The sequence below is a fragment of the Channa argus genome, chromosome 10, assembly GCF_033026475.1.
Source record: "Channa argus isolate prfri chromosome 10, Channa argus male v1.0, whole genome shotgun sequence".
NCBI classification, from domain to species: Eukaryota; Metazoa; Chordata; class Actinopteri; order Anabantiformes; family Channidae; genus Channa; species Channa argus.
The window spans coordinates 5,048,948-5,337,305 of record NC_090206.1 but is presented as its reverse complement, the minus strand read 5'-3'; positions in this window follow the sequence as shown (position 1 = coordinate 5,337,305).

Genomic DNA, 288,358 nt, shown 5'->3' with positions numbered 1-288,358 from the left:
GTTTATTGGGGGAAAATTAATTAAAAAAAAAACTAAAATACATCTAAATTAGGGATGTGGCTGACTACACAATTAACCAATCACATTCAAACAGATATAAAATAGCAGTAGTATAGTAATGCAAAATTGTTATTATTTTACCCTTAAAGATTTTTTGCACAAATTATAGGCGACAAATTCTGAAGTGATTTATCTACTTTTTGTTTTGTTATGTTTTGTTTTCTCCATATCAAAACTCTAGCAGGGGTGTGTAGAATTTTTATTTCCACTATATGAGGGTCATACTGGAAAGTAAAAAAAAAAGCTTCCATGGAAACCGTTTTTGTTTTTCTTTTTGTTTTTTAGTATTGAATTTTTCTATAAATAAACATTCAAAAATTGGGATTATCAAAGTGCTCAAACCCCATATTAAAATCCCTTTGCTGTTATACAATGTTTTTTTTTCCAACATCAAAAGAAAAAAAGAAAGAAAACAACTGCCATAGACCACGAGCCAATATTTTTTTGTCAAACTAAACCATTTTCTTGCTCAAGAATGTCCTTTCATGCTCAAATTGTCTATTTGACTATTGTTTTTGTGTGACACCAACATGTTTGAAAAAGCTGAAGCCAAATATATTTATTATACTGTACGGATGTAAAGTGTTTCATAATATAGAAATTGTAAAAATAAAAGCCAGAAAATGCTTCATTCTGTCATTCCAGTTTTGTCATAAGCACTTTTATAGTTAGATACAGTTGTAGTAGTTACAGGTTTTTCCCCCCTTGATTATAGATATTTATGCATGGTACCACAAAAAGATGCGTATTGTTGTTCTGGAGGTGATGCATGAGTGGTTCTAATGAATTTCCAGTGCCGTGGGAGATTGTTAAAATGTGAAACAAGTTGAAAAAGGTCAAGTGTTGAACAATAATCAATGAAAAGTTGCTATTACGAAGTGACAAAACATACAGTATGTCATGTTTTTCCTCAGCCGTCCATGTTAGAATAAAGAATTATGTAACCCAGGGCTTCTGGACAACAGGTCTACAGCACAGATGAATAATCTAACCCAGATGTCAGACCGAGTTACCAATTGCATGAATAATTGAAATTATTATTATTTACAAGCACATTCTTTGGAAAATGGTTCAGGAATCCAGATTATGATTATTGATTTGCAGAAATACATCATTAGCTCAAATAGTTAAGACAAATAAAATTATGTAAATATATTACAGTCGTATAGTTAGAATCAACCTCATGGAAATGATGATAAACAATTTAAATAGTTTAATGCTGAAAACAGTCAGACTCTACGTATCTCAATGATGTTATTTAAAGTATGGAATAACAGCTTGAAGGGGGGGAGCGGCAGCTTTGGCTCAGTTGGTAAGGCACGGACCACAGGGTCAGTGGTTCGATCCCCGGTCCCGGCTATATGTCGAAGAGTCTCTGAGCAGGACACTGAACATCTTGAAGGGAAATGCATTTCTTGTATATAAATATAGTTGTTCAAGGCTCTTTGTCAATGAGATCTACAATTAACTCTGGTCAATACATTTAACCAGATGGTGCATCTGACGACATACTGGTGTGTTTTGGTGCAAAAGTGTGCAGGTCCTGTGCTGCCATGTAATATTGGTCATCTGCAGCATCTAATCATCAACAGGATTCTAAAAAAAGTGGTGTGTCTCGGAAAAGACGTCGGTGAAGGATGCTCTTTTGGAACCTATTATTATCTCTCTCCAAACATCAATCCTCCATCCTCAGAGTGAAATTAGAGGCTCTGGGAAGTCCTTCAATATGGACGACCCAAACAACTTTCGGGGTAAGGATCGAGGAACAATACGTTCGATAAGGGAATTGGGATCCACTGTTAGATGAGACAGAAGACACACTGCACTGTGTTTTGCCAAAAACTGGTTCAGGTCCAAGTTCTTTTGCAATGTCATCCTGCACATCTTGACAAAGTCAATGCAGCTGTTGTGATTCAAGGCCCTGCAAATCCAATTCAAGACCTACATCTGTAACTTGTTACTCAGATGCCATTGTAGAGTTCTACTCAAATGAATATTTTCCTTATAAATAAACGTCATCCCTCCAACAATTTTAACACACATAGTGCTTTATTTTAACGTCATACAGACAATTCTGATTCGTTACTTTATGACACACACAGTGCAGTAACCTCAGTTAATGGCAATCCAGTTCCAAATTACACCTTTTACATGTGTGATACCCAGCAAGTTCACATGTAGCAGTAAGAAAGATGCTATGCCTACTTGTGCAGAATCCAGGTAACAACATAAAAGGGCAAAGAGTAGGTGTTGATTTCCTGTCATTCCTAATAACGTGCTTTTTCATTCCATAGTGACCACATACATCACTGTGGTGAGATGGCGAGAAAGGACCATGAACACATGAAAATGAACAGGTTTAATTTTCTCGAACAACACGAGAAAGACCGATTTACAAGATGGGATCCTGGATGAAACACAGAAAGTTACAGATTTAAGAGATCACACAAAAGCAAACAAAAAGTCTGGCAGCAGAAGGAAAGACAGCTGGAAAGTTCTCTGACGGCCTTTTGCTTAAAGAGCTGGTGGACAAGTTGAGATATATCAGGAGTTAATGGGCATGTGAGTCAAGTTGTCATAACATCAATGCTACACATCACACATAGCTACCATGAAAAAGTGCATTAATACTTGGTAAAATGTGAATGTTGGGGGCACGAGAAACCTTCAGTTTTGACTTTAAAAGCTGAAGTCATTTGATTTCCCTAATATTATTAGATCTTACTTCACCCACAACACAGTATCTTAGACATAAACAGTTTTGGCTGAAAAGGCCAAGGGTGCACATTCGTCAGAGAAAAATGCCTTTATTATATTCAGACAACAGACACGCTGACACACACACACACACACCTCTAACGATTCAAGCCAGTTCAGTTCAGTACACTTTGAAAAGACACACATACATTGGACGACTTAAACAAATTTGAAGAAACTCTTTCACAGCTTAACACTTACACATTTTACCATCTTAGCAACCGAAACAGAGCTGTGTTTGTTGCTATGGAAACATTACCAAAAGCTGCAGAAAGTAGAAACTAAGCAATGTGATGAGAGACTTGTATAACCTGTCTGATTGTTCTGCTTCTGCTTTGAAAGTGTACGTACATCTCTACCACTGTCTTTTTCACTGCACGACGTTTGAACATGTTGCCGTTAGGAAAACAGTAGTGTCAGGGACCTGTATTGTTCGTGCTGCCTCACTGTCACACAATCAAAGCACAATGATCAGGTGATTTGACAGACATTGCAATTTTATGTTCAGTCGTTAATTAAAGCCAACTTTAGGTTCTATTTGGTAGATTTTTTTAAGATTGCCCAGTTCTAACATAAATACTGTCTCTACCATTGTCCCAGATTTCTAGTCTGACAGTCTCGAAGCAGCTCTGAAATAGTTTTTGTTGCCCTGAGTAAACTGTGGGCAACACCTATAATGACTGGTTGGAAACGATTGTAGGCTCTGGAGTTGGACAAAGCCACAAGAACGGAAATTCTGGTGTGTTCTCACAAACAATGTGGCAACTTTCACTTTTTATAAATAACAATTTGAACTTAGAAATTCAAAAGATAAAAAAGTGGCAAGATCCTGAATTAAGAGGCGAGGACGACCCTTCCTTTAATTCATTTATTGGATTACATGTGTGCATTAGTATGAAATCAAAAATGCTGCTCCAATCTGACCGCACTGAGTATTTGGTGTCTGCATACAAGCAGCGTTTCCAGATCCTACCCCTCACTCTGACCCTGTCCGCCGGGCTGGTTGGACAACAAGTGTCCATACTAATTTCTGATGGCAAGGCCAATTGTTAGGTTGAAATGCTGCCTTCAAGCACTTACATTGCCACTGGTCACCCAGGAGGCAGACAAGTTTTTCTGACACCTGTCTGATGGTGTTATGGAACACTTGCTTCTCGTTTAGCCATCACACCTACCGTAAGCACATGGGCCACAACCTGAAGTGTCTCCTGACTTCGAGTCCATTTTCATTTAATTTGACAAACCTACTAGTAATTGTGTACTCAGCATCTGGATGCATTCCTTGTAGATATTTAGAAGGGACTGACGCTGCTCTGCTGCTGACACACTGCTTTCACTACACAGTCTGTGGAGATGAAATGAGTAGGGTAATAGCCGTGTGTCAGACTACAACTGGTAAACAATGGATGAAACAGTTATTAAAAAAGTAATTTTTATTCATCCACTGTTTGAGCACCTGCTGCCTCACAGCTTACTTCAATATTAGTAATCCCCACCCCGACACTAAACATCTTGGATCGTTTCGTTAAAAAAATGCCGCTTCGTCAAGACCTTCTGTGTTACATGCCGACACTGAAGGTGCGGCTTTCGGGTCGGTGATCGACTCTCGTAGCTTCTGTGTAGTTAATTAGAAACCCCGGCTATTTGACCTAAAGTAAGTAGAGAATAAGTGTCATAGGGAGGAGGACAGGGATGCTGGATGGTACAGGACTTTTCCACGGGAGCCTGGGGTGTGCGAGATGTTTGCTTTAATGAAGATTGTTTTACAACTTGGCACATGTAGTTACACTCCACATTTTTGCCATAGCAGACAAAGCAACATACACACACACAAGAAAAAGCCGCACCCCAAACTGTCAGGCTGAATCATATGGGTATAAATGAATAGTTTGTTTTTGGCTGCAATATTTTAAATGTGATTGGTGTATGATTTTATCAAAAGCGCTTTTTCGCCATTATTTAATACATCAAAGCTTTAAAAGAAATAAAAATAGAGTAGCACAGAAAGCTATCATATAAACCATCTTTAACTTTTAGCTCACACACGAACACAGTAGGACACATTACCTAGACAGCTGAATTATTCGGTTACTTTGACCTTAAGTATGGTGGCGCTTTGCATTCACCCAAAAAAAAAAAAAAAAAAAAAAAAAAAAAAACCTTATATCGCAAATACGATTTACACAGAAACGTAGCTCGTAACTGTGAGGTCTCAAATTTTTTGCACCACCGTACTTAATTTTTCTCCATTTCCATCTTTCCTTTCCCCTCTGTACCCCCCCCCCCCAACTCCCTCTCTGCCCTGCACACAAAGTTATTGGATGTTTACAAGTCTGCATCTTGTCACACTTTCAGTAGTGTGTTACTTTGATTTTTGTAGGACCTGAAAAGGAGGAGACGGCAAGGGAAGGGGTTATAGTAACTTAAAGTTTATTTAAAGAAAAGCAAACAACAGAAAATCACTTCGTGAGAAGGACGAAAAAACACTTGCAGCAATAACTAAAGTAAAGTAAAACAGATCATCAACTTACATTCACTCTGGACAACACTCTGGAGGGGGTATGATAAGCTTAATAAAAGGTGCAGGGAATAATTTCAGTCGCTAAGGGAAGGCAAACAGAGAAGAACTAAACATAAGGAACTGCCAGACTAAAGGGACAGACAAACACAAACATTTAACAAGGGTCAAACACGTGGGGAGAACTAGGAACAACACTAAACACTGAAATAAACAGAATACTAAACCTCAGACCAAAACTCAAGGAACAGGTGGGCACCAGAGGGAAAAGTCCAAAGGGGCGATCCACAGGTGTACAGGGGAAGCAGGAGAGGGCAAAGTCCAAGAGGTAATCAAAAGGTATGTTCTCTAGAGAAGCAGGGGGGACAATCTGGGAGTGAGAAAAGCTGGGTATAAATAAACTGGGGAACAGGTGAAACTAATGAGAACAAAACGAGGAAGGTAAAGACACTAAACAGACTCACAGGAAGGGACACAGGACGAGCAACAAAATAAAAGCCAAAAACAGGAAATCAATTTAAACAAAACTAGTCCAAAACCAGGGACTGTGACACATCTTGCTTTTAGGTTAAATTTTCAAACAGTCATCAGGATTCCAGCTCTTTTTTTTCTCTCTCTCTCTCTAAAAAAGTTCAGACTCCAAGGACTGGCAAATTTCTTTATTTGTTGCCTTTATCTTCGCATCTCAAGGATCTCTGGGATGGTCATTGTAGATTTAGAAGGTACTTCACTTAGTTTTGGCAATTGACCACATAGGTTCTAGGTGTCTGTCTTGATGAATTATCTCTTGCCTGTTTTTTGTACTAAGGCTATTCAAAAACAGCATCACCAGACGTGAGCCATGTCTTACAAAAGAGATCCCAGAAAACTTATTATTAAGAGTTGTTGATTTGCATGTAGCAGAAAAGGGTTACAGATTAATCCCAAATATTACAACCTACAATTTCAAAGAAGTTAGGACAATGTGGGAAATCTAAATAAAAACAGAATGCAATGATTTGCAAATTTAATCAACCCATATTTTATTCACAATAGAACAAAAACAACATGTTGGATGTGGAAACTGAGACACTTTTAAAATATTAGCTCATTTTGTAAAGAGGAATGTTGTCCCATTCTTGGCTGATGCAAGATTGTAGCTGCTCAACAGTCCTGCACCTTGTGTGATTTGTCATGTTATGATGATGCATCAGGCCAGTTCAGCACCTTGACTCCTTATGTACCTTTCAGCATTGATGGTACCTTTCCAGGTGTGTAAGCTGTCCATGCCATAGGCACTAATGTAGCTCTATACCATCAGAGATGCAGGCTTTTGAACTGTTCGCTGATAAGCTGGATGGTCCCACGCTTCTTTAATCCGCAGGAAAAAGGCATCCGCGGCTTCCAAAAAGAATTTTAAACTTTGATTCCTTTCCAGCGTTTTGTTGCCCCTGTTCCAACTTATTTGAAATGTGTTGCTGCCATCAAATTCAAAATGAGCTAATATTTTCCATGCAATGGTAAAATGTCTCATTTTCAACAACTGATATGTTGTTTTTGTTCTATTGTGAATAAAATAATGATTGACATTTTGGTTCTAGGGCTGCTCTTTCTAGAAGTGGGACCCCAGTCAAGATCACTTAAAACACATCACATAATGCTCTATGAGGTAAAAAAGAACCTTTCAGTAACAGCTGAAGACTTAACGAATTTATCTATATTTGTTCTTTAACATATCTGTTCATAAGTTACCATATGCAAAACATTGAACAGACATAGTATCCATGGCAGCACACTATGCAACACTACTTGGAAAATGTCTTGTGGACAGATGAAACAAAGGCAGAAACTGTTTGGGAAGAATGCACAGCACTTACTACATGAAAAAAATAAACAGAAATAGAAAACACTGCAAAAGCGATGTACAGTGGAGGGAGCATACTGATTTGCGGCAGCTTTTTTCATCTGGACCTGTACAACTTGCCAATGCGAATGGAAAAATTAGTTTACAAGTTTATCAATTTATCGTGCCTGATGATGTCAGCGTGGCTGTCTACAAGCTGAAGCTCAGAAGATCCTGGGGGATGCAGCAGGACAATAACCCCAGTACTACAAGGTGAGTTCAGAGACATAAAATTCACCTTTTTGAGTTGCCCAGTAAGAGCCCAGACTTCAACCCAATAGAGATGATGTGGAATGACCTCAAGCAAACTGTTCACACCAGACGTCTTAAGAATACGGCCGAGCTGAAGCAGTTCTGTAAAAAAAAATGATTCAAAATTCTTCCTTTTAGACGGATGATGTATGACCAATGCCCTGAAGTATCTTCCTTAAAAAATTAAGTAGGCTATAGCTTCATTTAAACTTTCTCAGTAGTTAGACTGAACATAGATTGGCATTAGTGGAGTCTCTGTCACACACATTATTCTTCCACATATGATGGAAGTGGAATAATAAGCTTTTACACTTCTAAAACTTAGCTTGCATTGCTCTGCTAAACCCTATACTGTACAGAATAGGCTGTGAGAAGCTGCGAAGGGCATTCCAAGGGGAAGATTAGTCACTGTCACAGATCTTTGATTTAAAATGCTGAAATGGAATGTTTCCTTGAATATAAAGCAGTGGCCATCTTGCTCAAAACAGTATCATAAATACTGGTTCCAAAGGTGAGTGGTCCTAATGCACTTTCAAAGACTTTTCTATCGCAAAACACCGAGGGTTTTGCTCATTTCAGAAGTGCTGCCTGAAAAGTTGTTAATGCAGAAACAATGGAAAGAGATATGAACCTTACTGATTAAATATGAATTCTTCTCTTGTCTGACTTTGTCTGACTTGTCATAATTCAAACCTTTTCAAACAGTGAGAGTAATTGTTACAATGTTCACTGACATTGGCTGTAGCTTTTACTGCAATGTTGGGTCTTTGAAACACTTCGAAGAACATTTATATTTAGATTTACATTTAGTCATTTAGCAGAGCTTTTTATCCAAAGCGACTTACAAGTGAGGTACAAGGGACCAGAAATCTAAGTCAAGGAGTAAACATCAAACAAAGTCCTATCAGAAAAGGGTTAACATTTCATGACATGCAAGTGCAAGAAAAAGCAGAAAGAAGGTTGTTGTTTTTTTTAGAAGAATAGTAAATATAAATTATATAGCGCTTTTCTACCTATTGGAACTCACAATCACACTACAGCTATGCAGCTGGCCAATACTCAGCGGAAGCGACTAAGTTTGGGCTCAGTGTCTTGCTCAAGGAGACTTTGACATATGACTGGAGGAGCCAGGGATCGAACCACAACTGTGACATTGGTGGACAAAAACTCTACCCTCATAAACCACAGTCACTCCAACTACATCCTGACAGTATAGAATTGTTTCAGTCATAACCGTCATAAGAAACAGGTGAGATATATCTGAGTGGTCAAAGAGTGTACATGAGCCAAGAGGGAAGCCTACAGGAAATATGGGTGTGAGATGGTGATAGTCCATGGGAGAGTCATCTAATGTCATCTGTCTGTGACACCTGTAGAAGGTGGCGAGGTGAGGAATGGGAAGACCTGACTTTCATGAGTTTTCGAAGGAGCTTCTTAAAGACTGCTATAATGCTGATAGAAAGAGGCTGATCTTCAGCTAAGTGGACTCTTAAGAACTTAACGTTTACTTAAAGTTTCTCCGCAGCACCATCGATGGAGCTTTTAACCACACATCACTTTCCTCTACACTTCCAGCTTTTTACCTGCGTGTCACCTGCCCCACCAGACATAGAATGTTGGATTGACTGTATGCAACCGTGAAGGTAGCAAACACCTCTACTGCTCTCCGCCACCCTCGGCAGATCAGATCACAGCCTGGTGCTTCTCACCCCAACCTACGCTCCTATTGTTCAGCAGCAGACTGCGACCATGAGGAGGTGGTGTCCGGAGGCTACTGAGACTCAGTGGGACTGGTGCTGTCACAATTTAGGCCTCAGGTGAGAAACTCTTTCGACCGACTTCGGCTTGCTTATCAACCCCAGGTTGGAGTAGATGACGCGATCGTCTACCTGCTCCAGTGGGTTCTCTCTTATCTGGACAAAGTAGGCAGCACTGTGAGGATCATGTTCTTTGATTTCCCCAGTGCCCTTAATACATTCCAGCCTGTCCCGCTGGAAGAGAAGCTGCTGAAGCTTCAGGTTGACTGCTCCATCACCTCATGGATTGCTGACTACTTGATCAACAAAACCCCAATTTGTGGGGCTGCAGGGATGTGAGTCAAAGCCGGTGATCAGCAACCTACGAGCACCTCAGGGGACAGTCCTCTCACTCAGGCTCTTCACCCTGTACACCTCTGATTTCCAGTGGTTGGACTCGTGTTATTTGCACAAGTTCTCTGAGGTCTATCAGTAGTGGAGTTGATAGAGGCTTAGTTTACAGCTTTGTGGACTGTTACTTTTCTCATTTGTGAAAGTCCATATTATTGCCTGGGGTTTAGACATGCAAAGAATAAAACTTACCCACTGTCTATGACTATACAGATGTAGGGATTGAAAGTGTCATGGTTTTTGTGTTTCCACGGTACCCTACTCATATGCATTAACAACTTCCTGCTGAAAACTATTTTGAAATCTGATCTATCACACAGCTGCTGTCATAACCCTGCGTTTATGTTGACGTTGTCAGATGATGTGATGGACATAAGATTTCCTATAGATTGTGTCTCTGTCTCTTTAACGTGGATCGGGAGGAGGTTACATTACTGTTTCATCATCCAAATAATGTTTAATCGCCCTGTCACTTAAAGGGTTCGTAAGCAACTCAACTGCAAAATCATTTTGAAGGGAACATTTTTGGATTCTAACCCACTGTAACACGTCTTTAAGGAATGAATTGACACATTTACCTAGAGACATGTGAACACTTGTCACTTGGTGAAGTGCGGTGCTTTAATGCCAGATTTGTGAGTTTGATTCCAAAGTTTTAGCATGAAAGAATCATAATCAGCTCACAATCGGCTTTAAAGTATTTTCATTATTTATTATTATTAAAATAAGTTCTCCTCTCTTCCTCTAGTTGTAAGCACAGGCCCGATCACCAATGTTGGACGAACTACGCAGATGCTTGTGGTGGAAACTGTAACAGATTGTGTGTAAATAGTGTTAAATGTTACAAGAATCACTTGGATTAGTTTTTTATTCATCACTCCATTTTATTACTGTGTGTAGTTTTGGTAGATGTCTGCCAGAAAACAAGCGAAGTTAGTGGTTAGTGGTGTCAGCTAAACTACAACAACCACCTCCCACCGCTGTCAATAAACTCATCATTTTTTGACTATTTAGATTTGACGGTCACTGGACGGTGAATATGCTGAATGATTGTATCACGGTGTGTGGATTGTGGGATCACTTGATAAAGTCCGATTAACTGTTATATATTTAGGGCAGCATGGCGTCGGAGTGGTTAGTGCGGGTTGTGGGTTCACGCCCCGGCCGGCCGATGACAGTTGGGATAGGCTCCAGCCCTCCTGCAACCCACATAGGATAAGCGGGGTCAGGTAATGGATGGATGGACATTTTCGCTCCTTGAAACTTTATGTTTGGGAAAAGTCGGCTGTTCTCATGACTCTTGAATAATACTGGAGACGTCATCTACTCCAGTACATTGTTACAGTACTACTGGTAACATACATTGTGGTAGGGACTAGGATTTGCGCATACACTGGGGAGCTGTTACAGTGCTGAGCACGACCTACAGAACACATAATGTCATCACACGCCATCTTGCGGGACAAGAGACGAACTTATGCGGCAGAGACTGAAACTTTCAATGGCTACATCTGTAAGTTTGACACCTGATCTGTCCACACTATTTTGGAGCCTTCTTTAAAGTAATGCAATAATTCGTTGTTTTACAAAATTATTCACGGCTCACTGTGAAATAAAAAAAAAAAAGATTCTCCTCATTATTATAAGTTATGTATTGGAGAACAATAAAGAAAAACCCTTTAAACAAAAACTATAATTCATCTACCTCATCTGTTGTGTCATTGATTTGGCTGCATTCTTGTATTTGACTTTGCGACATTTGTTCTCACAGCACTTTTAAAGTGGCAAATCTCTGATCCTAAAGATCAGCTTACAATCACAAAAACACATTCATTTGTATCTGTAGCTGCTGGAGCAAACATTGATTGAGTTTATCTATAATCTACCAGCAGCCCAATCATCAGCAGCACCACATCATGGTTTTGTTGAATTCCAACCTTTTATGGAAAGAGTGTTAAAACTTAGCAAAATGCGAAGCAAAGACAGTGTCATTAACGTGGATGGCAGAGAAAACTGGAATGATCTAAATCAATAATGATTCCTCTGTGTGACAGTTGGGAGATACTGTGGCTTCCTTTTCTCTCTCCCTCCTTTGCTCTGAAAATAAAGTGTAGCTAGCTTTTTACTGTATTATTAACCTTAAATAAGTATCAATATTTTATAATTATAGAAACATGTCAAAGCTAAAATTGAACATTGGAAACTTGAGTATTTTGTTCTCTGATGTATCAGTAACAATTAAAGCCAAAGGAGTATTTCTGTTTCTAATGTATTTATGGTAATGAATACCACAAACAATCTGCTGTTACATCTCAGCTTTATCATTAGAAAGACTGTACCCGAGTTTAGCAAAACTGAATTATGTCAGATTTTTTGTGTCCCTCAATTTCTTTTTGTCTTCCCTAATGTGCATTATAGGACTTATTGCTGTAATTGGTGTTCCCCCTTTTTCTAGCAGCCAGAAGAGATCCCTTTATAGCATTTATTAGAGATGGATGGTGGCATCTGTCCACATTCAGTCCAAGTTAGACGTTTAAAGAGACCATAACTTTGGAACATTCCCAGCTGACATGGCCAACTGATCCTGAAGCTCCATATTAGCCTTGGTTAAGCTTTAATGAACATTAAGGCTGGGTCTGTTACATGACACACATTTTAATTAGTCTAACATCCTCCTTCCACCCACCTCCCCCACAGAGTCTTTATACATTGTTAGATTTATTGATAATTTTCAATGCAAATATGTTGACGTATGGTGGTGGTGAACATATCAATTAAATGTTCCCAAACCACATATTTCTGTCCAGCTTTATATCTGGTCTTGCAGTTCAGGGCAGTCCAATCCTTGCATCTGAACATAATCTATCAATTTCTCGGCAAAAATGCAATTATGTGTGCAGTTCAGCTGCATTTTTAGGAGACTGTGTAACACACTGACAGCATATTTAAAGAGGGCAGGGAGGTACACGGAGTATTTTAAAAAGGACTAAACTTTGTTTTATCATATAGAAATATAGCTGGGTGGTGAAAAATCATCTGCGGCTGGATACGGCTGTGATGGTCAATCTGTGGAGACAAATCAGGATGCAAGTTAAACATCTGGCCAACTCTTATTTTCAAAGTTTAAAAAGTCACAGTGTATAAAAATACAGCTCCACTCAAAACACACACACACACACTTCTTAAATAACTCTCTTCTATTATCGCCTGCTCTGTCTCTTCTCTTAACTTTTAAAACCCCTCATTAACTTGAGATGGTGTCCTAAATCCTCCCTGATAGAACGGAATATATTCTCTGCTTTCAACTTATCCTCAAGGATGAGGACACTTGGCCAGTTGGATGGAGGAATAGGTTGAATTAGTAAAGGCCACAAAGTTTTATTTCCCTTATGTGGACGCACAAAATGAATGAGTGGGATGACAGAGGGAGTGGGAAGGTACGGAGTAAAAAGGATGACAATCCCCTGAATGAGTTATTGACTAAGAGAAGGAAGATTGAGGAAGAAGAAAGACAATTGTTTAAGATTTTCCCTTTAATTCTTTATTAGGCTTTAGAATTTCCTTCGGCTTACAAATATGAGATCCACTTACACGTGTTTGGTGATTGTAGATAATGGCCACAAAAATTATAGAAGCAATGCAACTCTGCCTTTCAAGGAAGAAACAGTTGGACATGGGGGTTTGTGTGCTCAGTGTGGGAGTCACTCTGAGCAGTACTGCATTGTAACATGGTGAGAAATTGTATGCCTTTATGGTAACTGAGTAGCTCCACTGAGCTACTGTAGTTATCTGAGGCCTGATTCCTGTTTCCTGCCTGATAAGAAGTTACATCAACAGTACAAGTACTGACATTGTTAATACCATGGTCTCTTCTTGTGCACTGGTTTGCTAAAGCAAAGAACCAATACAAAATGTCTCTTTCACTAATGGGCTGACGTCAAGTCAACTAGTCATATTAGCTGCCGCCAGGGGTCTGACTAGGCCGACCGACTGTTTTTATGACGATCAAAAGCCACTTTCTTCTTCTGCACCAGTCTATAATAGCCTGCTACTGGGGGAATATCAACATAGACTGGAGCACATGCAGAAGCTCCTTTACAAGAAGTGTGTTCCAGCTTTGTACCTTTTCTACAGGGAAAGTATGTCAGACCTACGTGTTAAAAAAACCTCCAGAGATGACCACCAAACAAAAAAAAAACAGTAAACAGCTGGAAAAAAAAATCTAGTTTCTCTCTTGCCGTATTTCGGTGTTACTACCAAACACTATTGTGTGGTCTTTTCAGTTATTTTTTTAACCATGTATTCATGATCAGGCAAACACACATCTGGTACAGACACAGACGTGACCATCAAGCATCTTGTTCAGGTAATATAAAATGTAAGTTGAATATCAGACAGCATGAAGCGCCGCTGTGGCTGCCGTTCTAACACTCCAGACGAGCTGTGAACTAATTTCAAAAACTTAAGTAATGTAATAATCCCACAAGTGATCAACTGTGAATAGTTTTTCCTTCTCTGTGAAAATGTTACAATATTTTGCCACATTTAATTAGAATTTCCAGTGTCCTGTAATCACTACCAGCTGCAGCAGAGGCTGCTGTCCAGGAAGTTCCTGAATCTCGCTGTAAATTACAATCACCTGCTTCATCCTCTTAAACTCACGCAAAGACAAACGAATGAATAGCTGACACAGCAGTAAAATTCAGTTAGTTTCACCTACTCACAGTAAAACCACTTTATCATAATTCAGACAGCATCTAAAGTGTACACACCACACACATCTGAGTTATTTATGCCTCAGACAGTGTAGGAGAGACACACAGTCAATATCATAGACTTTTGGATAAGCCGGCGTCATATTATGAAGATCCACGAATCAACATCCAACCTTTGCAAACATTTCAGCCCTGCGTTTTGCTCTGGGCACTTGACCGCTCTGCATGGAAGATGCAATAAGAGAAAAGGGCAAGAGAAACAAGAACATCAATGACGATAGCTACCGCTGAAATTATTCCATGTCTTAAGGATTGGGACTAATTCTTAAAAAGTGGTCTGATAGTCCACCTCGATAGAGAAGCCAAGATACCAATCACTTGACCAGTGATTTGTTTGAAAAAAAAAAAAAACTGAACTATAATTAAAGCAAGTTTAACACTTTTCACCACTTTGTTTTAAATGTATGAGATCAACAAACTGTATCTTACCATGGATAGTCTGATATATCAAATTCAAACTTAAACCATTGATTTTGGCTTCTGTGTGGACTTGGTTTAACAGCTAAAAAATCATATTGTCAGACCTAATGTCACTGCTCTGAATTGTAAACATCACATGCATCCAGTTTCAGGTCACGTGCGCTTTAGTCTCGCTCTCACTGAGCTGGGGAGGAGTGGACAATTAAATGTTGCGTTTAAGGACAGCAACGGACAAATTCAATGGCCTTTAGAAAGTCAACATCGTTTCTCTCTTTTCGCAATGGCTTGTTCTCAGTCTTCAAGTAAAAAAGGGAGTGGAGTTAATGTAGGACAGGTGCACGACATTAACGAGAACGGCTTTCAGATCACTCCTTACTTACCCACGAGACGTAAAAAAGAAGAGGATCGGTCGTAAACGTAACATCACTAGATATAAAAATGTTGTTTTGCCTGTCGGGTAAGCATGGCGGGGGGTCTCGTCTGCATGGTCAGCCTCCATGCTTGTACCAATGTAGGGCAAACACTATAATTGATTCTACTTATATACTTTTTCTTGCCACTGTACATATTTGCATTTGTTTATATTTTATAAGTTCTGTTTGTCAACAGCTTCCATAAAAAGGTCAAAACATTCATATGTTGTTACTGAAGATACAGTACATGCAAAACTGGGCCTTGTACCATTTACCTAATAATAATCGCAGTAAAGCATTATTTGTTAGGCCCCATTTTCAGCTGCAAAATTCTATGAATGTATTTGCTGCTCTAGTGTTTTTCAGCACCAGGAGAGTCAATGAGGAACTGGGCCAAAATACTGCAGTGTGTGTTCATTTTGCATGTGCTGATAGTCAGAAAACTCACTGGGCTTAAGTGTTCTTTTTCAAAATATGGAGTTTATAGTTAGAGTGTTTCTTTTTACTGCATTAAAATTGATACAGCATTACAGGGTAAAAGTTTATAGCAGCATCAGTGTTTTAAGTTAGCTTTCACCTTCAGGTAATAACCTTCACAATTATGAAATAGTATGTGCATGTAATTATGGTATCACAGTAAAATGTTAAGTGATAATGTGTTCTTACTTTTGTGGTGCTGTGGTGATGTTTTTTGTGTGTGTGTGTGTTTTGCCTGCTTTTAGTTCAAAATTCTGGATGAACACATAATAGACCTTTCACTGTGCAAGTTCCTTTATGGTGGAGATGATTGGATTTACACTATTGGGCATCATCCTGCAGACATGTACATACTGTATTAATAAAGATTAATAGGTTTTAGCAAAAGGGCTACAACTTGTGAGCAATTTCATATATGAAGCTTATATTGATACATTGCATTTCTTTTGTGATATACAATATTTGTTGATTAATACGTCAATTGGTTTAATTAATGCCCTAATTATAACCGCAGTCTAATATAGCGGCTCATTACGCAGCCTAAGCATCTGTTTTTGGCAAACAGATTAGCTGATAACTTGTTGGCCATAGATGTTACAGATAAGAAGCACTACTTCTGCAACATAATGCTCTGGAATTATTTTTACATAAATGGGAATAAACACTGTTTAAAGTCAGGTCAGCCCCTGGAAAGAAATGAGTTTCAATTTGTATGTCAGACATTGTTATGGTTTGTGCTTGTGTAACCTGTTGTAGGATAAATTTGAATGTATGCACCTGCCCATCACAAAAAAAAAAGCAAAGTAAGCAATGACCTGGTGATAGATAACATTTACATGTTATCTTTAGTGCTGAACAATTAGAAGCAGAAATTATGCATGTATCTCAGACATTAAGGAAAACATCTGAGAGGCGAATTAATTTGTGCTTGAGCTTCTTTCTCCTAAAAACTAGCCTTCACTCCTGTTGAGTATTGGCCTGGCTGCATAGCATTACAGCTGCAAAGCACAAAATGGCGCTCATTTAGCTGTGTCCCTGCAGATGACTCAAGCAGACACCTGTTCAACATAATTAAACCAGCTCCCTGTGAAAACCCTGCTGCTGATGTCTTATGTCTTAGTCACCATCAGTTTGTCACAATTTTTTACTTTGTATCTGCGTTTTTATAACACTACATTTACACATTTGTTGTGTACTAAACAAATACAGACTTAATGGCTAATGAACCTCTTCTCTCCCTCATCCCACGTGCTTACTCTCATGATACGTCAGTGAGCCGTGGATGTCACTGACGTATTATAAGATCAGCATGTATTTCTGTGTGTCTGAGTGGTTCATAACAAGGCTTGTGATTACTGGTTTCAATACAGAGGATACATTACAGTGGTTTATGCTTCAAGGCGAAGAGACCAGTGTACTAGGCCTCTCTTGTCACTGTGCTCAGGAGCTTCTCATAGACAGAGAATAGTTGCCAAGAACACAAACAACACAGCCAAATATAGCAGGAACAGCATTAATACAGCAGAAAAACATAAAGCTTAAAATTGCTTAAGTTGGCCCAAAGTGGCAGATTGTTAAATTTGCCCTGCGAAACACTATACTATATATTAATAGGGTTAAAATAATAGTAATTTGGCTTCAATTGAAATCTGCTGCTGGTACTTAGGAGAGTTGATATAGTACGAAGAACTTTGCAAATACTTTTATTTTATATTCACTTTAGGATTCGTCAATGCTAACAACGACAATCCAAATTTAAAAATATCATTTGCCATTAAACCATAATCTTAATATATTATATATTATATTATATTATATTATTTATAAGTTTTGGGACAGGAGTAAAGTGGTGCAGTATTTATACAAGGCTCTTTAACACAGCTCCTCAAACATTTATATGTTATCTTTAGTGGAAGGAGTTACATTTGCGACTTTTCAGATCAAATAAGTTACATATTCATACATATGTGCAACTAATGTTTCAACAGTTTTCACAGACCCTTGAGTCAACTATAAATATCCTCATCCAAAGATCATATAATTATGAATACAATTTGTACCAAAGTTGAACTAGTTTATTTGATTTTCAGGTACATTAGCTTGGAAAGAAAGGAATTCAGTTGATTTCGAACTGATATAAACGCAAGCTTTGCTATCGATCTACAGTTTATATGAAAATCATCAACCTGCATGTTAAGGCACAAAATGGACGTGAACTTTACAGGGAGAGCAACTTTTGGAACTGAAAGCAGGCAAAGAGTAAGGGAACATTTCCACTTCTCTCCTGCTGTGTACCAATTTCAGACCCTGCAGAGACTGTCTCCATCAGACGGCATTTTCACAGATAAAAACAAAGAAAAGGCCTGATTTACTGTATTTGAAGCTGTAGCCAGTTTTTATGATGTTCCTTGTCATTTTTCTTGGTTATGCTAAACACTTCCATGACATTGCATTTTATAAATTGTGATAACAGACAAAATAAGGCTGTCACCATTCAAAACTTGGTTGCTTTCAACAAATCCCATAAAATACTTTTTTAAGGGGAATAAACAAAGATTTTAGCTTTGGAGATTTTATCGACCTTCATCTAATTGTTTATATAAAAGTTTTAATATTTTTATTTATTTATTCTAAAACTCAGATTTTAAATTGTGTCCCCATTTTTGTGATTGTATTTTGTTTTTCTTCTGGACAAACACTTGCAATTTGGAATTTCTGCTGTGTTAGGAATCATTGACAAGTTGGAAGGTTACTCTCTTTCCAAGCTTACTGTGATGGCTGGTCCGACCAGTAAGGTTAAGTTAGGGGAGAAATACACAAAATCTAAATGTAAAATACCTACAGTTTATACACACATACTTCCTTACTATAGTAAGCATGTATGTAACATAGTGCACTGACAATCATTAAAGCAAATAATGTCTCGCAATGCAGCCAAACATCCTGTGGAGTCTCCTGTCCCACAGCCACCTCCTAATGAGGAATTTTTGCCTCATATTCCACGTTTTAGGCAACAGATCAAAGAGTGGAAGAAAGAACCCCAAAAAATCCCAGAGTTCTCATTTGATTGTATTTTTTTTGCCATGTATGTTTATATTATGTATGTAGAAAGTAAAGAGCATCCCCCACCCACCACTTCTGAAACCAAGCCTGCAGACTTGATTAAAGCCGTATACTGTGACTGTCACACCAAACCCAATGATATTACATGACATACCGCATGCAGAAAAGAAATGCACACCAGTAAGACCTTAAAGAAAACTACCTAAAAGTCCTAAATGATGTTGTGCCTCACTGTTTTCACTAAAAGTCTGTTTAATTTCTCACTTTCACATAGGGCTCACGCAGGTTTCAGGCCATCTCCAATCCAGACTGTGTATTAAAAGGGAAAATGCCAACGGAAGGAAAACACTGAGTGGACCTCACAGACCAGACCATTCTGGGTTCCATTTGCTTTCCGAAAGCAAACACATTTTGGATCTGCCTAGAAGAGCCGGACTCCCCGTGTCTTTCCTCACTCCCTATGGTAACTTTTGGCCCAAAGCATCCAAATCGTACTGACATCGCCTCTCAAGATTTCTGGGACTTGCAGTTCAAACAAGTTTCAATTACCAGTGGCTGCCATGTGGAGCCACTAATGTGCTTGGTTTCCAAGAAGAGTTTAATAAAAAAAAAATCACTGTACAATTTCTCATCTTGTCTTCTGAAAATTTCTGTATATCATCAGCGTGAATGTGGACTCTACATGATCTGTTGTTTTTTCTGTGAAGGTCATTTGAGTAGGCATTTGCGAGTGTGTGTGTGGTGTGTGTGTGTGCCCAAAGCATCTTCAATTGGCATTCCAGCCCACATGTAGCCATTCTGTTCTGCTGATTGAGCCTGTTGTCTAAATGAGGACCGGTTAATTACCTCCTCACAGCAGCTCTGTTCGCAATACAGCCTACCCACCAAGACCACAAAACAGAACACAACACCTCTGGTTAACAAATTAGACGGAGAGGCAGAGAGGGAGACAGTGGAGAAACTGAATAGTGTTATGGAACAGATGAATGGAAGAAATCAAGTGAAAAATGAGAGATGGGATTAAAGAACTGAATGCTGCTAGCTGGCAAATAAAAGCTGGAAAAAGGAGGAGAGTGATAGGGTAAACACAGACATGATGCACAGGAAGCATGTGAATAAATGATCGGCCAAAACAAGGAGACGGATGACAGAGAGAGGTTAAATTCAAATGATAGGGAGATGCTCAAACAAATGGGAGAAATGGAAAAAAAAGCAGAGAGGTGGAGACAAAACTAAACTGACAACAAAACCACAGGAAGCTGCTTTAACAAATGGGACTGTGCCACAGCTCACCAGCACTGTGCTGTGATACGGCCCCATTTTTCATTAGCGCTGTGATTTATCAACACAGTGCTGAGAGGATCATAGTGGGGGCTTTTGATTAAGGCCATTAGATATTAGACATTAGCCGTGAGATTACTCACGCTGCCGGGGTGCATTTGATTTTTTATGCCAGGGCTTGCCCAGGGGCATCCTCTATGGCCCGCTGACTGCTGTGGTTGAAACAGCCCTTGACGATGATGGGGCCTCCCCCGTGGCTCAGCAGGGACAGGGATGTACTAGAAGGTTAAAGATACAGTGTGTAACTTTTATTAAATAAAAAAGATGTATTTTGTACTACAAATATGTTTCAAAATGGATCTCAGTGGTGAGGTGCTGTCAAGGCCTTCCAAGAAGTCAGACTCATGGGAGGCCTGAGTGAAGCCAAGTGCATAGACTTCAAGTCTAATGTGAGCGCTAGTTTAAGTTGCTCTTTGGACTTTTCAGGCCCTTTGGGAATTTCTGATATAAATTTGCAACAAGTCATGCAAGTTTAACCAATCCTTATGAATTCGACTGACCTTGCAATTTTGTTCCTATTTGACCTGCACTCTGAACTGTCCCTGAACATCTCTCACACATACACTCTGTGGCGTTGCTTTCTTAAGGTTAAGCCCACACATAAAGGCAAATGACAAGAAGAGAATAAGTATCAGATTTTTGCGATATTGCTGCTACTAATATGCAGGAACACTGTAACTTATAGGACAAATTGGATCTCTGTAAAGTTACTGCTAAGACCATATAAGGCAATCAGCTGCTATCAAATATTAACTACTCATGCAATAATGTTTGTTCTTTAACTCTGATTACTGCACAGTTCCCATAAATATTGAAAGATATTTTCTCAAAACTCAAAGAATCTGAATGGGATGATTGGGGGGTGTTAGCAAAACAGAGCTCAAAGCATAAAAAAGCATATCTGGGAAAGCTAAGCAGTATGACCACTGTTATAAAGGATCCAATTAATCAGTTCCTAAATATTTCTAGGTTTCAGCTGGTGCTGCTGTGACAGCTACGGATCCACGACCAGGTCAGAAAATGATGGGATGATAATGAAGAGAGATAAGGAGGAAGACTGCAGGCAACGTGCCTGTGGGAGAGCAAAGGGTCAGAGAAACAGCAAATTACATCAACGAATGCAAAACAGATTTAGCGTTTGGTCAGAAAAGCCGATTCGTCTGGAAAACAGGCCTTTCGATTCTTACCTGCCTTGCAATATTTACATAAAGCCATTTGCTGTGTAATTCTAGTGTGCACATATTTCCTATTTTTACATGTTGTATTTAAATGAACAGAGCATAAAATAAATACACACGGTCATAATAGAATGGAAATATTTGTTCCAGTATACTTAACCATTTTGGTTTTTTTATACCGTTTTGTTTTTTGACAGATACAGTTGTTGCTGAACTTGTTCTGCTATGCAGACATGTAAACTGCTTTTTTAAATATTAAACTATGTTCCTTGAGAAAATTAAAGACTCAAAAGAGGAAAGGCTTTAAATATAATTCATATTAATACACACAAAGTTTAACATGAACAACTAAACAAATATCTGTATGCACTGCATTGCTCTAATTCTGTAAAATGTATTCTTGCAGTTTATAGTAATTTAAAATAAATAACTAAAATAATAAGTGTACCTGTTCTTTTTTGAATTAATACTTTTTAGAAAAAGGTGTGGAGGTGTACCAGCAGTTTCTGGAAGGTTTTGGTGCTGCCTGAAAACTCCTGTGAACAGCTGTTAACCTGAACACACATCCCACTTTTCATGCAATGTGGGGATTTTGAGTTAACCTGACAACATATCTGTGGACTCTGGAAGTACCAAGGAGTATGAGGGGGAAGCTGCAAACTCTGATTAAAATGGTTGAACCATCAAGGAGAGCATCAGAGGAGGTATGTGAGGCAAAAGGTAAAATACTTGGGATTAAGTCAGTTGCCATTTACCATTGTAAAGTTTGCTTTTTGTGAAGACACAAGGTGATTATCAGATACATTTGTAGAATGAGAAGTGTTACGTTATTGCTAACAACATACAAGGCTGACTGGTTCAAAGGCAGATGATCTAAATCATGTGTAAGATTATGGGAATTGAAGGTCGTGTTAAAACCTGCGGTGCTTTTTACAGTACAGGTTGAAACCCTGTATGTTACAAGTGTGTTCAGATGTGCCCACACGTGCACTACACGTGCACTGTTTCATGTGAAAACGTGGGCCACAAGCCAGTTTTTAATTTGACTCCAATTCCAATTCCAACAGAGTAGCACTTATTTTTTTAAGACTGGTCAGTCCACAACAAATATCTCTATTTATCTCCATAATGAGTGGGTTTGATAACCACTGTCTTCCCAAGAGGCTGATAGTGCTGTTGCCATGATGATAACTCTGTAATAAACTGAATAATGATGCCCAAACACATGAACATGGCATGACTATGAGTTGGCCAGTGCACCGTGGTTATCAGAGGGGGGACTATTAATGAACATCTCTCACCCACTTGACTTTTTCCCCCCCTCTGAATCCCCAAAGTGCTTGATTTCTTGCTCACAAGTCAGTGTAATATTGTTCCTTTCTCTCACAAACAGCCTCCACTGTTCATTCTCTCCCTCCCCTCTCGCTTTTGCTTTGCATCTAATTCAATTACTCCTTTGTCTTATCTGCCTCTTCACTGCTTTCTGCGGCTAATCTGATTATAAAGGAGAGCTGGCAATTAAAACACAGATATGACTGAGCTCTATCCTTCATGCTCGCTGCCTTAATGAGATCCAGCCTTGTGCCTCTCACGCAGCTAAAGTTCAATTAGGTGACACGCACTCAAGTGAGGAGAATGGCCCTCCTCAAGGAGGGTGCAGCATGTCAGCGTCTCCACATTTCAACTGTGCGCGAATGCAAAATCACTTTTTTGAAAAACAAGCGTGACAAGATATTTGTATATATCAATATCAAGATGCTGAAAATCTATTCAAAGTAAGGTGTTATTAGAAGCCGTTTGGCATTGATGTTACTGAGCAGTGCTGCTTTGGTTTATACTGCAATATGAGCATATTTTTAGACCTAAACACGATTCAAACACAAGTAACACATGCCTGCCCTTGTCTTTCTCCGTTTCTCTCTGACTCACTGTCTGATTACAGCTCTCTGACACGGCAAACCAACTGAATTGTGATTTAATAAATAATTGCAGTCATTTAAAAAACAGATGACTTGGTCTAATGGGGTTTATTCTGTACCCCGTCATCCTGCTTATTAATTTAGAGCAATAAAACTGCTGCTTTGATAAATTAGCCGGTGGGCTAACAGTGGATTGAAGGACTGTCCTGAGCCTGATGATGTGCGTCTGTTACTATTTGTATCTACAATATTTAGAGGTTTGTAGTTTTCTTTAGGGTCTGGGCAGGGACTCTATTCCATCTTAAACCCTCTTAGTTGCTGTGGCCGGTTTACAGCTTTTATATTTATATAAATTATATTTTATATACAGATTTATATTTAAGTAGCAGGACTCTGCCTCTGTGTGTGAATGCAGAGGTGTGTAGCCTACATCTGTTTACAGGTTTGTGATATTTACTCATTTGGCTTGCTGTGCCCTTCAAATATATGCATGAGTGCAACTGCATGAATTCAGATGAAGTCTTTACTCTACTGATCATGCAAGTCAGTGTGTGTGTGTGTGTGTGTGTGGGGATGATGCTTGTTTCCCATGTTTCCATTCCTTCTTCTTGGAGCAAACAGTATTTGTGGGCTCTAAACACATAAACCTTTTTCAAATCATTCTTTCCATTACTGTATGTTTATTCTAACACACAAACATCTATACAACACTTTAACAAGCCACCAGCCGCTAAGCAGAGTGCAATACGTATCACATAATGCACTACAACCTCCTCCTTCTCCACCTGCATGAACCCGGTGCCAGTTTGGAGTTAGTTCAAACTGCAAATATTCGAACGTGCCATGTCTACACCCAAGTGTTTGCATCACGTAGGGTGTCATGTGAACCTAGGGTGAGACGGACATTTGTGTCCATACCTGGTGTATGTTCACTCATGCGCTGGAAACAGAGGGAAGCACGAAGGAGTCTACAGGAACACACTACGTAAAAGAAAGCCACTGTTCAAAACAACAATAGTGTTACCAACGGGTAACTCTTTTGTTTTTTAGGCCTAAATGAAAAGAGGTAGTTTCCTCTCTCTTTAATGCTGTAATATCCTTAACCCTAAACAACTGCAATGGCTGTTTAGGATGCGACTCGGAAGAGAGCATCCTGAATTACATATGTCCACTATAAACTGCAAAACATATGGGAGTCTCCTGTATTCATACTAGTGAAATCTATTAGGCTTAAGGAAGAAATTTGTTACACATACTGATTGTAAAGACTTAGATTTTTTACTCACTTCCTTCCCTTCGTGTTCTTTTGGTTTGGCTGGAACACCTTCAATGTGCTGTAAACAAGACAGGCCATTTCCCACAGCATACTTTTTCTATCATGCTGTGCCTCCTGCTCTGAATAGGCTTCACTCATCACTGAAATCAAGAGGCGTTTGTCCATGTGAGTGTGTGTTATATGAATACGATGATATTGTCTTTCATTTCTCCAGTTCATAGGTGAACATGGGTGAAGCCGCATTCACACCTATGGAGTCACCAGTTAACCTAACATATGCATTTTAGATATGCACCTTTGGGCTTTGAGGGGAAACCAGTCTAAACCCATACAAGATATGAAAACTCCACTCTGAAAGACCCCAGCCAGCAGGTGGATATAAACCAGGGACTCTATAGGTGAGGTGGCAGCAATAACCATTTTAACACCAATTTGCCAATTTATCCCAAATAAAAACAAATAAAAAATAAAATGACTGCAAATAAAATGAAAATAAACTGCAGGCACAACACAGAGCGTGTTAAGATGGTACATGTCACAAATATTGCTGTGCATTGACTAAAGGGACAATGACAAACATGACCACACTAAAAAAACAAGTGATTTATGGTTTCACAATATATGGCAAGATGCAGACATCGAAGATGGATGGATGTGAAGAAAGAATCAATCTAGATCAAAAAGGTACAGTAACTCGTTGGCTGCTTTGAGATGGGCGGTCAGGAGAGAACAGACTAGGCTTCGTGGATATTTTTCTGTGTTAACTGCTTCAATAGTGAGAGAGAGATTCAGGTCCAAAAAAATTGGAGGTAAACTTCTTTCACACTTGAGCACAATTCCATTGTATTTTTTTTTTTTTTAATTTCTCTGGAAAATCTAGGTAAACTAACACATTTTCAAGTTGAATTATGTGCTAGAGAAGAACAATAAATGACATCAGACAAAAGCTTCCATCACAATGGACCTGTAACTAATACAGTAACAAAATCCTCTAACTGAGCATCAAATCTGTATTTGCTGCTTGCGATTATTGATACCAGCCCTGTTTCACCTGTCCTTACTGTAACCAGGTTTATGTTATTAGCATCTGAAAAAGACAATACTGGTCGCTCTGAAAGATGCTTTGTTGTACCAAGAATAAACATCTCATTAGAGCAAGTTTCGCCTCTTGTTGGCATTCATATGTTTTTTATTCTTTCTTGATCACATTTGGCCAATGACCACTCAACCTTATTGTCTGACCCTGATCTGCTTTACTAATCAACGGCAATTAGTTTCCCCTGCTCTCACCCCTCTGTTTATATACCCCTCAGTTCCATCACCAATCTGCCATATCATCTGCTTTCTCACTGCAGATCATCTTTGCTATCTATGTTTCAGACCACGCTACGTTTTTTGACCTGACTCTGCCTGCAACTTGGGTTATCTGAGTAACCCTCCCTACTGACTCCCTGTTGCCAACCTAATGAATGACCAGGATTATGAGAACTGTTATCAGCCCATGAGGGATCTAGTTCTTCACAAGTCCTTGTAACCATGAGATTATAAGGAGAAGATTTACCAACACGCAATGATACGTTTTTACCAAGCTATGTGATTATCTACTACTCTAATGCGGAACTCGAGTATCCATCATGTGTTCAAGTTACCTGTATCAAGAACTTCACCAAATTAATATCCACTGAAGGTTTTTCATGTTAACCACGACATTATCAAGTATCAAGGACATCAAGTAAATATCCACTGTAAGAATCATACCAATGTTAAGAACCATGTTTGTGTCACGTAAGACTGTTGCACTAGGGCACTGAATCACTATAGGGATTTTGGAGTTTGCGTATTATATCACTAATGGGAATTTGGAGTTCTCTTCACTATCAGGGATTGGAGATTCACCAAGGCTACGTTCCACACGCTCACTACCAGGCCTGCCTCTGTGTTACGGATCCAAACCACTACATCTTCCCGAGTGGTCCCTCCTCCCTCCGTTTCCCTACCCTATCTTCAAGTTACTCAACCCCACCTCATCTTAAGATTCATTTACTCTACCAGAACCATACTCCACTCTTCCCCGTAAGAACCGTTCTTCTCCTCTAGACTCAGCTCATCTTCCCACGGACTCTAGTAAGTTTTGTTTTCATGTTCAGTCACTGTCAAGATTCTCATCTTCGTGTCCTCTCTCATAGTCTGGAGTGCAGCACCATCTACCACATCCCCATCCTATTTTGCCAACTATTATATTTTATAATAAGGGGGCTTGGTGGCTCAGTGGTAGAGTATTGGGATGCAGAAGGCAGCAGGCTTGAATCCCACCTCAACCGGTGCGGCCCCACCCAGCCACCAAGAGCAACCTTGCTCCCAAGCTCAGACAAAAAATAGGAGGGTTGGCCCTAAATGTAATAAGTTTTGGGCTCTGTGGTAATTATCAATTATCATTCTTCCCCTTCTGACACAGCCCACCCCATTTTTGAGAGATACAAAAATTTATCAAATTTAAATTTTACTTGATGCTCTCATGCAATTCACGTTGAACTGCTGAAAATTATTGATATATAAAATATATCTACTTGGTAAAATGTGGAAAAACACCTGGAATCAGTAACGACTTTGCAAGGTTCCCTCGACTACAAGACAAATGAGACGAGATGTTTACTTTTTAGTTTTAAAAGACAAAACCAGTACAAGCAAAGTTACATCAGGGTTTAAAAATTAACAGCATCCCAGCATCCCAGAACTGATGAAAAATTGATTTGGAACACACTGAGTAACATTTGGGACCCGTTCTGGTTGATTAGACTCAGTGATATACAAATGAGTGATACATCCAAACCATCAGGGGTAGACATTTGGTGGAATTAAATTAATGACACCTTTTTTTTCCTTTTTTTTTCTGCCAATCAAACACAGACAGAAACTTCCTAAATCTCTATCTTGATCAGCAATTTGATCGAGCTTCACTAAAGTCCATTGTGTTGCAGGATATAGAAAAGAATTTGTTAAAAACTGGGAACAGTTTTAATGTGAAGGATAGACACAAAAAGAAAAGAGCAACATTGCAGTAAGACAGAAATGGGGAACTTGAGAGCATTATTCCTTAAGTGTATTCCCACCCTACTGTATGTAAGTATCAAACCATCTGCTATGCTAATACAACCTTCTCATTTACAAGAATAAGTGGTTGACACCCACAGATGTTTAATTCCTTCTAAACTAATGACTACAAATGAGGGTAAACTCTAAAAGAAAACATTAACCTGTTTAGAAAATCCAGATAATGATTAAACAGATGTACAGTGTGTAAGTTCAGGTCCCACATACATTAGCAGGAGTCAGTTATGCACTTAACATTTCCCTTATAGTTTTTCTGCAAAAGGAATTAAACAATAGGAATGTGTAATGTTAGAGAGTTGATTGACAAGTCAAGCCTTATGTGACACAGTATTCATCGGAAGTGGTTCTAGGGGCCATGATCTATTTTAAGAATTCAGGGACTTGAGTTTTTTATGTCACAAATCATAAACAGTTCAGTACTGTAAATAAATATTCAATCCCCCTTCTCTTTCTGTCTTTGTCTCATGTTGGACATAATGTAAAAGCTGAAAATAAAAGTTTGAAATGATAATTAAAGCTACAGTTATGCAATACCTAAATCACCAGTGTGAATGGGTAATTGACCCGGAACTTAAAAATGACAGTGTGGAACTTAAGATCAGTCCTGTCTGCTCTGGTGCCCTTTAGCTTTTAATTTTTTACACTCCACCACACTCTTAGAAGCTAACAAACTTAATACTTTGGATAAAAGAATCAAGCCGAAATCGCTGCTTTTCTCGGAATGGCTGGTAGGATGAGCCTCGCTCGAACCCAATTCTGGCAACATCCACTATTGATCCAAGTCTGATGCATTTGTAGATAGTCTCTCCCACTGTGGATTCTCAAAAATGGCTTGATTGATGAATTTAAGTTTGGTAGATTTTTAGAGACAGTAACTAAGGGACTGTATTATTTTTTCCCTTAGGCCTAGTTAGCCTTACAGTACATCAAATGTATCTTTTAGTAAATATGATTATTGTTTAAAACTTTAGATTTTTTTTTTTTGCTGACGTTGCCATTGTTTTAGGATTTTGTTTGAAAGTTTGAAACAATTCAGTATGGTATTTACAGTACATGTACTGTATGAGCTAACTTTCTGCCACAGGAATACACTTGAACTAATCATCCAGTCTCCTAAAAATTAAGGCTTTATATTATTCAACTGCAATCAGATTATGTTTTCAATTAGCATAATCAGGATATGTTGTTCATTTACATGAACTATGATGATACTGAACATGTCAATAAAAATGTTCACTCACAAATGTGTTTTTTTTTCCCGAAATTATCTGGTCCAGACAGCAGACGTTTGATCCTTCACTACCCAGCAGTTCCCTCACTGATGGAGGAAAAACAGGCAACCACACAGTATAAAGAGACACGGTGAACTGGAGCCAGCTGACCAGAAGAAGCAGATGAAAAAGAGGGACTACAAGCTTCAGTGCAAACCTGAGCCACGCACCAGCAGAGAAAACCATTCAAAGTGCTGCAGCACCTTCTTATTTTCCCTTGCATCCATTAATTAGCTATGATTGAGGCTCAGGCTCAGTTAACTGTACACTATACTACAAAATCAGAGACCTGCAAACGACGAAGGGGAACAGATAGCAAATGACATACTACCTCACTGATAACAGTGCTGTACCTTCTCTTTAACTTACTGGCTGTAGCTCAGTTGGTCCATAATCAGCCGTCCAAAAGCACAGGGTTAGAGTTCCGACTCCTGGTTCCTCCTGGGTACCTATCAAAGTTTCCCTGGGCGAGACCCTGAACAACAGTTGTCGCTAGTGTCAACTACTTATTTGTAAATCACCTCTGCTGGAGGACTGATTGTAATGAAGGTGCTTTGTGCTTCAAACACCTACCCCGAAATACTAAGGATGAGAACACACAAGTAAAATGGAGAGAAAGTCAAACTGAATTTCTTACACAGTGTTAATTATCAGCTTGCAGAAACTAGGCCCATTTGATTCAGAACCATTATGTAGGTTTGATTTGATTGGCTCATGATCAGAAATGCACTGCTGCTGCCGCGGCTCCTCAGACTCTCAGCCAGCAGCTGTGTGTGGCCCCTGTTAAAAGACAGGCCTGCTGCAGGGAATCATCGAGCCTTGGCCCCACAATACAACAGACAATAGCGCCGTCTGATGTTATGGACTGAGCTCCAGCCAAAATCCTCCCCAGTATTTCTGATGATCCCTAGACTCTCATGACATGTTCAGGCAACAGGCTTGACCATAACTAACATAACACAACATGGCAATAACTTATGACACTGTATTTACCACCTGAGTGACAGTCTTTTTTTAATTGCTTTTGTCAGTGCACTCAATACATACACATCTGTGAAAACAGCTGTATCCCTTAAGCCAAAACTCCAAAAGCTAAAAGGGTATAGTGCTAAGTATCCAGACAGTTACACACTGTAATCACAGTGTGTAATGAATTTGCAGAATTTTGCTGCTTTTAAACACATGGAAATAACTCAGGATACTCAGGATTATTAAAGATTAGCCTTGTCTCTACTCTCTCTACCTTAAAAGCTACACTTAGTATTTCTGCGGAATAAAACTAGCTGCAGCATGAGACTCGAAACAAACCAATCCACCCAGAGCATCAAATGTCAAAACCTTCTTATTGAGACTGATAGACACCTGGAAGGTATCCTTTAGTGCCAGAATGTGATGCACAGGGTTTGGCCTTCTTTAAATGGTTATGAAGCCAAGCCTCACTGAAAAACCTTCAGAAAGAAACTGGGACCAGTGCTGTTCTATCTGTGTATGTCACCAACACGTTCTCACCCCACAGCATCAGATAATGGTGCTTCCAAAGGAGTCAAGGGAAAACAACTGCAGGGTAAGGTTACATTATTGCACAGGATTGGTTAGAGTTAGGCACAAAAACTTCAGGGCAAAGTTAAGTTACAAGATAAATTGCAAAACAAAATGCTACAATAAGTGACAACATCACACATGTACTTCATTACAATAGTTACCACGTTTGCCATGTTGTGTTTAGGCAAGCCTTGAAGTTTCCTACACTAAAAGCTTAGAGCATTGATCACCAGTGCAAACAAGTTCCCTAAGCATCAGCATGTAACGCGAAGGGACTGGACAAAGCGACACTTTTTGATGCCTTGGGAATAAGAACCGGCTGGTGTCACATGAGGCTTTGATAGCAGCTTTTCACAATAAGACAAACTGAAGAGAATAACTCTACAAAGAGAAGAAAGTCGCATACTGTAGATTAATTAAAATAGTCAGTTCTATTAGAATTTAGCTCAGCATTATTAGACTTCTCTCGTTCTTGTCTTTTTCCATTATTGCCTACAGGCACAGATGCCGTCCATATCCACGTATGCTGTAAGGACCATATTTGACACATTGTAGCTATGAGAATAGTGTATTTTTTGAAGAATGTGAAAAGGGCAACTTGCACCTGTCAGGTTCTTTCTGAGAACACAGCACCATTTCACCTCCTGTAGCGCTCCCCCACGGGCATGATAGCATCTCTGGGTCAAAACTTTACGGCACTCACACCTGACTGTGGTCTATCTTTACTCGAGCAGATTGGATCTGCCATCCACCTCAGCAAAATCAAAACAGCTTTCGTCTCTTTGCAAGACCTTTCCAGCTGTGCACAAACAGTCCTTTGTAGGTCCTCTGCTGGACACCAGCAGCTTCTATCTGCCTCCGTCTGGACAGATTTGTTCAGAATGCAGATGGCACCTCGGCATTTCTAGCTGCTGCATGAAACAAAAATTTATGAGACTCTGGAAAATCATGGTTATATCTGCCTCAGAAACTGAGTTTGCTTGTATCTTTCACAAAATCTTCTATCTCGTTTTGAAAATCACAGTTGACTGACAGTTGAATATATTATTAACCTTAGTTGTAGATACACTTCAATTGTCTAGAACAGTACAACATATAGAATCTGATAATAAATATTCAAAGTCTTTTCTCGATAATGGAATTCATACTTCACAGTGTGGTAATTGCTTGTGTGGCTTTGAGTAGGTTCAGTAATATGCTGTGCTTTATTTGAAACCACTTACTAATGGTGTTTGAAATACATATTTATGTCTGTGTAATTGCCTTCTTATTGGCAGAGAGCTGGAACAAAAATGGAAAAAGATAACGACCAATAAGGATGATCGAAGAGACTCTATAGGAACATATCAGCAGTAAATTCAATTAATTCCTTCCCATTCTTCCTATCACCCCCCCGTGTCTTTGTCAAAGTCTTTCTTTCAACTTCACCTTTTGGTGGAACTAGAGAGGCAATGAGACCTTAGTGGTGCTGCAATGGAGAATATTGTCTATAGGTTTTTACACTACATAGTATTATGTTGAGATAAGAGATCTGATTCACTTTTCAGTTTAAAGTTGTGAGTCCTGTTCATACCTGTTCAACCATTTTTTAGATGTAGAGCTTTCTTTACCCGTTAAAGAGAGGACAGTGCCCCAAGTTTCTAAACTTATTCCCCTAGGTTGATTTAATAAATTCCCCTCATTTAAATGTAGCTGAAGCCCTTTCACTTAAACAAGCAGAAAAAGTTTTAATAAAAGTACTTACATGTAAAGCACAGTCAATGCCAATGCTCCCTCTTTCCTTCACCTCACTCTCTCACTCTTTTCTTTCACTCCCGCCCCACAGCCAATAATATACCTCGAAAACTGACATGACATATTGATTCCGAATTACCTACAACAAAGAAAACAACATTTTTCTTATTCACAACAAGCAGATGGGACACAGTCCCTTTCAACCAAACTATTTAAAGCTAGGAATGGAATTTTACAAATGATCCCTAACAGCTAAAACATACAATAAATAAACATAATAGACCTGCATACATTTAATTGAACACAAAGGGCTACTCATATATTTTCAATGAACTACTAAACTATATTTAGTAACATGCCATGTCTAGGGGCTAAATGGACATTTCAGGCTGGTGATGAACATGGAGGCCACACCTCCAGCCTAATAGAGTAGGCGCTCATAAGAAAATAGCCTCTGGAACAGCTGCTGAAGGAAGGAGTGGAATCTTAGGTATCTGGAAAGACGTTTGGGTGAATAAAATGCCATAGATACTGCATGTTCAAAATCATTTCAAATTCATTGAAATATAAAAATGTCATTCTGGATTACAATGGTGGACCAAAGGAACTAGATATTTTCATCCCTAAAGTGCATAGTTGTGAGGCTACAGTGCTTGTGCAGGAGTTATGCTGAGCAGCACAACAATAACACAGTCACCTCATGTTACTTCATTAATTTGACCTTCTTCATCACTTTATCACAGCTTAAACAATCCAAACAACTACTTTCCTTTCTGTAACGAAGCCTTGCTTTGAGTATCTATGAAAGGTGAGACACTAAAACAGCTCCTTACAGGCTGACAGAATCCTATGTGAAAACACATTTATGTAACAAGGCCAATAACTATGAATACGGTTGGTAAGGATGCATATGTGTGTTATTATCATTTCTAAGAGAGGAACCTACTTCTCGTGGCTAACGCCATGCAATAAAACACATGTTCAAGTTGTTATTTATTAGTAACAGTCATAAAACACAGACTGAAGTGACATGTTGAAGACACTGAACCCCTAACAGCCCATTACCATCCCCAGCTGTGCAGTATCGGTATCAAAAAAAAAAAAGCGATAAAACATAAAACTCAGACAACAACACCAAAAGAGTTCCAACTTTGGCAGAATGTAGTTTATGTAAAAGGATAGTGGACACATATTATGTTGCTTCTACTGTCCACTGTCACGTTGCTACATTAAAAAGTAACACTCAAAGTAACGAACAAAACTGCAGTGAGCCTGTTCAATGAGTCACGTAAGCCTTTAACCGCTCCTCTCTACATAAAGATATGTTTGGGAACATATCTGTTATACTAAAAATGATTTTCTCTACGGATTTTCTGTTTTTCTGACAGTTCTATTTTTTCTTTCATTAGATTTACCTGCAGAGACAAGGTGAAGGTCACAAGTCGTGGAATCTTTGGAGAACCTGCACACACTCATCTCTCTTAATCTGAAGATGTCAGATTTCATTGTTGGAATCTGCATTATAAAGAGGAAAGTGATCTGGCTTTTTAAATGTCAGCTGTATTTGTATGGAGTGAAGTAGATGTTGGTCTGCTTCCAATGTATAATATTCATTGTAAGACTTCATCAGAGCGAAGGCATTGCCTTAGGTTGTAGCTTCTGACTTTAAAGCTGTAACGTCGATATGTTTATATTGATGTATCTGTGGCATGATGGGATCGTGTTTGGGTAACATTATTATTTCCTCACTGAGCTATTTTGGGGTCAGCCTAGCTGCTATTATTGGGATCAATATGTTTTTTTGTTGTTTTCTTTCCCCCTTTTTGTTGGTGAAAGAATTTGTCATGACTGAAAAGAGTTCAATCAACACGCAGTGCTCCCTCAATGTAAAGCTTTCTCATGTTTCTTTGATTCAGGGGAATCTTTACAAGAAACATAGATTTTTTTTTTTTTCCAGCTTGAGAAGTGTATTGTAGAGGTGATTTCAGGGAGAAAAGTCTTGAGGCTTGTTTTATTTTCTGGCTCTGTAATCGTTAGATTCTCACAGTGTCCTGAGCATAAAATCCTCAGACCTGCAGAAAAGATTGGTCCCTTCCTCCCTTTCAGCCCCTGACCCCCTTCTCTCTTACACATATTGTAATGGGTGTTTTATTCGATACTAAAATGATCTTTAATAGAGTTGCACTGTGACAATAGAGAGGTTGTTAGGTAACAAATGAGAATAAATTCTTATGTTAATAGATGTTCTACACAGAGTGTTGCTATTTAAGGAGTGAAGAAAAAGATGTAGAACCTCGTAAAGTAAAAACGATGCATAATGTAACAAACATGGTTTAGCTATTTCCACATAATGTTATGAGTTTTCAGTACATTTAAAAAAAGTCATTGTAACTTGATGTTTCATGTATTATCTCCTCATTGCTGCACACAGCTTTTTTTTTCTGTCTGCATCATTTTTCCGTCTCTTCAGTGCAGTAGAAGCTTCCGCATGTAAGTCACGATTTCAAATTGGTCTCGCAAGTTTGTTTCCATTGCAATATGTCACACTTTGTTTTTTGCCAACCCCGTCTCCTAAAAATTACATTCCTATACAAGCATATGAGTTATTATTTATGTTGCAATACAGCATATTTAGGAATAAATAAAACACTACTTAAGGGAAAGTGCGTTGCAAGGAGGTGGTTGGGTCAGGTGTCGGGTGTCAGATGTACAAAGAGCAGGACTGTCAAACCACAGACTTGAGATCGATTCCAGAGTCCCGTGTCTTGGCAAGAAAACCATCACTGTTATGGTTGAAGTAACATCATAGATTAGTTTAAACCAATTAAGCACATTGTGTAGGAATTGAATGTTATTTTTCTTTCTATAAAACCGGCCCTTGATCTCCCTCTTACCCTTAACCATCTGCTTTAACTGACCAAACATAACTGTAAAATGGTTGAATATAGTCAGACAAACTGCATGCTGTACTGCAAGATCGCATGTCTCAGCAAAATGCCCTTCCTGCTGCAATTCGGGCAATGGCACCAGAGTGGCCTTCGGTGGCTGGGTGGGGCCACACCCGGTGAGGTGTGATTCATGCCCACAGCCTTCTGCATCCCAACTCAGTGCTCCACCACTGAGCCACCAGGCCCCATAACCAGTAATCCATATTTATTGGTATAAATAAAACATACCCTATAATATTAATATTAGGTCTAGGTGTACCCAAAAATAATAACTGAGATTCCAAAACAAACTCATAGTTTCCTTATATAAATCATACAAATTTAAACTACTAATATAACTTATACAACATCAACTACAATAACATAAGTAAATTTATGCAACTGATTCCATTCCACTCCCACATTTCCTCCAGCATACGTTTCTCTCATATGAACCTCGTCTTTCATCTTTGCACCTTCACGTTTCATATAATGAGCTTTTGTGTTCATCTATGATCAGATTATTATGTTTTGCTCGCTGCCATTACTGCATGTGCAACTGTGTATGTAGCATTCGTAGGAGTGAGATTTCCAATAAATCCGTTGCCGACTTTTTTCTTGGTGCATGAAATGCATCATTGCCTATGCAATGTGCATTTTTAAGAGGAAAGAATGTACATGCTTTCACATAAAATGTACAGTAGTTTCTCACTTTGAAACTAATAAAGGTGACATTCAAGTTGCTCAGGGAAGGCAGAATAAATAAGCAGTTACATTTTTTTAAATAGGGATAAAACACATGCAAAACGCACACTGTATTCAAAAATGATTCAATATGATCTTCAATAAGCAATGGAAACACACACATCCTGAATCAATTCAATTCAATTCAACTTTATTTATATAGCGCCAGTTCACAACAAAGTCATCTCAAGCCACTTCACAGAATAAAACCAAGACTATAAAGATGTATACAGAGAACCCAACAATTCCCCCTGGAGCAAGCCATAGGCAACAGTGGAGACGAAAAACCTCCAGCAGAACCATGCTCAGGGTGGGCGGCCATCTGGCTTGACTCTTTAGGGAGTTACTGGGGCATCCTGAAAGTAGGGAATTACAGTAGTCGAACCTAGAAGTGACAAATGCATGAACTAGTTTTTCGGCATCACTTTGAGCCTGGATCCTCCTAATTTTGCTCCTCCAGTGTTCCGTAGGTGGAAGAAGGCTGTTCTAGAGATTTCTTTTATATCTGAGGTAAAGGACAAATCGTGGTCAAAAATAACTCCAAGGTTCCTTGCAGTAGTACTGGAGGCCAGACTTATGCCATCTAGAGTAACAATATGGTTGGACATCATATCTCTGAGATGTTTGGGTGCAAATACTATGAATTACGTTTTGTCTGAGTTTAGAAGTAAAAAAATTGTGGGACATCCACACCTTTATGTCTTGTAGGGATGCTAATTTTTTTCATCTGGTTCCATAGATAGATATAGCTGGGTATCATCAGCATAGCAATGGAAATTCATGGGGTGTTTTCTAATAATGTTGCCTAAAGGAGACATATATAAAGTAAAAAGTATTGGTCCAAACACAGAGCCTTGTGGAACTCCACAGCTAACCTTTGTGTGCATGGAGGATTCATCATTAACATGAACAAATTGAAATCTATCAGATAGATAAGATTTAAACCAACCTAGTGCAGTTCCTTTAATCCCAATTTCATGTTCCAGTCTCTGTAATAAAATGTTATGATCATTGGTATCAAATTTAGCACTAAGATCTAACAGAACAAGTATAGAGATGAGTCCATTATCTGAGGCCATTATCTGAGTTATTTTAGAAATAAAGGGGAGATTAGATATTTGTAATTGTATTGTAATTGGCTAAAACATCTGGGTCAAGACAGGGTTATTTAAGTAGTGGTTTAATTACAGCTACCTTATAGGCCTGTGGTACATAGCCTGTTTCTAAAGATAGATTGATGATATCTAATATGAAAGTATCTATTAAGGGTAAAGCTTCCTTGAGCAGCTTAGTTGGAACAGGGTCTAGCAGACAGGTTGTTGGTTTAGATGAGGTAATAATTGAAGATAGCTCAGAGAGATCTATGGGTAAAAGCAGTCTAACAGGGATTGGGGCCTTATTGATGACTCTAGCACTGCTGTACATGAAGATCTATCTGTAATTTTGGGGGGAGGATCTGGTGAATTCTTTCTCTAATAGCAACAATTTTATTCATAAAGAAAGTCATGAAGTCATTGCATTGCAGAAAACTAGGGGGAAAACTATGCTCAACAGAACTATGGCTCTTAGTCAGCCTGGCTACAGTGCTGAACAGAAACCGGGGGTTGTTCTTATTTTCTTCTATTAATGATGATTTGTTAAATTATCCGCTTCAATTCCATACGTAAGGACAAGGTCTAACGTGTGACTAAAACAGTGAGTGGGTTTATTTACATTTTGGGAAAAACCAATTGAATCTAATAATGAATTAAACGCAGTGCTCAGGCAGTTACTGTCAGGATCTACATGAATATTAAAGTCTCCCACTATAATGACTTTATCTGTACTAAGCACTAAATCAGATAGAAAATCAGAAAATTCAATCAAAAACTCTGAATAAGGGACTGGAGGACGGTACACGATAACAAATAATAGTGGTTTTTGAGTTTTCCAGTTTGGGTGTGAAAGGCTAAGAGTAAGGCTCTCAAATGAGTTATAACTATGTTTAGGTCTAGGGTTTATTGATAAGCTACAATGGAAGATTGCTGCAACTCCTCCACCTCGGCCTGTGCTTCTAGGAACATGATAATTAATATGACTTGGGGGGGTTGACTCATTTAAACTGACATATTCTTCCTGCTGCAACCAAGTTTCAGTGAGACAAAATAAATCGAATTGATAATGGCTTATTAAATAATTTTCTAACAGAGTTTTAAAAGAGAGAGATCTAATATTTAATAATCCACTTGTAATAGTTTTGGGGATCTGTTCTGTAAGAGGAGTAGTATTAACTTTTATTAGGTTTTCGTGATTAACTCCTCTTATGGTCGTTTTTGGTTTATGTAATTTAGTTGGTCGGGGAACAGACACAGTCTCTATAGGTATTTGGGAGTTGTGTGTGGGGGGGTGACGGTTGTAAGGACACTGCAGAGAGGATTGGGTCTCTGCATCCCTGGATTGTCATATGTCTACATCACACACACGAGGTGAACAGCTACTGGCTTGAAAATAAGCCTTCAGATGAAAGTCTCTCGGGAGATGATCTGGAGGGACATTTTGCTCCCAAACTTTTCCTGAAACTTAATAAGAAATCTGCATATCATACCACCCACCTACACACACCAAACTAACTTCCAGACTAGCTCTCATCACCTGGTGTTTAACAATTTACAAGCCAATTCGCATTTTCATATTCAGGTCTCTTGGACTAGCAGTTTATCTCCTGCATCTTTTTCTGACTCCGTCTTTCATTCTCTACTGATGAATCCTTGTAAGTCGGAAACATGGCATTTTACTTCCTCCGGTCTCTGACTGGCTGATTTTGCGACACACTGTGTCGCTGTGGCAGGTTGAGCAAGCACACAGGCAAAGGTGGGCATGCATGGATCTTAGATTTCTGGAGAGTGAGACACTGTGAGTGAGTGTGCGATGCTCGGGACTTTGAGAGATCAAATGAGAACAGCTGAGGCTCAATGATTTTTAATGTGTATTTACATTGATAACAGTGTACATGCAAATACATATTCTGAGCAAGGAACAGATTTACATATAGTGAATCATTTGTGAGATGTTTCATTTACATGCAAAAAAACAATAATTCATGTGCTCAGCATGTCTAGTTGGGCACTCAGAAATGAGACACAGATACAAACAACATACTGAAATGCAAAAATAATTTCCAGTGTGTTGACCATATTGACCCTTTACTCTGTCGACTATTTTATTCACCTTATGTGACGTGACCAGTGGGCAAAAGGGGAGAGAATCCAGAGAATCCTAACAAATCCTAAGAAAAAAAATCCAAGGATAAAAAAATTCTGATTATTTTCTATTTGTCTTGGGAATTTCATTGGCCATAATGTATTGTCTAGCATCTAATCTAAACCCTATCCTAACCCTTAAAGCCTGGTCTTCTCAGGACTGGCAAAATGTCCTCACTTTACTAAAAGGCCCTTACAAGGTTAGGAAAAACCTTTTTTTGGCCCCAACTAGGTAACAAATACGAGAACACACACACACGAGGCTATTAGGGGTCCCTACCTGCTCTCGACTTCAGGAATGATTGATAGAACTTTCACTGCAACACACAGGCTGTTTAGTCATACTGATTGCCCTGCCCTGTGTGTGTCTGTGTGTGTGTGTGTGTGGTGGGCGGGGTTGAGTGTGCATATACATACATGTGTGTTCTTTTTTTTCTAATGGCGACTGCAGGAAAGAGGCTGTGCACTTTATTATTGTCTATTTCAGGACATGAATGTGTGAGTTTCAAGGACATTTTAGAGCCTGTGCAGATGGTTTGAAAGTCTCAAAAGTGCATGTGCATACATTGTGTGTGTGTGTGCACGCAAGGTATTACTCACATTATTAGAACTTAAATCGGACTACACAGAGCAGGGAACACATTTGTGGTTCTTTGGGTTTCTAAGAATACAGTTAATGTCACATTTGAATGATGACTTGTGCCACTCTGTGAGTTCAAGGTGTACACAAAGTCACAGAGAAGACACACAATACACACACACACACACTTAAAGATAGTGTCACATCTCCCACCCAGTCCTTACCACTTTCTTCACACATGGCTGCATACTAAGAAAGAACTGAAGGGAAGGCAGAGAGCCAGAGGATAGAAGAAGAGAAATGAGACAGAGGGGAGACAGGGATCTAAAGGAGCTGAAAGAAATGATGGTAATTTGTAGTTCCAGCTGTATTTTCAACTACATAGATAAAATAGTTACGTGAGGATAAAAGCTTTGCATTATACATTATGTCAAAGTAGATGAAAAGACTCCACATTTTTCCAGTGTCTGTTAATGTTGACCATTTTTTATAGTTTCATTCTCAAGTAACAGCAGTGAAACAATAATCCTGCATGTTTTTTTTTTGTTTTTTTTAACAGACAGTACAGTTTGGTTTTTACGGCAACATCGAGTTTTCAGTAAAACAGGTAAATTAAGTCATTTTAAACTTGGTGCAGTTGAAGAAGCTGCATGTATGAACAGGATGATTATTCATGATGTCAGTGCTTATTCAGAGTTACACATTCAATTTGTACAGGCTACTGCACTGACAGTAAAAGCCATCCTTTCCAAATCCGTTCTGGTGTGAGGTCCCTGAAGCATCAGCTAAGCTCTGAGGCAAGTACAAAGGGAGAGTTCCAGTGAAGCAAAGAGGAGATGTAGAGTGTTAAGTCTCACATTTCGATGACATCTGCTGCATCCATGCTACATACAGATACTGTCTATAGGCTACTTTAAATTACAAGACTCAAGCAGACTTTCAAAGTGAAAGAAGACAATTGTGACAGTTCCTATCCACCCGAACTACCTCAGGTAACTCACTTTGTCTTTAGAAATGTGGCAAATCATTCAGCAGAACATTAATAATAATGTCTGCTGTTATGTGATTGCAATAATATGTAAAAGGGATGTTCCTCTTAAGTTTTTTTGTCCCCAGTTAGAGGCCTTAAATATTGCACTTAAGTAAAAGTAAAGTTAGATGTGCAGTTGCAGGTGGCTTTGTTTTAGCTGATAGCAATCAGGCCATGTCTGACTGAAGTAGAATAACTAGAATAACCACCTTTGCCTTTGCCTACCAGTCTAGTTACAGTTTACATGCATGTCTGTTCAGATTCATATTGTAATCGGCTCATTCATGAGACACTTTTTCTCTTCCTACCATCTGTGTGTGTTATGAATGACACTAAAAAGTCAAGCTAAAAAATAAAGCCAGGAGCTTTAATAGTGTATCTGTTTACTTTTCTTTCTGGCTACTTGTTCTCTTGGTTTTGGTGAAATCATTCCTTCAGCTTCTCCTTTGTGTCTTTATCTACCTTCTTTCTGTCCTCTTTTCGTGTCTTTTGCTTTCTCTTCCTGAATGGTGTCTGCAGGGGTCTTGTCTGATTCATGGGCTGAATTATTCACTCAGTCCAAATGAGATCTCTCTGGCCTTAATGAAGCCATTAATGAGTCTCCATGGATTCAGACTGCTGCCTCAAACCTATGCTGACACACTCCCTGGTGCCATAATTCTAAAAGTGTGATTGGACTTGTTTTTCTCTCAGTTTGGCTCATATTAGTGAGCCACGACCCGTCTTTGCTTGCAAAGACTGAGCCTTTGGTGGATGCTCCTTTCATACTCAGTCATGATCCCCTTACCTGCTACCAATTAACCTGCTAATTCTGTAATCACCCAGAATGGTGTTACATGAATGTTTTATAAAGTTTTGAGTCCTTCTTTCTCTTTGTCACAACTTTTATTAAGTGTGTTGCAGGCGTCAAACCCAAAATGTGCTTATATTACGGTGGAATACAATTAAGTTTGTCAGTTAAAATACTAAAAATGTTTTTTTAGTAGTTTTGTCAGATACAGTTGGCTGCAAAAGTTGGCATATATTTGCATATACAGAACAAATATTATCTATTTATAAATGAAAGTTATTTTATATTAATTTATCAAGGGACATGTAAACTTTGCAGCTATATAATTTAGATTATTTAACTTTTTGACTTTTTCCATTCTTTGACCACTTTTGTTCCTTCTGATGGTGAAAGAACATTAGCACCGGCTAAGTCGGGTTAGGTTTAAGTTTCCACACATTCCATTTAAAAACAAGGGGAAGGAAACTTTTACACCCAACTGTAAATAAAAGTTTGACACATGACAGATGAGTTTTTATGCCATATTAGAAAAGGTCTGAAGTTTTCTGGAAAGAGTTTTTGTTTATGGTGCTGTTTCTGCTCCGTTCCCCCTGAGCCGTTGTCTAATTTATGGGTGTTTATTTGCAGTTGACTTTGGTGATAATGATATCCTCCGAAAGTGTCACACTGAATCCATTTTAAAAAGTGTATCTCATCTGTGGACATGACGCGGAGAAGAAGGAGCGAGCTTGTTAATGCAAGCTGCAGAAACTGAACGCTTCGGGTTTGAAAGCGTTTTAATAGCCTCTGTGAACCCTCTCTCCCTAATTCACACTTGCCCTTTCACCCTCCCTTGATGCCCATCTGTGCAAATTCAAGATGAAAAAAACAACATTCTCAGGTCGAGCACTGATTCTTTATTTTCCAGCTGTCTTTCCATCTAAATTTTAAAAAAAGACTCTCTCCCTTTCCCCCACACACCCTGCCTCTAAATTCCAACTATTACACTAATGAATGAATCAAAACTTTCTTAGTGGGGTCTATAAATGTATCCACAATAGAAAAAATACAGGACCCACATCTTCCCTCCGTCCCTTACTCCTAAATATATAAGTAAGTAAATAAATAAGAACTGCCTCCCAGAGTCTTGTTTAGGGGAATGAATCAATTTTCTGATTACATGGTTCAAGGTACGAGATGGAGCCACTAAGCTTATTAGCCTGGCTGGCTGGGGTTTGGCTAGCTCTCTAAGAGTTTCTGTGTGTGTGTGTTGGTTGGTTTATACACCTGGATGACTGCCAAGGAGCAAGAGCATGGGGAGTAAATACAGAAACTAGCTGCTGGAGGGATATGGGGAATGGAGATTGAGGGAAATCTGCTGGAGAGATTACAGAAGAGGAGGTGGCAGACATGGAGACAGTGGTGTTCTTCACCAAACATTAGTTGCCCCGTTAGAATTCCGCCTATTTCCATTGTGTAATAATGACTGTAAGCAGTCAGTGGCCCCCTTTCCCCTTTTTGTGTTTTGTTTTTGTCTACGCGAAACTACATCAGTCAAGTTTCAGAAGTGAAACAGTCTGAGATTCAAAGCTCACTCTGCAGACTCTTGAAACCACAGAAACAATCTCCACACAAGGTTTGTTTGGAAGCTTTAACAGCGTGTTGACTTTTCATTCATGTTGGCTTATAGGGTTAGAGGAAAAATGAAATTCCATGACAACTGGGCATCAACTCCATCTGGCTCTTCTGTTCAGAATGTAAAGCTCAAAAAAGCTGCATCGAACATGTGTTAAGTGAAATTATGCAACAGTGTACTTACACTTCATATAACAAGACCTTCAATAAACGTTTGAACATTTTCATGAACTGCTGTTTTCTATCCAGCCTCTAGGTGTCTCTGGACTTCACTCTCTGTTTGCCAAGGTTGTGTTATGAGAACTGGATACCAGAACAGAACATGGAACCCATTCATTTTTAAAGAAGTCGCTCAGTGATGCAAATTCCAAAAAATGTCTTCTTTCTGCTTGATTCCAGTTTAAATCACCCAGAAGACCCTCGCATCTCCATGTTTCTGGGCCCATAGAGCATGGCCACTGATCTCACCTCCTGACTCCCCCGCACACATGATTAGGAATCGATTTAAATAATCCTTCTCCATAAATCATGAGATTTATGACCTAATCTGAAATACTTGCGTCACTTCTGCCACTATTTTTACGGTGAAGTTCTCCAAATGAGACCCCTTTGTAAAACAACAAGTTACATGTCATGTGGTTTATCCTGATAAAAAATGTAATACATTTCCTTTAAAATGTATATTCAGCATGTGCACTTACTACCTTTAAAACTTACTTTTTTAATGTTTTCAATTTGCCAGTTTCAAATCTACAAATTAAAATCATGCATTGCATATTTTGACCATGCTCAGATTAAACCACTGATCAGACACTGGAGAGAAATGAGCCCATAATAAAATATTTTATGGGCTTTTATAGTTTTTCTTTCTTTTTGCATCTGCATTTATTGGTAAGTTACATATCCAATAGCCTAATAATTATTGTGAATATGTTTTATAAGCCAAAGTTTTATAGATAAATGATGTATTAAATTGTTGTAGTTAAATGTAAATTATATTACATCGAAGTTTATATCTACCCAGTGCACAGGGATTTTCAACTTGTTATGGGACTAACTGATTGACTGGACAATTAAAATGTGGTCATTGCTGAACAATTACTTTCCTCGTGTCCACAAAATAGTATTAATATTAAAATAATAATTTATCGTGATGAGAAAACAAATGTTGTTCATGGGCGCTTGTCATGAGGTAACATAGATCGACAACTTTTAACTAGAAAACAAAGAAAAGCCTGGGAGTGTCGAACAGGATCTGTAATTACAGTATATATATATATATATATATATATATATATATATATATATATGTCATGACTGTGACTCCGCTCCCTGTTGTCCTGGTGAGCATCACCAGCTCTCTCCTCCAATCTGCTCTCCCTGTCTCTCCCTCCTTGCTGTGCTGCCTAATCAGCCTCTATCCTCTACACCTGTTACCTCCCCTTTATACGCCCTGGTTACCTGTCTCTCCCTGCTTCCATGTGAAAGAGCTGGTTTTTACCTGTTACTCGTGATTCCAGAGAATCTTTTACTCAGCTTATGCCTGGGTGGTTTTTTTTTTTTTTTGCTGGCTTCTACATCTCCCTGAGGATTCTCTGTTCCGCCCTGCCTCACCTGCCTGTAAACCTTTGTGAGTGACTATTGTGATTCAGCGTTTCCGTGCACTAAGTAAATTTAGAACTTCCTAGAAGATCAGCGACAAGACAGAGGAAACAAACCAGAAGAGCGCTGTAATCCTCACACACCTTCGGTTGGTACATTGTTTGTTTGCTACTTTGTATCTTAGTTGTACTTTGTTTTTTGCTTTGTTGTTGTTCCCTTTTTTCCATGATCTCCTCAGGGACATTACTCGCCACCTACCCACTGTAAGACTCCTATTCTCCTAGTAGTTAATACTGAGTTTTTGCCATTGCTCGCTCTCTTTCTCCCCCTCAGATACTCCTCGCCATCACCTGGCCCACCGGTCGCCGCAGTCGTACACCTCCCCACGGCCATGTCTGTCCACCTGTTCCTCCCCTACTGGTTAGGCACAAGAAACGTATTGCTTTCTTAGCCCCTTTGCTTGTTCTGCGCTTATTTGGGTCCTACAAATAATTTGTAAAAGATCCTGCCAACATACAGAATAACATCAAAGTATTTTAGTGATAAAACTGTGGTGGTGTGAGCTCTGAGCTTTGGCAGTAACTGATCACCAACAGGTTTCTTATAAAGGGGTGTGTCAGTGTGTGGTCACAGCGACTTAAAAGGCTTTCAACATGGAGGATCAGAATGTCTTCTGCGGTGGGCGAGGAGCGACCCCATAAGAGAAATGAGACATGCCCCCTGGTCAGTGACCATCATTATTGAGGCAAAGATGTGAAATGGAATAACTTATATTATTCATTAGGTCAGGTCCCCATTAGCTGTTTTCAAATAGTGTGAACACAATGAGAACAGGTGCTCCTGAACTATACATTTTATGGCTACAGATTCTCAAACAACTGCTGAAGGAATCTGGGCTGATGCAACAAGGATTTTGAAAAATCCAAACTTTAAAAAAAAATAAAAAAAAAAAATAAAAAATTGCTACAGATGTTTAATGAGTCTGAATGGGTCAGTTCACTAAGGTCGGCTCTAATACAGTATTTCTTACATTTCAATGTAATAATTCTGCTACTGGCAAAACTGCTGTTAAGGTTGTTTCCTCTTCGGTGTAAATAGTTCCGTTTCTTTTGTTCCCGGTCATGTGACCCCTTTGATACAGTTCTTCCACGGGGGTAAATCCTGAATTTAGAAAATACTTGATTACACTCAAACAAAAAGTGATTAGAATTTTTCATTTTTTTTTAAATCAACCACACTATGGGCAGATTTTAGTCAGATTATTGATAGGTTTCACTATTAAAGGGGGATTAAATGTCGAAAAGGAGAGAGTCATTCTTAATTAACTTTTTTTTTTAAGTTATTAGTTGAGAATGCTTCTATAAACTTTATTTGCTTTGCTCCTATTTCTATTCTATTCACTGACTTATCTAGTGTAAGAGTTGCTGCAGCAGAGACCCATTTTCCGCAGAGGCATCTATTTATTTATCTAATGTAATCTAGCACTATGTGCTTTTACTTTGAATTGTGTCCTTGACTCTTTGTTGTGAATTACCACCTCCTCCTCACAAACTCACGCATGCATTGCAAAAGCAAACCATCACAACTAATGTGAACTTGTCCTCAGCTTTTAGCTCCACCTTCTCATTCACCTCCATTTTCATGCAAGAAAAACTCTTGAAATCATTCATTATATTGAGAATACAGTTCCATTTTAAAAAGCATAAGAAACCAATAAATAACCCAAGGACCATCTGGTGCAGTGACATTCTACGCTAATTTATGTGGCAAGAACATTCAATTTGTGTATTTTGGTCATGATAAAGTGTCATTTTAAGATTTTTGTTTTTTTATGAAGACGTGCATTTTTGCAGCTCACTCTAACAAAATTAGATGTAATTTAAAAGATAAATGTCTCTTCTTCTATTGTTTCTCCTTCAGTTTCACACTAAGATAACACCAGAATTAATGCACACTGATGTATTTGGAAGCTTGTTTCATGATATGACATCTTGCTTAAATAAACATAAATAAAAATATATTTACAAAAAAATTATTTTTTTTTTTAAATGTTTTTCATGAATAGTGTTTTGATATTTGGGAAATTACAAAGAGCTCAGTTGCAATCATTTAATTTCACCCCGCTGTTCACCTTGTTTTAATGTGCATCTTGTGATCTCAAACCGAATCCTTTCAGTTGGATTTACATTTGGCTTGATCCCCCGACTGTGTCATCTTAAGCTTTGTAGCTGAGCCAAAACAATGAGCTTATTCCTCAATTAGAACTGCTCCAGTGCTTCACTAGCTGGGTGTTGATTTCAATTCTCAATATGAATTTTAATGCAGGACATTAAACTCACTCAAAATTTTAAAGGAGCTGTGAAACTGGAGCTAAACGCCAATGTCAGCGGGCAAAGATGCTCGCAATCACTATTGTGCACCATGTCACGCTAACATGGGAAGGTTGGTCACGAAGTACTAAAAAACATTTCAAATTAAACTTGTGATAAATGAAAACTCAAAATACATCCAAATAAACACGTTTCATTTGACACGTAATGGGAGCCAATGAAGCAAAGTAAAATTTTGTGGATGGTGGTCCTATGTTTGGCATTTAGTTCAAGTTGTATCTGCAGCTTTCTGAACCTTTTGCTCTATTCTAAATGGCCTAACGCGAAACCAAATCATTACCAAGCACTGATATTACACAGACAAACCTGCATTATTTGAAGTCAATGACACCTGCTAGCCAATCAGAAATTACATCTTGTAGCCAACAACCAGCTACCTGCTGTACATCCAGTTTGGATTTCTTAATTTAAAGACTTGGGTAAAAACTGATAAACAACTTCATTTAATGTTCAGCGTAATTAAGACTTTCTGTGGAACTGTTGGAGTCACTTTGAAAGGCATAATGTTCCCATTGGCTGGGGTTGGCATAATGTATAAACTGTATGTCATCCACGGACCACAGGGTCAGTGGTTTGATCCCTGGCCCCGGCTATATGTCAAAGTGTCTCTGGGCAATACACTGAACCCCTAACAGCCCATTCCCCTCTCGAGCTGTGCAGTGCCGGTCCAAGCTCGGTAGAAATTGAGGAGGGTTGCGTCAGGAAGGGCATCCGGCGTAAAAACTGTGCCAAATCAACATGTGGACAATGATCCGCTGGATAAGCCAGGATAAGCCAAAAGGACAAAAAGTAGCAGCTCCCAGAGAATTATAGCACATTAGTGAAAATTATTGTGGGTTTTGCATGAAGTTGTGACAGGATTAGTTAGTATAAGTAAATGGTCTCCACGTATTTTTCTACCTATTGGTACTCAAAGCATTTTATACTGCTTCTCATTCACCCATCTGGACTCACAATCACACACACACACCAATGGGGGAGCTGCTATGCGGCTGACCAACACTCACCGGGAGCAGCTAAGTCTTGCTCAAGGACACTTTGACATGTCACCGGAGGAGCCAGGGATCAAACCAATACCTGTGGGATTGATGGACGACCGCTCTACCTCCTGTGCCACAGTCACCCGCGCACACAGTGATTCTGAAACTTTTTCTGGCATCAAATGTACAAAACACAATTTGTAAGGTACAGAATTATAATATTCTTGATGTGTATAATTTTTATGATCAGCATTTCATAGTTAATTTGATTATACCAACATGATTGATTTGGCTTTAATATCTTAAGCTGCTCTTTCACTCCCCTCGCTGTGGTAATCGAGGGTATTCTGGTACAGTGTGTCTTAAGCAGATTTTTTATTTTTTCGCCTTTTGGGTGCCAACCGCCTTATTGCTGTACAGAGCCTCTAGAACTAAAGAAGCCCAGTCGGGGGGATAAACCTCTCTCCTTTCTGACACGTTCGCTGCAGAAAACAGCTGAAATCACGGTCAGCACAAACGTGTCTAAGCACACAGCTCTGTGTTCATCTGTCTTCCTTTATACGTGTGCAAACACATATACAAAGGGAATATGCTCAGGATTAAAGTGTGTGTCAGTGTGATCTTGTCTATGAGGCTTATGCATAAATATGTGTTTAATTGTGCTGGATCAGACACCGGAGACTACAGTCAGCTGCTGCCTTCTGCTCTCTGCGATTAAAAACGCACACGCCTCAAAGTGTTAACGGCACAGCCAAGCTAACCAGTAAGACGACATTAATCTAACACTGCTTCTTCAACTAATCACTCCTTGTGGAACACGGGCTTCACTGATGCCAGATTATAAACTCGCATGTCCACTATTTCAGATTTTAATTATCTTACTACTTACTGCCTACTTTTAATAGTTTATAGTACACATTGCGTAAAACACTGTTATTATCTTTATGTCATTATCAGTCCGAAAAACTACAACATTTTATTCATTACTTAGTTTCAGGTAGTGGTTAGTTAAAATTATTTGGCACTTATTTAAGGCCTATTTTGGCCTAACTTAACTACAGTAAATAGTGTGAACTTTTTCTCCCAGGAATGTTGGCTTCCTCCCATAATCCCCCAGAGTCCCACAATTAGTGACTCTAAAATTACCCAGTGTGAATGTTAGTGTGAATTGTGACTGGCGATCCATCCATGGTGTAGCCCGCCACTTAGCAAATGACACCGGCGATCAATTCCAGCATCCATGTAAACTATAACAGGATAAGTGGTTAAGATAATGGATGGTTGGATATTAAAATGTGTGGAAATAAACTCAATTAACAGTTTTTTGTAAACATGTCCCTCGGATATGATGTTTAATGTACAAAGAAAAATACAAGTCATCACAACAATGGGTGCAAGGGCATTTGAAGTATAAATGAAAAATCAATCCTTTAATAACCAAGTTTGTTTATTGAAAAGACTAGATTTGATGAATCCGTCTGCTTTTGGTCACCTTGGGAATAGTAAGATCCATTCAAATGACTGTATTGCCCTGATGTGCTGGTGTTTTGGTTACTACAGCGCAAAGGGACAATCAAACTGTAAAAGTGAGGGGGCGTTCACAGTGCAAAGTACAAACTTTTTAAAATTCTAGCAAAAGTATTGTTCTTTGTTTTTGTTTTTACATTAATTCTTCCTCTGGTCACCAAACACATACAGTATGAATGAAGTGTAAATAAAGTTTTCATGTGTGGAGAGACATCAGTTCTCTGAACTTCTTATACCCCCCTCGTCATCCTGATGAAATACAGCTGTGGAGGCTGAGAGGCTATAGAAACAATCTGTGATCAGAAAGACAGGATTCATCAGTTCTGCATTCAAACCAGCCTGGGATTTAAATATCCCAGAAGGATGGGACATCCCAGATGGATTAATAAAAGTTTCCTTGTAGAGAACATTCTCTTATGTACAATTTTTATTGGTCTAAAGTTTGGTAGAAACAAGTGTTTGGAAATGTAGAAAACTCTGTGTAACCACAAGTCTACATAAGCTCTACTTGAGCATGTGTTGAAAGAAGGAGAAGGAGGACAATACGATGTTTTGCATAAAAGTGACAATAACAAGGATGGATGGGATGGGAAATTCAAGGCTCAGAGAACTTTGCAGCTCTGGAGCCAATTACAATAGCTGTGTATAAATAAGTTGATGTGTGAGCCCCCTTTAGGTTCTCAGTCCAAACTGCAATTAAACAACAGTACATTTGAGCTAAAATGTAACAAATGGATCATGAACGCACCGTCCAATCGATACAAATCAATAATGTAAAGAGGCTTTACTGTTGCAACACAACCAATAAAATTAATACAGGACTGTGGTCCTAAAACCAGACATTTTCACCTGCTCCCGTCTTCTTAAAGTGCTCCGTTTATGTTACCCACCTTTTGCCCAGTTGGTTTGTGGTGCCAGCTCAAAGTTAGTTTTTTCTTGTTCGGAAAATGATGTAGTAGCTTAAAGAGAGTGCTCCAACCATTCTCACAAATTCCTTAATCTCAACCAGGAGTGGCAAAAAAATATTCTTCATTTAAGAGGAGAAATAGATGGAAAACTTTTCCTTTTTACATCAGGCTGAAGTGAGTTGGGATCTTCCAGCTTCTGATTGATTGAACACACCTGACTCAGGTAATCAGTTGCCGGAAAACACGCAGTGGCTCTTTCTCGAAACAGGTTGCATTGCCAGCAAATTTGCATTTAGTTACGCAAAAGTTACTCCTGACAGTGGGAATAGTAACGTCGAATTTCTATGCAATTAGCTGCATAAATATCCACTTAGTAAATACAGTACATTATATTTGAATTTCATGGAGTTATTCTCCTTTTTGTTGTTAGGCTTTAATGTTTTGAGGTTTCTATTTCAAGAAACTGGGTTAATGATACTGTTGGTACCAGTACTGTTCCAATTAGAGCAAAAACGATTGAAGATAAAATCAAACACCATCGAATGTACTGAAATCTCTAATGGCTAAAATTAAAAATACCATCACTGTCATACAGTTTTTAAATCATTTCTCATCGTCATGTTCACATTATTTTGTCCATTTCTACATCCCAGTGTCCTGGCTAGCTTACATCTTCTTTTATCGTGCGCTGGCAGGCCCTTTAACTCACATTGCAAATGAGTAGATTGGCTTAGTGGCAATCTTATTAAAACCTCTTCATCCTAATTCAGTAATGGGCTTAAGGCCTGTGAGCCGTCTATTGAGTTACACTGTACTGTCAATCATCATGTGAAAGTATGACTGACATCAACACACACACACACACACTGTCATCTGTCTATTCATCAGAAAGCATGACACACGCAAACACATACACACATACACAGGACTAGACTAATTGTATTAATGCAGGATTAAGAATGAACTAGAGAGAATATAATACTACAACATCATAGAAAATACCTACATTAACCCTTATCATTAAAGGTCTCCTCCTCTTTAGGTGACTCTGACCTTTGACCTGACTGGACGTGGAACATGAAAACAGAATTTGCAAACAGGAAACTGTATTTTTATGAGACAAACAATATTTTGAGAAAAGTCAAGATGCTGTGTAAAATTAAATAAAATTATGGCATAATTTGCTAATAATTCCAAGGCTATTTTTGGGAAATACAACATATCACATCTTAAAACAGAAATCAGATATAAAATTTTGAATCATTTTTATTAAAACGCTGTATGATGGCATCCTCATTTTACCAAACATCCCAACTCTCTGAAAATAGGGTTTGTTGTACAGTGTATATATTTTACCGTGTGTTTATTATTACTGAGTGAATAGGTTTTGTGTGTGTTTGTATATCTGTCACCCTCATCCCAATCTTTAGTTCTGCCTCAGTAACCAACCAATTTGTCTTGGGTGTCGAGATTCCCACTGACTGAGTCTCTCCCTCTCCTTCACTCACACACACACACACACGTACACACACACACACAATATATGTAAGGGAAAATAGTTATCCATCTCTCCAGGCTTCCTTCCATTTATCCATGGATAAGGTGCAGGGAGTTTGTTCACCAGCATATAGAGTAATCAATCAACTACTGAATCACAAGGTGGGTTTCCATCCACCGTTTTCAATTTGCATATTAAAAATAAATAAATAAATTGTGAAAATGACAGGAGGAAAAAAGAAAAACTTTCTAAGTTGCAACAAAATGTTTTTTGCTTGGTTGCTTGCCCCGAATGAATACATAAATTAAAACTTACTTGTAATATTGTAGAAATGTTTTTCACTGTTTTAAGTTAAACTAATGCTGTTTTAATTATTTCATTTTATTGCCTCCATTCAGTAGCACCTGACTGGAAAATTAGTTCCACCAGCTGTTAGGTAGTGAATGAGAGCAGAGATACTTAAAATTTGGTTACGTTGGTTTTACATTCACAGCGACACAATGATCTGAAATCAGTGAACTAGTACTGAAGATTAAGAAGACTACTATTCATGCCAAAGGGTTCACAGCAGTACCATATATTCTCTGTACTGTGTACCAATGAAGCCATTGTACAGGTTCCTACACATTTGAATAAGGATCAAAAGCTGTTTCTTTAGAGTAAAAGAGTGGGTGCACCAGAGAAAAAGAGGGTATGAAAGGAGAGAATTAATTAGCTCCAGGTTTAGCTTGTGTCAAATAAGCATAATTTGACTTTATTAAATTATCTTGCGGTGAAATGAAATACAGATTTCCCCGTTCGACCCTTATTGAGTAATAACACCAAAGAACTACTGATTTCTATAGGACTGTTGCTAATCCTCATTTTCCTTCTTGTTGGTGGTATTTTCAGATTTTTTTTTTCTCCAATGTGCATTTCATTTGTAAAGAAAAACTTTTTGTAACACTTGTAAGTTTTGTAAGTGTTTGAGGTTCTGGGGCCTTCATTACTGCTAGTACTAACCCATAGCCCTAGACTCAGTACAGCGTCACGCCGAGCTCAGATAATTCCCTCTTTCTTCAAATATGACCCAGATTTCAAATCAGTGCAATCTAAATACTTCAACCGCACTAGCGAGGACTTACAGAATGAAATAAATTCACTGTGTGTTGAGCCACTGCCAGTGAAACTGGGTTCCTGTCTGTAATTGCAGATGAAGCGGCGTCGTCAAAAATACATTGTGTTTGCATTAGATACGCAGCAAATAAAAATGGTGAATTGTTATGCATGTTGGCAGCGTGCGCTGGAGTGGCACATCTCAAAACTGAAGCTGTAGATTAATCCAGCTAACTGCGTTTATAGAACAGTTCTTTTCAAATAAAAAAACCATCATCAGGAAAACAGACAGCATAGGAATCACTCCTTCATGACTTCTCTTGTTTAAATCTGCTTTTGATAATAGTTCATTTTTCACAACGTCGTTTTCTATTGTTGCTTTAGCTTCATCTTGTTGATAAAAATCACCAAATTGCCGGTGAAATGATGTTCACGCTCAGCACGACACAACCCACTTTGGACTGCTTAATTCAAATGAATCATCCAGCTATTTGTTCATAATTGTGAGGAAATGCAGGTGGGTAGTGCTTTCTCTAGCTCGCTCACTCTAGCTCACTTAATAGCTATCAGGAAATCCAAATAACTAATTTCAATGGCTATTTAGACACTTAATAATGCCGGTATGCAAGCATGAATAAAATGAAGTGTCACAGAAACACAAGCGTTAACATATAACACGGAAGCTTTTAAATGCATGAACTTTTTCTTTCTTGCATTGTTTCTAACTGTTTAGCCAACTGTGTTCTTCAGTTGTCCTTACAGAGAAGTCATAATTGAGTCTCAGAGACACAAAACCTAAATGTGTTACTGGGAGCAGCGTGGTGCATCAGGAGTGTGTGAGCGTCCCCATAACCCAGCTGTCGATGGACCGAAACCATCCTGTGCTAATTGGAAATGTTTTCAAATAAGGCTCCATACTGTTAATGTCCCTATTCATAAGCCATATCCCTCCGTTGCTTTCATAACTTTGTACTGTTTCCATCAGTATAATTTGATAGATGCGCCCAAAACTGTGATGAGGCACTGGAAACAGAGAGTAATTGAAAAAGTACTCACGGTGTGGTTGATGACTCAAAGGTGATAGACGATGGCTCCGTGACAATAAAGGCAAACCGCTTCCTCTTCCATTTCATCTTACGGAGAAGATTTCAGAAGGAAAATGTCTCCCGCAGTCATCGTGTGACTGTACACTCACTATCGCAGCTCTGCGGTAAAACTAAAGGTCCTGATGAAGGACTTTAGGCAGAGTAGCCGGGGACAGCTTGTCCAAAAATATCTTCAGATGGGAAAAATAAATATGAGGGTGATGTTTAACAGGTTTCTCTTTGATCACATAACATTAAGTCCACTGAATTTATGTTTCTTCCCATTAGTCTGCGTCATCTTAAACTTTAAGACCGCTCACAATTTAAAATAATAGTTTTTAAGACTGTATGTGAGTATTTCACCATTACAGTACAAGGGAGGGACAGAGATACAGTTTCTACCAGTAATAACAGTAATTCATCCTCCTGTGTGAATTACTGTAACTACATCTTTGCATTGCAGACGTCTACATACCATGTAACTTCATTCAATGAAATTAGTTATGAATTGCCTTCGTACATGAATCCTACATCAATAACAGCCTCATTCTATGCATTATCTGTGGTGATAAAGACGGAAAACTGTCTGAAAACAGACAACTTGATTGGGCACTAATGCCGTAGAAATGTGTATCTGTACATTGAAGTGTAGAGATACACATTGTACTCTTTTAAATGTGATTTTTTGAAATCACATTTAATACTTTTTATTACCGTTTTTTAGATCTCAGTTAAAGATAATTTAATGCCATTTTCACATGGTCACAAATGTATCGTAAAGCTAAACAAAGATCGTCTTTTTATCTAATTTGATAAACCACAGTGAAAAATACCAAAATTAATATTCACATTTTGAATGTTTTTTTGTTTTTTTTATCTGTATTTCTTCAGTGTAGTTTCACTGAGACCCCACCTCTCTTTTACAGGAACTAATCACATTCACAAAATCTTTACACCTGGAATCCATTATGTTTTAACACAAAAATAAACTTTTGGCAGCTTTGAAATACAATTAGCTTGAAACCATTCAGTTGGACAATGGAAGCATATAAAACAATAAACACCATTACTGTCCATCTCTAATGTATATACAACTAAAGCTTTAAAAGCACATCAGTCTAAGACTAAAGATGGCACAGGCCAAAAAACTACTATTAGTCTAAGTCATGACCAGGACCATCTGAACAGGCCTGCTCCAAAACTAAACCTGAACCAACACCAGCACTTTTTGATGCTGTTGTTGTAATAAACGTGGTAATAGCCTAATAAAACAACACTGTTTACAGCATAGGGCTCCACAAAGTCTGTTCATCCTATTTTAAATGCAGGTTTAATGTGACACATGGTCTAATCAACCGACCACAGCTCTGTGAAACATGCTTATGCTTATGTGACTGTATGTCACCTATATACTTCAAACTCCTTTAGCATTGCCTATAACGATATCCTGCCCAATCATATATCATTTCCACTACCTTAAGGCAAAGACTTTAAAGAGACAAAGAGTCCAGCTTCTGGTTGCACAGATCACCAGACCACATCTCACAGACCAGTTACTGTGGGCCAACATGTTGTTCCCCACACTACAATGTCAGAAAATGAGGCTGCTCCCTTAGAGAACAGTGTCTGCAACAAACTCCGAACTACACACAAACTCCCTCATTGTCTCATTGTCTTAAATACGAGGACTCCCCATAATGTTTGTCAATTCTGTGAAACGTACTTGGTTGTTAACATCAGCCTCCAAAGATTTAAACTCACCTTTCTTCGTAAAACTCGTAAACACCTGCTGCAGAGGTCGCTGGTAGACAAAGCCCACTTCTCCTCCTCCTCACTAAGCATGTGTCACACATTAATTAAATATGTTGGCTCTGTGCTAAGACTGAGACAGCACCGGCCACATTTCAACATTTTCACAAGTCTAACAGCGTTGTAGCTAAATGATTTATTTACTTCCTGAATACTGTCACCTACATAACGAGAGTAAATCGCAGCCTGTGCAGAACTGAACAATATGAAAAAAAGGAGGTTGCGGCCAATTTGTGACATTAATATTTGTGTCACGTCCCATTAAATTCACTCGGGTTTACTTGCTTTTAATTAGTCTGCATCAGTTTAAACTTTTTAAGACTTTTTAGGAATTTTTATGGCCTTAAATTCTGAAAATCAAACGTAATAGTAGCAGATACCCTGATATGTGTCTTGTCTGAGCAGTAATGTTATAAGCTATGGTTTAGTGAATCTGACAATATAAAACAACATACAGGTTTCAAACTATCCAGAATAATAATGTGGAGATGATTGTGTTTAAGATTAAGATTTTAGAAAAATATGCAGATATTTCAAAACACTGCATTGGCTGTGGTAGAAAACTGTGCATCTATTTAATTTGCATAGAACCTGTCATTATCTGTCCTATTACAGAGTCTGACAAAGCTCTAACAGCTGGTCCAGCAGGATTAACAAGTAAACTGAGGATGCAGTCATAAGCTTCTTCTGGTAAACTGATTATAATAAATGTTACCTTTTACCGAAATTCATTTTCAGAGTGTAACTTCTGCATTTAGACTAATCAACCACAACATTACTACCGGCTGTCTTAACACTGTCATAGAGCTACATGGCGCCATATCTGGTAAAATGTGATACACTGTGTACAGAGGTGGTAGAAGTACACAAACTCAATATTCAAGTAAAAGTTCAAATCTTGACCTAAAGAAACTCTACACCACTACCACATATCTTGGTTAAACCAAAATAACATCAGCATTTTCATCCATCCACCCATTATCATTATTTTTAAGCCTATTATATTTTTAGACTAAAATGGTGCAGTTAATGTTGTAGCTTATCTGTGTACACACTCCACGTTAAATGACTTATAAATTAATTGAAAACAAAAAGAGAAAATAACTAATAATTGGGACTAAGCTTTTTACAGGTAATTTTCTCTCTACCTGTACCTCTGCAACACTATCGTTGAAAAGCTGACATCAGTCATCGGGTCTGTCAGAGTTCAGGGCAGAGTTAGATCTGATAATGGTTCACTGGCCACCTTGGCTGTGTGAGTCTGACAAATATAAAGGGCTTCAGATTAGATGCGAGGGCAATGACGGCCAAGGCCTAATGGACAATGTATAATTTATACCCAGGTAGTCATGTTACTTTAGTCAGTGATGAAATGGGTGTATAAGCTGAGCTTGCACTATAGTAGTTGTTGAAAGGGGAAGGGCTTGGAATGAGAGTTAATAAATTGAACTTAGACCAAGAAGGGGAGAAGAGAGATGTGTTGTCTCTGCCACCTAGACATAGGTATGTGGTGTTTTTAAATTACATTTCCATTACTTACATTGGGACCAACATATGCTATATATTAATGCTTTTTTCAATGTAATGTACAATCAGACATCTGACATCCGCATATCACTGGACAGGAATTATTCTTTCATAACGAAATTTTGTAATGATTTGACTGCGATTGGGAGTTTGATCATCACATTGATTATCACAAGATGAGATTCCTTTGACTTTAAAGAAATCTACCTAGTTTTCCATTTTGCCCAGAACAATCACATACCAATGTTTTGCCTTGTACAGCTCCACAACCAACGTGCTTTTCCAAGTGTCGGTCCAGATAAATAATTGATTTGTGAGCTATGAATCTTAGACGCAAAATAAACCCTTTGGCACAGCAGGAGAATCGTGGGCCTCAAACACACTGATCAGTGGATAGATGGATCATCCTGTGCTGCCAACTATTACATTCAAATCTCCGTGGTCTCCATTTTTTTATCTGTCCAAGAGTTTAATTAGCAGGCCTTGTGACTATTTTGGTGCCATAAGTTCAAGCATACTTTGAACCTGCAATAACCTTTTTTTTTGGCCCAGTTAGGGCAGCAGCAGACACTAAAGTACGAACTAAAGTATACCAACAGACAATGAAGCCCTTTTACTTAGCAGAGCATCTTTCACATTTGCATCTTCACTTGTGAACTCAAATGCACAAGCAAGAGACAACAATAGCAGCTTGGGTAACAGTTGGTTTAATTACACTCTTGATACTATAAGAGAGAAGATGTGTGGCAAACAAAGAGCCATGGATTCTTCCAGATAAGTACCAGAATGGAAGAGTCTCTCGGGTAGGTGTGATAGGTTACTACTGTAGCCGACAAAATCACCTGCAATCTCTCATGTATGGAAGTAACAAACACAAGTGCCAGGTAAAATAAACTTGGTGAACATCCAGACCATGGCTCATTAATGGAGTAAGGTGGAGTGATCAGGTGAGGCAGGCAAACAAGCAGATCCAGGAAATAAAGCTGATTGGAAACAAGGTAATGACACAAGAGAAATAATGGAAAGTTACTTCAGGAGTATCTGGTGACCAATCTGCTGAAGATAAAATGCTGGCTAAGAAGTGTGGGAAAAGGAGATGAGCCTGGCGACACAGACGAGGAGAAACCACAACAAATGAATGACCCAATGCATGAACAAGATGACAGACAATATTAAACAAATATGCCATAAGAGAAACTAATTTATACTTTGTTATTGTAAAATATAAGATCTGAGTTCACTGCGTGGCTTGTTTGTGCTTATGGAACTAGTGTGAAGCAGTTTCCCTCAGCTCTAAAGGGCTTTATAGATAAATAGATAATTTTATTACCCGAATGAGGGAAACTTGTTTGGTCATCGCTGCACAGCAGGATGCAAAGCACAGAAAATAACACAAGCTAATTGGTAGCTTTTTGTTGTTTTCTGTATTTGCATCACTTTTATATATTATTCTTTCTATATTATTATTTTTTTTTCCTTAATGATGTGTCTGTGTTGCCCAATTGATGGAGTGGATTTTCTGTTTTGCTTGTGTTTTCCTAAACTATAACCTTTAGGGACATTTCTGTTCTTGCTGGATATTAGCCTCAAAGACACAGATCTAATATTACACTTACATTCATCAGGAGGTGAAAATGACTGCAAATACTTTACTAAAATGAAGGTAGCAATACTTAGAAATTGAAGCAAAGCTGCCTATTGTTTTTCTACTAGTTTAGTTTGTTGCTTTCATTTAAAGTAACTCACAAGATAGACGATACCTTCATCTCACTCTGTCTTTGGCCCCCTCTCTCAACCCCATTCACTGCCATATTGTCATTAGAGCTTTCATGAAGTGACCAGAGGGTAATGATGTTTATATCAGGGCTGATTCATTGTGCGATAGAGCTCTCGTGTTAGGCATCAATATAAACAGATTCAGAATTGAGTTCATAGCGAGGGACATCAGGAGGCCAGAGGTGCTGCACACAACATGGAGGGAAGAGGAAATACATTTCTCCGAGTTGATGGGATAAATGATCGGTTCAGTGGAGTGAGCCTCTGAAGGAAAAAGATAAGGTCTCTCTGAGTCAATTGAGTTCGACAGAAAGACAATCAGGAGTAAGAAGAAAACATTTAGAGTTGAAAGAAACTCATGACTTGGATTTCATGTCAAAGTGTTTTATGTTAACATAAATATTACCTAATTTAACCTGATTTAAAAGTCACATCTGTCTCTAAATCCTAGTTTTTTTTTTTTAATAATACATGGCAAGACGTGTAAAAGCACATTACCGAGAGGAAACGTGTTCAAGGTGATTTTCACAGGCTGCTTCCTCGGGTATTATCCCGATTTCACAAGATCAGATTTTAATCAACGTTGGCTTCTTAAGAAGGTTGTTACATTGAGAATCTCTGCTGGTGGCACCGAAAGATCTCAGGGGCGCTCCAGTCTGCAAGTACAAAGACAGAACAGGTTTAGTTTTATTAAATAATTAAACAATATCTGGAATTTTTGGAAATAACATAAAGAGTTCCACTTCAAAACGGAGATCATTTGTGAAAGCTTGGTACAGAAAGGTCGAGGGATAATGGATTGACAACAAGAATAATGGAAGAGAAACACTTGTTACTTATAGTCTTACTGAACCAGGCAAACATAATGCATTTGATCTACCCATCATGGGTTCTGACATGTTGACTGAGAAATGGAAATAAAAACCAAAAAAAGAATGGAAAGAAGAAACAGGAAGGATTCAGCTATTGCAGAAACAATCCAATTGATGCCTATAAAAAAAGACAATGTCTTCAGTTTAGCAGCAAATGTGCTTTTCATTCAGTGAACAAAGGCTGATTTAATGACTCAACAAGGATTATAGGGAACTGCTGTGATAAACTTGTTGACTAGTGTTGGCCTTTGAACAAGCTATCAGATATCTGAAAATGCAAAACTACATGATGTCATTGTGTCTTTCTTTGCAAGACAGCTGCTAACAGAGAGTCCAGTAAAAACAGAGCAGCACTTCTTCTTGTCTTCTTCCACCCTCTCTGCATTATACCCTGTATGTCACAAGCTGCAAGGCTTAGAAATGCAAGCCTATGCCATCTTCAGGTAGTGACACAAACTCACTTTGCACAAAGCTCCTGCTTGTTCTGATCAATAATGTCCTCTGACAATTTCAGTAATTACTCAATGGTTGTGTTGGCAACCATTCTGTGAAGCCACAGCGATGTCCTGGGTTCAGGTATTGTAATAGTGAGCTTCTTATTAAGCGCTTGAATGGGCACAGGCTGTTGTGATCCTGGTTATCCTGTAGAGGGGAGGTTAATGGAAAAAGGTCCTTGACAATTCAGTTGGTGAGCTGGACACTTGACTGAGAATTAGCCACCAGATGATTAATGTTGGATTTGTGGATGTTACAGCATATTGTAACACTGTATGTGTTCTAAGTGTTGTTAAAAAGTTAAAGAGGCTGTATTATGCGTAAATTTGGCTTGATATTTTTTAGTGTGCGAATCCACTGAAATTGTTTGGCATCATTGACATTTCCAAAATCGACAAAATTTCTTATAATGGGCCTTTATGCAGTATATTTGTTTTCAGCGCTGGACAAAATAACTGGTTTTTGCTCCTGTCTTTTTACAGACCCCTTGAACTCAAGCCCACTCTGTTCTGATTGCCCACTGTGGGGAAGCCAGCGGGGCCAAGCAGAGCAGTGAGACATGGGTGTAATATGAGAATGGGCAGGTGTGACTGCAGAGTCAAAACAGACGTTGGACTGAAGACATTTTGTATGTCATACTGTTGGCAACGCTTTGGCAGGGTTCCGAAAAAGTATCTGGGAGCTGCTAGGAAGCCTTGGGAAACCTTTCACATACATTTTTTGGATCTTTGGCATTTTTCAATATAGCAACAACAAATCAGAAAACAGCATTATATGGCCTCTAAACACCATTTCAGACATTGGAGTTCTTTGCATTTCTGGTCCACTCACTGCAGACTGCTTTAGTATACTGGTCCAGATGTCCCTGAAAAGTGTGTTTTCAGTGAAAGGTGTATCAAAACACCCGAGGAGTGAGACCTACCTCCTGTTACTTGAGCCAAGTGAATTGGACTCATCAACCCAGTAAAGAAGCGTGTGTTACACTGTGTGCATTCACTTCAGAGAGGGAAATAATGGTCTGAATTTAGTGACATCAGACACACAATGTTAAGAGACTGGCTAGTTAAAGCAAACATTTAAGTCAACAGATATGTACCATAGCTAACCAGCTCCCTTAGAAATTGGTAAAAATCAAAACAGAACTAAAACGAGGGTGAATGTTGGACTTACTATAAGAAACATTATGTCTGTTGGATGTACCTATGACCTATGACTTTAGAAGGTGGTTAATTGTTTAAATGCAGTATTTATTTACAGCCAACAGTGTGTGCGCTTGTGAGTGTGCGTGCATGTGTGTGTGTAATTGTACTTCAGTACAATCTGGAACAACTTTGAAGTATTATATATACGTAGTATACGAACAATAGCATAAGATCACCCCGACACCAATGTAAAGGTGGGCTGCTCATTTAACCAAATTGATGACCAAATTAAAGACAACAAGAGAGAAACACATATCCACTGGGTTAATATCATCTACGTGTAGGTAATGTACGTCTCATTTACGTGTTTACATTTTGGCACCATTATAATTTCGCCATAGCTCTGTATACAGTCATTCGTGGATTATGTCAAAAAAATGTAGGCAAATTGTGGCAGTTTGATTTCAGATTTTACAATAGTTCCAACTCAGAAGGAGTAAAATACTCAAATGAATCCCACCATCTCACTTTTCTTGGCCTTTTAACATTGAAATGTGTCTTACATGTCCTGTAACATCCTGTAAACCACTGGCGGTTAATAATGTTTGCTGTGATATGAATATTTTGTTACAATAGAACAATGTCCTAAATAACCAATTATTTGTTGAAGAAGTTAAAAGGGAAAAACTATTTTAAACATATGACATTGTCGAAATACCCCCCTCCACAAAACTGAAAAGGTGCAGTGTACAAGCCATGCAAGTCTGTCCATCCGTCTAAGTGAACGATTGTGCCTGGTGTAACGAAGATGATACAAAGGGTACAGGTGTGAGACAGTCGCATTGAATTTAACCTTTCAGCACCAAAAACTTATCAGTTCATTCTGGAGCCCAAAAAAATACAAAATAAAAAAAATCCCTAGAGTTAATAGATAAATTAAGCTTTCAAAAGAATAATATACTGCCTCTGGACATGACTTTTGCCAGAGCAGCATTAAAATGCAGCTTTCAGTTTCAAGTCAATCAGGATTTTACAAAAAGCAGTATTAAGCACTTCATGCATGCCAGCCGTGTTTGTGGGAAATTGGGGACATTAATTTGAAAATGAACGACACAGGCTTAATTAACTTCTGACAAAACTATGAGTAATGTTTCAGAGAACAAAAACAAAAAAAAGAAAAAAAACATCCAGTGAGGACTTTTTCAGCACTCACAGTTAGTACTTAGTTACTACTTAGTTTTTCAGCATGTAAGGGTTTTAAACCGGAGTCTGAAAAACTTCAGATCTGATAAATCTTGCCTGCCACAGAAATGGAAATCATCACGTTGTCGTTTATTTCACCATCAGACATCTTGCAATGTTTGCTAAAGTACAGCGAAGCCAAGTGAGGCCATAAAACGGTGCTTGTACCGAAGATTTTTGTGCACAGCAGGTGAATTTATAATAACTCATTCTTTGTGGTCCAGTTCGTTGGGCGTTGATTCGAAGACAAGTACAAAAAACTGCAGTGTCGATGGGACCAGATCACAGTGAAGTGAAAAGATTGTTTCAAAAAAGAAAAGCAGAGCAATAATTCACCACCCACACAAACACACAAATACTCAAAGATAGATCTGTTAAAGATAGTGTTCCCCTGTGTGCTTTACCGACAACAGAGCAGAGTGAGCATCCACGGGGCCAGATGGCAAAAAAAAAAAAGCAACATTATTATTCAGACCATTACCTCAGCTAACCGAGACACTCCACACACCCCTATGCATTCATACATGCACATAACTTTATCACTTTTTATATCTATCACACACCTGCACACATATACATTATATATTATCGGCATCTGCAGCCCCAGCTGTGCTGCCTTTGCACTTGTAGTATACTGTACATAAACATGCATATTCATGTGCGGATGCTCAGTGTGCAACTTTTTTGTATCACACAGTGTGTAAATATGCTGTAATGTACACTAGTGCATCAGTACCTTTGAAAAGAACATTATTTAAAATTGAATCCCACCCCACTAGGTGCTGTCCCACCCCACACCTAGACCCGCTATCAAGGGCCACCTTGGTGCCAGTCCCGAGCCCAGATAAAATGGGAGTTTTGCAAAAGGGAAAAAATAAAATAAAAACGGAAGCAAAATGTGAAATCTACACGTTCTGCTGTGGCGACAAGCCCAAAGCTCTTGGATCTAGCATTGTATAACTAAACAGCTTACTCTGTTCAGGACACATTTCAGAAACATTATACAGATTTGGTCTGTATTTGGTCACTGAAACAGAAATGGCTGGATTATTTCTTTTTCCTTGAATAAGGAAAGAATAAGGCTTATTTATTGTATCCAAAATATCTAAATTTAGGATTTTCTGATTTAATGTCATCATCAACCCATCAAAATAGACCAGCCGTCCCCATCAAGAAAAGGGACAAACATGATTTATTTCCTGAAATTGGTTGTAATTATTTGAAGAAATTCACTGTGGTTGTTGTTAGAGTGTCTGTCTGATCTCAGCAGGCCCCTCATATGTTTTACATATGAAAACTATATGCTAGATAAAATAAAATAAATTAAACAGAATTAGTATAAATATGCAAGACATAATATCAACATCAGAATAATTTCAATTTCCTTATATTTTAACATCCCCAAGCCAAAAAAAAAACAAAACTCTAAGGCTCCAAATATGTATTTTCCACTTTCATTGGAAAGTGGCATCATTTTGGGCCCTTTCATGCTATAGAAAGCTATATAGCCACACATGCTTCCAGCTGGAAGTCAGTTGAACAATTTGACTGCTGCACAAATTGTTTTGTTGAGTGTATTTTTGTATTAATGCACAGATTTTAGGTAAATCTGCAGATGTGAGGCACCTTAGGAATCCAGCCGTGTTCACTCTGACGCTGGATACATATCACCTTTAAATGTGGATGTAAAACATAAATAAAAGATTTGATCTGACTAAAAAAAATCCAATAAATGAAGCCGTGCAGCTTGTATTTTTTCATGGCCTGCAATAGCATGTACTGATACTATTGGGTTTGTCACATATATAAAGCTCTAAACTGTTCTAGTTTGTTTACCTATGGCAAAATCCTTCATTTATTAATGTTCTTTACAGGATACATTTCCTGTTTTCCTGTTTTACATTATGGCCTATAGGTAGTTTTGTTTCACAGTAGGATAATAAACACCATTGTGATATTGTGATATATGAGCAATTCTGCAGCTATGACAAGCAGGATTTCTTATGGGATGTTCATTCCTTATTTATGGGACTTTTATTCTTGTCTACATTATTTAGCAAGTACTGCCAACCATGGTCTGCACAGCAGGTAACTGCTGTTTCCCACATGAAAATGTTTCCCACACATGTCACTACCTTACAAATAGTGAAGAAATTAAACTACAAAATATCATCTCATGTCCTCTGGCACTGGTTGCAGAAGACTCAGTACTATTTGCCACAGTTGGGAAAATGAAGGGAAAAAAAAAAAAATAAATCAATGTGTGCCTGTACAGCCCTGACAAATTTCCCACCAATGCAGGTTGTAGCAAATGTATCTCATTTAAACCTACATCCTGTCCCCACTGTGTGCTTCTGCTTCTTTTAAGGGCAGAACAAACGAATCTTAACACTTTAACCAATTACGACAGAGTAAGCGAAGCACTTACAAGCTGCGGGGATTCGACATGAAAATATAATGATTGTACTCTGGTAAACACAACTCCTGGGAAACATTAAGGACATTGCATTGAACCCAGTGAACACCTGAATGCAAAGCTCGTATGTACCAATACGTGTGTGACTGGGACTTTCAATTTTATTTTGGCCACAGCCAATCCCTATTCAACTATTTGTCACTGTCAAACAAAGGTTTATTCTTGCTATCCTGGGAAATCTGGAGGCTGGTTTACCATAGCTGCTTTCCTTAAGGTCTAATCCTGTGCCATTATTAAGGTTGTAGGTTTTCACTGTAACACAACTCCACAGTGGATGGTTACAGATATGCTGGTGGACACATTGTAAAACCTGCATTATTTCATCTAATAGCTCACTATGGCTGTTTTATTTTCCCTTTGTACCAGGCTTCCCTTGCTGTTATTTCATCTGAACTTCTAAGATATATTGTATATTGTATGTTCATGCATCTAACCTGTAAAAAATTGTAGTAAGGTTTTTATAAATAGGGAAAAATAAAAGGAAAGAAGCCAATCGATGCCGAAGCTGCTTTAGTATAAAAAAGGAAACAGCATGTGGGACCAGGAGGTGGCAGGACTACACTAACTCAGTACTCAAGGAAAGGTGTGAGTACTTTCCTAAAAATGTACTTCACTTTAAATAGGGGTAATAGGTAAGTTGCAAAGAAAGCATCGTCTTACACTTTTAAATGTTGTGCTGCTAATTTAAATGTCTAGTCTAGATTCATGTGCTTCATAATTTAAGTTTTAGCAATTTGATCAAAATATAAATAAAAATTAAAAAATAAATATAATACAATAAATGCGTAAAGCTAAAGGAGTGAGTATAGAACAACAACAGGAACTGGTAACAGTAAAGCATTAAATACTATCAGAAAGTCCATAATAATACAGCAAAATATACATATGTTGGGACACTGTTTAAAATGTAAATAAACCGAAAATGCAATGATTTGTAGATAATTTGAAACCAATTTTTGATTTTACTATTTTCAAAATAGCACAAAATCAGTATATCAGACGTTGAAACTAAGAGATTCAATTGTATTTAGCTTATTTTGAATTTGAATTCCAGAAACATGTTTCGAAATAGTTGGGACAGGGGCATTTTTACCACTGTGTTGGATCACATCCAGTGAAACTGTAGGTATTTGGGAACTGAGGACACCAGTTGTTTGAATTTTAAAAGCATTTCATTTCCCTTCTTCCTTCCTGAGGTATCATTTCAGCTGCTACAACATTTTCTGGCCTCCTTGATCTAGTTTTTGCTTCATAAGGCTCTAAATGATTTTGATCTTGATGGCAAGCAGGCAAATTTAGCACCTATACTCTTACTGCTAAAATAGACAAAGTCCTCTCTAAGAAGGACATCTTGATGGCAGCATATGCTGTATATACCTTTCAGCATTAACAGTGTCTTCACAGATGTGTACGTTACCCATGTTGTGTGCAGTAATGCATCCCCACACCCTGACAGATGCTTGGTTTTAAACTGTGACAAAAAAAAAAATCAGATGGTCCCTCTCGTCTTTAGTACTGAGGACACAGCTTCCATGATTTCCAATAAGAACAGGACAGATTTTCTTGATCTTGTTTATATATGGTTGTTTCTTTGTTGGTAGAGTTTTAAGTTACATTTGTAGAGGTAGTGACACATTGTTCACCGATAATGGATTTCAGAAGTGTTCTTGAACCCATGCAGTCATTTTCACTACTGAATCATATATGTTTTTAATGCAGTGCTGCCTGAGGGCATGAAGATCGCTGCCATTCAGTATTAGTTTGGGCATTGTCCTATCAGCACAGATAAGCTCTGGATTCTGAATATTGGATTATATGTAAATCCTCAGATCATCAATTTCTTTGCAGTTCTAAAAAAAACAATATACTGTACTAAATAATACTTTTTTCACAGAGTGATGAACCTTCCACCAACCTGAGATACTGACCTGTTGGTAAGAGGTGATTTTTCCAGACTTTTTTGAGTTGTTGCTAGCATTAAATTCAAAATGAGGAAATATTGAAAACATATCTTACACAATGTATATTTCTTACATCTACTGTAGATACAAAAACGTGTTACTCAGTTGCTCTACACATCATATTATGTTTATGTGTGTATGGGACATACAGGAAACTTGTCTAAGTTAGGGATTTTATAAATAAAATTTGCTTGAGGCATCCTTCAGGTTCATAAGTGGTAGCCAGTGAATTATTTGGAGTAAATATATAAGATATTTTTGTTTTTGTCACTGTGGTGGTGGCATAGGTTAGGCTTTAACTTAAGGTGTGAGTCTCAAACTATTTCTTTCGAAATAACTGACAGCGCTGAATGAAAGTTTTTCCACAAAATTGCTTCCACTTAAAAGCAAATGCTGACCTTGTGACAAAACAAACCTTTAATACAAATCAAGTTTTCACCTTGTTCTACCACCTGAAATCGCATTTGTTGTGTCATTTTAGAATTGTAACAGTTCAGAATATTTTATACAAGTTGAAGCTACTCTCAAAAGACAATAAACAAGGTAAGGATAAGAATTCTGGATGCTGGGATGCTCCCCAGTGACGCGTGCAGCTCGAGGTACTTTCAGACTTCCATGTTTTATGCATGAGAGTCGGGATAACAAACAACTGCTGGAGTGGGGGAAAAAAAAAAACACAGAAAAAGAAAGAATAAGAGAATGAGAAGAGATGGAAGAATCTTACAAGTTGGCAGAAATCAACACAGCAAGCTTTCCAGACAGACAGTGAGAGAACTTCTTTTAACATGTTCCCAGTAGACCCATGTTCAGAAAGGATCCCTGGAAAGACAGCACACCACTTTCACTCACTCTTTCTCCTCCCACCTTTCTCCCTCTCCTCCCCTCTTTGTCGCACTCCCTCCTACCATCACGTCTCCCATACTGCCTCCCTTACTGCTACCAGTAAATGTGTTAATCTGCCAATGATACTTGATTGTAATTTGTTAACAATGCTAAGTATTCCTGTTGGACGAGGAAATCTACCTCAACAACATGATGTGCCAAATAAAAGCTGAAGAAGAAAGCTTTCACAGCATCAGTTAAAAACACCGGTGTCAAAGTCATACACTGAACAACCACAACATTAAAACCGCACCTCTAATCTGAAGTTGGCAGTGATGGCAGCTGGGCGACTTTGGCGCAGGAAGGTAGAGCGGTCGTCTACCAATCTCGCGGTAGAACATGTCAAGGTATCCATGTGATATTTTCCCCAATTAGTGTGTCAGTGTGAGTGTGAATGGGTGAATAAGAAGCAGTGTGAAGCGGTTTGAGTGCCAATAGGTAGAAAAGTGCCACATAAGTGCAAACTGTCTTTCTTGGTAGTTCTAAATGTTTCACTACTCATTCAGACAATGTCTTCAGCCTGACTGAGGACTAAAAGATAACCTTATCTGAATGACTAAGAATCCTTACTCTAACCCATAAGAATAACAACAAATAAAGCATTATTGCTGAAATGAATTTGAATCTATTGAGGTTTGGGCTTGATGGGAGAAGCTGAGTCTGCCTTCTGGGGTAGACCATGGAGGGAGCTGCTGCTGCTGCTTTCAGGAATGGCAGATACCAAAAGATGCGATTGGGAGGAGATTGGATTGGAGCAGACATAAAGCTGGTAGGTTTAGGAAGACCAGCGGCTCAAACTGTAGTTTTGATTAAATGCCCTGGCCAGTGTGGAAACAGTGGCAGGAGAAAGCGATAGGGGAGAATCCAGAGAGGTTTAGGACTCGTTTGAAGTGGGACAGAAACCGGGATCTGTGATGAACAGTTGTGGGGAGAAGCGTTCTGGCTCATCCTGTTATGCAGACGGGGCATAAGGCCGAAGTTGTGCGGTCAGTTCAAAATAAAGGCTAAGGAGAGGATTTCCAGCTTAGTCGATTCTGCTTCTTTGGAGAATGAATGCAAGACATTCATCCGAGATAATGGGGAGGTAAGGGTGGCATCAAAATTGCTAATACCAGCAGTGAATTTGGAGCATTGAAGAAAGCCAAAGAAGGCTGGTAGAAACATGCACACTAGCATGAGGGGAAGGTGGACTGGAAGAAATGCAGAGAGTCTGCGCTGGTGTTTGGCATCGAAGACCTTTAGGGAGGAAGGACAAGTGGGTACTTTTTAAGAAAGTGCAAGAGGAGCCTTTAAGTAGTTTGGCAAAGCAGCTATTCAGGTAACTTTTGGTGGTGGGAATTTGAAGGCTAATTACAATACATCAACTGGAGAACATGACTCATTTGCATCTCCTCAAACTACTTTATCAACAACCGAATGTACATACTTATTATACAACACCAAAGCACACACACTTAATCACATAATCTAATTAAGACTGTAGTCAGCTGGACCAATTACTTCAGAGTTTCCTTAACTTAATTCACTTTAACATCAGGTCAAGCTTATGTTACAAAACCCTCATAATTGTCTCTTGAACCCCCCGTAATACACAGTTATTCCGATAAAACGGATTCAAGTTTTACTGACAAAGAATTCACCCTCCTTAATATTTTTGGGCAATTTGCCAACTTTAACATAGTTACCTTGGAATCAGTGGTTCATGTTTGTGTCACAATCTAATACCTTCTACAGTGCCTCTATAATTAGTGCTCAGTGCACAGGTTGCAAAATTCATAGCCATTTCATGCTTCAAGTGTAACAAATTGTGAAAATTTACCCATTTGCCTACATACACACAACACACCAATCTATTTGGTTTAATTCTAAAAAGGTACAAGGCAGGATGAAAGTATGTTTATGAATAATTTAGGGATTTTACACAGGAGCCTTAGTCTGTAAGTCTGGACTGGTGTGTGTGTGTGTGTGTGTGTTGGGTGGTCCATGGTTGGAATACATCTCTATCAGTGTTTAGGCCCATAACAAATGGGATTTGGCAAATCTGAAGGTCAAATCGAATAACAAGCAGTGCCTCTCAGCCTTAGTCCCTACTCCTATGAATCCTTAACAAGCCACTCAGGGTACAACTATCAGGCTCAGTTTTTGGAAGGCAGCCTGTTTCTCAGCTTGTGGCATCTCTCTAATAATGCAATCTATTCACCATCATAAATAATGTAGGAAGACTTATGATTCCATTGTAGTTTTGCAGCGTCGACTGGCTTTCAAGGCCATTTCCTCGCTTAGAAAAGAGGAGATTATATTGAATATTTTCAGAGGGATAACATTTAATATTTCTGTCACTGTCCTGAAAGAGGGGTCTTTGTCTGAAAACCACCTTTGCAGATTTGTATTTTTGAAAGATTACAATGTTTTATGAAAGCACCGGGCTCATTCCAGGTTAATGAAGGTATTTCTGTATGTGGGCAACAATGCTTACATTCAGTGGGCAGATGGTAGAATATAAAATGTTAATGGGACCAGAAACACAGCCAAAGTTTTCTATCAAATCTTTGTTTGCAAGGTGGTGTATAACGAGTAACAAGTTTAATTGGCATAGTGGACACATTTCAAAAAAGATGTCCGCCGCGAGCTCAAAGATTGTTTAGTAATTGGGTGGATAGTGCATCGGACAGTTGTGAAGAGTTGTGAGAGAGTAACTGAGAGAACTACGATAACTCAGCAGAGGAGTCTTTTTTCAAAAACAAGCTTTGGTTATGTACAGAGCAGCTCAAAATAAGAGTGTTTTGTATAAAAATGTACAAAAAAATGACAGGTTTAGCTCATTTTGCCGACCTCAGTGTTGGAACTCAGAGCCCTCTCACTGGTGTGCACAAAATATTTTGCACATTTGTTTGATTTTGATTTTGCAGCTGAGACAGGTCCAGACAAAGGGCTCTAAAGTCCAGCTGTGAAAGAGAAAAGAGCAGCAAAACCAGTAGATTTAGACAAAGGAGGCTGGAGCTTAGTAAAGAGGGGCCAATATACAGTATCTGGATAGGTGGCAATACTTATGGATGTCTGTTCCTCTGGATCAGCTTGGGTCACCCCTAGTTATAATTATAAACTTTGAACACTGCACATCGGATATTAAAAAAGTTTAACTTGTTTAAAATATGAGATTTTTACTTCCCCACCAATATAACAAAAATGACAAAGTCCAGTTAGTGAATGACATCTATAATGTAAGCTTTTGGATACAGACATTTAGTGATGTGCTTCACTATATTTGAATAAGCAGAACACAGGAATGTGATACAGTGGCTCTAATACTGACATAAAAATTGAAAACCAGGATGCTCTTAATGTGGAAAAAGTCAATTTGAGGAAAGATGTAAAATCAATCAAAGGCTTGCACAAACATTGTGTCAAACCATTGCAGCCATTTTGAATGTCCTAAAAAAAAGAATGGTCAGTTGCAAAGAAACACCAAAAAACACAACATCTTCCTCACCAATAACCCTTTCAGTGCAAGGTACCTCCACCATTCAAAGACCTAATGGGCAGAAATGCAGAGGTCATAGCACAAGATGCAAATACCACCATCAGCAGCAATAATCAGAAATAAATTAGACAATAGAACGTGTGTGGCTCATCTCTGTAATGTTTGCAAAAAACTCTATGAATTTTATGGACTAGTTAGACAAACAATAACCTCTACCAACGTGATGGGAAAGAAAGGATCTGCTCACAATTTGAACCTTACATGCTCCTTTGTGAAGAACGGTGGGGGTAGTGTCATGGCTTGGGCTGCACTCTGGTACAGAAACATTTTTGTCTGTACATTCACAGAGAAATGCATCAAAACTAACTGGGAGGAGCTTCATCACGCAGCAAGACAATGATCTAATCACACTGTCAACTTAACAAAGGACTTTATGAGAGGGGGAAAATGGAAGGTTTCAGGCTGACTGAGTCAATCATCACGTAACCCAACTGAAGAAAAGACTGAAGGGAGAAGCCACCAAACAAACAATTAAAGGAAGCTGCAGGAAAAGCCTAGAAAAGCCTTTTAATCATTTTGGTGATGTCTGTAAGTCACAATCTTGATGCAGTTATTGCAAACAATTTGGATGAGCTGATTTAAAATGTGCTGTGTTGTCTTGTTTATACCAGTGAAAAAAAAAAAAAAAGAAATTCTGAACTTTTCTTTTCACATCCATCCCTTGATGTTAAACTCAGATGTTTTCAGTGTACGGCAAAAAAAAAAATGCATTGGCCTTGCTTCAATACATTTGGAGTGGACTGTATACATCTCTGTCTGATACTAATTCTCAACAAGACTTGTCCCAAGTCATATCTTACTTTAATCAGATCGTTGCCTTGTTGGGGTTTTAGTTGTGTTTTGCCAGTAGCCGCATTTTCTTTTGTATAAAATGCTTGCTGGAAAATGACTCATATTTCTTCAGCAGCAGTCACAGAGAACATAAGTATTTTCTATCATGAAAAATACAGATAACAGTCTGCATGGCGCCTAACGAGAATAGCTAGAGAATAAGCATGTGCAGAAAGTAGATGAAGTAATTATGTCACAGGGTACCGGACACTGATTACACTAAGTACTGTCCATGTGGCAAATTACCACACCGGCCCTGACCTTGTGTTACTGCTATGAGCCCTGAAGGACAAATGCAGGGAAGAGAAACTCAGTTCTGATAAAAAAAAAAAAAAAAAAAAGGAAAAATCTGCAAGTTTAAGGCTTAGAGAAGTGTGTACTGTGTATATCCTGAAATAGCTAAATAAGAGCCTACAGAGGTAAAACATCTGACAGTAAAAATACCACAAATGATTCGTAGATTCGAAGTCTAATTACATGTTCTTTTATTTTCGGTGTCACTTTCGGTGTAATTAGATGTAAAATTGCTTTGACAAACACTTTACTTATGCCTATTTATAATCTCTGCTGCTGCAGGAGTCGGTTTCCCCACGGGGACCATCAGTTTCATCTAGAGTCTTCATCTTCCATTCTTCACTCTTAACAAGACTAGATCCCTATTTTTGTTTTCTTCACCTCCCAGCAAAGACTGAAGAATGAAAGAAAATATTTCAAGTTAAAGTTTATGCTTCTGAGAAGGAGAGGTTTAGAGAAAAAGGGTGAGGACGACAAAGATGATGGGACGAAGGAGAGATTTGGGGGGAAATGGGAGAAAGTTTTCGATTTAGTTTGTAGCCAGTGGCTCTACGGTTGAAAATGTGTCTGTTGGTCGACCACACTGGTCCTGACGACTGCTGGATGAATACATTCATCATGTCTACACCTTTAAAGCTCCTTAAATTTTACCTCCTGCATGTCACTTCACACAGAGGGTTGAGTTTTGATTTAAGACATTTGACATTTTTTCTATTGCCACTGTAAGACAAACATATTTCGATTTTTAGTTATAACCGTAGGATGAAAGTATGTTTAAAGGATGCCCTCAATGATACTCTACTTATTTTGGTTCTAGTATGAGTAGTACATGTGACTGAATGCAATTAAATTTCCCTCTGAGATTAAAATATGCGTCTACGTCTCCAGATGACATCACTTGGAGGAACCTTCAGTTCAGATTACGTCATCTTGTCCCTTACACTAGCGAGTTTTTAATCATCCTGCTGTTCCAGAGCTCCCACAGATGACATTATCTGAACTCCTAATGATGAAAAACTCCTCTGGGTCATGTGATCTCGGGGTTTAAAGCATTAATGTACTCACAGCCTAAACTAAAGCCATAGAAAGCAAGTTGAAAAATGGTGAAGGATCCAGGCAGGAAAACAAGGCATGAGAGATAAAAGAAGCAGCAGATCGGTGACTTTTATCAAAATAAATCCATAGCAGCAAACGTTTTCCCTTAATTTTTAGCCACAGTAAGTGTGTGTGTGTGTGCGTGCGTGTGTGCGTGCGTGTGTGTGTGTGTGTCCTTGAAAGAGCAGGTGTTTGTAACCTGTAACACTGTCACATTAATGTATGTTTGCTTATAATGCATATCCTTCCACAAGTGTGTGTGTGTGTGTGTGTGTGTGTGTGTGTGTGTGTGTGTGTGTGTGTGTGTGTGTGTGTGTGTGTGTGTGATCACACATCTGTCCATGGGCTGGACCTCAGCAATCCTTCAGTGTTTCTCTGTAAGAGGACCGAGCTGTCCCACCTGTCATTCCTGGCACCACGTTTTATGTGTCTGTGTGAGAGTGTGTAAGGAAAAGTCTTTACCTGTGAGTGATGACATGTCTGTTACACTGGAAGCTGTAGTTTAATTTATCTGTGTGCTCATATCATGAGGCGGTGAGGTGCCAAGTGTTTGTCTGCTCTGTCTGAGAGTGAAATATGTCTTTCAGATAGTGTTAAATAAGAACGTAATATTTAATATTTCTTCAATGTGCTTTAGACTTTACAACTTGTCAGATTTTTAACATCACGGCATAAATATAAATGAGTATTTATGAACAGATAATATGTGGATTTTGGACTGTGAAGAATGCAGCGCAGTTTGACTCATAGTACGTCACCTTCTCGAGACACACAGTGCTGACAGCTTTGCTTATAACATAGTATGAATGCACATCTTTACACCCAGCTGGATTGAAAACCAACACACACGCACACATGTGAATGATGAATGTTTAAACACCTACAGCAGCCTCCAAAAGTATTGGAACAGCAAGACCAATGCATTTGTTTTTTGCTGTACACTGAAGCCATTTGTGGACACACAGGTGTTTCCTGTTACCCTGGTGTGTCCTGTGGGATTGACTTTCAAACACAAGCTCTTGGTAAAGCCAAGTTTAGTTTTACCTGTTGTTATAAAGGATAAAGCAACATGAAAACCAGAGCTGTCTATGAGAGAAAAACAAGTCATTCTGAACCAGAGAGCAAAACAAATTTTGAGTATAACCAGTACAATAATTTAAAATGTCCTGTAAACGGGCTGCTGGCTGGCGAATAGGGAGACTAGCCAGACCGTTCTCATACCAATTTTAATAGCATTTGTTTCAATAGATTCTTTGATTGGGTGGCTATAGCTCAGTTGGTATAGGCAGTTGGCCACAGGGTGAGGCCCCGGCCCTGAGTATATGTCGAAGTGTCCCTGGGCAAGACACTGAACCCCAGCCCATTCCCCTCCCCAGCTGTGCAGTGCCGGTCCAAGCCCGGTAGAAATTGGGGAGGGTTGCGTCAGGAAGGACATCCGGCGTAAAAACTGTGCCAAATCAACATGTGGACAATGATCCGCTGTGGCGACCCTGAACTCACGGGATAAGCCGAAAGGACAAAAAAAAAAAGTTTCAATAGATTCTTTGAGATGAAGAAATAACCATTGCATGCTAAAATGCCACACTTCACTGTGGCATGAGCTTTTAACATTTTCTATAAATTTCACCCAGAAGTTGAATATCCCTAACTAAAAGGATATTCGGACATATGTGCCTACCTGTTGTTGTCCCTAAGCCCAGCACAGTTTTTTTGTGTATAAATAAATCTTTCCCGTAGCATCAAAAGGTCCTGAATACTGATGCCAAAGTGTACCTGTGGCATCAATACGATACGCCAAAGGACGCACAAAGTGCCACAATTTGATGCCATAGGTGAGATGAGAATGAGTTGGACTGGCGGGTGTGCAACTGGTGAGTATTGAGGAGGACAATCAGGGAAGTGAGCAGAAACAGGAACCGGGGTAAGCCAGGTCTCAACGAGCCGACAGGATCCGCTATTTTAGCGTAGCGGCCTGTGCTGGCATTGCAACTTCCACGCGGATCATTTAACACACATTCACCCAAAAAGTGTTTATCGCTTATATCTCTAGTAATCAGCATAACTGCTTTAATCTGAAACAGCTTGGAGATCCTCTATTCTTCAGAGAAACATCCTAGGAGGTGGTGAGGTCCTGGCAAAGAGAGAGCAAAAACATCACCAGCTGTAACTACTCAGCTCAAGTGACGGTGAGAAAAGGAAATTCAAAACAAGGATTCGTTTTTCCTTTACACCTTTAATTTTGGCATTTTGTAGAGAAGCTTTCAGCTGTTTGGTGAGCATTATGCAACATTACCACAGGAATTATATGTACCTGTGAAAACACTTTTAGTGGAAAGGAGGAATTATTCATCGCAGTAGTATGGTAGCAGTAAGAAGGGAGTTAAGTGGGAGTTACAGTGTTGGCAGCAGACATTACCAGGCTTTAGTCAAACTCACTTTAGTCAAACTGCATATGCCTGGAGAAAACTGTAATAAATAAATTGCCACTATCTTTAAATGCATCCATGGGTGGTGTACTGTACATTTACTTGCTGAAAGCTGAGAAATCAACCAGTATTTCTACATATATCATAAACCTTAATGCATTCTGCTCACACATTAAAACTTACACACCATTAGATCGCAGTACCCTGTACATCTGTAGTATTCTCCCCAAATTCAGGCCATTATAAACGTTAACACTCAAATGCCCACCTGATCCATTCACGTTACTCTGTGCATATTCTTCAGTGCTGTGTGCATCATCAAGCCATGAATAGATGTACCTCTACTTATCATCACCCATAAACACACACACACACATTTGCCTGGGTGGCTTCAACATGTTTAATGTTTAGCACTTAAAGCTCCTTCTATTACAGAGGGGTGCAGTGAAATATGAATGATTTTGTCTTCACTTCTGTAGCATGTTGAGTCGCTGTACACTGCTGAGTGTGACAGGCTGTGTGTGTGTGTGTGTGTGTCTCTGTGTGTGTGTTAGCGTAGAGACTACATGGATTTAAAGACTGATTTACTTGTGTTTAAAGAATTCACACACACATACAGGAATATGATTAGGCTCATATGAGCTGCACACATCCTGCTGCAGTCATACAGAGTTAAATAGTATTGAATAGGACATAAAATGCAACTTTTTTTGCAGGGGTATCGGAATTTATGCCATAGTTACACATACCATAGTTTGAATTTGCCATTAACCCTCCTCGTAGTAAATCAATTGCAGATCTGTTATTTACATTCAAATGTGTGTGTATCCAAAGCAACTGGAATGAATTATGAAACAATATCTTACCTTGTTCTTTTTTCTTCTATTGCTCCTGCATATCAAACTTTTATAATTATCTTTCTCACTTTAGTGGTGTAAAAAACAATGAATCCTGCTATGTTAAATAACAATACAGAACTGTGACAACAATGGTTTAGATCTCTTAGGTCTCTGCAGAGTTTTATACACGCAAAGTTAGAAATTGCCAGCAGGAAAAAAGTTAATTAATATCCCAAAACTTAATCAAATATCAGTGATTATTTTGTCATAAGGTCTGGTTATATTAGATGGTTAGTGAATAGTAATCAACCCACTGGAGAAACAGTGAGGTCTTTGGGTCTCTCAACAACTCTTGTTTTATCACTCCCATCAAGTGTAGATTTAAATTGCCCAGAATTTTTAATTCTGTTGTTTTACAGTGTAAACTCTCCTTTTACAGTATGTTTCCCCCCGGGTCTTAATGCACCACAGATGGCGGTATAGATTTAGGATACGTTGTCTTCACAGTGCAACTCACTTTTTCAAGTACAATACAAACCCCTCAGCAGCGAGACCTGTGAGGCAAATCAAATACCCATCTGAAAGCTACAATATGCATCATTTCTCAAATACAGAGATATGCTCACAATTACAGTCAGTTAATCATTTAGTAGATGGCTTTATTCAAAGTGTCTTACAACTAAGCGCCAGACACTAGTGAAAACTTGGGGGCTCAGTGTCTTACCCAGGGACACTTTGACTTGTAGTCAGGAGAATGAAACCACTGACCCTATAGTTTGTGGACAACAGGTCAACCAACTGAGCAACAGCCTGCTCCATAACATACAGACAGACAGGACAGCTACTCAAACAAACGAGGTGCACACATACAAGTTAGACAAAGTAGGGTACAACCAGGGACCAGACAAGATCATAACCAATTCTAACACACAGGTAAGAGGATAAATTATCAGGGACTAAAGAACTAAACAGGAATAAACAGACAGGAATAAAACAAACTAAACTAGAGGCAAAGGGAAATTAACAGGGGGAACTAATACATGGAGCAGGGTAAAACAACCAGGCAGAGGTTAAACTAATGCAAACCTAACAAGGAATAACCAAACCACAGCAGGGACCAAAGAACAGAGCTAAACAGGAGAAACTAACATGAGGAGCAGGATGAAACAAACGGGGGGAGGATAAACTAATGCAAAACGTAACAAAGGAGAGACCAAACCACAGACCAAAACCATGACGGAGTGCAGACGGGGGGCAGGATGCAGGATGCAGGATGCAGGATGCAGGATGCAGGATGCAGGATGCAGGATGCAGGATGCAGGATGCAGGATGCAGGATGCAGGATGCAGGATGCAGGATGCAGGATGCAGGCAAACAGAGTACCTACCCACAGATACATACAACGAACTGACAGACTAACAGTGGGGAGAGCAGGGTATAAAAGGACATGGGAACAGGTGAAACAAATCAGGACAAAACGACGAAGGTAAAGACACCAAACAGACTCACAGGAAGAGACACAGGAGGATCAACAAAATAAAAGCCGAAAACAGGAAATAAAGCAGGACAACTAAACACGAGGACAGGACTGCAACACAGAGAAGTGAAGAGTTGGGCAGAGCAGAGATAACCGAGTTGGAGTCTTTAGCTAGTAGGCCTTCACTGATACTAGACTTTCCTCTGAAATATCTCTCTTCTTTTAGCTGCTTCTTTTAGCTAGCTAAATGCCTCCAGATGACATCACTTGGAGGAACCTTCAGTTCAGATTTAGTCATCTGGAGTTTTTCTGCCAGAAGAAGAGAAACATTTTAATACAGTAAAGCCAGAGAGATGTTTGAAAGCATTAAAGTACATTTCCAACTAAAGCCAAAATAAGCAAGTGGAAAATCTGTGAAGTTGCCCTTTAAGTTACACACTACTTTACTTTATGACAAAATAACAACACGTTACAAAAATAATAATACCCACAACTGGGATCCCAAAAACCAACACAGTTGTGCTCTCCCCCCAGAGCATCAGTCGATTGTTTCATGACAAGCTGTGAAGTTATGCTGTAAATACACATGCTGGGAAACCCTCATACACACAGTGGCTCACTTTTGTGTGTATGTGTGTGTGTGTGTGTGTGTGTGCACTATGGCTTCACCTCATTAGAAATTATCAGTCTGTGTTAAGACATCTGTATGTGTCTGTTACAAGAAGTCAGTCTGACTGTGGCCTAAAGGCCTATTGAATCGACGCAAAGCCTTGTTGGGTTACTGAATTATTGGATCAAACTGCTGTTGTTCTTCCAAATTACCAACCCAGTGTGTGTGTGTGTTTGCATGGCATATTGAGCACACACACAAAATAAAAGCAGTTGGTGCTAATGAATGTCACAAAGCTACACAACAGTCCACATTCACATCCTCTGAATACAAAGGTTTCCACACACTGTTTATTATTAAACCTGTAATAAAACCACGAGGCTCTGGGTTGATGCAACCAGGTCACAAATTCAAACTGACTTTGTGTTAACGAGGACACACACTCACACCCTTATACAACGTTTCACAAAAATTCACACTATTGGTTGGCAAGAGAAACTTACAGGAAACCACTGGAACAAATCTCACACAGCGACTAAATGAGCCATGAACCATGTCTCATTAGTAGAATAATAATAAATGTTTTTGGGTGATTTGAGTGCCTTGTTCGGTTATATGAATAATAATTAAATGAATGAATGGACAAAGTGATTGATCCGATTTTAGAACACTTCCACACAACCCTGCAGAGGGAGAAAGAAAGAGGGAAACAACACGAAAACACTGGGGCAAATGGGGAAGCTGGGAGAAACAAAAGGAGAAATGGAAGGAAAGGTGGAGCAAAGACAGTTGGGGAGAAGGAAAAGGAGGGTAGGAAGGAAAGACAGCAACAGATGACTTGGGAATGAAAGGGGGCCAATTAAGTGTTGTTTCCTGCTGGCTACAATGCTACTATTAAGTGTGGAAACAGTGACACGCATGCTCACACTGTCTTTCCACGTGTCCGACTTGAGCAACCTGCTGGGACAAAGCTGCTATTAAATGGTGGAGCTGTGTCTCTCTGCCAGCTCCTCTCCGTCACGTTCTATGCTTCTCACTTCATTTCTGTCTCTCCCTCAGCTCTTCAGTCATTCTGATTCTTGTAGAGTTGCTCCGTTATTGTCCCTCTTATAACAACCTTTTATTCTTTTGTTTCTCTTTCCTGTCTTTTTTGTCCTCTTCTTTAAAGTTGTGCGTCACATTGATTCTTTTTCTGTCACATTTCCTTTTTCCCTTCACAAGTCAACTCCTCTATGCCCTAAAAAATAACATCCTGCTATATGACCATGAGTCTTCAGATGAGGCAAGATTATAGAATACATGTCGCCTCCCCAAGAAGATCTGAGAGACTCCCTGATACCAGCTGCATCTATGATCCAAGCTGAGTTTAATGAATAGTTTTTATATTAAAATGTTGATGATCTGTATCTGAAGTGTATTACAAAACAATGTTTTCTAAGTTATTGAGGATCCTCATCCATTATTTTGTTCAGGGTCACCGGGGCTGGAGCTTATCCCAGCTATTCCCGGGGCGAGAAGCTAACATCCATGTCTTTGGTCTGTGGGAGGAACCTATGTGATCTGTTGTAGATATAACAATATCAAAAGAATAATAATATTAATAAAATGTACTTATTTGGAGGCCTGGTGGCTCAGTGGTAGCGCATAGGGCTAGGATGCAGAAGGCAGCAAGTTCAAATCCCACCCAACCAGGTGCTGCCCCCCAATGTGGATGATTTCAACTGACTGAACTGAGTGCGGCCAGAGGGATAAGATACACACACCTCCCTAATGTGGAGCAGCCTGCAGTAAATATGGAGAATCCAATTGCAAATGCAATGTTATAATTGTTGTTTTCAGAACACCAGTTGCAGTATATCGTGTTAAACAACCAAGATACACTGTGCAAATATGGACAGACGTTGGCTTCCTGTTCTCCAGTAATTTAGGCCACAATAGTCAAAGCTAATCACGAAAAACTCTTTTTCTATTAACAAGTGATGAACAGACATAAAAGTGCTTTTGATCTTATCTTACACTTTGGTGGAAATAAAGCGTAATTCCTAAAATGTTTAAAGTACGTCTTTTGGGTCCTGGCAAAAAGAGCAGGACATGATGGCCTGTCCCTTTTTCTGCCTGTCTCTCTCACTCCTCCCATTATCTTGCTGATTCGTTAAAGTCACACTGTCTGCTACTGTCTACTCTTGTCCTTGTCTTCTCCGCCAGCTCCCACTCTCTCTTCCTTTCTCCGTTCTCCACATTCAGGCTGCAAAATGACCCCTTTCCTGTCTCTTTGACTACCGTCTACATAAAAGGGCACAGTGGCTACTTTGGCTGGAACACCCTGTCAAACAAACTGTGCATCAAACCCTTTGCTGTCACTTTCTACAGTGGAGCTTTTGTTTCGAGTTTTTTTTTTTTTTTGCAGAAGTTGTACATTTAACGTTGTCTTGATTCTAAAACATTTGCTCTACTCCTTCTTTTCTCCACGTCTCTCTTATCAAGCACAAACAGTGGACAGCGGTGCTGATCAGGGACAGTTTGTATGTGTTGCATTAACAGAGAAGCAGTAAGAGTGCCATGTTTAGGAAAAGCAACCCTATTAACACTGGCTTAGTGGGGGAAAGAAGATGTATATAAAAGAATCATTCTATAAACTGCAATGCTTCCTAATACCCACTAGGTGGTAAACTGCTGTGCAAATGTTGGAATATTTGTTGGAAGAGTTTAATAATCAAGTAGAAATAGTTCCTTTTCTGTTATTGGTTAAAAGCTTTTAGAAGCAAATATCTCTACACTGCTTCCAGAGCTTTTCAATGTCTACGTAACAGGAAATGTCAACAGCACTGCTGCATTCAATATTAAAACATATATTTGAAAAATGTTGGATAATGCTGCTTTAAGTTTATTGAAATAACGATAGTTTACTATTCTATTTGCTTCTATTTATCCTGGAATATGAAAAGAGTCTCAAGGTTCACTTTCTGTTTTTTTAACAAAGAACAATCGAATACGTGCTAATGGAGATTGCATTGACATTAATTGTGAAGGAATAGAGGCCTTGAGGCGATAAAAGGGTTACTCATGGCACCATCACAGGAAAGGTGTTTGCCAATCTCAAGTTTCAAATTGTTAAGTTTAGTATAAGGATGGACCCAAGTGAAGAGACGGTGAGAGGGACTTAACTGATAAACAGGTTTATTTAGTGCAAAAACTAATCATCTAATCAACTAAAGATCGCTCCTAGGAGGAGGACACGGCGGGTAGAAAAACATTAAACACGAAGATATATGGCTGAGATAACAAAAACAGAAGAAACCAAACCTTGGATAGGGAATATTTTATGTGATTAATCTAAATCTCTAAAGTCAATGTCAAAGTAACTTCTAAACATATAGTTAATATGAAGCAAAAAAAACGGAAATATTTAGTAAAGTAGAAATACCTCAAAATTGTACTTAAATATAGTACATGTAAGTGTCATCCACTGGACATGGCAACATGTAATCCTTTCTTCAGTCATTAGATTCTATTCAATATTTAGCCGCAATAGATGAATCTCGTATAATGCATGTTTGGAGGCATCAGTGAACCATCTACTGTAAAGATACAGGCAGTGTGAAGGATTCTAAATGTTAAACACTTCAGTGTAATGCACGATGCTCCTAACGGGGTTTGTGCTGCTTTGGCTTGTAATTCAAAAATTCAGCAATGTAAACTTATGATAAGGGATTAATATCCAAAGTACAGACTGTTACATCTTCCGCTGGTCTTAGCAGCAGAAAGAATGACAAACAGCAGACAGGTGGACAACGTGTGACAGAAAGCATCAGGGGACATTTATGGACATTTAGAAAAAAGTAACAATAAATAGCAAAATACAGTCTGTGAAAAACTAGAAACCAATATTTATTATTTTATTTATATTCCTTACGTGGTTTGATTTATGAACCATAATGTAAACATCTGCATTAGGAAAACTGTCCACCTCTGATTTTGTGCACCAAAGATAAAATATTGCTTTGCTGGTCAAACATTTTTATATATAAAATAAATTAAATACTGCTTTTTTAAATTTATAATTGTTTAAAAGCAATTTAAATGCAATAGTTCCGCTTCAATTTGCTTTTGCTTGTTCACTAGCTCCAAATGAGACATGTTTGGCCTGGTGGAAGGTCACCAGCAGTCTGAAGGAGACAAAGTACATTTTAGCATTTTTAATTTTAAACAGCCTGCTCAATGAACAAATGCAAATGCAAAAAAGTATGACAGGGTTTCATAAACCCAGCAATAGTTTGCGTGTTAGTTTTATATAGGTCATTGGCATTTCAGAGGCAGTAAGATCTGAACGGTGTATATCAATTACAGAAGGCTCTAACCCCTCCAATGAAACACCGGTCTCACAGAAATTAGGTTTTCTACGGTGTGATGCTAAGAAAAGTGATCAAACATTCAATTTAAGTTCTGCCAGAAATTTGATGATTGCTACCAGAAGCATCTGCTAAAGAGAAAACTTGGGTGTTGAAAATGAATGTTGTAAAATGAAACTAATAAACTATGATTTTTTTAAATTTAGTTGCAAAGTTGTGAACTGTATCAATGGAATCTTGGGCGAACTCCTATACAACATACAGTATGTTAGCAGTTGTCCATTTAAACATCCATTTTAAGTCATCTGCTTGATGAATATTTTGTTCTCCACTAACTCCTGATTGTACTATCTGGTTGGTAATATGCCGCTGGTCCCAGGTTTTGTCTGACAAATGTTCTGTGCAAGGTTGGTAGCGAGTTGTTGGTGTTTAGTGCTTTTTTTACAAAAAAAAAAACAAAAACAAAAATGCTGCCTGCTGCACTGGAATCCGTTGATAGTGGATTTTACACCCTGTAAACCCAAACAACCAGCTAAATCACTCTGCAGCACTGCAGAGTAGGGCCATTAATCAATAATACATGAGACCTTTTTCATATTACACATAATATTTTGAACTATTGGTAATGTGATGATATTGATTAATGCAGCTATATTGTGGTATTTTCTTTTTTTATATAGATTTGACCACACTGAAAAAAGAGACTATGAACATTCAAGCCAAATAAAGGATAAATAACACTAAAATATATGGTGGCCACTTTCATTCTTCTTCTTCTTTTCCTTTCGGCTGCTCCCTTTCAGGAGTCACCACAGCGAATCATCTACCTCCATCTAACTCTGTCCTCTGCATCCTCTTCTCTCACACCAACTAACTTCATGTCCTCTCTCACTACATCCATAAATCTCTTTGCTCTTCCTCTAGACCTCCTGCCTGGCAGCTCCAACCTCAGCATCTTCTACAGATATATTCACAGTTTCTCCTCTGAACATGTCCAAACCACTCGATTGAACTAAGCTTAAGTATGTCTCCACTTAAAACATCCCATGTGCAAATTGAGTTGCCGACCATGTAAAACTGGCTGAATAGTTACAAGTCATTGTGATGTATTAAAGCCATCAGAACAGGCTTATGTCCACAGAAGTGAACCCTTACCATCTGTATGGTCATCCCCAGACAATACAACAAGCGCTGATGAGTTTCAGTGTGGGTGTATTTTGATGCAGTGTTTTTCAAGTATCTCAAGCCTTATCCCTCCCTGAGGTTTTCCAGTGTTGTTCCTGTGTGCTAATTGGCTTAATTACAGGCAGTATAGTGTAGAGTGATGGGACGCGTCAAGTCCCCTAGCTGCTAGTTCGGTCTGGTCTGCTTTGTTTTTTCGCGTTATTAGGAGCTATACATTAAAGTAGAACACACACCAATACATGTTTTCTCCTTCTTTCAAACACATAATTTTGCACTCAGAGGCGCATACTCAAGGGAAGTTACACTTTGGACTGCAAGTTTGATGCTGCTATAAATATGTTTTAAGCAAGTTAGCGGTATGTAATTGTGCTGTTGATAATGATTTGCAGGTCCATGCTGGGCCTTCATGTTGTCAGCCATTACACAAAGAAGTATTAAACATATTTAAGTGAGCTGATTAGTTCGAAATTGAGCTTTCCTGGATACAGCTACAGTTGGATAAACAGTGCATCGCGTACACTCATCATGGACTTAAATGTCATTGAAAAACTGGGTTTCAGTTATTTCTTAGAACTATTCTATTTCTTCTGCAGAGATGTGTTTAATAAAGAAAAAAAAAATACTTTAATTTAGTGTAAAAGTTGACATTTATTTGGGGTTTTATGACATCAGCACAGGGTCAAAGATACACATAAAGCATCCATGATATTTAGAAAAACTTCCTCTTAGCAAGTTTCCTCTTTAGCAGATGCTTCTGGTAGCAATCATCACATTTCTGGCACAACTTTGATTGAATGTTTGACCACTCTTCTTAGCACAATTCCTGCAGCTCAAAGAAATGTGTTGTTTCTTCAGCTTTTTCAGGTTGATGAAAAGCATTAGGGATGGACATTATTTTTTGAGGTTGAATAATCAGGCTAAATAAAGATAAGGCACTTAAATTGTTACTTAGTTTTTTCATGAGTGAACGTTTTCATGTTATTAACTAAACAAAAGAAATGCAACTTGTAACACAACTGAATTATCTCAGTGGTTTTGTGGTGATGCTGTAAACGACTCGTCACTGTGCTTCACAGAATGATATAGTAGCTTCACTCCACATAATGAATCCTCAATTTATCCAGTCCAACAAGTGATAACACACCTCACTTTGTCTTGCCTGCAAAGACAAAGTGACAATAGTGTGTGAGTAACAATAGTCCTAAAGTGAATCAAACTTAACACCTATGGAAGACCTAAGACCTATGGAAAACACACACAGATACAGGCTTCATGGAGTTTCCTGTAACAGTAACAGCATCAGACAACAGAGCACACGATACAGCAGAGACAAGAACCTAACACTAAAACACAGTTGCTTTATATAACGTTCAGGTGTTTCCATTTTCAGCCTCTGATTAGGAGTTCGGGTACCACCCTGGTACAATCAGGGGAAGGGAAGGGAAGGGGAGGTGACGTGGCTCTGAAAGCCAGACCAACCTATAATAAGGATGATAGGACCAATCTAGAGAGGGGCAGCAAAACTAGGCATTTGATTGTTTCATATTTTCAACAGTGTAAACCATTCTTGCATTATTGTTTATTCTTGCGCATCTTTAGTTTACATCCATGTGTGTGTACGTTACATGCAAATAAAAGAGAGAGAAACAGCAGGAAACTATTCACAGGGGGGAAAGTGTTAGTGAACAGACAAAGGATTGTGAGCCCGAGCCATGAAACTTGAGTTACCAACCTGGCCTTTAAACGAATCAGTCGGTATTAACTCGCTTTCAACAATGAAAATTTTAATATTGAAATATAGATGTATGTTGCACATTAGTGTAAAGAGAGCAAGATGTACTGGTGAAAGGCCAAAATAAAACAGAAGTGAATCACTCCAGAAACCTGTGGGATACTGTAAACGCTAATCCACCGGTGGAGTTCAGAGAAGTTGGTAAATGTGGGAAATAGGAGTCAGTGTGAAGGCTTGTGAAAGCTCATACAGTATCTATGGAAATGTGTTGTAATTGTATCTAAAAGCTTTCCGATAAGTGTCAACATGAGCCAAGTCGTCTTAAAAACACTCACATACAATCCCCACCAACTCATTACAAGTGAAACTGCTTCCTTATTAACTACTTCCTGGTATTTTCCTGCCCGTTCACAGTTCCCACTGCAGTTTTTTTTTCTTTTCTTCTGTATTGTGCTCTTGTCTCAGTTCAGTGCAGATGGTACTGTGTAATTAAGGACTAATGGAGAAGAACTAATTGGATATAATTTGTGCCCTGACAAAGTTCAGAATCTTTACTGCCACATTAATAGTTTTTATGTGAAGACCTGATAGCGCTTGTTGGGATTGGTCAAAGGAATCCCATTTTTTTTCAGTGTAGCATCCCACATGATGGATGGAACACTGTCTAATTAAAAAAAAAAATCCATTTTACTAGCGACATATAATTTTTTTTACTTTGATATCTACAACCAGGCTGCAAAATATAAACTTTTTGGGGGGATCCTGTCCTGAATATACCGACTTTATTGACCCATTAGTGCCTCTGACATTACATTAAAACGCTAAAAAGCTTGCTACTTCATGAGAACTCAGTTTTTAGTCCCAACTAATTGGTCGAATAATTTACCATTAGCAGGTGGTGATCTCCAGCTGATCTGTGGAGATCACTAATCTGACTCATCTCACTTAATCACCTATCACACATTACTGACACCTACTGACAGTGAATAACATCGGTCAGATTGCTGCAAGTCAAGTCAAGTCAAGTGGCTTTTATTGTCATTTCTACTATACACAGTGGTAGAAACGAGATAATGTTCCTCCAAGAACCAAGGTGCTACAAAACAACACAAGCTTTGTAAACTGCATCGAGCAACCTAGTGCAAACAGTGTAGACGAAAAACAGTACAGACAGACAGTGTAGACAGACAACACAAAATAACACAGGACAGGACACAAAGTGTGTGTAAGTTCCATTTCAGTTCTGTGTGTTGAGGAGCCTGATGGCTTGCAGGAAAAAAACTGTTGCACAGTCTGGATGTAGCGGCCCGAATGCTTCAGAACCTCTTTCCTGATGGCAGGATTGTGAAGAGTGTGTGTGAGGGGTGTGTGGGCTCGTCCACAATGCTGTTGGCTTTGCTGATGCAGCGTGTGGTGTAAATGTGCATAATAGAGGGGAGAGAGACTCCGATGATCTTCTCAGCTGTCCTCACTATCCTCTGTAGGGTCTTGCAATCCACGACGATGCAGTTGCTGGGCCTTCTTGGTGATGGAGCTGGTGTTGACTGACAAGGTGGGGTTGTCCACCAGATGAACACCAAGGAATTTGGTGCTCTTGACGGTCTCCACTGAGGATCTATCGATAATCAGTGGAGAATGGTCGCTCTGTGCTGTCCTGAAGTCCACAACCATCTCTTTGGTTTTGTCAACGTTCAGAGACAGGTTGTTTGCTCCACACCAGGCTGTTAACCGTTGCACCTCCAATCTGGAAGCTGACTCGTCGTTCTTGCTGATTAGACCCACCACGGTCGTGTCATTGGCAAAACATCACCACTCTCCTTCCATACAAGTTGTGTGCAGGAGGTAGAAACAGTTTGATTCCAAACTACACATATAGGTGGATATGTGATGTTAGACATTTAATAAACTTTATTGATCCCCATAGAGAAATTGTTGCCAGACTACATTCAAGGCACTGCTAGCTAGGAGATAAGTGTCCTTATCAAGAGGAACCAGAAGTTGAACCACCAACTAAATGGCACTGCGACGTAGGGAGGCAGCCGTCTGTTGAAATTGTAGCCCTTTTGGCACCAGGCAACAAAATCGCCAATATCGTTGCTTACAATTGCTAAAATTGCAGCCAGCTTCACACTTCTTTTGCATTAACTACTGGAAAAATGCAGCATTTAAACTTTCCCAAAACAGTGGTTTGGTTAGGTTTAGAAACAGTTTTTATGGGTGAACTGTCCAGTCTTTGACACTCTTTACTAGTCTAGTCACGTGTGCCCCCAGCTCGATCGCTGAGTCTGGTTGTAAATATTAAAAGTGTTTAAACAAAATGTTTGTAAGAATGACTGGCAGCAACTGGGACCTTATGACTTGTTTGTCTTAACGATTGTCTCTGGGTACTGCATAGGCCAGACTGGCATAGACCCGGCCCAACTAGGTCTGCCCAGTCATCACGGCCAAATCGCATATAAGGTTTAAAGTCATTATTCAGTTTTTCATTAGATTTTTTGGCATTTGGAATTGATGGCCTTTATATTCCCCACTAAATAAAGGATTTAGTGCCATTACTGTATCTTGGCTTCTATAAATAATCAGCTTGTTTTCTGATTTATTCAAGCTTCCTTTAACAGCAATGAAAAAAGACACACATACTTTACAAGTAGTGAATGCCGTTGCTTGATTATAGTTTATTAGTGTAATATCATCAGAGTAGTAAATGCTGAATTTAAAAGCTGTGTGTACATTTGTTTATGCACAAAGTAAATGATCTCGTTTTATAAGTTAGTTGCGCTTCCCAGTAAGTGTATGTGTCTGTGCTTGTAGGCTTGTGCACACACTTGAGCATGTGTTTGCGAGTGCATACTTGTGCACGCATGTGTGTGTGTGTGTGTGTGCGTCACAGCTAAGGATATGTATATATGTATGAATAAACAGGTACGTTTACAGTGATGAGGCTTCATGCTCCACTGCACCACGGTGATGGGGTCATTAACTCCCCCTCCCAACACGCAAACAAGCACCTGTTACCCTCACTCACATTCACAAACAAACACACACCTCCCGCTCAAACACGTCTGTCGCTTCAGTTCTCTACGATCCCGTGAGGACTCCAAGTGTCAAGTAGCACATCACACCACTTTAAATTATTTTTTAAAACTGTTGTTTTCATCTCTAAAATATTGTAGATGTTAATGAGAATCACCTTATAGGTCAAGAAACACCCTGCAGTACTTAGCAGTTAACTAAGCATGTAATTGCTTCCTCTGACACGGATATAATAGATATTTTAATATGGATCATGTGCCCCTTGCAAGCATTTGCAAACATATTCTTAACAAATTACCAGGAAATGACTAGTAGGACGTGTGAACGGATCTATTTTTTTTGCAAATGTAAACCACAGTGTGCACAGAAGTAAGGTAAATGTGCTTGCTGAGTCATTCTAACAAAAAATGATTTAATATTCTTATTGCTCAGTTAGTAAAAATGACCCTTTTCACTGAAAGCGAATGCTGCGCCACTGTCTGTTGGGAAGTAATTCATAAAGAATTAAATGTGCTCACATCTGGGCGTAGTGATGCATTCACATTTAAAATTGATTATAACACATTTTTGGAATCTTACCCAAATGTTCTTATCTCTAGGTATTGTCATAACAGATGTATTAATGATTCCTTGCTCCAATGTTAACAGAAGTTCTGACACATTTGGCATCATTTCATTTAGCATTTGTGGAGCTTTATATACACTCAGGACAAAGACAAAATGAATTTGTAGGTCACATTATACTGTCCCTTTGTTCTGGTGGTTGGTGTTTCTCCTGTTACTACTATTATTAACTTTATCTATGGTACTACAGGAGGAGAGACGTACAACTCTATGTTGTTTAGACATTTCCCCTTTGTTGTAAATCTTGTTATTTCTTCTATTACTTCTTTCCTGGCTGGACCGCAGCCTTTCAGTCGATGGCAAAACCTGTCCCGTGATGATTCCTGGATAATTCCTGACAAACCCAAGCAAGTTTTCTTTCAGTTTAATGAGTAAAATTTGGATCTTTTTCCAGACAGTGGAATGTGGTGACAAGTACAATTACGTACATTTGGTTAAACTCATAATCTTGACTCTGACTTGTGTAAATCCTCTTTCTCAGCACGTCTTTCTTTCCTTGGACACTTCATTGCACTGTGTGTTTGTAGGTACAGTAATAGCTGCCAAGCAAACCCTTTTCTTGTTGGCAAGAAAAGAGACGTCACCACTTGTAGACAGTCATGATCACTAACAGGAAGTGTAAAGACCTTGGGCTTGGCAATGTTAAGGACATTTTAGAACATTGAGCACCACCAATTTATATAATAATCTTAATGTGTATGTGTATTTTGACCCATTGATTAAAAATGAATTAAACTCTATTTACAAAAACAATAATTTAACTTTGGTTTGCAACTGTTATAAAGATCTTTAATCGATTTCATACGTACATACATGTTAAAATACAGCACATTAGTTGAGCCCACTGAAGAATTCCCCCAAATATATCATGGAATTCCTGCAATAAAAGTGGCCTTGAGGCATCTACCCATCCACTAAAAATCTTTTTCAAAGTGTTTCGAGCCTACCAACCACTGCCCTTCACATCTCCAGTGGATTTAACAGGTCAATGAAAAAAACAATAAATGGCTCTCCAAGATATAGCAGGTCGTTTCACACTTTGTGGAATGAACTAGAGTTTGCAAAATCTTGCAATCTTCATGGCAAAACTCCATCTCCCTCCTCAGTTGTTTCCCTGCACTTTGCCCCAAACCAGGTGAGCTATACTGAGCTAAGTGTGGCAGACATTAAATCAATAGAGGGCTGGATAAGGTTTTAGTGGTTCACATTTAGCAAAAAGGTAACTTGAGATAACTCAGAGACACACATACACATATACACAAAATGGATTGGATAGAGATGGAAGTCGACACATCACATTAATTAAAAAAAGATAAGAGCGCAGGCACACACACACACACACACACAATGCGCACACATGAATCAGAGGAAATACAGCTACAAGACACTAAAAACAAGTAGAGGGCAAGAGGGGACACAGTGAAATGATTGCTTCAGACATTTGGAAATTACCTTTGTATCTTTTATAGCTTCCACAGCATCCTATGAAAAGTAAAACATTTATAGAACATAGGTACAGTGTTTTGGGAGCCACATAAGAAATGGATTGGAGTCAGTGGGAGCTGTGAGGTCAGGTCAATCTAATTGGCTTTCTAAAAACAAAGTGCTCAATGTATTGCAAGAGCAAACACTGTTGTTGTGTCCCAGGTCTCCACAGTCTATATTTCTTACACCGCAACAGCACAATGCGCTGTCTGGTCAAATACAGCCAAGAATTCAGTATTACACAGAGGTTAGTGCAAATCAGACTGGATTGGTGTAAATGTTGACCAAGAAATAACAAGTAGGAGACTACAATTTATTTGAAATCATTTAGAAACAATGACTGTGTTTACATCCACTCACGTAACCAGGGTGCTCAGAGAAATCAGCTTTCTCAGGTAATGGGGGAACAGTGTTCGCATGCACTTAAGAGACCTGGTCACTGGGAATCTTCATAGACATGCAGCAGCAGCAGAGAACCCTGATGTCTCCTCCGCTTTGGATTAGTTTGGATGCCTGGCTCACAGATTTTAACTGTATGGTGACAGAAAACACTCCTTTCTGACTAGAAACCTGGTTTTGTGTATACATGGCAAAGAACTTGGTGTTCTCTCTGTCAGTGTGTATCTTGGTCATCATTTTTTGATTACAAAACCAAATCTCAATAACATGTGTAAAAACATTATTTTTTAATGAAATAATAGATTGATTGGTATCATGAGCTATACAATATTATTGTGGACAGAGAAGAAACTGTAAATACTGTAAACATGTTGTCAGATGGCAAAACCGTCCCAACTCTAACTTTTCTGCAGTCAAGTACATAAAACCAACAGAAATGTTAGACAGTATTTCCAGCTCATTCTCATTCCCAAAGCGCTAAAACGTGCTGCTTTGTTCAGTCCTCTTTCATTGCATCCTGGTGCTTAGGGCACCTATTTGTGTCGGTAATCGACGCTCTAAGCTTTCAGCGTAGCACAATCAACGCTCAATATTTGATGCCTAAAGCATCAGGACACAGAAGTTTTTCCACAGGAATCCACCACTACACTACTGTGGTTACAACTGTTACGTTTATAATGTCAAAGACTATCACGCAGTGTCCGCAGTGATCCAGCTCCATCATGGAATCAGTCTGTACCACATTCCCTCACGGAATGAAAGCAAACCCTCTTTCTCAAGCTCCTCTGCTTTTCTTATTGCTCAGCAGAAGCCTTGGAAAGTTTTGCAAGAGACAGGGGCGCCCAGATTGATTTGTCTATTTTTGTTTTATATCACTCACGATGTTTCTTGGGCTCATGGCCTTGTGATCAGTTGATGAAAGCTTAATTTTCTCTCTAGTTTTCTGTTCGGCTCTGAAGCTTTTATGTAGCAGAAGGATGTTTCTCTCAACTGCTCCCACTGTTTGACAGTGCAGGTACGCAGGTATTTTAAGAGTTCATCTCAATTTCTTTTTCATTTCATTCCCCTTTCATTTCCATCTGCTGCTCAAACTCTTTCATTTAAACTTAAAACCTTCATTTGTCCAGGTGTTTTCTATCACTCATTTACTTCAAATTCGTACATTTACACATGTGAGAGTTGCTCAGTGTAACCACAGCCCTCTGTAGTTGACCTCGGTAGAGCTTTATTTGAGTTTGAAGATGGAAGGTCAGGTTACTTGCTCAAGGGAATGTCGATAGTTTTGTACTGAAGTAGTGTTATTCATTCACTTTAAAACACCCACATTTTCCCTGTCCCGAGAAGCACAGGGGTTTGAACACACCGGTGAGAATATGACTGACTCACTCCCTGACTAAAATGCTGGTTTGAATGGGCCCTTTTTTTTCAATGGGAACACAGTGAACAACAGATGGAATGAAATGTGAGTAACACCGCTGAGATAGAGCTGGTAAATGAGAGCAAAGAGGCCAGAGAAAGTGTAGATAGTGCAGAAGACAAGGACCCTGAAGCAGATGCTATATAGCAGTTTTAATAAATGAAAGGCATAAAATTGAGCTCAAGGCGTAAAAGGAACTATGGTGAATCTTCAGTTGGATAGTAGTTTATATAAGAGACATTTTCTTTATATTTACAGAAAGTATGTATTTCTCAATGTGGAACACGCAGATCATTTAATCTGGGCAAATAATATTCAGGTTCATCCTTTTGTATTATCTCCATGTCAGCAAAAGTCTTTCTAGTTTTGTAAACCTGAGAGCTCTGCACTCTCAGGTTTATCTTCACACTTATTAAATATAATAAAGTGTTACAGCAGTGTGCAAAGAATAGGGTGCCATCTTACGTCCTGCTATCAAATTCTCCATTTTATAAATATTTTTATAGTTGCATGCAGTTATTTAGCTTTGTATAGTTTGCTTACATGGTCAGGCAGCTGCCTGAATGCTGTTAGATTTTACCTGTGGTTCACAGTAAACAATACACAGTAAATATTGGATTCAGCTCAAGGGTTGTGTTTTTTTACATGGTCAATGTTATACTGTTACTGGGTTTGTTTGTCTTTTCTTGTGTTTTTTTTTTTTAATATCAAAATGCTTTGGCTGTGTTGATCAAAATTACATACCAGGTAAGATAGCTAGCTCAGTTAGCACCTACTTAATTGCTTAACTACATATCTACTATTATGGCTAATATGTAACTTAGGTAACAGCATATAAAAAATTGCTTACTTATTTACTGAACACACATAACAACGATTCTGAGAACAAAGGCCAAACTTTGAAAATTATTGGGACAATATTTTCTTGTGCTTAACCATGAGATACAAACTGGTTATTTACACTGACATTAAGTAGCCTTATGAATCAACAACAGTAGGCTCCATGGGTTTAGGGCTTATCAGTTAAGGTTTGTGACCCTCCATGATGGTTCAGTAACCTCTAAACATAATAATGTAATGTAATAAATCCTGGTCCTCAATTTAATGTTTAGAGATAAAAGCAACCAAATTCCAACCATTCCTTTACAACTCTATGAATCAACATACGGTCCTTTTAAGTATCCAGAATTAGTCTTATATCAGAGAGATTTGGGCAGGGCACCATATAGAGCTATCGTTTCTAACATCAGATATGGTTCTGGTACAAGATTAAAAATGTCAGACTCTTAGAAACTGCAAATAAGTGAAAAGAATAGAGGGTCATAACAGGTATGAAGGAGTTGAGCTGAGAAATTGTACAGTGCAGAGAACACACCATAGGTAAAGAGAGAGACGAAGGAAAATGCAATGAAAGTAAAGCAAGAATTTAGATGATGCAAGAAAAGTGAGACGGCCTTTGTTTATTCTTTCATTTTCAATACCTTCTAAAGGATTGTAGGGATGCTGGAGCCAGTTGGGTTAAAGGTGGGGCTACACCCTGGACAACATTACCAGAAGGGTCACACATAGCGATATGATGCCTTTTATTTGAACTCAGAAGTTTGATCCTTGACTTGAGAAATTTGGATGAACCAACCACAAAATCCAAATCCAATATGGCTGCTCAATTTGTCAGCATTTCTGTTTCTTAGTTAAACGCATACACATGGACACGTTTCTAAAGTGTTTGGGCGCACACATTACTGCAGAGTGCATTGTTATTAACTAGAGGTGGTGTTGTTATGGTAACCCTCTCTGGTCTGTAGGAACATGGTGCAGCACAATTTCCAGCTCCAACTTCCAAATTTCAGTGCTATCAGGCACTAGCATACTTGTATACTCATATGTTTGCCTCTGCAACAGTGTCCATGGAAACACAAAGAAAATCCAACATGGTAAATTTGGCAGATACTGCCAAAGCATCAAGTTTTGTTCTGAATATACATGTACTTATCCTAGTCCAACAAAACTGACTAAAATAAATAAATAAATAAAGGACAAAGGTGTCATTAGTAAAAACCAACATCTTGCAGCTTTGTTCTCCATTCTGCCAGTGCTAGTTCTACTACTTACACAGAGAAGAGAGAGTAAGAAGAGAAAAAAGAAGAGGGGTAACATAAAAGGCAGAGAGAGGAGTTCATCGCCCAACACCTGATGTTCAGATGCTGTACATCTTATACAGCAGAAGAACTCTGACTGCTGAATTGAAGACACAGCTCAAGTCACCAGGATTTGACTCAAAGAGTGTAGGAGAGAAACAAAGTACAGAGTTGAGGGTTAAGGTGAAATTTAAGGGCAGAACATCCTCAGATACGCAACCTTTCTTTCATTTTATCAAACACTCACTATTTTACTGTTTGCTATCTGTTTACTGCTTCGCGAGTGACAGCACAGAACACATGTGGACCCTCTAAATGTAAATGAAGTTGACCTTTAGAGTGACACAGTCCTGCAGTGGTTTGCATGCTCCACTTACAGAAAGAAAGTTGTGGGTTTGAACCCATTGGCTGGCTGTGGCCTTTCTATGCGGAGCCTTGCCTGTGTGGATTTTCCGTTTTCCTCTCCAATTCAAAGACGAACATGTTAGGTGTGACTGTGAGTCTGTCAGACTGAGACAGGCAATCTGTCTGGAAATAGCCCCAGAACCCGTGCGACCCTTAATATGATAAACAGTAAAGACAATTGAAGGTAATTTCAATTTGTGTGACAAGTCAAACTTATTTACAGGGCACATTTAAAAACAACCAGCGCTGACCAAAGTGCCGTACAGACGCAAATTAAATTGCAGGTCACAAGTTAAAACCAGACAGAAAAAAAAAAAAGTCAGCTTAATGACATTTAAATAAAGGGGTTCAAGCTGTGACAAGCAAAATAGAGCAATTATGAGAACCCACAAGAATAGAGGGCAAGAGATGGAGGGGGAACTGTTTCTGCCTACAATCGTGTGTGTGCGTGTTTATGACTTTCAGAGAATCTGATATATGAGCAACTTATTTACAGTTTCTGAACATTTTGTATCAAATGTGACCTTAGTTCTCAGATTCTCAGCCCCTAAACCAAGTTAACCTAGCTTGCTGATATTTGCAATTGGTTCTCACTAGTCATTAAAGACTAATTTAAACTGAGTCTACTTTTCGAATCAGGAAATTACTCATTCTGGTCCCATTTCATTTTATGTGTTTCAAAAATAACAAACGTTTTCTGTATTGTCAGTCTGTAATGAGTCCAAACTCATTTGTTCCAGTTGCATATAAAAACTGGAAGATAAAGTGTGTGTCAGTAAGCGATGCACTGACTGAGTGAGTGTATGTCTGTGTGTGTCTACACACTGACAGCTGAACAAAAGGTCTACAGGTCCATGACAAGTTGTTGACAGTTTCATAATCACTCTGGGGCCACAGTCAAACTCTAATGGAAACAACAAGAAAAGATGAATCGTTGAGCAAAAGGTGAATGGAAAGAGACACTGTGGCATCTCCCAAAAGATTCAAACACTACTGGCTTGTTTGCATCTCTCTATGTGTGTGTGTGCTTTTATCTTTTACCTTTCAGTTCATCATTCTCTCACCTCCTCTCATTCAACTAGATGCTCATTCTTATTGTATCGGTGTCACAACGACTTCCTTCACAGGTTCTTGCACGTGCACGTTTCAAACGCCCCACCTAGTGTGTATATATTTGAGCATCTGTATCTTGGAGTGTATGTTTGTGCGTATGTATTTATTCCCTGGTGACCCCCCACCCCTCCCCCCCCCTTCCCTCCCTTTCTGTATTTCTACAAGGCTGTGCTTCCTCTGCTTCTAAGTTGGGCTTCAATACATTTCCCTGGTGTCTCTTTTCTTCTTTGTGAGGTGGATTTTTCCCTTATTCCTTTGGCAAATAAAAAGGATATAGGGAGCAAGACAAAGACAGTGACTGAAAGATGGCTGCAGGATGGAGAGAAGACGGTTGAAATATTGTAAAAGAAGGTTAAGACGTAACTCTGAAGGACAGAAAAAAGAAGGAAACTACAAAGTATATTACTGGTAGCTGCAAACAAACAAACAAAAAAAACTGTCTTTGAAAAAATAAGTTGTTTTGTCTTATTTAAAAACAAAATTGAAAGCAAAGTAAATATAAAAAAAATATTCAATTACTATATTAATTGTATACACTTTTTACTTAGGTAAAATGAGTGTGTTCTAAATTACAAAAGTACTCTACTAAGAAACAATATCACATTTTGGGCTGTTGATAACATTCAATGTCCAAGTGCATCGTGGATGTGTTCAATAAGTAATTATAGAAAAAACACCTTTGTATTTAAGAAAATAATAATACACATTTGCCCATAATTGTGTTTTTAGACACATTCATTTTTTTTTTTTTGCAAATGTTAATTGTGGTTAAATTATTACCGTGGTATGTTTGGAGGAGATTGATCAATAAAGTTTTGATGAGATCAGCACTTTATTTATCAAAAATAAATCACATTGTCAATGATTTTAAGAGAAGAGGTAAAAAATATTTTATTCCAACTCTATGGGCAACAGTGTGCAGTAGTAGTTGCTTATTGACATCTACTTCATCCATAAAAATACAACTGCATTTATTAGTAAATGGTTTTTTGAATCAGAATCTGCTACAAGTAACTAGAAACTAAAATAGTAAAAACATGAATTGAAATTTAAGTGTTACATAAAATGCAATTACTCCAGTAAAGTACAAATCTGTACTTAAGTGCTGTACTTGAGTAAATACTTAGCAATCACCTCTGACAGTAACTTTTCTTTTTACTTTTTCTCGCGTGATATAAAGAAATGTAAAGCTGCAGTGGGGGTCAGAAAAAAGTAAGATTAGCCTTCCCCCCTTTTCCCTAATTGTCTGGTCTGTGTTCACCTCACAATCTTCATCCTCAGGCTGTAATATTGTCATATCAAGTATATGAAAGACATGGCTGCCTGTCTAAATACTTTATACCAGCTAAACTGTAATCATATTTGTACCTATACAATTTCAGGGTACAAATGTGTTTTATTGCTGTGGCCTTAGGATGCACCGTGATGTTGGAGCTTTGTAGCTGCTACCACTTGCTTTAGGCTTTACAAGCTTCCTAAACTGTGACCTGAGGTGATGCTGCTTGTGTTTTCACCGTCACAACTCAATTTCGAAAAGGGAATAAAGTCTCTCTCTCTGCTATAGCACACAACCATTTCCATTTATGACATCTTTACCATTAATCAGTAGCCCCCCCATTCCCCCACCCAAGCATGAGCTGTGGCTATGCCTCAATCAATGTTATATGGAAGGTGTAGTTTTTCAAACAATAATAACTTAATTGTTAACTTTATATTCGTTTCCTAAAATCCCAAAGGTTGCAGCCTGTAATAGGTTTTCTTCTGGAACACTGACGGACAGTGACAATCACAAAGGGGAGGTGAGCAGGTCCACACAGTCCAAACAGATGAGAAGGGGTTTGTTTGTATTTGCCCTCTTGTGCCCCTGTGGTGCTTTACATTGGTATTGTTGAGTGTCCTTGCACTGTCTTTTCCCTCTGTCCTTGTCTCTCCTGCATCCTCATAAAGAATAGTGAGAATGTATCTTTATTTTTGTCAATTTATTTTTTGGTGGATGACTCCCTTGGGCTCTTTCTTTATGTATTGTGTCGTAGTAGAGAGTGTTGGCATGAAAAGACCCCAGTGAGCGTTTGATAGATGGAAATCGGTGGCTGTTTGCACCCTCATCTGCTTTTCTTCTCACTCTCGATCCATCTGTTGTTCTGTCTCCTTATTTGCATCTCATTTCATTCTCACTTTTACTTCGGTGTTCTGAATCTGCGATGACTTTGTGTCTATATCTCAGTGTCTGACTTTATCGCTCCACTTGACTATCAGCCCTTTTTGTCTCCGTACTTTATGCATAGCAATTTTTACCAATATTTCGAGAAGTGCTATCACTCCAGCTGCTCTCACCTGATAGCTCATCTTTTCAAGACACACCTCTCATCCCCGTTAAATCATACAATCTCCTTTACTATGTGAAATCGCTTTGTGAAAAAAAATACTCTTTATTTTAACTTTTACTTTTAGTTTTTAGCTTTTTCATTTCACTTCACAGCAACTCTGTCTGACTGGTTCATTTGACCACTATTCTGTGTATGTGTGCATGCTGTGTGTATCCCTGTGTGTCTCATTAGATCATTATATCAAATACTCTCACTGATCTGAGCCATTTCTGTTTTCCCTATCCAGCTTACTGGCATGGCCATCCCACACAATCCAGCCAAGATGCTCAATATTGGACAGACATTTACACACAGGCTTTCACGTCCATATTGTGTTGGTCCCACACGGACAAGATGGCTGCCTCTTGTTTCTTGATTGGATGAACAAACAGAGATTGAGTTCACATTGCAGCCCATTATCTCGCTGTCTCTTCCAGCTCAGCTCAACTGTTGGATGCCTCCGTCATTTTCAAGTGACCGTATTCACCAACAGTCAGCCAGCCCGACTGCAAATTGCTGTCATTCAGCACAACTGCGGCTCAGAAAGGACGAACATTAAAGTCTCATGGATGTGAAGAAACTCCTTTATAACACGGGTACAGCTGCCAATGGAGCACTGATCTTGCTGTGAAATAGAAAAAATATATATAATTTATATACTGTATATTCTGAATAGAGGATTTTAAATAAATTAAGGCTTTTCTTATCTAATGTGGTATCTGTCCAGATAGATGGATTTTCTGGTTTTGAGATGTCAGCAATGCTCTTGCAATGAAATGGACTTTGGTTTGTGAAAGCACAAAGCAAAAACCACACTGACAACAGGAATCAGCAAAACATTTTACCAGAGTTACTCATTGGGGCTCATTGATAGACTTTCTGATAAACTGTGTTAGATATTTCTAGTGGTAACTATGGAAATATAATGCATGAAACTGGGTATTTTGGATAAACCTAATCATTAACAGTGGCTTGCAAACCTAATGCTTTGCTACGTGGGGGGAATCAGGTTGCTCTTAAACCTACTCTAAAGAATCGCAGCTACTTTATGTAAGATCAGACGTTCAGCATTTCCCATTTAGCTGGATGGAAGCATTCTCGTTACTAACCACAATATGCGACAATCCAACTGTGAGATTGGCAGCGGAATCAAGCTCCTTAGATCAAATCGTCGAATATTTGGGGTGATCCCTAGTTGTCAGTCAGCCTGTCTGAGGAGTTCTACACTCAAATACACCCTCAACAAATATTTACCATCCATCCTTCCACTCACCCCAAGACCTAATGAACTGACAGTCAGCACAGTGACTCGAGGGCTGCAGATTAGCAAGAACTCACACAATCTCTGATCCCATTGTGTGTGTGTGTGTATGTGTGTGTTTGTGTGATCCAGAGGTTTGGTATCATTTGACAGACAGCCAATGATCCTAAAGAGAGCAAGAGAGAGAACATGTGGATACTGAGATAACAGCAGCTGAGATACTGCAAAGAGGCAAAAACTCCTGTTAGAATTACAACGACACACATGTGTGTTTGTGGATCCAAGCCTCTTTGTGTGTGTGTGTGTGTGTGTGTGCGCACAATGTGTTGTGGGGACTACAATTACAGGGCGAAGCTAACAGTAAACAGATTTTGAGTTTTATAAAGTAAAACACTTCTGCCACTCGATAGAGGCAACTGTCATACTAGTTTATATCTCATTTGTAAAATCTCATAAAATGTATGATTTGGTAACTAGATATGTATTAAGCACTTTCATTTTGTCACCAGCCTCAGTACTGAGCTGTGGTCCTTGGTGTAGTTTGATCGCCTGTCCACATCTGCCAGTACAGACCAAGTCGATGCTTGGCATCGGATTCTCTTAGAACAAAGAAGAATCTGCATTTGTTCAACTCACTTGGAAAAAACACCAACAGGGAGATAATTGGATGTGTTTTCAAACATTGCGGTCTTCTTCTACAAGACAGAAATGTTTAACGGTGAAGTGGTCGGCTTTGCAAATTCTTGCTGCCTCCAAACACAAACATTATCACTGTTATATAACTGACAGCAGAATGCGGATTTTTAAACTTTCCTTACAGTATATCTGAACCCTTGTTGAGTGTGTTGCTGTGCTATCTGTGAATTTGCAATTATTGTGAATGCAGTGGAGCAAGAGCTGGACTGGATCAGTCTGCATATACTGTAACTAGCACGTTCTTTATCTACATTAGGCTCAAACAGCTGGAATTCTTCTGTAACTTCAACTCTGGATGGATATTTCCTCTTTTCTTGTGTGGACGTACCATTTGTTACTAGTATCTGTAGGTTTGACATTTAGGGGTACACACCTGCAGACCCCCCACATCTCAACAACACATTGTGAGGGGATGTGTCCACCAAGCCAAATAGAGGATGTCAGGAGTAGGGATCGAAACGGGATTTAGAACTAGGAAAAAACAAGAACAGAAAAGTCGCTCATACTCGTCTAGATATTCACGCTGATTTCATGTAATAATTACATATGTTTTTTAATATATTATTTTGTTTTACTGCTGCTTTATTCAGTCTTTAGTGTATTCAATTTGTTTGCATCTTGTTCTGAGAAGTGCATTTTTAATTTAGAAAAAAAAGGGGGAAATAAGAACAAGTCGGTTTTTATAACATACTGTACTTCACATGGGACACAAACTATTTGGTCTTTGAAACGACTACTCCTGTTATCTCTCAAAATATTCACAAGTTTCTTTCAATATCAGTAAAAGGACAGGACATTGTAGTTCATCACATCCTCGTCTAAGCAATGAAGAACCATTCCTACAGGGGTCTGAGTGCTGTGAATTGTAGAACATGTGCATTTAATTTCTGTTTCCAGATTGTTCTCTCTCTCTGTTTTCAGCACATTTGTTAACATGGACTGTCAGAAGCAGAAGCAAATCTGGAGAATGTCTGGACCTGATTCTTCAGATACTCAATGAAGTATATATGTGAAAAAGGCTAACGTAAGCCCTTCAACGACCTACACCGACCCTGACCCGACCCGACCCCACTACCATGCTCAGGGCCTCTTTGGTACGTGTGCAGTTTGGTATATTGTGGGCTTGGTGTGTTCTAACACTTCCATGCATATGCAGGATGAACACAGGATGGGGCACTGCTACAATTGTTAGAACCTCTGCACAAAAACAGATTAAGAGTGTCTTATCTTCTGGCTGTAGAGGAGCCAAGGAATCAGGGAGTGGAGTTAAGTATAAATGAGCCTCAAACTCATCGTCTTGCTTCCAGTGAAAATAAAGGAAATAAAGGGCTTTAGACTGAGTGCACCATGTTCAGTCAATACTTTGATTGACACTAGCAGCTGAATTTCAATTGTGCCAAATTTCCAGTCTCTCCCTGCATTTCTTTCTCTCTCTTTCTGTCTCTTAAATTATTTCCAGTGTTTTCTGTCTCTTCCCCCCCTTTTTTTTAAATGTTTTTTTTTTTCCTGCAGCGCTGTGTGTAAACGTCTGAATATTCCAGAGAGCAGGACTCAGCTAGCATGAAATAGGATTAACACAAGAGACAATTTCTACTACAGCGTCTTTCTTAGCTTTTTGCTGCTTAGTTCTCTCAAAGGCAACATTCCCACTTGAAAACACTTAATCACGTTCTGTTCTACAATTATTTGTTTTATTTCGTTGTTTGTTTGTTTTTGCTTCCCACTCTTTTCATTCCTCACAAAACCATTCTATATCTTTCGTTCATGGTGTGTTGCCTACATGTTCCCTTTGGATTTTAACATGAGAAACACAAGCTTGACCACTAGAATTACATCCATTATTGTAGCTGAGTCCCTGGTGAGACTTTGCTGCTGTTATTGAAATGTCTTTTCTCTCTCCTTCCTCCAACTTTTTCTCCTTTACTGTACTTTAATCCAACAGGTCTTTCACTCATCTCAGCTCGATAACAAACGAATCAATTGGCAGGTATCAACCCATAATTGTTGAGTGAAACCTGGTTGTGGAGTCTTGATAGACATGAATGGAGTAGGGACATGAACAACAAAAAATGATGGCACAGGACTATAAAGTTGAAATTAACTTGTCCTGTGTGTGTGGTTTCTTTTTTGTTTTTCTTTAGTTTTCCACATAAAATGCTACATTTGCAGCAGAGGTGTTGGATTTAATGATCCAAATACATACAGTGTATTGTGTTTAAAGAGCTTTAAAAAACTAGTTTGTTGTGTTTGTCCTTGGCTGTGATTATTAACTGGGAACAGTATTTAGCCTTCAGTTATATTTCTTCGCTTTTTGTTTCTTTCTCTTATGTAGTGTTGAATGAACTCCAGCCCCAGAGCAGCTAAAGAAAATGAATAGATTAAACTCCAATAAAGATCCACCAATTACATTAACTAGACATCTAGAAAGTTGTCATATTGCACCTTAATGTGTAGAGACTTTACAGAAATAGATGAAGTCCTACAGGGGACTATAGTGTATAAAGTCATCATTGGAAAATGTGTTTGAGAAAAGCACCAAATAAGACATTGCTGCAGGCAAAGTGCACCTTCTCATACAACTTTTATTCTTTAGATATGTGACAGTAACAGTAAGCGGCCTAAATAGGTTCAGAAATGTTCACCACAGTCAGCATGAAGTCGTGGAAATGTAACTTTTTTTTTTTAGTATTTCCAGAACGATTCTGACCCTGTGCAACACTTGGAATAACTTTAACAGAGAGGAAGGTGTGTGTGTCAGTGTGTCAGTGGTTGAGTGGAGGTAAATTAGTTTTTCCCAAACCACTAACAAGTGACCTATCCACCTCATCATTTCCTGAGTTAAAACCAAGTAGGTTTAGTTAACCTAAACCACAGAAATCCCAAAGCAAAGGAGGCAACCAACAAGAGGTTACTGCACTGATGGTCAAGTACTTTAGATTATACTATAGAAAACTGCTGATGCAGAAAAACAGTATACTCGGTAGTCTAGTAGTCGCTCCCTTCCCAGCAGCTGGAGCCCTGTAAAGGAATGCTAGATGATTATTTAATCTGATGGTAAGCTGCAGACACACGTCCTGCTGATGCGGATCCAGAGTGTAAAACGTACTGTGAAACACACCATGTAAAGATGTTGTCACCACATTATTTGCCTTTTATGACAGCACTTAAAATTAACCAAAAAACAACCCCTTTACCAACATACACTGATTATACAGCACCACTTTGTCTTCGAGAGTTGAAATGTTGTTCAGTGTGCTGATGTATGAGACTGCTGGGAGTTCTGCTGGAGTTCATTACTATGACTTATACTGTGAAAAGATCTGTTCTCTGCTCTAATGGACACTTGAATTACACTGGCAGCCTGCTCTAAAGTAAATACTGCCCAGTACCTGAGCCATAGTGATTGTATATTGATATGTGTGTTTGAGTGATTATGATGTGACAGTACTAAATTCTGACTTAATGAAATATGAGCTGCCATAATGACAGATTGCCTTTTGCGTGACTATTTGTGCAGTGATGCGGCTGTCTTAATATTTGCATATGTTTTTGTTGGCATGAATACAAATTATGCTCCCTATATAATCAGGACTTGTTCATACGGTGTGTGTGGGTGTTGATGTGTTTTACAATTTGTATTCGTCACTCTGGTTGCACATGAGGTATGAAGGTTTCCTGCATGTACAAGAGAAACAGAAGATAAGGAAGGATATTTAATGCTCTTGGGAAAGCTAAGAGGAATATAATCAAATGGACTGTGTCATAAAAAAAAGTCCAACTCTTCTATCCAGTCCAGTCTTTTTTGGATATTTTTTATTAATATTTTTATCATTTACCAACATGCCGCTGATGTATTAGATTTTGTTGACTAATTAGCATCTTGTCAACCAGGCTTAATATATGAATGTGAATATTAATGTCAGTGTGCTCTGATTATTATAATTAGCTATCAAGGTGGGTAAAACAGCAATTTATCAGTTGGCCAGGAAAAGGTTCTCGACGCATACAACAGATTTAAAACATACAACCAACTGACAGCATCCTATAGTGGCTACAATATTAGCATTAGCATATTAACATCAATCTATTAAGGAACCTCAGGCAACATCACAAATAAGTTAGCAATGGTAATTTATAGCAGTGTGACATTATTGCTGTTAATGGGGTTTTACCTATATGAAATAAATGAATGAATGAAATAATGATTACCGTGATTCAGATTCATAGTTTTTTATTGAGGAAAGCAGAATTTATTATCAAACTTTGTTGAGATGAGTTGAACTGAGTGGATTTGGTTCTTTACTTTTCACTTTGACATGACAGAGTCTACTTCAGGGGTCTCCAACCTTTTTTTCCCCTGAGAGTTACTTTTACAAAATGAAATGGGCCATTGCACATTTATTCTCATAGCTTTTTTGATCAGCTGTTTTCCTGAACCTTTACAAAATAGTAGTGTCTACAACTCACATTGTACATTAACTGTATGTATTTTTGTATTTAGTGTATTTAGATTTCCTCCTATTGTATTCACTTACTTGTACGGGTTCCACCTGAAGCTTTTGTGCTTGAGCCTGGCTACAATTTGCATTCGCATTAAATAATGCACACTACATCCCACAGAGGATCACTGAACCCGGTGTGAAAATAAATTCAGACTTCTTTAAAACATGAGCCATCAAATCCTAGACATCCTTCCCAACTACCGGTGTGGCTTCCACCAACCTGCCACAGAGTGTAGAGGAGGAGGTGACAAGAGGAAAGAGAACGTTCTGATAGTTTAAACATATATATCTATGTATGTTATGTGTATATGCACGGATAAATATACATATATGTGAGTAAGTACTGAATGCTGTATGCACTCTGAGTAGGCCAACAGAAGCTTTGGAAAAGTAACTGAATTAAGGCATTGCACAAAATAATTCCCTAAAAAACAATCTACTAACCGTCTAACTAAATATTCTTTGCAGCTTAACAGCTGGCAGCTGGTGTCAGTACACTGGCAGCAAAAGAATAGGCAGTGAGAGCTGCTGAGCAGATGGAAGACTACACCATCATCAGTTCACCAGAGTAAAAACATAAGGGCATGGTATCTGTGAATTGTGCCTATTTATTGCATTTTGTAGCGTTCCCTGGGAGTGGAGATGGAAAGTAGCTCGTAACTCCATCTGTTACAAAGCAACTCTTCTCTTTTATATGTGATTGTTTTTTTTTTTTGTGCATCAGAACTACAGGCAGGCTTTGGAGTGTGTCTCATCAGCTAGTGGGGGGGAAAAAAAATATTGTCCAATACTTTTCCTGATGGTAAAAAATGTCGCCATCATTTGGTGAAAACAGCATCAGATCAAATTGCTGTCTGGACCTCAACAGATAAACTGTGACGTCACGATTTTGCTTCTCTGTTGATGCTGCAAACTTCCTTGTAGACTTAATTAGTTATAACTCAATTAATTTTAATGTGCTTAAATAATTAAACATGGTTTGCCACACACACACACTAAATGTGCCCTCTGAACACCAGCAGTCATTTAAAGCTGTTAAGATACGGATCTCTCCCTGGTAGGCAGGAGGGCAAGGTAGCAGCGTGCAGTCCTCCACAGTCTGACCCTGATATCACTGTGTGCGTTCTGTGTTTGTGTGTATGCAACAGAAAGACGTAATATTTTGTGTATGTGTGTGCGCAGTGGAGGGTTCGGCTATTAGCATGGCAGCAAATGTGCGACAGAGATGGATGTGCTGAGCTTTCTGCGTTCAAATCCCAGCACCAGAGGAAGAGAGAGTCAGAGAGGTATATATTATTGCAGAGTTAGTGGGAGTGTAGAATAAATGCATTAGCTTGTGTGTCCTTGGTAGCTCTATTGATTATTCCTTTTTCACAAGGGCATTTTCTGCTGCTTGTTAAGACATTGAGGGGTACTGCAGTAATCCATAGGATACATAATTCAACATCCCAGGCTACATTTTCCAGTAAATCCAATTACTGATCTGTGCAAGAACAGTTCACTCATCAGCCGGTTGGTTCTAATGTTGTGGTGAACAAGGGTCAGTCCCACTTGCAGCAAGCTGTGATGTACTGTGTCTGACACTGTTCGATCATGCTGACCCCTACCCACCACAACATTAACACCACCAGGTGGTGCACAATGGCAACTATAGCTTCACAGAGCTGCCAGTGGCCTCACCAACAGTCTTATCAACAGATGTTTTTAATGTTAGCATTATATGTTAACAGTCCAAAGGCTGAATTCAGGTGTGTCTTCTGTTTGTGTGCAGCTTCATGAAAGCAATGAAAATTGCTCCAACATTTGGGTAATTCAGGGGACTATGGTAAGCAGATGACCTGGACGCCTACAGCAATGTAGATGATCAGCAATCTGTGTTTTAGGATGCAATTTTTAATGAGGAACAGGTGTAGACAGGCGACAAGGGGTCAAGCAGGGATCTGGAGGGTAGGTAAGAATCAACAGCAGTGGTCAACATACTGTAAATATTATTCAGATGACATAAAGGCAGTGAAAGTGGAAATGTTACAAGTTTATCTCTACCGGAAGCTTTTTTTTAAAGAAAGAACTTCCCAGAGGATAAAGTAAATTAATAGAAGAGAAAATTCTCGGATCCAGCTCATTTTTTTCCAAGCATTTTTACTTTTTGAACAGGAAACTTCATGAAAAAAAGCATGACCTTTAAGATTATTTTGTTCTTTCAGTGTGAGTGTTGCTAAATGCTAACATCAGTTCACTAACATGGCAAAAATGTCAATGCCATGGTGTTAAACATATAAAAAAATAAAGCATAAAGCATAAAATAAGCATGGCGTTCACACAGAAAGAATATCTAGGACTTTCAAAGAAAGGATAGTTCATTCTTTTGTCTGTTTCCACCAACTGTCACGGTCTGGAAGGAGCACACACCCAGGACTGTCTTAGATGCATGTGCTGATCACCAGCAGGGGGCGTCTAAGAGCAATGAATGATGATGAGCCACAATAATTTGGTTTTTTAGTTTAGAAAATGTTATGTTTTTTTTTTTTTTTTTAATTTCCCGTTCCTTTATTTTGTAATCAATGTTGGAATAAAAAGTAAAGATTTCAATAGTTTTCTAAAATTTTCCATTTTGTGTTTCAGCCTTTTCTTTATATGACTGTTACAGTATGTGGGAAACGAATTCCTTCATTGGTTCTTGTAACAGTGAAACAGTTCCATTGTCCCTGTATGTAAACCGTTTGCTAGTTTGATTGCTGAGCAAGGCAATTTCCCCAACACATCGCTGCGTTATATGAATTAATAATTTCTTGGATAAGAGTGTTATCCTACTTTTCAGTATTGATCTTTGAGATTTCAGGAGCCAACTTTACAGGCCCCAAAGAAACAGAAGGGCATCATGTTACAACAGTGATAAAGGCAAAAGTCTCCGATCTAGTTTATCTTTAAACAGCGGCATGGTCTGATGGACTTATATTTATATTTACCTCTAGAATCTAGAGGCAAAACCAGGATGGACAGCAACCAGCAGCTTGGTCTGTTAATACATAGTACATTTCCGCAAGTCAAATATTATTAGAATTAAACATGAATTGAAAAAATGTGCCAAATTCAATGCTAATCCATTTGAACAGCAGTTGAAGACGACCAGTGGTTTGAAAAGGAAAACTAAGACAGAAAAGACACTAAATAGGTGGACTGCCCCTTTAATCACTAAACCTTTCTATGGATGGAGAAATCATGTAGTGCTTTCTGCAGATATAATCTAATTTAAAAGGGCAACACTATGCTTTCTTTCATCACAACTGAAGACATATTAGTTTTGGTTCCTGTTATTTTGAATACTTGAACACACACCTTTTCTGAGCTGTAATTGAATAGAACCACTTCCATTTTGGTAACTCTAAACACATTAGAGGCCACTGAACTTTAGGATTAGAATTGGTTGTTTTACTTTTCTGAATGAACTAATAAATACAGAGTGACATGCAGTTTACACGTGGTAACGAAACCATGTTATTCATTTATTTTATTTTATTTGCACTTGGAACATTTTCCTTTTCTTTATACAATTAAAACAAGCTGCAACCTTTGCTCAAATGAAGCCTGGTATTTTTAAGCAATAGTTCAAATGGTCCAAAGTGCAGGAAACAAACCAGCCTGGAGTCCTTCTATGACTTTATCAACAGAAAAATAACCTTTGGAGGAAACACAAATATGGAAAACTGTTACCCAGTAAATGTTCAGATACAAATAGCCACTGTTCAAAATACTGTGCATTGAGTCGGAATAGCAGAAATCTACAGTATATGATCTTAAACTGGTGAACAATGTGTAATAATATTTACCATCACGAAACAGGATGGCTCTTTTATGGGATATTGTTAATAGGCCATGGTCTAATGAGAATTTGATATATCAAATGTGAATGTGATGGGATTGTAAAAAGAAAGTGGACATCAAGTCTTTGTGTTATAAGTTCGTAAAATTCTCTTACCAACACTAACATGATGGGCGAGTTTAACAAGGCAACATTTATGGGCTTTATTATAGTCTTGTGTGTGTGAATCTGTTGGGGCCCTTTGTTTATTGGTATTCACACTTAATCTAAGAAGGAGTGGGGATTGTGATGCAAAGAGAAAAAGATTTAAAGAGAAATCGAGAGATGACAAGAGAGAGACAGAGAGAGAGAGAAGCCAATATGAGAAATGCTCGGTGCTCTGTGAAAATAAAGTGTTTCTATTGATCCATTACTCCAAACTGTCACTAATCGCTTTACCCGATAGTCAGAGCAAAATAAGGGGAAAAGTTGAAAATAAGCTCTGCATATGTGTAAAACAGTACAATTCAATTCTCAAGTGTTATTTAGTTGGTTGCTCAGGAGAAAAACTGAATTTCCAACTGTACATTTTTCACTTTTTAGTACTTTGTATAACACAAGACTTAAAATGTGCCTCATCTGTTACAAAGGGTGCTTTTACATTGTTCACTATACAGTATCCAGGTGTAAACACCATTAAAACTGATTTCTAAACCTTAATCTTATTCATGACAGAGCAATTTACAAAGTCAGCAGGACTGAAACTAACAACACAAGATACGAAAAACCTAATGTGACTCCCATTTACAACTAGCAGCCTCTTCCATGAAACCTCACATTGCAGTGCTAAAGCCCAACTTATGAGGGATTTCGTATTTACAATACATAACATGTCTATAGCTAACATAGAGGGGTTTTCCATGCTATTTTGCTCATCATCTTCCACCCACCCTGATTTCCAGATGCCACAGCCACCTGTTTAAAAGCAGAGAAGGCAAAAGTTCCCATATTCTTTACTCAAATATAAATACTGATGATTGTGTGACAAGTGACTCTGGTAAAACTTATATCCAAGTTAGAATTTACAGAAATGTAACTAAAATATAAAAGTATTAATTTCTAGTAGCTGCTTTGTGCAAAGGTAACTGCAACTCATGCCTATTAATATAACTGGAAAATTATTAAACCATCTCACCTCAAATAATAGAGGAAAAAAAAACAATACACTAAATAACCTATGTAATAACTATTGACTACATTGTGCAGCTCACATTTCAGTGTCTGCATCTCGATCACCCAACCTGGAAAGGCTCTAATTTATCCTTTTTTACCGTGAATTTTTAGGAGCTTTCAATATTCATTTAAAGGTTATCGCATTTCTGCCAATTTGTCATACAGAGTATAGGCAGGACTTGACCTGATTTGCCCAATAGCCAAACTTACTTGTCCAAAATAGAAAATGTAGGTCTACTAAAAGATAAATACAATACATTAGGACCTGGACAATAATTATAAATCATTAACAGAAAAACATAAAATTATGAGAAAGTTATTTTGTTGGTGAGAAGCTGGTGACCATAGTGTAGCATTTCACAGATAAAGAGCCGAACTTTAAGAGTCTGTAAAGAACAAAGTCAGTGAATATTGTGTCTGCTAAATGTGTAAAAAAAAGTTTGCAAACATGATTGCCATGGCAACATTAAGGTGATAATATTTCACTGTTGAGCTCGCAAATCATTTTTGCTGCACCAAAAATCTGTCAGATCTGTTTATGCAGCTTCAACTCCAGCATATAAAACAATCATCAACTACTTTACACTGACACAGAGGTTACAAAATACTGCATGTTCTCATTGGTCCTTTCAGTGCAGCATCAAGTCACAGGATTAATACATCTATTGCCACTGCGCTTAACCGTTTTTATTACAGGGCAGATAAATAATGTTGCTTTTTTTTCTTTTAATATTTACTGTATGGTACTAAAATCAGCCATAAGTGTAAAATAAAAGCCAAATGGAAACTGCTGAATCCAAACCTTTTCACAAAGGACACTAGGCCTTGCTGGTGAATCATGATGCTCACACGATACAAATCATGTGCTTATGCAGAGTTACATACAAAGCTTACATGAGAATTATAAGTGGCGGTTATCTCGTTTGAACAACGAGACATGACATCATAAAATGGATCCATATGGCTTTTTGTATGAAGGTGTCAAGAGTGGCTGGGTGTCGTGGGGATTTCCCGCTGATTGCTTCACGCTATGAGATTCTGAAACACGTCCTCCTTTTTAAATTATCGTGTGTGTTTGGCATAAGAGCGTGTTCTTTGCCTTTTTATGTATATGTGTATGTGTGTGTGTGTGTGTGTGTGTGTAGCATCCACCATCAGGTCTAGCAGATGTTTAGCTGCTGGTGAAGATGACTGTCACCCAGCATGATAATAAGGTCACATCAAGGAGCATTTGGATGCAGATGTCTACAAGCTGTGCGTGTGTGCTGGTGTAAAACCAGGACATTCATGCAGTCCACCCTGGTAATAAATGCATATGGAAAAACAATGCCAACAAACAAACACCCTTGACACACAAATTCACACAGGAATGGATTTATGGATGAACTGATTAGGTTTTGGTGGCCCAAAGTTCACGGTGACCTCCTATCCGTCCTATTGTTACCCATTCAGTATCTAAGGAATGACTGGAGGGAATTTCATTCGTCTGATACATTGTCTGCTCTTAACTGATCAATTAGCACACACTAACTTGCACTAAGAGGATTCCATTTTATCACTTGGTAAATGGCCTAAAGTGTTTAGTTTATTTAGTCCTTTTGTTTCGCACAAATTTTTGATTTGTAATGTTTGTTGTGTTGGCTGTTCAAAAGTATATACAGTTCCACTTATGGTTATGCTTATGGATATAAACAATATAATACTTTATGAACTGGCCCCAGCATGCTGTATAATTCTTAGTTTTGGAAACCATATAATAAAATAACAGTTTCATTCCTTTAAGATGACTCTCAGCATATTTTTTTTCCTCTCAAGCCCATGGGGTGTCCAAGCTTTGTGTCCCCGCTTCTCCTCCCTGTCCTTTCTTTTTATTTAGATATTCTGGTTTTCAGCCATCCTGGATTCCCCTTCCCTAGTCTGCCTACCTATTACAGCCTCATTTCGGAGGGTTTGAATCTGGATTTTCAACCTTTAGAAGTTGAGCCAATGTAAATCTACTATGTAGACTACTATAATTGTCTGTACCGGGGGGATTCCTCCTTCCCCTTCCAGTTTTACCAATCTTAAAGCCCCTTGAGGCAAACGTGTCACTTTTGATATCTGGCTGTGTAAATAATATTAGATTTAATCAGTAATTTGCTGTGAGGTTCTGTCTCGTCTCCCATCAAACCAAGCTTAACCTCAGTGCTCGGAGATAACAACTCTGGCAATCTAAAACTCTTAAGGTTTGTGGAGGATGACACTAGCAAAGCTGTGATTTCATCTCAAGCATTTTGAAATGCTCATTTTTGAATAAACAATGAATTAACTGTTGACAATTAATGATATGAAAATATCCAAATGGTGTAAATTAAGGGTTGGATCTCGAAAGTTGTTTTTTTTTTATTTGGTATTGCTGGAGGCTTGATGTTACAAGCTGGAAAATCCTTATTTACTAACAAAATGCAAAATATTATAATCAGATTGAACATTAAACTCAGAAACAATTCAATTACTACTTATTCTATGGCAAATGATACCTGTGATTGGCAGATGATGCAAAACTATACCTACACCTAATCTACATCTTCCACCCGACCCGATGATGTCAGACGCATAACTGGATCCCCTGGAGTTTGTGTGAGCTAAACTGTAGAGCTACTTTTACAATTAACAGTAGGAAGTTAAAAGATTAAAAAGAAACTCTAAACTCCATAAACATATAAGAGAAATTGGTGCCATTAAACAGACGCCATACTGATTTCTAATCAGCATTTAAATTATGAATAAAATAAAAACACTGACTCATCATTAAACTCACTGGGAGCCTAAGGCACATGCAGAAATGAGTTTGGATGCACATATCCTCTTTACTGTGTGCTTTAAAACTGATAAATAGCATAACATTAACATACTATTAACAACTACAATTAATGACAAAAGAACACACAGTAACTAAAGTAAATCTAATGTCAGACTTTTTCTAAATGTATCCATGAACTGCTTTCAAGTTATAACTTTTTGCACCATTTGTAATCATTTTGCCTGGTCTTGGCATTGTTTCCATAGTTTACCACAGCTAATGTTGGCTGCAGGGTCGGCATCAATCAGGTCAGTAATTATGTGACACATTTTTGTTTGAGATCAAGTCCCTAATGGTGAACAGCTTCACCACCAGTGCAAGAGACATATGTTAACCAGAAGCGGCACAATGGACATTATAGAGTCTTCCTGTCTCTAACTTAAGGTAAAGACACATTTGACTTTTTTCTTTAATGCTACTCCCCAAACTCATTTTCGTTTTTTTCTGCTAGCAACTTCTGTAGCCATAAAAATTTAAGAATGACCTTAAATTTGGCATGAACATTAACCAGGACTCACTCATGAACAGATTAGATTTTGGTGGTCAAAAGGTTAAAGGTCAAAGTCAGTGTGATCTCATATATCTCTGAATTGCCTGCAGAGTGTTTCATTACATCTGGCACAAACATCCAATTGGACTCGTGGATCATCTCATCAGAACAAACCACAAATGGTTTGCTGAGGTGAACAACTGCATCGTGGCTGCTTGCAATAAAAAAAAAAAGCAATTCTTTGGGACCAAAAAAGAGTTTCGAGGTCAAATATCACATTTTTAGTTGCAAGTGAAAAACCTTTGCAAATACAAATCTTTCCCTTGTGATTCAAAAAGATTTGCAAGTTAAATGTTTGTAGTTTGTAGTTCACAGTGCTCGGTCGTGAAGCTAATTTGGTGTAGTGGCCAAGCTGCTGTAGCGCAACTTCTGTATTCATCATTTGAGCCCTGGCCCTAAAATTATTTTTGCCATATTAGTTCTCAGCTGTATAAACTGTCACAATCAAATCCATATTGTCCAATATCATTTGGATAGTGAAGAAAGAGTGAACCACCACCTCTTTAAAATTGAATTTAAGAACATACATTTTTCTCTGAGCTCTTGTGCAATAACTCTGTACTTTTAATGAAAGTTTTATGCATTTCTCTCTCGGCTGGTTTCAACATTTCTTCTGTATCATTTGCAACAAAAAACGAGTTTATAATACTGAATATACAAGAAGTGTAGCAAGAGGAGCAACATGCTGTTCTTTGCCATAATCTAACCCACTGTGTAAATGATTCCTCTACACGTAGGATTTCCATTAATGTATCTGTCTAATGACTATACTTAGAAGTCTGTGTGCACTTCCTATAGTCAGTATGATCTGCTCTCCATTTGCATTTTCCATCATTTCCCCTGTCTGACAGTTTTAAAGTGTTACTTACTAGTCCACCATATAAATTGCTTAAGCGCCCCAGATGAAAGCCTGGAGCACATCCACGCTTGTGTTGCTTCATTGATAGTCATGTTTTTTCCCTACATTAAAATGTAGCCAGACATTACTGCAGATTGGAAAATGAAAAGCATGACAGGGCATTTCAGTAGATTTAAAGGTAACTCCAACACTGCGCCTCTGTGGATGTCTGTGGACTTCATCTCTTAATATTACAGAAGCAAAGCCAGGAGATGAATTGAAACATCTCAGCTTCTGAAATAATCCTCCAAGACTTTTTATATCCCTGATAAATTTAGCTTCTCAGGTGGTAGCATTTCTATGTCGCATCTAATACAAGTAAAAAAAAAAAAAAAAAGAGTTCATTCATCCTCATGTGTGGAAAGCAAGACCCTTTTTTTTTAGCTTGACTTTTGTGTGGTTCATTTGGGGAATGAAGTCAAAACCGATCATTCAAATGCTTGTGATCATTGTTTTCTCATCATTAACAATGTTGCAACTCATTTTGTCTGGATCAGGGTTTAGTGTATGGGTCCACATTTTGTACACATTTCATGCATGCAGCAAAGCATTTACACCTGCCGTTGCTCAAACACAGAGCAACCTTTCTTATGGCAGTTAGCTGGCAGTTCGAACATCCTTATGAATTACAAAAACTGTTTATTAAGCAATGTCTAATGTGATTATTCATGAATATACATTGAGTCTGGGTTGGGTTTCTGTTCCATATATTATAGTTGACCACTTTCTTGTGAAAACAAATGAAAAGTGGGTGCATATTTACCATCTTCCCATGACATCAACAAAACTACAGGTGTGAAAGTAACCCGAGACAGTGCCATGCCGTTTAAAGGTTTACCAGACATGTTAGAGTTATGCTGCTGTATGCAGGCACGTATTGTCCTTGGTTTCTACACAAACAAGCGATTTGTTGTTTTAATATTAAGAAAGTAATTTGTCTTTCTGTTTGTGCAATACTATGAGATAAAATCCGCGTTTTGTCACGTGGGTTTTGACAATTGCAAAGCAGCTTATTTAGCATTTTCTGAGACCAGTGCAGATATATAGTGTACTTACATGATTTTACTGCCAAATAAATTTTGGAACAGCAGGATAACATCCAACAGAGTCAGTGATTCAGCTCAGTGAGAGCATTGCTTTGAGCTCCTTTACAGCCATATTGACTTGGTCATAAACTGACCGTAAATCCATAGGCATTTAATAATGAGCCAATGTCATCAGCTGACAGAAGCATATGTCTTCTTCTATGGCTCAGGGAAACTGGCTTGGTGATGGTAAATACAATCATAAGTATTAGGATACTAAGCTTAAGTCTGCCTCCTTTGTTGCTGACAGTAAATTTAACTTTAAACCGTAAATATGAAACGTTGACCTAACATTAGGGTTAGGATTGTAAGTCACCCACTGAGGCCTGGGAGCTTCCTGTCCCTCAACCAAACTTTACTGTGCATAGATCTGACTTATTCTCATGTGCTGCGACTACAAAACAACCTTTCCATTTTTAGGTCTGTGTTTCATTCCATTTCCTGTGTTTCGTTCCATTTTTTAAATAAATGTATAAAAGTTCACAGAGCTAATGCATGTGCTTAGAGGACAAGCATTTTAATAAAAGCACTAAATTGTAAAAGGAAATTTAAACCCATAACCACTGAGAGGCAATTTCATAATACTGAGTCTTGGCATAGGGCATCAGCCGGCAACAGCAGAGTGTTGATTGAAAAGTCCTCATCAGCAGTATGGGAAGAGTCATTGCATTTGCAGAGGAGCCAAAAAAAGAAAAATAGTCTCCTTGGTACCTTATTATACTTTACAACTTTTTCAACTTGGTCACAGCTTTGCCCATCGCATATTTAATTTTTTTAATATTATTTAACCTGTGTGTCACTGGGAGATTACAAACACCTTGAGATTACAAATGTCTTTCGTGAGTATCCTGAATGGACATCAAATATGATATAAACACAAACTAAAAAGTTATTCAATTAATGCAACAAGGTGAAATCATTCAAATATAAATATATATAAATATATATAAATAGTTTAACAAACCAATAAAAATACCTAAATTGAAAGTAAAACTAACTAAGCTTGGATTTACAAGATGATACAGTTAAAATGCACTAAATATTTTACTGTAAACTAGTTTTTTGACAATGCTACAATTTATTTTTATTTGATTTTTGAAATATTTTATTTAGTTTGTTTTAATTTATATTAAAAACAAAAGTGTAAAAACCATATTTTACCATGTAAGTATCATTTAATGACTGGGAACAATCAGGGATAGTGACGAATGGTAACGTACAGGTCAGAGAAGTGAGAGGAGCTGGTTCAACCCCTGCATTAGCAGGATTCAGTCTGCATTGGAGTAGTGAGGGGTTGTTCACGATTAACCCACTTGTCCCACTTTAGCCATTCTTTTTGTTGTTGTGACCAAGTTTTTTCTGCCTGTCTCACATTCACACCTCTTCCCCATGAACATTGAAAACCAGACCTCAAAGGCACTGTTGACTTAGTTCCTCTAAATGCACCATTCAGTTGCTCTGCTTGTCTTAGTAAGTCAGAATGAGATTAGCGGTGGTTGATTGAAATCGTAAATAAATGATGAGAGAGCAGCGTTATGTGTGTGTGCGTGTGTGTGTGTGTTTGTGTGTATGTGTGTGTGTCTTAATCTGGTGATCAGGAGGTCAGACTGTTGTTGTACTGGGCAAGTGAATGTGATCAGTTTTTTCTTTAAAAGGTAAAAACCATGTAAGCTACTCCCCCCATACCAACCTAAGTTCTCCCTCATGCATCCCATATCCAATTAACATTTAAAATAAATGTTGGCCAAGTCCAACCATTTCTCTCTAAGGCTGATACAAGAGGATGATATTATCTTGACGAGTGCTGATCACTGCAACACATTTTACTGTCTGGTTTGTCTCGGGAAGCTATAGGTTAGTAATACCTCTCCTAATTCCTCTTATTCATTTAATTGTTCCAAAAGTTAGCACTAAAATGCATGATGAGCTTAATTATACTTTCAATGACACAAATTGTGCTATAGAAGTTACGTTTATTATCGAGTCTTTGTCACTGTGCTTTGATTTTACCAGTCAGAGTCTTCCACTTGATTCGAAACTGGCAACCTTGAGGCAGAATTAATTCCAAGTTCATGTGTAAATTTCTGGTTTTATAGAAAATAAAATGCAAAGCCCTTGCCACATGATGGGATGTTCTTATCTTATAGTGGAATGTCCTTGTCCATGAATGTCTTTACCCAGGAGGAGGGGGAGGGCAAAATTACTATTAGAGACAAAAATCATGAAAGGCTCTGGAAATGACATTATGTGTTTGAGGATGTATGTTGTTTGTGTCAAAAGGGCAACTCGCACGCAGTTTTCCAAAGTTTTAGTTAAAGTGAAGGGTCATGGCAACTTTAAATGCACTAAAATGGCCAAAACAATCCTGAGTTTCCTGGCAGGTTCACAGATAAAATAAAATGTATACACTTCTCTGCCACTACACCTCCACCCGCTTATTCTCTGCTGCCTCGCTGTCAGACTGCTGGTGATCTCAGTCATCCATCATGTGTACGAACTGCTTCAAACAGAAGGCTGAGTGTACGTGTAAGCGGGCCTCCAGTGAATGCTCCGGCGTGTCAGTTTCCCTGTAGGATTTGTGAGAAAGCAAATTAGGTATCTGACAGCTGATGTGATTTTAAATGCTTTGAAAAAAATGGAAATCCTTCAAGGAATCAGCTTAAATAATGAACAGAGTGTAGCGGTATGACAACACAGAGAATGTGAAATTAAGCTTCAAGTGTTCATGATGGCCATTTTCTATCTGATTTATGCCAAGATGCAAAAGAGGTGTGTCGCTATTACAGTCCATATAACCCACCACATAACTTCAAATTAATCGTCCCGTCTTTTACTTCTTTTGAAATGAAGCTTAACAAAATTGAGTGTTTAGTTCACGAAACAGCTGCCTGGTGTATGTATGACAGGCAGATAAAGATAAATTTGACTTGGTATTTGCTGAAGCGCAATTGCTTGAGATGCCCAAACATAACATTTTTCTTTTGATTTAAGACTCTGAATTTAATGGAAGTTTAATGTTACAGCATTTCTTACCCATATCGTATTGAAACACGTAAAAAACTGGCACTGAAAGCCCGATTGTCAAAATATACCGGTAAACTGCTAGTTAAAGTTAAGATGAACTTACAGGGAGAGTAATAGTGAAGTAGTGTTGCAGAGGCCAGTTTGAAGTTCAGTATAAGAAAAGTCAAACCTGCATTAAATTACTTCCAATTTGCTTCATCCTCATGAACAGTTTACTTGTCAGAAAAACAAACCATTTCCAGAAATGCTGGGACCTGTTTGAGGTGCAAAAAGTACAAAAATTGTGTTTACACGAACCATCATCATTGTTAATAAATGCAAAATTTAAGTTTGCACAGAATTTCTGCACAGAATTGATGTATGGCTTCCAAACTTTAGAAAACTTTTATCACTGCACACGGTTTATTGTGTCCAGAAATGCAAACTCAACCTTTATTAAAGTACTTAGAAGCTCATGAGTCCTTGTACTCGGTTTCTACAATGCAATGTACTGTAAATAATAAAGGTCATGATGAGGAATATTTGGTTTTAACTGATTTACGATCCGTTCTCAAAGTCTGGCTCAGCGTGGTGAGTGATGATGTATATTTGCCTTCAAACACTAAGCCTTTGGTGAATGCTGCTTTTATATCCAGTCCGTATCCTATCACCTGTTACCAGTTAATTTTGGAATATTTTGCCTATGTCCCAACTGTAAGCATCACAAAATACAATGAAGTTGGTCAGTGAAAACAGTGACACTTTCAGAAAGATTTGAAATTTCATCACATGTGGTGTTTACAGGCTTGATTCCAGAACAAATTTCAAATGGTCTAAGTCAACATTCATAGTTGAACTTGTTGTCCAAAGTCTTGTTGAAAGAAGCAACTGATCCTCTTTTCTTTTTCAACCGCTCCCAGTTTGGTGCTTTTGAGCAAAGCACCCAACTACCACTTTCTCAATCGTGTCCATAACGTTTTGTGAAGTCAACTTGTTTGCTGTCAAAAGTTTGTGTATTCCTTGAAAAGACACTGATGGGAGACACGAGGCCACTTTAAGTTGAGTGGATTCACACTTCCATCAACAAATTGCTGGGCCCTGCTGATGCTCTAAATGCTATTCTATTATTGCACGGTTGTTTTCTGGTGTACAATTTCCACCAAAATTCTTGGCAGTTTGTTTTACAAGCAATTCTTTTCTCAGTCTCAATAACTTGCTTTGAGTAATGTAGTGAAGAAAATGTACAACCCCAATTCCAAAAAAGGACCCTGACACACTGACATACAATTTTGCCGCTTTTCTTTCACTTGTCTTCTCACTTCTCAATTCATATTTGTCTCTCTCAGCCAATGTCACCACTGTTTTCACTGGGAATGCAGGTTTTTACACGCCTCTGTTCAGTGAAAGCCGCCCCGACTCTGCCAGTGATTGGCTGCCATTCTCACCTTGACCAATCTCAATCCTTATGCCTAAGAGACAAGTAAGATGTCCCTGTTGCTGAGTTGCGGTGTATCAACAATGTCAGAAAAGCGTCACAGGTCGAAATGTAATCTCTCTCCCTGAATAAAAACTGTATGATACGTCAACTCTGGCTCTGGGTCCGGGCAGGATACAGTCTGAATCCAAACCCAGGCCATGGTCCTCCTATTAGTGACCACTCATGAGCTTTTTCTTTGTTTGCTTTAAAATACATGCATGTTGGGTTGCAAACTGAATCTGCTTTGGTTTCACCTGGAATCAAGACACTTCAGCCTGGATTTAGGTTTGTATAATGTTCAGCTTTCTGCATTTTCTCGCGACTCTGGGTACTTTGGTCTGTCTCTCACACAGCAGGGTAAACTTAGTGACTACGTCATGACTACGTAGGGAATCATCCTTCCCAATATCCAGGAAAAAAAAAGTTGCAGATTATCTGTAAATACAACTTCAAAATCTCATTAACTTACAATTGTTTCCATAAATATTCACATTGAACAAAAACATAGTCCCAGAATATGTGAGAGTGTCCTTGGAGCACAATTTGGGGCTGGTGGCCAATTGCCTCAGGCCAGACAGTCAGGAGATTAACCTAATTATCTCTAACAACAAGAACAAGGAAGCGAGACATGAAAGATGGATGTCTGGAAAGATCAGAAGGATGGACGTCTCGAGGGGAAAGAGTTTGCTATTCCTTGCTTCATTTACCAAATTTTCATTGTCAATGAACAAAATGTTGGCTAACATTGATATTTAGTAACCTCAAAGTGCTCTGTGTATTAGTTTTGTGGATCTGTGGATCAGTTTTTCTATGGAGGACAACAAGATGGAGAAAAGAGGACAGCAAGAAACAAAATGTATTTATGAGATTAGCTACTTTTTTAAATCCTTAGATTACAGTGGCAAAGACAGAAAACACCCGAATTGTCCTCAAGTGTAGATTAACACGAGTCCTGTTTTACTTTCAACAACTCATTTAAATAAGCAATATTGGGGGGGGGGGGGGGGGGGGGGGGGGGGGGGGGCATTGTTGGTCGCAATGTTGTCGCCTGTGACTTGTACTTGCACTCTGTTCTGCCTCTGAATGCACCACCTGGCTAAGGCTACACTTTGTACATTCTGCTGTGTTAATTTAAACATAATACAAAAAGGCTGAACATCAAATTACAGAACTTCACAGGTTTTATACAATTCATGTGCTGCGTACCAGTACCGGTTGATGCTAGTGATGCTAGAAGAGCTGAAGGTGTTTTGTTTTTTGTTCTTCTTCAGAAATAAAAAAAAGAATAAAACCTAAAATATGACAAGGCAAACATTGAAATAAGTTGAAAGAGAACATAAGAAGCTGGTGAATGCAGTTGAAATGTCAGATAACGTGTTACGACTGGAAGCAGTGAGGGTGATTAACGTGCTGAGAGGAAGCGTGGCGGAGGTGACTTTCACGCTGAAACAGTTGTACAGGTTTGAACTTGTACTGAACTCTGCAGTTTAAAACTATTAATATGCAAACGTGAATGTGACTGATATCATAGTTCTGCCTAAAGCTCAAACTTGGCGCACAAAAAGCTTGTTTGTGTGCGTTTCCCCTTCCCTTCCCTATTTTGAGATTTAATTTCTCACAAATCTACAAAAAAAAAGAATTGGATAGGGAATCATTATTTTCATATAAGAAAATAAAAAACCCATCCAAATAAACTGCACCAACCTCACACTCGCTGGCTGTAACTTTATCATCATTAATATCATCAACTAAAAAATACATTTAATACATCTGGTAATTCTATAAACTATCTGCATATATTACAATGGTAAATTGCTGGAGCCACCTGAAGTTTAGTATTTATTGTATACTGTAGGAGGGGACAGCAGTGAGAAAAAGAGGGACACATATGGAGCTAGAGGACGCGTGGCAGCCCTTGTCACTTCCTTATTAAGTTCATGCGGTTTTAGATAATTGCTTTTTACGTCGAGAGGTTGGTGTTCTAATTTACCTGAGTCGAAGAGCTCGGAGAGGTTTTTTATATTTAAACTGCTGAAAAGGAGCAAAGTAAAAAAGAAATAATTCAAATAAACACACTTTTGCTGTACTGCACCTGCCTCCTTGTACTCTATGCAGTACTGGCGCATTAAGACTATTATTAACAGTTGTATTCTGCCATGTGAATTTTTAACCAGTTTTCGCCTTGTGAATGAAGAAAATGATTTTCTTCTCTGCCACTGACCTTGGCTGTCCTACAAGGTGCCTGCATCAGATCCACTTTGTTATTTTAATCATTATAAATATAAATCCATTTTCAGGGCTGTGGTACAATAAGCTAAGCTGACAGTTTATACACACTGTCCGTGATGGCTCTGCTTTCATGTACTGTATTATCAGCTTTCTCTAATTTCTCTAATTTTCTCGAATATTTTATGGAAGAGGCAGAGGTGGTAGAAGTACCCAAAGTCAAGTACTCACAAATTTACTTAAAGTAAAAAACATACACGTATTCCCCTGAGAAAACAATGTGTTATAAACAGTATTGAACGTTATGCTGTTGAGAATCAATAAACTCAAAGGTGAAAATTATGTCAAAGAAAAGTAATTAATGAAAAATTGAGGCAAATAAAGTTACCAAGCAAATTAGTCTGGTACCAAAAGGGCAGGGATGGTAATGTCTGAGCGGGTTTATGTCTTCGTGAGTGCTGAGTCCATAATAATACATCATTAGATTTTGTCCTAAAGGACAACTTCACCAATTTTTGACTTGCTCCCCAAGTAAAAAATACTTACTTGGTGTAAATATACATTGACACTTTTAATCTTTTCTCTGACTTCCCTATTTTAAAAATATTTCTCTTATTCTGGCTGAAAAAAAAAACATGCTTTTACATCATTAGGAGTCATGGAAAAGCAGGTTGTTCATGATCACAATCTCCTTAGTGTGAGCAACTAGATAACATGATCGAAGCTGAACTCCAAGTGATGTCATCTGGAGGCATTTCTCAGCCAGAAGAAGAGAGATATTTTAATATAGGGAAGTCAGAGAGAAGTTTAAAAGCATTATTGTATGTTTATATCCTCAATTAAAGCCATGAGGAGCAAGTTGAAAAATTATGAAGTTGCCCTTTAAGTCTTTAACTGACAAAATGATTAGCAGTTAAAGCTGTAAAATAAATGTAGTGGAGCAAAAGTACAATATTGAAATGCAGTGAAGTAAACAACTAAATTGTTCTTACAAACCCGATACTCAAGTAAAAGTGCCAGGACCTACCTAAAAGCACCCTGTACTGGGTGTAAACGTATCATATCAACATATCTTTGCGCTATTTGAAGTATGAAGCACATGCTCTGAAATTCACTATATATTACAAAAGTACAACTACTTGTAAAAGCAAATACAATTTTAACATTGTTGATGCTCTTGCTAACAAACTACAAATGAGACACATGTGGAACACATCTGGGCTTAGACACCTCTGGGCTTAGACTACATAAGTTCCCTGCAAAAATCTAAGATTTTGTTAAGTTTAGTTCAGGCACAGATTCACAGAGACAGTTTCATTTAATCACAAATTGACGCTTCAGTTAGAAATAAAAAGGCAGATGCTTGGAGTTACACAATTTGATACACTACAATACAATGTGATATGATGTGATATAATTTTGTAAGTTTGTCTCTGTGCAACTTTCACAGGAATGAATTGGGCACCATATTATAATCTGGTATCCAGCTGTTCTTATAACACCTGGATGGGCCACAACATTTCGTCAGCATTTTGTTCCTGTATATACAACCTGGAGTGCTGGTTGCTTTGCAGCTGCTTTATTCTATTTGTTTTTTGATATGAAAAAAGATATATGTTAATGAATTAGTATCCTATTAAGGTGTTTACTCCATGGATACACCAACATAATCACATGGTAATTATTGACTAATGAATCACAAAATGTACGATACCAGCAGGGGAGGATCTAGAAATGTTTTATTGGAGTGACCAGACTAGAATACATGCTCAAAATAGATATTAATAGACTAACAGTGTGTTTACATTGTCAGAAATGTCAAATACATGACCTACTTACCATTTTAAACTATAGTCATAAACAAATGATAATATACAGAGAAGAGGTAAGAAAAACATGTTATGCAGAGAAAATCTGTTGGTTGCTACAGCTACAAAATGATCTTGTGCCCAGGTAATGAATTTCAGGTGGTTTCTTATTTTTTTTTGTCACAATCATTGTTGGATGAAACACAATTTTAATCCATGCTATTGCAAAATTTATTTGGACCAACGTGGTGGGCTGATTGATGGACCAACAAGTGCTTGGAAAACTGCTGTGCGGTGTTTTAGTCACACAGCTGCAAAAAGAACAGTATTTAATTCAAAGCACTTGATGCTATTAGTCTATAAAATAATGTTGCATGAGGAGAATTTCATTTGCCCCGTAGTTTGCTGCTGCATTTTGTAGCATTCAACCGTGGTGAGATACAGCCACTTCATGCAGCTCATTGCGTTTGTCTTAGTCACTTTACAAGTGCATTCGTTAGAGGGGTAAATTGATTTTTGCAGGGAATGTTTTTTCTGTAGGTAATTATGAAAATGGTGTTGTTTTTCGCACATCTGCTCAACCAGTCTGTTCTTTTTGGCTCCTGATAAATTGCGTTACAGGAAATGCTGAAATAACTGCGGGGAAGTGTGCATGGATACGGAAATGTGAACGCATGAACGCTGGTTAGTACACACACACACACACACACACATCCTCATGTTCAAACACACACTTAAACCATTCAAATGCCACTTCTTTCTGTGCGTACTTATTATATGCTGTTATAAATGACGGCATAAATCCAACACGACCCACACAGTCATAAATGCATAGTACGCACTCATACATATATAGTATAATATCCTCTTCAAGTCAAGGACTTTTATGTTTGTAGACACAGATGAAAACATAATGATGAGAACACTCATGCTCGCAGAGTTTATCACTAGTAAAGTCCACAGAGATCTGTCGCTCCCGCTTCTCTTTTACACACATACACACCTGCACAAACACTCATGGAGACATGTGGAAAATACTGAGGAAGACAAAATCCCCACTAATCTAAAAACCAGTGGCTCCAATTCTTGAACATATGAGTTTTACTCTGAAGAGCTCTTCTAATCACAAACACACAAATGAGGATATCTCCCTCGCAGCAGAAATCCCAATAATATTGACTTTGCAGCACATTTCTATAACTGATGTCTTCATTACCTTACTGTGCATGAAGCCATTATATTCTGTAACTGGCTTAGTCATTATTGACTATTTTTAATTATTGATTTATTTATTTGGGTGTGGAGCCAACTGTTAGAAGCATGGGTGCATGATACGTTGCATCCCTGCTGAATTAGCTGACCAAACTTTAATACAGGCTGACACACTCAGAAGCTTAGACTTTGATCATACTCCAGGACTGAAGTGGACGCAGACATGCATTTCTACCAATATGTACATGCAGACATTCTACACAAGCACTCTGCAGTTCCAGACTTCTTATATTTCACCATGACTGAGGCCATTGTGCTTCTATCTACACTCAAACCTTAGAAATGTGTTGCAGTATACAACTCAACTCATTGTGCAGGTGCTGGTCATATCTTTTCTCAATTACTGCAATCAGGGCACCAGCAGGATTATACACTATATTGCCAAAAGTATTCGCTCACCCATCCAAATAAATGAATTCAGGTGCACAAAGCAAGGTCCATAAAGACATGGATGAGTGAGTTTGGTCTGGAAGAACTTGACTGGCCTGCACAGAGTCCTGACCTCAACCCGATAGAAAACCTTTGGGATGAATTAGAGCGAAGACTGCGAGCACTGTGTATGATGTATTTCATAAACACACTCTTAAACCTCATGGAAAGCCTTCACAGAAGAGTTGAAGCTGTTATAGCTGCAAAGGGTCGACGTCATATTAAACTCTATGGATTAAGAATGGGATGTCACTAAAGTTTTTAGCAATATATTGTATTTGATAGTATGCACATATAACTACTTAAAAAGAGAGAATGATTTGGTGCTTTTAGCACATTAGCGTTCCAACACCACTATAAAGCTCTGAATATTCTACTGCATGCATTTCAGAAACCAACCAAGCCTAAAAAAACAACCACAGCCACCTGCATAATAGGCTACAAAATTATATAATTTTTTAATAATACAGCGCATAGAAGTCTGCAAAGCAAACAGACTCCCAGAGAAGAGTTAAGTGTGAGGCCTGTTACAACAATGTGCAAACCAAGATGCTTCAACAATACACTTGGTGCAGACGCAGCACCAACGTTGATAGTGGGCTAAGCGTCGTTAGGAGAATCCTCATGACAGGGTTTATGTTTGGGTAGAAGTCGGCAGACATTCTAGAAACGTGGCAGATGTCAGGAACGGAAGGTCTATGCATACTATGGTGCGTCCATAGTTCAAGCTCCACATCTGCAGTGTCAACAATCGGGATCAATGTACCGTACTCCTCCTTTATCTCCTGTCAGATACTGTTGGGGATTTGGGTTGAAGGCACAGTTTGTTTCCAAAAGCCCAAAAATGTTTAGTTGTTGTTGTTGTTTTTTTCCTCAATTCTACTTATTTGCCTGCTAACACAAAGATAACACAAAGATAAGCAACATTATCAAGTGCCAGAAATGTTGACTGACTGCCAGATGTAAGTAATGTGCAAATGGAGCAAGATCGTAAAAAAAAAAATGTACACACAGTGCATATTGGATTACATCTCCTGGCGCCACTGACTGCAATCCCCTATTGACGGGGTTACCAGCATGCACAACCAACCCCTCCCCCAACAATATTATGCCACATACAGCAGCACACCTCATTTTTAATCAGCCAAAAAAGGACTCATGTCACTCTGCACTGGCTTCCTGTAGCTGCTCGCATCAGGTTCAAAGCTCTGTCTCTCGCCTACAGGGTGATCACCTCAACATCTCCCGCTTACCTCAACTCCCTCATTCAGGTCTACAGTCCTTCCCGTCCGCTGCGGTCTGCCAATGAAGGACTTCTGGTGGTCCCAGCACCACACAGACGGCATCAAGCAAAACTCTTCAGCTCAGTGATCCCGCGATGGTGGAACAAGCTACCAAACTCTGCACACTCAGCAAACTCACTCCCAATTTTAAAACGTCCTGTCTGCTCTTTGTTTCACTTACACGTCATTAAACTGAAACGCTTCTTCTGATGACACTTTGTTTTGATGTTTTCTTCCGGACTTTTGATTTTCGCCTACCTTGTACCTCACTTATTTTTCATTTTGGATAAAAGCATCTGCCAATTGACTAAATAAAAATGTAATCTTGCTGTAGGGGTCTACAGAAAGGTCCTTCGACTTTATGGCCTGGTGTGTCTCCTGACGCGCAGTGATTGTGTGAACCTTTCCGGTCAGTTCCGGTGAACTCTAATCAAGTTTTAGTCACGTCACGGGAAAAATTAAAGCAAACCAGATGCACCTGATTGTTTGTTTTAAGCTTCTTATAGTATGATTTCTATTTGTCTTAAGTTGCTCCCCAGAGACACTGTGGTGTAATTTGTAAAGCAGTGCATCGCTGCACCTCTATTGGAATCTGGTAAATTTGTGTTTTGTCTATTTTGCAGTCTTTTCTTAAAGTGCAATACTTGAGCTCTCAGGGTCACTAAAAAAATCCCAGTTGTATTAATTTAAAATCAAATCTTCAGCACTTTAGATATGTACTACATATGTACTATTATTTAGCTTTTATTTGTCATTGCAAGTACACTACACACAGCTCCATACTACAGGAAACAGCAGCACGGAGAAATAGCTCCCTCAGAATATCATCGGTAATCTGGCTACCTGACTTAAGTGGTGGTGATGATGATGATGTTTTCAGACAAACTGTCACGTAGGGCATTTGCTCACGGAAAGCACAGCAATAATGTGTTGATAAGACCTGAAATAGACCTAATCAGTCGTTAAGTGCCAGACAATCAGGTCAATCTTTGAGGATGACAGCAGAGGTATTATGCAGATCCAGACTGATGGGAGTCAAAAGCTGTAAAATCACAACATAAATACTCACTAAGAGATCTCAAGGACTCATTAACTCACTCATTCACACTAAGTGAATCACTTCCACTCAGGCGTTCAGTGACTCAGCTAGAAGCCCTCCTTCCAATATATTCTCCAAACCTGCAAAGTTTGATGATTAAAATCATTTTATGCATAATCATAACTCATAGCTTAACTCTGAATTAATAATATGACATTTCATTTAAATAAATATCAGCTCTGTCACTCACACACTGATATGGGCTACTGTGATTCAACCTATGACCACATCACAACAGCTAGGAATGATTTAATTACAATGTATGATAAAGTATGTGTTTTTTAGAGTCAGAAAAGCTGGAGAGTACGGCTTTACAGCAACTACTGTTTCTAAACAATCAAATATTCCATGTGCAACATTCATAAAGGAATCTCATTAGGAATCCTCCCATCCATCGTGTAGAGTGTTCAGCAGTGACAGGAAGTCACTATGCTTGGCAATAATTCCCTGAAGAAACATGCGTGAGAGGATGTCACAGTGCTGTTTGGTATTGACCAGGCTTTTAGAAGGATTACTTCAGTCATTTTTTAAATTAATCATATCCCCCCCCCCCCCAGTCCAAGGGGAACCTGAGAAAAGCTGGACATGACCCAAACAGACCTGAGGACAATTAGACCTGACCCAAATGTGTTCATCCAAACACAAAGAGAACACAACCGCTGCCAGCTGCTTAATGCACTTTGTTTAAAATTTGTCTTTGAAACATATCAAAGACAAATTTCTTCTTCTTAGAATTATTTCAGCTGTTTCCTTTGGGGGTCGCCACAACATCCCACTCTGTCCTCTGCATTATCCTCTGCCACACCAACTTCTTGCATGTTCTCTTCCGGGTGAAACTTCTTCACAACTCACCAGTGATTTGTTCAGATGAGGAAACAAAGTTCTTTCAATCTTTGAATATCAAATCTTAATTGTTCTTTTCTTTACATCACAGATGAGTAAGGTTGCAGACTGATGTGCGAATTATACATGAGTATAATTATAACATTGTTTTTTTTTAACTTCCCTCTGACTTGCCTATATTAAAATATTTTGAGCTGAAAAACTCCTCCATTAGGAGTTCAGATGATGTCATCCGCAGAAACTCTGGAAAAGCAGGTTGACCATGATTTCAAACTACATATTGTGGAGTGAACAAGACGACATAATCTGAACTGAAGGTTCCTCAAAGCTTAGAGACCATAATTACACACACACACAAACACACATAAACACACACTCTCTCTCCATCTCTGGGCAATAAGTTGTTAACTTTCCAATAATAACTACCTGTTTATTTTACGCTCTGCTGTGTATGCGTGGCCACATCATTTCTCAGTGCTCTTGACAGCTGTGCCATATTCATGTTGTTCTTTCATTACAGTGGGCTTATGCAGATTTACATAGATATTGAGGCTGGGTGGGGCTTTAAACCATAGGGACTTAGGTAGTGAGAAATTGGAGTGTGTACACATGTGTAGGGCAATTGCACCATTCTCTGTTGGGATTTAGACACAGAACTGGGACGGTGATTGTGGCTGTGATCAGAGAGAACCAGCAAAGACTGGATATCCTCAGAAGTCAGGTAAAACATTATCTTTTTTAATTCAGTTTTTTAGTTTTCTAATGTTTTCTAAGATATTTACTGAAGATATACTTTACAGTTGGAAATAGTGAGTTATATATATTTTTTTATTGTGGGTTAAGATTAGACTTTAATGCATTAATAAAGCAAGTAATTCCAAGGTTGCTTCTCATTCACACACAATCACAAACCGGTGGCGGCTGCCATGCAAGGTGCTCGCCTGACCCACCAGCAGCAATTCCGGGTTCATTGTCTTTGCCAAGGACATTTCATCACGTAGCCAGGAGGGACCGGGAGTTGAACCGCTGACCCCGTGGTTCCCCTGTGTTCTGACTTTCTGTAGTGACTGTGAGCAGCTTCACCACAGCAGGTCAGTAGCAGAAGTGTCGCCTTAGTTACCGCTAGCACCTGGAAAGCCATTCAACAGCTTTAGCCGTGTTGCTAGTTATGTTAATAAAAAGCTGTGCTGCATCTGCACCATATGGAAGCTGCCAAAAAGAGTTTGATGTGCCACACACACACACACAAAAAAAAAAAGATGGAGCATAATAAGTAAGACTAGATGGTTGTCTTTGGTGACACAGTATCCATCTTCATATCGCACAGCTCGATTGGTAACTCATCCTAACCACTGTAGCAGACACAGGTAAACAAACTGCACCACGTCATACAACACCACAGCAGTTAATGCAGCATGTGGTAACATTCCCTACATGCAACTCAAAATCAATCCACACCACCAACACTGGGGCGACTCCCCCATCTGTGTGAGTGTGAATGGGTGAATGATACATACTGATTGAGATCGTCTGATTGGTTAAAAGAGTGAGCCTCCCTCAAACTTCCATCCATGCATTATTTACACTGCTTATCCTGTTTAAGAATCACAAGGGTATTCGAGCCACTGCCAGCTGGTGCCGGGCAAACGGTGGGAAACTCTCCTGACAGGTTTCCAGTCTATCTCAGGGCTTGACTTTATATCATTTAGAAGGAAATATTTCTGCTCGACTGGCAGTGCTGGTCAATGACTGAGGGTCACAGAGCCCTTTGGCATCAACTTTCCACATCATGATGAGTTGTGAAGCAGCAGCCATCAGAGTTCCATCTCATGAGTCTAATTTACCAGCTTCTCAACTCCACCTGCAAATCTGCTGCAGCCAGTTGGTTCTATGGCAAACTCATTCACCTGACTGGGTGATGGAAATGAGCTGATTGAGGCTGAAGATGTAAAGTTCCTCATCTGCTATACTATGCAGTTTCTCCTTCCTCAAGCAGCTCGAGAGGGGTGGAGGTCAGGTCCAATTTCAAGTCCACTGAAATTGCAGGAAGGTTCAGTGAACCAAAGTGTCCTGCTAGCCTTGTCAATCAACGGAGACACACATTTCGGCTAGCTCAGTGATTGCTGTAGTGGTGGAAAAAAAGTCTGGTCCCTCACTCTCTTCCAACCTGAGAGGAAGCTGGGAGTTGTTGCTGTTTTAGCTCTTAAGTCTTCCTACTTGTCTTCAAAATAAAAATGTTTCCCTCTGGATCCAAAAAGCTTGGCCATCATCTGGACTTTATTTGGCGATGCCCCAGTTATCAGGTAAAATGATCTCGGTGAGTCAGGCGTGAACTTTCCAAAAGAGGAGCAAAAAATTGTGCTTCCCTCATATGTGGCTGGAAAGGTGTTGCAGCAGGGGACCTGTTCATTGATTGCCTAGAACATCATCACGATGTTCAGCAACATTTGCTCATTCACTTCATATAGTATATGTAGTATAGTATAGTATATGTTATGAAACCCTGTCAGCTCAAACAATATTTCTCCCTATCTACATCTCACCAAATCTCTCCTTTAGAATGCTACAATTGCAGAAACTTTATTTTACCCATGTGCACAGAGACGATCAGCGCAGTGTGTTTTGCACTGTTGAAACTTTACTGTTCCAATGGCAAATTGAAGGGGATAAAAACATGGCTTTAAATCCGCACAGCAGAATAAGAGAAAGTCTGTGTTGTATTTACATGTTCCTAAATTAGATTGTGCAATTGCTGGGCTCATTATAATCCTCATTAGATTATAAATCAGTGCTACTGGTGAATTAGACTTAAGGCAAGATAAGGGAGACTGCATCTGTAACAAGTAAAACTGTAGAGAAAAACAAAAGCTTTTTAAAAAAATATAATTATTGCAGATGTCCTTTACATTCTGCCTTAATTTACTCTAAACATAGCTAAACTTTAAATATATGTGCTTTATTATTCTTTGGTCAATTGGTCATATTAGGGTAGCTCCTAACCGTGATTCCAGTTTTTTATGAATGAAGTAAAGACGGTGCAGATATTTGCTTATAAAACTTTTTGAAGTTCATTCTTCTATAAAATATGTAACAGCAGCTGCATGTACTGACACTCATAATACGTAACTGCACAACATCGCCTATAATTACCATTCGGTTCTTATAGGATGGTATTATGAAGCTGTACCATATGTTGCTGGGGTCTTGATGGCATTTCTATTATTATTTTATGGAAGTTCCCTTCATTGCCGGTGATTTACAAAATTATGGCATTAGCAAGAGGCTTTCGAAGGGGATGTAATTGCATAGCATATAGTCCTCATGGGTATTTTGTGGTTACGTTACAACAATTACCAAAGTGTATGTGTGGTGTCAAAAGTTTTCTCCAAACCTCTCAGGAACAACATTAACACCAGCTGATGGTTTTAATGTTGTGGTAAAGAGGGGACAGCACAGACACTACAAAGCTACGCAGTAAGCTGTGATGCACTGTGTTGACAGGTGTCAGTCAATCAATCCCACGCTGACCACTGTTAGCTGAGAGCTTTTATTAAATGACCTTTACATTGAGCTTATGCACATCGAATGAGGCTGCTTTCAGGCGTTTGTGAATTTGCTACGTAGCAATTGATGGCTACACATTACCACTATGCCATGAGTCACTTGTTTTTCTTTAATTTTGGGGACGTATTGCTGACGCATAATGTTCAAAACAACAGGAAGTCACTCATTTCAGTTTGTGACTTGTATGAGTGGTTCATTATTGTGTTTGTGTGTGGCATATGGCTCCTAAAGACGTGTCTACTCAAGGATATAATACGTCTTTGACTGCTCCAGTACGAGGGCACAGATTCTGTGTGTGTGAAATGTCATTATTTCAGACAGAGCAGCCGCTGCGACTCCCTGTTGGTGGGGACTCATTTGCAAACTCTTCATGACATCGTCAGGTGTATTTAACTTAACGAAAGAAAATGCAAGAGTCAAAAGATGTGTCTTTGTTTACATGAAGGTTTTAACCAACATGTGCCTCCTGTAAACCACAGTCTCCACACAGCCCACGTTTTCTACAACCAATGACCCCGTGTTTCTTTGCAGTGTTAGAGAGTGTGGGTGCCTGTTTAAAAAAAAAATAAATAAAGAGGAAAAAAAAGATCACAGTAATGGATTAATGGTTTTGTTTTGTTATGACTGTTACACTCATAGTTTTGCTGCTGATTCTCATGTTTATCGATGTGGTGTGTGTGCAGCGGGAATAAGGCCGCTCCACTTCGACAACCCTGCTTCCGTTTTTTGCCGAAAATATGTCTGTATTTAAATCTCGCAGTAATGTGTATGCAAAACGATTTCTCACTGACGGACTCCCCTGATCTCCACCGTGAGATTAATAGAATTCACACCTCTTCTATAGGTCTTTCATTTCCATACTAATTCACTGCCATGTCTCGTACTGACTCATGGTATTCTTTTGATGATACTGACATTACAAAACTGTCCTGACTGAAAATAACGACGTACACATACTTGTTATTCACATTAGGTCTTTTTTAACTGGAGTCACATTCACTGCTTCTTGCCTTTCTTCTAGTGGAACGTTTGATGGATTGATATGCACAGTGATTCTTGATGATCGTGTAACATCTAGTAGACATGGGTTACGTTTATAGAAGACACAGATCTTCTCAGCTTGTTGCCTTTCTGTGTTGGCCTCAGTAGGGGCAGAAGCTTGTAGTTATAACCTTAATCCATATTAGCTAAAATGTTATGATGAGTGAGCCAGAGTGACAGGGTCCCTAGTCTCCTGAGACAGAAAGACAGATGTAAAAAGAAAGAGAAAAAGTAAGAATCAGACAGAGGAAGAGAAAATTGAGAGGAAACATCAGAAAGAGACAAGAAGGAGGAGGTTGGAGAGGTGAATGTGACATTTCCAAATCCACCCACATATGTTTTTTTCTGTTGTGAGCCTGCCTAAAATCTCACTCGGCTTTCCTGAGATGTGTGCGCGTGTGTGTGCGGGTGTGTGAGTGTGTGTCTTCATATCGGTGAGGAAACAAGCTTTTTCTGGGCTTGTCGATGTGGTTTTGAGGTTATCTGTGTCTCCAGGTCACCAAGGACCATCAACACCCAAACCTTGTGGAAATTACTCACTAGGTTAAAGTAAAGTGTATTATAGTTCAACGTTTTAACTCCCTCTACTGGCGCATTTTGGTAGTGCTATTTATCTATTTATCTATTTATTTATGCTATTTATTTAGGCAGCATGTGACGGGAAGTAGCTTTTTATTATTCCTACAGCAGCAATTCTGGTGCTGGTGGTGCTATCTGTTTCCATCCACTTTCTTGGAGCCTAATTATGGCAACGTAGGGGAGTAATATTCATAGTTGTGCAGTTTTGGTGCATTTTACATTCAATGTCGATCATGTTTGTTACAATGATCGCAGATAAGCACCATGGTGTGAATAAATGCTTTATCTGTTTCCGCTTATGTAGTTGTAACCACTCACAGGTATCTGATATTTTCTTTGCATGACTAGATTAAAATGAATCCAACAAATTGTATATTTCTGTTTAGGTCGGGCCTTTGGCAACAAACAACACACAACAAATATTTTCACAGAAATATTAATTTGTACTTACTTTTTGTTTCCCACAAGGAAACTTTAATTTGTGGCAACATCACAAAAGCAAATTTAGCATTTTTATAAGTAAGTCAACCCATATGAACTATGTGTATGTTTAACGTTTCACTAAGCTATAATCATCAGTCACTATTACTACGTAAAGTGCATACAGAAATATGTACGCGTGGTATCTTTTAAAAAAGGTGTTATCTTAAATAGAATTACAATTACAATGTTCGGAGAATTTGAAAAGAAAAAATCTCAGTGGTATTACATATAATTTAGCGCCAAATATTATCAGCCATTGTGGCAGCACAATATATCAAAAACAGCAATAGTGTGTAAAATACCACAATACACTATTAGTGCAAATAAGTACTTGAAGTCTGTTTTTGTCATTGTTATTTTACTTTATTAAACTTGATTTGCTTCTAACATAGGACTTTATCTTGAGCTACCAGCTGCCGACCGTGTCCTGCTTTGTATAATGAAGTTTATGACTAACAGTTGTAAAAGTTTTATGTCATCGTCTGTAATGTAACTATAAAGACAGACAGCAGATTTACATACACGCAGGTCAGTGACAACATTATTTCCCATTTGCTCCTTTTATGATAATCAGCTGGTCTTTTAGGAAACACTCAGGCACATGTATAATTTGCTAACGAAGTCTGTTCTGATGATGTGAAAGGCAAATGATTAACCTCGATGGTAATAATCTGTGGTTGGAAAACAGAGTGTAGCCTGTGCAGATCTAGGCCATTACAGTGTCCTTTTAGCTGCATTGCTCTTTGCATAATATTTCACTGATGGAAATATGTAAGTGTCACATGGTGAGGAACCCTTTCTGTATTCTCTACCATATACTAATCAGTATATTGTTATTCTGCTCTCTATGACAACTTAATATTATCATCAACAGCAACTCAGAGTTGCACTATTATTAATAGACTTTTGCAATTTATCTTGATCTGTATAATGGACGAGCCGTTCATCTTGGTTATGTAGCCTTTTATTCCAGTATACTTTTTGTTGCTTGTTCCATTTGTTACCATTCCGTTTGCGTTGGACAAAGAGACAATTCTCACTTCTCTGCGCCCCGTTTTCCTGCAAAAACACCAAGAGTGTAAGGCAGTCGTCAACAAACCACAGGGCCGGTGGTTCAATTCCAGGTCCCTCCTGGCTATGTGTTGAAGTGTCCTTGGGCAAGCACCTTGCATGGCAGCCACCACCATCAGTATGTGTGTGAATGTTCGAATAAGAAGCAATGTTTGAATACATAATTGCTAAATTAGCGACCATGTACCTACAGATGCTGCTATACTAACATGATGGTGCATGACGGTATGTAGGGCTGTGTTAACTTACTGAAACAGAAGTCAGAGTCTGCTTGCTTACAGCAGCTACATGCATTAAAACGCGCTCAGTTTATCGCCATCACATGACATATTTAACACTTTATTAAGTCTTATGCAACATTTCAGTACTTTTATGTCCCTGGGAGCATTCATGAACAAATGTGTAATGTGTATTACCTGCAAGATTCATATCTTGAATATTTTTTTTTTTTTCTTGTTTGACACATCACATATGGGTCCCACTAACTGGAGCTTTCTCTTGTCTATTTAGTATATAAGGTACAAAGAATGTGACAGGCTCGTCAGGCTGATTATACAGATTATGCCACTGTACTATTAAACAACATAATGGTATGTTTCATTAGACTGCTTTAAGTGACAGGAAAGAGGAGGCACATTATTTGTGTGGAAGGCGTTTTCATTTTGCACATGAACCACACTTAGTGTCACTGACATCAGATTAATGTTTAGAACCACGCTCCCCTGCGGTTACATTTACTGGACTGTTTTGAACAGACTTTGGCCATTGCTCAATGATGCAAATATATTAGTATTATTTTGGTTCAGTAAACATTGGTCAAGAGAGAAATGTCCTAAATATTTTATGATGATATCATACGCCATTTGAATGCATTAAACTACAGGCAGCGTTTACTTTTTACTTTTTATATTAAATATGTAAAATCTTTATGTTCTACGTACGGGAACTAATTTTTTTATATGACATAAATAGTTGCAGAAAAATCTAATTGAAAAAGTTTCAGAAGTCAAATTCCAAGTTCACATGAGATTGTAAAGCAACGTGTCATAGTGGATCATTTTCTTTTACAAGCGATCTTTGGCAACAAACAGTACACCAAGAACAAAAGTTACTCTGGCATCAATGTTCACAACAGCTCAAATTACCTGCAGCTGGCGATGTTTGTCATTTTAACCAGGAAAAAAAAATGCACAGAAATATCTAGATACATAAATAGATTCTGTGATTATCCCAAAAGGTGCTACTCAGTGGCACCTGGCCTGGATTCTCCTTGAGCTAAACTGCTTTTGAAGACAAATTGATGAGCTAACTTTAAACTGCTCGAAACAAAAAGGAAAAATTATAAAACACTTGTAGGTATCATCCATCAAAGACAGAGTTAAGCGTGGGCTTTTTAACATGCTAATCTCACTATGCTGGAAAAAAGGGCTCTGAATTTCCTGGGGCCGACTGTAATTTTGCTGATTGTGCTTGAGGGGTGACAGGTTTTATGCACAATACACGGTATGGTGATCCATCTACACATGCGACTGGTCTCGCTATTCATCTCTTCTAATCCAGCAATCAAACCTTGGCAACAGATTCACCGTCCAACTAAGCATGGTACTGATTATTTTTGAAATGGGTGTTAGATTTTACTCCGCTGTGTAAAAATGGGTTTGCCTGTTTGCTAAGTAATAGAGAACAAATTAAGTGAGAGAGTTGTTTAGGCATTGTACTTTAAAAGTAGACACAGCGGCATCCTTTGGAACATAGCTGTCTTGGCTCTTTTGTGGGGCTCTTTGGGGAAGCCATATTTAGCATGTTGTACTGGGCTTTCTGGCTTCTAGTGCCAGAGACTGAAATAGTACTGGTTGGTAATTTCTAGAAGGATAAGTGGCTGTTTTTATTTTGTTACTGTTATTTTGTCATCCTCTGCCAGTAACTCTGCTGGCTTACTGGATGATGCCTTGTGTGCACCGTTGAGTTCGGAGGAGGGGAGTGCTGATAATGTTTGGGGGTGCCACTGACAGAATTTTTAGTTAGCTGATAAAGAGGGAGGAAGACTGTTTGTGCCAGTGTGGAGACTTCAACAAAAGGTGCTTCTGAGGACTAAAATTTAACTTTTATGTGATGCTATAACGTTTAAAAAGCAGATAGAATATGCAGAGTGGCAGATTAAGAGCAGTGGATGATGTGGGTATGTAAAGTATTTTACGTCACTTTTTACATCACTTTCACGTTTTCCATTCTCTCTTTTTCCACTAAATCAATGTGAACTTACTATCCGAAAATAATCTAATAACTAATACCTCTAAAATATATAAAAAACAATTGTTGAATGGATGAATCGTGAAGAATTGTTATATGAATGACAGTTTAAAGGCAGCACAGTGTTGAAGTGTTTAGCGCTGTGGCTTCCCAGCCAGAAGATGCAAGTCCGACGACAGAGGAGACAAATTAAGGAAATGCGAAGGACCCTGTGTGCTACTTGATACCTTTCATAGACCGTAATTCATTGAGCTTCGACAGATAAGTTGAGGCCCGTTATTTATTACTGTGAGCCCTGTGTGCCCGGGGGTCAAAACAGCACAACTGAAGTTTATTTTTATTCCAGTGCATTTAATCTTATGTTAAATTTTATACCCAACATTTCAGGTGCATGAACCCAAACCAATCAGCTTGTTAGATGGGTATAAAAAAAGTAGCAGACTTAAATAGAACATTTTGATAATTTAAACTGTTCCACATCTTTTATGTACTTATCTACAAAGGAAAAAGTCAACTTTAAAGTTCCAATTAAAGTGTATCATATTTCTAACTGATGAATTGATTCATTAGTGTTGGGTTCCTTTGCTGTGAGTCTTAGTGTTGCTCAAACTTACTTTTACGTTCAAAGAAAAGTGTTTAGTTTTAATGAGTGCATTGTTATTGAGAACCCTGTTGCATCTTAACTGAGGGGTGAATGGGGTTAGGGATTCGGGGTAGGGTTTAGTGGAAAACTCAATCCTATGTGAAAAGCAAATAATTGGATTCAGCATACTGAGCGGTTGTATTAAATTAGTAATATTGGTTTTGAATGTGCTGTATATTCTTCCTGTTGCTGTCTATTTGAAGATTACATTACTGTGAACAGTGCACATTGGATCGACAGCTCTGACAGCTAACATGATATAGATCACTGACAAACACCAGCTACAAGTACTAATAATGCTAAACAATGCTATACACAAAGTTCAGATTATCTTAAGCTCAAACCCAATCACCAGAAGCAAACTGCTGCCGTTAGGCTAGAAACAAACTACACGTCACATGACCACAGAATAAACACCACTAAACTTCCAATTTATTATTTTATTTTATTTTTCATTTTATTTATCTCTTGTCTTTTATTCCTTGTTTTCTTATGGGAACCTGATACAGCTACTGATTGAAAGTTATAAATAAATGAGGCCCTAAAGGGAGATTACCAAAATATACCAGCAACTAGTTATATCCTAGATGTCCTACACTGATGCAGATGCTCATGTTAGTATGAGCACAGGTTACACTGACAGATTTTCTTCTTGTCATATAGTATTTTAATCCGTAACAATGCAAAGCACCACAAGATGACGAAATTCTGCACAAAAGTTTTTCTTTCCTCCTCTTGAAAACTAAAGGTAACAGCACTGTGTATTACTCATCTAAAACGTTCTCAGCTGTCAATATACAAAAATAAAACTAAAAGCATATCAAACACAGAGTTTGAGCAATTTTTCATTTATATGGACCATAATATTCCTCTAATATACATATTTATAGCAGTCAATAAAACGTCCTATAAAGTCCTATAATTACCTCAATTGTTACAGACCCGCCTCAATGCAACTGCAAGGGGACGCAAGCCAGTGTCTTCTTGTGCCAGTCCCAAGTCTGGATAAATGCAGAGGGTTGTGAGGAAGGGCATTCAACGTAAAACACATGCCAAATTAAACATGCGAATCATGACTTTCACACCAAATCTGACATCCATACCGGACTGATCCGGTTAACAATGACCGCCACCAGTGCTGTCAACCCACAGGGTACTGGTGGAAATTTGGCTTCTATTGGTTGAAGAATGAGAGGAGAAAAACGTGTTCGTAGGCAAAGAGAGAAGAAGAAAGCTACGAATATAGGACTGACAGTAAGGACAGTAAAAGAAATGTTGGGACTATGACAGGGAAGGATAGAGAGTTGGTTGACATGATGCAGAGAAGGAAGGTGGATATACTGTGTGTCCAGGAGACCAGGTGGAAAGGTAGCAAGGCTAGAAGCTTAAGAGCAGTGTTTTTAGTGGTTATGCCCCACAGGTAGGATGTGAGTTAGAAGAGAAGAAGAAATTCTGGAGTGAGTTAGATGAAGTGATGCAGCGCATCCCAAGAGGTGAGAGAGTGGTGATTGGGGCAGATTTCAATGGACATGTAGATGAAGGGAACAGAGGTGATCGTCTTCAGGACAGGAATGCAGAAGGACAGATGGTGCTAGACTTGGCAAACAGGGTGAAAATGGCTGTAGTGAACACTGTCTTCCAGAAGAGGCAGGAACATAGTGTGACGTCCAAGAGTGGATTAGAAGCACTCAGGTGGTTCATGATGGTATGGAAGTGTCTAAGAGAGGTGGCAGTAGAATTTCTGACTAGTTTGTTTAACAAGATCTTGGAGAGTGAGAGGAAGCTGAGGACTGGAGGAGAAGTGTACTGGTGCCAATTGTTAAGAACAAGGGAGATGTGCAAAGCTGTGGCAACTACAGAGGAATAAAGCTGATGAGCCAAACAATGAAGTTGTGGGAAAGAGTAGTGGAAGATTTGTGAGCAGCAATATGGTTTCATGCCTAGAAAGAGTCCAGCAGATGCAGTATTTGCTTTGAGGATGCTGATGGAGAAGTACAGAGAAGGTCATAGGAAGTTGCATTGTATCTTCGTAGATTTAGAGAAAGCGTATGACAGGGTGCAGAGAGAGGAGCTGTGTCACTGTATGAGGACGTCACGAGTGGCAGAGAAGTATGTTAGAGTGGTGCAGGACATGTATGAGAGCTGTGAGATAGTGGTGAGGTGCTGTAGGTGTGACAGAGGAGTTTAAGGTGGAGGTGGTAAATGGTTAAGAGCAACGGAGAGTGTGGAAAAGAGGTGAAGAGGCGAGTGCAAGCAGGTTGGAACGGGTGGAAAAAGTGTCAGGTGGGTTGTGTGATCAAAGAGTATCAGCGAGAATGAAAGGAAAGATGTTCAAGACGGTGGTGAGACCAGACATGTTCGGCTTAGAGACAGTGGCACTGAAGAAAAGACAGGAGGCAGAGCTGGAGGTAGCAGAGCTTAAGATGTTGAGGTTCTCTTTGGGAGTGACGAGGATGGACAGGATCAGGAATGAGGACATCAGAGGGACAGTTCATGTTAGATGTTTGGACATAAAGTCGGAGAGGCCAGATTGAGGTGGTTTGGACATGTTCAGAGGAGAAACTGTGAATATATCGGTAGAAGGATGCTGAGGTTGGAGCTGCCAGGCAGGAGGTCTAGAGGAAGAGCAAAGAGGAGATTTATGGATGTAGTGAGAGAGGACATGAAGTTAGTTGGTGTGAGAGAAGAGGATGCAGAGGACAGAGTTAGATGGAGGCACATGATTCGCTGTGTTGAACCTGAAAGGGAACAGCCCAAAGGAAAAGAAGAGGAACACACTGACCTCATTGGAAGGAATAGTTACGTAGACTTTTGCTATTCAGATGAAAAAACTGATTGGAGGAAGTGATTAAAATGTCCCTACATTTTAATCACTTCCTCCAATCAGTTTTGTACTGGTGGAAAAAATATTTTTCACACACGTTTGGTGAAAAAGGTCCTCTTGCATCCACCTCCTGCAGTATTGAAATTGATGCGTGGGCTAGGAGACTGGGAAACCCCAATAGGAGGAAGAAGTGCAAGCTCAAGTGGATGAAGCAGTTAGACAGACAAAGACAAAGATGAACACACAGAGACAACAGCAGCACCACACCTGTTATCAAAAGCCGAGCGGCGTAGCAGTTCTGACAGCGGCGTGTTTCAGTCACATCCATCCACTACACGAATCACACACACACACACACACACACACAAACTGTCTGTATCCCCAGTCGCCATTTGAAAAGACATGACAGTGGTGTTCTCTGGATGAGTGGCCAGCAGGTGGATGTGACAGTTCACACCTTCCTCCAACCAGCCACAGCAAAGACATGACACAGCACAGTGGATGGCTGCAAAACACCCACTGCTCTAAGGTATTTGTTGAGAAGCTTTGCACTTGCATCACAGTGTCCTAGCAACCACAGAGAGCATCATCATGGGGGCTCATCAGAGATTAACCACTGGGAGCAAATCAACCAACAGGTCAACTTGGGTGGGGGTAATTAATAAGTTAATTAAATTAGTACATTTTTCCTAGTTCCTAATAAAATGTAGTTGGAAGTGGGCTGTTCCAGTTTAATGAGATATAGTTTGTATTTCCTTATGTACGTTTGTGGTTTTTCCTTGTAAAATCGGTGCTGAGGTTGGGGTTGATTATACTGGCTGTACTTCACAAGACCAGGTGTTGCGAAACAAAATACCCAGTAAAATTAAGCTCTTACAACTAATGTTATTGAAACCGGAATTTACAGCCTGTGACTCGGTATTAGTCCATTGGAACATAATGAATTTATCCCAACAAGAAATGTTTTACAATAAATGAACGCATTACTAAGTGTTAATTTAGATTTGCAGTGCATATTTCCAAATGTTCAACAATGCTTCATACGTCACTAACAGCTGCTGAACACACAACCCTGCTGACAAATGTGAAGATCAACTTATTGTGTATAACCCTGGTGTAGGGCCAACATTTCAAAAACATTTATGCAATGGTTGTGGTGTCTGTCCTGTCTTTGACCTTTCCGCTATTATATCGCTGTAGTTTTCTCTTCCCATCCCCCAATTATAGTTCATGCACTTGTGTAATTGCAATTTCTTTTCTACGTACTTCTTCTCCTTGTCACACACCAATATCTCAAACCCCCACCTGATTCCACCATCCCTCTGTCTTGTCCACAGTAATTATACGACGGCACTGTACTTAAACCCTTACTGATTCCAACCCCTGCCCTGCCTCAATTGCCCTCCTGGTCCCTGATCCTCATCAGTCCCATACCCATCACTTATCAGTTTGAATTTTCACTGCTCATTTTCTGCAAAGGAAAATTATATTCCCATGATAGTTTCGAAGAATGTCTCTGGTAATTGGCAGCAAATTTTAGAATAAGCCACAGAGTCAAAGTGAACAGTGGGAAGAAAATTGAAACAGATCCAGCAGGGAGGAACATGATAGACAAGGAAAAGGATTACAGAATGTACTAACACTGATGCAAAGACGAGGATAATATCTCCCGTGTCACGTAGATTTGTCAAATCCTTGACAAGTTAAACCTCTGTGGAAGGGAGTTTAACGCCTTCACCTTCTTCTTCATAGCTGTAACTTATACTTAAGAGTAAATATGCATAATCACTCAAAACAGTCTGAATGTGTGCAGCACAGTGACACTATATTATGTAACTGAGGTAAGGAACAATCAATTAATGGGTTTTGTCATATTTTAACACCCAGATATGGTTAAATTATTCGTTCACCACAAATTTGTGATGTTTTCCAACTGTTTCAAGTATCAGTATCAAGACATTCATTTTAAAACATGCCAGAGTTTTCTCCGGATTTTTCCACTTACCACCTCTGTAGTACAGACTGAAATATCTTTGCATCTCCTGAGTATTTTGACATTTGGTTTACTGTACATATACTTGGAATCCACATGATCAAACATGCTGGTGATCCCCTGACTCTGGCGTAGAGCAGTGGTTCTCAATCCTGGGCCTGTTTTGCTTGTTTTCCTTACTAACCCTGCCCCAGCCAAAGTTGATTACTTTTATAGTGTGTTTTTAATTAAGGCAGAACCTTGAGGACCAGCTTTGACGTGGTTTGGTACCAAAATTCATGGTCCCCACAAGATGAACCTAACTTACCGTGGTGATCCCTTAATTTTTCTTTAGCGACACCATAAGACAATTAGCAATACATAGCAAATTCATTCTAAGAGTCATAAAAGATACACAAATGTTATTGTTCAGTATTTTGTTTTATAAGAATATAAACTGGGTTATGGGTTATTAAGAGTAATGGGGATGGTCTATGGCACTAGATACCACAGTGAGTGTAGTACAAAAAAATTAATAAACTGTCTTGAAATTACATCTTAGTATCTCTGTGCTGTATGGTAGGCATCCTACTGAACTAAATACTAAATAATCATAACACCGGATGCTATGTAAAGTTTAAGGCAGCATTGGACACAATAATATAGACATTTAAAAAAAAAAGTTACTATGAACATAATACAGCAATTGTGGACCATAAATGTGTTCTCTATGATCCAGCATTGACAGGAATTCCTAGCGGCGTCCAGGAAGTGACACTGAACCATCGAGCAGATCACTTAGTCTTTCACACAGCACTGTCCCACCAACAATCATCATTTCACCGGTTTATGTGCACATAAGGCGAGTTTACATGCCGGTAGTACTTGTGTCTCTAAGAGCTCTCAGTGATACATTGTCCTGTAACATATGACTAGTTAGGTCATTTGTTCAAGCAAAGAAAACGACCAACATAAACCTCTTACCGTGGGGTAGTGGCTGTGGCAAACATGAAAATGTCACCTAGTGTTTAGCGTCCGAAAAGTTTGCCAGGAGGCAGATGGTGTGGATGGATTGGTCAACATAGCAAACAACGTTCTCACAGGAGATGGTTTGAGTCCAGTGTAAAACCACTAATTATTGCAATGCTGTTATAGGAGTTATATTATGTAAGTATTGACGAAACTGTGAATTGAAAAAAAAAAAAAAAAGCAAACTATGTTTTAGTGTCTAACCCTAAGCTACAGTAACCCCAGGGTCTTTGCCTGACCCCAACCAAACCATTGTTTTTGCACAGATTAAATCAAGGTTTTTTGCCTGTTCATCTGGTCCCTGATGCCAAAAGGAGTTTTTATAAATAATAAAAGTAAAAATACTGGCAAATACTTTATTATTTCCTCAAGGAACAAATCAAGACACCTGCCTCCCTATGTCTAATTTCAACTAACAGTTCTGTGGATCATGTGAGAGGGTAGGGACTAAAAATTTAGAAGGAGGACATGTTGGATCAGGATAGAGATCTAGTGGGGAAGATGTCACACAATCCCTCATTTCATCATCAAATGACAACAATATTGACATATTGAGTAATGAAACATTATTTATTAACCTGTCTTACAAAATTGTCTTGACAGTTAAATAAAGGAAATGTGGACGATGCTTATAAATACATTATGGTACGTATGAAGTGGTGCCCTTCAAAATCCACCTCGGCAGCAATCCCGCAGTTAAAGTTATCTAATCAAATATGCGTAAGCCAACCTGTAACATTACAGACTACTTAGCTACAGCTGGTTTGCACACTACTTACATACTCTCCCCATTCAGTGACAATGAAATCCGATGTCTGGATACTGCAGGTCTGTAACCCCTGTTTATACCTGACATGTACTGTATTACTCACACAGTCACAGAGAAATCTGCTGACGGCCAATCGATATGTTTTAGCCTTTTTATATTCTATTCTTTTATATTCTGCTTATATTCTGCTTTGACAATTCTGCTTTGGGGGTGGCTATAGCTCAGTTGGTAAAGGCAGTTGCTTACGGACCACAGGGTGAGTGGTTCGATCCCCGGCCCTGGCTATATGTCGAAGTGTCCCTGGGCAAGACCCTAAACCCCTAACAGCCCATTCCCCCTCCACAGCGATGCAGTGCCGGTCCAAGCCCGGTAGAAATTGGGGAGGGTTGCGTCAGGAAGGGCATCCGGCGTAAAAACTGTGCCAAATCAACATGCGGACAATGATCTGCTGTGGCGACCCCGAACTCACGGGATAAAGCCGAAAGGAGAGTAGTAGATATTCTGCTTTGACAACACTCAACTCATTTCTTATTTAGTGAGTGTATCAGTGAATCCAATGCATGAGAACCGAATGCAAGGAGAACTAACCTAAATTAGGTTGAGACTCCAGGTCTGTAACAAGCTGTTTCAATCATTCCATTGAACACAAACTTGAAAAACACATCGTATTTGTAAGTTTGCAAGGTCTTTATATCTATACTAGCACCATTTACACCTGCCAAAATGGCTACATACAGTTAATATTTAACTAAGAAATAAGCACAATTCCTTAAAATGTATGGGAAGCCTGTCCTAATGTGACTGTGCTGATCTTTTCTCTATCCTTGTAGCATTTTTCATTGCAAGTTGGCCTTGAGTTTGAGGACGAGCGGGAAATCACAAGTTTTCACTCCAAAGAAGTTGTTTTGTTTTTTTATTTCACATATGTAGATTGTCCGAGACGAGAAATGAAAACAGAAGTGTGTGGCGCGTAAATTTATCTGATGAGAACAAACAAGTGCTCCTACTCACACCACTTTCTCATTGTGGTTTATCAACTGCAAAAAGCTTTAACAAGCTAGAAGATCATATATCAACAGAGGTAATGAGCTAATGGTTTCTTTACCACAACAACAATCCTTCACACTGAGCCACCAAGATCATTGTCTTCATTGTTGCTTATGGTATTAACCTTTTGAAGATCCCACTCTACTCACCTGACCTTACCCATCACCAAAATCAAAGCCGACATGGATAGAAAATCCTACTGTGCTGTCTTATTTCTATTAAAGCACCTATAGCAGCTACTAGGTTGGTGGCTTTAGACTTGTGTTGAGACACACACTCTGCTGGGATCATAGTGTACATTGTAAGGTGGCCTACTCATTCATTATACAGTGCATCCAACTTTTTCCACATTTTGTTATGTTACAGCCTTATTCCAAAATAAATTAAATTCATTATTCCTTAAAATTCTACAAACAATACACCAAAATTTTTTTTTTTAAATTACATACTCAAAATTGAGCTCTGGTGCATCCTGTTTCCACTAAGCATCCTTGAGATGTTTCTACATCTTGATTGAAGTCCACATGTGGGAAATTCAGTTGACTGGACATGATTTGGAAAAGCATACACCTATACAAAGGTCGCACAGTTAACAGTGCATGTCAGAGCACAAATCAAGCCATGATGTCCAAGGAATTGTCTGTAGACCTCTGAGACTGGATCGTATGGAGGCACAGATTTGGGGAAGGTTACAGAAACATTTCTGCAGCATTAATGAGAAAAGTGGCCTCTATCTGTAAATGGAAGAAGTTTGGAACCAACAGGACTCTTCCTTGAGCGGGCCGGCCGGCCAAACTGAGCGATTGAGAGAGAAGGGCCTTAGTCAGGGAGGTGACCAAGAACCTGATGGTCACTCTGAAAGACCTCCAATATTTCTCTGTAAAGAGTAGAGAACCTTCCAGAAGAACAACGATCTCTGCAGCATTTCATCAATCAGGCCTGTATGGAAGAGTGGCTAGAGGGAAACCACTCCTCAGTAAAAGGCACATGACAGCCCACCTGAAGGACTCTCAGACCTTGAGAAAAAAAATTCTCTGGTCTGATGAAACAAAGATTGAAATCTTTGGCCTGATTGCGAAGTGTCATATCTGAAGGAAACCAGGCACCGCTCACCACCTGGCTGATACCATCCTTACAGTAAAGCATGGTGGTGGCAGCATCATGCTGATGGGATGTTTTTCAGCAGCAGGAACTGGGAGACAAGTCAGGATCGAGGGAAAGATGAATGCAGCAATGTACAGAGACATCCTTGATGGAAACCTGTTTCAGTTCTTCTTTCAACAGGACAATGACCCTAAGCACTCAGCCAAGATAACAAAGGAGTAGCTACAGGACAACTCTGTGAATGTCCTTGAGTGGCCCAGCCAGACTTCAGACTTAAACCCGATTGAACATCTCTGGAGAGATCTGAAAAGGGCTGTGCACCAGTGCTCCCCATCCAACTTGATGGAGCTTGACTGCAAAGAAAAATGGAAGAAATGGCCCAATAATTGGTGAGCCAAGCTTGTAGCATCATACGCAAAAGGACTTGAGGCTGTAATTGGTGCTAAAGGTGCTTTAACAAAGTATTTAGCCAATACTTTCTAGATGTACTGTAGTGACACCATAGCATTGGTGCGGTGGAGGTCTACTAACCTTTTTCACAGCAGACATTTTGACTTGTCATAGCAGAAAAAGCACAGGTGAAATACATTTTGTTAATGGCATTTCATTCCGTCAGGTGCCCCACTAATTTGTGCCAGTGAGTCAGTGTGATGACCTGCACACAAGCTTAATTCAGGTAATCTACTGCACCTGTACTTGTCCTGCTTTGGCATGCCAACATGTCTTCTGTGAAAAGGTCTATTTTTGCTGCGGTGGAATGCAAAGACATCTGGCAGTGCACAGTGTTGGCTTATCAGCTACATACACACTGATAGAAGTGACATTATGGCAATAGTGCTTTTAACCCCCATGTGAAATAGTTGGAGATAATACAATTATGAACATTTTAAAATCTGAGTTATTAAATCCTTATTCATACTGTATTAGATTTATATACTGTGCAAGGCCTCCTGGCTCATACTAGGACTGATACTGTATTTAGTCTCTGCAGCAATATCATCATTATCACACCAATACAGCTGCTCTTTTCTGAAGTGGACATTTAGTACTAGATCTGAAGTTATGATCCTCAATTTGCTAGTGGTCCTATTTCAGGTTTTAGTGCCATGCAAAAACCTAAAGAGTAGTGCAGTTCGTCAATAATATTCATGACTTGCTGCAGTGGGTGTGACATACTAATTCATCTCAAGACAACTGACCAATCACTGTAGAGCCAACGAGAACTCATCTTGGTAACTTGTCAGACATACCCCCACCCCCACAGGCTGCAACCACTGGAGATTGTGTAGGCGTGTATGAGTTTCCTGAATACCTTCTGGGGTTGCCGAGCACTGACATGAGCACAAGCAACGTCTGTGTGTAGTTTGTGTAGTGTTAGTGAGTTTGCTCTCGCATGGATGACTGAGGGTAATCAAGAGTAAATGTGCGAGTGTGATTTTCTTGCTCCGATGGGAATTTCTCAGCATGCCATCTGATGGTCACTGTGGCTCTTTCTCTAGATACCTGTGAATTTGCAGCGAATTGCTTTGCAATAAGCCAAGTATCTTTCCACACCAATCCATCTTCCATGCTGCCTCGGTACAGGGTACTTCTGAGTCTTTATTGTCATATGGGCCAAGAGGCTCAGGTCAAGTGGAAATACTCTACTTTGGAGTATTCTGTATCTTGTCCATCACACCTCTGTATGTCAGATGATGCTTTTTCTACTATAAGGAAAGACATTTTTCTTCTATCAGAAGATAGTAGATGGTTTAAAAAAGGAAAGACTAAAGAATTTTTATGATGTTGCCACAAATCTATACAGTATATATACATTTGTTTTGTTGGGACTATAAAGCAACTAAATACATACTGCAAAGATGCACTGAACACAAGCTATTGGTAAAACATGGTTAATGGTCTCCTTATACTTTAAGCAAAGCAACTTACAGTTTTATTAGTAATTCACCCATTCACACACAGACAAAATCACAGCCCAGTGGCGACGGCTGCCATGCAAGGGGCTCACTTTACCCACCTGGAACAACTTGGGGTTCAGTGTCTGTCTGCTCTCAAAGTATAATATCATCAATAGCAATATTAATCGGTTTTGTAGTAATATTGAAGTACCCACAATGATTGGTTAAGCCTAACTTCAGAATTAACTTGAGAATCAATATGTTATTACTTATATTTTATTTAATTCATCCTTCCACTGCCCCAACCTCTGGCTACAACTGTACATACAAGATAAAATAGAACTATAACCTTTAGTATAAAATATATACATATGCATGCACTCATATGTACTTGTAAGGGAAAAGACGTAAGGAGAATTTTAAAAAAAAGTAAGGATTTCTACATGAGTAAGTCATTTCACCATGGTCCCAGGGATGAAGGGTGACCATGATTTCCAGAAATTGTAAAAAATTTCTTCCTACCCTAAATTTGGCTCTTTGATTTTAAGTGAAAGATGACTTCTTTCATCCACCTGGCATGGGAGGTTGGGAAGGAGCTTTTGGATAAATCTAATCAAGCATGATTCGGCCATTCAGACGTGTGCATGCAATGGCATTGTAAGTACCAAATTCATGGGACAGACTGCATTCATTGGTTTTATTCATTGGTTCATTCATTGGTTTTATACTTAAAAGCCTATTTTTTTTAACCACTTTCCCAGCAAAAATTGATGTATGTGACAAATTTAGGATAATTAATCACAAAGCGTGTAATTAGTCAGATTCATTTTCAATCACTCGACAGTACTTGCAATGCAATTGCAAGAAAAATGCAATTAAAATGGACAAAACATGAATAATCAGAAGAACATACAGCCAGAAGATCCAAAAACACACAATCCCTAATGCGTAGGGGGAAAAACTGCCACAACTGCAGAAAGTACAGTAGAGCAACGCTGAAACACAAGGCCCGTAAACTGTATGTAATAGATCTACACAAGCCCCAGTTTAAGTAATAACCTTTACCTTTGGTTTGGGTGGTTTCCTAAATTAGATTAGAGAAACACTTGGAAACAACTAAATAATGTCAATATACACCAGAATGTGTCAAAGAGAAGGACACAAAGTATCAATAGCCAGAGATTCATTACTCAGTGGAGACAGAAAATAAAAGAGATTGACAGAGAGATACAAAGTGGGCTTTTCAAAGGCCACTGAGGAAATTACTCTGTGCTGTTTTGGCTGAAAAAGCCAAGGACACACAAATCAGCCTCCATGGCCATGAGGTGCTTTTACTATTGTGGTGGAAAACCACTTTGGAAGATATCATGCCATTCAATGGCCATTAGCAGCTAGCAGATTCATAGATATGAGGTAAATGGTACCTACCCACCAACTAATTAAATCAGTAGGTCTTCATCTATTTATAGTTTTACATGATGTCAAATCCTCAGCTCTGTGATTGGCTGTTTCTTTCAAATACACCCGTTACCCATTGGGTTGTGGTTGCTAACAGCTGAAAGTCTTGTTACATGTTGTAACATTATATTGTAAGCTGTTCCACAATTTCTAATTTATACAACAAAAAGTAACTAAGTGCACTTATTTGTACTGCGCTTAGTATGTACAGTGGGGACAGGAAACAGTATGTGAACTGTATTGCATGTTTCTCACATATGCAACAATCCTGTACTTTAAAACTGATATTTATTTAAACTGAAAAAAAAAATATTTAGGGTTGTAAGAATGTAAATATGTCACACACTGTTCATAATTAGCAGTAAAACACTGTACTGGTGTCACATCTTAGACAATTGTGGGCTTGGTGTTCAAAATTGTGTTGAGGTCAGAAAAGATCTTGATTATAGTGATGAGAGGTTATGACAGTATCTCATGTTGTACCTGACTACATTTTTAAAGTGGATGATTTTCGCTCTAATCATTTTGCAGAGAACAGTTAAAGCAGAACCGCTAGACTAGCATTTCTAGAATCCCTATAATGGCTGGATGTGTCCTAACAATGTCTGGTTTTTCATTTTATTTGTGTGTAAAGAATTAAAGCTCTTTGGAAATTTTTGGATTTAGGATCATATTAACTTTACCGTCGTCACATTCCTCACTCTGAATGTAACTGTGTGCCCTCTGGACAAAATCTTTAATCTCCAAAATGCAGATCAACATTTGTAAGAACTCATCTGTCCCATTAAACATGCAAATTCCAAACAGCAGCATTCAGACACTGTAGAAGCAGAACGTTGTAGTTACAAAGGCACAGCATCTACAGCATCTACAGTCTATCCAGTACTCCTAGTACTTAACTTTACTTATGACCAACTTAACATTTTGGTATGTTACAGCCTTATTCCAAAATGGATCAAAGTCATTATTTTCCTCAAAATTCTAAAAACAATACCAATACAATATTGACAACGTGAAAAAGATTTTTTTTGAAAATCTTTGCAAGCCTATTAAAAATAAAAAAAACTATTAATCACACGTACATTGGTTTTCACAGTCCTTGTAATGACACTCAAATTGAGCTTTGGTGCATCCTGTTTCCACTGATCATCCTTGAGATGTTTCTACTACTTGATTGCAGTCCACCCGTGGGAAGTTCAGTTGATTGGACATGAGTGGGAAAAGCATACACCTGTCTAAATAAGGTCCTACAGTTAACAGTGCATGTCAGAGCACAAACCAAGAATTGTTTTCATTATGGGGTATTGTTTGTAGAAAAATAATTAATTTGATCCATTTTGGAATAAGCCTGTAACAGATCAAAATGTGGAAAATGTTAAGCGCTGGGAATACTTTCTGTACGCACTGTATTTTTATTGTTATCTCAGTGTGCAATATTCTGAGACAACATATAAGACGGCTGTAATATTATTCTATGGCTGTCGTGAGTCTTCTTTATGATTTCTTTTTTGGCTGTATGAGATTTTCTAATTTAAAGTGCTGTGAAATAATATTTACCCCCCCCCCCTCCTGATTTCTACTCTTGTGTATAAAATAAAGTCTACCTTGTTTGAAGTATTTGTATTTTGTAAGGCAAAAGGTTTATCCAGTGACCGCTTATCGTGTTTAGGGTTGCAGGCGGGTTGCAGTCACAAGTTACCTGTGCATGTCTCCGGGCTGTGAGAGGAAACTTGAGTACCCGGAGGAAATCAACGCAAGCACAAAGAGAACATGTGAACTCCACACAGAAAGGCCACAGTCAGTCACGTGAACCCGCAACCTAGATGTGAGGCGGCAGTGCTAAACACTCCACCACCCTGCTGCCCCTAATCACCAATATGAAAAGTAATCACCTCCTGAACTCAGGAGTTGTTTTAGATTCAGATCCACTTCAAAACTTTTTTGATTCCTTTTCAAGTCATTTTGAAGTTGACTTCACCTCGTCACTCTACCGTGATGCCATTTCTGCTCCGTGCCTTTCAGTTACTAGAGGCGCGAGAACTGAGCTTTCTTGATGTGAGATGTTTTTCAAAGTAATTTAGGTGTTAGATCCTTTTTCTCAGAGACCTAATAAAAAATAAAAAGTCGGGGGGGGGTTTGAATATTCTCTCATAGCACTGTAACCATAGTACCACTATGGTCTCAATGACAAACTAATGACAGACTCCATCACGCATGCTTTGCCAGGGATCAGAGGCCAACACACAGCTGGGGTGTTTCAAATAAAAGCCAGATGTGCTTGGGTCAAATGACTAAAAAAACACAGCTGAGACAAAGCAGAGCCCAACCTGCTACAATGCCAGAATGTATAGATTTAGGAACTTTGACAGGGGGAGAAAAAGTGTAACTTTCGACTGAAAAGTCAAAAACAAGATTATTTTGTGTATGAAATGTCTGCAGACACATTGTTAGAAGCAATGCCCCCTCGAGTAAGGTGAAGAGTGGATGAAGTGTGGAGCTCTAACACTCCAGCACCACAATCTGCAAAAGACTGTCCTTTTAATATGTCATAATGGAGCTGGTGCTTTGTCTTGGCCCTGGAGCAAACCTTTTTAACTCGTCTGAACTCTTCATCTTCACTGAGGCTCTCTGTGAATTTCTGACTTCTATTGCCTTTTTTGTTGTGCAACAAAGTCAATGCTGGCTTTGCTTGAAGTAAGTTCTTAATCAGTGCATCTGAGGAGGGGCTGTTTTTCATTAAGGGGGAAAAGAGCCTATGAGGATTTTATAATGTTAGGCTTGTTGTCCATATGTGTTGCATGTTCCTTAAATATTTGCTTGTGAAGACTAAAAAAGAAGGAACGAAAGGCAGAAGGGTTTTGAAGTGAAGCCGGGAGTGAAGGAAAACAAGCTGCAGAGAGGTTTTAGCATGTCTATCACTGCCACGGCACAAAGCTACTCGTGTGATTTGATTTCAAAAATAGCGCTCGGAATTACTCAGTGAAAGGACCCGCAAAAATAATTCACATGAAACAACACGACAGAAAATAACACGTTTTGTGAAGTGCCGTTACATGGGATTGTGCAAACTGAAAATAACCGACATTTGTATACTCACTCAGGGGTTTGTGTGTGCCGGGGGGGGCAAAAGAGAGAAAAGAGGTTGAGGTATTGCTAAGCAGTGCTCAGAGGATGAGGACAGGGAACAGCTAATTTTACTAAGATCTAAAATGGATCCAACACTTACATTGACCTCAGTAACATGCACACACTGCTCAAGACACAGGTGTTGGTTTCAGTCTTGTGGTCTACAAGCTTTCAAGTAATTTTCAAATACATTTAATTAGACTCAACCTCAACCTCAAGTCTCCAGAATTACTGTGTAGTATTGTAATTGACAACCGTGTTGATAATTGATGGTTCTATCATGGGGAGTTCATGTACAATATGACATGTGATATCTGCCAGTTGCAAAACTCCACAAGGTGATGCTTTTTGTTGGCATCCAGCTTTAGGGATTCAGCACAAGATGGTCCTGCTTGCTTGTCATCCTTAGGAATTGAAGAAGGAAAAGTTTTATTTTCACTATTCTTTCACAAGCCAAGCTAAAATGTAGATTGCACACTGAGACATTTTTGACTACCCACTGCTGTGCTGTCACAGTATTATTGCTTGTGTACAGCTCTCTGGAAGTTTTCCATGATCCACATAATAACTCACTCCAACTTGCAGTTGGTTTTTGTTCCATTTACAAACTGCTGGGATAACCAGATGAGTTGTGTGAGTTGAAGTTTACTTAACCTACAGACGTCTCAAATAAGACATGTAATGTGGACATTGCCAATTTGTTAAAACAAGTCACTAGACTGAGAAATGGCTTCTGTCAAGGTCCCATTTATGACCTAAGTATTTGAATGATTGTCAGCCGTCACATTCTGACAGCATGAGCCAATGTCAGAAAAGGAGGTAAGAGAGTAAAAACCAGAGATTAGCGCAGTTATGCCATGAAATCCTAGGTTTGGGAAAGACGACATAGAAGCTGACTTGTTGAGAAGATGGACAAGCGACTCATTTGCTTTGGGAACTGTGGACTAAGATTCTTTAGTCTCCCTCCAGTGAAAGACATTTATACTTTGAGTCACACACACACTCCCACACAACGATGGGGGAGCTGCTATGCAGCTGGCCAACACTCACAGGGAGCAACTAAGTTGGGGTTCAGTGTCTTGCTCAAGGACACTTCAACATGTGGGCAGAGGAGACGGGATTGAAGCAACAACTGTGAGATTGGTGGACAACCTCTCCACCTTCCTGCACCACAGTTGCCCCACAGTTGGCATTAGCCATAACCATTACCCATAAGAATTCGCCCTCTTTCCAACAAAATGACAAACTGCTAAACATTAGTAGATGTTGGCACATGGAAAAAAAAAACCCATCAGCCACAACATTACAACCAGCAGGGGCAATGGTGTGCAGCTTTGCAGCTCCATACACAGCAAGCTATGATGCATGGGATAATGACCAGCATTACATTTTTTTTTTTTCAGCATTTTTACAGTAGGTCTCCTGGGTGATCGGCCCAGACGGGCTACCCTCGACTGTCTTGGGCATTCATGCCCCTGTTGCTTGTTCACCGATTGTCCATAATGTGAAGGCCACACAAGACCTTAGGAGATGCTCTGAACCATCTAGTGTTTCAATTTAGCTTTGTACATTTACGTGATTTTTACGACATCCCTGCTGTTTTTGTGCACGAACGATTAAAATAGCAGACAGATTTGAACATCATCTGACACCCTGGCAACGCTGCTTGACAGAGCTGCCATTCCCAGCCGTGACAATGAGCTACTGTTCTCCCAATCATTGTTTCGGGAGCGATTGGATGTTATCTGCAAATGGCTGAGACACTACTGTGCTACCCCCAATCTGTATGAAAATATGAACGGTAATAATCCCACAAAAGCCTCCTTGATGACAAACAAAAAGCTATGTCAGCTCGTCGTTCGACATTCACACATCACGCCTTGTGCCACGGCGGCTCATTTAGAGTCATTTCAATGAAAATTGTTTCAGTCCAAACTGAAAACAGAAGTGCACTTTAGACTCAAAGTGCTAGTGCAGATAGATTCGGTGTGTTTGTATTGTCGCCTCTCTGACCTCTCTGCAGAACAGTAATTTTATCTTAGTGTATACATTGTTATCGCTACAACCAAAGAACACACACATTTATGCACACACGCCTTACTGCCAGTGAGTAACCGCCTCTTGTGATTACACTGTATAGCTCGCCTAGGACTTGCACACACGCGCACACACACACACCGCATACACAAACACCCACCTGCCTGCTGCCAAGTAATCACCTCCAGTGATTACATTGTGTGTTCCTGCGGGATCCACACACACACATGCCACAGCACACTTGCACACACACACACACACATGCCCGTGGTACCATTTTACCCGGAGGAATAATCTCTGGCTGGTATTTAGAGTGAGTGAGTTTCCTCTAACTGGATTACTGTGGCCACTCCTGCTGCTGTCACAGGGGAGATAGAGCAGCTACAGGGAGGAGAACACTTTCTAGTGATGGGAGAACATCCAGAGGCGGTGGGGCAAAAGTACTGCATTTAGTCCATTTTTATCCACATCTGTACCCAAAATATATATATATGTTCCATTACATGTACTTTTTGCAGGTTACCCACAGGTAACTAATGTGGGAAAGTTGCTTGTTGACTTTCAACATGTCTCTGGCAGCAGCACAGAGACATGAGTGCTACTTGTCTAATGAAGACCCCTTACTTGTCTAATGAAGTCTACACTTTGACAGTACATGCCAAATATCACAATCCACAACTTTTAATGAGGTTTTCCTCCCCCCGGGGTTAAAATGTGGTTTTGTTATCTCATTATTTAATATGCAAATATCATATTCACGCTCCCAAAGGGGGTAAACTCCATTATTTTTGATGACCCATAAGTTAGCACATGGCACAAACAAAGAATGAATCAGCAGTTGTTGGTTCCAGTCAACACTTTGGGAATGTAATGAACATAGCAGTCTCGAGTGGCTGACTGCGATGCTTTAGACTACTCTTGTTAAATCCATTATGTTCAGACTCTTATGTGTAGTGCTCCCATCCAGTTGCATGGAGCATGAAAACCATAATGGACACCTATCATTTCACACCTGCGCTTTTCAACGAGGGCTAATTTAGCAATTTTGTGGCATTTAGGTGGACTAAGGATGTTTCAGCATGATGTCCTCTCACGTAGTTAGACCTATCTATCATTTTTGTCTGGGAAATGATATTCAGAGAGGAAAATTATAAACAAGGGGATAAAATGACGGAAACTAACCCATTATCAGACACATTTTTCAAATTAAAAACGCTCTCACTCTCATGAAGTAGTAAAATAATTGCTCTCCTAATAGTTACACAGTTGTTTTTGGTGGTGCACTTTCTGTTTGTGCCACGCTTAAGCAGTATGTGAAAGATTTAGCAGGGAGAGCAATCAAACCCCCGGGGATATAGAGAAGAGGAGCAGCAGACATTAATCATTGAGATATGAAAAACACATCATTTCAAGAGACAAACCTAGAGAAGCATATGGTAGATATTGACTGATAAGGAGCCAAACAGGAGAGGAGGGAGGAGTAAACAACAAGCAGGAATGAAGGGGATGTTGGTGCTTTAACTAAACCACATCATTTCAGTGCTGCAAGACATCATTTCACATTCGGTGGCTGGGTTTTGCCTATGTTGGGCATATCAAGTTAAGTGGTGAGGATGATGAAACATTCATGCTCGGTGCGTTCGATTGCAGTGATTGGGTTTGTGGCAGTGGACTTAGTCAGCAGCTACCCTAGGAACCCTGTACCCTGTGCTTCCACATTAATGCCAAACATGCCAAACTAGTAATTTCAGTTTTAAGCTCACGTTTACACGGTGATGCTTTTGAAGACCATGGTATAAACATTTGTTTTATCGAAAAACCTTATTATCACAACCAGCACCTACTGTAGTTTGGGTGATTGACACGTATTGTTTAGAAGGATTTAAATCGTATCTTATTAACAGCTGAGGACAGGCCTTTAGATGACAACGACATATTTGGGGGGGTCTTTACTCTGCTCTGTCCCTGAACTGGCTGAATTCCTCACACAGAGCAATCTTTTGAGAGAAAACACGTATGACCTACACTTTGTAGTGTCCGTGATTGCAGCTTGTTTAGAAGACACAGCAGATGCAGCTTTTGACAGATTCTTATGTAAAGAAACATGCGTGTAATCAGAACTTGCAATGTGGAGTCAGCAAAAAACATTTGTCATACAGTATAATATACCTGTTTTGACAGGTCTAGCTGACGATTTATGGCCAAATCCTTCTAAATTATTGACATCTCTGTCAGGAGTTTAGAACGATTTGGTCCTAAATCAACGCAGAAGACACTGATGCTAGCAGATGATATAGATTATAGAGTGGAGGCTTCATCCTGTGTGAACCACATTCCATTAATCCAGCTGATACCACTGGATTTAAAGTCAGAGTGTCAATAAGTAACAGGTTATTAAATATGCAAAATGTTTTTGGTTGCCTCCATAAAGTCCACATCAACTTTTATCTGCCACTGTATTGGTTCCACCAGCATTGCTCACTTGAGTCTGTGGTTTGGAGATGGATTAAATTAAACCAAAATAATAATGGACCACGGGGTGAGTGGTTCGATCCCTGGCCCCAGCTGTATGTCGAAGTGTCCCTGGGCAAGAAACTGAACCCCTAACAGTCCATTCCCCTCTCCAGCTGTGCAGTGCCGGTCCAAGCCCGGTAGAAATTGGGTAAGGTTGTGTCAGGAAGGGCATCCGCCAGAAAAACTGTGCCAAATCAACAAAGGGGACAATGATCCGCTGTGGCGACCCTGAACTCACGGGATAAAAGCTGAAAGGACAAAATAAAATAAAATAACATAAAAAATAATGGTCTGGCATTAAACATACAACATTTTAAGGTAGGATTCATCCTGACTTTACATTAGTCCATCCAACGTGTGGATCAATCTGGACCAAAATAATAAAATGACCAACTATGTTATTGCCATAGACGGCACTGAGAAATACTACGAGTATAGCTAAAACATTTAACCTGAAGAGAGAAATGTGCTATATCATAATGGTCACCCACCAGATTTGGGCCAAAGATTTCAGGGTAAAATTCTATGTTCTATGTGTAAACTTCTAATGTTTCTAAGCTAAACAAAAATTTTAGGCCACACTCTCTTAATCCACATGTGATGTGTCAGTAGACCAATGCAAGCGTTTAGAAAAGTAACCTGAGCTCTTTGATCTAGTTCAAAATACACTTTACTAACAATAGATGATCCAGTTAACACTGGGTTAATACTCAGCACAGGTTGCAGGACTGGATCTGAGTTTGAGCAGCTTGGTCTGCACATTCCATCAATAAGGGTGACTTTACATGGGGTGAATGCCAAATGGCCTCATATCAAAGGCCCTGTGACAAAAGATGCAAGGAATGAAGCCGGGAAGTGGAAAAGGCTGTTTTCCACAGGTTGAATGCGTAACCCTATGAGGTCTGGATGGTATGGCAGCTCTTATGAAAGTTAGGATTCCTGTTCTTAACAGAACAGCAGCAGTGGCAGTAGCAGCAAGCAGAATCAGCCAGACCACAGTTCTTTGCTATGACAGATCCTTCCTCCAGTCAGTAGGAGGAAACTTTTATTTGCCAGACTGAACTGTAACAGCGGGTTTTTACCGGTTACAAAGGTTCCCAAAATAACTTCTCCTGCCTTGGAACAGTCTACAACAGCCTCAAAGCAACACATCCTGAGAAAAAACTGAAAGCGCCACAATTGTCTGTTTCTGTGACACCAAATGAACACAATGCCGATCGTCCTTAGAGTGTTGACAACACGCATAACAAGCAGACAACAGATGCACAGCAGGGGCTGCAGAGGTGAGCACGGATCTGACAACATACATGAAGTGCTTTGATCGAAGTGCTAAATGGGATTAGTTTTTGTATGTATAGGATGATGCTGTGCAAAAGATGACTACAAACAAACAGACATGAGGAAAATCTTAAAAATGCTTAGCAACTTTACATAAAGTCTCAATTCCATGTATTTACTGGGGCAGTCAGTCACACAAAGAAACCTCTACCATGGTCAATTCAACATTTCATGTAGGGAGAAATTCATTTAAAAAGAAAACAAAAAAGCCTCAGCACAGACATAGGAGTAGTCCCATAGTCTGTGGTCTCATGCAGCAACTGCATGTGTGTGTCCGTGATGGGCATAGAGAGGAAGAAAAGAAAGTGATAGGGTTGAACGAGAAACACAAATGTGAGGGAAAGATGGCAAGACACACCACCTCGTCAAACTGATAGACGACAAGGACAGGATTATGACGTAGGCTGTGCCACCAAACAAGAGTCTGGATGTACTTTTTAAATTATGATGGTCTTTATTCGAGACCTCATTCATTTTTGTTTAGGTGTCACGTCCCCTCCCTAAGCACCCTCCCCTTTATCTATTTGTCTCTGACTGTCTCATTGCCCTCTCTCTCCACCGATCTTTTACTGCCTCACATTGCCAAGCCTCTCTTTATCAGATTCTTTTTTTCTGCATCACAATGCACAGCGCTGCCTCGAGTCTCCTCACTGAAATATATCACTGCCCGTATCAAACACCAGCTCGGAGAAATGGCACCGTAAGTGCTATGGTGTCTTGCTGGATCCTTGTCTATAAATCTAAAGGATTATCTTTTTCAATTGGCTACAGTGACTATAACCTTCTAGGGTTAACTAGGGAAATTATGCTGCATAAAATGGCGCAAAATATAATTTGTAGTTTATAAAATTTTTCGTAAATGGTTATTTAACTTAATTCTTACATTAACAATGTTCAGAACATCCAATTTTTGCCTTGAACCTGGCCCGAACTTAACGTTAGCCGTATATGCCAAAAACTATTTTTTGTTTTTCAAACATAGCCCCCTAAGATGAGGCATTTTATTTGTTCACAAGTTTCAACATGCCAATAAACTTGGTCTCTCTAACACCAGAGTCCAGCCAAATGATTTGCCGTGTGTGCTAAACAGATCTTCAAATGTAATATATGGAGTTGATGCTACTATATTTTATGCTGCTAAAGATTGTACAGAATTGACTGATGTAGTACAACAAGAATTGCTAACAGTCCTGAATTCGGCAAAAATAATATGATTATAAATGGATCTGAAACAATATTTTTTATAACTAGGAGAAGACTTGGGTCAGCTAAAAAACCACAACTGCACATTTTTACACAGGGATCAAAATTAGATCGAGTTAATAAAGTTAAACTAACTTACCCTTAATCACCACCTGTCATGGTCACAACATACTGACAATGTTAGGAAAAGGGGTAAATGTTTAGCTGCAATGTTGCTCTCATACTTCTCCATCATGAAAGATGTTGTTTATGCGTTAGTGACGTCTCATTTTAGTTATTGTTCAGGTAAATGGTCCAAAGCAAATACAACAGACCTCACCTAGTTTAGAATAAGGCTGCAAGATTAGTTTAAAGATTTTAATAATGAACTAGCACTAATGAAATGCATAGTAGACTTTCTTGGTTTCCAGTTGATGGTCGCTACAACTTTTATTTATGAAGAAAGCTATATTTCTAGGCTCGCTATATTATAATTGTTGCAACTGCTGTACAAAACTACACCACTAATATTTTAAGTAACTGTAATTTGGTGATTCCCTGCATAATAAGTAATCAGTTTAGTTATTTTTAGCTTATAGTGATTATAGCATGGATAAATATATTCAAAGCCTTATAGTATTTTTGTGATTTGTTTGATTATATTAGTGTAAATATTATTTGATTAGCAACCACTGTTGGATGAACTAATACGCATCCTAAAGAAATAAACAAATTTACCAAACAACTTGGTTCCATTCAGGCTCAGAAACAATTTGCTTATGGTTAAGAAAGAGACCATGGTTCGGGTTTAAATAAGTGGCTATGATGATGTCATCCAGTCGAGCTCTGGAAAAACAGTTTGACCACAAACTCCATAGTATGAGTGACAAGACTACATAATTAGAATTAGCTGTACTTTGTTGGTTTTCTGTAGTTAGTGGAAAAGTCTTGTATTTCTTTGTTTCCCTGTTTATCTTATTTTGTCCTACTTCCTCTTTTCTTCACCAGCCTCTATTGACATCTTGTTATGTGTAATAAACCTCCTACTGTAATGTTTCTCCTTTCTTTTTTCTGGTCCCTCAGCCTTTCTTTCCATCCTTTCTGTCTCCATCAGTGTATGTGGTGACACATGGTTAGTAGTAGGGAACCTCTTAACATTCTGCCACTTCACATTTGCTGACCGATAGAAGGAGCTACAAACACACACACAGGCACACTGTATGTAACACACAAAGATGTAGATGCTGAGAGAGAGACACATTTTCAAAAGCCATACACACATGCAAACACACAACCAAAAGCAGCTACTATATCGTGTGCGTGTGCGTGTGTGTGTGTGTGTGTGTGTGTGTGTGTGTGTGTCAGGAATGCCATATGTTTTCCTGCTTCTGACATTTCAATGAGTGACTGCTAAAGCCTTTAGTATCAATCTATAAACACTGTAGGTTGCAGCGAGTGTGTGAGAAGGCATTAGTGTGGCCTCGTGCTCATGGGTTGGGGTCAGATCAGAGAGGAATATCTTTCATGCAACACACACCAAGTGTCAAACGCAGTGATTTTTCTTCTCCCTGTCACGGCTGCCCCTACTTACATCAAACATTTAACAGCCATAAAAGCTGTGAAATATGTTGGTAGCTCTCCATCTTTTCAGCTCGTAGCATGGGGCCCAAAACAGTCAGTGCGGTAACATTTAATTCAGAAGTACTTTAAACACAAGCAGTTTTTTACTGAGCTGAGTGCACTTTTTACACCAGTCTGAAAGTAATGTGTGACGGTCAGAAATCATGACCTATAGGATTTGATTAATATAAGATTCTATCTGCCATTTTTGTCAAACAAGAGTTTATGCAAAATGATTCTTTGGTAAGTTTTTCCACGTTTTGTATTGATTATTAGTTTTATCTTTGCATATGATTAGGAACTTTTTCAAGTTATATTAAAAAAAGACACTGTTACTCACGTAAACTAAGTTGAATCTGGTTTAAATTCTTGTTTGAACTCGATAAAAAGCTGATTTATTGTTTGAAACATAAACTTAGTTACACATCTAATTTTAATATTAAGAATAAGAATCAGTGGTATAAACACAAACCTTTGAGAGGACGGGGAATTTAACATGGGAGCAATATTGTTTTATCACATCTGAGTCCTAAACATGTTAGTGTATTGCTGCCCCTATTATGCTCCTAACTGCTCTGTGTCTATTGTAATATTTGGACTTTAGCAACATCAGTTGCTGACAGGGACAATAATCAAAGTAAGCTACTGTCTCTGAGAGTGATATCTTTCAGACTAACACATGTAAGCCAAATCTAATCTGCTTAAACATTTTAAGTTTTACGATTTAAAACTTTTAAACTCTTTAGTGAGCGTGTGCAACAGCCACTCCGTCCAAAAAGCAAGATAACTGATGATGTCTGGGTATGTGAGTGGAGGTTTTCCATCAGGCTCACTAATCCAGTCTTGTGCTGCCAACTCACATGAGTCCAACTGATTTATTGTTGTTAATTATCCAAAAAGCACTGCTTGGCAAGTCCCTTTAATTTACCCGTGTATTGTCCCTTTTGCTTTCTCTCCTCTCTTCTGCATAAACTTTGAACAAGATTTAAACAACTTTTCAGTAAAACTAAAGGTAACCTGGGTAGGTAACCACTGTCCTAACTGGCAACACATTCTCCGTTTAGTCCTGTTGTGTTGTGTAAGATACGGAAACTCAAAATAGGATGCAAATGGAACCTTGTGATTTTAAGGTCATGAACTGTCAGAACATAACAGTGGTTCCATACGAGATAATATATATTGCAAACATACTGCATATGAAGAATATGGATCCGGGAAAAAATTGCACTACTTTCAGCAAAACAGAGACACAACCTCCTCTCTACTATGAAGCAATGATAAGTGGAGGCACTACACCCAAAGCAATAAAAATGAAGTTGAGCACCACACTAAACACCTGTTTTGAGAGGATATAGATTGAATTCATCGACAAAGTAAATCGTTAAAAGGAATTTTCACCAATATGTAGTGGGAAATGTAGCTGTGTAGGTGAAAGAGGCAACCCTCTCTACTCTTGGAGCAGTTAACGGTTTTCGTTATCAAAAGCTGAAAAGCAGCTCTTTCCTTTTTCAGCTGTACAGACTTTCTGAGGAGGTTGCTGCAAACTGTGGTGAAAGAGGAAAAGGTGAAGGAGAAATAACACAGAGAGAAGAATAGGTGAGCTACAGAAAGTGAGAAACATGAAACTACGGAGAAAATATTGTACATTATTGTGCCCAGAACCAAGGCCACTCCTGACAACATGTCTTTATACTTCTTGTCACGACTCATGAACTTAAAATAGTCTCTTAATCAAGAGGCACACAAAAGCAGACAAGAGCAGGTTTCATATACTTTCAAGAAGAGGAGCGGTTTGAGATGCTCACTGTGAATTGCAAAAACGCAACCTAACAGTTAAACTGCAAAGGAAAAGTACAAATACAACAACATGTACTATGTTTTACAAATTTGTTCAGTTCTATAATTACAGTTATGGTGTCATGGTTTTAGGGTTGGTAGAGTTTTGGTAAAGGAGGGGGGAGGGTATCGCCAATTGCAACATGTTTTTCATTTAATTTGGATAAACGGGATAATGATTCCCTTAAAATTCAGAGTAACCACATTGTGAACTTAAACACTTTTTCATTTTTAAAAACTTCTTGATTAACAGTTGGTTTTCTATTGAATGCAAACTAAAGATGCAGCTTTCATTTTTATGTAAAAATCACCTCATTATAAACTAAGCTAGACCAAGCGCTGTTTCATAGTATGCAGCTCTAAATGGCTATGCAAGTAATTTAGGTAGACAGAGAATGTGTACGAGTCACTGCCCCGTGTCAGCTTAAACGAGAGATAAGGACGGGGAAGTTTGTCAATGAGAGGGTAGACAAGGAGATACACTTTCAGTATTATTGGACATCAGCTCCAGAGTCTGGTAATGTCTGACCCAGGATTTTCCAGCTTATCAATAAACTTCCCATGCATTATCAACAGCAACCTGAGTGGAATAAAGAGACTTTTCCATATTTTAAAGATGCTGATGTGCAAGAACAAAGTCACAAAGCCTCTTCTGACTGCCTGACTTAGTCATTTGGCCATTTGTTGACACCAGAAACAGTTCTTGTTCTGCAGATTGTAAAACATACAGTATATATTTACAGAGAATGTAAGAAATGAGGCCAAGTTGTTAAGTCCTCATTGTTTTAACAAGTAGTTTTTTTTCCCTTCGGCTAAATTTTACATTTACATTTTAAACATGTATAAATAATCAGTAAAAGACAACATGCATCATCTCTTTCTCTGTTTTGTTTTTTAAAATTCCTTTATGTCAGGTAGTAGACTCCCTCTCTCTTTTTGTGTTTGCACTGGAATCAAGACCCGATTGTCTCTTTCCTGGCTGTCAATGAAATCTATCAGGATCTTGGTAAGTTCAGCTTTTTTCAACTTTTTTTGTCACATTGCAGGGTTCCATTTTTTTTTGTGTGTCTAACACAGCAGGGTGTACTGAGCAACCACGCTGGGTTTCATGACAATAAATGGCAGCTGTCAGCTGGCCAAGGGAAAAGTTGCCAAAGCTAAATACAGTCTGTATCTTTCAAAAATAACATCTCTTTAAGACAAAGTTAGGTTTTCCCTGATAGTATTCCCTTGCTGAAGTGCAATGGATACCTTATAGATGGAAGAAGTGATTGACAGAAACAAAGGCTCTTTATAGACAAACCTTGAAAATGTCAGCTTCATTGATGCCAAATATTTGAAGGAGTTTTTGCTTTTCAGCCAGCAGGCAACTAACAGAGCCAATTGAAATTGTTCAAAACCATTGACACAGCACTTGAAAGAGGCAGGTACTGTCCAGTGTGTTTGAATTGCATAATGGGATCAGAATTTTGGGTGAAGAGTGGAATTACCTTGCCTGCAAGTTTACCAAAGACTTCCTAATGAAACTTACATACCTCAGTGACATGTTTCAGAAACCCAATGAATTAAATCTGCAGGAACAGGGAATCAACTACACACCTTCCACTGCTTCATTCATCATTCTCAGAGAAAAGTGGAGGTGTGGGAGCAGGGAATGAAAGAGGGAAACGGACTCCTTTGGAAAGAAAAAAAAAAAAAGAGGCTGCATTCGAGGCCCCTTCAGTGCATGATGACTTCAGCACAGCAAAGGACAACCGGTTCACTGATCTGACGTCTGATTCAAGAGTGAAGCTGCAGCTAAAAACTTTAGCTGTATTTTGGACAGAAGTGGAAAAGCACTATGGCAACCTCGCCGCTCGCCATATCCTACCTGTGTGCGATAGAGTTTTTCTGCGGTTGTTTCAATCAAGACAAAATATACACCAAAGCGGGACACTGAAAATGAAGCAAGGAGGGCAATCTCACGGCTTCTGCCCTGCTTTGACAGGCTCTGCAGCAAAAAGCCAGCCCACACCTATGACTGAAAAGATTACAGAAGCTAAAGTGGAATTCTTTCAGAAGAAAAAGTTTGTATTTGGACTATAAAAGCCACTTACTATGAATGCATTTATGTGGCTCTGGTATATGTAGGAGGGGGCTTTTAAAAATATGCTAACACAACAGAAGGCACAGGTTAGTGTATATTAGGGCATATTATGCTACACCAAAAAAAAAAAAAAACACTGGGGTTCTAGTTATGCTTTTAAATTGGCATTTACCTGCCTGCCTGTCTTAGCTGAACATAGAGTGCCTTCTCTAAAATTATAGGACTGAAGAGACTGGAGTGAAGTGTATGAACAATGGAGGCACCAGCTAGGTAAAAAACAGTAGGAGTGCAGCATCACTGCCGCAGTGTAATCAGGAATGTATGTTTACACATATGGTATTCGCCAGATGGTATATCGACAATAATCACATCCAAATTATTCCAAAAGTATTTGTAAAACTCAAACCCATATTGTCTCAATCTCTGGCGACAGTGTTATTTCACTACAAGACTGAGAACACGCCACTATAGGTACAGAGATGTAGCAGTGGGTCAGAAAGGAAACTGATTACTCACCAGCTGCATGCAAACGGGGGTTTGTAACCAGGTTATTAAAGTGCAAGTAAGCACATTCTTCAATTACCTCCCAATAACCTGTTTTTCTGTGTGAATTATGTCAATTAAGCATCGGCATCTGTTTCCATGTAGAGTGTACTTTACCTGAGTCCTCTTTTTGATTCCCTGTCAGTGTGATGCTCGTGATTTCAAGTGCTGTTGTATTCTTGGCTTCAGTTACAGAAACACCACCAGCCACGAGATAATACCAACTGCTGGTTTTAGTGTTGTCCTTGATGACAGGCATCGGAATACATGCACCACAGCATCCTGCTTGTGGAGCTGTGGAACTGCAGACAGGTCAGAGTGTCCATGCTGACCCCTGTCCTCCACAGTTTAAAACCATCAGGTGCTGGTAAACTTTTGCCTGATGACTGTATATTGATATTCACTCAACTCACTCTCTGCCACTTCATTAGTTTGCTTTTTTTTTTTTTTTCAGTCAACCAAATCCAGACATAAGTTCTGCAAACTTACACAGTTTTTTGGAGTACACACAGTGTAACACAGTGTTACTTTTAAAATGTATTCTGAAAATGGTAGCTTCTACGAGGAGTCTGTGCTTCTCCGGGGACTGCTGCACCACATCCAGTCGCCTACGTCACCAGGAGAATGTTTCCCCTATGGGGATTTGGTAATCCTTAGTGGAGACGCGTGGACACTCGACTTGTTCCGTTACTAGCTCATGGGCAGAGAATACACCTTGGATTGGGAAAGAATGACGAATATTAATGGAGGCATCACCTGGTGCTACCTGGCACTGCAGTCTTTCTGCTTCAGCGTTCAGCACATCCCAGTCAAGGACAATCTCACAGCTGTCTCGCTGTTCCAGCAAGTATCCTGAAGGGGACTGGAGTATGTGACAGCCAGAGTCCACAATAATATGAACTTTTCGGCTTTGTTTGTTTGGTTTTCTACACAGGTTCATTTCATTTTCAGTCAATCACACCCAAACAGTTTATTTAAAATAGAATCAATAATTTATTTTGTCCACCTTTTTGGTCAAAACTGTTTTGTTGATTTGTAAATAGATCAAATGCTAACACACATTACACCAAAATATACAGTATGAGTATAAAGTATGTTTTACATAATGTGTGGGCTGTTGAAATAGAATGTCCACGAACTGAACATTGTACTGCATGTTCACATATTACAATTAAGAAAAAAAGCTGATATTTTGCTGCACAATCTGATATTCTGGCAGACAAAAAAACATTTTGATATGTTCAGTAACAACATATTTGGAAGTCATTTGCGTTGCATGCCAACATGTTATTATGTTCACAGTTCAAACAAAATTGCATTTGCAATTTAGTTGTATAGGAACGTAATTTTCAGGAGACAGAGTTGGTCGACTACAGTGGCTCATCACTCCACTAGATGACACAATACAGTTACACTAAAATGCTTTTCAAGGTACTGAAAAAATTATGTTAAGTTATAATATATTTATTCAAACTAACAAGAGTAAAACTTACGTTGACAGTGAAGGAAGTTAAACATCACTTTGAGAGATGAACTTTTCAAAAGAGCATTGACATTTGGACAGGATGATGAGGTCAACAAGGGACGACTGAAACATTTATAAATGTGCTCTGTCCTAATCACCTCATTTTAGGTATAAGCTGGTTCCAGAATGGCAATGACAGGAAGTGTACTGAAAACCAAAATCAACAAATGTTTAGCAGATACATGGATATGGATCTGATTTTTGTTCACATTGATTTTCCTATTATGAGAGAAAACTAACAAGCGTTGACAGCTGACGTTTTTGTTGCAAATGTTTAGTGTCAAAATTCTGACTTCTCCTTACGCAACATTTCTAGGCCATGACAAGAAAACCCTGTGGATTATGGTTCTGCCAGGTTCCTGCTCTGCTTGGTGACTCGGTGGGTGTGATATACATAACAAGTCCAGAGTCCAGATATATATATATATATAATGTTTTGTGCAGATTACAGGTGAAGAGACAAAAAAAGCTTCCATGTTTAGTCTCATATCTATAACCCACCATGTCAACAGTCTTATTAATCACAGTATAATGGAATTAATTGTAAACATGGTTTATGTTGAGTGCTTTACTTTCCTGCAGATCATTTATCATTTTTGTCCATGTTCTCCGGTCCAACACACCAACAACATGCACGTTAGGTTGATTTCACATAGGTGTCAATGTGTGAGTAAGAATGGTTATTAGTCTTTGTGTGTCTCTTTGTGCTGTCCCTGAGTGAAACTGGGGACCTGTCCAGAGTGTACCCCACCTCTCGCCCAATGACAGCTAGGACAGGCTCAAACCCCCTGAGTGTGTTTAAGAAATTGGATAATGGATGGATGAAGATTAGGCAAGAACACAGGGAGTTTTATTCACAACTATACTGTTACTGTTACTGTTAACAGGAAATGCTCCATCTCCTCCACTCGGCTATTCAGAAATGCCACAAGACCACAAGAGTCCTTTAAAATGTATTCATGTTAGTTTCTCTGAAGATATTCTTTAAAAGCCACGGGGGATAGGGGAATTGCTTCAAGTCAGTCCTGCCTTCTTTATTGTGCGTTTATATTTTTAGTTTTATGGTCATTTTATCAGGAACATGTCTGTCATATCATCTAGAACTACTGACACCTGATCATTTTTTACATTACCTGCATCAATAAGGTGCTGCTCCACATGCAATAACCTATTATAATCAAGCCTAGACGCTGCCTTTCTCAGCAAGCCACGCAGGTAAGCTATTTAATTTGGCCATCCTGTCTTTTAAAGCTGCTGCACTGCAGTAAAACACAGTTGGATTTGCTGCTGCTGCTGTTGGCTGGTGCCAGGATTGGGGCTCATAAGGGACACCCAGCCTTTGGTCCTCGCTGAGGAAGGGAAGTTCATTTCCAATCAAAGACATGTGCAGGACTGCACGTCCTAATAACACTGCAAGCCCCTGCTAGATGGTGGAGTTGTCTCTCGCCCTGTGGCACTATGGCAGATCTATTTCCTCTTCAGTGAGCCAGTGGTTTGCTCTACCCCAGAGGGAGCCTGAGTCTGCTGTGTATTACAACATCCCTCCTGTGTGTTCTGGGCTGTTACACAGTTTTAACAGGTGCCTCTCATTACCTGAGGGTACAACAAATGTCACATGAGGTGCAAAAACACCCAGACCAACTAAATGATCAGTTTTACAGCGCAGGCTTACAAGGACACAACTACCAAACCCATTGTTCATGAAAGAATGAATCATGGCTTTAGTGAGGCAAGTGTCCAACATTTTTACAATTCTTGCTGCTGGAGACAGAACCATTGTTATACGGTAACTGCATCATTTTTGTTCAGATTATTCGTTTCAGTGCATGCAGGGCTTTTTACTGTAGGTCGTCTGCAATAATGTATCTACGAGGTTACAACAGCAAAAATACGAATACACTGTGATAATACATGATATAATGTCATTTATAATTGATTTAATAATAAATAATATAATTGATACATTGCTTAAATTGTAAAGACAGGGATTCACTGTATTTCAGCCACAAACTCAAATTAGTTCTCAGTCAGTAATATTCCTATATCAACTAATAACCCGTTCTGTTTCCAGTAGGTGTGGCCTCTGCCCACGCTCTGTCTTTGCAGACCCTTTTGTGTTTTTAAGTAATACACAGACAGACAACTATTTAGACTCCCATTCACACTCATGGGCAATTTAGAGTCATCAATTAAGCTAACATGCGTGTCTTTGGACTGTGGGAGGAAACCCACACAAGTACCTCCACACAGAAAGGCTGATTCTAACCAGTGACCTTCTAGCTCTTGGGTGGCAGCACTAACCACTCCACCACTATGCTGCCCAACAATTACAACAATATCCATTTATCTAGTACCAATTTCTCCACCAATAAAACTACATGTGTTGGTATGTACTGTACATCAGCATGTTTCACAGCAAACTCCTGTCTGCCAAGTCGAGATACACAGCAAAGGACATTAGATTTTAGTGCCAGCACATCTCCTGAGGGACAGCCATGTGTGGATGAAAGCCTTAAGACCTATGAGGAAGAGGAAATGCCCCCACGGTACAGGTCAGTCACATATCAAAGGCAGGGAATTCTGCAAATAAATTAGATTTTCTAACCCGTCCATCACCGAAAGAATAATCAATACATCACTTACATATGTATGTACATGTATATACATATGTGTGTGTGTGTGTGTGTGTGTGTTTATCATAAGTAACAAAAATGGTCAACAATTGTATTTTTATAAATTTACTGAAATAATGAAAATTTACCAAGTTCAATGGTTCACATCCCCCATTGATTAAACTAATAAAAATGTAATTAATTTCTGATTAAACATTTCTATTAGCTAATTGTTCATTGAATATTATGCTGAGGAAAATCAAAATTCCTTTCTAAAATTCTCTTTACTAAATAAGCGGGTAGTAACATTTACACATGATTGTCAAAAGAAAAAATTCTATAAGATCATTTTTTTATATGTGAGGCCTATATAGGCCTCACACAGCCATGATCCTCTCGGAGACATGTTAAAAGTCTGTTTGTTACCTTAGCCAGGAATCTGTCTCTGCAGCCCTGTGTGTCCAACAGTATAGCAAATGCAATATCATGGCCTCTAGGTCGCTCCTACACTAGAGTGAGCATGATAAAGTGTCCTCCAAGGAGCCTCAGCACTGGACCAAATGCAAAAGAAAAATGCCCTCTGAAGTTTCCCCATTGTAAAGGGAGCATAAGTATAGCAAATGCAATATGCACTATGTGAGGTGACACACAGCAGAGCAAAAGCAATAAAGTAACATAGCACCTTATTTAAGTGCGCATTGGTGTTCTCTGCAGATATCATGTGCCTTTTAATCTTTTTTTCATCTTTGCCGCTTAGTCGGAAACTTACAAAAGATTTACTTTTTTCTTACTTTTTAGATTTCTGACTAAGAAAAAAAAGAAAATCTGAATCCCGACTTCCTGTTCTTAGAACTTAAGAAGACAATTTCAGAACCCACTGTGTTTGAGATAAAACTATTTAATGCATTTGAATGAGTACAAATAGAGTATTTTACACACTGATCTAGGATCTGGCTAGTAACATTTAATTGTCCAACCATCTTTTACTAATAACTTGTAATAAATAGGTTCCTGGAAGGAAAATGACTCTCACCAAGTAGAGCTATGACAGAAATAATAAAACCCTCAGAATAATGTCCTAGTGGAAATCCATGAAGTTATTTTATATGTAGATGTAATTCATAAGTGATAAATTAGGATTAAGAGAGAGGTTGCCGTTTGTCATCCACACCACTGCAGGGTCACCTTAGAAAGTGGCTTAGTCATCTGATCTACTCCACACTATATCGCTTATTGTATGACCCTGACACAGACGAAGTACACACAGATGGGCTCACTATACATATATGTATCTGTCTCTGTCTCTCTCTCTGTGTCTGTGTCTCTGTCTCTCTCTCTCTCTCGGTCTTTGTCTTGTGTCTCTCTGCTTGCTGAAACAGTGGGGTGAATATGAATAAAGCAGAATCAGTGCCATGCATATCAATGTGTTCTTAATATTTTATAAACCAGATGTAGAGAGAAGGAGGCAGAGGAGGCCTGTGTTTTCCATTGTGACAGATTCACCACAGACAAAAAAAAAAGAAACATAATAATACACACATTTAGCGTAAATAAAAAACAAAATACAATTTCCAAAGCAAATGGCTTACAAAGCAAATGTCATATTTAAATGAGATATTTCAGCACCCACATCTGTGTTTTCCCTTCATATCTTCCCTTGATGGGCCTGATTTTAATTTACATTTGCACTCACTCAGTTAATGGACTTCCAGCATGGTTGCTAGGTGATTACTGTTACAAAAGCTATATTGGCATTATTAGAACATCTCATAAACTAATTCCTTTGTTGAAAATATCATGTTTTGAATACGCCTAAGGTTTATTATCGAACAGATTGCACAATGGCTGACTATTGCTAACACCCTGCCAGTAAATGGCTCTATTCTGAGATCAACAGTTTTACAGCAAACAATTATGGTTCAGCTTTGTGTGAACTTGATGATGCATTACATGCTTGAAGCTAAAGTGCAGCGTGGCTTTTGGGGTCTTTGCCAAGCGAAGTCATCTCTGACAAACATAAGCTAAGCTATGGACAATGGGACCTACGGCACAGAGAATGTTCTTAAAGTAATATCACTAAATATATAAAAAGTTGAACAAATATTTGTGCGAAAATAATGTTTATACAACAAGTAATTATGCTTCCATCTTAAAGCGTCATGTGAGTTGTGAACCATCAAGCACTAACAATGAAAGCTGTCTCCAACATTGCCGTTAAAAGGGTAGCTTCACTTTGTGTGTGTGTGTGTGTGTGTGTGTGTGTGTGTGTGTCCTAATCTAACAGTGCCCATAACACCAAAACAAGTTTTACTTCTTTTAATCATTTCCACTGTTGCTTTAAGGATCCATCCAAAAGGTGAGAGGAGATAAAATCCCCATATTAATAGTTTATCTGAAGACATTAAATGCTTTCAACCCTGCATCTTAACAGGGAATTTTAGAATATAAAGCCTTTAGCTTTGGAAGATTCCACAAAATTTCATAAACTCAGACTGCTTAAGCTTAATCTTAGCTTTTGATACACATTTGTGTGCATTCTACAGAACACGTATTGTGGGTTTTGGTAGTATAACTTCTATTAAACAAGCTTTAAGATAAATCTTTAGATATACGCTCCATAATATGTATTAGCAAGGGGAGGTGGCATCAAAGTTTCTCATGACCCAGACACACTGAACAGAACTGGCTCTAGTGCAGAAATATTCACATAAAAATGGTTTGGAGTGAGGCCTGCCCTTCTAACCAATTAGAGAAGGGCAAACCCTCTGCATCGAGGTCTCAGGCTAAAGTTAGGACATGTAGAATGAACTTCAATAATAATATAGTAGGTTCCCTATTAATTGATTTTCATGCCTATGCATGTGTGTTATAAGGGACGTTCTTCAAATTTGCCAAAAACACTTGAACTTAAAGTTGATGTTGTTGGTGTTGTTGAAACTTAAACGATTAAATTTTGTTGGACAAGGTCATTGTGGTCCCATGTCCTATACATCCCAGTAACTCTTTAAAAGAATTTCCCAACATTTGAAATAGGTATCTGCTTGAACTCATTGATAAACTCCTTTGGCTTTAGCTGAGTAAGGTCAAAGGTCAAGGTCACTGTTTCATCATGTTTGTGAGGACAATATCACAGTCATGCCTTAAAGGAATTACACCAAACTCAGCACAAAAGTCCACTTGGACTGAAGGATAAACTCTGTTTGTTTAATGATGTAAAGGTCAGAGGTCAAGCTTACTTCACATCCATCCATTCTTGTGCTCACACTCGAGAGACATTTGGACTAAATGATGAACTGGTAACAGTTTTTGGGGTCTTTTTACTTCAAAAAAGAACTAGAAAGTCAAGCCATTCTGACCTTACATCTGTCCCATTCTTGTAAACACAATCTCTACAATCAATTGTATTACACCTAGCTGTAATGTCCACTAGACTCAAGAACTCAAGAATGAACTGATTAGAATATGATTCTGGACAGACATATGTAAACTGCAACTTGACTTGTTTGCAAGGTATGAAATTGTAAAACAGTAATTCTAGTTTGGGCCTGTTAAACTGGTCTTTGAAATGCAGTAGGGCAATAAAAGCTGGAGTAGCCACATGTGTTGGTCCCAGACATAAAAGTGGCCTAATCAGGCAGTTCTTGTACTTACTATAACACAATCCTGCCACAAACACTGTGGGCACCTGATTATTGTTTTAAGAAACCGCTGTCCTTAAACTTATTATTCTACTTTGAATGTGAAAGCTAATTAGCCTGCGTTGCTAAAATTGGACACAGCCAGGGGAAGGGCCCCATGACCTTTTTCGGTTTTCACATTTGTTTTTTGAAAGATATTATGTCTATTTTTATTTTGCATATTTCCGGTTGTTTTGAAATCTACTTTTAGAGATATGATGTCTATTTATTTTCTGTCTCTCTTTCTCTGGACTTTCTCGTTTTTTGGACAATTTGCACCTCTTTTAGTATCTTTTTGTGGTTGTTGTGCATCTAATTCTGACACTTTTTGCTTCTTAACTGAGCTCCTTCAAGAAATTAATAGGGACTGTGGTTCTAAGGGCTCCAAGCACATACATTTAGTGCACATTTCTGAAAATAAGTACAAATGCAAAAGTCGACTTCCTGATTTTAAAAATGGATTCTAGTTTGCTCAAGTAGAAATAGCAAAGTTAAATGTTCTTGTTTCTAAGGTGATTCATAGTCCGACAGGCATAGTAGTTTCGTAAGGAATTGTGAGCCGGCAGGAGCCTAAAAATATATGTACAATACAAAGAAATCTGAGAAGGTGTATGATTTCACCCCCCATTGCCGCTTACAGCTACTACAGCTTATGAGCTACAGTGTCTTACTTTGGAACAAAGCACTGACTAAATGAAAAGTCTGACTTACGTCACCATTCTTTGGCCCTGCTGCTAGAAATAAAACTTCTGTAATTGACTCATCAGATTTGAAAGGGTGACCAAAGTATGAGTAAAGTTTCCAGTTAGTTTCCAGTTGATCTTTTTTTAATGTGACAGCCTTGCCACACTACCTCTCCTGCCACCTTTATCATTTAATCCAGAGCAATTCAACGTGATAGCTCCTGCCCAGTGCCGGCAGATCGGGTCCTTTTGTCATTTTTAGGTTAGTGTTACTTGGCCCTGCATCACCTGCTACAAGCTGAACATGATCCAACAGCAAGAAACCCATAAGCTTTGATTAGGTCATTAAAATGTCATAAGGCTTGTTTTGCAAAACCACAACCAGGCAGCATCTGTCCACAAGTTCACACCTAAACTGCTCACAGGGAGGACTACACACACATGCACTGACACAAACAGTCACACACCCGTGTTCACAGATTTCACACACACACACACACCCCTACACAAAAACAGCAACACTTGATCTGTTTACCTGCTGTTTAATTGATACTCATTCTTTACAGTGGAAGTAGCAGATCACCTGTGCTTCCTCTAGCATCCTGTGACACTCTTTGGATAGGTTGTGTGTATCTGCATGCACTTGTCTATATGCGAGGTGTTAAATCAAACTGAACAATACGGAGAGTAAATTATTTCTTTTTTTTCCTTATCTTGTGGCTTTGTAGCAACACATTTCTGTTTGTGTGTGTGTGTAGATTTGTGCGACTCCTTAGCTCCTTTTCCCGTTGGCCCCCTGCACAGACCTCAATCTCATTAAGAAGCCTCTGAACTTTCTAGAATGTCACGGTCCTGTTACCCGAAGCCGCCACGCCGCACACTTGCACCAAGGTTTACTTTCTGCCACCGCCTGGCAATTAATTTTAGTTTGTAAAATGGCTGGTATTAGTAACAACTTTCACATTTGGAAGTCATATTTATTTATTTGCCTGATATTAATTTTCAGTAACTGAGATACAGTTAATGCTGTTGCCTATACAATAATTAACAGCTATATAATAAACATAAAAAAGGCAACCATGTTTATTGCATATGAGGTCATGAACTTAAGCATACAGCATGTACTTATACGCAGTGAAACACTGTATTTTAACAATATTTGCCATTTTCACAGAAGACACACATTGACTAATATGTGAAGAGAACAGACCACAGCAACAATCAGGGTTCATGCTATTATAAGTATGCAATGTGTAATGTTAGCGGTTTAAACACGGAGTCGACTTTAAAGAACTAAAATCCACGGCTGCATCGCCTCAAGCTGCCTATTGATTAACCCAACAAGTGGCATTTGTTGCATGTAGGTTCTGGGCTAGTGTTAAAGGAAGGGAAAGCAGAAGGCTTAAGACCATGGGTGTACAAAGCATTAAGATGTTGGAAATTTGAAGTCATTAGAAACTAAGTCTGATAAGAAGTTACAAACTGCGCTGTTGTTGTCAATATGTGATCTTTTCTTGTCTCGCTCACCAACATGCTGATTAGATTGCAAAGCCACCAACAGTTTGTAAGTTACGTACAATGAGAAGAACTAGATCAAGTTGTTGTAATAGCTCATGAAAGATCAGGCTACTTGGACTGTGGGGGTCCAATTAACACCCAGGTGAATTTACTGTTATGTGCTACTGTGTAGCCATAAAAATCAGGTTGCATTTGTTGTAGGGTATCAAGTTTTCTTCCTACTTGTACTATTAAATAATATTCATTATAAAAGAAAGAGTTTTGGTTTTTGTGTCTTATATTGACTGTGTAGATGATTTGTTGTGGTACTTTGTGTTAGTGAAATACTTTTTTTGGTTTTTTACATACAGCAGTTGTTGCAAAAAGCTTAACAACCTATGATCTTCTTTTCCTTTGGGCTGTTCTCTTTCAGGAGTCGCCACAGCAAATCATGTGCCTCAATCTAACTCTGTCCTCTGCATCCTCTTCACTCACACCTACTAACTTCATGTCCTCCCTCACTACATCCATAAATCTCCTCTTTGGTCTTTCTCTAGACCTCCTTCCTGACAGCTCCAACCTCAGCATCCTTCTAACGATATATTCAAAGTTTCTTCTCTGAACATGTCCAAACCACCTCAATCTGGCCTCTTATTATCTCCAAAACATCTAACATGAGCTGTCCCTCTGACGTCCTCATTCCTGATCCTGTCCATCCTCGTCACTCCCAAAGAGAACCTCAACATCTTAAGCTCTGCTACCTCCAGCTTTGCCTGCTGTCTCTTCTTCAGTTCCACTGTCTTTTAGCCGAACAACATCTCTGGTCTCACCACCGTCTGGAAAACCTTTTCTTTCATTCTTGCTGATGCTCTTTTATCACACAACACACCTGACACTTTTCTCCACCCGTTCCAACCTGCCTGCACTCGCCTCTTCACCTCTTTTCCACACTCTCAGTTGCTCTGAACCGTTGACCCTAAGTACTTAAAGTCCTGCACCTTCTTCACCTCTGCTCCCTGTAACTTCACTGTTCCACCTGGGTCCCTCTCATTCACACACATGTATTCTGTCTTGCTGCGGCTTAGCTTCATTCCTCTGTTTTCCAGAGCAGACCTCCACCTCTCTAGATTTTCCTCCACCTGCTCCCTGCTCTCACTACAAATAACAATGTCATCTGCAAACATCATAGTCCATGGAGATTCTTGTCTAACCTCATTTATCAGCCTGTCCATCACCAGAGCAAACAAGAAGGGGCTCAGAGCTGATCCTGGATGCAGACCCACCTCCACCTTGAACTCCTCTGTCACACCTACAGCAAACCTCTCCACTGTCTTACAGCTCTCATACATGTCCTGCACCACTCTAACATACTTCTCTGCCGCTCCAGACGTCCTCATACAATACCACAGCTCCTCTCTCGGCACCCTGTCATATGCTTTGTCTAAATCTATGAAGACACAATGCAACTCCCTATGACCCTCTCTGTACTTCTCCATCAGCATCCTCAAAGCAAATACTGCATCTGTTGGACTCTTTCTAGGCATGAAACCATGTTGCTGCTCACAAATGTTCACCTCTGCCCTTAGTCGAGCTTCCACTACTCTTTCCCACAACTTCATTGTGTGACTCATCAGCTTTATTCCTCTGTAGTTTCCACAGTTCTGCACGTCTCCCTTGTTCTTAAAAATTGGCACCAGTACACTTCTCCTCCAGTCCTCAGCTTCCTCTCACTCTCCAAGATCTTGTTAAACAAACTAGTCAGAAACTCTACAGCCACCTCTCCTAGACGCTTCCATACCTCCACAGGTTTGTCATCAGGACCAACTGCCTTTCCACTCTTCATCCTCTTCAATGCCCTCCTCACTTCACTGTTACTAATCTTTGCTACGTCCTGCTTCACACCAGTCACCTCTTCTACTCTTCGTTCCCTTTCATTTTCCTCGTTCATCAACTCTTCAAAGTTCTCATTCCATCTTCCCATCACACTCCTGGCACCTGTCAATACATTTCCATCCTTATCTTTAACCACACTAACCTGCTGCACATCCTTCCCGTCTCTATCTTTTTGTCTGACCAACCTGTACAAATCCACCTCTCCCTCTTTAGTGTCCAACCTAACATACAAGTCCTCATATGCTCTTTGTTTGGCCTTTACCACCTCTACCTTCACCTTACGCTGCATTTCCCTGTACTCCTGTCTGGTCTCTTCAGTCCTCTCAGTGTCCCACTTGTTCTTAGCTAACCTCTTTCTCTGTATACACTCCTGAACGTCCTCGTTCCACCACCAAGTCTCCTTGTCCACTTTCCTCTCTCCTGATGACACACTGAGTACCCTCCTACCTGTCTCCCTGATCACATTAGCTGTAGTGGTGCAGTCATCTGGAAGCATCTCCTGACCACCCAGAGTCTGTCTCAGCTCCTCCCTGAAAACTACATAACATTCTTCCTTTTTCAACTTTCACCACTTCACCTTCAATTTCCAGCTTCAGACTCATCAAACCTGTCTGCTACTCTTTTCACCTCTAGAACGTTCCTCACATATTCCAAGATAACTCCTACTCCATTTGTCCTCCTATCTGACCCATGGTAAAGCAACTTGAACCCTGCTCCTTAGCTACGAGCCTTGCTACCTTTCCACCCTCTCTCCTGGACACCAAGTATATTCATCTTCCTTCTCTGCATCATGTCAACCACCTCTCTAGCCGTCCATGTCATATTCCCAACATTCAAAGTCCCTACTGTCGGTCATGATTCACATTTTTAATATGGCATGTGTTTTACGTTGGATGCCCTTCCTAACACAACCCTCTACATTTATCCAGACTTGGTGCTGGCACAAGAAGATACTGGCTTGTGTCCCCTTGTTGTTGCATTATCTCAACCTATGAGGAAGGTTGTAAAAAGAATTCCACTTCCTTGCTATGCCCTGATAATGAGTGTTATTACTCACTAAAAAGAGTTTTCTTTTTAGGGCTGTTGCACTCTTTTCTTTTGAAATCCGAAAAATTAGAGGTGAAGGACGAAGCTTTCAACAGAATTATCCCACTAATTTCACCCTGAAATTGCTGTTATGTTTAGCAAAAAGTGTACATTCTTCCATTACTTCTTATTCAAAGCGTGTGTGAACCATTCCCCAACTCAGCTGTGATTTGCTAAAGCAATTTTGAGTTTCAAAAGGGAGCATTAAAAAAAAAAAACACACACACACCAACAAACACAGCAGAGAGGAACTCTGTTTTAATGATAAAGCTGTTGAGACTTTAAAAGCCTCAGAATGTAATTTGTTCTACATCTGTTGAACCTACACATTCAAAAGAATGATAAGAGTTTGGGAAAGCAAACATGGGCACACAGTCTCTCATACACACTTAGTTTTTGTTTTTCTCTGTGTAAACGTATACTGTCCTACAGAAGACTTTCAGAGAACTCAAACAAAGCCTGAACACACCCCTGACAATCTATCATTACTTTGTAACCCTGCACTGACCATATCAGCTGACTCCCTCTTCACACAAACGCACGGTTGCTGGTTTGTTCACTTGGCAGTTGATTTATGTCAACACACCACTTGTATACACGCTCAGCTTATGTTTCAACAAGTGTATGTGTGGGTTTGCCCAATTGTGCCTGTAACAAACCGTTAACATGAAACAACTGCATGTCTAGGTGTTAGGCCAGCATTAAAATTTGATGTGACTGATTGACTGTGTGCTTATAAAAAAAGTGGTTATTACATATTGACAAAGTGACATCATTAATAGTATGATCCTCTACAATGTATCCATAGATGTAAAACTACCACTGAATTATGTTGAGGCAAGTTCAGAATACAGTTTTTCCTTATGTTTGTACCAAATTAATGACAGTCTGCCTAATAGTTGTTGAGACATTATGCCCAAAACCGCAAGTGCAACCTTTATAAGGTGGTAGAGAAAAATTCAGACTACTTAATATTGTTAACCTAGACCTAAAACCAAGTCTCACCTCTCCAACCACTTTTTGAAGGAGTGTGAGAATGTGAGGGCTGTCCTCACTTCAGACGGAACACCATCTTAAGCTGACCATCGCTAACCTGGCCGTAGATAGTATTGTTACGGTTATCCTGGCTGGTGTACTGGATGACAGGGTGAACTCACAATTCCCAGCTCCGATGTCCCTGTTCTGGAATAAATAAAACACAATTTAATATTTCTGACTGTCAAAGGCTGGACAGTTCACACATAAAGACTGTTGATACCAACTTTCCCAGATGTTCGGGAGCAGCTCACCGTCTGGGAATGACTGCACATGCTAGAGATAGACACACCCCCAAATCAAGCAAAATATTAATGTATTATAATGCAAGTAGTGTTCCACACGCAGGATAGAGATCTGTCAGTGTAAACAGAGTCGTCAACAGTCTAACTTGCAAAACTGTCTTTCTTCCATTCTATCCACTGTGCAGCTGCTTCGCCTCTGTGTACACTTGTAAACTACATGTTCTTATTTGTGTGGGACATTGTTAAAGACGTATTTCCGGGGGGCGTTTTGAAGCTATTTTAAAGCTGGGGCCACTGTGAGTGAGTCATAGCGGGATGACCCTCAAGTCATCAACACCTACCCTGTAGCTGTTGACGGCTTGACAAGGTGGATGACATTCCAGCATGCTGTGGCTTTTCGATGTTACGCATCCACCATTACTATTTCAGCTCCAACTGGCTCAGGGGAGATGTGATTACAGGGCTCTGCAATAAGCTCGCAATCTGTAGTGGAAAGTACAAGGGCTGAGGGTAAAATATTTATGGAGATTCACCGTTCAAGGGTTGAGTGACTAAATGACTGTCCTGCAGAGTAGGAATACACATGTATTAAAGAGAACACAAGACTGGAATTTAGTATGGTGACCCATTTAGTTTTTCTTTTTTTTCCCCCACTTGTGTTCAATGTTCTGTCTTCTGCATTACTTTTCCTAATGCCCTCACCTTGCCTGTTGTCTCCCAGCTACTTTTGTCTTTCCCCTATTTGCCTCGCCCATCCCCTCTTCTGTTTTGTTCCTGTCTTCTCTTTCCTCTGCCTGGCTCAGGTGATATAAGGTATGGCGACAGCTATTGAAACCTGAGGGATTAAGTAAAGCTATTTTCGTACCTTGGGCTAACACCACAATATCTCACACACACACACAAACATGCCACAGACAACCAGGTGATATAAGGCAGAGAGACAGAATTATTTAAACTTCAGGGCAGGAAGTATGTCTATTTTCAAGACACAGGTCTTCCAGGCAGGGATAACAAGGATGCAACACACAAACACAGTATGTAGTCCCTCGAACTGAAAAAAGACAGAGGTGAACACAAGCTCATATACTCCACCCACACATGCACAGTGTGACACAGCTATTGTCAATTGTTGTCACACTCAGGAAGTCAGAGCACCTGAAATCAACATTCAGACAAAGCCTGCAGGAACACATCCTCTCTGCAGACCTGTACTGTCGACTTATTCTTGCAGGAGTCACTTCTTAGCAGCCTGTTTAAGTTTGTGTGTGTGTGTGTGGATTTATATGATGTACAGTATATAAAGTGTCCCTTGCTAATACAATCACAAGTAAATAAATGCATACAGTTGAAAAAGTTTGCATGCCTTTACATTATTTGGCAAAAAAAAAGAGTACAACAAAGAGTGTTTTTTTTATAATATTTCATGCACATCATCAGAAATAACAAGGTGTCAATCAGACAATGAGACCATAGCAACAGTCCAGGAGTGTATAAAAAGTTATAGTAAAGTAACGAGATCTTCCTTTTTTCATAAAAAGATGTCCTAATAAACTCCCATGTCATAATTTTGAATTTTGGACAGTTAATTGGATACATACCAGCAACACAGTCTTGAGATTATAAAATCCATTTTTGTTCAACAAGCACATTTTAAAGGTGAAAAAGAAAAGAAGGCAAATTCCTTTATGTAAAGTGAAAGTGTGTGCATGGCTTCAGTGCCACGCTCTGCTCTTTGATAACTTGCATAACTCTCTCAGTGCGTGGGTTTGATATTGTACTGAACCTTCTGGATGCCCATGTTCAGTTTGCAACTAACTATTTGCAAGATGTGCAAATCCACAAGCTGGATACACATTTGTAAAACTGACGAGAAGGGTAAGTTAGCCAACTAGTTCTTCGTTAAGTCTATCCTACAATGTTTTAGTTATTTTTATTTATTTATTTATTTTAGGTATAACCTTACATCTAATCCACATCGTTGCAATAAATGCAGAATAATTAATATTAACATTAATTTCCTGTAGCTCAGCAGTTACTTCCAGCTTTTTGTCATTACTTTTTCAGACCTCTGAGCCCATTTGAGATATTCCGAAAAATGTAACTAGACAACCTAAGGGTCCATATACAATTGTACAGTAAACAATTATCTTCCCAGTCAGATTCACTTTTTAGATCCTAGACAATTAGTACATTATTTAGAATTAGCTGGAAAATTGTTTCATTTTGTACGTCATGAGCAGGGGCAAGGGTGGACATATTGACATCCACACCTCTGTGGACATGGACATAGGCCTGGATATCGACATAACACCTAAACATTTTTTGGTTCCCACCCAAAAATTGATGTGCAAGACAAAAGCAGAGCCTGATATTGTGCCACTAGCACAAAGGTTTTTAACGAAAAGGACTCCTGGTGTGCACCCTCTACTGATAAAACCCAAGTCCTCCAAGGATCTCCACACATTCAACACACATTTTACACACAAACTCAGGAGGCATCTAAAGATGGGTGCACAATATTTAACAAGAGGTAAATTAATTGTCAGGTACATATTAGCCCATATGAACACTTACGCCCATATGAAAATTACCCAAAGTCTATGAAGACTTTTGTAGAAGAAAAACTATCTTTCAGGTGACATTTCCAATCGTTGTCATGACTCTAGATTGTTTCTTGGCCATCTCCTACAATCTGCATCTAAGCATCTAGCTGAGAATGCAGTAAATGACCTCAAAACATGGGCATGGACAGTATGACTCTCTACAGATTAAGACCTCTGTATAACCAAATGAAAATGATGCCTGTCAATATACCACCCTAAACAAAACATGGGATGGTCACCACCAAGGTAAGGGTTGTGATAAAGCACCATATGAAGGCAAAGCTAAGTTAAGTGGGATGATTGTTTTCTTTTGGCAAATGCAAATGGTTTGCAACTGGCAAGGAAGAATCTTTTGATCTTGTCACAACTCGTGTAAACAAGGACATCTCCATTGGGGTCCTTACCACCAACAAAAGTGCATTTAGTAATTGGTAACTTGGTAGTAAGTCGTACAGCACACTTTTTCACCATTTTGGAGAGAAAAAAGTTGGACTTCATCTTGCTTAACAAGAGCTGTGGTCACCTTCGTGTTGCTATAAATCAGATGCTGGACAAATCCCAGAAAGCCTCCATGGGAAGCTGGCATTTTTCTGTGAGCAAAAGTAACACACCATGGAAATAATATACATGTGATGTGCCCCTGTGTGTGCAGCTGGACAGGAACTGTCACTGTGATGATCGACAGCACTAAATGAAAAGGCAAAAAAAAAAAGAAAAAAAGGTTCACCTGCCTTTTTTCCTCGATCACTTGTTTACCTATTCAACTGAGTTGTTCACCTGCCTTTCGCTCAACCTGCCTCCAGGTCTACATCCACCTCATCCATTTCATTGCATTCCTGTCTACCCATCGACACCATAGTCATCCTACTTTCACTATTGGATTGGATTTTGGATTACTTGATCCGGGACTTGTTCTGTATGATATTGGATTGGATCTGTTGTATACTCTGGACCTATTTTGGATTTAGATTATGGACGTATCTTCCATCGCCTCCTTGACCAGTTTGGATCCGTAACACTTATACTCACCTGTTGCCGAGGAGTTTGCTGTTTTCCACAATTGGGCTCTCTCCCCCTGCAACCTTCGCCTGTTTTCTTCAGCCTGGAATACATCATCGTACACTCTGCCTCCATTCGGCCATCTTGTCTGGCTCTTGGCCGGATCGCCACTATACCAGTAGAGTTCAGCTTTGCCACACACCTAGTAGGCTTTTGCTTTCTGAACTCATCTACAAATGTATTTGTACCATTCCTGTCTCTCCCACACATTACTTACCTGTTTTGCCGTCTCTAGTGCTCCCGAACACACCTCCAAACCTACCAGCCACCCTCATGGAAGAAATTATTCTCATTCCATCCTCCCTTTTGTTTGGTCTCTCTTTCCTTTCCATATTATTCATTAAAGACTCCTTTTTAACTTTATCCTCTTGTCCGGGTAATTATTGAAACTTTACAACATCCAGGAGGCATTATGAAGAAGGAGGATGCCTACACATAGAGAGGAGACAGCAGCTAATGAGTTCCCCCCTTTAAGCACACTTGTGCCCAGAAATACATTATACACCAGCTGACACTATACCTGCTCTCTTAGCTCTCATATTGTCAGGAGTGAAAGACCTCATTGTGGACTTGAATTCAAAAAGGACACTTGAATATGAAACAGAGAAATGTTACAGCCCCTCTTCATTCACAAAACTCACTTAGCCCACAGGCAAACAACATATTGAAATACTGCCTTGGAGTGGACATCGTGTAGCTACTGGGATTAATTGTTCTTAAGAACAGTGTAAAATTATAAGTCAGTGTTTTTAATCACAAGTCAGTGGACTCTACTCCCACTGTGCACGTTACTATTTGCTTCAAGGAATAAACATCTTAGAAAATGCACCAAAGAATTCAAAGTATTTTATGTGTACTCTTGTTACATAGAATTACCTCAACTAATGCTTAGTAGAGGCGTCAACCTGCAACCTGGATTATCTTGTTCGTCTGTGTCACAGACCTCCATTGCTGTCCATGTATGATAAAAACACACCAGCCACAACAACTGCTCCACTTAGACAACTCTGCAACTTTGTCAAGCAAATAAGAACTACAGTAGAATAAATTGTTTAAATATATTGTTTTCTTACAGGGGTACTTTTACTTTTAGAAGTGCTTTAGTAAATAAGGTGAAGCGCTACCTTCACTTATAGTGTGTTCTTTTTTTATGTAACTCCCTGCATTTGTATTTCAGAAATTAGTTTGTGTATTCACTACTATGCCAGCATTTAGTTAACATAGAAAATCAAAGAGCTGCCCATCAAATCTTGTTTCTTTTCAATTTGTGCATATAATGACTTCTACGCTTCATATTTGGCTTATCATTGAGATACACTGAGACTGAGCACACAAAATCTTCAGCTTTCTTCACTGGCGTTGCTTTCTATAATGAGCACTGATTAAATTATTTCTTTAGATTATTATTGTAATATTATATACTTTATATTAATGAATTATCCACATATCCAATAGTATGCCAATTTGCTAACAGTTCATTTTAATCAATGTGCATTAAATAGTATGTAGATGAAAAAAAAGTGTTGTATTCTTTGCCATTTCATGATAAGGGGATGCAAACTTTTGCACTTGACTGTAAATTATGCAATTATTGCTGAGTTCTCTTTTCACAAGGCTTAGCTACAGATGACTGGCTGTGCTGGGTAGAGCTGTGGAGTGTGGTAGGGTCAACTACCCATCATAAAGTATGTGACAGCTAAATTCAAAACAAATAAAGCACAAGCCTGTAGCAACAACCACCATGACATCATCCTAGTCATAATCACAGCCACAGCCTGTGTCAGTCAGCCTTGGCAGCAGCTGGTTATAGTCTATAATGATGTAGAGAGCTATGTTAACTCCAACTATAAAATATAAAAATACAAACTTTGTGAGGATATATTATGATAATATTATGCAGTAGACAGTCACTGATTGTGTCAGGTTATTGTCACGTTGTTTTTTTATGATTCTGGCTGTGACTTTAGTTTATGATGGTAAAATTCATTCAATATCACATTCACATCTAAAGCTTAAGCCAGCACATTCATGCAGACTGAGCACATTCAGCTGTGTTCACACGGCTTCAAATTGTCCATGTAACGAGTTCTGTCATTCTGTCCCATTTAAATAGTATGGTCAGACCAAGCTACACTGCTGCTTGTGGGTAACACATTCGATCGTGGATGTACTCTATTAACTCAAATATGATGACATGTTACGTGATGTGTTTATTGCTATTTGCTTCTTTAAAAAAGCAGAGCTTCAACTCTATTAACTGTACAATCAGAATCATAGCAACCAAAGCATAGGCACAGCTAGAACCACCTTCATAATGGCAGCATCATTCCAGTCATAATTATAGCTACAGCCTGCCTCAATCAGCCTCAGCAGTGGCCAGTTATGTTAACTAGATGTGACTCTAGCTATAATATGCTACTTGCTGCTGAGCAGCCACAGCTGAGGTGATTCCTCTCGGCCAGCAGTGCTATACTCCATGACACAGCTACAGCTAATACAGGTCAGCGTTCTTCAATAAATCAAAGAGAATGCAAGTGTGTTGGAAGGTAATGCAAAGAGTTTGCACCATGCACCAAGATCCTTAAAAGATCGCCGACAGTGAAGTCCACAGTATGAGCAACAAAATAACCTAATCTGAAATTAAGGTTCCTCCAAGTGATGTCATCCTGAGGCATTTTTCAGCTAAAAGCAGAGAGATATTTTGATATAGGGAAGTCAATGGGAAGTTAAATGACATTTACATACATTTACTACCCAAACTAGAACCATAACAAGCAAATTCAAAATCAGTGAAGGTGTTCTTTCAGGTGCTGTGTAGGATAGAATGTCATGGGTCAAAAAAAAAAAGCTGATGTGATATTATATTACATAAGGGGCTGCTGACTAGACTCGTCCCCTGGCCCCAAATTGGATGATCCTAGAGGGAAGCATGGAGGGGCTGGACGCATAAGAGGCAGGGAACCCCCTGGACAGGGCTGACAAACAGTGATAGAGAGTCAGAATAGTCATGTTCACATTCACCAATTCAGATCCACCCAAAAACAGGTGATCGCCACCACATCTTCTTTTCTGACAAGGCTTTGAAGACCTTAACAAAAATACAGCTAAATTCATCTAACTGGTCAAAACGCTGAGATTAAACTTTATAATTTAATACTATAAGATGTTGAGAAGCATTGTTTAATATCAGAAGCAGTGAAAGAAACAATGGTGACTATACAGTGACTATAAAAAAAGCTCAGTAGCTTAGTGACAGTGTTTTATTGCAGGGCAGCACTGTGAAAGCTTGGTTCTACAATTGATCTCATCAGTTAAATTTCAGACAGAAGGGGACGTCAATACATGTTGCTATGGATACTGTAAGAAAGTGATGCTCTGGTGTAAAAGAAAGCAGCAAGAGAGTGAGTGATGGAGATGAAAGGTATAAAGGAGGAGAAAGAAGAGTCCATAGGACATTGGACACTTCTCCCCGCTGAGCCATGGCAACAGTTTCATTTCAGCACAATGAACAATTGCACCTTCTTAGTCATGGGGCTGATGCTGTTATCCAGAGCAGCTTGTAATTGGCACGTTGGTTTTAGTGTCTGTATATACTTAAAGGATAAGACATTTTGCTCATTTTCTAATTCATTTATTTTTTAAGACAGTGTGTGGAGGCACTGTCACCTAGTGATCACAAATCAGAATCCCCGATGCCACTGTTGTGGATTGTTCTTGTTTGCTCTAAAAATACTGTCTTGTTGTGATACATAATGAATATTTTCCCACAACTTTGAATTTAGCCTGTTGTCTCTTCATGCACATTTGATAACGTGTGTAATCCCTGTGAAAATTGGATTAAGTGTAAAAATTGCTACGAAATCCTTTTTTTTTTTTTTCGAGCAGAAAACTAACTAATCCTTAATTAAGTTAAGTTTCTTATTAAAATGTGTTTAAGAAATGAAGTTACTGTGGAAAGGTAACAATGCCCAGGTTACTTTGAGCACTTAAGCAAACACATATTGAGGCATGTAGCATGTGTAAAGAAAATCACACACACAAGTAAAATTTAGGTATTAAGAGTTTACAAATATGCTAAAAAATGTAGGTCTCATCATTGATATTCAGCAGCGTCGGGCATTTGGTTTCATTTATATTCTTCTCTGTGCCAAACCCTCATCATTGTGTTGTTGCACTGGGCCACCTATCAACAAAATAGCCATCTCAAAAAAAGCAATGCTTTGTCTGCTCCTGATCCTAATGGAAACAAATGACCAACACAGCATCCAGATCCCAGAGATTAGAGAGGGAAGGATGACACTAAATGAGAAAAAGAAAAATATGTAGCTACAGAGGCTTACAATAATTAAATGGCCATGCTTAAAATATTTTGATTATGCCTTGTCAGTTTTATCTCTTTCAAAATGTCTCGCAGCATCCAGAGCACATTAGGGAGGCTAAGAAGGTTGCAATTGTTGCTAGGCTACTGAAAACTGTAACTGATGCCACACAGTGTGGCTGCTTATAGTGCCTTACAGTATCCTTGTGTATCTATGCTGAATATATTTGGTTAATTAATTAAGAGATACAATGGAGGTGGTGGCTTTAGCCCAGTTAAAGGCAGTCGTCCACGGACCACAGGGTCAGTGGTTCAATCCCCAGTCCTGGCTATATGTCGAAGAGTCTCTGGGCGAGACACTGAACCCCCAACAGCCCTTTCCCATCCCCAAGCTGTGCAGTGCCGGAGAGTTGTTGGGGGGAGAAATTGGGGGGAGTTGCATCAGGCTTAAAAAAAAAAAAAACTTCCAAATCAACATGAAGACAAAAATCTGCTGTGGTGACCCTGAACTCACTGGATAAGCCGAAAGGACAAAAAAAGAAACATGTAAGTCGTAACTCTGAAGGCATTTCCTTCTTAAAGGACGCCTTCATGGATTTTGAACCTGCTTCTTTAGTTTTTAGTTTGGGTCTTATGTACATAAGTGCCAATAAATGTCCCTCTTACTTCTCTGTCTCTCTGAAAATGCCTCCAGATGACATCACTTGGACGAACCTTCTGTTCAGATCATGTTATCTCGTTGCTCATACTATGATGTGGTAAACCTGCTTTTCCATAGGAAATTATCGGAACTGCTAATGATGAAAAACTCCTCCAGGTGATTTGATCTGGAAGAGTTTTTACAAAGCAGAGAAATATTTTAATATAGTGAGGTCAGCGGGAAGTTGCCCTTCAAATTACTCTCTACACTGTACAGTTTATGCTGAATAACCAGTAAACAAAATTTGGATTGTTCACCGTTATACAGTAACTGTAGATGGTAAATACAGAGGTCAAAATGTAAACCTTTCAAAACATAAAAAGCCCTATTAGTAAGGCTACAGGCATTTCAATCAGCCCAAAAGCTTTACACAGCTTGACCTTGTGCATGGAGGAAACATTTCCTTAACACCGTTTGGTGGTATTTTCTCCCACAGACAGAAAATGCTTCTTTACCCATGGGCAAAATTAAATCGGTTAAATAAATGAATGAAGAAAAAAAAAAAAAAGAATGTAAAAATGGCCTGAGGACAGACTGGTTGTTCTGAAAAGAAAGGAGTCAGAAAAAAAATCATATATATATATATATATATATATATATATATATATATATATATATATATATATATATATATATATATATATATATATATATATATATATATATATATATATATATATATATATATATATATATATGAGAAGTTATTTCTGCTCTTTGTACACTCAATTACTGAACACGCTCAATATTTGCTGTGCCAGATCATCCAGTCTGTTACCCTGCCATAGTAGCTCAGCCCTTTTCCCTACTTTCTTTTCATCTGTCCCAGTAATCCATCATTTTTGGACTCAATATTTCTTTTTGGATTTTTTTCTCAGCTTACTTGAAATTCACTGTTTCTTTGTGGGTTTTTTTTCTGTGTTTTAAAACCCATTTCACCTTCATCTCGAGGGTTCTGGTTATTATACCTGTAGATAGTATAGTATTAAATAGATACTAACTTGACTCACTGATGTCAAGTGGAATCCATCAAGAGAAACTTTTCTTTCTTAACCTTCAGTCCGGGCCAGGGGTTGATCAGCAAAGAGTCCACCTCAACCTTGTTGCCAAATTATGTGTAAATTCCTCTATGATTAGGAGTTGCTAGTTCTTTAAAGACTAAAATATCAGATCTATATAATATCACACTCTTTTTTTGAAAATAATTTGCTACCTTCAGCAAAGTTGCTAATTTGCTAAAGTAAGTTGAAGGTGTGACCTTGTTTGTGTAAGATCTTAATTTTCCAAACACACCATCAGTCATTAGCATTAAGTGCTGCGTTACATTTGTCAATCTTTACATAATAAAAGCTGCAGCTCATTGTGTCATATATGAGAATGATAATGAAAAGTGTTGCGATTAGTATTAGTAGGGCAATGACAAGATGTAATCTAAAATTTCAGACCTCTTTGCCAGTTTGCAGAGTTTGTATCTGAGGGACACAAACAAGACATTATGGATTCTTTTCTAGTTTGCTATATACCATTTTCCTTTCCTTCCATATTTGCTCTATTAAATAATAACTGTTTAATATAATATGTCCTATATACAGTGCTTTGCAAAAGTATTCATACCCCTTGAAATTTTCCACTTTTGTCACATTACAACCACAAACGTAAATGTATTTTAATTGGACTTTTTGTGATGGACCAACACAAAGTGGCACATAAGTGGGAAGGGGAATTAAATGGTTTTCAATTTATTTTATGAATATCTAGAAAGTGTGGCGTGCATTTGTATTCGGCCCCCTTTAGTCTGATTACACTAACTGAAATACAGTGGAACCATTTGCCTTCAGAAGTCACCTAATAGTCACCAGAAGTCCATCTGTGTGTAATTTAATCTCAGTATAAATGCAGCTGTTCTGTGAAGCCCTCAGAGGTTTGTTAGAGAACATTAGTGAACAAACAGCATCATGAAGTCGAAGGAACACAGCAGACAGGTCAGGGATAAAGTTGTTTAAACCAGGGTTAGTTTATAAAAAAATATCCCAAGCTTTGGAAAGAGTATGGCACAACTGCCAACCTGCAAAGTCATGGTCGTCCACCTAAATTGACAGGCCAAACAAGGAGAGCATTAATCAGAGAAGCAGCCAAAAGGCCCATGGTAACTCTGAAGGAGCTGCAGAGATCAAAACTCAGGTGGCACAATCTGTCCACAGGACAGCTATTAGTCATACACTATACAAATCTGGCTTTTTTGGAAGAGTGGAAAGAACAAAGCCGTTATTGAAAGTAAGACCTAAGAAGTGCCCTCAAGCCTTGTGAGGGATATAGCAAACATGTGGAAGAAGGTTCTCTGGTCAGATGAGACCAAAATGGAACTTTTTGACCTGAATGCAAAATGCTATGTGTGGCTGAAAGCTAACACTGCACATCACCCAGAACACACCATCCCCACCGTGAAGCATGGTGGTGGCAGCATCATGTTGTGGGGATGCTTTTCTTCAGCAGGGACAGGGAAGCTGGTCAGAGTTGATGGGAAGATGGATGAAGCCAAGTACAGGACAATCTTAGAAGGAAACCTGTTAGATTCTGCAAAAGACTTTGGGGAGGGGGTTCACCTTCCAGCAGGACAACAACCCTAAACATACAGCCAGAGCTACAATGGAATAGTTTAGTTAAAAGCATATTAAGTCAGAGTCCAGACCTAAATCCATTGTGTGGCAAGACTTGAAAGTTGCTGTTCACAGATGCTCCACATCCACGAGACATACCCCAAAAGACTTGCAGCTGTAATTCCAGCAAAAGGTGGTTCGGCAAAGTATTGACTCAGGGGGGCTGAATACAAATGCACGTCAACATTTCATATATTTATTTGTAAAGAATTTTGAAAATCATTCATCATTTTCCTTTCACTTCACAATTATGTACCACTTTGTGTTGGTCTGTCACAACAAATCCCAATAAAATACATATACATTTGTGATTCTAACGTGGAAAAACGTTGACAATTTCAAGGCCTACTTTCGCAAGGCACTGCTAGTTGCTTCTAACTTGCCCGTTCTGGTTGTTCTGTTGTACATGTGAACAGGTCAGTTAGATTTAATTTGTTCATCCTAACAGCTCACATTAAGCTCAACAACCTACCAAATTATATGCACATTTCAGGCAGTTGTTTATCCTCAAAACAGCCTGAAGCAACAACAAAAAAAAACACTAACCAAAATGCTGTATAGCCCAAAATTCCTAATTTCCCAAGAGATGCCCTGTAACCAGAAGCAATGTGGTTTCACATTGACGTCACATCTGCGAGCGCTTGCCAGTGAATGGCAGAACTCAGTGGTGGGCATTACCCTTGTTTCCTGCACGACAGGAATGTTTAAGCAGACAGACACATTTTTAGAAATATATTTAAAGATATATTGAAAAAAATGTGCAATGCCTACAACCACAACATATAAAAGATAATTCAAACACATTTCATGACACATTTTCACACCAGAACATTTGCTGTTCCTGTTATGCCTTTTTAAGATGATGTACATATGTCACATTTGAACATCTTGTCTATCTCCCTATATTAGCATATTTACATAACCCGATTCACAACCCTGTTCACAGTCAAATTCTTTTTAATTGGCTAAATATTTCCCCTTTATTTGTTGCTGCAAATTATTATGTGATCCCTAATGGTGTGATTTTTTTTTTTCTTTTTCTTTTCTACCAACACAAAATGTTGGTAGGTAACTATCATATTAACTTTGGCAACACTGCAAACCAAATCCCCGCTGAAGATCCTGGTGACTCACCCTTCAAGCCTACTGTGTGTGTTTGCAGCGGTTCTTCTCAGGAATAGCCCAACATCAGCATGGTGCACAGCATGCTGTCACACACACACACAGATATATATATATATATATATATATATATATATATATATATATATATACACACATAAGCAGCTCCTATACCTGGAGGGCTTTGTGAGCATGGGGAAATCAGTTCATCAGTGTCTCTCTTTTTTATCCTGCAGTGAGGCGACCAACAGTTAGCGCATCCTGCATGTGCAGCACTGATTTTACAAAACATCTCCCAAGCTTTTATGATTAATAAAAAAAGTGCTCTGTGTATAAAAAGCAGTATGAATAAGAAGTAAAACTACTTCGTAGCTTATTTTTGACTGTATTTCATAGATGAGCTGTCTTTTTTACTAGTATGTAGTATACTAGCAGTATGTTTGCTCCTAAAAAGAATTTCTGTATGTTTAACGAACATTAGCTAAGGTTTCTCCAACAACCTAATGTTTGTGGCAGAGTCAAATAATATAAAAAACAAAAATATATAATGAAAACCAAAAAAAGTAGCTTTGATAATTAGTTTTCCAAAATTTGCATAACCTCCCCTTTGACACATCTTATTTAAAATGTAGATTTATGTAAATTAGCTGAGTCAAATATCTGAAGAAACACCAAAGGTTCATAGTGGATTTACACTGGTACAACATGCCAAAATTAATAAGAGACATTAATTTGGTCCCCTGGGCGCTAAATATAGACATGTATTCAGTCAACCCACATAGAAATGTCATTGAATGTGAATTTGAATGTTTTCAAAAATGTGTTTAGCTACTAACATTTTTCTTTATGCAGTAAACAGTATGTGCATTGTAGAGAGAATTGGAAGATGTGAAACACTACCACTGCCATGCTTGAATTGGAGTATTCACTATTCGAAACACATGGAAATATTTACTTTAAATGTTTTTTTACACTGTCTCAAAGGTTTCAAGCCTCATTTTTCCCTTTTTTTCTCCCTTAAATCCAAACCTTCTTTTCATGCTTGTGGTGTTGAAATCAATACAGGATCACAGCTATCTCCTGAATTCACCTGCTCAGAAGAAGCTGGCAGTCCCAGAACACAGTCTACTCAGTTTGGACCCTCTGTAAACACACTTATTTATGATGCAAACGGCCCCTGATTTTGATGTTGTTTCTGTTAAGTGTTGGCACTAATGCATTTTCTATCAGAAACAGGATCACAATCAATGGCCAAACAGTTGTGCATTAGGAGTCTATTAAAATGAGTGCAGTAACGGTTGAGCACAATTATTGCAAAGCTGTTTTATAGGCAAATGTGTACAATAAGAACAGAGTCAACCGCTTTGGAGACTGCACCACATTTTCTAAGCATTAGTTACTAGTGCAGTGTGTTTTGCTTCTGTCACAGTGGGAAGGCAGCAGGAAGAGCAGAAATGCCTGCAGGATCAGCAAAGTGGTAAAAAGGTTTTTTGTGTCATGGGGCTGAGGCTCGACTCCCTGCAGGCAAAGGGGGCGGGGGAGGGGGAGTCCAAACTGAGCACCGTCCTATAGCTCCATCCCCATGGGACTGGAATCGTACTGTATAGGGACTTCGTGTAATTAATGAATTTCCAGTCACCTTTCTGTTTTGTGGAACACAGCCGGTGAATGCAGACTTGTATAACTAAACTATTTACAATCTACCTTATAAGAAGCAGCAAAGAGCTTCATGCTCAAAGTCTATATATTCTCTTAGTGTCTTACTGAGAAATACTGAATCCTGTGTTTTGACCCCTTAGGCTCTGTCTCAGCTCAGACCCTAGCATGTGCAACTCAGAGCTTCAGTTCTGCTCAGTTCAATCAGTGTTTTCTGCAGCCTCAGCAGCCAATAGGTGCGTTTAATACGCATTTGTACATTCACCTAGAAGATCAATATTAAACGTTTGCACTCGGTAACACAGCTTTGATGGGATTAATAATACACATTTCTATTTCTTTCTCCCTCCCTACTAATCTGGATCCACGCACGGAAACGAAGCCACACATTTAGTTTTACTTCCTTCTCACTGCTGTAAAATGTAAAGTAAGATGAAAATCAATATAAAACATCTCTTATTCCATCACCTTATTTCATCCGACAATGCAGGGCAAGGCATACTGGAGCAGCAGTCAGGTTCCGTACTGCAGTACCTCTGCAGAAAGTGTTACAAATGTGGAATATGTGGAACTCAGACAGCTTCTACTTTACCTAAAGCTTCATGCTTTAGTACTAAGTGCTGTCCTACTTGCATGATTGTCAGCCGAGCGAATAGTTGCTTATTGCAGTGTGCCAATCAAGAAACAGTCGGACAGTTTGCACTTCCACTAAACACATCTGTTGCTAGGTTTAACATCTGTTTTCTTTTTCCTTAAATTCAATGAAGAACAACAACAAAACACTAAACAGGACCATAACTTATGTGATGGACCTGGAAGAGCAGCATTCGCGAGCCAGCTTCAGTGGATGGACAGTAACACAACCTTCTATCTTTAAGGCTAAGAATAACCAATACTGTATCTGCTAGACAAATAGAATCATGAGAAAGTGCATGTATTAAGGAGGCAATATTAATAATACAAACTTCTGCTAAGTTGGGTGTCCATATTAAACTACACCAACATTCCACAATTAGAGCTTAAAATAAAGTAAAAGATTCCTGGAGGCTTTCCACAGGCTTCCGGAGACTTGCTTTAAACCCTCCTAAACGTTCCAGACAGTCCTAAATAGGAACATCATCATTTCACAAACACACCTCCGCTTTAGGTCCACACAGCCACAAAGTACACAATCCTCCCAACTCCCTCTCACACCCATGACTCACTGCTCTGCTTGGGCCACAGGCAAATGTTTGTCAGGTGGCCGGTGAAAATAGGGTAGACTGGGGACTTAAAGAGACTGTAGCTCATCCAGACCTAAAGAAACGTTACTGCACGAAGCCAATTATAAGAAAAATAAAAAATGGATTGAGTAGCTTACAATTTCAAAAACTTCTTGTGTGTGATACCTTTATTTTGTTGAACTGTGTGTCCTTTGTATAAACATGAATCCTTTATAACTATTATAAAAAAGGAATGTTGTTTGGGTGGCTAGGAAAATAAATCATTCTTCTCAAATATTGATGTCTCATTTATGTTGTATTCTACATAAAATAAATCTTTAATAATCTAAAGCATAGACGTTTAAACTTTAAGCCTGAATGCATTGCGGCATCTGCCTGTCCAGCCCGTTCTCATTCCGGAGGCGTCAAAAAGTGTCACTTTGTCCAGTCCCTTCTGCGTTTCATGCCGATGCTTAGGGTTCACATTTGCGTCAGTGATCGATCAGAGCTCAGAGCATTTACTGTGGTACAATGGAAACCGCAACGTGTCTATTATTGATGCCTAAAGCAATGATGTAGTATATAAAGTCAAAAAGTCTCATAGGTAGGAGGACAGGGTGATGGATGCTACAAGAAGACACAAGACATCTCCATAGGAGACCAGAGTTCTGATCCTTGCACTTTAATGATGATCATAATACAACACTATTTCACTATTTGTAGCATTTTGTTTTTATGTAATTTCTCTTGTATCATAGCTTTACCCTAAATTTTTTGTAGCTAACCCTAATCCGTAACCTTACCAAGAAGTTATTTTCCCTAACCTTAACGCAGCATTTGGGTATATAGTATATACATTGCCTACACTGTAAAGTCATTCTCGTGATGTTGAATGGTGACACTCCTGGGGCGTCTAATACTAAGACTGTACCTGTGGCGTCAACTATAAAAAGTGCGACAATTTGACACCTTCTTAAGCGCCATTATCTGACACGGGGATGAGAATGTGTTCGCCTGTGATGAAGCATGTTTGGCCCCAAAAGTCTGTTTAGTTTAACTAGTGTTTTTGCTGTGTTAGTGTTCTGTCATGCTCAGGAACGGTAAAGCGTATAATGCCGTGGCCCACTTGAAGGTGTGGGCTCACGGCATGGGATGCATCTAGTGTGATTGCTAAGAACTCTAATGCTGAGACTATGGGCAAGTTGCTTTTTTTTTTTTTTTAGATCAAAAAGTCACATGGTGCTAACGTAAGTAGGCTGTATTTGCATTTTTCTGTTGCTGCAATGAGCCAGTCTCCCCTCAGGAATTTTTAAACCTTTATGTTACTGATCTCTTTCACTCGCTCTTCCTCCCCCGCTGTCTTTCTCACCAAGGAGGTAGTTGACCTTTACCTTCTCTGTAATTATGCTCATGAAGTCTAATTGTGATCACACTCACATGCACTCGCATACAGTACATCATTCCTTAATTACAGTCTGTACATCAACAGGTTCCTGTGAGTGAGAAGGCTGATGCATGTTTTCCAGTGAACACTTAGAAAAGTCATTAGTGAATCGGTGCAATGTTCAGTTAGTTTGGGACGGAATTCTTGGAAGCTTTGCACATGCATTTGCAACATAGACGAGTGCTTTGTGCCAGCATCTTTTTAGAATCTGTGCCTTCTTTTAATACACTGCATTTTGTTTTTCGGACTAAATAAATAAATGGGGTCAGTGTCTGAAGATATGCTCTTTAGGTGTGTGTGTGTGTGTGCTGGTTATTGTTGGTCGTGTGCATGTGTAGATATTAATATATTTGACTTTATTATGCTCCTGACAGACTGTGATTACATGTTTTTGTCCCCTTTGTTGTTTGTGATGGTGGATGTTCTCGCTTCCTCTGCCAAAGATGATGAGAAAAAAAAAAGGTCTGTAAACACTTGCTTTTGTTATCGCTCTCCTCCAATCCCCCACCTCATCCTCCTCCCCTCTGTCACTGTTCAACCTGCTACGTTCCACTATCACATCCCCCCAGTACTAAGCAATGTGGTGCCTGTTGTCATTTATAGCCTTAATGATATAGAGATCTATTTAAGACCCTACTCCCTTCATGTCGTTGTTCCTCAGACTTTCTGCAGCCCTCAGCATTCGTCACAGATGTGTGATCGTTTGCAATGAAGTAAGGTCTTTATAAAATAAACTACATTTAACCTTTAGTTGGAGGAAATTTCGGGTCACTTTGCTTTATTACACTGTGTTTTCTCTCAGAAGAGCAGTAATCACTGATTAAAAAAAAAGAAAGATACCCTAATAAAACACAGCGCCAGGCGTGAACTTTTATATATTCTGAGTGAAAGTGAAGGACAGCGAGGCTGGACATTTGCTGTCATGTCAGCAGCTCAAACAAAATAGCCAACTGGTAATTGGCAACTATACATTTCTATGACAACAAAACATACCTACATGTCCATAAGGACTCTATACTGAAAATAGACCTTAACCGTCGAGTTGTTTTTTCTTTAACAGACAGCATAATTTTTGCAGCACAGAGTCTTGTGGGAACCTGTTCAACCATGTTCACTTGCATGTTAGAAGCACTAAGAGCACTGAGACGACATGACCATGTCACAAAGGGCCTTCACAGTAACCAGATCTCAGTCCAGTAGAACCTCCCATCTATTTAACCTTGTTGAATCTATGCCACAAAGAACTGGAATGAAAATGAGCTTCAGCCCACTACTAGCAGGGTAAACCTAATAGAAAGTGAAAGAAGAGGCTGCATAACCCATATTAAAACCATTCTCTGCCTATGGTATTCTTGTTAACCAGCAGGCCTCCATGCTCTGCTTTCGCTTTTGCTGTGGTAACAGACACAACAGGTATGCAGCAATGAGCTGATAACACTCTGAATGTGATGTAAGCAGCTGTTGGATTTCATATGTTTTTCAGATTTTATTTAGATTTTGATACAGTGTACAGAGCCCCACAAACCTAATGACAAAGCATAACAAAACATAAAACCAGCATTTACTTCACATGCACTGTAGCACAAACAAGCTCAACTGCAGCATGTACATACTGTACATAAAGCACATGAATTATAGATAAATGCTTCTTACACAAGACATAAATCTTTAAATATAATTCCTGTCTTGGGAGTTCACTCATATTTAATTCTTTGTATTCTATTAAACATCCAATATTTTACTAAAAATTCAAAAATAAATTATATATTCCTTAAATGAAGAAAATGAAGAACATCGAGAAATAAGAAAAATAATTATTCTATAAACTGTTATATAACTTTTTCTGCATTTAAAGTTTATTTATTATGGCTGCAGGGGGATTTCTTCAAATTTAAATTTGGCCTAATGGTCCATCACAGCCCATAAGGAAATACTCCAGCATATGTGCCCCGCAGGCCACCATATGAGGATCCCTGAAGTCTGGACAGACATCCAGGTACGTAAACTGCAAAGTGAATGGCTGGCAGCGACATACAAGCACGAGGCAGCAATTGTACTTTCCTTAGAAATTATTAACAGAACCAGGACCGCACCAGTTGAAGATCAACCTCTATTTGGTGCAGAAGGTAAACTGGTTTTCCACACCATAAACAGAAGCCATGGCGACCTTCTGTGAGGTTAAAGCTTCTTTGCATCGCTCTTCATGCTGCACTCTGTTCTGCACAGTCCTCAAGGTAGTTGTGATTATCAAATTACTATAAATATGAAGCTACAAAATGTATTAATCAAGTAGAAATCTTTGCTTTTCGCTGGTTGGTCCGATGGGAGAGCCTTAAATGCCTCCAGACTTTTAGAAGCGAACATCTCTGCACTGGTGCCAGTGATGGTCAGTTAGTCTGTGACACAGAAGGCTTCCATTGCACCTTAATTATAAAAAAATATAAAAATATTTTTAAAACATTGCACACTATAACTTTAGTTCTTCCGAAAGTATTTCCACAAAAAAGTGGAATTAAGGCCGTGTGATTGTGGCTTATAACATTCTGGTTTTAGGTTGCAGACCTGTGGCCATATTTACCATAAGTTTCTCGGAGAGAACGGTAATAATAAAAGGATGACTGTTTTTTTTCTTTTTTCAAACTCCAATTTATATTGAACAAAGTTATACTGAAGAATGCAATAATGTAAAAAAAAATAACTTCCACCAAATAAAAGTTCTTGTTTTTCTTAGCTCCCTGTTGGACCAACTCAAAGAAAAGTGAGTTTTTCAATAAAATAATATGAAAAATCACCCGCCCCTTTCTCTCTCTCTTTCTTTTCCTATCTGCAGATGTTTCTTCCGTGTTCTTTTTCCATATTATAAATATTGGCAGCACTTGAATTATTATCCTCAGCCCAATGACCAAGCCATTACAGTAATGTAGAAATGTATGAAGACACCAAGGAAGTAAAATAAAACAGTTACAGACCAGAAGAACGAACCTAACACAGGCATAAGAACAGAAACAGAAGACAGAGAAGAGAGTGAAGGAAGGAAATAGAGAAGTATAACCTGAAGACGCAGAATGGGGAGTATTCACCTGCGGAGAATGATCAGTATTAAACTGTTCCCACGTGGCTTAAGAAGAGTGTTCAACTACCAGTTATGTGTTTGTGCTGATCAGCACAGTTGATGCTCTGTGGAGTCCTACTGATCATGCTTAAATGTTAATGCTTAAAAACATACATATATGTTTTAATGGGCCTGCAGAAAACGAGCAAGATGAGCAGACAAACTGGGAAAGCATGTTGGGGATAGGGAAGGTGATCGTGAAAGTCCATCTTGTAAAAAGACACTTAAACTTTCTTTTATGCACTAAATATGCATTTAAATAACCAACCACACAGACTCCATTTGTGTTGTCTATAGTCTCCTGCATAAAGAAAAAAAAACATCCCACAACTCTTTGCAGTAGGAGACAGATACTGCATGTGCCCCATTTCACAGCTGCACACATACAGTACATTACAGCCCGCATCAATAGTGGATAATGAACCGAGCTCTAAAATGAAGAAACGGACCCTTAAAAGATTGACTTGTTCTCTGCTCCAGTCAGTCGAAGATTGACTTGGTTCAGTGTTGTTTAAAACTGCGCTAATCAATTTTGTGACATTAATAATAGATCCCGTTATTAGGTTTAGATCAAACGGGGTCGGCTGCATCGAATACGTATCCCGACCAGGAACATGTTATCATGCCTAACCAGACAGTCAGTATTACTACCTCTGCCTTCTCCCAGCTGCATGTCATAGTGATGCAGAGAGTCTCCTTGTTTTCCCTCCAGCTTCTCATCACACACGTTTGCTGCAGGAAACTGAATCTGTGACCACAGTCTTTGATCTTCATGTTCGTGTACTTGCTTGACAAGTACCACATGAACGTGCTGGACGAGTCCACATCAAATTGTACGTTTACCAAACCCGTAACATTGCACTGTGGTTTAATGACCATTATTGTTTTTAAAGCAATTCACTGTGCATGTGTACATCATGGTAAACATCACATAACTGATACAACCAACCTTTAAAAAAGATTTGTGCTTGTGCCTCAAGCTGTGAATGACTCTTTAAAGCCTGAAAAAGCTCATTTTATGTGGGGGGTAGATGTCACCGGTTGCCATGTGAATGTAAAATTGAAACAGAGTAAATTACTGTATTGTCCAGCAATTGTCCTCATTGTCATCTCCTCCTCTCTTTTCTCCTACACTCCTGTCCATCTGATGTCAATTACCCATGTTCTAAAATACACAAAGATCTGCTGAAAAGGATCTCATCTGCAATGATTGCCATCTGCTCATGTGTGGCCTTATGTAATTATAAAAGCAATTGCAAGAGAAGATTGAATTCTAAGTAGAGTCCCGCCCTGCAGAATAATGTGTATTGATTACATACATTCCTATTATGTGCTGTATGCACATAAATCAATGTTGAATGTGTCACCATGCAGTTCAACACAAACTCACACCAGACTTGCAAATACAACAACACCTTGCTATTTTATGTCATTGGACAGTAAGGACAATGTAGATACTAATGCTAAATCCTTAATTATCTTAAAGGTTAACTGTCAGAATATGATCACACAGGCCACTCCATAGTCATATTTAACCATAAAGATCAGGGGCAGTGTCTAAAGGTTTTTTTTAATAGCGTAGCCAGAGAAGGGTGGCACATTTGGAATAATTCAGTAAATAATTCAATAAGGTATTAGATTCAAATTAACAAACCTTTTTGGTTTAATATTCATTTCATAATGATCCCAGATAAAGCAACTTGTCTTTGTCAAGTCTTTCTGGACCAACTAAAAGGGTGACGCTTCTCAAAAATACACTGAGTAATTTAGCATGAAGGCTGACAAGCTAGAGCTGGGAGTATTTTCTTGTGGCTCATTTGAAATATGCTTGAGGGCATATTCTCTTTGCCTCCTTGGTAATGTAAAGAGTAGAAAAGACCAAGTGTACTGTAAAGTGTATAGTAGGTTGTGCACAATATCTTGTAAAGGAAAAAAAGGAGTGTGACTTAAACCGTGGCTTTTATGGGCACCCATCAGCCACAACATTACCAAGTGTGGTCTTTATATGGCATAGAAGACAAGGGTCAGCATGGTTGAGCAGTCTGCAGCGACATAACCTGTTTACACAGGAAAAAATGATACTCACTTACAATATTGCTACTTGATATCTTTTACCAAAAGCACTAAGCAGATTATCTACATTTTACCTAAAGTACAAAAGTAAAAGAAACTACTAAGAAAACAATGTGTTTTACTATTTACGTTAATTATTCCAAAAACATGTACAGTACAGAAGGCATTTAGTATTTTGGTCCTGAAATTTTTTAGTCTTTTTCTCTGTATAACACATCTCATACTTGCACAGACTTTGCAAAACTGTTTGTTTTAGACTGATTAAATGCCACCTGTTCATTAGGAGCGGCACATCCGTAAGATTTGATCATTAGCATAATCAATGCACATTAAATCCAGGCACCATTTACCAAACGTCTGCCTGTACAACTCTATTGGTGGAAAACTTTCCCTCACAAAAAGTTAAAATAGGAATTTTACTGCAGCTCTGCAACTATGATGTCAGACCCTACAGAACTAAAGAACAGAACAGAACTGAAATATTCCAATAAAACAAGGGGGCGGTTGGTCAGTTCATGGTAGGTACAACAGGTCTTGGCCACTCATTCATTTTGTTTTTTACCTGACAAATACATGTAAGCACAAGAAAATCTGTGATTACCACACATTCCAGCTGATTTTAACATTACCATGCCCCTGACTGGTATGTTATTAGTCATTTACAGCCCATAGTTATGGTCACCCTATTACCTGCTGGCACAGTTCTTATGAGCAAGCTCTGTAGCAGCTGTAGCAAATATTACATGTGCTAAACTGACATTTGGTTATGTATTTCAAATAAGAAAACGTCTGTATGGACTTAGCATAACATGGCATCCTAACTTTCCACAGTTGGACTAAATATTGCTGTAGAGGCGATCTTACTCGAATCTGACGTTCTACCAAATACTTCACTCCGGAAAACGTTGTATGATGAACATTGAACATTTATTGTACTTGCTTCTCCACTTAGCCAATGACGGATCAATTGTACATAGCAGTTTAAGTGCAGTAATCTCACTAGCACGTTCGCAAACAGCTTCATCAAACAAGTTTCTCAAAGTATGGCTGAACTCGGTTGGAAACCGTGTGCCTCCACAGCTACACACTGAACCTTTTTCTTCTACCTTGTTGCGCTCCAGACATTTCTCGTAGTCGGTTCCTCTGCTCCAGTTACTGTGTCACGTTTACACCCTTCAGTAGCTGAGCTGAACAGCATCTCTTGTAACAAACCCTTTGCCATGCATTGTTCCCTTGACCACTGACAACAAACCTAAAAGGTAAACTACAAAGGCAACCATCAAAGTTATACGGTGTCCCTAATGACATCATCAGTACACTGAAACATAATACAATACACAATACATAAAACAAAAAACAGAGCAAACCCTGGTTGGCTCATACAACTGCTGAATGTGCCAATGCTGAGCCCAAACTGGTCCAAATCTATACACCCAAAACCCAACCAAATCTGGCAACCATACCTGGGCTACTTAACACTACTGGGCCTACAAGCATGTGGAACATGTACCTACTGGCTACTGTATCCTGATTTAACTACAATAAATCATTAAATATCTAGCAATTAAAAAGAAATGTGTTTGCACAAGCGATTATTGCAAGATGCCCATTCTGTAAAGCTTTGCCTAATGTCCTCACATCCTGCACACTGGCGAATCCTGGTACACCTGAAATGATGCTTGCAATCCTTCTTAAATAAATAAATAAACATTTTTACATTATTTAATTTCCTTGGCTATCTTAAGTAGGACAAAAACACATTTTCTCTCCCAGTAATATTTCATATCCTTTCACTTTCCTTATGCCAGTATATCACAGTTTCATCACTCAAACAGACACACACGCCAACACACCCTCTCACACAAAATCTTGGTATGTTGGCCTTTTTGTGCTATAAAGATATTACTTATTACATCCACAGCCCATTGGGGCAGAGGAAAGGTTAAATTAAGGATTTGATAAGATAGGCTGTGACATGCTAGCATTTTGCTGAGTACCACCAGTCTTTGCGTTAGCCCTGGCTGACTCTGCCCAGCCACTAGGAAAGGTCAGTGCTAATGCTCGGTGGTTAGTTCATATGCCTGACTCTATCACTCCCTTCTTTCACTTCTCACCTTCTCAATGTGAAGATGCTACTTGCTTGTATCTAAAGATATTTCAGTTATTTACACTCACACGTAATACATTTGTGTGTAAAAAAGAATGTCCAATTCTAATTTCTCTTGTCCCCGGGCCTCCTATCACAGAAAAATCGGAGGCCACAAAAGCCCCAGTGGAGCACATTTTGACTCTATATCTTGCTCAAGGACACTTCAGAAGAGCAGGTGTTTGCTGACACAGAGCTCTGAACCCCACTCATCCATTTGAAGAGACTCTCTAAACCACAGCAGTCCCAGTGTGATCTGGCAGATTCATTAATTTTTTTTTTTCACATTTCCTGTTTTTCTCTCTTACTAAGGTTATTGTGGGTGATTAGGCTTTCGCACTGCATTGCTGACAACTCGCTGCAGCCTGGCCGCCTTGTTAGTGCATTCAGAAAGGTCACAACTAATACTCTGCAGCTTGTAAATCTGAGGCTGTGCGTGTGTGTAACACTAAAATGTGTTGCTTTTCATATGCTTTATGAAATCAGTCCAAAATAATTGGTCTTACTGAGAATATATCTCACTTTATATTGTAGGTAAAAGCACACGCTGTAATTACCAAGGAAATATTGGACTTTAAATGTATTGTGTTACACAAGTTTTGAATACAGCAAACTATAGAGGTCATGTTCTCGTTCATGATTTACAACTGAAATGTTTTGGAGATTTTAGCACTGCAACAAATCTTTCGGTTCGAGCAAAGCCATAGACAGAGCTATAGCATGATTGGATTATTGGAATTAGGTCATGTGCATTCTAGGTGGGTGATGGATGTTAAAAGGATCCATGTTTAGACCAGACTGTGACCTTCACCACACACTGGGGTGATACAGAATATACACTGATCACGTACAACACTAATATGACCTGGTGGAAACCTGATGAATACTGACTGTGCTGCATAGGCAGCGAGCCATGATGCACTTTAGGTTTAAGTATCTAGACTCTTTCTTATTCAAATTTGAAAAATGCACATTACGCATAATTTTGGGTTTACGTTTTTATTCTGTTTCTACTGAAATAGTTTTGCATGCTTTACAATTCAAACCCTCCTTTTTTTTTATAATGTTTTTTTTTAAGCAGTACCTTCTTAGCTCTGTGTCAAATGCTTGTTTTAGCTTTTCTGTAATGGTTTTAGTGGGTTTTTGGTATTAAGACCCAGAAACATAGAACACAAGAGGAAAGTTTAGAATGGTCATTGGTGACAAGAACTGAATAGATGAATGGTGATCTGAAGTCTGGTTTTGGGATTTCAGTATTCATGCAGTATTGTTTTTATCTTTTTTTCTTTTTTTTTTGCATGGGTGACTTTCAGTATATGCTTTGTAACTTTTATTGTGGACAGATTGACAGCTAGGTTGAATGTCTCTCAAGCTGTTCAAATCTTACTAAACAGGTTGGCAGGTCATCACACCTGCTCACATGATGCAACATGTGGCCCCCTGTTAGGCCCAATTTTCCTTTTCTACCTCCAAAATAAAGTGGACCTAATGCAGGTCTGCAAATGCTTCTATGTATCGATGGATACCTGACCTGTTTGTCATATCAAAAAATTGCCCTTAAAGGCAGTTTAAAATTTCAAATTGATAGAAAAAAGTACACTTATTAAAGGGGTTTGTGCTGCCACTCATAAGAAGGGAATGGGCTGCTTACTTTTGTCTTATCTGGCTTACCGTAGTTGACTTTGTAAGCGGAAGTTCTAAAGATTAGTTCAGCAGTCAGCAGACAATTTTTCTATCTAACTTTTCCATCAGTCCCTAAAGAACATATGTCAGTAGGTACGAAGTCTGTTAGGTTTAACGTTCGTATCATACGCTCGTCTTAAGATGGTTTAGTTTGTTGTTCATCTTTAAACACTATAAAACGTTACGATCCTAATTGCAGTAGTGTACCTATAGGATTTTCCATTTGTGTTAGCATCGGGCTAATTTCAAGTTAACTGCTTATCCTGCTAAGTTTACTTCTGTTATACGTTTTGACTTGCAACCAGCCTAATTTGAATCTTTTAATGACTTTGTGTGTATGTAAACATGAAACAATTTGTAATACATATTTAATTTGTATTGCAGTTTCACAGTGCTTTCTTAAGTAAAGTTCTAAACTCAAAAACTACACGCTGGGTGTTTACTGAAGGAACCTGTTAACTATCTGTCAAACTAGAAGCAGCTCTCCACACTAGTGAGGACAGAATTATGATAATTCTACCTACTCAAGCTTCTCTTTGTGGCTTACTTTGATTTACATTTAACTAAACTCTCTGATATATAAAGTATGTAATTTATTGATCAAACAAAACTATAAAAAAAAAAACTTCTGATAAACATTTGTCTGATAAATAACATTTCCAACAAGTACAATTATGTTAGTGAGGTAAAGACATGTTTGTTGCAAATAAAACAGGCAAAAGTTTTGTTCTTCTTCACAAAGGCCTGCAAGCCCTGACACAGGGCTATCAACACACAAAGGGAATATTGTATGTGCGACTATAGGTGAGCTGCTGGAGATGAAGAGATCCAAGAGATGAATCCATCGGAGTAAAATGGTGTCCATTTGATCTGATGGAGCTCCAGTAATCACTGGGAGACGGATGGGACCTTGGCACTTAAAGCAGCACCATTCAGACTCATCTGATACAACTGCATGATTCACCAAACAATTCTGTGACTTACTCTCGTGAACTACAGATGAACTGTCCAAAAGAATCTTCAGAACAAGTTTGTTTGTGATACATGTTCTGTCAGAACTCTATGGATAGGGATTTCATATGGAACAACCATTTTTGTAATGTTTTATTTCTTATTTCCTATAGTTAATAAATCTGTAATATAGGACAATATGTTTGCATTTAGTCTCTTTGCTTGTTTGACATTCTCCTAAAAGCTCCTTTCTCACCTCTAACCTCTTTGCCTTATATTATTCTGTGTCACATCCCCTACCTCTAGGCAGACCACTATAATGGGGATTTAACACCTGAAGTGTTGTATTTGTAAAAGCTGGTTTGTGACAAAGCATTTTACAACTGTCATTAGGGACTTTTGAATCAAACAGTTCCATGCACAGGTGTTTTTTTTTTCTTTTCTGTTTGCATTCACACTGCTGGCAGAGTAACTCTAAAGGGACTTAGGCTGTCTGACAATCTCTTTGCATTTATGTAAATTTGTGGTGAGTCTCCAGCCTCGAGAAATAAAATAGAACGCCAGTCGCTTGCTCTCAGTAGCCCAGCTGTAGGCTACTGAGATCACAGTGGTGGCACTCGGCAGAGCGGATCGCACTGTGGTGGGGATCTGCATTGTGAAATCTGTCCCTTTCTGCTGACCAGTGCTGCTTCATATTTGGGGGGCGGGGAGCAGTAACAAATGATTAATAATAATGATTATCATTGTGATGGGTTAATGGTTTTTTAGCTTTATAATCTGAGGCTTTTTTTCAGTTTTATTTCGAAACTCCTCACATCCTCTACAGCCTAACTAAAATCACTGTAATTGCAAGAATAAAACACTGATACAACCACTAAAAAAAGTCAGATACCTGAAAAATTTACTTAAGTACACTAACAAAGGGCTTTTTTTTCAGTAAAGCCACAAAAATCAATCAATAAATAAATAAATTATGCACAATATGACCTCTTTAAAGTGAAAGTGTGCTTAATATGCTGGCACACTAACTTGACTTTGTCTTCTTTTTCATGTAACATTGTGTATTATACAATATGCAGAAGGCTTGAAGCTGCCAGCACACAAAATTTTCATTATCTACTTGTTATGATTCAAAGCATACTCACCGTCACTGTTGTAATGTTCAATTTTTCCTAGCACTTGTGTATGTGTTTTTATAATATAACATGACAGTTCTCAGCCTTAAAAAGAAAAAAAAAATGTCAAAGTGGTTGTGTAAGCAGTGCAGCTGTACTCGGGCCCTTGGTCTGAGAGCTAATTTTCTAATTGTAAATTATGTGTCCTGCGTCATATTGAGGACATGTTAAAAAGCTTAAAAAGCTGAACAGTCATCTCGTGTTTTGTGGAGGATCAGTCAGTACCGTTTTTGCACAAAGTCTGGGCGTTCAGAGATAATTATGCTGAACTATGTCTGAATTCCATATGACGTAGTCATTTCTAGCAGGTTTTGAGTAGGTAGTGCATTCATGCTTAAAAAACAAGTATTCTGAAAAGTCAGTTTGCATACATTTCATTTTTGAAACTGCTTTTGAAGCAAACAAAACAGAAGCACCCACACAAATCTAATTAAACAGTGAATGGTGGGGAGTTCAGAAATGCATGCTGGTAGCATACTAACAAGAGGTTAAAATACGACTGTTCTTAAGTACAGCCTCACAGAGCCAACAGTCACACTGAACATGGCAACGTGTTGAGGTTTAACAGGTGATGCTATCTTTACCTTTACGTTACTTCTATGGACTCCGTTCTCTTTGGGTGTAACTCTGGTTTCATATTGGTTAGGGTTAGTGCAAGGTTGTGTTCAGGCTAAGGTTAGAAGATGCAATTCTCAGCAGGCGCGGAAATCTTAACCAACCACCAGCACTTCTCACACGTTGCTGAAACAGACTGTGCCCTGCCTGCCGAGATTTCCCTTCAGCAGGCGGGAGAATGCATTGGGGCTTTAAATAAGGATCATGGAATGCATGGTTCCTTCTACCACCTTAAAGTTTGCTTTGAAATGTCCTCCTGTTGCCTGCAGTCAGGAGATGATACAAAGCAGTGCACTGAGAAATCTAGCAGAGATTGTTTTATAAATTACTATGACCGACATGATTTTTTTTTTGTCCACAGCTTCTTTACACTGTATGAGATGCTTGTCCTTCTGACACCATCCACTGTGTTTACCTGGAAATAAATCAGTTGCATGTGGGAAATTACTGTTTTGTAAACCTCCCCTAAAGTAATATAAAGGACACTGCAGCACAGCACCAGACTCAGAGGATGATTTAGAAAAAACTGTGATCCATTAAATGAATTGTCAGAAGGTGAGCAAGTGATTTTTTTTTTTTTTAAAGAGATTTGTTGTTTATGGTTGGTCGCTGAGCCAACCATTAAGAAAACATTTGATAAGATAACATTGTTTGGTGGAAATTGGAGCAAAACCTAAAGGATAAGCTTAATCGACTCACTCTGCACAGCCCTTCCTCTTCTCACCGCTCTTCTACTGTTGGAGTTTGTTATATTTTCTATTATATTTTCTATTATATTCTATGTTATATTCTTTGTGTTATTATCATTATGTGAAGAGTGGTAGGTCACAGGACTCACATGGTCAACTTGGTGTGATGTATGTATTCTATGCTACATTCCTTCTTAATTTAGTTTACCCTTGGGACAGAGCAGGATGTGCATTCTGTTCTGTAAATCTTCTAGTTTAGGGCCTGTAGAGCAGGACATAAATCCTGTGTCCACATTCCTTCTTGGGTGAGAATATCTGGTTGTTCAGTAACCAGATGGTTTGACTTAAAGAGAAGTAATGTATACATGAAATGTCCAATCACGTGAAGGCATACCCATCTCTGTTCTGTCCTGTTTACAATAAAAAGAGCTTGCAAGGGGATACTCTTTGGAGTGGCCGTGTTCGGGTGAGTGCAACTGAGACCCGCCGGCTCCCCTTGCAGCAAGTAAAAGACAAAGTCGACTTCTGTGTTTATTTCACTGTTGTAGAACTGTACTTCCTGGTGTAATCAGCGCTGTTGTGGTTATTAGAACCCAACATCTACGCTGTGCAAGTGTTTCAGGTTGTTGTTAAGAAATCATAATATGTGGGAATGTGCCAAACTACGGGCTGGTTAGAAGGGTGAGCCTTGCTGAGTTTTGTTTTTTTCTGAAGAAAATCTCTGCACTGCTGCCAGTGAGTCTGGGCTTTGGCAGCACCTCGTCTCCTTAAAATAAGCTCTGATACATTTCAAAACTAATATTTCATATGTGGAAGGGTGAGGACATTATGGTCCTTGACTCTAGAGTAACACTGCTGATGCGAAAAAAAAAAAGACAAACAAAAGGTTAGAGTGGCAACTGGTAATGCACCAGAAAATAAGAAAAAAAAAAAGAAAAACAGCGCCAACAAATGGGGAAGATGGGGTGGGGGTCTTGGGGCAATGTGTGTATTGGTCCATAAGCCAATTTTGTCAACTCCTTCCATCTCTTCTTTTCCTGGGAGTTAATTAGCGAGCAAAGAAATGAAGCAAAGATCAAAGCACAGCTCAGAAGAACCAGCAAATGATCTAAAAGGCAATAAAAAAAATAAAAAAAATCAAGCCTGGGTCAGCTTTCCAACAGTCAGCCCTTTAACTTATACTGTGTCTCATGAAGCCAGAGATTGCCAAACATCTTTGCAGCCAGTTTCGCTTTCTTACTGAAGACAGACTAAACTAGACAAAGTTTGTCAGAGGACTTGTGTACTGTTCTTACTAAAGTCTCAACTTGTGGTAAAGATGTTTCTACAGTACTACATACTATCTACATATACTCTAAAAGGTCAAACTTCCAGCAACACTTGCATATTGCTTAACAACTTCAATATTACAACAATGCAATTCTGCTTCTGCTGGTCTTTACACACACCTCTGACAGGGGCCACAAGCTGAAATAGCTTTCTGTCATCATGAGATTCGGTCATGGTTCTGAAAAGCGTCACCAGGTTAGTTCAGTGCTGCTGCCATATGATGTCAACAGAGGACTGCTGTCTTATCTTTGCAAGTAAAAGTGTACTTTGGCAGTGTACCGGCTTGGTAATTAGCACATCTTGCACACAGGAATTGAAAAACTGTTTATGTATTTATAATGTGTGATTTCTCTAAATATCGTTGCTTGCTGTTACAATTTTATTTCTCCATGCAGCCTCCCTCTTCATCTCTTCCTGTCAAATGTGTACAATTTAAACAAATAAGCCCTGTAGCAGGCAGAACCTAACACACCTGACGTGACTTCACATTCTCTATAATGTGTGTGGAATGTGTTTCTGTTGCCCCATGTGGCCAAAATAACATTTTGTTTATATGTCCAGCATGTTGTCAACCAACTCTATCCTTAACAAAATGCTTTGAGTTGTCTAAACACAATCCACCGTTAGCTAGTTGGGCAGCTGCAGCTCAGTTGGTAAAGTCCTGTCGTCCACGGACCGCACGTCCCTGGCTTGATCCCCAGTCCCGGCTATGTGTTGAAATGCAAGACACTGAAACCCAAGTTGCTCCTGGTCGGTCAGGTGAGCACCTTGCTCGCAAATAAATGGACACAGATGTTCAAAGTACAGAAAGCTCCAACCACATTTTAAACCTAGACCTTCTGATAATTGTTGCCATTCCAACAATGCAACTTTTCACTTATTGTCTTTGTCGTGAAAACGTAAAATATGTACAGTCTAGCAACCAGCATGGCCTCCTTTTTACCTTAGTCAGGACAACTATGAAGGTTGCAGCAGTCTATTTCAAAGACCAGAGGGATTCCAACACCTGTCCTATGACCACACTGGTGCATCATCATGCTATTTACACCACAATTTCAAGCCATTTGGTTTCTGATTTTCTACTACTTGCTTCTAAGTGTAAGGTCAGTATGCATCATGCAGTGAACCATTGGAACAGACGAGACGATTTGTTGTCGACATTTGTTATTGCCACCAGGCCAAACTGTGTGATGAATAGGGGTGGGGGCATCAGGAGAGCGAGTAGGAGTTACAAAAGAGGGATAGCAAGGATAATAAAAGGAAGGAAACAGAGTGTATGAAATTGGATTCAAAGCTTTACAAGCCCCCTGAGAGAGAAAGAGGAAGACAGAATAGAAGGTCTCATAGAGTCAGATTTGGAATACTGAAAGGAACCCTTGTTAAAGAAAACCATTGCCTCGGCTGGTTACACATCATCTTATCTTATGCAACAAGTTAGGAAAAATGGTTTTGTGCACCACCCTGTCCTCATAGCATACAATATTCATGTCACTGCACATTGAAGCAGGCAGTTGTTTTAGTCTCACACTACTACTGCTTCCAGAAGGAATGTGAACTTGAAGTGACATTTACAAAAGACCTGGATCTCAAACTTGCTTTTGATGTGACTAACTGCAGGTCAATGAACATGTTTTAGTTCTAGGGCCAATACATTTTTTTGAAATGCCAATTTTTTTTTACTCGTGTTATTTTGTACAAAAACCCATCTAAGTGTGCTCTTCCCTTCACAACCAGGCTCCACAGCACCAGAGTTTGTAAGTCACGTTAAGTTTTAGAGAAGGAGGCTGGCAAAATGTGGTAACCTCTGACACTATTTAATGTGACCAAATGGCAATGTAAATCTGTACTGCTCTATTTTATTGATCTTTGGTTATTGGTTATGGTGTTGAACCTTGCTGGGTTGTTTTAGCTCTCACAAACATTAACCTGTGAGCAATTTCTTGATTGATTGAGTGCTCAGGACATACATTTTTGTTCAAACCTGATCCAAGAGCGTGGTGGACGTGAACCTGATGCAGATGAGTTTGTGTTTCTGTTCGGGGCAGGCACCAGGTTGGCCCTTGGTGGCTGTACAAGGCCACCACACCTGATTGGATGGGATTCCAGCCCGCTCCCTTCTGTATCCCAACCCAATGCTCTACCACTGATCCACCAGGCCCCCTAGGTGTAAGGTTTATCAAGAAATCTGGTATCCTTTCTGCATCTTTGTAGTTGGAATCATCCAAAGATTGTTTGCAAAAGAAAATGCTCCACTCTGTTATATCACTATTCAAGTCCATGAGAACTAAGTGACAATGCAGCCAAGTTCCATAACATGTGACGTGTCTTCATTTTAAGGGCGCAGGTATACAAATGTGTGTGTGTATATATATATATATATATATATATATATATATATATGATGGCAGCATCATCATGCCTCTTAAATGGTAAATGGTCTGCATTTATATAGCGCCCCTCTACCTATTGGTACTCAAAGCGCTTTACACTGCTTCTCATTCACCCATTCACACTCACAATCACACACACTTACACACCGATGGGGGACCAACCTTGTTTGTAGTTTGAGGTGTCCTGTCAAGAGTTTCACAGATATCAAACAATTGTATCATTATAGTCAACAGGAAAAAATACTTTTGGGGCCCTATAGGGAACTTTTTGCAGTACCCCACTAGGTCCACTAGGAGAAACTGGCTAAAAGGCAGCGAGATACATGTGGCAGTTGATGCCACACCTGCTAATTATCTAGAACAAATGATAAACATGTACAAAACTTGTGAATGGGTGTAATTCAAATGTTTGGTGTTAGGGTTTTACTGGAAAGCCAACACTTACTATGGCCCAGTAAGTGACATAATGTCTTGAAACTGTTTCCAACACTTTAATCCTTCCACTTTGCCAGTAACATTTCTGCTTCAGGTGAAATATATTAGCTCATGGTTGGATGACAGATAGTGCTAAGAGAGCATAACTCATGATTCAGGGAGGTTCAGTATAATCAGACAATCCTGTAAATACATGGGAAACCCTATTAGTAAGGCTTCAAGGTTTCGGCAGTTACCTCAGGCATAGACTGTGACTTTGAGATGTAACAAAGGACAGTTCATAACAACCATACTGTATGTCTAAGCTTGGATTATCAGGAAATGTAGTCATGATGCTTGTGCTTGTACAGCGTTTAAAAATGTTGCTTCTCATTCACCCATTCACACAATGATGGTAGAGGTTCTCACTAACCCACCAGGAACAACATGGGGTTCATTGTCTCGACCAAGGACAATTCGACACACATTGATCCGGTGGTCTGCAGACAGCTGCTTTACCAACTGAGCTACAGCCGGTTACAACCAGTCAGTCAGTCACTTTTGATGGCCCCTATGCAGCTGATAAGATTTCCTGGAAGGTTCAGCAAGCCCTAAATCAAAATGAGCCGACCATCCATTGTGAAAACATAAAACCACTTCATGGGTGAGATCTTGGCTCACCACTGTTCTTGGAGCAGTCAGTGCTTGGCTACAGTGACTGCAGAGCCCTGTAAATCCCTGAAAACAAAGTTACAAACAGAAGGCGCTTCCAAGCACAGCTGGCGACCTCTCATCCAAATCAATACCCTGAGGAAAGGCAGACCAACCATGGATAAGGCAAGCCCCACAAAGCCCCAGTGTCAAAATGATGACACACAATGCTTCCCTTTCTTGATGTTTGCAGGCATAAAGTTGGGCTCTTGCTAATTAAAGTTTAAAAAAAAAAAGACAGGTGGCTGGAGGTGCTGCGAACATGACTATACATCAACTGTGCTCATCAAGTGTGAGGTTCATTTGTGTTTGACAGAACAGCAGAACTGCTTCCGTCAGTTTCATACATAAGGGGACTCAAATGAGAACGCCATCGACCCATCAAGAATTGTGTGATTCATCAGCCACAAACAAAGCTGTGGATGGATGTCATGACAGTAATGTTGCTTACACAAATAGAGAAAGTAGCTGGCAGTAGCTGAGCACTGTGAAACATGAAGTTGTGCATTGGTGTGGATGTTCATTTTTACATGCTCTGTCCAAACTGGATGATTGTTGTGTTACGCATATGCCACTGTCAGGCACCCAGCAACCACAGTGACAAGACACCAAGAGCACAATCCTAAACTTTTCCTGTATTTAATTTACAATTCTTTTATGTTTGGTTAAAAACAGTCTCTGCTTGGTTTTCTGCCTGCTTGATACCTTATTCGGTCTTACCCGTCTTTTTTTCACCTCGCTCAAGTTCCCGCTCCCCAGTTGTGTTGCTGAGCTCCTGTTAAATGTGTCGTGCTCGGGGAGAACGTAGCATCAGAGCCGTTCCTTTGAGAACAAATGGCAGCTGTTGCTTCTTGTAGTTTGGGGACAGCACACACAGAGATATAAAAACTGCCAACACAGTGTCTCACTGACCCCTTTTCTTGCAAATAAATAATCCTGTGAACAATGTTGCCATTTATTATTTAAGAAATACATATCTGGTTAAAAACTAATCCATCGTATAAGTTAATTTTTGAATGTTCATGTTACAATATTTTCATATGTCTTCCTCCCAGTGTAACATGAAGTACATATGTATGTTTTTGTTTGCAAATCAATCCTAAGCATATCAGTAATATGTTTTCACCTTTATTTTTCCACTGAAATATGTAGTTATCCAACACAATATCCACCGGCACTGACCACAGTATTATTAAACTTTAATATAGTTATTGTGATGCACTCAAAGCACTTTTAAGTTTAAGGTATAATAGCGATAGACCTAACTTCTAGGAGACTGGGTTGCTAAGAGACAAAACTGACCAAACAGACACTGAACATGGCAAAACAATCTGCTTCAAACTAAATTACATGCCACAGAGCCATGTTTTATGAGTAAATGTTGTCTTTTCAAAATAAAAGGAAACATTGTTAGCCACAGATTTGTCAGCCAAGCTTCAGCCATTCTCACACCTGTTGATCTGGAGCCAATTACACATCTGAGCCAAACAAACATTATGCCTCACACACACTTTAATTTTAGTTGTCACATGTTGTTAACTAAATTGCTCCAGTGAGACCAGATGCAGTGACACTGGTTCAGCTAAGTTTCAGACATTCATCGTTTTACCAACCTGCATAAAATAACAGAATTGTCCCTGGAAAGTCTCCATCAATTTTTAATGGCCCCTTGAGGGATAAAAAAAAAAAAAAAAAAGATTTCAACATTTAACAACAGGTATGGGAGAATCAGGGCTGCTGTTTTGTCTCCTCAATGCATTATTTAAACACAACTTTCACAAGTGTAATTCTGCATTGTTGTCACCTCTAGTAGAATACATTAGGAAGGAGCTGACTGTGCAACAAATCAGCACTATTTCTCAACTACCACCTATGATCCAGATATGATATCCACCTCTCATTGCCTTTAGCTAAGCATCAGAAGCTGTAGTCAAAATACTGTATATTATTATTTCAAGTAACCCTCTCTGTCAGTGTAAAACAAATCTAAAGAAATGTTGCCGTGACTTGTGAATGACTGATTTAGTTTTTTAAGCCTTGGGAGACTGTATTTCAAAATCACCATGAAATATAAAGGGCTCCTCTCTTTGAGAGGAACGCAAGCTACTTTTAATCTACGAAATGAGGGAAAAACAATCAGAGCCATTGCAAAAACAGTGGACATACAGTAGCTAATAATGTGCCAATTGGAGTATCCTGAAAAACAAATAAACCAGCAGGGAGAATACCGGATGCAAAACATAAATTATGGAAAATAACAGCCGATAACAGAGGGGGTAAATGTATCACATAATGTATCCAAATACTTCATGAAATAGGTTGAAACAAGAGGAACGGAAAGAAGGCCACACATCAAGATGCTAACGCCTCAAAGGCAGTGAGAATCAGAATGTCAATTTTGCAAAAAAAGAAAAGCACAAAAACCAACAGCGGAAAGAATTGAGAGGTCTACAGAAGCATTTTTGGGTGTCCAGTTGAAAGAGAAATGCATTAAAACTAATTTAGTATTTTTAATTGAACATCATATCCATCCTATGATTTCAAAGCCAAATGTCTTCAGTGTACAGCAAAAACAAATGAACTGGGTTTGTCATTGCAATCATTTTTTTTTTTTACCAGACTGTAAGTGTTGCTATCTGAAACAGCAGCGTTTACATAGGGTAAGATGTAAATAAAGGTGACTTCATCAGGCGTTTGACACTCAGTTATTAGTCTGAGATTAATGACAATCATTAGTTTGAATCATTTGAAACATGAACAGCACTGTAGGTGACATACATGGAAGTTTTAACAGCAGCATTAGCACAAATAGCCCTTCAAGTTAACTGACACTTTATTAATGCTCCTGAATTAGAAGCAATTAACGGGCTGGGGTCAATTATCCCTTCCTTATGCACACATTTTGACCTTGTTAGAGTCCGTCACATGTGACCAACACAAAATCAGGCAGGGACGTTAATGATCAGTTCTGTTTATTAATAATTCATCCTTGACATGGGGCCCATAAGGAGGCGTAATTGTCTACTTTGAATGAATGTGATGATTTGTGAGGCACGCTACTGGGCCACAGCATGATACATGTTGCTCATACCCACTCGTACTGGTGTGAGGGCCATTCTCCAAGAAGGATAATGAACATACTGTGCCATCTGTCCTATATGTTTCTGCCTGGAGCTTTACAGTACAGGAGCTCGCACTAGGCCCAGCATGGGAGAACACTATAATACTCTAGAATGGCATCGGAAAGACATTCAAAATATGAAACATACAAAGTCAATGACATTAATCACATTGGCTCAGCTTTGAGAACTGCACAGGGTGCTCATTGGATAATAAATGAAAAGGTGCATTACAGCACATATAGACATAGACAAACACTGAATTTAGCACTGCTGGATATGACTTATTTCAGTCTAAAGCAAATAAACCTACAGTATTTGTATTTATTCTACGTGCCCTTAGGCAGGAGCGATACTTGGAACTGGGCCCTCGTATGGGAGCATGCCCACAGGATGACATAATGTGGAACAACAGGGATGAATCCAATAATGAAAAATTATTAAGAAATTAATAATCAAGATCCTGTTACCCATTTTTTTCCAATAGGGACTTTTCACACAAAGCTAATCTCCTGGTTGGCACCAGTCCAGATAAGAATTTCCTTAGGAATTGTCTTCCCTGTAAATAGACTTGACTCCAAAATCGGTAGAGCCAACACATAGTTAATGGTTTACTAAGTGTAAAAGCATGAAGTTCAGAGTCAGTGGGCATCAGAAAGAATTTAGACCACCTCACTTTAATGTGTTGTAGGTTTTAGTTTCAATGGATAGAACTTCTATTTCTGACAAGAAGTTCAGATCTTACAATAGTATTTAGATTTTACTAGTATTTAACTAACAGTATAAAGCACAGTAAAAACCACAGCCAAAACTTGAAGCCTGTGAAGACTTGGTTGCAGATTTCAGATTCAGATTATATATATTACCGTAACAATAATAATTATTGCTGGTTTGAATGACAGACAAATCTTCCCTAGCAAAATGCTAAAATGCTAATGCTGTCGATTAATGTATTTATGTGCATGAGTACAATTTTATTGATTGCACCCAGTGGGTTCATGAATAACTAAAAAGCCAAAATAGGAAATCAGCCAGGGGACATTGTGTTATATTACATCTATTAGTGTACATGTTGCAAATATTCTGGCTGCTGGAAATATGATTCCAAAGCCTGCAATGCAGAATGAGTGGCTTCATATACTTCTTTCCTGTCACAGAATGAAACTAGAGGCCTCTCCCAGAGACTTTGGAAAGCTATTCTGATGAAGAAGCTCAGGAACAAACATGTCTTCTGATTCAGAAAGCAGGCGGTCAGACCAGTGCAGAGTCCTCATTAGTGACTGTTTGCTCTTAATGGATGTCTGACTTGCAGGGGATGCTTTGATTTATGATTCATGGTTTGTGAAATTTGGTCTTACATCTTTTGCAAGAAGTGAAAATGTTGCATCCATCTGTCAATTCAGAACTGTCTTAAAAAAAAAGCACAACAATGTATATAAAACATGAACATATGTATCTGCATAAAAACAAAACTCCAAAGATCTGCAAACAAAAACAGGATGACTCATCTGAACAGGGAAAAAGATCAAATAATCGGAAAGGGAAAATGAGAAGTCGAGGGGAGGTAAATGTCAAATGAGGAGCTGCTTAGTTCCAGCTTGCCAGTCTATGATGGATGCACTCTAGTGCGAGGACATCACTTCTTTTGCAGTGGCAATATCTACCATTTATAGAGCAGAAGGCGAAAAGGGGGGTAGATAAACTGACATGCAGTGGTACAGAGACAGAAAAATTCGTTCTAACTATGTTTAACTGGTTTTGAACTTAAAACTTTGACCCAGGAATTTAAGTGTTTTGCATTACATTTTTCCTTTTTATTATTTGTTTCATAAGAACTAATATTAATAAGGTAAAGAATGTAGTAATACAAAACATTGTGGGTTCACGACTTTGACTAATCGTGGAGCTTCTGTGTGGAGTTTGCATGTTCGCCCTGTGCTTGTGTGGGTTTTCTTCAGGTAGTTCGGTTTCCAAAGACATGCATGTTAGGTTAATTGGTGAATGTGAGTGTGAATGGTTGCCTGTCTGTTTGTCTCTCTTTGAGTTGACCCTGAGATAGACTGGTGACCTGTCTGTGGTGGAGCCCAGCTCTAACCCTGTGACTGCTCGGATAGGCTCCAGCCCCCCTCATGACCCTAAACAGGATAAGCTGTTACAGAATTTACAAACTTAGGACTTGTAGCTATGTGCTGCTTTTTAAAGGTATTTTAAGAATTAGCACCGGGAAATGTATGTGTTTTATGAGAATCAAATTAGGCCTAGCTCACTATAAATCTCCCCTGCTCCTTCCTTCATATTTTCAGGCACTGCTAGTTACTGAAATAACGTTTGTGATGTAAGTTGTTACCTATAGGACATCCTTGAAGCAGGACAATTTTCAGTTGTTAAACAGAAAATGAAAAGTTTGGTTACCTTGCCCAAAAGAATGCGCCTTATTGTATCAAATTCTATTCCATGTCTTTGGTTAAGAATAGTTGTAAAAAACACGTTTACCTCACTGCCAGCTGTAAACCAAAACCTGTGTTCGATTTAAATGTTTCACAGTTGTTCAAAGAGATTTCTTCTCTTACAGTCGAAGTGTCAGTGCTTAAAACAGACGGCTCTGTCTCTTGTTGGCAGTTTGTTGTGCCAATTAAGAGGCTATTATACCAACCACAGCATCCATTAGATACCGTTCTACTTTCTCTTTTGTGGCCTTCATCCTTTTGCCTTTTGTATTTTCCTTCGTTCTATCGCACATCCCAGGCTCTGCATCAGTAAAGCATATGGGTAATGGACTAAACTGGAAAGGGAAGTATTCCTCCTCCTGATAAAGTGACATTTGAGTTGCTGCATGAAAACAAACTGGATTAATAGTTATTAAGTGAGGCTGTTATATTCTGAAAGTGACTCTCACTGAAGAGTTTTCGTGTGTGTGGTGGTGATCTGAACGTTGTCTCTCTGGAAGTGCTGATAAAACTCCCTTGGTGTGTGGATGTGCTGTGCAGTTTGTAACAGTATGCAGCAGTCTGGACGTATGTCTGAGAAGTCATATCTCTTCCTTCAGTTTCCTTCGCCCACACAACTAGTCATATGAAGAAGACATTAGAGTTGGTGGGAAACAGTAGAGTGTGGAAAGGGGAAGAAAGCTGAAAGACAAGAAAAATGCTGTGCAGCTTTAATAAACATGTAGCTTTTATATTTCTTTGTAATGAAAAGTATAAACTTGTTACCTGAAACTGTATTTATTCAAAATGTTCGACGATGAATCCTAACGTTTTTTGTATCCTTCTTTTCCCATGTTTCCAACAGAAACATAATAAGTGGTAAATATCTACTTAAATTACTTACTTTACTAAAATCCCAGGTTTGTTACACATAATATTGCTATATTCGATAGGCACATCATGACCTATAATAAATAATAATAATAATGGATTTTATTTACTTTACATTTGTGGGCAAATCTCAAAGTGCTACACAAAAGCAAGAAAAAAATTTACAAAACATAAAACATAAAAACATAAAAATAAAATAAAGTAACACGCCCATTATTATGCTTTTCTGAACAGAAAGACTGTTTTTTGAAACAGTCCACAGTCTGTGGTGCTCTCAAGTTCTCAGGCAGAGTGCTCCAGAACCGTGGAGCAGCTGCTAAGAAACCTCAATACCCAGTTGCGTGGAGTTTGGTCCTGGAGGGGTAGAAGTATTTGTGGAGCATTTTCATGGATGTACTGGTGGGTAAGTAGACAGAGTTTATATTCAATATGGATGTGGAAGCCAGTGAAGTGTCTGGAGGATAGGAGTGCTGTGCTCATATTTCCACACCCTCATAAGGATCCTGGCAGAACTGTTGTGTTGGAGCTCCTGCCAGAGATCCCAGTGAGGAGTGCATGACAATAGTCCAGCATGGAGGAGACAAAGGCGTGGACCAGCCTTGCAGCATCACAGAGGGAGAGGGAGGGACAGAGTTTGGCTATGTTTCTGGGATGGAAGAATGCAATTTTACAGAGATGGTGGACATGTGTTTCCATTGACAGGGGTTGGGTCAAACTTGACCCCCAGTTTCTTAACAGAGTAGGAGAGGGTAATGGTGTGGCCAGAAAAGGAAATGGACTGATAGAACTGGAGATGACGGGTGGTACCAATTAGAAGGGCTTCGGTTTTGGTGCTGTTCAATTGAAGGAAGTTATCTGAAATCCACGCCTTAATCTCCTCCAGGTAGCATTTGAGAGCTGATGGAAGTGTCGGGGAGATCAGGCCCAACCTCGCAAAGAGCTGAGTATCATCAGCATAGCAGTGGAAGGAGACTCCATGCTTGCCAATGACTTGGCCCAGTGGGAGCATATAGATGTTGAAAAGGGTCGGCCAAAGAACTGATGCCTGTGGGACCCCACGGATGACGCAATGAGGCCGTGATTTGGCATCTCCCAGGGCTCTTATGAGATAGGACCCGATCCACTTTAGAGCAGTAACAGAAAATCCAGCTAAATGCTGTAGACGGTGAAGGATAATCAGAGATTTGTCTTTTTCATATTTCTGAAGGTGATACAACATTGTGTTTTGGAATATAGTGTATATGGAGGGAGATACACTGAAATGATTTTATGGTCAGAGACACCCAGGTCGTATACTTTTAGATTAGAGATGGGGATAGAGTCGGTAATGATTAAGTCAAGGATGTGGCCCTTACTATGAGTGGGGACCTCGACATTCTGCTTCAGGTTTAAGCAGTCCAGCAGTTCTAAGAACTCAGCAGCAAAATTATTACAGGGTGTGTCCGCATAGATGTTCACGTCTCCAAATATGATGCGCAGAAAGTTGATAGAAGCTTATGCATTTCTCATAAAACCCAAGTGTTGTTTTGGTGGCTAGTAAATAAGTATTGTTACAGAGAGTGGATGTTTGCATTAAAATGGCCAGATATTCAAAAAGTAGACAATTTAGAAAAAGGGAGGGGTGATAGTTTCAAATCTACACGGTGGAATATGACTAGACCCTCACCGCGACCAGTGATGCAGGCTTTTTCAAGGTACAGTGCATTCAGAAAGCACTTAATTTGTTCCACAGTTTGTTAGGTTACAAAATGGATTAAATTCATTATTTTCCTCAACGTTCTACAAACAATACCCCATATAATGACAATGTGAAATCTAGTTTATTTGAAATCTGAAAAATCACATGTACATAAGTATTCATGACCTTTGTTTAATACTTTAGCACCAATTACATCCTCAAATGAGTATGATGCTACAAGCTTAGCTTACTTACATTTGGGCGGTTTCTCCTATTCTTCTGTGCAGTACCTCTTAAGCTTCATCAGGTTGGATGGAGAGTGTCGGTGGACATCCATTTTCAGATCTCTCCAGAGATGTTCAATTGGGTTCTGGGCTCCAGCTGAGCCACTCGAGGACATTCAGAGTCCTGTAGCCACTCCTTTGTTATCTTGACTGCGCACTTAGGGTTGTCGTCCTGTTGAAAGATGAACTAGAACAGGTTTTCATCAAGGATGTCTCTGTACATTGCTGCATTGATCTTTCCCTTGATCCTGACTAGTCTCCCAGTTCCTGCCGCTGAAAAACATCCCCACAGCATGATGCTGCCACCACAATCCTTATACTGTAAGGAAGGTATCAGCCAGGTGGCTCCATACATGACACTTGGCATTCAGACCAAAGAGTTCAATCTTAGTTTCTTGTGGTTTGAGAATCCTTCAGGTGGGCTGTCATGTGCCTTTTACTGAGGAGTGGTTTCTGTCTGGCCACTCTACCATACAGACCCTATTGATGGAGTGCTGTGGAGATGGTTGTTCTTCTGGAAGGTTATTTTCGCTCCACAGAGAAACGCTGGAGCTCTTTCAGAATGATCATCAGGTTCTTGGTTACCTCTCCCTTCTCTCTCGATTGATCAGTTTTGCCTGACGGCCCGCTCTAGGAAGACTCCTGGTGGTTTTAAATTTCCTCTATTTACGGATGATAGAGGCCACTGTGCTCACTGGGACCTTCAATGCTTCAGAAATGTGTCTTTTTTCTTTCCCCAGATCTGTGCCTCGATGCAATCCTATCTCAGAAGTTTATAGACAATTCCTTGTACTTCATGGCTTGGTTTGTGCTCTGACATGCACTGTTAACTGTGGCATCTTATATAGACAGGTGTATGCTTTCCCAAATCATGTGGTGGATGATGCACCAGAGCTCAAATTTAAATGTCATGGCCATGAATACTTATGGACATGTGATTTTTTTTCTTTTAATAAATTTTGCAAAGATTTCAAACACACTTCTTTGTCATTGTCATTATGGGGTATCGTTTTTAGAACTTCGAGGAAAATTGAATTTATTCATTTTGAAATAAGACTGTAACAAAACAAATTGTGGAAAAAGTGGGACTATTTTCTAGGTTGCACTGTGGGTATTTCCAGGTTGGCAGGACTGATTTAAAACAGAGTTAGACTCAGGTTAATACCAGGTCTCAGTCAGACAGATGATATGAATCACATTCTCCAAAATGTGATTGTGGATCAAACAGGATTTATTTATATTATATTACAGTGCATGCCAAGGGAGACCACAGCTGGTCCACTGCCAACAGCCCCCCTCAAAAAAGAGCCGACACCCAGTAAATACCATAGCAGAACATGCGAACAGCATCGATGGAGCAAGACGATAGCTTGTGGAGGCTAATACTAGCCCCAGGCAAACACTGCCAGAGACGCAGCTAGAAACCACCTACAGAGACAACAGCCCGACAGTAACAGCAGGTAGAATTAATCAAAAACAATATCAAAGTCAAAACAGCAAATTGACAGCCGCTAGATCTTAAAGCTCTGTGTAAAGTTCAGAAAACCGGCTACTAATGCACATCAGACAGTCAAACACATTTCAAATAACATTGAGACAATGCATACAGGCGGCGCACAGCCAACTCCAGGGTCCTATCCCAGCCCTCCAGTTGTTTATTTCCTTCCTTAGGCCTGATTCAAGCTGTGGACATAACAGTTTCTTAGGCTTGATTGATTGATTGATTGATTGATTGTAAAGTAAGCCAATTATGCAGGAAAACAGTGAGATCACCCAGTTGGGCAATTTACTGTGCAAAGAACAGCAATATACTAGCAAATGTATCGAAATGTACAGGAAATGCTTTGAGTATTTATTCAGTAAATTAAATAGGTGTAGGTGAATTGCTGCAAGGTCACTTTAATAACCCACTTTGCAGTAGTTCACAGTAGCAGCCTTTACATATTTTAGTTTATTACTGTAACCATGACAACAAGGGTCTGGTACAGGCAGTCAACAACGGCCACATACAGAACAGTGGACCATATTTCTTTACCCTTGTTTTTATACCACGAATGTGTGTCCTTAAGCCGACAAGATGTAGAACAGTGTCTCACTCCTGTTCTTTGTGTTTTTCTTTTTTCTTTCTCTCACACCCTCCATCTCCACATCTTTCCCCTTTGTTGAGGAAGAAAATGGAGTTGCTGGCCCAATGCCATTCGTGACACTCTAGCCTTAATCTGATTAATGTTTTAATTTATATAAGTGAGTAGTGAGGGAGAAGAAGTGGCCTTTACTAATGTTAGGTTCTACACACACACACACACACACACACACACACACACACACAATACACTATTTTGCAGTTTGTATCTGACAGGTGGAGGAACAAATGAAATCCACAAAAGTGAGAAATACTGACCAAAGTTGAAGTGAGGAGGAAGTAACTCAGGGTAAATAGTGAAAGAATCAAAGTATGCAGAGGAAATAAAACAGGGAAAAGAGAAAAGGTAACAAAGAGGAAATTAAAAACCAACAGAGGGGGGAAGTAAAGCAGAGAGATGTTAATTATGACAGAGGGATTATGCAAAAACTGCTCGGGACAAGTTGGATTATTCTGCATTTTTATTTCTAACTACACATCATATTATATACATTATAACTATATTTATAAGTCCTATCAAGAAACTCTGCTTCCTCTAAATTAACCTAGAAAAAATGTTTCATCATGCACCACCATTAACATTCATATTATGGTGAAATGCAGAAAACACGCCGTCTCTGGAAACCTGGAATTTAAATAACGACATCAGACACTTTCCACTCCCATTCCAGCCAATCAATAAAGCCATTGATGAGATCAGAAACTGTGGTTTGGAAAGTGCTTCCACACGAACACACATTTGTCTTCTTAGTTATGAAGACATTCAGTGAAATAAAGATTTCTTCCTTAAAATAATTCTAACCTTAACCCGAAACAAATATCTTCACAGTGATGGTACTGAACTAATAAATTGCAACAGAGTCAGAGGTGATGGAAAAAGATCCAATAAGGAGTAAATATTATTTCACATACAGACATACAGCAATAGTAATGTTCTTGTTAAGAAAATAAGCGTTAAACCAGGTGTTTGTTGCACAGTGAAATAGTGTGAAATCAGCCACGCCTTTGTAATGTCAGCAGTTTCCATAGTAACAGCTCAGTTATTTTGATTGACTACTTCACATTGGTGACAAAGTTCTTGGTATGTTGTTGCTGCGACTACAATCGTCGAACTAATTTAAAACTTTACTGTGCATCATATGTCACATAATTCTTTAAAGAATTACTTTCTTTAAGAAATGTTTTAAAAAATCAATTATATTGTATATTTTCTACTCACATTCGGTTAGTTGCACATGCAGCACATTTAACCTAAGCCACAAAAGGCTGTATTTTACGTCTGACCAGAATGAACTTGCCTTTTTTGGAAATCTTTCAGCAGATGGATCCCAGGTCTTGCAGATGCAATGTCTCGGACACAAAGATAAGATCAATTTCGGTAAGTTGTCGCTGACTCCTTAAAGCTCGCTCTTTCTCCCTGTTCATCTCCTGTTCTATTCTTTGTCAATTGAGTTACTGGAGCTTTTTCTGTCCAGGTCTTTTTCTCTGTTGACAGCTATAAAGAAAACCATGCAGTTAAATGCCTCCACCAACCAGTCAAGTTGCACTATACATGCATTTCTATCCAGAGCCATGTTCTACTGTAATCACTTTATGTATGAGTGGACATTTGATTAACTAACTTTAACTAACCTGAGTTAAAGTAATTAGAGTAATTTATAAGGCAACAGGTTTTCTAAATTTTACAACCGATATTATTTGTGGGTATAAGACACACTAAGGGTATTCTTGAAAAAATACAAATCAAGCGGGACAATTACATCATAGAAGCTGGCATGGAAGCCTGTGTGGGCCTGGTTTAGGCCTCTCTTTTTTAAAACTCTGCATCATGTTCAGTGAACGCAGACACAGTGGAATCACCGCATCAGCAAAATGACTACTTCTTGTGCTGGTGTTTCCTTCTTTTGCTTTTTATGAAGGCCCACGTTAGATAAGGCCACCACCTTAGAAAAACAACGACACATATTTTTAACTGAATCAAAACTAGTAGATACTGTTTCCTTTGTTGAAAGATAGATGGAAAAAACCCTTTATGACCGATTGTAGACTCACAGAAGCTAGTGGAACATCCAGCAAGCCTTGAGGTTTTATTACATTTCTAATACAATTGCCCAAAAAATATATTTGGCAAAGCAAGTTAGATAAGAATTTATGTTTTGTGGAAGCACTGGTTGTTTTCCTCTGTTGTTACTTTCTGCTCTCTCCTCCATTCTCTTTGTTCCTACACGTCTTCTCATTTTTTCCCCTCACATATCTTTACCTTTACACATCTGGCTCTGGTTTGTAGTTTCTCACTTCTTGCCTCATTCTCTATAATGAGAAAAACTGCACACCTCTCTTTCGGCATAATCTTCCACCTTTCCAAAGGCTTGAAGAAAGAAAACCTCATGTCAAGTACGAGAACACTCTCTCACTGTTCGTTGCATGTGAACTGACCTTTTCTCTTTCTCTCTGTGCAGTAGACAGATGTGTTAGTAAGTTATCTCTAATTGAAGTCCAACAGGAATGTGTGGAACTTGGTGAATACTGAACCCGTAAGGGTCAGTTAGAGTCTCCTGCAAAAATACAGTATTGTACGTTTCCAACCCCCCCCCCCCTTCGGGCTTATGTCAGAAGACAGGTAGTTTACTAAATGCACATCTGTGAAACTGTATCTGATAAGCTGACTAGTGTGCTTTAAAAAAAATAGCCAATACTAGCAGGATTACTTTTTCCTGCATGTTCAATTGTTCATGAAACATCTATATGGCTACTTCCACGAGGACAAGCTTCCAAAGATGATCACTGACAACTGAACTTCTGCTCGTAGTTCTTGCAGATGTTTCACTTTTCACAGGAACGGCTTCTTCACTTCTGACCAACTGGCTCAGGTGTGGAGTAGTTAGGTTGTTGAGGGGGTTGTTGCCCCATCCTACTTTAATATGTGTTGTTGCAGTCACATGTGATAGAGTGTGATTGACTGTGGTAGCCCCAGGTTTTGAGGGTTTTTTTTCTATGATTGTATTCCTCCTTTCCTTCCACCTCTGTCTGCATGCCCTCACAGTGGAGATCAATGGTCGGCTTTTGGTGATAAGCTTTGGTTGTCTGAATCTGAAGTTGTAGCCCAAGTGGTTCTTATAGTGTGCAAGTTTTCTTGATCCTCTTTAATATTCTTGCACCAGTTAAAGGTTGTTCATCAGGAAAGACTTTGATCTTAAATCCATCTATTGTGGTGTTGGGGTAAATCTATGTAAGTGCATAAAACATTCCCAATGATAACAGAGCTACAGAACAAGTGGTTTAGGCTAAGATGAGCTTTGTATGACAAGTGACATCACTAGATATTAAGAAAGGTAAATTACGAGAGTAAGACCCATGGTTGAACACTAGAAATGTAATTTTATGGGTTTTAGTTTCTGCTCTGATGGGGTCGCACTTTTTGCTGACTGGTCAAATACAATCCTTCAGTTTTGCAAAACAAACAATTATTATAATGCAGCTGCACACTAAAGCACAGTGACACGCATCACTTTTTTATTAGAAACAGACATCTTGCCTTCGGGGCATTTTCAATCTTCCTTTCTACTTTTGCATGTGTTTTCTTACATTATTTCAACCATTACTTACACAGCTGCAAAAACTAAAAACCTCATAAAGACACTGTTGTTGTCTAGCCTCAATAAAAATAGCCTCTCAGCAGAAGATACTGTTGGCGTAGTTTATTTAATCATCAGTGTTTTTCAGGTTCACAGGAAATGTCCTTTCTTACTTTGCAGATAGCAATTTCTCTTTTATGATACTGACCACAGACCGAAACTCAAAAACATTCATAACAGTTTTTTTTTTTTTTTTTTAAATGGCAATAACTTGAAACCAATTAAATTACTTTGCATCCACTGTTTTTGGAAATAACTTTAAATATTAACACAAATGAAAATGGCATAACTAAAAATTATGGGACCCTTACTCTATTTTTGTTACAAAATCTTTAGAGGAAATCACTGCAAACAAGCAATTTCTGTAGCTCTCAATACCCCTTTTTTAATGAGACAGTTCCAGGGCTAGTTCGTTGTTAGTGTTGTCAGATAGTTTTAATTGGCTCATATTGAATGTAATTAGTGATGTAATGATGTGGCATTACGGTGGCTCCCTACCCTGAGGAAAAGCAATGTGTTCCATGGAAGGTTTTTAAGTTGAACCAGCTTTAAAGCACTAGCCAAGTACTAGCAGCCAGTTTGCATTAGTCAAAGAGGGGTAAATAAGACGTCTGCAGATGCCAGCAGGTAGTTTGACCCATGTTGGACACCCATGACCTGTGGCAGAGCAAAGCTTTGTGACATCAGCAGTATATTCTGTTTTTTTAATTCCTTGATAGTCTTGAGATTTCATTGTGGCCTTCACAGATTCAAAGCACCCTGTGCAAGATGCAGTGAAGCATTTGTTCACTCTGTGGTAGATTTTCCTCCTGGAGCCACATTTAGTGCAGTAGGTTACAATCCCATAGACCTTACATGTCTTGATATTTACAAGAGTGGTCACAGGAACATCATGTTGCTTGGAGGTGGTCCTAAAGAAGTTAAAATGCTTGTGAATTCATTTGCTTTCTCTGCTCCATGTGGTCTACATGATGTGACTACTTTCCATCATTTATAAAGGCTGACTGATTATAAGATTGAAGATATGAGGTGCCAATTCGTTTAGGGGTACCAACATACTGTATCTGCAGGGCATTTTAAAAATACTTTGTAGAAAAAGTAATAATTTCTCTCTTTTCAGACTTTCTTGGGTTGAAAAGATATAAATGAGACCATTGCTTTTAATATCACATCTTTCTACATCACTCATATTTTTTAGAGCCATTGTGATTTGGCTAATGTCACATAAAGGTTACAAGTGAAGCTTTAAAACTTAACTGTAAAGTTACACCAGCAACAACATCGAGATTCTGCAAACTTTAGGAGAGCTAGAAAAGAGGGGGAGAAAGGCAAGAGTAGAATGTAGTAACATTGCTTGTTTGCTGTTGCTTGTCTTGCATCTCCCTCGTTCTTTCACCAACAGTGTCTGTCCTTTTAGCATTCGTCCCCTTCTACTTCCATCACATTTTCTATAGACATCCAAACACGATTTACATTGTTGGAGTTTGATTTGAGCAGCAAAGAGCAAGTAAAACATAGAAGAAATAACACTGGGAGGTAACTGGAAATATATGTAATGAGTTTAATTCCACTACTTTTGCGAGGGAAAGTGTGGATATTGGCACAAAGATTTTTCATCTACAATAGGAAATGTCCATCTTAACAGGTCACTCGGTTTTTGTATAGGGTAGACAGGAGTCAGGAGTCTTTAATTGGTTTAAGAGCATCCAAGAAACCAGGCTCAGTCTCTCTAAACATATCAAATGCCTAATTAATTACCTTCCAACAAGCTGGTTTACATTAGAATAAAGCTGAAATATAACTGGTCTTTATAGTTTTGTGTTTACAAAGAGTTCTTGAGGCTCCGGAGAGGAAAAGAAAGGCTCAGCCCTGTGAATCCTTCACATGGTTTAGACCTTTTGTTTCCTTTGTGTCATCCATACTCTGCATCTCAGAATAATCAAAAACACTCTTTTATAGTTTTCACTGGCTTTGGAGAAATGGGTGGAATAAATGAATGTCCCCTGGCATCATCTCTTCTAACTTTATAATACTAGCAATGTCTGCTGGCTTTCTGTCCTCTTCCCTTACTACACCCTGCAGTTTGGGGTGTTGCTCCTACCTGGGGCCCGTCTTCACTAGTGTTATGAGATGGACAGTTTATGCCTCCTCCAAGGCATCCATAGTGATGTTACCTCTTCTTCTCAAACAGTTTTTTCTCCTTTTCCCCTCTGTCTTATGTTTTGCCATTTCTCTCTTCGGTTCTCTCCTGCTCTTGACTTCCAGCTGAAGCTGTTACACATGCTGTGGGGAGTGCGGCACATTGTTGTGCTGCTGACTCTTCTCAGAGAAGTTGTTGGCCTTTGAGATCTGAGTGAGAAACCCAGAGGTGAGCAGACTAGGAAGCAAGAAAGAAAAGAAATCAGGCTGATGGGTGGTGGCTTGGGTACAAAGTAAACAGAATGGGGGAAAAAATGGGAGGAAGAAATGTCCTTTTTATTTCAGAGTTACTGAAAGTGGAAGAACAGAAGTACTAAGAAAGGTTCCCTCCCTTCTTTGTAATGTTTCCTGTGAATCACCATGTTAGGCTGCTGTGGAGATTCTTGCAAGCAGCATGAGTTTGTGCTGAACCAATTTTAATGCAGACATCTAAAATTACAGAAAAAGGTGAAATACCCTAAGCATGTTAAGTTTCTGTAGAGAGGACTGTGTCAGGAAAGGACCCTTGACAATATACCGTAGGTCAAAGCAAATGAGAGACTGAGGAAAAGGGAGCGAATTGGCAGGGGTTAAATGTCTCTCTCACCTCCTCCCTTTCTGTTCTATAAAAAGATTGAAGAAAATGAGAAATGACCTTCTACACTCAAACCAACCTTTCAGCGGTATGTCTAATGGACTGTCCACAGGCATCAAAGAGCAGCGGTTCAAGAACCATAAAAAATTAATTCAAATAGTTAATCCATGCAGCCCACCGCCATCTTTTACAAGTTCCTTCAAAGCAAACACTTTTAAAGTGTTTCCTCAGAGATGCTGCAAATCCCAAATCATTTGCTCTACAATTTTGCAGGCTTGTGGGAGGAACCTTCCAAAAGTCCTCATAAATGTTTTGATCAAGAGATTCAGAGAATTTTTTTCAGCATTGCAGCTTTACGTCACGGCTCACATACAGAGCATTACAGTCCTTTCAGTATGTGCAGCACAGAATTCCTGTAGTTAGGGCTAGATGTCAGAATTCACACTGCTTTGAAGCTGTAACTCAAACAAATCTGAAGGTACAGTCATGATTGTGAGCAAACAAGTGATATCACAACAGTGTTGATGTGCTGAGGCAAACGCCAAATGGTGTCTTCTTGTATCTGGCACCAAAAGTCACTTAAGTTGAGAGGTAGTGTATCAACAGATCAGACTTGTTTGTACGGTACATCCCACAGATGCTCAATCAGATTAGGATCTGGGAAACAGTCGTGGTCCTTTAAACATTCCTTTCTATGCTGTAGCAGGAGGTAAAGCAGTGATAGTTGATGATATAAATGTCCTCAAGTTGGGATATATCATCACAAAAACAAACACGGAGAAGAAGGCCAGTTGTGGCTTGTGGTGGGAAAGATGCAGTGGTGCAGAACGTTGCAGAGGTCACAGTGTGTTTGATTGAAACACAATTTTGGGACAAACTGCTTGCACCGATTTTTCTGCTTCCAGTGCATCACATTCAAGAACTGACAGGTAACTTTCTGCATAATATTAACTACCTTATGACTGGTACCCTTGTAATGATATAAATAATCTCACTCTCTTCACCTGTCTTTTCTAATGTTCATTTTGATGGGTGATTTAATGTAAGGTAATAAGGTGCTTTTGAGATAGCTGAAATCAAGTTCATATATCTATGGAAACTATAAATCTATAATCATTCAATTCAACTATCCTTTTTTCGGGGAAAATGTTTTCTCAAAATGTTTCACACTACAAATAATGTGCCTTATATTGTACAGTCAATCCAAATGTGGACATGTAGTTCTTATCATTTGCAGATGGTAAAGAGTGCTGCAAAGTTGGAGCTCACATTTGTCAGTCATTATTATATCTCAATTCATAAGGGATTAAACCTGGTACTAATCTAATTATGGGGCTGTCTCCCTAACCACCAGGCTAATCTGGTGCCTGATGCATTAAACATTGCCAGGAAGTATTAAAAGGAATATAGCAGTGCCACAGAAAGAAAGTTTGTGCACTTTTTTTTGGAAACATTTGTGACTTTTTTCATGTGTCTGTAAATGTCTGTCAGCATGAGTGTGTGTGAGAATGTCTGGGCCACTAAAGGTTATATTTACCATTTGTCTGGGTTTCAGAAGAGGCAGAGGGCAACGGGGGACATGAGCATGCACCACTGGAATTCTGATGATTATTTTGGACAATCACACACATGGAACATAAAAAGGTGTTTATTGGCAATGTAATCAAATGTCAGGTCAGCTACAACACTGTGAATACAGAGTATACGGATAAGAATGAATGGGAATAATGGGAGAAGTGGATCAATAGGAATATTTGTGTTCCGAGAGAATCAATGAGGATGACGTGACAAACAATGTCTTATTTTAATGTCACTGGCCATTTACAAAAGAAGCAGTGAGTGAACGTCAATGATCGTCAGATTCATTAAATTACATTGTTAAACGGCTCTTACGTCGTCTGCAACCAGTGGAAACTGCAATAACATCGCAACCCCGACTACACTGTTCCCTGTATTTATATGGTTTTGAAACTGTGAGCCAAGAAGTCATTTTACAAGACTCATATGCACTTTGACTCAGAGCAGTAGCACAAATTGAGTTGTGACCACTTGACATATCGGTGCATCAACTTTAGTGTATCTCAGTAAACAACTGTTTAAACCACAACAGCATTTGTGGAAAGTTTTTGGAAAGTGCTACTGAGCCGGTCTCAAAATTTACATCCTCCAATGTTGCCCTTGCTTCTATTCATGTTGTGGAAAAGCAAAAGTTCATGGGGAAGAAAAGCAGTTTTCTGTTAGGGGTGATTACACTGGGTAGCACAGTGGCGAACTTGAGGAAAAGTTTGGTGTCTCATATCTCTTATATACTTATATTAAGTACATCTGCATTTTCTGACGTGAAATATAGAGGGCCTCAAGGCTTGGTTCTTGGTCCTCTTGAATGAATTTCTATTTTTACACAGATGATACTTAGTTGTATTTGCCTGTAATCCTTCTCAGATTTCTAAATTAGAGTTTTTCTTTGCTTTGAAAAAGTGGACAACTTCTTGCATCTAAATTCAGGGAAAACAAACGAGATGGTGGTTATTGGCCCAGCTCCAGTTTAAGCAGTTAACAGTGTTCAGGGCTTCTGTGTATCTCAGGATTTAAAAAGAATTCAGCTGGCTACAGGGCCATTTCCTATCGTTTTTCCTCTAGAATAACCTCCCTACTGACCTCTGGCAATCTAATTTACTAAAAGATTTTAAATCCAAATTTAAATCTAATTTATACGCATCAATCTTTAATTAGTGCCGTACTTACACAGTTTGTACTTGCTACCAATTCCTGGCTGGTGCATTGGTTTCAGTCTTAAATATTTAACTTAATTAGTAAACCCAGTATGTACCGTGTAGTCCATGCAGTCCTGCCAATGGGGAAAGTATGTTGCTGAAAATTAGTGCATCTTCTAACCACCTGTTTTTTCTTCCCAACACATGAGTATCCAGGCTCTGTGCTTCTCCTATCTCTATGTCCTTTTTCCAGGTATGATGGAGAGTAGCTGTGTGTCCCAGGCAATATCTGGTGGTAACACCTGGAAGTTGCTCGTCACCTCCCTGATTATATTTTGTTTGTTGCTTCCTGTTTCTCTTCTTTTTCTCTCCACTCACCCCAGCCTGGTTGAGGCAGAAGACCCCCTGTCCTGAGCCTGGTGCTGTCAGAGATTTATTCTGGTAAAGGAAATTTTTCCTCTCCACTGTCACCTAGTGCTTGTTCAGGCAGAATTTTTTGGTTTTCTCTCTAAATGTCTAAGGTCCTGACTTTACATTGTAAAGTATCTTGAGATGACTATTGTGACATGGCACCATATAAATAAATCAATTGTAATAATGGGTTGGTTAGTTTAGCTTTCTGTGGAATCCTACTCTCCCCAAGAAGCCAAGACAATTTCATTGCAGCATCAAAATGATGGCAAATGACGTCAAAACAGCAGGTTGCCATGTGGCAGTTTGGGGATTAAAGTAATTTACACAGTAAACGTGTATTTCATACAGTTGATGCAATTGAATAACAAAAAGTTAATCAAAGAGGAATTTGGTTCATCATTATATTAGTGACCCTTTTGCCTTAAAACCTCAAATAAAAAACATATAATACTGGGTCTGAGAAACATTTCATTTGTTTGCTGTGGTCAATTTCAGCAAGTCATGTGTAGTAGCCAGCTGACTGCATGACACAGCTGTGATTAGTAGATTTAGTACAATTAATCACTAGCTAATCTGATTTGCATACATAATGGTTTTGGGTCAACCAGTTGTGAGTGCGTTTGCAATCAAACGTATCCAGAGATCCAGAGAAACACACTGGGTGTTCATGATCATCCATCCACTCTGGTCATCTTACAGAAAACTCCAATGATAAATGTGTCAGCCTAAATGTCAGCTGAAAGAAAAGGCACTTTCTTAAAGCAAAATTGACCACAGGCGTGAAATCAATGATGTTTTCATAGTTTTCACAGCAGGAATTATCCACACCTAACAAACAATGGTACCTGAGACTAGTGTGAAGGAAAGACACATGGCTTTATGTTGCTTCTTTAAAAACTATACATTGAGACAGAAATCTTGGCGTTACCATTTTTTTGGTGTCTACATTTTTCAAACCCATTATAATACCATTATTTTAAAACAGATTCTACGCACTGTAGCATGAGCCAGAGGATGCAGGCAGGACTCATTATTCATGCTTTTACATTCTCCCCCAGGTTGGGTGTATTTTTCTGGCCTCCCCCACTCGTTCAGAATGACACCTCTGCCAACTCTAAGTAAGTCAACTAGTCAGCTTAGATAGCAGGCTGCAAATATTAAGCTGGTAAAGTGATGGTAGCTGTGTCCGACTAAACTGTCGAGCTATGAATGCCAAGTTTTAAGACTAGTGTACTTTAAATCACTACGGTGTATTACTGGTGTGTATTTTACTTTGTTTTCCAAATCTTAAGCATAGCAGTTTAATGATGAATACATTTTTGCCTAGGGCCCCCACACTCTCTAGGATTGCCGATAGTTACATGTGATTTTAGCTGGAGATGCTGTACCAAATGAAATCTAAAAGATTTAAGACGTTTCACCACATAAAATGATATATTTTAGTGTGATTATTACTCATACATGTATGTTTTGTATTGGTAAATGAATACGTAGTGAGATTTATATATTTTGTCATATTTTTCCCTTTGCACAGAGCTTGGATAAACACATTTTGACCTTATCTCACTCATTAAAACTCATCTCTAAAATTTTGAACTTATCCTTTAACTTGTTACGATAAATTTAGTACGCAAATTCTTACAGTTGCTGACTCCATATGTCCCGGTGTTTCAAAACTGCAGCTCACAATGAAGACGACGTCTTCTCTCTTAGTGGGAGGCTTTCTTATCGGAATGCCTTTATCAATGAAAATGCCCCTGTATCTTCTTTTTGCTTCCATCCTGTCAAACTGTGATAAAGGAGTCTTTGTATTGTACCCTATCACACTCATAGACACACATACACATATACATTGCAGTAAGCTTTGAACACATCCTAATGCAGATCATATCTTGACAGAATTCAATTTCCCATGTGAAATTAAATCCCTCTGCAGATCTTAATTGCTCTGAAATTGATAGCAGGAAGTGAAGCTGTTGTGCTTTGTGTGTTACCTCAGTGATGTCTTACTTTGTTGTGATACGAAGTTTATGGATGTGAAAAAAGAGAGAGACGTGGACGAGCTCGGGCCTTATTAGTTTGTCATTGAAATTACAGGCAGAACAGTGGAGTGTTTGGCTGAGACTGTAGTCAAATTAAAAATCTGCCATGTCGGAGGAGAGGACAAAACGCCAGGGAGAAGGGCAGAGCAAATCATGCAGGAAGGGATTATTGAAAATGACAGTGTCAAAAGGCCAAGGGACAGACAGGTGTAAAGGGAGACATCCGGCTTTAGTTCATAACTCATCTGGGCAAGAGAGAGCAACTTTAAAGTGACCACAACATTATGAACAGTTGTAAAGACAGAAAAGGAAGTATTACACTTAAAATATTTCACTTTTTGTTCACAAGAAGTCAGAAGCTGAATTGTCCTGAATGGTAATGTCATCAGTGATATTCAAAGCCAAAGTCTTTTGCTTATGTTGGGTCCCAATTGAATATAAAGCTTAATGACAATACGTCCACTCCAGTACATCCCAACGTTATAAAATTTAGATGCAAAGAAAGTTGGACTAGTGTCCTGTAAATCACATTTGAGTAAAGCTATTTAATTACATGTTGTTTCACATATAGTCTTAAAGTCTTCATTTACTCAATTAAAATAATTGAAGAATAAATCTCAAGTTTGAAATCAACTTGTTTACACATTTTGCTGGAAAAAGGAGTTTGATTTCCTCAATACCAATGTAGTCAGCAATGTCCTGCCTTAGTATAAGATGGAAAGGCTTTGTTTTGTTTAATGCAAGATGAGGTATGTAACAAACTTGTTAAATGCTTTAAAATAATAAAACCGAACAGACATAATCTCTCTGCAATTGATGTGAGACTATATCTGAACTTACAAAGGTTTTTTTCATGATTTCTAAAAACGTTTATGGATGTGCTGAGTAAGTGGCTCTGGCACTATGGTTCAGATGGTTTGTGTTAGCTGAGGTCAGATGAAGTGCTGGTGCATTTGTGGGAAAAGGTGTCACCCAGGGTCGTACGACCACGGTGAGAGTTGTTGGGCCCAAATATTCGTGGAAAAAATGTGTGTTTTATCATTGCAGGTCCAAACACTATAACCACCAAAATAATTTAGGTTTAAGTTAGCTTTCCTCTTTTTTTCTGCTGTGACCTCAGCCAAAACTGGTCCCGTCCACAGTTATACAAACAAGTAGGCAAGCTACACTCTATGAAAGGCTGTTGTCCTAGGAAAAATATTTGTTTTCCATAAGTTTAATCTGAAACCTTATTAAATGTCATTATATATAGATAGATAGGACAAAACAAATGTGTATCTTTTTCTTTTTTTAACGCCAGATGCCCTTCCTGACGCAAACAATACACAGTTCAAATCCCCAATGCTGGGGATGGACAATTGAGGGTTTGTGTCTTGTTGTGTGTCGTGTTCAAAAAGAGCGGGGCGCAAACCTCCGACACTACGGTCGGAGGTTTGAACTGTGTATTGTTTCAATAACTATTCACCGCCATTATCCAAACACTGACTATTACACAGTTGTTCAGGATTTCGATCCCCAGTCAGGGTGTAGTGAATATCCAGTGTGGGCCCATAGCCAAGGCCCTTAATGAGAGCGTGAAACAGAGAAGTGAAGTGAGCTACTGAAACAAGAACAAGACATTTGTGGACAACATGTGAGAGTAGGTAATTATTGCAATGCTACTATAGGTGTAGCTCCAGCAAAACGGGTTACATACGTAGGGCATGGGACCTATGGATACTTAGAAACCCAACATCTGGACTAACTACTGTCCAGGGTCTCAGTGTTCTAATATCTGCAAGAAGCAGCTGCATTCAAAACTCGAGATTGACGAAATACAACACAAATGTGACGGCAGGGAGGGAATCAGGATGACAGGTCAGGGGGGAAATATCCTCATCATCACCCACACAATCAGTGATTGGTTTCCAGCGACAGTAACAAGCCCTGACAAGCTTATTGCAAGAGCAGCTGACCTTAGATTAGATATCATGACTAAAATGGACACCTGTAACCTCCGTGGCCAGTTACAAGACTAAGAGAGGTGCCTTCTGAAAGTCTACTAGAAGATGTGAGTGCAGTATTATAAAGTAAACCTTCCAGACCAAGATCCAGTTTTCATCATAAAGAAAGGGTCTCAAGTATGAAGAGCTGGACAGCACCAGGTCCTGACATGATTCATGCCTTCTGGTTAAAGAAACTAACTTCACTCCATGAGCACCTGACAGGACAAATGAACCACCCACTAATGGATGGAACCCACCCTGAAAGTTTACCTTAAAGTCTGAGAGTCTGGATCCTGAAGGACCCCCAGAAGGGAGCAGTCCCATTCAACTACCACCCAATATCCTGCCTTTGCAAAACGTAGCGACTAAGATGAGCAGGCACATGACTCAAAACATGAGCAGGGCCCACAAAGAAATTGGAAGTAGCTAAGAACCAGCTACTTGCAGGTACAAGTTATTCAATGATTAACTGGTATTAAGAGTAAATCTTTTTTTTTTGGTGCCCTGAAACGATGTAGTGTGAATGCAACTGGGAAAATAATGAGTGACAATTTAATGTCTGAGTACTGAAAAAAGAGATCAAACTGTGTTTTTTATAAGTTTAGCCTGTTAATTTAATTTATTGTCTTTTAACCCTCCATTACTACATTTTTTTTACTTCTCCAAGTAACGAACCTTGCTCTTATCTCACTAAGGTCCATTCACGTTAATAGGAAATATATCTTAAAATACGGCCACAGCTACCCAATATGCAGTGTGCACCCATTTTCTATTTGTATTTAAAGGACCATTGCAGTTACAATCGATAGGGCAGTTACTACTTTTCTTTGGTGGTGTCTGACCAGTCGGTCACATTTATTTTCAGAAAATATTACCCCCAGACTAAAGACTTTTGTAGAGGATAGAGCTAAAACCTGCAACTTAATATAGACACTTTTCTTCCGGTAGAAATGAAGGTAGTGGAAATAATGTAGTGAACCTGAGCATCACTGACATGCTGTATGTCTACACAGCAGGGGTTCTGCTTCAAAAGATAATGGATATCACCTGTGTTTTGGCAGCGCTCTAAGCCTAATACACAATCTGTGCACAAATGCAGAAAAATAGAGGTCTACAAATGTGCTTCAGGTGGCATTTACCTGCATGTACCATAAGTGACATGTGTGGAGACACATGGGAAGTGTAGACAGCGAGAATGATTAAAGTTAGACATGTGTTGGGACTGTGCTTTGTATATTACTTCACATGGCTGCCAGATTAGCTGTACGAGTCCAGAAATAGATAGATGGAAGTGATGACTGCAATAAAGAGGGGTTCATATGTGCAAGTGCTTACAGTGTGTGACTGGGAATTGAGAATACTTGTGTAACTAAGAAGTGCAGGGAGAGAATGGGAAGGCTTTTATTGATTTTTATTTTAGAAACAAATGTTTCCTCACAGTGTTTGGGCTCCTTTTGATGCCATACCTCCCCTGTCTAGGTGAAATCTTTTACAGTGACAGTGGAGGCAGCTGTACACAAACACCACTGTGCCAACTCGTGGGTAAACATGCTTTTTCTGTCACAGTATTCAAGTGTATAAAAAGAAAAAGAAAACATTCACATTATATTGACTGGAAAATGAAGCTCTTATATGTGAGCAGTAAGTCGGGATAACATGAAAAGAAAAAAATTGAAAAATAGCCATGAAAAGATTATTTAAAAAAAAAGTTTTTTGAGTTTTTACCTTTGCCTCTGAATGATCACGTTATTCTGGTGAACTCAGGGTCTTGTTTGTATTACAGTTTCAAATGACTCCAGAACATAATTAGATCCTTTCTTCCCACATCTCTGTTCATTAAAATGCTTTTTAAGTACAAATAAGGACTTAGGACCTTCCATTTCAATGTAACCTTGATCTTTGACATAGGAAGCATTTACAGATCTCGTACATTTTATTTTAGGGGCACTGGAGCACTTCTTTAACTTCCTCAGCTTCAAACGTGTCAAATTAGACTGGGCAGTTAACGTACATGCAGTATAGGTAGGGTTCAAAGCAATTATAGCTCATTATGGTTAACAGGTGTGTGGTGGGTAGGAGACTAGTCAGAACTGACATTACCATTGTTCTTCAAGTTTATTTAAATGGGGTTGTGAACTGCTTTTATTTATCTTAGTCCCCGAGCACGGCCTCCCTCTCTGCTCATGCCGGCTGAGTGCTGTGCGTAGAAAGGAACTGAGCCCCAACCGTGGTCAAACTCAGAGAGGAAATACTGCATCATAAACACCACAACTATCTTTAAGATTCACTTATCTCACTTTGTCCTCTCTTCAAATGCTAATAAAATTGGACTTGGTTGAGCATTGGTCCAGTTGTTGGCATTCCTGCTCACTTGCCCTGGTGCAAACATTCATTATCAACTTCTTGGCTACTGGATGCTGCACTGCCTGCTGTTTTGTTGTGTTTGCTGGTCTCCAATTTTTTTAATACCGTGACCGTAGAAATGTGTACAGACGAAGCTGGTTGGGATAAGCGTCAAACAAAAAAGATACAATTGGATCATTTTACATTTATGACATAAGATTATTGGTTATTGGATTGATGCATTGCTCAAGAAGATTGATGTGTTGTATCCCTCGGGAATAATAAAAGCCTTTAGCAGAAATATTTGTTTTGAAAATAGGTGCCCATGACCTCTGAAACCTCATTCCTCCTGTTCATGCTGGCCATAAAAACCTTGAGTGCTGGAAAGAGAAGAAGTTCTTGACCATCCATCCATTATCTTTAACGACTTTTCCTATTACTAGTTGTGGGGTGTTGCAGCCAGTCTCAGCGGTCACTCAGTGAAAGGCGGGGTTCATACCGGACAGGTCTCCAGTCTATCCCAGTTCCACATATAAACCTCTTTCATATATGAATTTATTACAATGTCTGGAAAATCCGATTGAGAAATTATCCAGAGTTGCTTGGTGCATAGTTAAAGCATGAAGGGGGAAGGACATGATGTATGTAAATCTGCTGTGGATTATCAGCATTTTGTTTACAAGACATCAGCGATTATATATATAACATGCTGTTCCCTGAATTTGCCTCACAGTTTCAATGTCTGCCCTTACTGACAGGAGTTAACAAATTTTGTTGTCTCTTCAGTTGTCCATTGTAGGTATCGTCTTTATAAAAAAGAGTGTTCTTCCCCATTGCATGTTTGTATTTGTTTGCTTTGCGGCAATAGAGGGATATAGACGTCGTTAACAAGCCCACTCACTTGTGAATTCTCCAGATAATTACCCTAGCTATTCACACATTTGAATATTATCGGGACTTTGTTCTAGGAAGCTTGCTCACCAATTGACTCATTCTGTGGGGTTATTTGTAAGAACGCGAATGTCTAATACCTAGATAAACTCAGGATTCCAGTGCATTTCTGTAAGTGGCTATTGAGACAGACAACCATTCACACTCATAGTCACACCTACAGGCACTTTAGATTCAACAATTACCTAACACGCACGTTGTTAAACTGTGGGAGGCAACCAGAATTGTCTATACATGTAGTAGCATCTTTCGGAGGGATCTTTTAAGGGTTTGTAATAATTGTAGCAGTTACAGCAAGTATTAGTGTTCTTATAAACGTGTGAGCTTTGTTTTTGACATCTGACTTTATAGAACCTGTGAACTATACTTTAACTGGTGTAGCATCTTTTCCAGAAAAAGATCCAGAAAACAAGAAAGCAGTGTGTGTGTGTGTGTGTGTGTGTGTGTGTGTGTGTGTGTGTGTGTGTGTGTGTGTGTGTGTGTGTGTGTGTGTGTGTGTGTGTGTGTGTGTGTGTGTGTGTGTGTGTGAAGACATATGTGATTTTAGCTTCTACCTGCATCTGTTCAATAGGAGTTCAAATTAGTTTTTCATAGCTGTTTAATGTGGGATTTTACTGTGCCATATCACAGTGTGAACATTTTGTAGTTGGTTGCCTTTATGTTAAACCCTCATTCTCCATCCATTACTGAGACACCCCATAAACAAGAGGTGCATAAAGGCCCATCTGCTCTAAAGCAGAACTGCTCAGCAGCGAAACAACAGAGAAACTTTGTGCGGGCCAAGTCCCTGCTAAAACTCTGCATGTGCAGCGTCGGGCTTCTCTGCTGCAAACCAGGTGTGCATAGTCAGCAAAACACAGCCAAATACATCAGGTAACCTTTTGTTTTTCTGTTTTTATAATGAAGCTACAGGAATCGTATTTCACAAAGTGCCTTACGATGTGGTTTTCTGTAACAATGGCTGGAATATTCCCATTACTTGTAATGGATTACACAGCTCTACATGTGCCCCGTGGGCTTTCTCCATAAAGATCTCTGTTTAACAACACAACAGTGTTTAATAAGGGCAGGGGGGTTGCATGCTTTCTTAATGTGCACCAGCCCACATCCCCACCCCTCAGGCTTTGCTATCGGGCGTTGTTAAATGCGGTAAAACTGAGCATTAATTTATATCATAGCAAACCTTGTATCTTCAGACACGTCGGTTTTGTCCACCTACAGGTTAAGTATCACACTCCCTCCTATTTGCTGTGTAATTCAATTCATACTAGTTATTTAATCTGTTATCAAGATTGACTTGCTTCTAGGGTCATAAAGCATCATCTGCTCCTGGGAAACAGAAATAAGGTAGATACTGTATTAAAGAAGCACGTTTTCACTGTAGCTGTGGAGAGACGTATGAAAAGTGCCTCTGGCATTTGTAATTCTCAACTTTTCCCGGCAGTTAAGCAGAAATGGATTTTGCTGATTCAGAGATGTTGGCTATGTGAGAGCTGTTTGGCATCTGGAAATTGAGATATGTGTGTGTGTGTTTGTTTGTTAATATGCTGGGGTTTGTGTGTGTGCCGCCCAATTGAGTTTTAGCTGCTTTACAATGCTGATTCCCACCTGAGTAATGATTTTCTCAATGTATTTTTAAGCTACAGGTTTGCAACAAATTATCCACAGTAGGCACAAACACACACAATGCCTTAACAAGTCAGCAGCTAAATGACTATAAATCAGCTATTTCCTATGCCGAGCATTCTGGGAGCTGCTTTTAATCTCCAAATACCTCATAGGAAAAACAATCACGATAATATCAGAGGAGAAAGCACTTAAAGCAATATTGGTGTTGTTTTTAATAAACCACTGGCTTCCACTATCAAATCCCAGTGATTTATAAGTTAATTACTGTGTTACCATTAAAGGTGAGTTTTATATGTATAGGGTGGTGCTGAAGGCTGGTATTTTTCAGCCTTCGAACCTGTTTTTTTAAGTGGATTGCTGAGTTTTCCAGACTGGATTGTTGATGACCAGAATGATGTTTAAATTCATCTCAAGCTACATTAATGCAGGCCCATTGACAGCTGCATCATGACCAGGACCTTTCAGATACGCATGGCTGACTTTCTTTGATTTGTCACAATTCACACTTTTGTGTCTTAGTGATTTTATGAACTCTCCTGTCATTTCAGACGCTGCCACACCCGCTCACTTCTTTCTCATTCCCTTCCTAATGTCTAGTACAGTATGTATGCTAGTGTTGAAAGCTATCCTGATGGTGAGAAAACCACCAGTGTGTGTGACGCTGACTTCACTTGTGTAAATGTGGCATGAAGCTGTGCTGAGAAAGTCCGTTTTAAAATACCTGCTGGTAAAACAACTGGATTAGAAAAGGTATAAAACACCAAATGCCGTTGAAAAGTTACCTGTAGCCAAGTGGATTGGCAGTAGATTGCAGCCTTCGATGTAGTCCGAACACCCCCCAAAGCTGCAAAAGTCTTCTTGGACAAAACAGTGAAAGCCCAAAAAGTAGCACCTTGGATGTAACCATTGTCCATGGCAATTTCGCCGATCAAAATAATGATAATAAATAAATCTTTCCACAGGTAGACCAGAAATGACAATGTGTTATTAAAGGTCTTGAATCTCCTACCTGAAGCAGTGTTGAGGCTGCTCTCACTCTGACATAATATAGGGGATACACAAGAATAAACCCACCCCTGCCCAGAGCTATGCTGAAGGTGCACAGAGTGGCACAATGCACACAAAGATTCTGGAGACAGGTTTTTGCATTACAGGTGGATGAGAAAAAAAAAAAAAGCAAGTGATCTTCAAATACTAACTAACTAACTAACTATGTAATGTAATTTGAAACTAAATTTCTGTTACTGAGGTGAAGGATTACAGTTCGGTATAAACGGTAAATCTAAGATAAAGTAGAAGCTTCTAGCTATGTCAGAAAAATGACTTTTTAGGTTTATCCGTTAGTTATCCGTTAGTTAGTGTTACTATTGGCTGGGGATCAATGTGGAGGCCACACCTCCACCCAACAAGAGCAGGTGCCTACAATATTGCAAAAATGCAGACTGGAAAAAGACAGACGGCTATTAAGACTATTTAAAGATAAATTTAGAGAAACCGACAGACCTAAAATGCAATAGTATGTTTGAACACAAACTGAACACAACAATCCCATAAAGTACAGACCAACAAAAACGCAACAGACAACATCATTAATAGAAACACGATTCAAATATCACATAATAAAACCTTAACACATATCTTTTTCTTTAAAGCCTGATGACTTTTTCTTCTTTTGTATCTGTTCCATTTCTAACTTCTATTAACGTACTGATGTCTTTAACTTTCCCTGTATTGCCCAAATAATTTTTGAGGCATGTGCCTGGCTGAATATCAGCAGACAATGATTTAATTCAAAGTGCACTCATAATTAATTAACCAATGGACGGTTCAGGACACCTCGACTTGCATAGCCCAGGGTCAAATTTTAATTCAAGAAGCCCAAAATGAACAACGTATGCTTATCATAATTACATGTATTTGAAGACTCCCTTTGAAGTTTCAGAGACAGAACCATACTATCACAGAATTCAAGTAATGTTCTGTAAGTAGAACAATAAGACGCATAATATGTATCTTCATCTTTCTTGTTACAACTTGAACAATCCGAACATCCTAGTTACAGTAGTTTTGGCTTAATTATGATTGTTTGGGTATTAAGACTTTTAATCTATTGCTAAAAAATGTAATAACAAAGGTAAAAACACCCAACTTGTGATACAAGAAACAATTGGAGACAACTGATTTGTTATTTAATACTTAATAAATCACAAAAGAGTTTTAGAGTACTGCAGCTTATCATGAGTGACTGTCGACCATAAACTGCATATACATTTACTTCTGCAGCTGTGTCAACTATCAGCTGAATTCTTCATTGATTAATCATTTAGTTATTAGTCATAATTTACAGGTTTCTTTTGATTACTTCAATGTATCAGAATTAATATAAGATGAATTATTAATGTACCGTCAACATTTGTTTCCTTCCTCTTAAAATAAATTAATATTTTAATATTTTTACCTGTACTTCAATGTTTCTCTAATTCTAACCTTCTCATTTTTGTCCCTAAATATATCCTATTATATCCTATGTTTTGAGCCTAAACCAGTCAATTTTATAGCATGTTCAGTAAATTCGTATGATGTGACCTACTGAGCCTGGTAGCATGTTGATCGGATACATACTAGGTCATATCCATCTGTTGGTAACAACCAATAATGTCTCCTATGGTATATTAGCTGTGACTAAAGTCTTTTCTACTATATCAGCTTTGTATGAACACATTGCATGTTTACAGTGCCAAAGAAGACAAAAGAAAGATTAAAAATAAAATCCATGGTAGCAGGTCCCACTCATTGTTGCCTGCAGTGATGCTGCTCTGCAGAGGACCAGCCTCAGTCCTGTTTTACCTTTTTGATTTCTCTATATACACCAGAAGGGGGTCAGTTTGTGGTTGTTGCAGCTTCTTTTGAATGCTGTCTTTAATTTGTCTCTGGTTCTGCCATGTGCACATGCTCTGTGATCAGGCTCAGAGACACAACACAGCATCCACAGTACCTCATCTGTGAAGCGTGCCTTTGATGCATCAGTGCGTGTTTGAAGACCACAGAAAGTCCATGTTTCAGAACTGCAGGGCTTGCCCTCCCAAAGCTCTGTCTCTCCTTTAAACAAGGCTCTGTTTCTTCCTGTGTTACTCTGCTCATCTGCCTCTCATTCTGTCACACCTTCACCCTCTTATATTTTTCTAAGATTAACACCTGGATGTTTGATATCTGCTCTGTCTCATTCTGACATGTGCTCTTTGTATCCATGCTTTGTCTTTTTCCATAGTTATCTGTATCGCCTAACACTCAGTGTACAGTATAGTACTAGCTATAAACACTATAGCTAGTGTCTCTCTTATAGGACATGGACATTATATTCTCTTCAGACCTGATTGAAAGCATGTAGTCTGAACAAAACTGTTTTAACATTATTTGCAAAGAAACTAAATCGAGAGAAAGTGCAAAGCAATACAAGCTGCTGGGAGAAATCCTTTAGCCGGTTTCCCTTTCAAACTGCTTCAAAGACATATCACAGTCTAATGAGTTACTTAACAGTGGTATAACATAGCTGTCTGCTGCTGTCTCACTCCCTACATAGTGTCATCCAGCATGGAGCAGTTTGAACTATTATTTTCTTCAATCATTTTCTGCCCAGGGCTTGAGCTTTAAGACTGGCTGGAGAATACTTCGCAGAAACATCGGCATTTGGTCTCCAGCCTCCAGACTGGGTGAAGGTTGTAATGCCTGTGAGAACGTACAAAAATTGATCTCTGCCATTCTACAGCTTGTTCTTGCAAGAAAATGACAGGGGGATATTAATACTCCAGCAGTTTTCAATGGTGATGTTTTCTTCTGCAAATATATTGCACTTATGTCTGCAGTTTTACAAGACTAGAGGGATTTATATTTAAAATATAATAGTAATAGAAAGTCCTTCTGAATAGAACCTTGATTATGGCATAATTAAAAAAAAACACTTGCATATAGTTGTGCAGTCCAGTCTTTATGCTGGAAGTTGCAGCTTTATTAGGAGTAAAGTTGCTGATTAAGTAAAGTTATGGTAGCTTGTTGCACAGAGATACTGAGATTTGCTGGAAATCCTTTGCTTTATGTTCAAGGGACCACTAGGTGCCTGTTGTGTAACCATGTGGTTTACACAAGTGCAAGACTGCTAAGCAGCTGAGTTCAATAAAATGTCTTCAATGAGGTAAGAGGCAGGGCAAACCGGGGATCAGTGACAGGCGGGAGAAATAAGACTGGTGCATAACATATTTACCCGTAATGTCATGAGAGAGCAGACAAACCAGGAAATGGCAAACTTCAAGACCCAATTCAGGGAATTCATAGAAAGTTGGTACACAAGGTGTGTGTATCTGACAAATCCAGAAGGGATGGAGTATGATGTCTGTCATTTTTGGTTGATGTTAGCAGGGTATTGCAGTAGTCAAGATGAGATATGAAGTGCTGGTATATTCAGAAATGTAGGGCCTATCATTTTAAACAAATACGGATCCATGGGATTTTTAGCCTGAAGGGATCAATGAAAGTACTAATATGACACTAATGCTCCACTGTATAGAAGGGAACATCCCACAGCCTCAGATAATGATGTGTTAAGTTACATCGCTTTTTGTATCTTGTGGTACATAATATTGAGGCCACAGGAACAATGGCGTCTGATATGGACGCTTTGGCGGGAGTATTGGCCCAACGTTAAAGCCATGGGAACGACTTTATGTACACACAAATACTATGTTAGCATTAGGGAAAAAAACTTTCATGGTAAGGTTACGTTAAGAGACACCAAGATAAATTATATGAAAACCAAACGCTACAAACAGTAACAACGGCACAAGTACTTCCTCACTAAAGTAACCATTGGTGCCACGTTGGGGTATGATCATCATAGCGCACAACATCTCGGACTAGAGTTGAACCCTCGTCTCCTGCGGAAAAGTCTTGTGTCTCATTGTACCATCTACCATCCCGTCCACGTCCTTATACACTTTTTGACTTTATATACTACATCATTGCTTTAGGCGGCAAATATCGAAGCACTGGGCTTGTCAATCACCGAATCAAATGGGTACCTCATGCATCAGCATGTAACGTAGAAGGGACTGGACAAAGCGTCGCTCGAATGAGAACGAGCTGGGTTTCAAAGACCAGAACTTGAAATACGTTTGTGTCATTTAAGCCTATATATATAAGAAACAGATGAAAACAAAACAATTTGAATTTTCTTTTGGGAGTTTCATGAGATTTGGATACAATGTCTGTTACACTTCTAATCTATAATCTCTATCACCAACACATGGTTAAAACATAGGTTTAATCCTATGCAGAACATAAAACTATGCTAAGCTTCTTCTTATATTCAGCTACTATCACCAGTGCAACAGTTAAATTCCTCCTACTCAGCTTTATGAGTACATACATTCAAATTGACATTGTCATTAGTCTCTTGCTCACTGATAAGTTACAGAGCTGCTTGCATGGCTTTCGACTCTCGCTCTTGATTTTCTGCAGGTCTAATTGTGTGTAACGGTGGCTCAGAGTACCAATCCATACTTTATCTTTATTTGTGTTTAAATTACAGCTGTTAAACAAAAGCAACATCACTGCTGACTTCAGTCTTATAATTAGCATTTTGTGAGACAACGCAATTCATAACGTAACCTTACTTACAAAAAAAAACAAACAATAATTAAATAGCTTTAATCTTCCTTACAAATTAGAATGAGTTTGGTTTTGACCTTCAACTTACAGCCAAAACAGAGAGAAAACAATCCATGTAACTTTTATTGCCTGCCCGTAAACAAGGTAGAAGAAAATTATGTAAGTGGCTTTCTGGACCCATGTTTATGCAGATGAGCCATCATTTGCAAGGTGTCAGTTTTCTTCAAAGGGAAAGAAAAACTTCAAAGAGAATGTGCAGGTACTAGATGAGAATATCAGTCTTATAGCAAAGGCCTATAACAACAACTCCTCAGCCTGAAGACTGGCGTGAAAAGAAATGTGCAAATGACACGCTGTTCTGTTGTTTTCCAGTTAGTGCCGCTTTGATGCTGTTTACAGGTAACACTTCTTTTGATCCTGCTGGTTGTCAAGTACCAGCCTAAAAAAGAATTCATATTTGTATATAACTTCTATACTATTACGCAACGTTATTGTAGTTAATGGTAAAATGCCCAGCACTCCGTCTGTTACACTGTGCTACGTTCTGCATCACCCCACTCTGCCCTTTGGCTAGTCCTTGATATGAAATTACAATAAATAAGAATGCTTCAAAACTTATGAATCCTCAGTAAATAATTAGAAATTCTCTGATGGCTTAGGAGATCAAGCTTTCCTTAAAAAAAACTTTACGGATCAAATATCTCTGCACTGCTGCCAGTGTTGCTGTGTAAGTCTGGAAGAGTCAAAGGAGGCTTTGATAGCACCTCCCCACATTTTTTTGAAGACACATTTTATTTTTTTTTTATTTCTAAGAAGCAATAATGAAAAAAGTTACATACTGATGCTTTGAATGAAAACTGAAAGGATACCAAAGCGAATGTTCTCCATTTTCTTACATAAGCACTGTCCAGTTAGTGCATGTCTCACTGTTGGTCTTGGTGGCATTTTAATGGTATTTTGTCTTTCTAGAGTCTGTTTCTATATTTTTTTATGTAGTAAATTTCTAATTGTCAATACAGCTAAAAACATGTTTATGAAAAAATAAAAGAACTCACAGAAAATGTTTTCAAATTACACTTAAAATATACACAAAAGAGACAGAGAAGGAGGAAGTGGAAAATGTTGTTAATAGGTATTTGAGTGATTACCAGTATGGATTTTTTATGGATTTAGAAAAAATAGAACTACGACTTATGCAGTAATGAAAATAGTTGAGTATATAGCAGAAGCAGTTGAAAATGATGAGTTTTTTAACGGTCTACAGAAGGCTTTTGTCACACTTGATCACATTAAATTACTGAGAAAAGTGCACAGCTATGGAATAAGAGGCATTACTCATTTTTGGTTAAAAATTTGGTCCAAAATTATTTTTACTTTAATGATATTTGTAAGGTTACAAATCTGTTAATATTAGTAATTTTTGCAGATGATACCAATTTATTTGTTCTTGACAACACCTTCCCACATTACTATCGATTTGGTAACAATGCGTGTATTAGAAAACTGTTACATACCTTAAATATGGTTTCACGTTCTGATGAGTATGAGAGTATTTCTATATGTTTGAGTAGTGCTACAAGTCTGTCCAATTTGTCTCTGTCATTTTGCAAGTCCTAGTAATCACACAACAGCCACCTGTTGGTGAACTTGTCTCACAGTTCTATCAAGTAAAAAAACTAAACAATTCAAAAACGCAAAATTCCATATTATACTTAAACTGTATAATAATGCTTTCAGGTCCTCTCCTTGAGAATTTAGAGAACCCCAGAAGAGAGAGGGTGAAAGAGAAATGTTTTTATGTACTACAACAAAAATTTCATCAGTTTACATATTGATCTGTTCCTGCTTATCTGCAGCAGATATAATCTCCAGTCCAGAGGCAGTGTTAGCTGTTCTCTGCTGCGTTCTGGCCAGAGTAGGCATAATGACGCGGGAAGAGCAGGGCACAATGCCAGGCAAGAAATCAATATCTCAGGAAATAAGATGCAAACCCAGCAGCTGCTGCAGAGAAACACATTTGGTGTGTGTGTGTGTGTGTGTGTGTCAGTGAGTGGGTGAGAGTGTGTGCGATCCAGAGAGTTTGTGATTCTGCATATGAAGTGCAACTCAACGGTCCTGTTGAGAAGGGCTGAAACAAATTACATAAGGTCATTGTTCAACCATATTTTTTTGTCAGGAACCAAAGAGCAGTTTTCTTTTTCTGTTTTATTGTGAAACTATCGACTAATTACGGGACAGCGGGCCACTGGGCACAGACACGTTGAGAAGAGCAAGAGTCATAAATCCTGTGGTCACTAGGGGGCTTTGTCAGTGTAAACACACAGTTTGCTGAAACGACTGATGCTGTTGGTTTTCTCACTACAAATGTTGAAGATTCTCACTTCATTGGGGGCGTCTGACTTCGGGGCCTTCTATAACCATGGTCTGCTGGTTCTACACAATTGGCCCTTAGAATAATCCATTCATGCGTGTGGCCACATAACATTATTACAAGGACTCAAAGATCTGCAAAATAATATAGCTTCGGCTATAAAACACATATTAAAAAAGATTTTTCTTTCACCACTGAAAACTCTTGTTATATTTCTCCTTCCTAGCTCTGTAATCTAGGCGTAACTTTAAATTCAGTCACATTTAAGATCCGCAATTACTAAACACAAAAGAAATGTCTTTTACTTCTTTAAAAACACTGGATGTGTCTGGTCAAACTTCATTTCCACGCTTTTGTCAATCCCAGAATAGACAACTATAATATCTATCATTAGTGTGTTACTGTCTGGAAATCAGAATCATTGCATTTTCTTCAACTTGGAATTAATCTTTTAAATCTAGATCAACACAAGGCCCCGTTTCACAGAATCTATTGTACATGGAACATGACCCATAGTTTTAAATACTAAATGGGTTATTCAATTTGCGGCGACTGTGGCTCAGGAGGTAGAGCAGTCATCCACCACCCCAGGGGTTGCTGGTTCAATCCCCAGCGCTTCCGGTCACGTGTTGAAGTGTCCTTCAGCAAGACATTGAATCCTAACATAAGTGGCTCCCAGTGAGTGCAGGCCAGCATTATAGTAGGCAAACACAAAATTGTGTTAAGAGGCAGCGATCAGGCAAAGATTTAGCCTCTGAGAGTGTTCAGAATAAACAGGATTTCAATCCAATTTTTTTTTTTATATCTTGGAAAAAAAATCAACTGCGGATTTGAGTCACTTAAGGTCTTATCCCAACTACACAGGAATATACATAAACATACAGGAACTGCAGCCTGGTGGATCAACATGTAGAACATCAGGCTGGGATGCAAAAGCCTCCAAATTCAGCCCACAACCAAGTGTGTCCTTGAGCAAAACACTAAGTGCTAGTTTCCCCAGAGGTTCCTGTAGCTGCCTACAGTTGTCCCCAGAGGGATGGGTTAAATACAGAGACTGAATTTCATTGTAGCATATGAATGTGCTCAATGATAACATTAAAGCGCCTGTGTGTGTGTGTGTGTGTGTGTGTGTGTTTTGCTATGTTCTATTCTTTTGACTGCGGGAGGGAAATGCAATACCACTGTGGTGCCCTTCACATTATTTCATTACTCTTTAATGGATCTAATAAGGTTGAGCTGATTGACAGCTCTGACAGTTCTCACAGTGAAGATGCTGCCGCTGTACTTATAACATGAACCGAGCTGACATTTAGTCAGATAGTGTACGTCTGCACCTTTTTATTCACTATGTTTCAGCTAATCACCTTCAGTATTTCTGTCTGTGTTCATAAATCATTCCTCTGCCATTTGCCATCCCGCCGCACTTCTCTATTGACATGAGACCATTTTACATAAAACATGCAAGTCCTGGGGCTTTTTCTGTAGCCACAACTTCTGTGGATTTAATTGGATCAGGAAAAACAACTTTTATAGAGGAGAATGTGTGGCAGTGAACTGCAGCAGATGGATGTGACAGTAATGTTCTTTGGCTGTGCCTTGATTCACGCTGGTATGAACATAGAAGTCTCTGGCCTGCCCAGCATCTGTGTGCCCACCCACCCCGGCCTTCCCTCCCTGGTGCTGGGTGCTGTCCAGGGTTGAACGCGACTCTCTGCCAGCTGGCGGCTGCCTGCCACTCAGGCAGAATCTCTGCATGCAGATGGACTCCACCTACAACTAGCCGCTGACAGAATAAAGCTCCGTGATCAATTAATCATAAATACCACACTTGGCCGTGTGCACCGTAGAATGATAATTCATACTCCAGCAGCCACAGCTCTGGTTCGGAAAACGTGCTTGTTTTAGCATTGTGTATTTTTACTGAAAATATTACTTATGAAGTATTTTATAGCTTGTGTATGACTGCAAAATCTCATTTATTTATCTTTATGTCATTTCTTTGTAGTCTGAATTTACATTTACACTACGTTGTATATCTGTCTTCACCAACCCCTAAAGGATGTATTTGGCTCTGTAGCTTCTAAATGCTTCAGTGTGTCAACCATTTATTCGTAAACTTTGTCTGACTTCTTTTTGGTGCTGGGCAGGTAGCGTACAGTGCATTCATCAGAGCTGCTGCCTGCTGGTCCTGAAACCATGGGTGGGGAAAGTAAAGACAATGTTTAAAGTTGCAGACTGTAAGAGCAGAACAAAAAGCTAGAAAATGCTGTACCTCTCTGTAGAACTGCAAAGTCTCTGATAAATATTTTTACGCATAACATTTTTAAATATAATAACTTATGCCGGATATTTAGTGCCGCTTTAAACTCTACTAAAACCAAAAGATGCTAATTCAAAGCATGGCATGTTAGTTTAGCATGTTTTCATGCTAACATTTTTTAGACAATTCAGAATAGGTAGTGATGGAAAGTAACTATACCTAAAAAACAATTCTGAGGCATTTTTACCTTACTTGAGATTTTAACCATTTCTCCTACATAATACTTGTCACTACATTTCAAAATTGTAGATCATGAACTAAATCATGAACTAAGATTTTCAATTTAGCAGAAATTTTGAACTAAATAGTCAAGTTAAATTTGACTTTTTACTTTAACTTTATTCAAAGTAAAAGAGAGTTAATTCACTGGGTCACACAATGGGGATAAGTCATTTCAACTGAACGTTCTCTTGTCCTACACATGCACGACCACCACAGGACAGAACATTAACTGACAAACGTTAGTGACTGTAATCAGTAAATGAGCTTGAAAGTTACGAGATTCATTGCATGAAAAGTTGCTAAACTAGTGACACACAGGCGGAATATGTTGTAAATCATAAAGTCGCAATTGCAAAAACCCAAGCATCAGTAGGATCCTCTGGAAATCTTGAATCGCTCTAAAAAGTTTATCACAGTCAGTGCAGTCCAACGAAATATTGAAAGCTGCACCAAAGTGGTTGACCGGCCGACACAGTCAATCTTTACAGCATTGCTGACAGTGTGGCTCATGACGGCATGTGGAATCATTTGGTGCAAAGACTAATGAAGATCAACGGATGCCACTTCTAAAATCTGTGCAGCACATTTACTTTCACTGGCTGTTTCATGCTCACATGCCATGTTACAGTTAGCAGCACTTAGTCAATAACCTTAACAAGAGTTACTTAAAATAATTAAAATGCTTAAGTAAGCATCAATCCCAAGCAAACCAATAAAAGTAGACTAAAAGAAAAGGTTAAGGCATTAGTGCCCTTATTATTTTCTTGTGACTATGTCAGAGTGGAGAGCTGAGAAAGGAATAGACTAAAAGCTCCAGAGTTCAATTAAAGGGATGTTGTGTGTGTGTGTGTGTGTGTGTGTGTGTGTGTGTGTGTGTGTCTTGACTGTTTCTGTGAATTTCTTTAGAATGTATTGTGTTATATGCCTTGCCTGAAACCATATCTCCCATTAGACACAATTACATTTTTTTTTTTTTTTTTAGCAACTATGAAGAAACAGTCTTTAATGTCTCGGAAAAGGTCTGAAGACTGAAAGATTGCCAGTACAGAAATAACAGCGTCAGACTTTTCTGCCTCCCACACACTCTTTACTTCTCAGTGATTTAGGATGTTAAGCCTGTGGCAGTGGCAGATTATCTTTTTTTTACAGCTATTTGGAATGTTTTTCTGCCCTCATTAGGCCTCTACAGTGACTTTGCTCGATGTTGGATCTAGCAGTGGGTGGGAGCTCAGGAATACCTCTAAAACAGGTGCCTCTATATAAACTACTGCATATTTTACACAATACTCCCAACTTGTAGTTGGGCATAAGTCCTTCCTACAAGACAGGTTCATTGATGGTTATTTCACACAACACATGATCCCTATGTAGGTATGAGAGCACAGTCTATCCTTCACATATGACTATACATCTCCACATATGTACAAAACACACACACACAGTGTACACAGCGTGAAAAAAGACCCCTTCCGCCCAGCTGTCAGTCATTGCTAGGTGCTAAATCAATAGAGAGACATGTCTAGAAAATAAAATTTGGGATTTGCTACTTTAAAAATAGAAGCTGAGGGTGAGACAGAAAGACAGTGAGAGGTGAGCTCAAATGAGTGCAATGCATTAATAATAATAATAATAATAATAATAATAATAATAATAGCTTTATTTATTTAAGTGATTTACATTAAAAAAGAAAATAAAGATAATTAAATAAATAAAATCAGGTTAAATATAAAACCAAAGAAAAGCACAAGGTAAAATACATCAAGTGATATAGATAGAACATACTATTTATACTAAAACAAGTATCTCACATCTCAGGAAAGACAAATCTATAAAAATACGTTTTCAAACAAGACTTAGATGACACTGAGTCAGAGAGCCTGATTTCCTCCGGCAGGTTATTCCATAGTTTTGGAGCCATGATGGAAAACGTTCTATCCCCCCTGCTCTATTCCTCTATTAAGTTTCGTGATGGCACATATGGAATTAAAAGATCGGAAATATAGGATGGCGCTAAACCATGCAGTGATTTATAAGTAATCAGTAAAATCTTAAAATGCATCCTGAGATGAACAGGGAGCCAATGTAGAGATGCAAGACGAGGAGCAAAGTGGCTGAGCCTCCCGGTTCCGGTGAGGAGCCGAGCTGCTGCATTGCCACACTTGACTGCACAAACATACACAATCTTCCGGTAGATTAATGCTGATGAAAAAAATAGACTTCTAATTACAAGTCTTTTAGTTATTTAGTTTATAAATTTTGAAATTAAAATTGATAATAAGCGTCTCACTTCTGCTCACACAAAAACACAGTTGTAATGAGCCTCCTACTTTAACTGCAGCAGTGGACTTTGCATCATTTACTTAATAAGTAGCAAAGGGGCAATGTCACAGTATAAAGAAAATATTCTTACCCAATTAAGTGGCTCTTATCAGTTGTTATCCGGCTCCTAATTATGCTTCAGAAGAGGGCAAACTGAATCTACCAGTAGACCAGAAGGTGGATATTATTGATCTAAGTTATAATTTTGTAATATTTAATAGCTGTAGTAATGTTATAGCCAGTGCAACACTGATTATTGTTTAACTAAGACCGACAAACTCCACTGAGGGCACATCTCAGGGTGAATATGTGAGCAACAATCACCTGTTTTCTATGTCAATGGAACCAACTGAAAAGCAGAAGTCAATTTTCTGCCTATACCTGATGTGAACAAACATTCATGGTCTCGATACGGATAATAGCGATGCAGTACATGACTCTTTTATTTACAGTACCATGTGATCTTATGTCAACCGACAATTTTATTGTGCTGCTGCTGAATGAAAAATCCATTTAAAAACTCACTTCAAACCATCAAACCCCTTGTGCCACAACAGATCAATACATAAATCTGCAAACTTTATGCAATTAGTAGCTGTGTGAAATGTGATAGAAATGCAGAGAAGTAAAATCTTAATTTCAAAGTAAAGCAAAGCATAAGTGGGTACACACAAGTGCCACAAGTACAAGTACTTTCAAAGTTTTTGTGGACATATGAAACTTAGATTAAGTTCCCGTACATTTAGTTTTTAATCTGGGCCAAATGAGTCCAGAAGTACCTCTAGAGGTAATTTGGACTGCATCTTAAGGGCAATTCGGGTGAATTTCATTCTGTGATGTGTCCGTGCTCTGTTTGAATGCAGCCCTAACACCCAGGACACTTGTTAATACCAGATGCCAGCCTATAGACAGAGGGTCTCTGTAGGTCTGGGATGGGGAGACAGAGAGAGCTACTTGTTCTAAAGGCTTTAAGCCATGTAGTAAAACACTGGCACAGCCAGATGTCTCCAATTTTGTTCCCAGTTTAACAACTCATGTGATGCAAATGAGGTCAACACAGGACATTATCGGAGACTTCAATATAAGGTTGTAGAAAGTGAGGAAAATAACAAAGGCAACATGGTACGCCATTTTGAAATAATGAATAAAGTATTATTTATCATCCAAAATAATAAAACTATTAAGTGATTAATAAACTTACATAGAGTTGGTTCTAAATTCTTTTGCTGAGGTTGTAAATATAGGACATGAATTGGGCACAAAAATTAGAAGTGTCTTATTTATACAAGTCCTGCTGAGTTGGGCACTGTATTTCATGAAAAATCTATGTTTGAACATGTTTGTTTCAGCTTAATAAAAGTAGACTTGTTTTTTTTTTTCGTAGAGCTTTAAAGAGAAAATGAAAATGGAACCATACAACCCTTAGGGAGACTTTCTATTGCAGCTAACTACTGATATTATAGAAATTCAGATGTGTTTAGTGTCACTGAGGATGTTACTTGGTTTGAATTTTCCTATTTGGTTTTATGTACAATTGACAGCTTTTGCAATACACACTAATTGAGCTATAGATACTAACCTCCTGTCCCTCCATGAAGCTCACCTTTAATTATGCTTTTTATTTCGACTTAACCATCCCAAAAGAAAGCAGCAGAAATGCAGAAAATAGAGTTTAGTTGTAAACACCATTATAGATGGCAATATTTGGAAGCAATGAATGGGCCAATTAGCAGGGAGTTGTGTCTATTCATTATTGTGTTATTGCTTTATAACCCAGGATGTGGTGTGGAAATCATTTTTTTTTTTTTGACATTCCCCATCCTTCTTGAAAGCTAAATTGCCTGTTTCCATTTTCAGTAAAAGTTTCTTGTGTCACAGTTAAATGCAATCATGGAACAATTTAAAAGGAAAAAACATCATGAGACTTCTACTTCCATTGCCCCTAATCTCTGCTACAGTTTTAGAGGCTTTAACATACATATTTAACCAACAAACAAACATACAATGAATGTTGATCGAAAGACAGCTGCATTAGTCAGTAGAAAATAATAAAACAACAACAGAGATCATACATAAAGATGCACCCTGCATTCACATTTACCTATTGTAAAGGATCACATGAAGTTGGATTCCTGCAATCTTACAACATTGAGGAAGAATTTATTAAACCTTGATTGCTAATTAATGCAAAAATCAGTCATTTGAAAAGGATTGTGTTATTAGTCTAATGTTTTGTGGAGAGCTTAGATCAGAGAGAAACGTCTAGTGTCATGCCCCCAGCTCTTATTTGGTGCAAAAGATTAGTCGCATGGTTCCAATCACAGCAAACTTTGAAAATGGTAGAGAAAATGACTCAGAGGAAACCGAAGAAAAATGTACAAATAAAAAAAGAGAAAAATAAAGATGGTGAGAGCAAGAATGGAGAAATTAAAGATGGAAAATGAGAAATGTGCATAGAAGCAGATAGTGAGAGGGAACAAAGGAGAAAGACAGAGAGAGAGAGAGAAAGAGTGAACGTGCATATTGTAAAATCTGCATTCCAGTCTTCATGTTCATGCAACGAGACCACCTGCAGAGCATGGGACACACACACACACACACACATCGCTGTTAAGACATTAAGTTACATAAAACATTTTCTAGCCCCCAACATAACCTTAACAATCCTAACAATGTGGGTAACCTAATACTAAGTTGCACCAGCATGTTGGGGTTTAAAATATCAGATATTTAGTCATATATCTTTTAGACAGAATATGTATAAAACTACACTAAGTTCATGTTTTTGTCCATTTAAATCTTAAGCAACCTAGTAGCTCTACACTTTAGTTTGCACTTTGGTATATGTCAGTGTTGTGGTGGTGTCATACGGTAGCTTTGATGGACCCAACCTCACAAACCTCCACTCTCCCTGGCCACTCAGGAAAAATAAGCTTTGAGGTGGATCAAAAGATAATAATCCTGTGCACAGCTGTCTGCTCGCCAATCCGAGGTGCAATACTAGGGCAGGAAAATACAAATTTTTATTAGCAAAAAGTCCATTGCACTTTCCGAACATTTAGGTCTTTACTTTAATACAGTAATAATCGTACATGAACCAGTATGCGAGCAATGAGGTTCGTATAACTGCTTATTCAAACTTGCGTATTAGATATGGGTTATTTTTAAGCTTCCTCTCAGTCATGAGGTGATGTGGGACAAAGATGAATCTGGGTTATTTGTTTAAGGATGATTTAGAGAAATCTAAAAACTTGAAAATAAGGTAGAATGTACAGTGCCTTGCAAAAGTATTCATGTGTTCCACATTTTGTCACGTTACAACCACAAATGTAAATCTATTTTATTGATATTTTATGTGATAGACCAACATGGCTTTGACTGGGTCATTTTAGTACATGACTATGCTTTCACCTAAACCATTCCATTGTAGCTTTGACTGTATGTTTAGGGTCATTTTCCTGCTGGAAGGTGAACCTCCTCCCCAGTCTCAAGTCTTTTGCAAACTAACAGGTTTTCTTCTAAGATTGTCCTGTATTTGGCTTCATTCATCTTCCCATCGACTCTGACCAGCTTCCTTGTACTTGCTGAAGAAATCATCATCAGGACATGATGCTGCCACCACCATGTTTCACGGTGGTGATGGTCTGTTCTGGGTGATATGCAGTTTTAGCTTTCAGCCACACATAATGTTTTGCATTTACATAAGCTCAATTTTGGTCTCATCTGATCATCACACCTTCTTCTTACGTCTTTCTTTCAACAATGGCTTTGTTCTTGCCACTCTCCCATAAAGGCCAGATTTGTATAGTGCATGACTAATAGTTGTCCTGTGTACAGATTGTCCCACCTGAGCTGTGGATCTCTGCAGCTCCTCCAAAGTTACCATGGGCCTCTTGGCTCCTTCTCTGATTATGATCATGATCATGATGCTGTTTGTTCACTAATGTTCTCTAACAAACCTGTGAGGGCTTCAAACAACAGTTGTATTTATACTGAGATGAAATAACACACAGGTGGACTCCACTTACTAGAGGAGGGGATTGGCTCCACTGGATTTTAGTTAGTGGAATCAGAGTAAAGGGGGCTGAATGTAAATGCACGCAACACTATTTGTAAAAAATGTTTTCCATTTTCCTTTCAATTCACAATTATTTACCACATAAAATCTTAATAAAATATATTTACATTAAAGGTTGTAACATGATAAAACGTGGAAAAGTTCAAGGGTTAGAAATACTGTTACAAGGCACTGTGGATGCAATTGAATTTTTTTCACTGCCTTATTATTTCCTTTATTTCTGCATAAATTGCACAGCTGGTCTTATAGCCTCTCCACTGGTGTGATATAGGGCTCAGTTCTTGGTCCTTTTCTCCCCCCTTCCCATCTATACTACATTCCTGGTTTCTCTTATTCAATCACATGGCTTTTCCCATCATTGCTATGCTTTTGACACACAGCTCTTCCTGTCCTTACCCACCGGGTGACTCCACTGTCTCATCACACATTTCTGCCCGTCTCTCTGACATCTCTGCTTAGATGAGAGAAAAACAGTAGCTCAAATTCTTCACGACCAACGTTCTAGTCTTCCCAGCCAGACCTTTAACACAACATCAGCGTCAAACACTGGGTCTGGAGTGACTGTCCGCACTAAGTCGGCCAGAAAATCTGAAATCACAGAAGCACCTGTAAGTTGCTTTGGATGTCATGCAAATCCTAAAATTCGATACTCCAAGGAAACTCCCAGTTAAACAAATGAGAGTATACTTATTCATTTATGTGTTTTAGACATGATTGTGTTATGGCCACAATATGTACCTGCATTAATAAAAATCTTTGTGAGCATAGAAAAACTGCAGTCAAGTATGACTGAAGTATCACTCGATTCGTTTTTGTTTTATTTTCTACCACTTGAGTTTAGTAACATTCTCCACATGAATTAAAGTGAGTGAAATACAATCAGACAGACACACATAAAAATAATTTAATATTCTTGGTTAGTTTATAAAGGACATAATAGGCTCTTATCCACGGGTGGGATGTGGCTTAAAACATTCAATTTCAGACACTCAAGTGGATGTTTAAAAATAAGAGGACTTTAATGAATATGGGATGACACATTAAAAAAAAAAACACACCAACGCGCATCAGCAAACTGGGCTTCCTCAGGGTGTCTTTTCTCGCTGCTGGGCTCCCATTTGGCTGGATTAATAATAATAAATTCCAGGGGAGAAAAGAAAAAGAGGAAATACAGGGATTTTGCTAAAACATCCTTAGAGAAAAGAGGAGAACAGAGACATCAAGGATTTCTGGTGTTTTTACTCCCACACTTAAGATTTTTAGGGCCATTCTAACTAATGAACTATCAAGTAGAGTTTGAACAAAAGTAAATGAACGTTGCAGTTAAATACAGATGAAATCCAATTTTTATATACATCATTGTCACTGGTTGCAAACATTTTAAAGTAACATTAAAATTCATTTTAATTTATTTTCCTCTGCTTTGCCATAATCGCAGTTTATTTAAAATATGGAAAAACTACGGTGGCCCTGAGAGCTCAATGCACTGCAACTTAAGACAACTCATGCAAATAGAGAAACACAATCAAATACAGAGTCTTAATGAGTCACCACAACAAATACAAGCCCAGCCCTGTCCATCACTTATCAGTGCCCCCCTGGAAACAGATGATTAAAATGTTTCCACAGGAGCACTAAAAGTGACAGCTGAGACACACTTCTTGTTGCTTTGCTCACTTATTAAGTTACTAAAGTTAAGAGGTAAACTATTTTTTTTTAAGTAAGCATGGTGTAGATAGATAAATATAGTTAGTTGCTCCTTGAAAACAGTCCATTGCTGTCTGTACTACTCACAATAACATCATCATGCAGCTGTTTTTGGCATGTTTCCTCTAGTTGTGGCATCTTAATCCAAAGTTTGCACGTGTATTGTCAAATTGTTTTCTTTATTTACTCTTAGTCATCTCTTTGCATGTTTTCTTTAGGTATAGTGCTTGAGCTCTCAGGGCCACAGGGCCACCAGGTTAGGGAACAAAGGTGCTTGCCAGAGCTGTTGCTTATAATCAGTAATGACATCATCTAAGTCTACTGAGACACAACTTTAAAGTACATCTAACCTTCATCATGAAACTTTCCTTATAGAAAAATAATGTTAACTCTAACCCATATGTGTTTGGAAGACCGTGTGAATAAGCTTACTATAAATCTACATAACATAATTTAATGAGTTCTTTAAACAATCCTTATTAGACTCATGAGTAAATTTGTTTTGAAAGTGATAATGGATTTAAAATTGCAAATGACAAACATGTAATTACACTGAGATAATAATATTTTTTTTATTATTACTGATAAGATTTTACAGTGCAAGTGTGTCTAGTATAATATTATAACACGGAATTTGGTTTTCATGCATTCCACAGCAAAAATGATCAGAACTGTGTCAAGTTCTAAATATGATATAAAGTTATGAAAACTGTGCCATACATCTAGGCGACATAAGTGGGCGCCTGGGGCAAACAATGCCAAGGGGAGGAGCATCATTCATTGTAGCATCATTCAGTGGTGATGTCCAAAGGCATCCGGGCACTGACAGTTGTCATTACTGCTGTGAGCATGCGTTAGTTGGTGCATATCATCGATATTGTTCACCTGCTACCTGCTACTACATTTGTATTTCCAGCCAAAGCCAATTTCAAAAGAAAAGGTCAACATACCTTGTCTGGTTTGCCAACAAGGTCAGGATTGGCCCTTCTGTCTCCACATAGGAAGCGTAGCATGTGCCTGAGGCTCACATGTGCATGTACCAGGAGTGTATGCACGGGTGTATTTGAAGCACCTGGTTTACACAGAGCACAGTGGAGCATGGAGGAGTCTACAGAAACTCACTGGATAAGAAAAAACCAACTATTCATTGCATCATTTCAATGATCATTGCATCATTTCAATGATCTTATTCAATCTCACAACGTTTATTTTCCACCAATGTTGCATTCAAGTTTCACCAAGATCCCGTATTGATGATGGGGGACCACTGCCTTCAGTCTTTTCCAGCACATCTGAAAGATTCTCAATGGGATTATGGTGGCCAATCTACGGACAAATCCCACTTCATAGTTTTTAACCCCTAACCCTGGTTCTCAGAGGCTTACTCGTTTTTGAATTTCCCCTCAAAACAGAGACATGGGGGGGTAGTGAAGTGGGACTACCCATCAAAACGTCAGAGCTGAATGGGCGGTCTTGTTTTCTGAGGAGTCCCCAGTAAAACCATAGCCTGTAAAAAACACGGGGGCACCTAATACACACGTTATTGCGACTGCTTGCAATCACAAAAGGTAGATATAGCCCTCTGTTGTGAGTCTGCCTGCGAAAACCCTCCACGTCGCCCTGCTTCTCCCTGCCCTTCGCAATCAGGGCACTCCTACACTGCTCATGAAGGCAGAAAATCACAGTGCCAACAGGGAGAATTGGGATTGGGAAAATTATGTCTGATTCTCCCTGAGCCACTCATTCACACTTTGAGCCCAATGACTCCCAATGTCTTCTTGAAATATGCCTGTGTCATCAGGGAAGGAAAAATCCATTGATGGAAAAACCCTGGTTATTTAGTATATTCAGGTAGTCAGTTACTCGATGCATCAGTAAAGGTTGAATAACTTGTTACCAGCAGAGACACATTAATCACTGCAGTAATTATCCAATACAGGCTCTTAACTATTTGCTTGGTTAATTGACTTTTTTTTTTTTGGTCCTGGCAGTGTATCATTCTTAGTTTGAGCATGAAAACATGGTTTGAAAATGTTTTCATGTACACACAACACTAAAGATATTGTGCGCTATGGTCAGATGCCACATTAATGTAAGAGAAGATTCTTGGTTTTCTTGTATTTTTCTGTAGAAATACTTTGGGTTGGTGGCTTTCTGTGGAGCATTTTACATGGAGCTTATGAGGTGCATGACACCTGCGTCTCAAAAACATGGCTGCTCAGTTTTAGAGGCTATTGTCACAAAATAACATGGATTACTGTCATTTTGGTCAGAAGTTTTGTGGTTTGTGTTGTGCATCATGAACTACATTGAATGTGTAAAAAAAAACAAAAAAAAAAGAAAACATGAAGACTGAGTGAGTTGAAATAGGGACGTTTGACTCACTTTAAAGAAGAAACAAGGCTGGATAAGGACAGATAAGGAAAAAAAAAAAGAAATGGAAGAAGAGGAGTTTGATAGGGAGTAGTGTCAGTAAGAGTATATCAGTGAGAAATGACCAGGTACAGTAAACACTCCAGGGCTAAACACACATTGTTCAACACATGCACACACACACACACACACACACACACACACAGATGCTGCCCCAGGCTCCTGCAAGCGCAGAGGCAAGCAAGCAAAAAATATATTCAGACTTTGACAAAAATACACACAAAGAAAATATCAGGAGGCAGTCACAGGTACACGCTTAAGGGGTAAAAGTACATGCATGACTATACATTCATTACTGGTCAGACAGCAGAGTGTGTGTGTGTGTGTGTGTGTGTGTGTGTGTGTGTGTGTGTGTGTGTGTGTACGTGTGTGTGTGTGTGTGTGTGTGTGTACGGTTGAGGTGATAATGCGGAATGTGAAAGATGTTGAGTCAGTCACTGGTCTCCATACCTGAATTGGTTTCCCCACAGGACAAATTACACAGCACAGCTGGTTTCAACACACACACACACACACACATAGAGGAACACAGAGCGAGACATGGAAGTACACATGCTCAGTACCATCTTTTGCTCATACACACATACAAGATCTCACAGAAAAATAACAATTTCTGGCTCCTACTGCTTCACTGATACACTATTACAGTACATCAGTGTATTACTCCCAAACTCAAGTGAGTGTAAAATAACCAAATCATGCTTCCATCTAAATAATGTCACCTCTCATCCTATTTTTCTATTCATCCATCTCAGATAATGCAGACAGGACTTGTCACCTGATGGTTAGATTTTTCCCCGAAAGTTGCTTTGAATTTTCTCCACAGGGGAAAAGAGTAAATTTACCTGTTTGAATCTCACCCCAGTGCTATTACCAAGCCTTGGCCTGAAAGCAAGACAGAATTCACTAAATTACTTATTTATTGCTCTCTGCTTTCTTTCCATTTCCGCTTTGAAAATGATTGCACTCTCTAGGCCAGAGGTGTCTATCTAGAAAGAAATCTGCCAGTGAAATCTGCAAAGCCCCACAGTCCCCAATGCTTCCTGATAGAATATTCAATGAGCTGATGCTGCCAGAAACTGTGCATCAGTTTGCCGTCAGTTTCTAGCAATAAATGTCTCTGTAATGCTAAGGCAATTTAAAATAAAATAATACAGACAGAGGAAATGCTTTCTGTATACTGGATGGAACGTAGTAGGAGCCTATGAGCGGAAAGTGGTACAGTCTTAAGGGTTTAGTGGTTCCTGGAAGAAAAAAAATAAAAAAAGTGATTTGATTTGACCCAGTGTTAGTTGGGTCCAACAACTGCAAGTTTGAAAGTGCAAATATGTGGAATGTTGTCGAGTAACTTTATTAGTCTTTAAAAGTACTGCACTACAAGTAAACCTCAAAGTCTTTACTCAAGTTGCAGTACTGAGTATATGCTATAAAATGTACTTCGAGTACTCCAATGGGGAAAACAGGGTATTTTGAATGCTATTGAACTGATCACCTCTGGAATGCATGGAACATTCCAGAGGAACTCGCATGAGTTATTAGACATAAGACAGCAGATTGTTGCTGGTCGATCTGGACAAGACCTCTAAAGAAAATGTAGGGTGGGAATTATAGGCATATATGCTAATACAAACTGAAATTGTACATTCATGGAAAAATGTGTGAATAAGCTAACATTTTTTTTTTTTACATTACATACATTTGACAATGACATGATAATTTGAGAATGACAAACTGATTGATTTAATTGAAATAGTTGCATTTCACAAAAGAAGAACACAAGTTACCTGAACGTTCCCATTTGTTTTGATATACCAATTACGATTGTATTAAAATGCCATGGAACATATCATGGACCTTCTAGAATTGTCCAGTATTAATATTCATGTCTGGTATTAGAATTATCAACTGCAATATAAGTTGTGTTGTTAGCACGCTCCCAGTTTCTTTGTGTATTAAAATTTTAAGCTACATGTAAGTGGGGTTTTATAAGTTGCGCATCTTTCTGTCCCTTTCTGCAAGTGTCCCCCTGCTTTGGAGCCGTGCGTTTCCCACTGCTCCTTTCTTTTCTCTCTCCACTTACCACTCACCCCAACCGGTCGAGGCAGATGTCCGTCCACCCTGAGCCTGGTTCTGCTGGAGGTTTCTTCCGTTAAAGGGAGTTTTTCCTCTCCACTGTTGCCTACAACTTGCTCCAGGGGGAATTTTTGGGCTTTTTCTACATAGCTACATATTAAAGTCAAGACTACACAAAGTGCCTTGAGATGACACTTTTTGTGAATCAGCGCAATATAAATAAATTTGAATTGAATTGTAGATGTGATTTAGAGGTAGCATGAGTGAATTATTAAATGAAGGCATTCGTTTGAATACCGACTACATTAGGGTTTATTACATCACATTATATCACATTACAATTAATAATATGTGAATTTCTAATGGTGACAGTTTCTTCAGATCATCCAAACACACTGTCTCATAAATTCGTTTGCTTCTTCTCCCTCTCCCTTCCTGGTGTCCTTGGCTTTACATGCATCCATTCCACTAATAGTAATTGGCAAACCTCTGCAAGCTTCAGCTTCATTCATTCTTGTCCTGGAAGAACCGTACTCTCATGTATTTTCTGTGCCATAAAGCAGTTCAAATGATTTCCTGCCAAAGCCAACCTGGTGTGACACCGTAAATACACCACAGCTGCAGAGGCTGCCAATCTCACTGGCAACTAATTTGTGCAGTTTTTTTTTATGTTTTCACCAATGTCTCAAAATTGAATGTGGTAGTGATTTATTGATGCTACAAAGCAATAGCACTTCTAAAACTGAAGGAGTGGGTCCAAAAAAAAAAAACCCTGCCTATCCTGCTCGCATGAGTAGAGTGTTTTAATGAGGCCTGGTTTGAACTGAGAGGATACATGTGTCTTTCAGATCTGGGTTAAAAACATTTAAGAGGCCTTAAATCGATTGCATTTTGTTTTCCTCCCATTTCCCCCTTTATAACTGGTAGCAGCAGTAGCAGGGCACAGTTCCAGTGTGTACCAGCAGTAACACACTCACGCATGCCTCATTGTTTTCTTTTTTGCTGACCTTGGACTCTTTTGCTAATATTATTACATTTTATTCAACTGTGTGGAAAGAAAATGGGAAAAAAAAAAATACATAGCAACAATGATCTGATAAATATGCAGTTTTGTTCCTGCTATGTTGCAACAGAAAAATAGCAGCAGGACAAAAAGCATGATGAGTTGCCAGATCTTTTTAATTAGCACACAGTCAACACACCGTTGTGCAGCAGTATTGCCAAACTACAGGATGCTAAAGTATGAGCTCTCATGATAAACCACAAGGCTTGTTTACACAGAGTATAACATAACCCCCTGCAGAACTACAAAAGTACATACCCACCACCCTGTATAAGCAGTTAATAAGCAGATTATAATTTATGTAAATGTTGTGAAAACAACAAACAGAACAGGAATTATAATGAGATTTGTTTTCAGATAGAAATGTCAAAAAAATAAATGAATAAAAACTGTAGAAACACAGCCATGTAGTCATACACCCTCATTCCAATAAGCTTATTTACCCGATCTTTGGATAATAACATGCAGACATTATTACTACGAAGAGATTCAAAAACATTTCAGCAGATTTCACTTACAGTATTTATGCTGAATTGGCTTTGTATCTTTTTTGTTTGTTCTAATTTTATAGTGACAGTAATTTGAAATGCTGTGCACAACGTGGCGGAGCGTAGCAGAGTGTAGCAGAGCAGAGACAGAAGGCCTGGTTGGAGCAGAATGGATTGATTTTCAGACTTATACTATTGCATTTGAAAATCAAGCAACTCTAGCATGAGAGTCTAAATCCATCCACTGAGGGTGACAAATAATGATGCTGGGTCAAAGCATGAGGTGTTTCACAGATAGTGTGCAGTGGCCTTTTGAATCAGCATGTAACGCACGGGGTTTGGCCTTTTTTAGTTGGTTAGTAGGGGGAGGCCTCGCTCAAAAACCTTTAGGACGGAATATCTGTCTTCTTCTTCTTTTCCTTTCGGCTGCTCCCTTTCAGGTGTCGCCACAGCGAATCATGTGCCTCCATCTAACTCTATCCTCTGCATCCTCTTCACTCACACCAACTAACTTCATGTCCTCCTTCACTACATCCATAAATCTCCTCTTTGGTCTTCCTCTAGACCTCCTGCCTGGCAGCTCCAACCTCAGCATCCTTCTACCGATATATTCACAGTTTCTCCTCTGAACATGTCCAAACCACCTCAATCTGGCCTCTCTGACTCTATCTCCAAAACATCTAACATGAGCTGTCCCTCTGATGTACTCATTCCTGATCCTGTCCATCCTCGTCACTCCCAAAGACAACCTCAACATCTTAAGCTCTGCAACCTCCAGCTCTGCCTCCTGTCTTTTCTTCAGTGCAACAGTCTCTAAGCCGAACAACATTGCTGGTCTCACCACCGTCTTGAACACCTTTCCTTTCATTCTCGCTGATACTCTTTTATCACACAACACACCTGACACTTTTCTCCACCTGTTCCAACCTGCCTGCACTCGCCTCTTCACCTCTTTTCCACACTCTCAGTTGCTCTGAACCGTTGACCCTAAGTACTTAAAGTCCTGCACCTTCTTCACCTCTGCTCCCTGTAACCTCACCGTTCCACCTGGGTCCCTCTCATTCACACACATGTATTCTGTCTTGCTGCGGCTAAGCTTCATTCCTCTGTTTTCCAGAGCAGACCTCCACTTCTCTAGATTTTCCTCCACCTGCTCCCTGCTCTCACTACAAATAACAATGTCATCTGCAAACATCATAGTCCAGGGAGATTCTTGTCTAACCTCATCTGTCAGTCTGTCCATCACCAGAGCAAACAAGAAGGGGCTCAAAGCCGATCCTTGATGCAGACCCACCTCCACCTTGAACTCCTCTGTCACACCTACAGCACACCTCACCACTGTCTTACAGCTCTCATACATGTCCTGCACCACTCTAACATACTTCTCTGCCACTCCAGACGTCCTCATACAATACCACAGCTCCTCTCTCGGCACCCTGTCATACGCTTTTTCTAAATCTACGAAGACACAATGCAACTCCCTATGACCCTCTCTGTACTTCTCCATCAGCGTCCTCAAAGCAAATACTGCATCTGTTGTACTCTTTCTAGGCATGAAACCATATTGCTGCTCACAAATGTTCACCTCTGCCCTTAGCCGAGCTTCCACTACTCTTTCCCACAACTTCATTGTGTGACTCATCAGCTTTATTCCTCTGTAGTTGCCACAGCTCTGCACATCTCCCTTGTTCTTAAAAATTGGTACCAGTACACTTTTCCTCCAGTCCTCTGGCATCCTCTCACTCTCCAAGATCTTGTTAAACAAACTAGTCAAAAACTCTACTGCCACCTCTCCTAGACACTTCCATACCTCCACAGGTATGTCATCAGGACCAACTGCCTTTCCACTCTTCATCCTCTTCAATGTCCTCCTCACTTCACTCTTACTAATCTTTGCTACTTCCGGCTTCACAACAGTCACCTCTTCTACTCTTCGTTCCCTTTCATTTTCCTCGTTCATCAACTCTTCAAAGTACTCCTTCCATCTTCCCATCACACTACTGGCACCTGTCAATACATTTCCATCCTTATCTTTAATCACCCTAACCTGCTGCACATCCTTTCCATCTCTATCTCTTTGTCTGGCCAACCTGTACAAATCCACCTCTCCCTCTTTAGTGTCCAACCTAGCATACAAGTCCTCATATGCTCTTTGTTTGGCCTTTGCCACCTCTATCTTCACCTTACGCTGTATCTCCCTGTACTCCTGTCTACTCTCTTCAGTCCTCTCAGTGTCCCACTTCTTCTTAGCTAACCTCTTTCTCTGTATACACTCCTGAACTGCCTCGTTCCACCACCAAGTCTCCTTGTCCGCTTTCCTCTTTCCAGATGACACACCGAGTACCCTCCTACCTGTCTCCCTGATCAAATTAGCTGTAGTAGTCCAGTCATCTGGAAGCACCTCCAAACCACCCAGAGTCTGTCTCAGCTCCTCCCTGAAAACTAAACGACATTCTTCCTTTTTCAACTTCCACCACTTCGTCCTCTGCTCTGCCTTAGTCCTCCTTATCTTCCTCACCACCAGCATCATTTTGCACACCACCATCCTGTGTTGTCTGGCTACACTCTCCCCTACCAATGCTTTACAGTCACTGATCTCTTTCAGATTACAACGTCTACATAAGATGTAGTCTACCTGAGTGCTTCTCCCTCCGCTCTTGTACGTCACCCTATGTTCCTGCCTCTTCTGAAAGAAAGTGTTTACTACAGCCATTTCCATTCTTTTTGCAAAGTCAACCACCATCTGACCTTCTGCGTTCCTGTCCTGAACACCAAACCTGCCCATAACAGTCTCATCACCTCTGTTCCCTTCACCTACATGCCCATTGAAATCTGCACCAATGACAACTCTCTCACCTCTGGTGATGCTCTGCATCACTTCATCTAACTCACTCCAGAATTTCTCCTTCTCTTCTAACTCACATCCTACCTGTGGGGCATAACCACTCACAACATTGAACATCACCCCTTCAACTTCCAGCTTCAGGCTCATGAACCTGTCTGATACTCTTTTCACCTCTAGAACATTCCTCACAAAATCCTCTTTCAATATAACTCCTACTCCATTTCTCTTCCTATCTGACCCATGGTAAAACAACTTGAACCCTGCTCCTAAGCTTCTAGCCTTGCTACCTTTCCACCTGGTCTCCTGGACACACAGTATGTCCACCTTCCTTCTCTGCATCATGTCGATCAACTCCCTAGCCTTCCCTGTCATAGTACCAACATTCAAAGTCCCTACTGTCAGTCCTACATTCTTAGCTTTCCTCTTCTCTCTCTGCCTACGAACACACCTTCCTCCTCTTCTTCTTCGTCTTCGACCAACAGTAGTCCAATTTCCACCGGTACCCTGTAGGTCAACAGCACCGGTGGCGGTCGTTGTTAACCCGGGCCCCGACCGATCCGGTATGGAAGCCTTTGTCACGATTCGCATGTTTGATTTGGCATGTGTTTTACGTCGGATGCCCTTCCTGCCACAACCCTCTGCATTTATCCAGACTTGGGACTGGCACAAGAAGACACTGGCTTGTGCCCCCTTGCGGTTGCATTAGGACGGAATATCTGTGCAATGTGTTAAAGAAGCCTTTGAGAACATCTACCCACATTAGGATAAGTTATATCTCTGTGCCTTTTTAATATACATATATATATATTTTCTTTTAATAAATGTTCAAAATGGTACATACCGTAGCTGTAAGCATTATCAAAAGTCTTTTCCAACACAATGTTTTGCTTTTACAAGAGAAAGGAGTTCAGGAATGAGGATTTACAGGCTGGCTTGGCAAATGTAGCCTTTTATCTCCACTACTGATAAAGAGCCTTGCAGTCACCGAGCTTTTCAAAGGGAAACACTCAGGGCTTCCTCTCCACAGTAGATTATAGACCCAAATGGAGCTAGTTGCCAATATAATCTCCATCACCTTCCAAGTGTGCGGCACAATAAATGCACGTTTGTGTGCAGGCAACTGGTAGGTTTTAATCTAATGCTGGACAGTCACAATTTGCTAACATTGCCAAAAAATGGACCCCCATTGGTGGCAAACCAGACTTTTGGGGGGATCCAGTGCCACCTTTGGTCACCCTTCCTCATAGCCCCTGCTCTGCACTAAAGAAGAATTTAACAAGCTTCACATAAAGGCAGAAGAAAGTACTGCTATGGCATCAGTGCTTATTACCAGATACCTACTATAATCCATAATAGGACAGAATAAGTCAGTACAAATGGACAGATTAATACAAAGAATTTAAAATAACTGTACACCCAAAGTGATGGAACACATATTGCCGTCTTTGCTCATGCAGTTTCTTTATTTTTTTTTATTTCGAGGTTAGGTTTCATTCCGCCTTTGTTTATCTCTGCGTGCAGCACTGTGCCTTTCAGGGGGTAACCCTGCAGCTAGAGAGACTCCATGGAAACCTCCCCATCACTCTTAATGAGTTTATTTGCAGCAGTCGGCTTTGAAAAATGCTCACTAACAGGTGTGTTCCTAGACTGATGTGTCCAGGATAATCAGTCGTCTTGCTATGTGAGGCGTACCTGATAAAGAAAGAAGAAATAAGAATAAAAAAATAAAAAAAATGAATGTTTTCTTTTAATGAACGGTTTCATTCAACTGTTTCCTGTTGCGTCCACACCACGTTTTCCCAGAATTGAAACTGCATATAAATTCTGCTTTTAGGAAAAAAATACAGCTAAACTTAACTACAGACAGAAAACAAATACTGCACAAAGTATTTCTGTATACATTATCCATCTGCCATTGTGTTACAAAGTGAAGCCTGTGTTTCATTGTACTTAGTGTAAAATACACATGCAGACTGACATTTGTGCAGCAAGGTGCTCCTGCACATGCTGCTGCTTTTAGAATACAATTCTCCTTCCCAGAACTTCCCTAAGTGTAACGGTGTTAGTGAAGATGTCACTTCTCCATTTAAATTTTTCACATCTCTGCATTTATTTCTCTCAGAGAGTGCGCCGTCCAATAGAAAAACATAAGCATAACGTTCCATTAAAAAAAGTTAAAACATGAGCTCAACAAATGACATTATTTTGCCTTTTGCTTCCATCTTAGGTAAGAAGCAGCAGTGAAACACAATAGAGCCATAAAACACAGCTAATAGAAGCAGATCCTGATGAATATAGTGCATTATACATTTTATTCATCGTCTGTGCAGCAAACTAAGAAACGTAGCCCCTTTGTCCCCGTCCCTAGTCATATCTTCCATCCCTTTCTGAGGGATCCTGAGGCATTCCAGGCCAGAGGGATGTAAGACCCCACCTGCATATCTCTGGTCTAGACCAGGATCTCACACTGGTTATATCTGCTGCAGTACTTGGAAAAAAAAAAGTAAATATTCTTTAGCACAGTGTAATCATGTAATCATGTAAAAGAATCACCTAAGAGACACATACAATAAAGTTGAATCAGCATAGTGAGGAATAATTTCACAATGATTTCACAAAATGTCCACACTGGATATGTCAATAAAATGAACCCTGACCACATATTTTGTTTTCCAACAATTGAGTCCAGTTCACCCACGTTCACTTTCCTGATTTCTTGAAAAACACTGCCTCCACACAATCTACCCAGAAATTGAAGTTTCCCTAAAACATATGAAACAAATCAAGTGAATTGAATTATAAATGTAAATTACTGTAGTGGGCAAAGTAAAATGTGCATCGGATGCTTTTGTCAGACTTTATGATAATGATTTTCAAACCCCTTAAAGCCGTTTCCAAACCAAAGTATGTCTTTCGGTTAATGACATTTCTTGCAAGATTCAGTAAGCACCAGGAGACCTATTTGAAACAAAACGCAAGCTGGCGAGTCTTCTGAGAATTAGCACGAGCAATACAAATTGGCAGGGAAACTGAGTTGGAGCAGGGTTAATGTGGACATAATCAGGGTGCCTGGTGGCTCAGTGGTAGAGCATTGGGTTGGGATGCAGAATGTCACGAGGGCCACAGCGGCACCGGGCCCGAGCCCAGACGAAAATGAGAGGGCGGCAGCAGCTTCTAGCTTTGTGTAAAATCATATCCACCATTTTACAGAATGGAAACATATGAGCATGTAACATAAAACTGTTCTCTATGTATATCTATATCTGCTGCTCTGTGTTCCTCTGTCCACTTCCCTCCACCCACCAACCTCCTGCCATGTCATACTTCCCTGAACCCCTGCATTTACTTGAAAGCCCTTTAGTGTACTTGCACACGCTGTGAACATGTGCAACGGAACATATACTGTATAGCTGCACTTTTCTGCACCTTTGCACGTGTGTGTGAGCACGTGGGACGTCACTGTATTTGTTAATCTGCCTGCCCTGAGCATTTCTCTTTTCATGTGTTCAACACAAACTGTGTTGGCAGCATCCGTCCTCTTTAAGTAACATTTATAGCTTTTTGCATCCATCTACCTTTTTTTTAGTTCTCCTAAGTCAGTCCTCCTCTTAGGGCAATAATCCTGCAAATATATAATCAAAAACGATTAAAATGATGCTTCTCTTGATTTTTTTCCACTCATCTCCACCATTGGTCTGCAGAATTGTATCTTTTTTTTACATCTCTCCTGTCTCTCCTATTCCTCATTGCCCTCGAGTGCTTCCTCTTTCCCATCATCAAGCCTCTCCTTCATTTATTTGCTTTATCCTGTTTTTTTTTCAAGTGATTTTTCATCATGTTCCCCTTCTTCCTCCAACTCCCTGCCCCTTACTTCCTCTCTTTTCTTTCTCTCCCTCATCATTTCCTCAGTGTTGTCTAATTATTCGAGTCTGTTGCCACTTCAAAGTGGCCCGTTGGCTGATTGAAGCTTGTTAAGGAGAGAAAACGAGCTGGGGAATTTCATAATGGCTGCCGACATTCGTTAGCAGAAGATCTTAAAGATGGCGTGTGTCTGGGTGCACGCATGTGTGTGTGTGTGAGAGAGAACGAGAGAGAGAGAGAGAGAGAGAGAGAGAGAGAGAGAGAGAGAGAACAACACACAGAGAGAGAGAGAACGAGAGAGAGAACACGAGAGAGAAAGAAAGAGAGAGAGAAAGAGAGAGAGAGCAAGAAATAAAGTGGTGGCTTGTTGATTAGATGGATCAGCAGGATGTGTTGTTGGGATTGTATGTGAAGGGCAATGGATAGGTTAGTGGTCTGGTAAAGCAAAGCAGACTGTGTGTGTGTGTGTGTGTGTGTGGTGGGGGGGGGGTTGTTTGTTTGAGTACCCATGTGTGGCTGAAATATGCATGAGTGTGTGTGGTATTATTTGTTTGTCTAGTGCAGGAGCTTGTGTGCATCCTTAGTGTCCTTGTGTCTGTCACTGTCTGTCTGCGTGTGCCCTTTCGATTACCCTTGAAATATGAAGCAGCTTTGACTAAAAGGTCAAAAACTCCCCGTGGACCAGAGATGTGGAAATTCCTACAAAAGTACCAAATGCTCGGGTGTTCAAACGTAACGAGTCCCAATCCAATCATTTCAGAACATGAGGGCAAGCGACGGATAATTTCACACTACTTATCGCCAGTCAGAGATTGCCGTTTTAGGGTGAGATGCAACCCAGCTGTGACGACAATATTTAAAGGGCTGTTGCTCTCAAAATAGATCCAAGGTGGAATATTTAAACCCTAAAATTTATAGCTCCTATGTTGCAACTGTTCTTCTATTGTAAATGCTCTATATAGTCATTAGCAGCTAGTGGCTACAGTTTGTCATAGCAAATGATAATGTGGATACAGGCTCAGATCCATACTGAAAAATGTTCAGTATTTCAAACACAGACTAACCCTCTAAAATGATATTTACTCACAATATTTACACTGGAATTGAATATTATACTTCAAGATTCATGAACTAAAAGCCGTGATTAACAAAATGTTTTATTTCTTATCTTTACACAGCTCAGTATAATGTAAATGATTAAATAACAAATGTCAACAGTGATGACCAAACCGTTAATCTATTTTATGGATATTCTGGAATGTCAGTGTGAAAGACTTGCAGTAAATTAAACTAGTGCAGTGGTGAGATGTAAGAGCCGTGATTAGCGTGTTCACCTGTGCCAAAAACAGCCCGACATACTGCTTCACTGGGTGAATCCAAAACATGCGGGCGTCATATTTTTAACCAAACTTTGGACAAATGTGGTGCACAATATTTTCTGTCTGCATGTCTGGTTGTACACTCACTGGCCACTTCATTAGGTACAATTCAATCTAACGCAATACAGTACAACAGCTCTGCCATGAATTCTACTTTTACAATGTTTTAATTTCTCAGTTTTAAGTTGAAATTGCTAGAAAGGTAACTCCGGTTATAATGTGGGTCAAATTGAACCATTTTAATTCATTTCACATATTTGCAACCCCCCATGTTTATGCTTGATGTTATGCTTAAACGGTTCAGAAGTGACAAATACAGTTGCAAAGAAACAAATAGTAAGAGATATTTCACTCTAGTCTCTTTCTCTCTCACACACACAGACACACACTACCTATTCTCTTGACCTCATCTGTAAATTGCAAGGATGCAGGTGTCGTTATGACTTTTGAAGGGAATGTTTTCTGTTTCCATAGCAAACTCCAGCCACATTGACATGACAGTCAGCGGAGAAGGGGCAAAACATATAAAGATAACCAAGAACATGGTCCCTCAGTCTAACACACGCCACAGGCCTAATGTTTTACTGCCCCAAAAAAGGGAAAAATGTTCATGAGCACTTTGCACAAAAACGCTGAAATCAGCACACGACAGGACCAGAAAGCAAGTATGATTCTAGACTGTACCAGCCTACAATGCATTCGTCATTTGGACGAAGTGCGTCAAAGCTGTACAAGAGCTGCATCTTCCTTCAGGAGCTGGGGTAGTAAACATCATCCTCTTCTTTTTAGGTTGCTGTTGGGGAAAAGAGGAAGAGGTGGCAGGTCTTCAAGATGTCTGATGATGTCAAGACGAGCATGACCTGTGTTAAATGTCCAAACCTCATTTGCACAAAAGCACATGGTGATGACATGTCCCTCGTGTGCTGTGTAGACTCAGACACATGGGTTAATATTTCTAATCTTATTTTGTTCATTTCTGGTTCAAAAACATTGCTTAAATAAAAGTTACTTTCAATACAAATCCTCATGACTCATTTTACTTGATTTTAAGTCAACTGGTCAATTTGAGCCTTTAAGACATTTTTAAATGTAAAATACAATTTTTTAAAAAATCATTGTCAGGTAAAACCCCTGTATTTTATATGAAGTACTTCCAGTGTAGATTAAAAAAGTTTTAACATGTATTTAAACTGAATGAGGGCCGCAAAACTTTTGCACTCCAGTACAACTCAACTACAAGTAGAATTAACACCAATTTCAACTCAAAAACTACAAAATAACATTGTAAAAGTAGAACCCATGGAAGAGCTGCTGTATTAGATTGCATTAGATTTTAGAGGTGTACCTAATAAAGTGACAAGTGAATGTATATTCCTGGAAAGACTAGAATATTTTCTTATAGTTACAGTCCATCGATATGAAGTAGGAATTTGTTTTTTCTGATTATCACTGGTACATCAGTCTAATAGCAAATCATTTGGTTAGTGGGGAGTTTCCCCAGTTCGTTTTTGCACCTGCATGAAGTGTATGAAATGCCCACTTTATTTTTTACTGATAATCAAGTTTTTTTAAGACTAAATTTCATAAAACATGACAAACCACATCTCAACTCCATTATTAAAGCTCTGTCTACCTTTGCCCATCCATTCTCATCATTAAGATAATGATTTGCTTGTTTGCAAGAGGAACGGCTTGCAGTAATTAATTATAGCCAGTTAGCACACTTTAGTTTAATATTATTAGGAACAACCACCCGTGCCACAGCTTAACTCACTATGTGTTTGCCTTCATATCATCAAGTGTCAGCCCATGTCACAGTTGTTTGCAGGGATAAAAGATTTAATAGAGGCACCCTGGGGTGTGATAATCACACTTTTTTTTCATCATGTAGATCAATGTTTTGTTTTTTTTTCCCCTATTAATGTATGCTACGAGTGCTGAAGTGATTTGCTTTCAAAAAACATATGTTCACCTAGAAAGGAACCAAAACAACTATAATCTCAGCAGATGATGTTAATGAAGTCACTTCACACGATGCGTAAGAATAACCAGCATGTTGAATTCAATTTGTATTCATATTTCTAAAACAGCTTGGTTCAGAGAATCATGTGTGTTGTAAATATCTTTGTTTTGAAATGTGTCTTGTCACTGTAAATTAATTTTCTTGTACCTGAAAGCAATGAAAACATTCTATTCTGTACTATAAAAATGTAAACCTCTATGTATGAAAGCCGACATCATGTGTTTTTGTGACAGCTCTGTACATAACGCATCGTTTAAACAGGCCCAGTGGTAATATTACATTAAAACAGCACTGCAGATGTTTGTGTTATGGAAGCTTCAGCAGACTCACTGTTTGAATCAGCTAGTCCCATAAACTTTCTCTCACTTTTCCTTGTGTTATGCATCTGCATGCACACGACTACCAGGTCGTGCAGCCAAACAGAACAAAGTAAGTAAACATATGTATAAAAAGGAATTCCTAACAATGACCCACGAGGAATAAATAGCATATTATCATTTGTCTTATTTATAGTTGGAGCTTAGTTCAGTTTTAACTCTCCTGTCAAAAGGTCCAAAACATGAGCTTAACATATGCAGAAGAACTCAAAACTCCACAAGATGGCCAATCAGAACAGACTGGACTTTTGCTAAGGTGAGCCCTCAAAGAGACTGGAGCTACCGTGAACAGGTTCATTCAAAGCTGAGAAAGAATTACTGTACAGCATAAAGCCCAGTTATAAGCAGTATAAGCAGTTTGAAATCACCCAAAACTATCTTGGTAGAGGCCCAGAATAAAAATGTAAATCTAGACTCTTTAAAAAGCAAAAAAGCAAAAATAGAAGTCCAGACACACACTGATTAGTAGTTGTTGTGCACATATGCAGGGAAAGCAAAACATGATCCTTTGAAGATTATTTTAAAGATTTGTGGAATTTAGCAAAGATATGTTTTATGTAAGTATTTGGTCTTATAAATATTCTTCAGTATTATTAGTATTACGTTTCATGCATTGTTGCCAAAAAGTTGGAATAATTTTGTTTTCAGACACATTCCTCTTTTTTGCAAAGATTAATTGTGGTTTAATTTTGACTGTGATATGTTTGGGAGAGATTGATCAATAAAGTTTTAAAAACCCACTTTTGAAAATACACTTTATGAAAAATAACTCACATTGTCACAATACTTAAAAAAAACAAATATGAGAAAATAGTAATAATTGACCATATTGATTGGTTGATTAGGCATTTTTGCAGCGCTTTTACATTTCTTGCTGGCTGCTGATTGCTCAACCGATAGCGCCGCTACTGGAGAAGCTGGGGATCGAACCAGCAATTGTGATATTGATGGACAACCGCTCTTCCCCCTGCACCAAAGTCCAGTTGTTACCACGGGTGATGAGAAGAAAGCAGTTGAGTGAGTGAGAGGAGGCAGTTCCTGTAAGTGCACTGCAGTAGTCTGCTATCTTGAAGTCAACTTGTACATTCTCTACAAGTGCTTGAGTATAGTAATCATTTACTGAGAGTGCACTACTTTTTGTTTTAGTAGAATATTTTTTTCCCCATTTGCTGCTGAACAATAATAATGAGTTCATGTAGTGGTTGCAGCTCCTGAATCTAAGCCACAGTAAGTTGGCTGCACCAATACTTGCTGATTTTTTATTTTATTTTTTTTAAGTAGAGGCTGCTTTCTAATTTGTTTCATGAATTATAGCTGACAGCATGTGCAGAGGTGGAGACTACAGGCAAAGATTCTGCATGAAGTGAAATGAGCAGATGCGTGCTAGTGTTCGAAAAAGAACCGTTAGTTCTCGTTGTTTCGCCTGCTAACTTGGACAGTCACAGCAACAACCAGCTCACAGGGCCAATAATGATGCCTCTGCAGAAAAGTCTTTCTACGTCTCTGAACTCAGTCAAATCTGAGCACAAAGATGCAATAACCTCACTTTTTCATTGGTTTCCTTGGTTGCCATTTAAAGCAGGCTGATCACAGTCAAAGTGTTGTTTTCTCACATGTACAGAGTTTTAATACAGACAGGTGTCAGGATTACACAAAGTGCTTTAAATACAAAAAATAAAAAATGACGGTCACTTCAAATTCAAGTACCGAGTTCATGCTCTGAAATGTACTTTCAAGCCCAAAGTACTAGTTCTGCAGTAAGAAAGTGTTTTCTCTGGGCTGATGGGACTGAGCTACTTTATTTTATTAAGTATTTTATGGATAACGTGAATGTACAAGTCTAATCCGGTTTTTGTGACATATGCTTCAGGCATTTTAAATATTCAGGTGATGTAAAGTGTAAATCGTGCACAGAGTCAAGGAAAAAAAATAATAATTTATGACCCGATTAAAATTAATTTCTTTTCATTCTATTCACTATGCCCTTTATTTAGGGCAAAGGTCAGTGTTACAATAGAGATGTGATGTGGAACAAAAACAGCAGTAGGTGAAGCTGGAGCTGCATGTAACCACAGTGTGTACTGACAGCAGTTTCATCCATAATAATACATTAGCATTTATTAGTTCATCAGATTCCATTTCCTCTGCATCAGTAAACTAACTCAAGCTGTCAGATACATGTATCGGAGTAAGTTCCGTAAAAATAAAAATACTTCAGTAAAGTAATGGTATTTCAAATTGTTAAACACGCAACATTTAGTTAAAAAATTACAGACATGAAAAATATGTATAATATTAAAAACATTATAAAAGATATACTGGAAATTGTGACATGGGCTGTGGGCCTTTGTGATGGTACTGTAGGTCTTCATATTGGTTTTGCTGGGGTGGACTGAGTCAAAAGTCATGAGGTAATTTTTTCATCAATGAAAAAGCAATCCAGTGAAAAAATGAAAACCCACATAGCTCACAGTGCAACTCAAACACATGGCAGTTTTACACTTTGATTGTCACCATTTAGGGCTGTTGGGGGTCTGTTCTTCCAAAAATGTACAAATACAGCTCTATTTAAAACGCTAAAAAAGGTTGGAACGTGTTTGTGAACGAACTCAAAATACAATTACTGTATTTGAAATTACTATTTACAAGTTTTTGGCTGTAAATAAAACATGTCAAATGTTAAAACTGAGAAACCTGAATGCTGAAGGATTGTTCTCTTAAAAAAAAAAAATATATGCTCATTTTGAATTTGATGTCAGTTGGGGCAGGGTCCAGTCAACAAATGACTGGAAACATTTTGTTTATAAAAAAACAACAACAACAAAAAAAAAAAAAACTGGTGAAACAAATTACAGATAATGAGGACATTAGATAACATGATTGGGTATTAATACATTTAGCAGACACTTTTATCCAAAGCCACTTACAAGTGAGGTACAAGGCAGCAAGAATCTAAGTCAAGGAGAAAAACATCAAAGCAAAGTCCTATCAGAAAAGTGTTCACGTTTCACGAGATGAAAGTGCAAGAAAGAGCAGAAAGGAAGGTATTTTTATTTATTTATTTATTTTTTATATAAATAGATTTAGGTGCATGGGAAGATGCGGCAGTTTTAAGCAGTTTTTTGAATACTGGGAGTAAACAGAGCATGGCAGAAGTATGAATTGGGTGAGGTTAACCACTCTCAGAAAAGACTCCATGGGCAAACAATTTACATCTTCAGAATTTTTTTTTTTATTACAGTGCATAATATTCTTAAAAGGTTCATCGAAAAAGTTCTGTATCCAATGCCCTAAACCAATACTGAACGGACATGATCCTTAGGCCCTAAAAAACATGGTTGTGTGGTGGAAAATACTGCATGAGCTCAGTAACATGGGCTCAGAGGATCTTTGGATGAAGCAACAAACTGTGTATGTTGACACTGTTGTAATTTAAAATGACCATGCAAAGAAACAAACATATAAACAAGATCCACAAATGCAGCTGCCTTCTCAGAGCCTGAGCTCATTTAAAAATCAAATTCCCCTTTTTTTTCCCTGTAAATTCTGGAATCCTCAAAGCTAAAGAGGGGACATCTGACTCGTTAGTGCACAAATGCAAAACGAGCATCTGTGATGTTGTGGGCTGGCGTTAGTTCGCGCTAGTGCTAAGAAGATTGATTCCTTAGTTGAAGTTCTTTAATGCTGGTGGTTGTGCACCTTTCAAGCCAAAAGAGTGCACAGATTATCAGGTTGATCAGGTAATCCCTGATGCTCTGGGTGTGTTCAGCAGAGTCTAGACCGCTCACCCAGTGAAGATATTTGTCGCATTACAAAATGGAAATTATGACAAAAGACTTCATAAACTGTGAAGCAGCCAAAATCTGGTTCAGACCCAGTTCAGAGTTGGAATCGGGAACTTAAGCCTGTTCCTACTGTGATCTGCTGTCATGGCTATGAGCTCCTTGCTGATAACCCTGAGTAACTGAAGACATTACTCGGCATCTTAGATAACATTGTCTTAAAATGATGACATGGTTATTCTGATGTCTTCTAGATGCCAGTGATGACCACTTAACCTTTAACAAATCGAAGAGGACTGTGATAAACACTGTTCAATGGTTTAGGGGTAGTGGCACAAGCTTAGCTGCTTAATGCAATATAAAAAAATTGTATTTTTTTTTTGCTTTTTTTACATCAATTACAGGAGCATAAATTAATGATGTGAACTCTTGTCAAGTCCACACATTGTCTTTTGGAACAATTTGGAGTCTGGAACAAGCTTTCATGCTTTGAAAACCTATAATGTAGTGAAGGGGTGGTTTTGTGTCAAGTACTGTACTTGTATGTACTATTAAGTGTTGCATGTTCAGTTTTTTGAAAATAAGACTGCAGATTATTCAAACAAAAATTAAAAGAGACTTAAATTGCCAAAAGGGTACTTTTCTTTGGAGTCATTGGCTTAAATTGGGAGGGATAATATCCCAGATAAAAGTTGCAGTGGTGCTGGTGCATACATGATGGTAAAAATGTGAATCACAGAGTTCAAAAGTGTATATTTAAATACATGAAAAACTATAGTGGCCCTACTATTGAGCTTTGTGGAACACCTCATCAACCAGCTGCAGACTTTATTTGAAACCATGTTTTTCACCTTTAGGTTTTTAAATTAAAGATTTGTTGTCATCCGATACAAAAAGCAGTTTGACCATTATTTGTGATCAGCTATATTAAACATATTTAACAGATACAAAGTAAAGCACAGTGTTGCTTTTTATCAAAAGAGGAACAGCCCTTAATATCTATTGCAGAGGTTTATTAATATTTTATTCAAGTTTCCTGGTCCAGGAATTTTACTCATGAGTCAGGGTGTGAGTCACTGATCTCTCTGAGTCGAGTCGGCTGATGTAAGCTGTACGCATTTGCTTATGTGACGGTTTAAACCCTTGAGGCCAAATTTAAATGCTCAAGCCAACAGGGAAAGTGTGGGCAGAGACGGTCTGAGTAACTCTCCCCCGCTTCCCTCAATGCCGTCAAGGTGACCTTGAAAAAGCCACTGAACCTCTAACTAGTCCGCTGAAGCTGCTCACTGGTCAGTTGTGAAGAGCTGCTTGGGAATGTATGTGACTGATTGAAGGCATGGCTTAGTGTGGCTACAGAGAAACCCATCTGTTTGAAAGGTTGCTTCACACATCGGACAGTAAACAGACATTCATAAAAATTGATTACCCGTTACTGCAAATGCATCTAGAGGCTTCTTAAGTATTTTCTATTCCACTTTTTGACTGAGCCAAGATGTTCATATAAACATTATTCACATAACCAGTCAGCCGGGTTCAGACCTACAGTATGTCCTTCCTGCACAAGGGCAACAATGCTGTTGGTCGGAGTTCAGGAAGTGAACCTGCAAACAGTTCACAAAGAAAACAGCAATCAGAAAATTGTTCACACCCGTAAAATTGTCTGCTGTTTTCAGTTGTCACTAAAGTATTTTATTTTAAAATAACCATCCAAAACACAACTGAAACCAGAGTGGAGTCTACCAATAAGTCCTCCAAGCTACTGAGCAACACACATGTATATGTAAGGTTTAGGCTTTAAACGTGGTTAAGGGGAGGAGAAATGCCATGGTTATGCTTATAATGCATTTCCTTAATGTTACAAAATTTATGCCACATATATAATGGCCGTTACAAGTGACATTATGAGCATGAGAATTTGTACCACCTTTCTAGTAACAATAACAGGAAGTTGTTTCATTCTGGACTTCTGTGGGAAAAGCCTTTGCTTTGCTGCTCCGACCATCAACTCTGACATCCTACCTACAAGACTTTAGGATTTTACACACTTGCATCAGTGTCACGCTCACTACTGCCGCTAGACATTTCCCGAACATAAAATGTCCATTTCTGTTGTGTCCTGTTCTGCTGCACAAATTCAGTCTCGTTAGTGGCATTATTATCAGTTAGGCTTAGTTCCCCGAGTACTGCAGCTGGGCTGTACTCACCTGGGGAACAATATACTGTGAGAAAAGTGCTGCTTATCTGTAATACTGACATGAGCTGATGCAGGAAAAAATTTAATAGTCATCAACCCACAGTGACTAACGTGTGTAGGCTTCCAAAAAAAACGAGAGCTATGGTTGTTTTTGAAATGTGAGGCGTCACCAATGGGTGTTAAACTTGACTTAAAACTCACACTTGGCATCATGACCGTTCCACTGTAAAGATGCAAATTGAGCATTGAGCTCTTAAGGCTGAGGACACGAGGTCATCTTTATTTATTAAAAGCTTCAGAGTCACACAGTCAAACTACATATTTAACCCGTGTATACAACATTTATTCTGCCCATCTGCTGTTGAGCTCCTCTTCCACAGCATTGAGGGGAAGGGTTCATTTCTGCGTCTCACTAGTTGATCTGCAATTTGTCAAAAGCAGCAGGAGCTTTCTGCGGCCCTCAAACATGCCATCGTTCATCCCAGCCCATTTATTCCATTCCGTTAAATACCAGGCGTGCTGACCCTGACTCACCGAGTGGGCGACTGTTTTGACTTGATAAATGAATGTGCCCCCAAATACTTGTAAAGCTCTTAAACCTTTTTTTTTTTACCATGTACAATTATGCAGTGAACATCTCAAATATACAACACAGGAGGAAACACTAGTTTTACCTTCTTTCCCCTTCAGACCTCTTACCTTGTTTTACAATCACCTTGCTATTTTCCTCACACAAGTGGAAATCGCTGTAACAATACATTGTCATTCCTTGCTTTGCATTTTTAATTAAGTTTTAGCATATTTCTTTTCCCCCTCTTCTACATGGCCCCCATGTTAATTATCCTTTTTTTCATAACTCTGACTTATCTTGTTATTTTTAGCAATTACATGCATTCTGTTTAGTTCCAAATCCCTTCGCTATTTTTGCTTCATCTAATTCCCCTTTCACAAATGCAAACTCCTACATTTGCCTCTGCTTCACCTGTGCAAAAGAGAGGAAATTAGCAAAGTAAAATAACTGCTCTGCACTATTTTTACCAGTACTAATCTCCCTTTTCTCCTACTTTCCTTTCTGTTGTTTTTTTGTGCTACCTACACAAATCCACCTCATCTCCCCTCTCCTCTCTATTCACCTGTGTGCAGGAGGAAATTAGTCAAAACAAATTTTGTTAAAGCGCCAAATCTTGCTCCAATTAGCGGGAGCCTGGCTTCTCCTTTGATGTTCAATCTAAAGGTAAAAGTAGATGTTTTAATTAAAAGACGAGGGGAAAAGATAATTGGATACAAATTAAAGCTCATTAAACATCTGATAGAGGTGATAGGTGGGCTTTTTTACAGGAGTCAGATGAAGTCTCAGTGAATGCTGTCTGAACATGGTGCACATAAAAGATCAGCTTTAAAGATATAGAATTCTTTTTATATCATTGCTAGAAACTCAATCCCATATGACCCAGTGTTCACTGTGGATATAGAAGTCAAATTAAAAAGACACTCCACATGACTTCAGGTCTTATCTAATATTCATCAGATTTAATCTGTTTTTTCCAGCACCATTCAGAGGACTGATGTCTGTAAAAGGAGAACAGGTGCTGCAAGAAGTGACAGCAGCAGATCTGGTCGTATGGTAACAAATGGGCTGTAGGCAATGATGTCTCCTAAAAAAAAATACATTTCTGTAAAACTAAACTGCAAATATGTTTTGTAGGGAATGTAATTGTTACCCCATTATGGTTCCTATATAAACTGATAGTTGTTAATCTTACATTTTCCCATTTTGGAACTAACCAGCTAGCAGACTGGCTAGTATTCAATTCCAAAATTTAAAAT